This window comes from Equus asinus, chromosome 4 (assembly GCF_041296235.1).
Source record: "Equus asinus isolate D_3611 breed Donkey chromosome 4, EquAss-T2T_v2, whole genome shotgun sequence".
NCBI classification, from domain to species: Eukaryota; Metazoa; Chordata; class Mammalia; order Perissodactyla; family Equidae; genus Equus; species Equus asinus.
The window spans coordinates 89893088-90181445 of NC_091793.1; the positions used below are offsets into that span (position 1 = coordinate 89893088).

The following is a 288358-nucleotide window of genomic DNA, read 5'->3' on the forward strand; positions in this document are numbered from 1 at the left end:
GTCTACTTCTCATTCTCTAGGAGTTTTTGATGTCCTCCTGAGTTAAGGAAAGAAGTTCACTCTTTTTTTTTTTTTTTTTTTTATTTATTTATTTTTTTTATTAATGTTATGATGGATTACAAGCTTGTGAAATTTCAGTTGTACATTTTTGTTAGTCATGTTGTGGGTACACCACTTCCCCCTCTGTACCCTCCCCCCACCCCCCCTTTTCCCTGGTAACCACCGATCAGATCTCCTTCTCAATATACTAATTTCCACCTGTGAGTGGAGTCATATAGAGTTCGTCTTTCTCTGACTGACTTATTTCGCTTAACATAATGCCCTCGAGGTCCATCCACATTGTTGTGAATGGGCCAATTTCGTCTTTTTTTATGGCTGAGTAGTATTCCATTGTGTATATATACCACATCTTCTTTATCCAATCATCAGTTTCTGGGCATGTAGGCTGGTTCCACGTCTTGGCTATTGTAAATAATGCTGCGATGAACATAGAGGTGCAACGGACTCTTGAGATATCTGATATCAGGTTCTTAGGATAGATACCCAGTAATGGGATGGCTGGGTCATAGGGTATTTCTATTTTTAACTTTTTGAGAAATCTCCATACTGTTTTCCATAGTGGCTGTACCAGTTTGCATTCCCACCAACAGTGTATGAGGGTTCCTCTTTCTCCACAACCTCTCCAACATTTGTCGTTCTTGGTTTTGGATGTTTTTGCCAATCTAACGGGGGTAAGGTGATATCTTAGTGTAGTTTTGATTTGCATTTCCCTGATGATTAGGGATGATGAACATCTTTTCATGTGTCTATTGGCCATATTCATATCTTCTTTTGAGAAATGTCTGTTCATGTCCTCTGCCCATTTTTTGATCGGGTTGTTTGTTTTTTTGTTGTTAAGCAGTGTGAGTTCTTTGTATATTATGGAGATTAACCCTTTTTCGGATAAGTGGCTTGTAAATATTTTTTCCCAATTAGTGAGCTGTTTTTTTGTTTCAATCCTGTTTTCCCTTGCCTTGAAGAAGCTCTTTAGTCTGATGAAGTCCCATTTGTTTATTCTTTCTATTGTTTCCCTCAACTGAGGAGTTACAGTGTCCGAAAAGATTCTTTTGAAACTGATGTCAAAGAGTGTACTGCCTATATTCTCTTCCAAAAGACTTATTGTCTCAGGCCTAATCTTTAGGTCTTTGATCCATTTTGAGTTTATTTTGGTGTGTGGTGAAAAAGAATGGTCGATTTTCAATCTTTTGCATGTGGCTGTCCAGTTTTCCCAGCACCATTTGTTGAAGAGACTTTCTTTTCTCCATTGTAGGCCCTCTGCTCCTTTGTCGAAGATTAGCTGTCCATAGATGTGTGGTTTTATCTCTGGGCTTTCAATTCTGTTCCATTGATCTGTGGACCTGTTTTTGTACCAGTACCATGCTGTTTTGATCACTGTAGCTTTGTAGTATGTTTTGAAATCGGGGATTGTGATTCCGCAGGCTTTGTTTTTCTTGCTCAGGATTGCTTTAGCAATTCGTGGTCTTTTGTTCCCCCATATGAATTTTAGGATTGTTTGTTCAATTTCTGTGAAGAATGTTCTTGGGATTCTGATTGGGATAGCATTGAATCTGTATATTGCTTTAGGTAGTATGGACATTTTAACTATGTTTATTCTTCCAATCCATGTGCAAGGAATGTTTTTCCATCTCTTTATGTCATCGCCTATTTCTTTCAAGAAAGTCTTGTAGTTTTCATTGTATAGATCCTTCACTTCCTTGGTTAAGTTTATCCCAAGGTATTTTATTCTTTTCGTTTCGATTGTGAATGGGATAGAGTTCTTGAGTTCTTTTTCTGTTAGTTTATTGTTAGTGTATAGAAATGCTACTGATTTATGCACGTTAATTTTATACCCTGCTACTTTGCTGTAGTTGTTGATTATTTCTAATAGTTTTTCTGTGGATTCTTTGGGGTTTTCTATGTATAAGATCATGTCGTCTGCAAACAACGCGAGTTTTACTTCTTCGTTACCTATTTGGATTCCTTTTATTTTTTTTTCCTGCCGAATTGCTCTGGCCAGCACCTCCAGTACTATGTTGAATAGGAGTGGTGAAAGTGGGCACCCTTGTCTTGTTCCTGTCCTCAGAGGGATGGCTTTCAACTTTTGTCCATTGAGTATGATGTTGGCTGTGGGTCTATCATATATGGCCTTTATTATGTTGAGGTACTTTCCTTCTATACCCATTTTACTGAGGGTTTTTATCATAAATGGGTGTTGGATCTTGTCGAATGCTTTCTCTGCGTCTATTGAGATGATCATGTGGTTTTTGTTTTTCATTTTGTTGATGTAGTGTATCACGTTGATTGACTTGCGGATGTTGAACCATCCCTGTGTCCCTGGTATAAATCCCACTTGATCATGGTGTATAATCTTTTTGATGTATTGCTGTAATCGGTTTGCCAAAATTTTGTTGAGGATTTTTGCATCTATGTTCATCAGTGATATCGGCCTGTAGTTCTCCTTCTTTGTGTTGTCCTTTTCGACCACTGAAGTTTCCTCCGCGACCAAAGTTGTCATTCCCACCAAAACCACCTCCAAGACCACCGCCAAAATTTCCAGAACCACTTCGACCTCTTTGGCTGGATGAAGCACTAGCCATCTCTTGCTTAGATAGGGCTTTCCTTACTTCGCAGTTGTGGCCATTCACAGTATGGTATTTCTGAATAACAATCTTGTCTACGGAGTCGTGGTCATCAAAAGTTACAAAAGCACATCCTCTCTTCTTGCCACTGCCTCTGTCAGTCATGATTTCAATCACTTCAATTTTCCCATATTGTTCAAAGTAATCTCTTAGGTGATGTTCTTCAGTATCTTCTTTAATGCCACCAACAAAAATCTTTTTCACAGTTAAGTGGGCACCAGGTCTTTGAGAATCTTCTCTTGAGACGGCCCTCTTTGGTTCCACAACTCGTCCATCCACCTTGTGTGGCCTTGCATTCATAGCTGCATCCACCTCCTCCACAGTGGCGTACGTGACAAAGCCAAAGCCTCTGGAGCGCTTGGTGTTTGGATCTCTCATTACCACACAGTCCGTGAGCGTTCCCCATTGCTCAAAATGGCTCCTGAGACTCTCATCGGTTGTTTCAAAGCTCAAACCTCCGATGAAGAGCTTCCGCAGCTGTTCGGGTTCTTTGGGAGACTCTGACTTAGACATGACTGCAGTGGGAGGGGAGACTAACGATGCTTACTCGGCGGCGTCCACGGACAGAAAGAAGAAGTTCACTCTTTTGAAGAGGACTAAGGATCTCACATCTCTGTTTATTTTTCTCCCAAGTTGTCTGAAAAAGAGAGAGAAAGCGATTAAAAAATTCATTCTTATTAAATTCAACTAACTGTTATTGAACACTAACCACTTTCTAGACCCTAAGGACTCAAAATGAAAAAGATATTGTCCAGGTGAAAAGCAAAAAAAGTTTAATTTGAGAAATAATACGATAGATGCCCAATGATCCTAGGCTGGGGCAGGGGGAGGGGGGAGGGTAGGGTATGAAGAAGATTCCTTGGGAGAAATGAAGCCTGAGCTGAAGTTTTAAGAAGGTAAGAAATTATCCAGGTGAAGTAAGTAGAAATTTCATTCCAAGGAAATTGCACGTGTCAGAAATGCAAAAAAAACTGGTAACATTGAGAGGCAAGAAATAGCAAGATGAATCTGAAAGTTTTGGGGGCCAGATTATGAACTAGATTGCAAGGGATGCAAAAAAAACTTGGGCATTAGACTGAAGATGACATGAAAACACTGAAGAAGTTAAACAAGTCAGAATTATTAATTAAGCAGAAGTTTGGCTTCCAAGTCTCTCTTGAAAATTAAAGTATGTCTACTCATTCACTAGGGACCCTGCCTCATATATCCTGTTCCCAAGAAATGAAAAGATTCTTTGCTTCCTTTTCAGGATTTAGGCTGTCCAGGTAACCCCTGCTATACACTGCCCCATAGTCCTGAAAAGTTCTGGAAGTAAATCTTACTGCAGCTGCAGTACAATCACAGTGTGTCTGCTGACTACTTGTGAGTGAAAACAAATAGCAGCCATGTGCTGGCCACACACTCCAATGGGGATTCTGCCATCTGTCTTTGTGTTCACACAGCCATTCAGATTTCCAGTTCATACCGCTCAATGCCACTTCCAAGCAGAACTTTGAACAGTTAGAACAGAGAGAAAGTTCACGGACAATATGAAGCTTTACAGAGGATTGAGCACACCCACACAGAAGAAGCAATGTTACAGAAACATTATAGTAATGTTCATGATAACCATAATATTAATTTTCCAACAAGTAGAACCAGCGGTGTGAACATGTCTCAGAGACTGACTATATTACAAAGCCACACATGATGGATGTTGCGGGGCCCAAAAAATGTTTTTTCCTGTGGGCACAGGCCTGCTTTCAATGGTCTTTGCATTATCAACATATTTCATCTCTCTCTTAGTCCTTTGAGAAGGTATTGAATTATTATCCACTGTTATGGGTTAAATTGTGTTCTCCCAAAACACATATTGAAGTCCTAAACCCCTTACTTACGAATATGACCTTATTTGGAAATAGGAACATTACAAATGTAACCAACTTAAGCTGAGGTCATTAGGGTGGGTCTTAATCCAACTTGACTGGAGCCCTTATAAAAAGAGGGAAATTTGGACACACACACAAGGAGAATGCCATGGTGAGACAGAGGCAGAGATTGGAGTGAGGCTTCCACAAGCCAAGGAACACCAAGGATTGTCGGCCTGCAGCAGAAGGTAGGAGAGAGGTCCTCAAAAGGGACCCACCCTGTTAACACCTTGATTTTTGACTTCTAGCCTCCAGAACTGTGAGACAATGAATTTCTGTTGTTTTAAACCACCCAGTTCATGGTATTTTGCTATGGCAGTCCTAGGAAATCAATACATCCTCTTTAACAGATAAGGAAATGATATCTAGAAAGGCCAAGGACATGGATAATGAAAGAGCCAGGTCTGGAACCCAACTCTGCCTGACTCGAGGGCCAAACTCTCTCCTGATCCACAATGTTGCCGTGGCATCCCACATACAAAAAATAGAGGAAGATTGGCACAGATATTAGCTCAGGGGCAATCTTCCTCACACACACACAAAATTATTAATACTTAATAATCTCCCCATATTCTTAAAGAGAACAGCCCTTAGCTTTGAATACATTTAGTCTGGCAGAATCACACACGGCTATGAACATCATGCAATGGTGTGGTATCAATTTACAGTGAGCAGTGCCTGAGAACAACCCTTAGCCAGTGTGTTCTAGTCCAGTGCATGAACAAAGCCCTTTTCCACGCATTATCCAAATTCTGTCAGTCCTCTTCAGTGGATCCTCCACAGTTCTCCACTCTACTTGGCTCTTATTTTTTTAAGGGCATAAAATGAGCTTGGGAACAAAGCTCCTTCCAAGCTTTGTCTTGACTTGTTCCCTACTGAGTTTCCTCTCTCCAACGTGGTTTGCAAAATGCTGGCTTCTCCTTTCCTACCTGAGTCAGAAATGGCTTTTCTCCGTACGTAGTCAGACTGTTGTGCTTATCTGTGTTCTTGCAGCTCATCAGCATCCTCTCTTCCTTTGGGAGGGAGAGGGATAGGGCTTGTTGAACTCCATTGCTGGAAAGAGCCTCCTTTATAAGGATCTGGAGTGAAACAGGTCTCTCTCCGCCCAGCACCAGAAGACTTCTGTGTCCCACCATTGAACCTCCTAAAAACAATAGCTCATGGAGTGTGTTTGTTTAATTACTCAATGCTCAGTAGATTTTATGCTACAATGCTTCACCTCTAATCACAGTTTCTAATAGTGCTCATCCTGATTACCTACCACAGTAAAAACTGAACATTCAGGTCCCTCCTTCCTGAAGGTTCAGCTACTTAGAAGTCTAACATTGAGGGGTTGTGTTAAACAATTTGTTTATTCTCATAGTCATTTCTTCTCTAACTGTTAGGAAAAGAGGATAGAATGGCAGATGGGCTACTATACCCATCACAATGCTGCTTGAAATCCTTGTTGTTTCTGTTTCACACAAACAGGAATTTAATGAAAGCATTTAAACATAAAGTGTGCATGAATAGATAAACCTTGGGAAAAACTTTTCCGTCAGTAAAATGGAAGGGTATAAAAAAACTAGAGTCTCAAGTCCTTTAGTAGAAAATGAGAACACAAAACTGTTTCCGTAATTAAGCTCTACGTTAACCATAGCTCCCCAATACCGCCAACAGCCCTCAGTATTTCCTTCTATTGAAGGAAATGTTTTTCTAGATTGCTGAAGTCATGGATCTTAGAAACCTAGAGATTATAAGATGCCAAACATATACCCAGTCATGCATTCTTTCTGAATATAAAACTTTGCAAATGAGTGTGTGTGTGAGTGTGTCTATGTGTGTGGATGTGCATGGGTGTGTGTGAGTGTATGTATGTGAAGCTTGCTGCAAAGCTGCCAACTCTCATTCTTTCAGAATGAGGTGCTTCCATTTATTGTCTCAATTTCAATCTGCCTGGGGCCTAAAATAAAGAGAGTCACAATTGATTTCAGTTGGATATTTAGAAACTCATTCAGATTCTTTCTGAGTCAATTAGATGATCACAAGTTGGCAGCTCAGTAAATTTCCTGCTGGGAACTAGATTGCAAGGAAAAAAAAAAAACAAATAAAGATATTATGTGCAATTGTCCATCAAAAATCAAGAGTCCTAGATAAGGCCATAATTGAAACACCTGTTCTCATACTTGCTGGGGCCCATTTTGAGTACAAAGATGAGGAAAATATATTCATACTATATCCATAGATTTCTTGGTCTTTTATACAGAAAGTGGGCATGGGTGGCAGTGGTGTTTATATCACATAGTCATTACTTCATGAGGCATGTGGTGAGATTGATTTAATCTGAAACAAACAAAGGTTTGGCTCCCTTTCTTGCTATTGCTCCACTTTGAGGTAAATAAAAGGTTGTATATAAAGTTTTGAAATATCCAGGACACTTTCAAATGTGAGGTACCATGCCGTACGGCATACTTGATAACCAAACCAGAGAATGACATCTAAACACTTTCATAGATTCTATTCACTTCCCAGCTATGGCCCTCACTATGGGAGTAATGCTAGCATACCTCTTATCTTTTATAAAACTAGCGGTAAAAAACCTACACATGGGATGTTTTGAAAATCATTGATTCAATAGCTACCAAGAGGGTTCAGTTTTTCAGGTAGGTTATTATTTTAGGTGAAGACAAACTACACTTGGTTACTAAAACCAGGTGTCAGCAAACTTTTCTGTAAAAGGCCAGAGATTTTTAGACTTTGAAGATTCTGTCTCATCTACTTGATTCTGCCATTGCATTGTGAAAGCAGCTATGGATATATAATGGACGAATGTAGTTATGTTCCAATAAAACTATACTTATGGACGCTGAAATTTGAATTTCATATCATTTTCACGTGTAGTAAGAGATTATTTTTCTTTTGATTTAAAAAAACGTAAAACCGTTTTTAGCTCACAGTTCATACAAAACAGGCAGAATTTGGTCTATGGGCCGGGCCATTGTTTACCATCCGTTGATCTAAAGAAACAACACTGATTTGGACTACATTTCACAGATATCAATATTGTATACTGCCTAAAGCTGAATTCTAAATGTCATAGGAATAAAAGGCCATGGCAGCTAGAAAAACAACAGAGCTTTGTGTGTCAAAAGCATTGAAAATTCCTTTCACTGCATTTCTCCAAATTGCATAATTTATTGACTACCCCTTTGTCCATGATTGAAGGATCTAAGGAAGGAAATTAACACCTCAATTATTTGACAAGGTCAAGAAGAGATATGTTCACACTAATGAAATATTCTAATCAACTAAAGGTTAACCTATTTATGCATAAAGTCAGTATAAGGGCTGCAGGGACGTGTGGAGGTCTTTTGAACATGAGAAGAAATATTTCACCAGCCATAAACCTTTTATCAGAAATCTGATTATTGATCAGCCATTTTACCTCCACACTTTATAAAAAGACTCAAATTAACAACTAAGAAGGCTAAACCTAAAGAGAATACATAGACTGTATTCTATGTAAGTACATAAATAAATATATATAAAAAATAAATATATAAATATAATATAAATAAATATGTAAATAGAATCTGTTTCAAATTTCTCTCCAACAAGTAGTTAGCAAAGGCTTCTGATATTCATGGAAAGGAAAAGGTATTTCATAACTGAATCTAATTTAAAATTCAAAAACCTAACAGTGATTTAAAAAATCATGAGACATGTCAGAAGCATTTAAATATTGTACAAATTAAAGAGTTTTTGCTAGAAAACTTTCACGTGCAAAATTGTCCCTGCTGTTAACTAACAAATCCAAAATGTGACATATTTTTCCTTGTAAATGGGAGGAGACAATAGTGTCTCCTCCAACAGTTAGATCTGTATGGAGAAAAAGAGAAAGAGAGAAAATTGCTTTAATTACAATAGGTTAATGAAGAGCAGACAGTCAGCGTCCAGGTCATAGTAGGTCTCCCTAGTTAAGATGCTGTTTTAGCTGGCTCTGTCCAGGGTATTAGTTAGTTAAATAGTTACATCCTGAGATGGTCTTGCCAGAGGGATATTTAGTGATGTTACATAGGAAATATTCTGGAGCTTTGTAGTGGGAGAGCTGTTTTCACCTCAGATCCCAGAAAAGAAAAGATGCTCTGAAGTAAACAGAGGATAAAATCTTCCTCTCACCATCATCACCATAGTCCATGGAATGCTGTTCATGACAGAGAATTCAGCTAGCAAACCATGACAGCAATTATAGTTAGAGAATTCAGAACAAACAGTAAACAAAATTTATGTTGTGAGACAAAGGAGAACCTAAAGAACATCACTTAAATATCTTCAATAGGTTTTAGGCACATCAATTAAGGCGCCGGCAAGAGAGAAAAAAAAAAAAGAGCCATGCTCAAACTGTGTAAATAAGGAGAATTTAATAAAGAGACTATTTATTATTGTGTGGGCAGAACTTAGGAAAAGCAACAAGGGAAGTGAAATACCTCAGGGTTGCATCCACATTTACAAACCCTGGGCCAGAAGGGGCAAAGAATCAGTAACTAGAACCTGGAGGGAGACCTTCATGGTATAAGTTGCACGCCAGAGGATGTAGCCTTCAGTAGGCGGACATGGCCAACCCATAGCAACCTGGCAGGGAGTATGCAGGGAAATAAATGCACCAACCTCACATCCTGCCTTCTGTCCAATTAAATGGGGCTCCCCATTGGCCAAACTCCACTAGAAGCTAATAGGCAAGAAATCTCTTTCTTGTACTCCATTCAAGTCAGGCTCTAGGTCAAGGGCACTGTAAAGAAGGATGAAGGGAGGGTGTGTCTGCAGGGGCAAATGGATGACCTCAGCCTCTACTGTATGTACAATGGAATGATTCCCCAACTGCCAAGTGGAAATTTATCTGGAAATTACATGACAAAAAGATATAAAATATTTGAAATCTTTGGATAAAAGTTGATAAACATATTTTGAAATGCAAAGACACACCCTTTGGATCATAGAGACATTAGGTTTATAAAATGGAGTTATATACAAATGAATGAAAAGAAGTTCTTTCCAAGACACCAGAGGTAGCATATTTATAAGTGCAGTTCCCCATGTGTTTAAACCCAAAGACACATTAAAAGAAGGAAATCAGAAGAGATAAATCACAAAGGGAAATCTCAAGGACAAAATTTGATGGTCAGCAAAATCGATAGGAAAAACCCTTAGGAAAGGAGGTGAAAAATTAAGAAAATGTTTAAAGTAGTCTCACAAAAGCTGAAGGGAAAAACTGTTTTAGAGTGAAGTCCAAAGTTTTGAAAGCAGCAGAGAAAAAAAGATTGAAGACCATTACCTTTGAAGAATTGGGTGGAACTGGGGAGACAACACAAAACTCTCACGCTGCATTCTTATACTTAGCTATTATTTGAGTGTTTTTTCCAAAAGCATGTATTATTTTCATAATTAAAACAAAAGACCAAACAACAACAACAATTAAGTATTGAGAGCTAATTTCAATCCCACTCTCTCAGAATCTGTGGACAATAATGGAACCCATGGCAAAGCTCCTGGCACAAAGAAGGCCTTCAACAAGGGTCTGCTGAATTCATTGCATGAACAGAAGTGGCCACAGGTGAAGTAAACAAGTCTTCCGGGAAGCTGAGTGGTGAAGGGAAGTGGGAGGAAGAGCATAGCAGGCTCAGCTCAGGCTTATTGTATCACAAAGAAGAATGAACTTGTTTTCTAAGAGGAAGAATTTGCTCCTAATAGCCTACTTGTTTTGCCTGCATCGTCTTGCCAGCAGTCAGAGAGTATCTATTAGCCTCCTCAGTAAGGTGTACTGCAACGCCAATGCCAACAGAGGGAAGGAAGAAAGTCAGGCTTTGCAGGGACTGTCTGTAGGAAATGCCTCTTTAGAAAATAATTTAGAGGTACAAATAACAGAGCTAATTTAACTCAAGTGCACTCCAGGCCTGTGTTAGTATCCAAGGGGGTCAGGTTTAGTGGCTGACTGAGGCATCAGAGGTTCTTAGCAAGTAGCAGTGCTTGGAGGACTATGGAGGACTATGGTTCTGGGTGGTAGCTGACTGTCATGGTAGCATCCCACATCGAGTAACCACCATAGAGGATTCGAGTAGGGTCTGGCCTTGACACTAGGGAAAGGCTGTAGTCTAAATGACGGAATAAAGAACAATGTATTTGGTTGAATGTATGAGGGCAGAATCTACTTGTTCATTAGGCACAGTGCCTGGGGCCCATGAAAACTTTTTATTTTAATTTCTTTTAAAATCAGAAGAAAAAATGAATGTAATAGTAATAAATATATCATAAAGAATGGATCATATCCATTCTTTGAATAAATATATCATTCAGCCTGGATCATATTTGTCTTTATACCAATTCAATGGTAAAACAAATTTTTAATTTTTTAATGGAAGGGGCCCATAAAGACAAAAGTGCCTAGGATCTACCAAAGGCCTAATGTGGCCCAGGGTGAGGTTAGAGAGAGAAGACTAAAGGTCAGTGTCCTTGTGAGGTCCCGGGGCGCACACCAGGCAAACTAGATCCCAGCTTTTAACAGGGGTAAACTCTCAATTGACCATTTTTCAACTTCAGAATTTGCTCCACAGGGAGTGGTACAAAATCCATCACCCACTCAGCACCTGAGGAAGCAGGGGCTGCTGGTCTAGATTCCTAACGCACTGGAAGCGTCTGAGGGCAACAATTTAAATACACAGAGCAGACTGACCTAAGACACAGGCCTGAGTAACCATCAACCACTGGCTGAACTTACAAACCAAATACTGATCTTTATGGATCTCTCTACCCACTTGAACTAATTTGCAAGTGTCAAAGATAACAGTAAAATCTGGAACATAATTTATCCCACATCTCTCATTTTCAAAAGTGAGAGTCATTAATCCTCCAAGAACCCTGGAACAGAAAGTGAGGAGGTGATGGAGAAGAAACAATCAGAAAGATTTAAAGGAGAAGACAATTTTCTTGCTGAAAGATTTACATGATTTTTTAAGTGGCTCCCTGAACCTCTTCCCACCCGTGCAAATATAAGAGAGAGTAAATGAGGCAATGTTAGCCTTATCAATCATAAAACCTATCAATGAGAAGTCTCCTGTCTTCCTCATCAGTGGGGAGGGACGCATTCTCACTGCTCTGAAAACATACTAAGGAGATATATAATCCTACTAGCTGGCATCACTTTTCAGCTCAGTGTACACTCAAAATGCATGAGGCTCCAAGTGGGACAGGAGGATGTGAAAATCAGTCAAGACAAAGAAATATCGCTTTACAATACATACCTGCACCAAAGGCTAGAATGGAAATTTCATGACCATTTCTAGCCACTGGGTAATCTTCTGAATGAGAACTCAAGTACGCATATTTAGTGGCTTGATGGCATGTGTCATTCAAAGAAGTAGTCAACAGTGGAACCAAAGAACACTGTTTCCTTAATGAGACCCATGTCTCAAGGTATTGTAATTACATTGCAATAGGTTTCCTATCAAAGCTATGTTTGTGTATGCTTTTGTTAGCTGAATAAAATATAAAATTCAAAGAGGTAAAATTATTTTTTTATGCTCTCCAAAAAGTTTATGAAACAATAAAATATTCAAGCTTTTTAACATTGAGAGTTTTATGGAACTCATAAAGAAACCAAGACATTTCTATCTATATATCTGAACTTTCAATTGTCTTTCCACCCGACAGCATCAGACTGCGTAGAAATCCAGTTGAAATTCCCTTTGGATGGTCAGTGTTGGAAAAGTAAATACTGTGTGATCTCCAGACAGTAGAATAACAATCCAAGATGTCAGGGTGGCAGCTGGCCTGTCAATGATGCTTTTACTCAATGAAAAGTCCCTAGTGTAATTAAACATTTTCTAGAGCAAAGCAGAGCCATGAGTCATCCTACTAGAAACAATATCAAAGAGGATGGCAGAGAATGCCATTTACCAGGATCTTGTCACTCACAGTAAGCCTATATTTAGATAAGTTAAAGCTGAAATCTGAGCTGTGTTTGATGACAGATCCATGGGCACAACTGGGCCACAGTTTGCTTGAAATGTAAAATGGATAGCATCATATCCACTCTGGGCAAAAAACAACTCAGCACCCAGAATTCCAAGTCATCAGATGCTATCCTTCAAACCTGTTTGCTGAACCTAGTCTGGTAACTTCAAACCAAATAACTTAGAGTTTGGGGAATTCTAAGAGAAGACTGATTGTGTTGGCCTACCGTTTGACATTACAAAATTCTGGGCTAGAAGAAGAGGAGGAGAAAAAAATTTTACTAAGTCTTTGAAAATGTGGATCATTAGTCACTACTTAAAGATAATTGCTTGTAAAATACTGGGAAATTATATTTAAAGAAACTTAATTGTAACTAACAGAGATTATATAATGAGATACTCTTTGAAGGAAGAAACTAGAAATTAATTGAATTCGTGCATCTGAACATACTTATCTTCTAAAACACACAACACAACTATATTATCCATATCTATGGCATGAAAAAGACTAGATTAAAAATTTAACAATTCAAAATGCTCTCTAAGATTAGAAGCAAACAAAAAAATTAATACACTTGACTACAAAAATATATATAAATATTTGTATTTCATAAAACAATGGAAAAATTTTCTAACTATTTCAAATTAGAACATTTTTAACAAATATGGCAAAGCTCTGTGTCAATTTGTACATGCTTTAAATTAATCTAAATTACATATAGATAAAAGACAAACCGTTTAAAGCATAGGTGGATGAATGGCATAAATGTATATTTCACAAAAGAGGAATACAAATAGCTTGTACATTTTTTATAAAGAAATGCAAATTAAAATGAGAATACAAATGCCATTTTTTAATGTTAAATTATCAAAATTTCTGAAGAAATCATAATATCCAATAATTGTTACACTAACACTGGTGGGAGTATAAATTGGAGCAACATTTCTAGAAACGACTGAAAAAACAATGTTCAGATCATACAAATGGCTCTTGGGAGCTCGTTTGGAGATTCCAGTAAGGGAGAACAACTATTCATATATCCCTGACGGAAGAATGGTCATCTCCTTCAACTTCCAGGAGAACGCCATTCAGATCGATGAGGAAATAAAGAAATGTGCAGCTCTTCAGACCAGCAGAATCTTGGAAATAATATAGAAAATGGGGCCTACAAATAGATCATTCATACAACCCTTTTTTCAGCTGTTCATTCTCCTTCTGAGAATCAACTCCTAGGAAATAACCAGAATATGTACCCATATATTTATTTGCTAAGATATTGGTTGCACTATAATTTATAATAGAAAAGAGAAAAATTAAATTGTTTAGTGGAAGGGACAATGTTCTATCCATATTAATACATGTGAAGTGTCTACTAAAATATATTTTAAAGATAGAATATTAAATAAAAATAAAATCTGTTGATAAAAGTATACAATCTTTACAACAGAATAAGATATGGAGGCAGGAAAACTACAGTGCTTAAAATGCTGACCTCTTAGGGCCAGCCCTGGTAGCCTAGGGGTTAAGGTCAGCACACTCTGCTTCGCTGGCCCAGGCTTTGGTTCCCAGGCACAGACCAACACCACTCTGTTAGCAGCCACACTGTGCTGGTGGCCTACATACTAGAAAAATAGAGGAAGATTGGCACAAATGTTAGCTCAGGGCATATCTTCCTCAGGAAAAAACTTTTTTCAAAATGTTGATCTCTCGATTGTAGAATTATAGAATTTTTACTGTTTTACAATGAATAACTGTCTTAATGGAGTCAGAAAATCTCTTACACTACTTTTCAGAAATTGGAAAAAACAGCACTAAAATTCTATTTGATGAAAATGATTGGTTTAATGCCAATTTATCATAATAACCAAAGCGTGATCTTCCTTCAAATGACATTGTAGAAGGCTTAAACTTTCATAAAATATCTTCTATGTTCTTTTTAAAATAAATCAAAGTTGCCTAATTATTCCGTGTTTCATTTCGTTTCCCGCTCTGTAACATGGAAAGGTTGTCAATAGAATTGTACCCTTCATGAATTTTATATCATACAGCTCTCGATGTCACAAACAACCTGTGTACAGTGAGCAAAAAGAGGGAGTGAACAAACGTCCCTTTCACTACTGGCTTCCTATGGATGTGTACTAGCTGGTGCTCCAGGAAGAGTTCTGGACCACCTCTAAGTAACAGCTGCGAGCGGGAACTGCGGTACTTCAATCCTTGTTTTTGGCACTAAGTATTTGTTTTTAATGTGAAAGCAAACAACGAAAGAAAACCTTTCCCATCTGTTTTCATCAGCAAGAAAGTCAAATGGAAGTCATACTATCTTCAGCAAATAGCACTTGACTTTAGTGCACAAACACATCCCTAATTTACAGATACAACCTCCTGAAGCGTTAGGTCAACATTAGAATGATCAACAGCCAGGGGCCCGGTTGCTGAGGGAGATTCTAGGTGATGTTGAGTAGGGCTCTCCTACAGTCTCAGTTTGGGGCTGCTTGTCTCTAGAGTTGAATCTCCAGGTAGAGATTCTGAAACATCAATCCCATTTCTTGCAAGCACAAGTTTGTTAAAGTAATTTTCTCCTTCTGCAAAACTGCCTGTCCCTTAAAGATTGGTCCATTGTCTGCCTTTGTGGGCTTGTCAGATATCTACCTTACAAATAGCATGAGTCCAGGTCACTGCCAGATCAACAGACCACTAGACAGGGCCACGTGAAAGTGATAATGAGAGTCACTAGGGTATATCAGTATGTAAAGTAGCAACACAGCTGCTAATTAAAAGTGACTTGGGAAATTGGATCAAGATGGTAAATGGAGCAAATGTGTTTGCCTCTAAGTCCCAACCCAAATCTCCACAAATGACAGAAAACAAACCCATTTTCTTTAATTGTAAGTTCATTACAGCACTAGAGAAGCATACGGGAGTTAAATTTGGGCCAGAAATTTTAGGAATTCTCCTCCACATGGAAAACCATTGAAATAAATATACACAGAAGAAAACTGCCACAAAAGGTAGAAGGAGCTTCAGCATTGTTGCTCCACACTCAGAGAACTGAGACAACCACCAGTGTAACTTATTGTGTAAACACATTTGGAGAAGATTTGCAGATTAACCCATCTCTCTCCGCCCCTAACAACACACACAAGCACACCCACCCACACACACAGAGCAACAACAGAGATCTTTGGAAGGCTCTGGCCTTTAGTGTGAGCATGGACCAAAGAGGCTGTGCAGAATCCCCACTGTCGGGGGAAAAAGGGGGGCTTAACGTTGAGGAAATGAGCTACCAGTATATACCACCACAGCGGGTCTTACCATCGCCCTACAGTAAGGTAGCCTACAGTAAACAGAACCATACCTACAGATAGGTAAATAGAGGCTCTCTGAGACAGAAATGACATCCAATCAAGAATCAGGAAACATTTCAAGAAAACAAACTCCATGAAATAAGAGCTCTAAACTACAAATTAGAAGAATTAACACCTGTGGAAACAAATTTAACAGACCAAACAGAAGACCCTAAAAGAACATTTTTTAACTGAAGTATAATTTACGTAAATAAATGCCTAGATCTTAGGAGTTCAGCTTGATGAATTTTTATAATTGTATACACTTTCAAAACAAGATTTGAAACATTTGTATCACTTTGGAAAGTTCTGTCTTGCCCCTTTCTGTCAATTTCCCCATCGTAGGCAACAACTTTCTGATTTCAATCATCATAGAATATTTTCATCTGTTCTTGGTTTCACAGAAGTGGAATCATAAAGTAAATCATCTTACATCCAACCTAATGTTTTTGGCATTCCTCTATGTTGTGTACTTTTTTAGTTGACAAATAGTATTCTGTTTTACAATATCTTATATTATTGATCCATTCTCCTTTTAAAGGACATTTGGCTTGTCTCTAACTTGGGGCTATTATGAATAGAGCTGCTTTGAACATTCTTGTACAAGTATTTTTGGGTAAGAATAGAGTTTCAGGGCCATAGGGTAGATAGAAGTTTAACCCTATTTAAAAAAATGCCAAACATTTCTCAAAAGTGTCTGTACCATTTTACATTCCAACCCACAATGTATTAGATTTCTGTTCACCACACATGCTAACGAACATTTGGTGGTGTTAATCGTTTTTATTTTAGCAATTCTTGTGGGTACGTGTGTATATTTTACTTGGTACCTTGTTCAATAATCAATCAATTGTGTATCTATGGGTCCACTTCTGGACTCTCCACTTGTTTATATACAAGTAGCCAATGTTACACTGTATTTACGATTGTGGCTTTAGAGTAAGTATAGGAGGTCTTGAAAACAGACAATGTAAAGTGTGCCATTTTACTCTTCTTTTTCAAGATTGTTTGGTGTAGTCTAGATTCTTCACATTTCCATATAAATTTAGAAACAGATTGTTAGTTTTCAGAGGGGAAAATCCTATTGGAGTTTTGAATGAACTTGTTTTGAATCAAGATCAATTTGAAGAGAATGGATATCTTAACAGTACTGAGTCTTTGAAACCATAAACATGGCCTTACTCTCCATTTATTTAGATTTTCTTTACTTTCTTCCATCAACGTTTCATAATTTTCAGTGTAAATATCTTGCACATCTTTCACTAAACTTATCATCAAGTATTCAATATTTTCCAATGCTATTGTAAATATCACTTAATTTAATTTTCCATTTGTTTATTGCTAGTATATAGATATAAAATCCTTTTTCATACTGATCTTCTATATTGTGACCATGCTAGATTTAGTTATTATTAATACTAGTTTTTGGGTTGATTCCTTTGGATTTTCTATGTAAACAATCACGCTTTCTGCAAATAACAGCACTTTTACTTCTTTCCTTCTAGTTCTTATGCTTTTTAAAATTTTTCTTGCCTTATTTCAGTGGCCAGAGCTTCTAATTCAATATTAGATAGAAGTAGAAAAAGTATATATTATTACTTTGATCTCAATCTTAGAGGATAAAGTTTATTATTCCATTATTAAGTATAAAACTATCTGAAAAAATTTTTTCATAGTTGCTCTTTATTGGATTTTGGATGTTTCCTTATATTCTTCATTTGCTGAGACTGTATTATGAAAGTGTGCTGAATTTGGTCAAATTTTTTTTGCATCTATTGAAGTAATCATATAGCACCTCTGATTTATTCCAATAACGTGGTGAATTACCTTAACAGAAAATTAAATTAATTAATATTAATTAAATTTAACATTTTAAAACTGTTAAACTAACATTGCATTTCTGAAGTAACACTTTGGCATGATGTATTGTCCATGTATATATCACTGGATCCAATTTGCTAATATTTTGGTAAGCATTTTTACATCTACAATCATGAGGGATATTAGACTTAAATTTTCTTTTCTTGTAATAGTTCTATCAGGTTCTAGTATCAGGGTAATGCTGGCCTTATAAATAATGTAGGAAATGCTCTCACCTACTCTGTTTTCTGACAGAGTTTGTGTGAATTTGAGATTACATATCTCGTAAATGTTTGATAGAGTTATTCATAAAGCTATCTGGTCTTGGGCTTTTCTTTGTGGGAAGTTGTTAAATTACTAATTCAATTTCTTTTCATTCTTTTTTTTTTGTGAGGAAGATTGGCCCTGAGCTAACATCTGCTGCCAATCTTCCTTTTTTTGTGCTTGAAGATGACTGCCGCTGAACTAACATCTGTGTCAATCTTCCTCCATTTTATGTAGAATGCCACCACAGTGTGGCTTGACAAGCAGTGCCAAGTCCACACCTGGGATCCAAATATGCAATCCCCAGGCCACCGGAGTGGATCACGCAAATTTAACCAATATGCCACCAGGCCGGCCCCTCAATTTCTTTAATAGGTAGTCAACTATGCATTTTTCCAATTCTTCTTGATTCAGTTGTACTAAATTGTAGGAACTAATGATATCTCCTTTTTTATTCCCCATGTGGATATTTTGTGTTTTGTCTCCTTTCTTCTCGATCAATTTTGTCACAGGTTTATCAATTTTATCAATGATTATAAAGAACTAGATTTGCTTGTCTATTTCTATTCATTAATTTCTGCTCTTACTTTTGATATTTCCCCTCTGCTACTTACTTTGGTTTTAATTTTTTCTTTTTCTCTAGTGTCTTAAGGTTAAATTTTAATGTTAATTTTAGACCTTTCTTCTTTTAGAATATGTACATTTAAACCTATAAATATTTATCTAAGTAATGATTTAACAGTAGAAGCTTCCTGCAAATTATTATGTGTTGTATTTTCATTATAATTCACTTCAAAATATTTTCTATTTTCCTTTATAACTTCTTCTTTAATCCATAGATTATTTGAATGTATGTTTTGTAAATTGAAAATATTTGGCACGTGCAGACCTTATTGATTTCTAACTTAATTCTGTACTGGTCAAAGACTAACTATATATGATTTCAATTCTTTGATATGTATTAAAATGTGTTTCATTACTCAGAGTATGCTTTATCTCAGTGAATGTTGCATTTGCCATGGTGAAGAATGGGTAATCTGCAATTGTTGTATATGGTTTTCCATAAATATTAATTAAGTCAAATTGGTTGAAATAGTTGATAGTGTATAAGCTTACTCACATTTTTTTTTTACTGCTCATTCCAGCATTTAACGATAGAGAAGTGTTAAAATCTGTAATTATATTTGCAGATTTATTCTATCTGTCCTCTTAGTTTTATCAAGTTTTGCTACCTAAATGTTTGTGGGAGGGAAAACACTCCTCTCGTGTTTCTCCTCTACTCTTACACTCTACTCACTACTCACAGAATACTTCAATTCTGATGATTCTAGTAACCAAATGTGTGTGGGGGGGGGGGCGTTCCCATACCAAGCAATTCTTGGACACTGGCTGGATGTCCTACAGTTTAACTCTGGAGTCCCTGGAGATAGTGTCAGATCCCACAGGTTAAGGGCTCAACCCCACAAGATTTCTCCCATGGCCCCAATTCAGATGCCAATCACAAGTCCAGATTGTTATCTGTGCTTCTGAAGAACAAGCTATAACTCACAGGTTCCAAAAACTCCCTCCTTTGGGCTGGCCCTGTGGCTGAGTGGTTAAGTTTGCACACTCCACTTCAGCAGCCCGGGGTTTTGCTTGTTCGGATCCTGGGTGTGGACATGGCACCACTCATCAGGCCATGTTGAGGTGGTGTCCCACATGCCGCAACTAGAAGGACCCACAACTAAAATATACAATTATGTGCTGGGGAGATTTGGGGAGAAAAAGCAATTAAAAAAAGAAAGATTGGCAACAGTTGTTAGCGCAGGGGCCAATCTTTAAGAAAAAAAAACCCTCCTCTGGTTGGATTAATTTGCTAGACTGGCTGAGGGAATTCAGGAAAACATTTTACTTACTAGTGTTAAAAAACAAAATTCAATTGAATAAATTTAAAGATCTAACTGGCTTTTATTCAATGATTTATGAATTGGGCAGCATTCCCTCTAGCAAATAGAAAGGAGCTCCAAGGATCTGTACAAAATGGAAGACTTTTATAGGAAGAAGGAGGTGGGGCAAGGAAGTTATTCTAGCAAAGAATGGATTGTTTCAGGCAAGGTCACCTTCCTTTGGGGGAAGGCAGGGGTCTATCAGACAGATTACTTCACTAGTGCTCACCAGGTAATTCCAGATTGATGGGTTAAAAGTCACATTTTTGGGAAAGACTGAAATTGCAATTAGGTTAGGTATTAAGTCTTGGTTTGCTGATGTGGGGCTTAGCACAAGTGACTCCATTTTGGGTGTGTTGTTTCTTTCTTAACAACAGGTTCCCAGTTATTATAAAAGGATAAAACTCAGCGACATCCCAATGGAAGAGATGCTTAGGGCAAGGTATATGGGAAGGGGCACAGAGCTTTCATGCCCTCTCCAGATGTGCCACTCTCCCAGCACTCCACGTGTTCACCAACTTGGAAGTTCTCCAAACACCATTGTTTTGGGTTTTTATGAAGGCTTCAATAAGTAGGCATGATTGATTAAATTATTGGCCACTGGTTACTGATTCAACCTCCAGACCCTCTTGCCTCCACAGAGGTTGAGGGGTGGGACTGAAAGTTCCAATCCTCTCATCAAGGTTGGTTCCCCTGGCAACCAGCTTCCATCCTTAGGGACTTTCCAAAAGTCACCTCCTTAACGTAAACTCAGGTATGATTGAAATTGGCTTATTATGAATAACAAAACACTCCTTTTACCTTTATGGCTTTGGAGCTGTTTCAGGATAAAAGGCCAAATATTATAACAAAAGATGTTCCCTTTGCTTTTATCACTTAGGAAATTCCAAGGGTTTTAGAAGCTCTGTGCCAGAAATGGGGAGGAAGACTAAATATATATTACTTATTATAAATCACAGTATCAAAATGTTGAAGTTCTGTTAGTAGGTGCATACACATTTCGGAATATCTCTTTTTGATAAATTGGTCCTTTTATAAAATTTTTATCTTTATTTCTGTTAAGATCCTATCATGAAATTTCCTTTGTCTGAGCTTTGTTGTTTTCAGTGTACTTATGGTATAACTTTTCAAATATTTTTACTTTTACCATAAAGATGTCTTTATAACTAAAGTGTATTTCTTAAACACAGCATAGAGTTGATCTTGCTTTAAAAAGTCTGACAATATATTTTCTTTTACATGGTATTCCACTTTTATATATTTAACATAATTATTTAATTATTGATAGTCATACTTTTTATCATAATATTTATTTTCTGTTGTCTCATCTGATATTTGTTCCATTGTTTCTCTTTTCTTCCCTTCTTTTGGGTGAATGAGCATTTTGTTAAACATTCCATTTTATCTCCTTTACTGAATTCTAAGCTCTAATTCTTTGTGTTAATTTTTTCGACATTGCTTTAGAGATTACACCATAAACTTTATCTTTTCACATTCTAGCTTCAAATAATACTTTAAGAAATGTAAAAACATTACAATGTTATATTTATCCCTCCTCCCAACCTTGAGTTATTTCTGTCATATATTTTACTTTTGCTTATACTATAAATTCCAGAATACATTATTTTTTTGCATTAATCAGTAAATGATAATTTAAGTAAATCAAAAATATGCAGAGATTAAAAATCAGCAAAAATATCTTTTATATTTAGCTACATATTTACCATTTCCATGCTTTTCATTTCTTCCCACAAAAGTGGACTTCCATTCTCACATCATTTCCTTATAGCTAGAAAAACTTTCTTTACTATTTCTTGTAGAGAAGATCAGTTGAAAGACTTCATTCAGCTTTTGTCCATCTGAAAAAATCCATTTAACCTATCTTCATTTTTGAAGGATATTTTTGCTGAATATAGAATTTTGTGCTGACAGTTATTTTTTTAAAAGTTTAAAGATGCCATTTCATTTTACTCTGATCTCCATTGTTTGTGATAAGAAACCAGCTGTCATTGGTCTCATTTCTCCCCTGTATATATTTTGCTTTCTCTTCTCTAATTGCTCTTTAAATTTTCCTTTTATGTTTGGGTTTCAGCAGTTTGACTATTTTCCTTTATGTTTGGGTTTCAGCAGTTTGACTATAGTGAGCCTATGCATAATTTTCTTTGTATTTATCATGCTTGGGATTTGTTGAACTTCTTGAATCTGTGAATTGTTTTTTTATTAATTGTGCAAAATTCTCAGCCATTATATCTTAAAATATTTCTTCTACTTCATTACTGATCTTCTCCCCTTCTGGGACTCTATATATTTCTGGTACTCTAAATACGGATGTCAGATACTCTGTCCCTTTTATACTTTTCACTTTTTAATGTTTATTTGGAAACTTTCTAGTGACCTGTCTTCACTGATTCTTTCCTCTGTTGTGTCCAGTCTGCTGTTAATCCCATCAACGTGTACTTCATGTATGATATGTGTGTGTGTATTTCACTTTTTGTGTATGTGAGTGTGAGGAAGATTGGTCCTGAGCTAACATCTGTTGCCAATCTTCCTCTGTTTTCTGCAGTATGCTGCCACAGCATGGCTTGATATGTGGTGTGTAGGCCCTTGCATGGGATCTGAACCTGTGGACCGTGGGCCGCCGAAGTGGAGCATGCAAACTTAACCACTAAGCCACCAGGCCAGCTCCAGTATTTCACTTTTGTTTTTTAAGATTGGGACCTGAGCTATCTGTTGTCAATCTTTTTTTGTTGTCTTATTTTTCTTCTTCTTCTTCTCCCCAAAACTCCCCAGTACATAGTTGTATATTCTAGTTATAGGCCCTCTAGCTGTGTGATGTGGGACGCTGCCTCAGCATGGCCTGATGAGCAGTGCTAGGTCCACGCCCAGGATCCAGATTGGCAAAACCCTGGGCTGCCGAAGCAGAGTGTGAGAACTTAACCACTCAGCCATGGGGCTGGCCTCAGTATTTCACTTTTTATACTTTTATTCTCTAGTGAAATTGGCCACCTCTTCTCATATGATGTTCAAATTCTTCTATAGCCTCTAATGTGCATACTCATAGCTTTTTAATGTTTCTGTCTGATAATTACAATATCTGGTCTAGCTCTGGGATTGCTGCTCTTGATTACTTCCTCTCTTTCATGGGTCACATTTTCCTGCTTCTTTGTGCATCTCACAACTTTTGACTATATATAAGCTATGTTGTGATAAAAACAAAGCACAGTAGAATTCAAAGAACTAAGATTTACTTCCAAATAAAGAGCTTGCCCCTTCTTCTGTCAGGCATTAGTATTGGGAGCTGAGCCACTCTAATTTGTAGATGAGCTGAAGCTGGGCTTTGCTGCAGTTTACTTAGACTCAGTTTACCTCTAGTTTCAAATGTATTGAGGAAAAGACCAGGACTTTCCATTCATCAGGACTCAGGATCTGGGCCTTTGGTGAGCTTCTTGTGCTCGATTGCTTAGTTGTAAGCTTTCCAAACCATGAGAGGTCTCATTCTGTACCTTGTGAGAGCTCTCTCTGCTCTAATGCTCTCCTCTAGTTTTCAGCACTTGGTGAAGCTATAGACTACCTTGGAAAGATTTCTCTCAGCTCTCTTGCCTTACACCCACCCCTCAAGGGGCCACTGCATGGACCAGGTAAAGCCCCATATGCCTCATATGGGATTCTTGTGCCCTGCCCTCAGTATATAGCCCATGCAGTTGTTGAAGACTCATAGAAAAGAGTTAGCAGATGAGTGCAGACTCACCTATGGCTGTGGATGGTTATTATCTATCATTCCAGCCCACATATGAATATTAATAGTTTACTAAAAGTTCAGCTGGTTTCTCCTTCACCCTTTATCAATGAATTTCTTCTCTTCTATAGCTCGACTAGAGAGGAAAGAAGCCATGATTCTCTACTCTGCCAAGAAGTACTTATTGCTTTGTGGAATTTCATTTATTTATTTTTCTTTGCATCTTCTTCGCTCCTTTATGGCTAAAACAAACAAACTTAAAAACACTATGATTCTGTAGATTATCTGGCTTGCTCAAGTTCTTGGGGTGGGAACAATCATCTCTTCCTAATTGTGAAAGTCCAAAGAATACTAATTATAGACTACTAATACTGCTTTTAAAAGATAACCAACTTTATACTCTGGAAATAAAAAATGTGATTGCCAAAGTTAAAAAATGAAATAAAATAAACCCCTTCATAGATGGAGGCACATCCACAGAATGATAGAAAATGCATACCCGAAATGAGTGGGAAGATTTCATTGTGCTATATGTCCAGAATGTAACACAAATACAGAATGACATAGAAAGTGCGAAAGGAAGGTTCAGGGAAATGAAGCTTAAATCCAGAATTTTATTATCTTATTGTATTCAGCTAGAGAAAAAAGGTAATAGAAGGAGGAAACAGAGAGAATGGAACAAAGGAAATAGCCAATTAAATGATAGAAAATTCCCTGAGCTGAAAAAAGACATACATCCACCATCAATCTGAAAGGATCCATCAAATGGAGACTAAGACCCTGGATAAAGAAAAACATCATAAAATGTTCTAGATATGGTATTAAATTAACTTTTACACTTGAAGCAATAAAAATCAAGGTAGCATCAATTAGAACTGACGTTTAATTGCCAGTCCTGTGAGTAAAGACAAAGGGGTAATAGCATCAAAGTTCTAAGAGAAAGTAGTTTTGAATTCAGAATTATATATCCAAACTTTAAAATATATATATTTCTTTGTTTGCTTATTTAGTTGTTTGCTTATTTATTTTGGTTTACTAACATCTACTCTCTATTCTTTTGATACCAATTCTCCAAAATTCCTTTTGAATACCACTCTTTCCCCATAATTAAACAATTTGGTTTGGCAAAACTGATTCCAGTCACTGGTCCAGGGATGGGTACATTATTTATTCTTGGGCAACGAAATACGTGGCATGCTCTTTCCCACAGTGAGTGCTTCAGAAGTAGGCTCGTGGCAGAACTCAAACCACTTATAGTAAGGACAAGGATTTTTGTTTTAACTTTGGGAGGAGCAAACAAGTTTTCTCTGCTGATCCTAAACTAGGGAAAATCAGACCAGCAGCAAAGGGCAATCATTTTACCACTGCGTGAAGCCTAGAAATGAAGTTAACATGGAGGAAAGCAGAATCAAGAGAGGCAGAAAGAGTGATAGGGAACCCCATTGGCGCCATTGTGTCAAGCAGCACCTACAGCCAGATGTCCCTGGGCTTTTCATATAAATGAGCCAATAAATTCTCCCTTTGGATTAAGCTGGTTTGAATGAGATATTCTGCTATATATCAGTACAGGATTCTAACTGATCCTAACCAAATAAGCATTAAAAGGGAGAAAGCACTATACATTAAAAAGGCATAATAATATATTGTACTTTGTATTGTCTCTTTCAGACTTTTTCTTCTTTCATTTTTTTCTGGAATCAAACCCACTTATCTATAATAATCTCTCCAGTTTCTCCTCACTACATGTGTCCAGTACAATAGAAGAACTAGGATAACTTCTTTTTTCTTGTCCCACACATTAGATAACTCCATCAAGATGCCCCAAAGGTGACTGAAACCACATGCAATCATTCAATTACTTACTGAGCCCTTTCTGACACTCTCAACAAATGTGAAGCAGCAGAAGTTATGCATTTCGCATTCTCAGACCAGAATGTAATGTCTATAGAAACAAACAACCAAATGTAAGTTAAAAAAATATTCTTGAGAACTTTTAACACACTGTCACGAGCACACATAAAAAGTGGATCAGGAAAGAACTTTAGCTACGTGGGAAAAAAAAGACTAGTTTAACAAATGAAATATGTTTCTGATATCAAGCATTTAGAGGCACTAAATGATGCTTTAGCTGCGTACAATAGGATCTGACATGTCCCAGTCTCAAAGAAATAAAGGAAATATTTCACAGAGCACAATGTGAACTAAAAAGATGATTGCGATTCAGAAAATTGAGCATTAAAACAAGAAAGATAAAATCCATGCTCTTATGGAACTTATTTCCTAGTGGTAGGAGATGAGTAATACACATATAAACTGACCAAGTGTATCTGATAATAATAAGTGCTTAAGACATAAAAAGCTGTAATGTGTAGAGAGTGAATGAGACGAGACAGAGGCAGTAGATATTGTGGACAAGGAATGTCTTTCTGGGGTGATATGTGACCTTAGATGTGAAGGATGTGAGGGTTGGCCTTTTGAAGATCTCAGGCCAGAGGCATGCAAGCAGAGAAAACAGCAAGTCAAAGGCTTTGAGATGGGAAGAAATGATGTATTCAAAGAAGGAACATGCCAGTAGTAAACAGAGGAAAGTATTTTTAAAATAATATTAATAATGAGGTTTCAATGGTAGATGGGAAGCATACATGTTGGCTTTGTAGACTATGAGCATGGAAACATTTTTCATTTTCTTCTGTAGCCAATGGGGAGGCTTTAGAGGGTTTGAACTGTCAGAATAACCTGGTCTATTGTAAATTTTAGGAACATACTTCAGCTGTTAGCTAAAGAATTGATCACAGGTGGGAAGGAGGAGGACTAGCAAGAAAAAAACATGAGGATAAATGTGAAAAGAATATTGCAGGATTCCAGGTAAGACATGTTCATGGATTCATCTAGATGGAAACAGTGGATACGCAGAAAAGTGGAGATACTAGACTAGTAATACCTAAAGTTGGCTACATCAGAATCAGCTCCCCAGGCTCCATCTTGGACTTAGTGAATCGTATACTCCAAATTGTGTCCCCATGTGATTCTGATGGGCAGCCAGATTTAGGGTATACTTTACTATACAGATTACTGTAGTAGATAGGCTGCATGGAACCAACATCGGTTTCTAAGTAGGTAATGTCTTGATGAAAGCAGAATTTAAAGATAATTCATTTGGTGTTGTGTGAGAGACTGAAGACAAATGTCCTGCCAGTAAAAAGAGTAGTCAACAGGCTGTCACAATAATTAAGGCACTGAAATATGGTAACCATTAGCTGCCCGTGCCTATTTAAATTTAAATTCATTAAAATTAAATTAAATTAAAAAGTTAGTTTCCTAATCACAGTAGTGACATTTCAAGTGCTCATTAGCCACATATGGTTATTGTCCACTGCATTGAACAGTACAGATATCAAGCAGCTTCATCATCGCAAAAAGTGTTTTGGACAGTGATGGTCTCAACTATGGTGTTGGTAGGGGGACAGACTCTAAGGGGCAAATCTGAGTGGGCACTGGAGTGAAAAGGAGGATTAGCAGGGCATGGTACGTGAAGCAGCACTACTCTATAATCGTGTGGATTGTATTTGAGAAATTTAAAAATCTGTGGAAAAACACACTCAAGTCAAGGGCACTGCAAAATCAGTACTTGCTGTGTTACACAATTCACCACAATATTTTTTTCAATATAGGAAAATACCATAACTGATAAGATAAATATTATGATAGCAAGTTTTTTCTCCCTCCTCTCCTTTTCTGTGGGTAATTACCAATGTCTGTAATTGACAACAGTTGATCAAATCAAAATAGGAAAACTAATAATGAGCCAGATTCTCCCACCACATTCCACCCGTTGAAGTCAGTGAAAGCTCTGTGCACACAGAGAGACACATGGCGAGCTAATCTGGCCCAGTATTTACACAGCACTTTCAATTTGAGGATCTTAAAATGTTGAACAAATATTCACTTTATAGGCTATCCCAGGAGATTGAACCATCATTTGTACATCTGACTAAATTGGGTTTTAAAAGTTTCAGCTAAAGACTTTCTACTACCTAAAATAGTGGTATTTAAAAAGTATGTTTCCTTCTTTCCATATATGCATGTGTCAGAATGCACAAGATATGAACCTTCTGTTTTAAATTAAGTTTGAGTAAACTTCAAGGCTTCATTCAGCTTAACCTTTCAAATACCATCTTCTTCTCAGCTACCCATCTGACTTCAGATAAGAAAGTTAATCACGCTTTACTTATATTAACCCAAATTAAGTAACTTCTCTCACCTAAAAACATGCACCATGCATCAGAGTTGCATAGTTTCTTCATGATTTTAAATTTCTTGGAGTTTTTCAGATGGACAGTGTACAAATGTGTTAATTGAATCTTGTTCTCAATTAACCATAAGTGGATTATCCAATTGATAGGTCATTCAGACATCCTGGGCCTCTTCTCGACCCCTTAACTGTAATTTGCAGACAGCTGTCCCTATCACTCTGTAGCTGGCTCTTGTGCCATTAATAGCAAGGCAGGCTGGGGAGGGAGGAAGGGAGAGAGCTGTTTGGCTTTAGGTCACTTGGTTAATTGGAGAAAGAGATAATGCTGCCAATTTGTCCACTAGTTCAACAAATATGTATTCAAGTCCTGTGATACACAAGGGAACATCAAGACATAGTGGTAGACAGCAGAGCCTCTGACCTAGAGAAATAGAAAGATAAAAGAAAAGGCAAGATTTTTCCCAGTTATCACAGGGACACAAATCTAGTTCTGCACACAGGTACCACAAAGGCCCTTCTAACTCTTCTCTTAGTCCTTGTTCCCTCCAGGCCTCAGGGTTTTTCACACCCCCAAGTTCCCTGTGATGGCCAAGTCTGAGGCAACCTCTGGTACATGAAGCTTATGGCAGCCTGGTGCTTCAGTTAAATCCTGAGGGCATGTGGGAATGTCAAAGTTGTAAGCTTCTCAGGCTTCTAATGACTTGTTAAGTCCCTGGAAAACACCTTAGAAAACAGAGTACTAAAAATGAATTACATGCTTTTGTTGATGCTAATATTCGGTTCTAATTATAGGGTGGTTTTGAAGGTGTTTCTGCAAGAAGCAGAATGGTAGAGTGTCAAAGGCATTGGCCTGAGGGTTAAGGAGACCTGAGTTCTAGTCTCAGATTTGCTTTTAATCACTTAAGCTCTCTGACCTCAGTTTCCTCATGTATAAAATGAGGATAATGAGAGTGTCTACATCATAGAGCTGATGTGGAGATTGGATGCTTTAAACATGTCAAGGACACAGAAGAGTGCCTGATTCAGGTTAACCACGCAATATATTTTAGCTATGAGTACTTATTATTAGCAAGCCGTAGACAAATCATTTAATCAAACTGGACCTTAGATTCTTCCGTATTACGAGGTAGGTGGGATGTGTTTCGCTGAATTTTAGGTTTTCTTGAAAGCCCCTCAGAGTCCACTCTGGAGAAGAAAAGAGGGACAGTGAAGGGATAGAGTGATGGCTGGGGTACCGCAACCTGTACTTCCTTCAACTTCAGCCATAGTAGCTCTGCTTTTATGTATTTTATATATTTTGAGCCAATTTTATTTAATTGAAATTATTTTTGAGGGGATAATTATGTTGATTTTTTGCAAGTTTGAAAAACACTGGGCCACACATTCTCAAAGTCTTTTTGACCTCTAGAGTCATTTTATTTTTCAATACAGATATTAATTCAGCTATATTGAATATAAGCTATTATTAACGTAAAAATAAGTTTTATAAAAACAAAAGACCAAAATCATGCCTTTTCTTCCCAAAACACAGACACAAGAAGAGCCTTTATTCATCTAATTAAATCTCTTTTATAGAAATTCCAAAGTTTTTATTTGATTTATTTCTCTTTCTTTTTTCATTTTTCTAAAGGCTTGGATATTAAGATATATTAGGCTTAGCAAAGGTCTAACTTCTTCTTAAACCAAGAGAACATAATATAAAAAGACAGGTAAAGTAAAGATGAAGATGGGATTAAGGAAAGTAACAAAGATTGCTTTATGTGAAAATATGAAATAATAATTCCATTGTGAAAGAAGAGCCTTGTAAATTATGGAGGTTGTCAGGAAAATGTTTCATCCTCCTTATAGATGTAAATTGTACTGTCTTAGAGAATTAATGTACACTTTGGAAAGGTGTGCCTATGTGTCTGTGTCAATATTTACCTGCTGGACAATCATGAAAATAACAGGGCATTTTTATAACTTATGACCTGACTTGAATGAATAACTCAAACTTTGCTAAATGTACTAGTAGAAAGGCAGGAGAGGAGGAGGAACTCCTAAGTACTCTGTGGTTTAGGATTTCCAGAAGACAAAATGGTAAATGTGTGGATTAAGAAGATCCTCATCTCTTTGACCCTCCTTCCATCTAGAAATGAGGTCACTATTTCCTTCTCTTGGCTCTGGGAAGGCCCTGTAACTTTCATGACCAGTAGAATATGGCAGAAGTCATGGTGTACCAGTTTCTGAGTCCAAGTCTTAAGAGGTAGTAGCTTCTCTTTCCTGTCCCTTAGAACACCAGCTCTGGGGGGAAACTGACTACCCTGAGACTACCACGCTGTGAATAAGCCTAAGGAAGCCACACTGACAGGTCCTGAGTCATGTGAGATGCATGTGGAGAGAGAGGATGAGGACCACAGCGGTGCCGGACATGAATGTAAAGAAGCCATCTTGGAAGTGTATCCTATATGGATCAGAGATGCACCTCTCAGTTGAGTCCTTTCTAAATTCCTCATCCATGAAATTGTGAACAAAATAAAATATTTATTTTAAGCCACAAGGTTTTGGAGTAGTTTGTTATGCAGCAATACATAGCCCGAATAGCAGAGATTTGAAGGAGGGAATTTCAGAGAGGTGTGAGCGTGAAGAAAGAGGAATAAGGATAGAAACCGAGTATGTCCTGTGAGGATTTAATTTCTTGGTTCCCTCTCCTTTGGCTTGTTGGGGGAAAAGTCATATTTAACACACACTATCAATTTTTTCTTCTTAGTGGAAGTTCCTTTGGTTATCCCAACTTTTAGTCATCTCTGATAAACTAAACACGTTCTGTCTGGATTGAGGGACTGTGGAAAATAAAAGGACAAGTCAATAGAGAGAAGAGGAGTCAAGCCCACATTTGCTCCTCTGCTGAGGCTAATTCTTAGGACCTAGCCTTCCACAGATGGAACTACGTCCAGATATTTCAGCTGGGGACCAGCCTGCTGGTCCACCCCAGAGCTGGAGCAGTGTGCAGAAGCACACCACGCTCAGGAAGAGCTCCCTCCTGGACAAGTTAGCTGTGCATATACAACAGGCCCCTTTGTTTTCAAATATACTGATGAGAAGTAGCTGGTAAGGACAGGGAAACTGACATTCAGGCTACTTAAGAGTTGGTTCCCTCTTACGCGCACGCTTTGATCCCTAGGAAATGCAAAGATTTTTACATGAGCATATTCAAGCAATAAGTCTTTGGAGCAGAAAGCACAAGATGCCTGTTCCCTCGGTCTTCCTGTGTGTTGCATATCCTCCTCCCAGCGGCAAAATGAATCTCACAATAGGCACATGGCCTCCGCGTCAGTGCTTCCACGCTTTTCCTTTCATTGCTATGTCTCCTTTTCTTCCAACTCTCTCCACAAACTGCTCTGATGCTCACCTAGTTTTTTAATGTCTCTCAGGCAAGGACTCTGACTTTCCTATTTATTCTTTCATTTGGTCACTCCATTAATAAATATGTATTGAGTTTTATTAAGCTCTACAATGTTAAGACTACAAACGTGAATAAGGCATACAGCTTGTTCTGAAATGTCCTAGTTTCATAGAGGGGGTGAGAGGAGTACCTGACTAGCTCAAACAAAAGGCAGAAAGTGGTTACTGTCAAAAGACAGAATCTTTTTAAAAAAGGGACACACTCCTTCAAAAAAGAATAAAACTAACAATTCCTGACTATTCCCTGTGGAGCATACGTTTTAAACACATTAACTCATTTGTACTCTTCTACCGTCCTATACAGGAGGTATTGTGTTTTTCTTTATTTTACATATAAAAAACTTAGATTCAAAAATGTTAAGTAATTGAAGATCATAAGTAAATTAAAGATCCGTAACTATTCTTTGTCTCACGTCAAAATCTTATATTCTTTCCATTAGCTGTCAAACTTCCATAATGCTTTAATTTACAAACTGCAAACATTTTCTCTGAAACCGTCTCATTTGAATTTGCGACAACGCCGTGAGGAAGGCTGGCCTTCCCAGTCCACTTTACACCAAAGAAAGCAAAGGCTGGGGAGGAAAAGTGCTTTCTAACCAGTGACTGAGATGCAAATCCTACCCGGACCTGAGGACTCCCACGTGCTTTTCTTCCCCACTCTACTGCGCTGTCTTTTCCAGACTGGGGAATTATAAACATTTCACGACAAACAACGCATTTGATACCAGGCCTTGAAGAATGAGTAAGATGTGGACAGGTGACTACTGGGGTGCAAGGAAGCATCATAGGTAGAGGGCTTACAGGAGGAGGAGACAATGAGGTGATGTCAAGAACAACGTGGCTTAGTTACTGTCCAGGGTAATTTGATGCACAGAATCTATCCTAACCACATCAAAAACCTTATAGAATGTGCAATATGCCCCGATATTGAAGTGGTTGTAATATCTGGAATGTTTCCTTCATAACAATATTTATCACACATGAAACTCAGATATTCCCCGACAATGTAACCTGGGCATTCCGGTAGAGTTGTATTTTCTGTAACACCCAAAATTTATTGATTCCTCTCTCCGCAAGTTGAGCCTCCTCTTTAAAAGTCTTCCCATCAAATATTCCTGGGAATACACAGGAGTTGTTCAACATGTGCTCATAAGCAATAATGTTTATGCTGAGCATTGCTTCTACTCCGTCTAGTCTTAGAGCTTCTGGCCTGGTTCCCCAGGGACCAGAGCATCTCCCCGTCCTGACTGTCACTAATTCGATGAAATCCACCTGGGATGAAAGGGGTGGGAATGGAAGTTGCCTCTTGCTTTTGAGGTGCACAGTGTCAGCAGTGTCCAGAGCAGGGCTGCTTGCTGTCCACCCCCACCACGGCCCCAAGACCTGACAGAATTTTAAGAATGCTAGCTGAAACTGTCCTTCCAGTTTTGGGGTTTTGTACCCCTACCTTCAGGATTTAGTCCAAGACAGGCAAGACACTGCTGTGTCTCTGTATTTCCTTAACCCCTGTTCCAGACAGCTAAGCCTTTCTTAGCACGTCATGTTCAGTCCAGGGATCTTTCTACCTTCAAAGTGAGTCCTCAGAGTTCATCCAGATGGACTTCTGGTGGCTATTCCTGCCATTTTTCATGGTAAATACATAGCAATTGTCAAAAATGTCTCAGGCAGCTGTTCATCAAACTTGACTATAAATGTTTAATTCTCACCTTGACTCAAGTATGAGACCCTCCTTCCTACATAACGTATTTTTTTCTTTGTGAAAACGTTTGGGATAAGAGGTATTCCCTATTCCTGAAATATTTGCTATCACTTGCCCCAAATCACAGGTACAGATCTGAGCTGCTAATAGAGAACATCTCAAAAGGTCTGACCAGCAAGACAGTGTGTGGGAAGAGTTGAAGTGGATGGTGTCCAGGTTTTAAGTCTAACGATAGGGCTCTGTTCGAATCAGGCGCTGCCATTTAGAAACTATCTAGCTTTGGACAAGTTTTATAAGTGCATTAAATCTTAGCATATACATTGTAAAATGTGAATAAGCATAAGATTGTCCATTTTGCCTAACCAACAGCATTATTGTATTAAGTAACACAGTACAGTATTAGTCCTCCCAACAGGTAGACAAACCAAGAGGCTAGTGGGGTAGGTATAAGGATAGTGATTTCTCATATCTTTATGTGCCAACACTGTGCTGGGCCCTTGAAGTCCACTAATGATCACCTTCATTTGTACCCTGCGAGGTAGATATTATTAACTGCTGAGGCTTATTTTTTGCCCCAAAACATATGTCTGGTACATGGCAGAGTAATTAACCCAGATTTGCCTGATGTTAGAGCCTTCCTCTTTTCGTTATACATTGCTGCTTCTATACAACCATGTTTTTCTTGTTGTTACTGTTCCTCTGCTGGACTGAGATCCCTTGAAAGCAGTGTCTAGGTCTTTCCTCTACAGTGCTTAGAAGCTTTTTGGAGCAAACAAACAAAATTTTAAATAAATATCTGTTGGCTTTATGAACAAATGAATAAACAAACAATGAATTGTTTCTACTCTCTTCTGACCTCTAGGCTACATAAAAATATGACACCATCAGTACCTTGAAATGTGAAAGGACACTCTCAACATAAACAAGTGTATTAAAGTAACCACAGACCCACTTTTTAAAACATACCAATGCTGACATTCATTGCCAGCTAGAGCCAATTCCATTAATCAGAAGGGAAAAGAAGAAAAAAGCTTTTACATCCTGCTTCCTGAGAAACAAAACTGATTTAATACCTTTTGAAAATTTTAAGCTATCTCAAAATCTCAGGTAAAAAAAAGTCATGCATTGGTATTTTAAACTAAAGTAAGAAATTATGTATATGTTCGTGCAGTGTCAAGGCTGTGATTTTCCAATAATATTGCTTTCCTCTAAGTAAAATGCTATCTACATCTCACAACTGGTGGGTGAAAAAATTGTGCAACAAAGTTGGGTATAATCCATCACACTCACAACCCATGCCAACTTTAACTACTCACTCTCTGGAACACAGGAACTAGGTAAAATTTATGGGAAAATGCTTAAATCAGAACTGACTGCTCCTGATGCATATCTCCTAGGAGAGGTAGCTCTTCGCCCTGTGATTTTGCTAAGTCCCCATGCAGCCTTAAGGCATTTGTGTTCATCTTCGCTCTCCAGCAGGCCAAGCAAAGGTTAGTGTTTTTGAGTAGCTGCTGTACATAGTCACAGAATGAGATCTTTCCTTCAATTGTCACAAGAACCATAAGAGAGAGATGATCTATTCCCATTTTAAAAATGAGAAAATTGAGGCCAGCCCTGTGACCTAGTGGTTAAGTTCAGGAATCTCTGCTTCAGCAGCCCAGGTTCACAGGTTCGGATCCTGGGTGCAGGCCTACACCACTCATCAGCCACACTACGGAGGTGACCCACATATAAAATAGAAGAAAACTGGCATAAATGTTAATTCAGGGCTAATCTTACCCACGCAAAAAAAAGAGGAAGATTGGCAACAGATGTTAGCTCAGGGCTAATCTTCCTCAGTGAAAAACAAAAAAGAGAGAAAGAACATTGAAGCTGGGAGAGCATAAGTAACCTGATCAAGTTCTTGCATTTGGAAAATGATGGAACTGGGATTCAAACCCAGTCTGACTGATTCCAAAGCCACAGCTGCTCCTCCAGAAGGAGAAGGGATAGCTTAGCAGTACCAGAGATTTTTAAATCATCGAATTAAACGTAAAACATAAGGTGGAGTAAGAGAAAACAGTTGTTTAAATATTGTTTTAGGATAAGGGATATAGGGGAGACAACGAGAAACGGGTGGGGTGGGGGGTGGGCTGGAGATTATTTTTGAGGCCATTTGAAACACGTCCACTGATTTCCAGCATTCTCTATGAACCGTGGGAGTGGGGAGGGGATGAAGGTGCTTAAAAATGCTTTTCCAAGTACAATAAGTTTAAATGCATTCCTTGCTCTATACACTCTGCAATAGCTGATCTTTCAGACTTCTGCAGCTCAAGCAATTGCCAGTGGCATTCGACCTGCCTGTAACTTTGAGGCCTGCACAAAATGCAGAAGAAACACTGGGAAAGAGAAACTCCACTCACAGTTTAGTGCTGCACTCAGTCCTGAGAATCTCTCCTTGACATTCTTCACACCTGACTGTCCATTGGCCTCACCCATAGCTACTCAGCTTGCTCTTCCTTCTTCCATTTTTGCCCCAACTCAAGTTTTAGATGATATTTTCATGCTTTTCCTGGCTACAGGCTTGGCTTCTCTTCACAGTACTTATAGATTTTTATTATCTAAACCCAGTTATGCTATTTCAAGATACTCCCCACTTCCCTGCCTCAGTTACAAGAAACTTCTACGCTTGAATCACTTGTTCAGGCAACTATTCAACTTTGTTCCCATCAGACACTTGAGCAAAATGCATGTAAGTGTTAATGACTTGGATCAGCAGTTCTCAAACCAGGCTATGCAATCACGTGGAAAACTTATAGAAAATATTGACACCTGGGACCTACCCCATATCAATTAAACCAGAATCTCCAAGGGGGGGTGTTCAGGCAGAAATACAGTTAGATCTTTCAACTATAGGGCAATGCTTATACTATGATGACTCTCTTGGAAAGTTCCTTGAAGCTGGTATCTAGAGAAAACTCTCCCAATGAGTGAGAGAGAGTTCTTATCTGAATTGTGTCTCCTCCTCAGGCTATTTCTCTGACATGCCAACCCAACGAATGGCAAGTTCGGTCCATAACATGAAAACTACATGGCAGTTGTTATATACCATTCAAAACAACCAGTCAGGTGACTGGCATTTTCCATGCCAGTGAGTGATTGGTGGCCCATTGACAGAGACACATGATGACTTACCCTCTTGGTTAGTCCACCTGTCAGGAAGACTGGCAGCATTTGAGGATTCCTGTCATCTGCAGAAATAAGTGATGTGAGTGCCAGATTCTACCCTTTTCCCCTACAACTCCTCAGGACACGAGTTGCAAATTCAGATCCCCAAGGAGTCAAGCAGGTAATGTAAATGACTAAAGGGGTCCAGGTGATGACCCTAGCTAGCTAGAGAGCTTATTCTCCATCAAGTGGGTAGATAATGCTCAGCTCCTGCTGGTTGCTGTCATGCAGGATTGTGGGCTTTATGTTGCCTCTGGATTTGTTTTACTATTTTCTGTATAGTTATATACACAGATTCTTCCAACAGCAACTTCTGGTGACCCCATGACCTATTTAAAACTCTGAATTTTAAATCTAGAATTTAAAGCCCTCCATCGAATGACTCTCTCATAAATCTCTAACCCCATTTATTTTTTACTCTCCAATTTGGATTGCTGACTTTTTTCAAATACATGTTCTTTCTGATTCTGCACATGACTTGCTGATTTCTGATTTCTTTCTCGTCATTGCACTTGTGTCAGTTTTCCTAGCTGAACTGAGCTCTCCATTCCCCTCTTTTCCACAGAACCAGTCCTTCACCTCTTCCCTTACTGTCCTCTTGCATCACTACTCCTCCAGCTACCCAGTGTCTTGTCACCATCCTCTAAGACCTTCCAAATATTCTTCTGTTCCTTTTGCTCAAGTCTAAGGTCCCGTTCCCTTGAAAACTACAGAGCTACCAACTAAAACTACCAAATGTCCACCTCTGTCCTCTGACTTGGTAAAGAACATTGTTTACATGTTATACAAAGAAAAGTTACTGGAATGAGCATAAAAAGCTCTATTGCATTCTGCCCTTCATTCAGTAATGCCACAAACTTAGTCAGATCCTTCATACATCTGTGATATACACCACATTTTTTAGGTGATGTGAAGGTCATCCATAATGCACTTATGCCCTCATCCCCAAACAACAGTGACCCAGCAAAAATTGACTACCTCGCTGCGTTAACACACAACGCACAGACTTTTTTTTAAGCCATAATCCTGAAGCATCACAGAGGTATCAAAACATTATTTCCCTGCTTCTTGCACCTTGCATCTCTGGGAATAGCTTCCCTCAGCAAGGCTTGTAGAAAAGATCTGAAGAAAAAAGAAATTTCAAAACACTGCCTAGGCAAAATTAAAATTAAGTGATGACATGTGGATTGCCCTATTCTTCAGATCATAAGTCATCATTAAAATTGCTACAGTTTGTCTAGCTACTTGCTAAAGAAATATGGCCACTCAGGCTAGATGCTAAATCAAATAAAATTTAATATCCTTTGAAATCACCATAATTTCAGAGTGAATGTAAATGGAAAAACCATAAGTTATATTGATTAATTTGAACATGTCCAATTTTAATAGGAAGGTTTTTCTCATAAAATAAGAGACAAAAAAATTTTATCTTAAAGTTATGAATTCATTTACTAGTATTAAGTTGATATTTTTAAGCAATATAATTCTAAAAATTGGATTCTGTTTTTAAGTATAATGTCACATAAATGTAGATCTAGATCAGGTAAAACACAAAATAAACATGGAAATTTTCTTCTTGTCCTAAAGACGCTATTGTTAAAGCTTATAAAATGTCTCTTTTTATTTGCTTATTTTCTGTTGATATTTTTAAAAATCTCAAATTTTCAGATCAAATTCCACCCAGGCTTAGAAGAGCACTGGGTTTTTCTTAGGCTTTTCATTGCTAACCAAGAAATAAGATATATTCAATGAAATAATTTTTTAAAAAGATGCAAATGAGTTTGACGATATATTAGGTGCTCTCCAGATTATTTGCCAAAATATTTCACCCCTATTTTTCAGACCAGTGGATTAAGCTGTGTAAGTGATTATCTAACTCTTTGTTTTTTGAAGATCTCAACTTTTGTAGACTCTCTATGGTGCAATAAGACATTTTCTCTTTACAGACAGGAAAAAGCATGAGTAACCCAGAATACTGAAAGAAGTCATTACAGGAACCGTGCTTATCTGTTTTGCCACAGGACTTCTAAGCAAGTCTGGTGTATAAAGTTTTTACTCAAATATGTTAAGGATGTTTCAGATCACTGGCAGTTTTGAGATAGTGAACATGTCTCAGTGATACTCAAAATAGGGCAAGCTGAGCGCTCTAGGGCAAACAAGAGGCCTGCAGGGAGCAAAATTCAAGGGGTTGAGGCCAGTGTTAAGGAATGTCAGTGCAACACCACAGAATAGACAGCAGCAGATGCTTCAGGGTCTCAGCAGCAGCAGTTTGGGAGTTAAAAAAAAAGATGCCCTACTCCAACCCATGCATTTACACACTTGGGTACAATCAAAAGACAATATAGAGCAGTATTTCTCAAAGGCTGGCCCTCCAACCATCTGAGTCAGAATCACTCATGCACTTGTCTCAAACCTAAGAAATCAGAATTTCTTTGCACAGAGTCCAGGAATCAGCATTTTAAAAAGCTTCCTTGGGGATTTCTAAGAGCACCAAACTTTGAAAGGCACTACAATATACTCATGAGGATAAAATTATATACAAATGGCCAAGAGGTACATGAAAGATGTTCAACATCACTACTCATCAGGGAAATGCTAATCAAAACCACAATAAGATATCACTTCACACCTGTTAGAATGGCTGTCATAAAAAAAAAGAAGAGATAGGCATTGGTGAGGATGGGGTGAAAAGGGCACCTTAGTGCACTCTTGGTAGGAATGTAAATTGGTGCAGCCACTATGGAAAACAATATGGAGGTTCCTCCTAAAATTAATAATAGAAATATGATATGATCCAGCAATTTCATTTCTGGGTATATATTCAAAGGGAATGAAAACAGAATCTCAAAGAGATATGTGCATTCCCATGTTTATTGCAGCATTATTCAGAATAGCAAAGATATAGAAACAGCCTAAGTGTTCAACAGTGGATGGATGCATAAAGAAGATGCCACATACATATACAACAGAATATTATTCAGCCATGAGAAAGAAGGAAATCCTGCTGTTTGAGACAACATGGATGGACCTTGAGGGCTAAGTGAAATAAGCCAGGCAGAGAAAGACAAATACAGCATGGTATCACTTAAATGTGGAATCTTAAAAAAAAAGTCAAACTCATAGAAACAGAGTAGGAAATTGGTTGCCAGGAGTTGTGGGGAGAGGTTAGTAAAAGGGTACAAACTTTCGGCTATAAGATGAATAAGGACTGGGGATCTAATGAAAAATATGGTGACTGTAGTTGATAACACTGTATTGTATAACTGAAATTTGCTGGAGGAGTGGAACTTAAATGTTCTCAACAAAAAAAAACAAAAAAAAAAGATAAACATATGAAGTGATGGATGTGTTAATTAACTAGATGGTAGGAGAAGGAATCCTCTCACAATGTATACATGTGTCGAATCCCCACGATGTACAATTCAAATATCTTTCAATTTTATATGTCAATTACACCTCAATCACACTGAAATTAAAAAAACTATATTACAAGCTTTGGCATTTTGGAAACTTGGTTTGAACCTCAGCTCTCTGAGATAAAAATGGGAACAATAAGAGTGCCTGCCTTATAGGACCATTGTGAGAATTAACTAAGATAATGTGTGTGAGGCATGAAGAACTGGTTCTCCATAAATGGTACTGTTAATATTCCACATCAGCTTCCTCAACACAAGTACTCCCACAGACTGGCAGCTCCTGGGCCATGATAGGGATGAGAACCAGAATTCTGCGAAGGTGTTAAGACACCTGAGTTTTCTGCCTGCTCCTGCAGCTGCTGAAGCATCACCCCAGCAGCATCATCCAATTTCCTCTTTCCAAACCGAGGTTCAATTCGACATGAATGAGGCCACTAATACATTTACAGACATACCACAAGTAATGGACCCCTCTGTTTCTGTGAGTTAGGAATCAAGGCTGATTTACATAATGTTTAGAAAGCTCACAAACTTCGTATTTTGTCTAAAATAATTGTGATTCTCCAAGGTTTTCCCAACTGTGCCAATTTGGCTGGAGACATTGCTTGGATTGCCAGCCTGCATCCAGATTTCTCAGTCTAATCTTTGGCAGGATCCCACTCACTCCAGTTTCAGGACCAAGTGACTGGCAGGAGCCCAACAGCCCAAGTGCACACTCCTGCCAAATCAACACTAGCCAGGAAAAGCCTTCAAGAATGTGAAATAAAAGAGAGTTCAGTTCTTACCCTCAATGCGGAACTCAATTGAGTTGGCCACCCCGCAGCTGGTCAAAGGGACATCTTCACTCCGCCAGACCACTCACTCCTCCTCCACGACTAATGCCCTCACTGGCAACACGGAGGCATAGTGGAAAACGTCCCATCATGCCCTGTAATTCAGATATTAAAAAAGAAGGGAAAAAGCTGAGTCAAACTGGTTCATGTGATATAAAAATAACATCTCACTCACTGATCATTCTTTTATGTGTCTTGGTCATACAGGGATTATGTAGATGACAGAAAGTGAAGTATGCACTCTTGATTTTCTGAATAATTGATCAGTAGTTACAGTCCAACTAATCAGTTCACTTTAAGTTCTAAATTATCTTTCTGTGCTACCTATCTTGATCAATAGACCATAAAATTGCCAAATCCCCACTTCGCTTTATAATCTATGCTAATAAATATAACAGTGGCAGCACAGCCAGTAAACTTCACAGTTCTGAGCATAATTATTTTATATTGCCTCTTTCAAACATCGGAATACTAAAGATGTAGATGGTTAGCCATGAGAGCTACATTAGGAAATCATCTTGATCCAGCTACTAGCAGCAGAGCCCACAAAAGTGAAATCCAGAACAAGCACCAACAAACCAGGAACTTAGCTATCATTAGAATACATAAGTTATTCTTTGCTCTTTTTTAAAAATATATGAACTATTTAAATATTAACAGGGGAAAATAGTATTTATTTCTGTTTTATCACAATTCAAGTCATTTGGCAATGTATTCACAACTTCTCTCCACAGGTTTTGTTCCAGGGCTGTTTTCAACATTTGCCCTGAAAGGAAACATTCAGTTTGTCAGCTCCAGTAGTCTCAGATTTGACAAATTAGGTTATCTTGTTCCAAGCTTAATAATATTTTCTCCTGCATCTATTCTAAGGCCTCTGCTAATGCAGAAGTTTCTGAAAACTTCTGAAAAGTTTTCTGAAACGCAACAAGGAAAAGAAGTCTGGACAAATAAATGGTATATTACATATATAGCAAATTAGATATACAAATACGGTATGTGCAAATATTACAGGGTAGATGTGCATATTTTAAAACGTATTCAGGTTAATTAAAAAGAAGAGAGGTAGAGGTTAGCAATGCTTGGCTCACATCTTTGGGATTCAGGGCATGAGATGCCCTCTGCCCTGTGTAGTCAGAAAAGTAAATTGTGTTAAGCCAGACAGACCATGTCAAGGTGATGTTGAAAACACCTGAAGCTAATTATCCCAGGGGACATCAACAGAACTACTTGGCAAATGCAACATTTAGTCAGCTTTTTGTTTGCCACAATGCCGAGTAACTACCTGACCTCATTTTAGCGCAGACTTGGCCAAATAATGATGTGCGTCGAATACCTGAGGTGGCCGAGGTAACCAGTCTCCTGGTTGCTTTGACATCATCTTAACTCAAACACAATATGTATATTTTCAATCAATTTACTTTGGATTCATTTTTATATATGAAACATGGTCAGTGTTCCATGAACACATTTTCAGAGGAAAGATTGCTATAAATATGATGTGATAATGACTGGAATGTTTCAGAGAAGGACAGGAGGAGAAAAGAAGACAAGTGCAAACTCTCATAAAATTTAAAATAAACTGTGAACTAAGACTTGGCATTTCATCATTTTTAAACCAAAATCTAATTAGTAAGTTCTGTCCTTTAAAAGAACGTTGCAAGCTTTTTCTTAAATAAATATTCAATTCAAGCTTTGAAAGAGTAATGCTTAAGACTTGCTATGACAGTTAATTCAGCTTTCAAAATTTGAAAAAAACAATATGAGGTAAGAACAACGTAGAAAGATAAGTAAATAGATAGGAGATAAAATTTGAGAAGTCTCATTTTAAAAATACAGGTTTTGATTCTGGATCTATATTAATTATTTATCATTTAAAACTCCTCTTCTTTAAAAATGGATTTCAGACTTAGAAGAAAATAAAACTGTCAATATGAAAAATTTTTTAAGTGATGAAGAAAGTACCTCTTAGCCTTCTAAAATAATTTCCATGACTGAGCATTAAAATTTAGTCTTTAGTTTCCTGGAAGAAAAGCAAAAAAAGAAAAAAAAGAAAAAGAAAAAGAAAGAGAGAAAAGAAATCTATATACTATATATGTCTATTTATTAATAAAGAAAACATTAGTTCTTTAAGTGATAAAGCTTTTCCCTCAAATCAAATCTGGAAGTGATTTATTTTATTAGTTTCCATGTAAGGCACAATCAAAAGACAACAGAAAAAATTTCAATTATTTTACAAAGAATTAAGAAATTAATATTCTCTACTTGACCGTGTGTTATATTGAGCAGCAATAAAACAGAGAACTTAACAATTAAACCTAACTCATGATTTTATGTCAATATAACATATTAGGTCAAACCCAAGACTTGGGTATTAGGAATTTACATGCTCAAAGTCTGTCTCGATTAATTGCTAGCTGAATGACATTGTAAATATTTCCTTAACTTCTCAGAGCCCATTTCACCATTTGTAAAATAGATGAAAATATCTACAACATGAATATAATGCTTGATTTTATGATTAAATGAAATTAATCATATAAAGCATCTATCCCTTTGCCTAGTAGAAAATAAAAACTTTCCATAAACTTTCTGGTAAAAGCTCAATGAAAGACAAAACTTGGAATATGTTAAGAGATAGATGGATCGAAGGTTATTTTGACTCTTTTTCTTGAATATCATTTCTCTCTGTAAGAAGGTATAAAATTGTCAGTTCAGGTTAAACTCTGGAAAATGCCACAAGCATCATTATTCTGTTTGGCTAGTTGAAGGCAAAAGATTTGAGCCTTGTTTATCTAATAACTATACAAGTCCAGAGATTTTCTTCTGAGTTCAGGGGCCACAAACATTTTAAGTCTTTAACCTGTAAAAGAATTCTCTTGAAAATCTGCTCAGTTTTCTGTAATTATGTCAAAGCTGCACCTAATAATAAATTGATCCTTTATTTCCTTTGTATGTTCTCCCTTGGGGAGCCCTCATAGGATGGCAGGAGGGGCTTGTCCAAGTGATCAAGGTAGGCTTTAAATATTCTTAACGTCATCCAATTCCTGGGAATGCAGACTAGGACAAAAGCACCATTCTGTGAACACAGGCTATGGAAAGAGGAAGATTGGTATGGATGACTTGACAAGTGGAAGTTGATGCAAGGATGGGACAATGTGTTTTACTAATTCTACAGTCAGTGAGTTAGTGTCCAGTGACAGTGTAAGTATCAGCTAGGCACAGGCCTTCTATACTAAAACAAAAAACAAAAAAAACTTCCATTCTCAAAAAGTATAAAATCCAATAGAGAAAACTAGCCAGTAAAATAGTCTCCCTTGTATTCTACAGATAAATACCTTACAGGAAGCAGGGTGGAGTGAAAAGAATTTAAACTACAGAGAAAAAGAAAACTATATTCTCAACCCAGTTTAGCTGTTTTCTAGGATTTGGCCCAAATTAGCTTAAATCTCTGGACCTCAGTTTCTTCTTCTGTACCTTTCAGTTTGTTGCAAAAGTTAAATGATGTACACAAAGCACCTAGGGCAGTCTTGAGTCATGGACAACACAATGTTATTAGCTGAAAGATGCTAAAAGATGAAGAAACTGACAATTTTGGTCAAGAATAGGTAAATAACCTGAAGACACAGTTATATAAACACACCACCAGGATTTAGAATGCTGGTAATTTTATTTTTAGTAAAATAAATATCAGTGATCGAAACTCATCCTAGGAAGTCCTTATTGGAATATAGGGAGAGAGGGTTTGGCAGCACAAAGAGCAGGAATCAATCATCAAAAAGAATCAAGGGAAGTAGATTCTACATAAGAGCCTTGAATAAAAGAGATGGACTGAGGAAACAGACAGCATCCTCTCTTCTCACAGCTCAGGTGATGGGAACGTAAATATCACTAACACCTCAGTAAGACTTAGCTTCCGGCATCAGGAGTTTGCCCTAAAGTTTAGTTTTAATTTTTCTTTTGTTTTTAATCCAAAAAAGCTCTCAGCCTCCTAAGAATTTTTATAATGCATTTCTCTGTCCAGGAAACAATTTCCATAGCCTCTGCGAACACTTGATGAGTGGGGTTAATTGTGGAGACATTCATTGAAAACATAGGTTCAGAGATTCTCAATGCTCATTTGATGAGAAGTAGCGGGAAAAAATAAGCAATGTCAACATTGACTATACATCTTCATCTAGTCTTTTTTCCTTGGCTTTAATCCCAATAGATTTCTGTGAAGCGTCAAACCTGGGAAAAAAATTGACATGGCCTCACACCCAAAAAAACGAAACTGGCAGTCTTCTTAGGTAGAGCAGCCTTAAAATGTCCCTGGGCCTGCAAGTCACCTGCAAGTTTGACTGCCAAGAGAATTGCCCCAGTTGGCATTCCCATCCAGTGACCTACCAGTGAGAACACAGTGACAGAAGCTTGCCGGCCTGCCTATAACTAAAGAGGTGGTTTCCATCCAGGGCATCTGCCACATTGTTAAGCAAAACCATATGGAGAGGCATGTTTAGAGGGACTTGGGTTATTTATATTCACAATGGAATGTCCATATTGGGGTCTTAACATAGCATAGGAAATCCTCTGGTGATGCTATGCCTAAAGCCCCATTTGTTCACATAGATGAGTGAAGAGTCATTTTTACCGAAAAAGTTATACTCAAATTCAGAATGCCGTGATAAATTGGATCCAAGGAAAAAAGTCTAAGCTATTTTGTGATAGCAGCACTTTCCACGTGTTTTATGTTAATATCCTATGCTGGCAAAGTACTTTGTCCTATTTTTTATATGATTTTTAAAGAGAAAAGTGCCCATTTTCTCTATAAGCTTTATAAAAAAGGCCTCCTTAGACGCTCCTCTCTAAGAAATTGGGTCAATGAAGAAGAGTAAAATATTAAAAGCACTTTAAGAGGAAAGGGGGCATAGCTATCTAAATTAATGTCTTGATCATTTTATTATATCTATTATAGGTTACAGTAAATGCACAGATCTTGTAATAAATATATCTGAAAGAAAGACACCTAGTCTATGGTCACACCACCCTAAATGTTCCCTCTTTCATCTAAAAGAAAGACACCTAAACCTTATCTGAAACTTTGTTATAGATATGTTTATCATGTGTTTTCACAATTATCTGAAAAGATATTGATACTTGCTATGACTGACATTTTCTTTTCATGGATGGTAATGAGCATACATTGTTGATGATGAGCGTATATTATTGCATTTTATCTATTTGTACTATCCATACTTACCATCATCATAACTACTCCATACAGCAAAACTTACCAAGAGAGTGATTGGAAAATACTGCCTCACTTGGTTCTTTTATTGTGGAAGTGGGACTCTGGCTATGTAGAGAATTCCTAGAACTAGTTGTCTTCCTGAGCAACTTGCTCCCTCATTTTCTTCACCTTAGAAGTTTGAATTTTGTCTGACAGGTGAGTAGAGAGGAATAAAACATTCAAGCAATAATGCTCAAAGACGGTATATTTTTCCATCACTCTGCTTTTGCATTGTTCTTGCTTTCATTAGAGATAACCTCCCATTTTTCCTACTCATTGAAAACATTCACTTCCTTGAAGGCTATTCTTTGGAATTACAATCTGCTTTGAATGCTAGTTATGTGTGTGTAGAACTGTCTGCCTCAACTAGATCATAAACCCTCACAGAGCATATTTGAGTCATCTTTTTCTGGGAGCTGAATAACTCTTGTGAGGGAAATCATAGAATGGCAGAGAGGAGAGCGAGCATCTTGTGCACAAGGAAGAATCACATTTGTGTTTGCTGGACGTTTCTTGGATTTTACACCCAATGAGGTAGTTTCTGATGATTCTGCAGTGTTTCTTATACCGTTTTATTCTTCAGGAATCCCAGGTAACTAAGGCTGTAGACAACAAAATAAATTATATTTGGGGTACAAATTATTTATGATTAACCTCCCTTAATCTCAGTCATTGTATACCAGCCTTTATTTATTGAGTACTTGGTACATATGAGACACTGTCTAAGTGCTTGGTATAGGTTCTCATTTGAGTCTCACACACATGAAAACACTATGGAGGGGACAATATTATTATCCCCTTTCACAGATGGGGAAACTAAGGATAAAAATCGTAAAGTAAGAAAGTAGTAGAGGCAGGATTAGAATCCAGGTCTGTCGACTTCAAAATCCTATACATCAAAATAATAATAAAAATCATATTAGTGTGATGATTTCTAAAAATTACTCTAATAATAAAATGCAATTTAAATATTTACCTGAACTGCTTACAATCTACCAGATGACATAAGAAATGCATATTTACGTAAAATAAAAGATGAGAAATAAGAAAGCATTATGGGAAACAGAGGGATTATTTTTGAATGGGTTAATCAGGGAAGGCTTCTTGAGAGAGGTGGAGATTCTAAAGGGTAGGCAATAGATAAAACTATAACATTTGGGAATTTGGAATTGGGGCATTCCAGGAAAAGGGAATGTAAATGCACACAAATGGAACACTGTGAAGTCTGTATTTGAAAGTCCCTAGTTCTGTCTGCAGGAGCTTACGGCACTTATAAGTAGGGAATATGAATTGTATTCCATTGGAAATGTGGACTCACTAAGGTGAAACTGTGCTTTAAAATAAATTGACGTGACTTAACATGAAATAAATTGATCTGGTGGTTGTGTTAAATTGGGTTAACACTAGGAGTGGCCGAAGGAGAGGAAATGATTTAATCCACCTCTCTAAGTAAAACTAATGAGAGCCTGGGTTCAGCAGAGGAATGAAAGGAAGATGACACCTTGCAGAAATGAATCCTTTAGGGATAGCTACATAGAGTTCATTCAAAGACAATACCAAAGTTTGACCCTGAATAACTAGGAAATAAAATATTTGGTTTGAGAAGAAAATATTACATTTATTTGGTAAATGTTGAAATTCAGATGCCAACTAGACACTCAGGACTATCTGGCCCATTATTGGGACTGAATCCTTAGTAAGTGATCAAGTGATTTGAGAAAAAGGAATGTGAAAGTGATCCGAGGAGAGATGATCACTGAAATCCAGGGAATAGATTAAAGAGTGGCTTATACCAACACACATTTCCTTTCCTCATCTTATTTCTATACTATTGGTTATTGAAAGTGTCTCAAAAACTAAGGTGAGGTCTTTTTTTTTTTTACAAGCTTTCACTAACTTTAATCCAGAAAAGAAGGAAATACATAGTCCATGTTTGGATTATAAAACACGAATACATTCTACATTCCCGATATTTAGAAAGGAAAGCAAAGAGGAACCTAGCCCTATGAACTTCAAAGTTCATGCAAACATATTGAAAATCATGTCTCGAGGCAACAGGAGAAAGCGTGTTAATTGATAATTTGCAGAACTCCCAGCATCAACCCACAAGTGAGGAACACTAGAGAAACAATGTGCCCTTCCATATTAATTGACTTCAATCCTTTGAGCATACTGTCTAATGAATAGATCAGGGTGAAATAGTGGACAGCTGGATATCAGAGAAGCATGTGATAAAATTGCATGACACAAAGATTGATTTACAAGATCAAAAACATAGCTTAGGGGAAGAACTCTTGGAATGGATTACAGATTGGCTTGGGGACAGGAAACTAGTGTCAGCCAGAGGGAAGGGACTTGGTGGCAAGCAGCTAATAAGCAGGGGCCAATCATTTGGTCTTCCTGTGCGTGTCCAGGAGATTTGTGTGCAGGATTTTTGGAGAGTTTAAACTTAATTTGTCATAGAAATTGAACTGAGGTAGTAACTGTTGCTAGGTGGAAGAGAAATGATTAGAATTGTTCAGCTAGCAACAGGAATCCCAAAGGAGGCCCTTCATTGCAGCCCAGTAGCTGTTTGCCCCAAACCCCAATGAGATTAAGACAGAAATTCAGAGTAAGCATTTAGAAACCTTTATAACATTTGGACAGAGTATCTTATGTCTGTTGAACTTAAATAATAAAAAATTTGGAGGTTTTGTTTTGCATGTCTTTTTATTTCATTTTTCTAACTCAATTTTATAGTATTTTATGTTTAAAAAATTGGTCTGTGACAGTTTGGTAGTTAAAAAAAATAGTCCTTCACTATAGATAATTTGAGAAACACTGGCATCAAATTACATCTTTTGGTTAGTAATTGGGATTGGGGCACTTGCTTTGGGCTGAGATAATTAGGTTGAGATTTGGAGCAAGATATTTTTCAGGGAAATTTCCATGAACAGCAAAAAAAGACTGATGCATTTTGAGAATCATATGAATGAATGATTCTGATGCAGTACGTCTTGGACCCAGGAATCTTTATTTTTTCAAGTTCTTTGGGTGACTCTTATGATCATAAAAGTTTGGAAACACATCACAAGAAGCCAACAGTGCTCTCTATATGGTAGTTCCTTTGTTCAAATCGTGAAAAAATGTCTCGAAATTCTGAATCACACAAATGTGATTTTTTTTGTGGTTGTTTGCTTGAGGGTAAAGTCATGGAAAGTGTCAAGAATCATATGAAAAAAACATATCCCAACAATGGGGTGAGGGGATTGTGGTGTCTGCCATCAGGCTGACGAAGCGGGAGCCTGGTGGAACTTGCCAGTTGAGTTGCCTCTCACAGCCACTTCTGGGACCTGAGAACATGAGCTCCCTGCTCCAGCCTCACCCTCTTGCTCATACTCCAATAGAGTGCCACTGCTTACCACCTCCCTATTTCTTTCTTTCTTCTCACCTTCCCATATCTCCCTTCTTTCTGTCTATCTTTTCCTTATTCTCTTTCTTTCTTCCTACATTCCTTTCTGGCGATCCAGTTTTGGGTTAAGATTTGGTGCTCTCAATGCCACAGCCTGAGTTCATTTCTCAGTCAGGGAACCACACCACCATCTATCGATTGTCATACTGTGGTGGCTGCATGTGACTGTGATGCTGAAAGCTATACCACTGTTATTTCAAATACCAACGGAGTCACCCATGGTGGACAGGTTTCAGCATAGCTTCCAGACTAAGACAGACTAGGAAGAATGACCTGGCCACCCACTTCTGAAAAAACTGGCCATGAAAACCCTATGAATAGCAGCAAAGCATTGTCTGATATAACACCAGAAGGTGAGAGGATGAAGCAAAAAAGACTGGGCAGGGTTCTGCTCTGCTGTACACAGAGTGGTCAGAGGTCAGCATCCACTTGAAGGCACTAACAAACATTTCTTTCATCCATTTTCCTTCTCCCTTTGATTTTCTTGTGCTTATTCCACCTTTTCCCACTTCCTCCGCCCCTTTTGTTTCATCATTCTCCTTTCTTTAATTTATTCATTGACTGTTTCAATAAATACGTATTAGTACCTCCTCAGTGCAAAAGTATGTAAGAGCTGGGGATGAGAGGACAGGTCAGGCACCAACTATGCCTTCAAGCCATTATGATGACTGCCCAGGCAATCGATACATTGATGAAGTAGTGAACTCTTGCTCCAGCACCAGAATAATTAACTAACTCCTGTTTTGTTTTGTTTTTTCTTTTCCTTCCTGGTCAAACATAACAAAAGTAAGCTTCTGACTCTTGTGAAGACCCACATTTGGGACCACAAGATACCAAGATTTAGCCCTAGATCTACTCTTTTGTGTAAATAAATTCTCAATTGCTATTTGCTTTACTAGGAGAAAAAGGATTTTTTGTTTCTTTAGTTTCTAAGACAAGATCTTTCCCTTGTTGTTCTCTTATAACACCCTGAACTTCTTCACACATTTGCCCTTCTGTCTTGCCATATCCACAACAATGGCCAGCCCCACTTCCTTGCTTTTGTCACAAGGTTGAGACCCTAAGTCCTGCAAGTTATATCTTGAAAGTACTCTGACATATAGGCATTCATGCTATGCAAATATAAGCCCACAGATTTGTGTTTCTCCCTGTTTGGTTATCTATTGCTGTGTTACTAATTACCCCAAAATATAGCAGCTTAAATCAACAAACACACATTGTCTCGCACAGTTACTGTGGATTAGAAGCCAAGGAACATTTTAGCTAGATGGTTATGGCTCAGGTTCTTCTCATGATTGCAGTCAAGATGTCAGCTGGAGGCTGCAATCATCTGAAGGCTTGACTGGGGCTAAAGGATCGATTTCCAAGATGGCTCAATTGCATGACTGTTGGCTGGAGACCTCAGTTTATTGCAGTCTGTTGACAGGGGGCCTTCATACTTTGCTACATGAGCTTCTCATAGAGCTGCTTAAGTGTTCTCACCACATGGCAGCTAGCATCGCCCAAAGCAGGAGACTCAAGGAAAATTCAAAGAGGAAGCCCTAATGCGTTTTGTGACCTAGTATCAGAAGTTGTACACTGTCACTTCTACTTTAATTTATTAGATGTGAGTCACTAAATTCAATCTACACTCAAAGGGAGGCTAATTAGGCTCTGCCACTTGAAGGGAGGAATATCAATAATAGTAAAGAATAGATGACATTTCAGTACACTTGACTCCTTCATATCATTATACTGTATATCTCAATCACTGCCAAATTTTTTTCTAATCTCCTGCTCAAAATTCGTTCAGTGCATATGTAATTCTAGGATCAAAATCTTATTCGTTTTTTGAATAATTTAACATCTTTCTTTTATGATCTCTTCATCTCTGATATAACTCCTCTTCAATAAGCCTGGATCAACTTGATAAAAATAATTTTAGTGCTTCCACTTACTAAACCCACAACATTCTGCCCATTCCAGTTTTCTCATTAGCTCACCAATGTTTTGCAAATTAAGTGTATATATTTGCTTTTTAGACTCAAGCTTCACCCTTAAACTAAAACTCTTATTTCCCTTTTCTCTCTCATGCTGACAAAATAATTGCTAGCCTCTGCTTTCATAAGTCTCAGTAGAAGCTATGATCAATCAACCTGAAGTTCAGACAAAACAGGGGTAGCATAGGAAGTATTGTTTTAAGTCCAAAGGAGTCTCTGCTGACTGGACACCAAGCGAAAGGAGAACTATATCTGTTCTGTTGACTGATGGATGCCCAGTACCTGAACCAATGCCTGGCACACAGGGGCTCATAAACAATATTCACTAACCATAACAGCAAATAAAATTGAGTGAGTAGATAAGTGCTGAGTGAAATATCCTCTGCAGGGGATCATCCCTGACAAGTTTGGTGCCCTCCTTCGACCACATTTCCCAGGCCACAATACCACAACTTGTCTCTCCTGTATGTCCTCCTCTTAGGTCCAATATCCATTTATTTATCTTCACTTACTCATTACTTATTCACTGTAAAGCAGGTATGTTTAAATCCATGGATTTATTTAAGAGCCATATTATTCTTAATTAGAAAATAAATTCTCATAATTTAAATTGTGGCACCCAAGAGAAAATATATATAATATTACTGAAAATATAGGATTAGTGGCGAAAATAGTGTAGGTAGTCTGAAAACCAGTCACATCATTGATACTCATATCACAAACCCACTCGGTAACATAAACCCAGTTAGAGCCCCTCTACCTTTTTCTTTCTATCCAAACAATGAGTTTAATTCATTTGCTCAACAAAGACTTATTGTATTTTCTATGTAGATATCTAGGAATAATCAAAATAGATAGCGTTACTGTTCTCCCAAGAAACTCAGTTTAGTTTTGTAGCAAGTCACACAAATAAGTATGCAATTACAACCTATTTCTCAACCAAATAAAAATTTGCGATTTAAGAACAAAACAAAGAAAATACAATCAGATGAAAAGAATATATAGAAACATCTTATCTCCCCATTACAATTAACATTTGAGGATGGACTATATGGACGTAAAGTGAAAACCACTGCTTAGCGGAGATGTAAAATCGTTCGGTGCCCACTGGATAGTGACCGCTTATGCTGATTGTGCTCTTGGTGTTAGAGGCTCACGCCTGTTTCAATCTACTGAAAACTAGGTCCACACAACTTCAATTCATGTCGACATGATAGGGTATTTGAAGGGATATCTTCTATATGGCTAAATGCTATCTGGAATAATTTGAAAGTAAAAGTTAAGTATTCTGCAGCCAGAAAAGGATTTAAGTTAGTAGGATTGAAAATCTTGGGCATTGTAGAGGGAAGACTGTCAGACCTCATCTAAGAATCAGAAAGGGTCCTGGCAGGACTTAGATTTCACTCTCAAAATTGGTGATTTGAGGGGCCAGCCTGGTGGTGCAGTGGTTAAGTTCGCGCACTCTGCTTCGGCAGTCCAGGTTTGCCAGTTCAGGTCCTGGGCACGAACCTATGCAGGGCTTATCAAGCCATGCTGTGGCAGGCATCCCACATGTAAAACAGAGGAAGATGGGCACAGATGTTAGACCAGGGCCAGTCTTCCTCAGCAAAAAGAGGAGGATTAACAGCAGACGTTATCTTAGAGCTAATCTTCTTAAAAAGGAAAAAAAAAATTGATGATTCGAGGAGAGTTTAATAAAGGAGTTAGTTACAAGTGGAGTAGGGGAGGTATAAGAAAAAATAAGGGAGCGAGCATTATTCCAGAGCTAAGAGTAGTGTGTATTATTACCCCTTAGGCCTACAGGGGCAAGGAGAGAACTGGAGGCAGAGAGACAAGTGCAGAGAGGACTTCTGACAGAGACTGTGACCTTTGGTTTACAAAAGTAGCCAGTACCTAGCAAACCCACATGGAACCAGGAAATAAGTTGCCTAACTTTACTGTCCTCCTTCAGAACTCAGAACTCACGCTAAAGCTCCCCGTTATTCAGAGTGAGAAAGCAGAAGGGTTTGCCCTCATTGTGTAGCAGTGAACTAATTTACCCCTAGTAATCAGTATATCTACCTCAACCAGAATAGTGATTCCTTTGTCTGTCTTCTGATTCAGAAACATGAATAGCCAGGAGGCAGACACAGCTTCCACCAGAGAACACAGCCATCATGTTGGATAATGGGCACATCATAAGACCAGTCACACTTCCTTTGCTGTAAATATGTTCTCTATTTGGAAGCTATGTTGGGTGGAATATCACGATAAGGCAGAAATGTAAGTCAATAAATGATATTGCTGGCCAAAGTTCTTCAAGCAAGAAAGGCAAAAACATCCTGAAATTTGAGAATATTCCTATGAAAACACAGCTCTAATTTACCCATGAAGGAAGGGATCAGATTTAATCTACTGGCTACCAGGCAGCCAGATGAATCCTCCAGGAATTGTTACTGTCTCAGGGCTCAGCTTCAGGCTGTCTTGGTAGGTGGGCACTCAACAGTGATAGTAGCAAGAAGAGCCATGGTGAGGGCGTGTTGTTGAGTTTATAGGGTTTATTTTCTGATTGAAAGGTAGTGTTACAAGATTGAAGAGATTCAGAGAAAAAGTTAAAAAAACTCTCTACCAACTCTGGCTTAACTTAGGTTTTAAGGAAACCCAACTTCTCTCCTAAAGTGCAATATCCAGACACTCCAAAGTTTTCCAAGAAAGGAGGTGGTGCATCCCTTATTCAAGTAAAGGCATTAGACAGGAAAATGTATGAAGATTCATCAGACTCCTCTCCATGAGGATAATCTCTTCCTCTTGCAAATTTTGGAGGTTATCAGTTATTAAAAGAAAGGGTGAGTAGAAGATATATATCAGGTTAGTCACAGGCCCCCAACCTCCTTCCCAGCATGTATTTCTGTACTACAGACTTTTTCTACTCAAATTGTGGTCCATGGAGCAAGGTATTGGCATCATCTGTGATCTCGTTGGCACCAACAACCAGACCTACTAAATCAGAATCTGCATTTTAACAAGATCTCCAGGTGATTCACATATACACTTAATTTTGAGAAATACTGCCATAGACTTCTTTAGTCTCTTTCCTAGCTAGAGTTTCTCATATGACTTATGTTCTGCCAAGCAGATACACCTGTATGTGCATGAGATTTAGAGTAATAAAGTGAACAATCTCATGTGGCAGTAGTTGTCAAACTTTATACTGCATCAGAAACACGAATCATCAGGGCTTCTCTCCAGAGCACTGGATCGAATAGATCTGGGGTGCAGTCTGAGAATCTCCATTTCTAACCAGTTACCAGGGAATGCCGATGCTGCTGCCAGCGACCACACTTTGAAAACCACTCTCAAAAAGTCTAGTGGTAGGGGTGTTTGGTTCTTCTGAGGCCAGCAGTGGTGGGAGCACTGGCCCAATGAAACATCTTCCTGATCGTGGCAGAGGCACTGGGTACCAAGGCCAACGGCAACAGCAGCTTCCTTAGCAAGCCAGTTTTCAGTGTGATTCTGGGCATTGTTCCCAGAATCTCAGCCTAGAGTCTGTACTTTAAGCTCTCCCAATAATTCTGTGAACTATCATAAATCTCTTTCCAAGCAAACTTGCTAGGTCAGATTCTGTTGCCTACAACTAAAAACCCTGGCCAATGGAGGTCTTACAGATGCTCAACAAAGAAATTTTAGGGACTGTTTTTATTGTTCAGCCCAGTGCACATCTCAGTTCGTTCAGGCTCTAATAACAAAATACTACAACATGATGGTATTATAAGCACTGTGGTGGTGGCTTATAAACAGCAGAAATTTACTTCTCACAGCTCTGGAGGTTGGAAGTCCAAGATCAGAGTATGAGGGCCATCTTCCAGGTCAGACTTCTGACTGTACCCCCACATGGCAGAAGGGACAAGCAAGAGATCTGAGCCAAAAAGGCACTAACAAGGCCCTCTTCCTAATACCATCACCTCGAGGGCTAGGATTTCAACATATGAATTTTGGGAGGATACGTTCAGATCATAACACCTGGATAGGTCAGAAGACAGAAGGAACAAGCCTTAGTCAAAAATAAAGAATGTATAAAAATAGTGTCTCCTGTGTCAGATATTTTAGGAACCTAATCAGAGTGTCAGGTGACTAAATGGAGCATGAGGCCAACTCAGCATCTGGCAGTATCAAGGAGGCCTAAACTCAAGACCTGAGGCATGAGTAGAACCTGCATCCTGTAAACCCTAACATGGTGATTAACAAAGATCACATTTTTAACTCCATTAAGAAGTAATCTCTGTTGGGTATCCAAACTATATGATGAAACAGCAATGAAAGGCCTGACTTCTGATCATGTATAAACATATATTTAAAATAATCTTTCACAGCAAATGGAACTAATTATATGTGCTAAATAGACTTTCTTTTAGGTGCAGGGCTTGCTATTGAGTTATGATGATACCATTATCGAGCGCCGGCTCCCCAAATACCACCAGCACAACCTGTTGATGGTTCGTTGTTGATTTCCAGAAAAAGCTGAGTTTATAGCTTACCACGTAATGGAAGATACCATCCTGACAGTGCTTTGGCAGTGTCTCAAACAGGCAAGATCAGAATTTACTGAGAATTGGAAGTTTGGGTTAAGATGGTTTTTCAATTTGGGGGTGTGGTTGGAAATGGGGGGTTGGTTAGGATTGCATAAGCATCATGAAACAGCAAGTCAAGGAGTTTTGAGGCAAGAGGTTCAAAGAATTTGAGGGTGCAAACTGTCTATTGAAGCTTTCCATTAACAAGTTAAAGCCAATAGCCTGGGCAAGAGTTTATAAATTAATAAAGTCATGCTACTATAGACAGTACACTGTGGGGGAAAGTAGTTTCAGTCTTCAGTGTCCAAGCTTTGTGTGCATGTTGGGAGGTGGGGTAAATTATTTTGGTTCTCACATCCTACTAGAAAGTGAAATTCTCACATTCTACTAGATAGTGAAATCCTTCAGGGAAGGAACATTCTGCTACCAGTGCCTAGTAAGTACCTGGCACTCGATAAATGTTAGAAGGAAGGGAGGGAAGGAAGGAGGGAGTATGAATCTACCACGGGTTTTCTGCAGTCTCATAGAAGTCTTCAAGGCTCCCGTCAGAATCAGGGGGCTACCAAATACTTTCTAATGTGACAAAGAATTTCCTAAATGAAATACAAAAGCCAACAGACAGGGAAGATTCTGGTGGTTGTTGGGAGAGTAAGTTGCTACAGTGTAGATCATACGATTTCAGTCTGCAAGAAGGACGGAGCCCCCTCCAAAAATAACAGTCTGGCGGGTCCCCAAGATTCAGACGTGCAGAAAACAAAAGGCTGGGACAGGATTATTGTCCATCTCAGCTGAAGTCAGCACAGGGCAAATCAACATGGAGGGATGGATGCCCTCTCTCCAAAAATGCCGTCTCCTGACATACATTATGTTTGACATACATGTTATGATTGACATCAGCCCCAGGGAAAATCATAGGGGGGGGGAATCGTGAATTTGACTGGATTTAAATTTGAAACCACTGAAAAACCACTAGAACTATACGTAACTAAATGAAGTTTTCTGCTTCAGACTGAAAATGGGGCTCAATATAAAAATTAAGTCTAGTTATGGAAAGATAAAGAAAGCAATATTTTTGCATCTCTGTGGCTCATGCAATTTTTATATCACTACACAAACATACACTTTCCCTCTCCAATAAAAAGATTAGACTCCAAAGATCCCTGTGCCAGCAGAATCCACATTTCCAGAAAAAATAAGCCTTTAAAGAAAGAGTAAGTTTGGGCCACCAAGGTTGAATGAAGCTATAAAAGTTATTATAAATAGACTTTTTTCGTTCTTAAAAGCCGAACAATGAAGATAGCATATTAAAATCTCTTACCAGCATTTTCAGCAACATAACCACATATTTGTTTTGTTTTGTGGCAGACAGTATACCTCTCCCCTGCCCTATAGATATTGTACTCCACATAATGTTACACGCCTTTCCAGGTAGATGGATGACTTGTTGACTCTCACCTCCTGGGTCACGTGGTTACTCCAAATACATACAGTAACTTGGCTGAAAAAAACCCTGGGCAACTTTTCTTTAAGCACCTAGGCATAGCAAATAGGTACCTCTCAGGCCCTCATCCTACCCACTCACAGAACTTGAGCTCTGCTCATGACAATTCTGTGCTAGAACACGCACACCTCTCCTCCTTCCAGCCAATGGGATACAATTCTAACGTTTCCTTAGCCATTTTAATTTCTCCCAAAGCTGCATTTTAAAAACCTCTCTCCTGCTCTGCCACCTGCTTTACCTCTATTTTCTCTTTTTCAAATTCGCAACTCCTTACTCCCTCTTTTTCAAACTATCCCCAACAGGTGTGCATCTAATCAAAGTAAGATTCTCCTGATTGTAGAAAAAGTGTACAAAAGTAAATCCACATACGTACAATTTCATGAAAGGGAAACTGCATTAGGTAAAGGCTTTTGTAAATGCACTTATGTGTGAAAACCGCTACCGTAGTTCTGGGGACAAAGTGCTGGAGAAGCACTTGAAACACCTTTGAAACTTAAGCACCAGGCAGCTGGAGTCAAGAGGACTACTTCATTGTAGTAGAAAGCAGTGCCAGGAGAATTCATATTTGCAAATAATAAGTCTTTGAGGAATAAATAAGATTGGACAACCAAGGTTGTGAGTGAAACTATGAAAGTTATTCTAATTAACTTTCAATAGAAACTGGCTCTGTGCCTATAAGTCTGCTGATAAGAAAACCACAGCCAGATTATTTCATTTATTGATCCATTTATTCAACAAATATTATTAAGAAGTTAATATGTTCTGACATCTGTGTTGAGCCCTGGGAATGCAAAGGGAGGCAAATACACACTCTGACCCTGCACCCATGATTCCTGAGTCTAGTGTCCCCACACAATGACTGACTTCTGCCCACAGAAAGCAGCAGTGCCCCAATGGGGAAAAACAACTGTACCACTTTTGGATTTGCTGTGCTTTTGAAACTGAACAATCAAGTCTAAAATGAGATCTAAACTTTTGCTCTCAGCATCATTTAACATTTTATGTTATTCCACAATTTTTTTCCTTATCACTTTTTGTTGCTATTTTACAATGCAATCTTTAGTATATGTCCGTCTTTCAGAAAGTTTGATACTCGTGAAGCATCATTAGACTGCATTCTTTCCACCAATAAAATCTAAATGTACTGCTGTCATAGGAAGGTCACAATCCTGCCATTTCTACAGGATTCATGATCTACTCCACCCATGATGTGAGGAAACCATAGCCAGTCTTCACAGGAGTTGATTCATTCATTGATTCAAAAGAGTATGCATGCATGCAGGAATTTCTTTCAACAAACATTTGATGAGCAATTACACTACGCCTGCCATTGAACTGAGACATGAGGATATACAAGATAATAAGGCATAGACTCTGCCAAATAACTATTAGACTACTACTGCTACTACTGCTATTAATAATAATAATAATTCAATATCAGTGCTATAAAGTATGAACAATGACTTTTAGAAGGATTGATCAGCTTTGCCAAAGTAGATTGATTAAGATTTTACAGAAGAGATGTTTGATCTAACCCTCAATAAATGCACAGCATTTACTCTAAAATATAATTTATCTTCCAAACAGGATTTTAAGGGTTGTGTAGCTCCCCTATTCTGAAGCTTTGTGTTTGCTTCTTAGTAGCTTATTTAGTGCTACGTTTCCTTTGACCTGAGCATCCCACCAGCAATAACGTGTTCTTTAATTTGACTAGCCTGTTGTGAAACACATTTTCAAACACCCCCATTTTTCCTTAAGATGAGCAACCTACAGGTATTATTGGCTGACTGAACTTCTCTAATGAATGCCTTACTGTGAGTAGGTTCTGTATAAAGTTAACCAAGTCAGATCTTCCCATGTTATTTTGTGGTGCCCAGAGTTTCAATGGTGTTTTCTGATAGGTGGCCCTTCTGAAAGTCAGTCACATGAAAGTCTAACCAGCAATCCCTCCATTAATAAAACTGGTAGAGCATTGTCCTAACTCTTCTTCTAAGGAAACAGTAGCAGTACTAGTTAGTGTTTGGAAGAGAGAATTCAGTCTTAACCCCAATACTCAACACATAGCCGTGGTACTTTAGCTATAAAATTGAGAACTAACTTGAAGAACACTGCAGTGTTTAACTTTGGAGTGATAGACTGGGTGATTCTAAGCCCTGGGCCTACTAGAGGGATAGTCTTTCTGGGCAAATTTACCTGGGAGAATTAGCTTTTTCACTGTCACAATGTGATTCCAGTAAGCTGAAAAGCTGCCTGCATCTATAGGTGGGTAGGTATCCCAAGTGTCCTGAGCAATGGGGAATGGCCAGGAGGTTAGAAAAATCCTCATGAAAACGGCGAAGTGAGCTTCCCCCAAAAAACAGATAATACCCTCACCCCAGTCAGGCCGTCTCATTGATATTGGGTCATCATTGTGGGAACTTGAAGCCCATTGAAGCTTGCCCCATCACAGGGCAACGTTCTTCTTCATCTCCTTTGTCTGTGTATCATAAATTGTGCCTTAACTACAACAAAGGACTTATATTCTTTTCTTCTGTCCGTTAGCATTTCTCCATGGATCACCATCAGCCTGTGATAACTGCAAGGCTATTATCTGGTTTGTTAAATAAATACAGCTGATCTTGATTTAAAATGGTTCTACACCATTAGTTTTCAATGCAGCCACTCTCAAAATCTCTAAAATACATATGAAGACACTCCCTCCCAAAAGGCAAAAATCTTTAGCACTGAAAATATCGTGTTATGGGCAACTCAATGCCAAAATCTTAGAGAAATGCAAATTAAGTATAAGGAAACTAGACCTGAATTGAGAAACTCTACTTAAACCTCATCTTAAAGACTAACTATAAAAAGGAGGAAAGTGAATTATATCTTACTTTTTGCACCATTATTATAAGTGTGACCCAGTGTAAGCAAGAGTTAAAAACAGAACAATAAAATAAACAAATGGAGCCACCACCTCTCTATCATACTGCCTTCTTGGGTGATGACAGCACTGTTTCTGTAACATCCTTGTACCCTACAACCTTTCTAAATCTTTTCCATGAAAGCAATTCACAGGAAACAATCGGGAAGGAAGGAGAGGGGAAATGTCAATGCACGTTCTACCTTAGAAGGTCTGATCCCCAGAAGTTCAGGTTACACACAGACAAAAAGAACTCTGAGAAAAGTACATGCTGAAAATAAAATCTTCAACTTCCTCCACATCTAGTGGCAAAGAATGCTGGGGAATGTGGTCTACGTCATGAGAAGAGTGAAGAGTTTTGGTAAACAGCTAATAATCTCTGTCTCATATACAGCTTTACCAGATGAATTCCGGACAGAGATTAGGATTTTCTCAGGAGCTGGCACATCACCACACCCTCCTGCTATAGACCTATGAAAGGAGTTTGTCCATTGTTCAAGACTACAGCAAACGGAACTAGCACTTTGACCACCTGGGATAGTATCAAGTGTAAAGTGTTAGAGCAGTGTTCTCAACCCACCTGGGCCCAGAGCCCTCTTTTTGTGACAAATAGTTTGCAGAATCCCTTTATTGCCCTGAAATTAAATTCACATATGATATAAACTATTTACAAAAATAATTACCCAAAATGTTTTTTTTAATTTTTATTTTTTTCAGATGTACGTCATATTTCGAATTCTGTATACATTACATCATGTTCACCACCCGAACACTAATTATAGTGCATCCCCTCACATGTGACCCTAATCACCCCTTTTGCCCTCCCCGCTCCCCCCTTCCCCAATGGTAACCACCAGTCCAATCCCCAATGCTACGTGGTTTTTTTTTTAATTTAATGCTTTCATTGCAATATAAAGTAAAAAGAATAGAAAAGTAATTTATAATAAAATTACATGTACTTCTAAATGAAAATGCTCAGGTATAATAACAAGAAGCCATATGAAGTAGTCAGATGTTTGTGTCTATACTTAGAATCAGCATGAATGTGACAAATACAAATGGAGTCAGGTACAGGTGTGTTACATTGGCAACTCAAATACCACAAATGGCGTTGCCATTGGTGATGTGATTTTCTGAAACTGTGAGCAACTCTTGATAGAATTATAACAAAACAAATCGCAATCTCTTCTCACTTTACAATGTAGTTGCATTCCTAGAAATTTCAGGGTATATTAAAACCATGCAAAAACACTTTGTGCTTATATGTAAAATGGAACTAGGTTTCAGGTTCAAATAATTATAAGTAGATTTTTTTCACCTACATCAATGTCTGGTAGGCCATTTGAAAGTCACATGGGATGCAGAACTGTGCTTCATTGCCTGGGCTGTCCCGCTCATTGTGGCACATCTTAAATCACTGACCTATACACAATGTTCATAATGCCACAAACCTCACAAGAAGCACAAAATTTTAAAATGCTCCAGGGCATAGTACTTTCCTGTTAAGAACTGCTAAGAAAGGAAGGCAAGTGTGGTAAGTGTACAGAAAGCAGAGGAAGGTGGTGAGAAATGAGTCAGAGTGGTAGGGAGTGGCAAGATTATGTTGCTGTTGTTGTTTTCAAGTATTATGGGAAACCATCAGAAGATTTTAAGAAAGAAGTAACATGATTTAATGTATGATTTAAAAATATCACTCAGTTTACTGTGTATGGAATGGATTATAAAGATACAGGAGCAGAGGAATCTATACACCAATTAGGAAGCTATTGCAAGTAGATTTGGGAAGATGATAATGTCTTGTACTAGGGTGGTAGAGATGGATATGGGGAAACTGGTGTATTCAGGATTTATTTTTGAGATGAAGACAAAAGAACTTATAGATAAAGTCAGATGTAGGAGGTGTGCAAAAGGGAAATCAAGAATGGTTCATAGATTTTTTAGGAACTAGAGAAATGGTGGACATTGTCTGAGATGTAAAATATTAGTGAGTGAAGAGGTTTTGGTGAAAACACAAGCGTTTTGTTTCTATACATTTTAATATGTCTACAAGATATGCAAATGAAAGTGTCAAGTAGGCATTTGGATGTATTGGTCTGGAGTTCAGTGAAGTAGTACAGGGAATTGAATGAGTTAACTTAGAGAAAGATGGAGCACACTCCAGCACAGTCACATGTGGCACCAGAAAATATCTATTAAGGGAAGCTGAGAAGGAGTAACCAATGAGGTAGAAAAAATATGATATTACTAAAGTCAAGAGAAGGAAAAATTCTTTAAGAAGGAGGCACATTTCTGCTGAATTATGCTGAAAGGTTGAGTAAGATGAGAGTCGAGAAGTGATCGTTGGTGTAGACATCATTGAGGTTATTGGTGAGTTTCATATCAGTTTCAGTGAGGTGATGAGGACAGAAACCCTATTGGATTGGGTTAAGAAGAAAACAAGGGGTATCAAGAAACAGGAACCGCAACCGCATACAACTCTTTCAAAAAGTTTTGATGTAAAATAGTGAAGGTAAATAGCGTAGAACTAGAGAGAAGTATAGGAAGTTTTCTTTTAGGTGGGAAATATTTGAAAAAGCTTTTGTGCTGATAAGAATCAAACAGTGGAGAGGAAATGATGTTTATTGAAAAAGAGCAAGATATATGAAGTACTGAAAAATAAGAACTTAATAAAAATGTGAATTTAGTAGGGCTAAAGTTAGTTAGTTAGTGCTCTGCCCACATCTTCTTTGGCCTCACCTCCACATACTAAGAGCTGATCACTGGAAAAAACCTGCAACTCTGCTTAAGGATGATTTTTCCGGACGCGGGATCAAGGTTGGCCCACGTGGAGGGTAAACTGAACATAGCAGAGAGTTAATGCTCCCCATGTGGTTTTCAACCAACGATTGGTGAGGAATTGGTAGAAAAAATACACCAGCTTCTTCACCACTAAGTTAGGATGACACTAAAGCATGTTCTACACTATTCCCAGAGATTCTCCAGCAGGATTAAGTTCCAGGTTACAGTGGTTAACTTTCTTGTAACACACATTTTATTGACTTCCTTCCCTTGCTATCTACTTCCCAGTCAGTGTTTCTTGGAATGACCTCTCAAATAAATTATTTGTAATCATATGCTTGTCTTAGGGTCTGTTTCTGGAAGAATACAAACCAAGCAAGACCCAAATGGTAGACTAGCAAATAAACATATGTATATGATTTCAACTTTGTTAAAGTATATCGTTCGAAGAAAGGCTGAGATAATACAACTAAATTGTTAATATTTGCTTATTTTCGGTGGTGGGTGAATGAGGGAGGATTCTTTCCACTGCGAATGGCAGGAAACCCAGCCCAAAATGGCCCTCTTAAGAAATAATATTTTTTACTTATATATCCAAAAAGTGCAGGGGGAACAACATGGCTTGACTGGGGATTCAAATAATGACCTTAAAACTCAGTGTAACTCCTTATTTCAATTACATTGTTAAAATTGGGGGTCTGTCAAAAATGGACCAAGGTGAACAATAGTTCCAGTCCCTATGTCCTCTCAATCTTGAGAACCATGGAAAAGAATGAGTCTAGTTCCTTGATAGTATAAGCGAAAGTCCCAGTATTGAAACTTATTAGGCCAGACAGCAGTCTTGAGACATGTCCCCCTCTGTGTAGTAATCACTGTGCCCACAGAGATGAAATGTCCTGATTTCTTCAACCCCAGTGGCCCAGGTAGACTCCCATCTTTCCCTCCACGGGAGGCAGGTAACCAACACTGGTCAGCAGATTCTTTGTGGAGGCCTGCTGATGAGGTTGAACATCCAGGTCTCCCTCACTCCCACATCAAGTCAGTCATCCAATTCTGTGTTCTCTATATCTTAGACATGTATACTTTATTCTCTAACCCAAATGCCTATACCCAGTCCAAGTCATGCACATCTTTCACATGGATTAGTCACTAGACTCCTAACTAGTGGAAATATGTCCTCTCTTACCAACCCACAATTATTCTTCACAAAACACTCATAGACTCATTCTAAAACACAAAATTGATCATGTAACTTCCTTGTTTAAATCCCTTTAGTGCTTCCCATTACCTTTAAAATACAGACAGACTTGGGGCTGGCCCCGTGGCCGAGTGGTTGAGTTCGCGCGCTCTGCTGCAGGCGGCCCAGTGTTTAGTTGGTTCGAATCCTGGGCGCGGACGTGGCACTGCTCGTCAGACCACGCTGAGGCAGCATCCCACATGCCACAACTGGAAGGACCCACAACGAAGAATATACAACTATGTACCGGGGGGCTTTGGGGAGAAAAAGGAAAAGAATAAAATCTTTAAAAAAAAAAAAATACAGACTTAAATTCCAAGTTTGCATCGTGACTATCTCTTCGATCTCATCTTGTGCTGCTTAGTTTCCCATGCTCTTACCATGCTGTGTTTCTTTTGACTCCTTGAACATGCCCTACTCTTTCCTACCACAGGGACTTTGCAAAGGCTATACCCCTTGTTTGGAAATCATTTCTCCTGCCCAGGTCCCCATCTTTCACCAGCTAACAGACCTTTTGGCCTCACTTTAAATGTTTCTCCACCAACAAGTCTTCATTGATTCGCCCCATCCCCCGTCCCCTGCCCAGGAATAGGTGAAGTCTGCCTATCATACGATCCCACAGCATTCTGTATTTCTTTCTAACACTTCCTACACTTGAGATGACTTAGCCTCTTCCCCTTTTAGACGACAAATGCAATGAGGACAGGGGCTGTATCCCCAGCCCCCAACAGAATAGGAAGTTAATATTTGAATGAACAAATGAATGAATGAATGAATGAAGCCCCCTGCTGCTTCATACCTTATGAAACTGAGATCCCAGAAAATCTATGTCCAGAAAACTGAGAATTAAAGTAGGTTTTATACATAACACACACTTAAATTATTCAAAAATTATAATAAAGCACAACAAAAATCCTGAAAGGGAACACTTCAAAATGTAAAGAGTGGCTTTCTCTGATCGTGTTGGGGGCAGGGGGAGTGAGAGACAGGTAATTGTTTTCCACCTTTCTATATTTTGAAAATAATCTAAAATGATCATATATTGGTGTTGAAAACATTTTTTTAATGACAAAATTATCTATTGTTCAGATTTATGAAGAAAAAATATACACTTAAATAAGAATTTCAAAGCTTAATTCTTATAATCTCCAGCTGGCACTCTCAGAGAGATCATCTAACTTTGGTTTTCAAACATCTTTAGCATTTAAATCTTTTATTTTCAACTGAAATCTTATGTGAAACCGATACAAAAAACAGTTACAAACAGAATTTTCTGCTTGAAGTTGGATGGGAAACAAAGGCAAGCCACTGAGACTCTGCACCACACCAACCTACCCTCCCAGAACAGCCTTGAGATACATCCGCAGAACCTGGGGCTATGGAGAACACAGGCTGAAAAACGCGGGTCTCCTTCCAACCTGGTGAGCACAACAAACTCAAGCCCCGTAATCTACGAAGTGAAGCCCAAAGCAGATTTGTATTCCCCAAATGTGTGAAGAGGTGGTGGGTCTGTATTTTTAAAAAATATTCACTAGTTCAAAAATATCTAATGGATAGGACCTTTTGATAATGAGAAAGGTGACATTTTTATTTTTAATATTTCTTAAATTTCTCTTCCTTTTTCCATTCTCTCCTAGAACAAATCAGTTCTAAAACCATGAAGTAGGGTTGAGCACGGTAAATGTCCTTACCAAGATGGAGGGGATATGGGCTAGAGCAGGGTGTAAAAGCCCAAGTGGGTTAGAAGGGTATGCATGCAGGATGCAGTGGCTTCAGTGGTCTGGCAGTGGGAATCAGAGCTGGGTAGGAGGAGAAGAATATCCACATTTGGGGTGGAGGTCAGGGGTGCCAAAGCCCAGGCAGAGTAAAGGGGGCATTTGTGAGGGTTGCTGTTGGTAGAAGCAATTGGAAATTGGTTACATAGAGGGAGATTGATTAAGTAAATAAATATATCAAGGACAATGGAACCAGGTTTCTCACTATTGGAGAAGGAAACTTCAGTCATGGAAAGGGAGAAAACCAGAATAAACCTTGTGGTGGTAAAAAGAAACTGGAAGTGTTGCTATGAACTCATGATTTCTAATAGATAGATAAATAGATAGATAGATAAAATATGGATATATAGAGAAATAAATATAAATGAGAGGGCATGGGAACAGTGACAGCCCAATAGCAATGAGCACACAGAACCTGTTTTCTAAATGCTATTCACCACTAAATGGAACCAAGCTCCTTAAACAAATGTCTGATTCCAAAACTAGAGCAAAAATGTTTGCAATCAGCTTGGAACACCTTTTTGTACCAGAAAGCAAGGGAGTGTTCAAAAAGAGGTGGCAACATGTCAAAATGACACACAAGCTGGCTTGAAGGAGTTCCCACTGGACAAATCTGAGACAATTCGAACATCAGAAGAAGTATTGATGATTGCAAATTATAACCAGTTGAACAGGAAACAATAAATTATTGATATAAGTAAATGAATGAATAAATTGAAAGTTTGGTGGGGAAATGAATGAATAAATGAATAACAAGCTTTATGAGGAATAGAATATTTACATAGTTGCAAAGTATATCCCCAAGAAATAATTATCAATTACAAAGGGGAAAAGAGTAACGTTACTGTAGAGAAGCCTAGCAGACACCATCTTTACCAAATGATCAGTCTTAGTATCAATAACAGGACAAATCAAAAATTTATGTACCTAACAGGATACAACGAGAAGAACACAGCATCACTGCTGTGATATGCCTGCCAAACATGCATAACTTAAACCCATTCATGAGGAAACATCAGACAAACTTAAATAGAGGGACTTCTATAAAATAAGTAGCCTGTAATCTTCAAAAGTGTCAAGGTCATGAAAGTCAAGGGAAGACGAATTAACTTTCATATTGAAGGAAACTAAAGATTCATGACAACTAAATGCAAGATGTGATTCTGAACTGGATCTTTTTGCTATAACCAGACATTATTGGGAAAATCGTAAAACTTGAATGATGTCTGAGGATTATATGGTAGTCATATATCAATGTTAATTTCCTGATGTTGATGATTTTATTGTGGTTATTGTAGGAAAATGTTCTGGTGGTAGGAAATGCACACTCAAGCACTCAGAGTTGATGGGGCATGAGATCAGCAACTTACTGTTGCTGGACAGCAGCAACTGAACAGTGAAGGAAAATTAAAGTTCTTCACACTGTACGTGAGACTTTTCTGTAAGTTTGAGATTGATTCAGAACTTCAAAAAATTATAACAGAAACACACTGTCTAGGGTTGATTTTTCATTCAGGAGTACCTTGTGAACCAAATCACAATCAGAGGTGATGGTAGGCCTTTCTGCCCCACTCTTCTTGCTCTAAACCTGAGTGAGGTGCCTAAATCTCCCAGTGGCTGGTTCAGTCCCATCCTTTTTATAGACTACTTTTGTCCCTTGGCAGGGAGGATATAAGAAACCATATTTTCCGCTCTAAAAGTTCCATAATCCACCTTACAGGTGTTGGGAGTTTGCATGCTTGTCCTCTTGACCTACCGTCTGGAGACTGGTTTTAGGCCTGTTTTGCCCTAGCTCCCTTGATTATATCTTTGGCATTTAGTCAATCTTTCATTTTTTCAGTCAGTCAACAAAAGATAGAAAAATGTTTAATGGGTACCAACAAAGTACCAGACACCATGCTAGACACAGGATAAATATATAGCCAAAACCCTTCTCACGAACACCCGCGATTGAAACTGACAGGACTGATAATTTTCAGGAAAAGCGCATTTCCGAGGTCACAAGTGTTACTATTCACAGACACACACACACACACAAATTAGAAGGGGGAAGATAATAATAACAATGATTGTTATTCTCTGATGCCATTCCCATTGGAATGGACAGCACAGTCCTGGAAAATAAATGACCAGTACCCGAGCCTATTAAATTGCTGCGACTCATGCCTAAAGTAGCCCATTTGGCTTATAACGCTTCTGAATCAATTCTATTAAAAATATCATTAACATTTGCTTACATCATTTACATAATGTGAAGGGACTAAATTAAAAGAGTTGGGGACAGTCTATCTCAAGGCCTGGATTTAATGCTATTATATGCCCCATGATTTCTCGCTCTTATTGTAACATCTTCTCTGACAGCAGTGAATGGGTAGGAGGAGCTGTCATCTTAAGGTCTCTTAAAGTGTCCCAAGCTAATGCGCGATGACTTGTCTCATCCTTAAATGTTGTCATTTGTAAGCACCATTTCCATACTTCTGAATGACTAACGGACAAACACCTCCTTCCCCAGACTGAACTACTCCTGAGGAATCATGGGATTATTCTAGAGCAGACTCATGCATTGGGTTCCAAACATCTCAAGAAAATTCCACAGCCAGAGTCTTGCTTAAAGCTGTTTACACATTATACATTAAATATCTTTAATTAAAATTAGGTTTTAATTTTATTTAAGAAATTACAACCACATAGGTGTTTAAAAGAAAAATCTGGACAATCATGTTGTCTAGATAAGTTACACAACTATTCCACCCAGTTGTCACTTCTCTCTGATGCCCATAGGTACCACTGCTCTATTTAGACCATTATCTCTTAAGCGTTGGGTTTCCAGTTTGACATAGCTAACCAAAGGACCACCTTTGGCAACCCTTTTCCTTTGTATATATGAAATCCTTGGCTCCTATAACTTAATCTACTTTAATGCCCTGTCACCCAAACTTGATCCATGCCTACTCACTCTGCTGCAATAAATTGTGTGCAAAACAGGCCCAAGTATGTTCTAATTCCTAATCAAATGGGCTAGGAAATGATAGAAACTCCTGTTCTTTCCTAAGTTCCTGGCTCTTTCGAAATATTGCAAAGCCTTCTCCTGGTAATACCTCATGTATCTTACAGATATGCCTACACGTGGTGAGAGAGAATGTATGGTTAGGACCCATATTGCCAGAGGGGAAACAAACAAAAATAGGTTGATGTTAATGCTTCTGGTCTCTAGATTTCATATTTAAATCATTGTTTCACATTACACTGAGAATGGCGTTGGGGAAGGGAGAAAATTTTAACCTAGATGTAGACAAAGAGATAATTTATACTCATCCGTAAAACTCCAGAAGGGATACTCAAAAAATGAACAGGTTTATCCTACTGCCTTCAGACTAGCGCATCATCACCGCCTAACACTGAGAAGCCCATGACGCTATGTCCCTCTAGCTGCCCAGCTTCAGAGCTGGTATTATGCTTGACTCTGTCAGGACATTAGACATGCATAGTATTTCTTGGTTATATTCAATGTGTCTACTTCTCCGGCAGACTGTGAACTCTTCAAGGACAGGAAATAGGTCTGTTCCTTCTTTGCTGTACCCCCTGTACACGACTAGTGCCTGGAACAGGGTGGGTGACACACAATAAATTCTTTTTGAATGATTGACTGGAGTTTAAAAAAAGAAAAAAGCTCATGAAAGGTATAGGTTGAGCTTCAATACTCTGGAAATACAGAGATTCATTTGTATGCCCAACAAAAATAGTCTCTCTTTAAATCAAACTCTCTCATTTTACTAAAAATCAAAAGCAACCAGGGAAACTCTTCTCCATAAAGAAAAATCATATGCATTGGAGACACCAGTTAGGAGTTGGGTGCAGATGACTATAATCCAAGCAGGGAGCTAACCTGGGTTACAGGTTTTATAAACTTTCACGTAACTCTGGTGCACCATTCCCAGCGTGTACCTTCCAGAGGTCCCTTCTGAGAGACCAATGAACTCTTCCTGTTTGAAAGGTCATGACTTCAATTTTTTCCCTTTAGCTCTGTGAAACTGCCAAAAGCCCCACACTGCTTTCAGAGACTTTCTGGTTTAGTTTTTTAAACTTTTGCTCTGCTCAGCTTAAGAATTCAACAAAAAACATCAGAGAGAATCTGAAGGGGTCGGACTTATTTCTGTGTACCTCCCCTGTCTCCAGGATCTTGGTCCCTCAAGTCCTGGCAGCCTTTACAACCCTGTACTTCAATTTTTATCCCTCTCACACTGTGACATTATCAGAAATTCTGCTGGGTTCTCTGACTCTTAGCTGCAGCCCTCTGCAGGATTCTTAGCCTCCCTCCACAGGCCAAGAATTGGTAAATATTCCTAGGAGAAAAGCAGCTCACAAAATATCAGCTCGTCTCTCAGTAATTACCTTCTTTTCTAGGAACTTGGCCCCTCAGTTGCCTCAGCTGTTCTCCAAATTCTTCAAACAGATTATTTGTACATTTTGTCCAACTTTTCTCTCATTCTCAGTGTGAGCGTTTTCTGCCATAAGCTAATACATCATGCATTTGGGGATCTTTTTTGATGAGCTTTTATCTGAACATTTATCATAGTTTAAAAGAATGTAACAAATGCAAGTTTGTAAAGGAAGTTTGTAACTCCTGTTCCCATGTTTCTGTGACATCTTGTTATCTCGTGATATGATTTGAATAAAGGAGAAAGGAGGTGCCTGCCTCAAAGTGTTTAGTCACATATATTTGCGAATTAGGACCCAACTGTAAAGAAAGATGTTCAGGGCATTGTCTCTGTTAATATACAAATATCTCTAGAAGAAGATTAGCATCCATTAACATTGATTATGATGGATATCAGACTTTTATAAGGGGAGGAAGGTAGAGGAAAAATATGAATGTAAGTCCTGCTAAGAAGAGAATCCCAAAAACAGATTCAAGCTACAGGGTAGCCAGGAAAACAGAAAGAAAGCACAATGTAAGGAAAATACTATGAGAGGATCAAGTTTTCCCACAATGTCTTTCCCAGGACTGACTCTAATCTGTAGGATTACTGCTCCTCTATCCAGATTAATAAATATTAGGAAGAAGTATCCTATCCAACAAGGCTGGATACTCTTCCCAGGGGCAGAAACGGAGCAACTGTGTCTCGTTGCTTTGTAGAGGGGTGTAGCCCAACTAGGCTGAGCTAGTCTCCACCTTCCTATTTTTCTCTTTAGTAGAGGAATGTTTTCATTGCTTCAGCATGTTAACATTTGTTATGTATTTTTTGCTTTAACCATCATGAAACCCATGACAAAGCCTTGTGCCTGAATAGAAAAAGGTAACAAACATGATAGAAATGAGACTTTTGATCCTTATGCACTCATGCTATGAGCAACATATGCTAAATCAAACAATGTCTGTATGTCTAAACTTCAGACTTAGGTTTGGTTTAGACTAAAGCAAGTCCTGTTACTCATTATGAAATGGGTGTATTTCCTGTTACCCAGGAAGTAGGATCTGGTCTGTATCAAGATGCTTCATACAGAGACAGAAAAACCACAGATCAGAGTACGTGATCAGTGTTTGACATTCTACTAGCCTGCCGCAGCTGCTTCCAGCTCTGCTGGGATAAAGCGCTGACACCTGTTATTTGATGAGGTCTATGTGGGATGGACAGAGCCACGAGAGGAAAGCCACAAGGCCCAACTGCTGCAAATGGTGTTTTATTTTTTTCCAAAATGAATTGAAGTGGTTACAACCCCCGCCAGCCTTGGGCCCTCATGCTAAATTTGTCTTAAAATGAAGAGCAGCACCTGTATCTCAAAGATTCACAGCTGGAAAGAAATGGGAAAATATTCCTACTGGCAATGACAGATTTAAAATTAGGGGAAAAAAGAGGAAATAAGCTTTATTAATCTCCTACCACATACGTGCTAGGCTCAGGGCTTATTTACATTACAACATTTAACTTTCACATCATTCCTATGATAGCTGGAGTAACATTTTTAAAAAGATATTCGAGGCTTTCAAAAAATTAGATCATTTATCCAAGATGATCCCACTAATGAGTGGTAGATCTGAGATTTAAACCTGGGTAGTTCCAATTTCAAAGCTCATATGCTTCTCATTATACCGTAATGCTGAGATATCCACTTGGTATCATCCTGTCTTTCGGACTTTATGAAGAACATACAACTGTGATCAGCCAAATTCAATGCCTTTTACAATCACATGGAGGCATGTGTTCCTCATGTTTCACAGCGAGACAGCTCAAGACATAAATTAAGGTCTAAGCATATACTTGCCAGGGCCCTGATAATATCATCCTGGCATAAAGTGACATAGTGGTGGGCCTCTCAATTCAAGTTCTGTCAAATCCAATCACTTAATTAAAACCCTCGGTATGATGGGAATTTCAATAGCGGGGCACTCTAGGAGCATTCTACAATCTAAAGCAAGTACAGAAATAAAACTACTAGAGAGAACCTATCAAAGCCATAATACATCTATTACCACAGCTGTTTCTCCCCAGACACTAGGCTCCCTCCTGAGCCTATTATTAAGTGCAAATGACCAGGCTCAGTGACTGTTATTTTTAAAAACATTACTTATCGTATATTGTGTTCTGAAACTTGTTGACTTATTTTAATTTGCATAATTATAGTAATTTTCTCCTATGTCAATGCTGTAGGATTATATTAGGATTTTGCCTTTTATTTAAAGAAATACACAGGTTCAAAAGCAAGTTGTTGTTATATCATTTTTGACCCTTTCAGGCAATTGATGCAGTAATGACGGAAAGATACATTTTGCTAAATTCACCCTTGGCTCCTGATTGGAAGAACCAGCATAGGGATGAGGGACCATAACAGGGAGAGACAAAATGGGGGATTGGACAGCCGAAGAATGTAGGAACAAAGGGAAGAGGAGCTCCATCTTTGTAGAGCTTCTTCACAGCGTACTTCAGTCTTTATAACAACATTTGGTTCTTTAGCAACTCAGGGAATTTGGCCCTATCATCCTCATTTTACAGAAAACGACTTAAGAATACCCACTCATCTAGTTTACACCTAGCTCTGTCCATTCTTAGCCTGATCATGTTCTACTCTGTGGAATAAGAATTTTGTTCAAGAAGATTTGCTCAGGGAAATATTGAGGCTCCCAAGCTATTAGTTTTCCTCCTTTAGGCTGAACAATAAATCAGGAAGCTTTCCATCTTATGGTCAATTTATTTACTTTTATTTTTTTAAGGAAAATTGTCTATATTTACATACCATATATTTCCACTGCTTAAATTCTACTTCCCAACTTATTTCCGCAGGCAGCCTCAGGTCTTTCTGGTATGTCTTGAAACCAAAAAGATAACAGACCTCTAGTAGAATCAAGAAAATAGGATTCTGGACTTGGCTCCTGTCCATCAATCCCATGCTCAAAGCTTCCCAAGGAAAGTACAGGTTGACATAAAATCCAAGACCCCCACCCCCAATTCCAAAGGGCAGATGAAGACAGAAGCGCTTGGGCCTAGAACATGCGTATCGACATTCTAGCCTCCTATTTCTATTCTCCTATCCTATCCTCCTACTTCTCTCCCTTCTTTCTGAAGTTCTGTGGGCTTTTAGTCAGTAAGAGGAGAAATAGACAGGTGAAACAGCCCAGAAGGCCATGGGGGAAGATGAAGCAGCATGAGGACACAAACAAAGCTTACTAGATAGTAGTACTTACGAATAAGTAAGAACTAGTACAAAGTACTAGTAGTAAGTGAGTGCTTACCAGTACTTAGATAGCAGTGCTAGACCTACAAGTAGACTTGTAGATCAAGAGAAAGCCTTCAGCGTAGGTCAGCTGAGCCCCTGAACTGTATTTCCAACTCTCTTCTAAAAGCACGAGCTGGATCACTCATCGTCCCTTCATGTGCCTCAGGATCCATATCAAAATTAGCCTCTTCCTCTCCTGAGTCAGTTCCTCTTTATAAATCTAAACTACTCAGGCCAGAAACCACATAATTATCTTTGAATCCTCCCTCTCTCCACTTTTCTCATCCAAACAGCAACTGTAAAGGAATATAGGAACACTAGACTTACAGTCCAAATACCTCAGACCTTCAGCTCACTACCCGTCTTCAGCCTCTCTAACCCTCCTTTTCTTCATCTGTTCTTTGGAGATAATACTTAGCACAGGCAGGTTGCAAGGATGAAATGAGATAATATATAAGTATGCGTAAACACTCAAAAAAGCTATATTAATTCTTAAAATGGTTCCTTCTTTTCATCCAATGTCTTCACACAACAAAATCCCTCATTATGACTCACCTGGACAATTACAACATTGTCCAGCCTAGTAGCTCCCAAGTACATTGGTCCCAGTGTTCTTTTCCAGTATTATCTCTCACTACTATTATTTGCAAGCATATGTCCCAGTCAAAACAGCACTCACTGTCACCAGACACTCCTCTGCTTTTCTCCCTCTCTGTATTTGTTCCAAGTGTCCCCTTTCTATGGACTGTTCTACTTTCCCTTCTCCTCTTGGCCCATCCCAAATTTCTCCACCTCTATAAAATCTTTCTTTGATTCTCCAAACTATATCTGATTTGTGTAATATTCTGAATTCATCCCACCCCAAGAATTTTGTTAATACATTCCTTATAACTTGATGCAATTCTTTAGGTATTAATCATTTGTCTATGTTCAAACTTAGAACTCATGTTCTGCCTTCTGGTTTATAACTTCTTAAGATCAAGGTCTTACCTTTCTATGCCTAGTGTCTAACATAATGACTTCCAAAGATTTTAATTATTTTCAATAAACTGATTTTAATGAACTCTTAGTTTGAACTAGAACTACTTCCTTTAACCCCTCCTATAGTAACATAGGATACTGTCAAATTGAATTGTAATTTCTTACTAGAGAAAACTTCACAGCCAGTCTTGAGAAGACTGAAAATTTCTTATGGTGTCACCAAACCATGACTGAAAATCACTAATCTGAACTGATGCAACTCTAAAGTAAGTTATTTTTACAGTTGTAACAATAGTAGTATCAACTTTATGTTATTTTCAATACACACATGAGACAGAGATTATATCTGTATCAACAATAAGAGAACTGAGGCTTAGTAAGGATGTATAATTTGCCTAAAGTGGCACAGGTAGAAAATGGTTAAATCAAGACTCAAGCCAATCCTTTTTGTCTTCAGAGATTGCTCTTCTCACTATTTTGCACCAACTGCTAGAGTTTTATTAACTCTACTTTTGAAAACTTGAAGTCCTTCCCGGGCTTGGGCATAGTCAAAGGAAGATTAAAATATAACATTTTCTGAACCACAATATTATAATCTAGGGCTTGGTAAACTTGCTGTAAAGGACTAGATAGTAAATATTAGGCTTTGTGGGCCACGTGGTCTACTCAAATCTGCTGTTATAATGTGAAAGTGGCCATAGAAAATATGCGATGGAATGAGCATGGCTATATTCCAGTGACACTTGGGAAACTTTATAAAAATCAGACAGTGGGCCCGATTAGGTCCACAGGTTGTAGGTTTCATCCCCTGGTCAAAAAAAGGTCCAATGCAAAGAGGCAGGTAGTGTGCTAGAATAAAATCATTAATTAATTAATCATCCATATTACACTTGTACTAGATATTTAGGCCACAATGCTGCATAAAACATGGAAATTGACAAAATTATACATAATTACAACTCCAAAACACATGTTGTTCCCTCAACAGAAATTGAGATAATCTACTAAAACACATTTTAAAAATCTAAAAGTGTAAAGTATTTTTCCCTGCAGTTGCTTGAATATAGAATATGTAATTAATAGATTTTAAGTCCAGAAAATAAATGAAGCCAAGTGCCTGTGACCTTTGGTTTCCACATTCTCACTCCCGAAATAAATTGATCCGTTCCAGTGAGTGTACACATATAACACCTCAGACTGGAGAAGATTCAATAATGAGCCGGTCTTTCATGAGAAAAGGCCTTGTGGTAGTGAATAGAAAATAAGATGACAGAAATCAGAGCACACAGACTATTACTTGCTCTTAATAGAGATGAGTTTTGTTTTCATCTAAGCTAGTGGAAATATTTGGCCAAACATGGCAGATAGTGTCTTTATATATAAAAACCCTCGTTTCCCCTTATAAGCTGGGTGAGATCATTCAGTGAGGGCTTCAGGTTTGCCATACAAATTGTGGAAAGCCCACGCTACATGAGGTTTTGACTGAATAAAAGAATAGTGTGCACAGTTCTTTGCTGCTCCTCTGGGAAGCCTGGCCTAACCTCTGCATCAGGAGCTCTGTCTCCTTTAGCTCTTCTCTATGCTCATGGTTCAGAGTATTCATTTGCTCTGATGTCCTGCCTGATATTGTTACCTATATTTTCAAATATGTGTCTTATTTTTATTTATTCTTTTCATAGAGGTATAATTGACATACAACATTGTGTCTCATTTTTAAAGTAAGATTATAACACCTGGAATGGGATATATGTGAGTCTAAACCTCAATTTCACTTTTTATTAGCTTTGTGATTGTTGCCAAACTCTTCATCTTCTCTGAATCAGTTTCAGATAATAATAGCATCTGTTTCATAGGTGTGTTGTTGGCTCATGTTTAGAATCTTGCATAACTATTGTCATCAGCACCGTCATCATCAGTATTTTCATGTCTTCTCCTCTATGAAGTTTTCCTCAACTCCCCAACCAGAATTCACTGTTTACTATCTCACAGAACTTTTAGAACTTGCAAATTCTTTACTGTATCACTTTTATACTGCATTTTAACTATTTGTTTGCATGTCTGTTTCCCCTAGTACATCAGGGTTCCCTGAAGCTCCTCCTGAAGGAAGTTTTCAAATACAATCATGTACCACATAATGACATTTCAATCATCAATGGACCACATATATGATGGTGGTCCCACAAGTAGCATGTAGCCTAGGTGTGCAGCAGGCTATACCTACTAGGTTTGTGTAAGTACACGCTGTGATGTTCACACAACAACGAAACTGGCTAACAATGCATTTCTCAGAATGTATGCCCGTCGGTAAGCGATGCATGACTATAGATATTAATTGAGACTTTTCTAATGGTCAAGAAAATTACTCTTTGCTTACCTTTATAGACTTCAGACATAGTGTAGAGTTGCATGAATAAAGAAGACAAGTGTGATAGCAAAAAAAACAAATAACCCAATTTAAAAATGGACAAAGGACCTGAATAGACATTTCTGTAAAGAAGATATGTGAAAGGCCAACAGGTACATGAAAAGGGGCTCAACATCACTAATCATCAGGGAAATGGGCGTTAATACCACAATGAGATATCACCTCATGCCTGTCAGAATGACCATCACCAAAAAGATGAGCTAACAAATGCTGACCTGGAGGTGGACAAAAGGGAACCCTTGTGTGCTAGTAAATGTGTATGGCCACTGTGGAAAACAGGAGGGAGGATCCTCAAAAAATTTAAAAAATAGAACTACCATATGTTGCAGCAATCTCATTTCTGGGAAGATATCCAAAGGAAACAAAAACACTAACTGAAAAAGATATCTGGGGGCCGGCCCCATGGCCGAGTGGTTCAAGTTCCACATGTTCCATTTCAGCAGCCTGGGTTCACAGGTTAGGATCCCAGGCATGACCTATTCCACTCATCAGCCATGCTGTGCAAGTATCCCACATATACAAAATAGAGGAAGATTGGCCCAGATGTTAGCTCAGGGCAAATCTTCCTCACCAAAAAAAAAGATATCTGCACCCCATGTTCATAGCAGCATTATTGACAATAGCCAAGACATGAAAACAATGTAAGTGTCCATTGAAGGATAAATGAATAAAGAAGTTAGAGTGTATATATATATACACACACACACACACAATGGAATATTAGTCAGCCATAAAAAAACAAGGAACTCCTACAATTTGCAAGAATACTATTGGACCTTGAAGGTATTATGCTACGAAATAAATCAGAGAGAGAAAGACAAATACTGCGGAATTTAAAAAACAAACAAACACACTTACTTGTAGAAAAAAGATCAGATTTGTGACTACCAGAGGCAGGGGGTGGGGGCTGGAGCACTTAGAGGAAGATAGTCAAAAGGTACAAACTTCCAGCTCAAAATAAATAAGTACCAGGGATGTAATGTACAACATGATGTCTATAGCTAACACTGATGTGTGATATATAGGAAAGTTGTTAAGAACGTAAATCCTAAGAGTTCTCATCACAAGGAGAAATTTTTTTTTCTTCTTTCTTTTCTTTTTATTGTAGCTAAATGAGAAGACCGGATGTTAGCTGAACCTATTGTAATCATTTCAAAATAAACGTAAATCAAACTGTCATGCTGTCCATGACTTAAACTTATACAGTGATGTATGTCAATTGTTTCCCAATAAAACCAGGGGAAAAAACTTTAAAAAAAAGACAAGCATGAATTTACTGCATCTTCCTATGATACTGGTGTATAAATACTTTGTCTAGGGGCCGGCCCGGTCACACAGCGGTTAAGTTCGCACGTTCGGCTTCGGCGGCCCGGGGTTCGCCAGTTCGGATCCCCGGTGTGGATATGGCACTGCTTGGCACGCCATGCTGTAGTAGGCATCTCACATATAAAGTAGAGGAAGATGGGCATGGATGTTAGCCCAGGGCCAGTCTTCCTCTGCAAAAAGAGGAGAATTGGCAGCAGTTAGCTCAGGGCTAATCTTCCTCAAACAAACAAACAAAAAAAAGATTTTGTCTACAACACTCTCCCTATTACAAGCCAAAGCTTTTTAAGTTTGACATTGCCTAAAGTTCTATCAAAACAAATAAAATAAATTATAACATTAAAAAAACAAAACTATGTACCTCTGGAAAGATATCCAGAGCACGTGAAAGGATTTGTAGTAAATTGCTGGTGCCCATCTCACATGTGGGGAAGCCTGGGCTGAGGATAAGTCTGTTTGTCTATCAGTTCCTTGTGATCATGGATAGAGATCAGACAAAACATAAGAAATCTGAGAAAGGGCTGTTGGTCTCTCCTGGCAGCACAATTTCTCAGTTCCCAGACCAACCTAGCTCCTGTGGCTAGACAAAGGTCACCACCCTTGTAAGATCAAGTTGTTTCATTTTCCTAGTTTTAGCTTCTACCACTAATTCTCCCAGGACTATCCTAGTCACTCTAGTGTAGAGTTCCATCCTTATCTCAGAGCATCTTCTGAGTAGATCAGCTTCTCCTCATTTCCACCATCCTGTGTAAATTGAGGCACTTGACACTTAATCCCCACAACAGCCTCCTTTAATCTCATCCACTCTGACCCCCCTTTTAATCCCTGTGGTGAACCACTGCATAATTGCTCATCCAAATACTCCTTTCTACATGACACTACCTGATCAAGACCTTCTGTGACTTTCTGCTGTATTTTTTAGGTCAGATGGGATCACTATAAAAGTAATCCCAAAACTTCAGATTGCACGACACAACAGAAGTCTAGTTCATGCAGCTATCTAATGTGAATACTCCTTGTCAAGTGTCCCCCACTAGGTGGTTTTCCATCAAATGGTCACTTAGGGGCCTAAGCTCTTTCTATCTTTTGCCCCTACCTCTAGAACTTCAGAGTCTTCTCCATTATGCAAATGAAAGGAAAAAAGAGAATGTAGAAGGTTGTGTCAGAGGTCTTTTTGGAGCAGGCTTGAAAGGGGCATATATTAACTTCATCCACATTTCATTGGCTGAAACTTATTCCTATGACCCCATCTAACTGCAAAGGAGGCTGGGAAATGTAGTCTAGCTGTGTACCTAGAAAGAAGAGACAAGGATGAGCACACAACAATCTCAACCATCCAGATGAAGCATAAGCAGTGTAACTGGGCATGAAGGACTCTTCTCTTTAATAACAGCATCTCAAATGAGAGGATACAAAACAACTTACAAAGTTCTTCCTCATTTACTAGCTTTTCTCAGCTTCACAACGGATCTGATATACTTGCATGTTTACTCCCATTTTACAGATAAAGAAACTAAAGTTCAGAGAGTTAATAAATTAGTCAAGGTTATACGACTGGATAGTATACAACAGAGTCAGAATTTGAATTCAGGACATTTGATTCCGATTGTTATGACATTTTCACTGTACTGGGACTAAAATTACTTATGTGGACCCACTTTACGTATGGATCCTTATCTCAGGCATCAAAAGTTAGGCAAAAATACATATAGAACTCCTACTATGTGTCAGGTACAGGCACTGTCCTAGGTACTGAGGAAACAAGTAAGACACAAGCTGTGCCTCATGGACCTTATAATCTAGAAATTATGTCTTCTAGTATATACAAAGGTATGTTCCACTCAAATAAAGTCTCTCATCAGACTTCACCCTTTATCCTTATAGTATGATACTCTTACCTCTCTTAGATTATATATTCTTAGTTCTTTATCTACCAATATCCGTATCCACTCATTTTTTCTTTCTCTTCAAAGTTTAGGTTGAGTATCAGCCTATTTTATCCCGAAGACTTACTCACTACACCAATGTCTACTAGGCTTTTTCTCTAATCAAAGTCTAGAGTCTATTCCTTACAGGAAAATGTGCGATTGCATGCTGCCTTGTATTGTTTGATAATTTTTAATACATAATTTCATACATTCCTGAACCTCATTAATTCAACCTACTCCCAACAGAATTACCTTCATTCATTTATATCCTTGGATTGTTATTGAGGGTAGACATAAAAATAAGAAGACCAACTGTATATTTTTTATAAAGCTATAGATGAAAATATTATGTTATTCAATGTTCCTTTGATAGATCAGTCATGATCAATTCTTATGGGAATGAATTATCTGAGAAAATGTCACTTTTCTTTAAAAATCAGAACACTTTCTTCCAAAAGGATAATAAGAATTATCTAACTAAATTTTACTTTTTGCCCTACATTCTCCAGATTTTGTGTAGTAATCTCTCCTATTTAGTATGTTTGTTTTTTCTTTTTCGGGGCTGTGACTTTTTAAAAACAACTCAGTGACATATATATTAACATCTCTCAATTTACATGTTGGTTAGGTTCCTGGAAAACGGCAAGTGATTCAAAAACACTTAAACTGGAATTTCGTATAAGAAAAAAAAGGAGATACACTCTGGTAGGTTAAAAAAAAAAAACGCCAGTTATGCCCCCATTTATTTTCTGTATCACATCTATATGAACTGTAAATAAATAGCTTATGTAAATATATGAACACTAAGAATGTTTATTCATGAGCAGAAACACAGTCCTTTAAAACGTATAATAAGTCTATAATAGACATAAGGCATGAAACCATTAGGAATTCTTGCATACAAAGTACTGAACACCAAGGTGAAGCATGAAGCCAATAATGCTTATTAATTCATCTTTTTAAATGCATCTGAGAGCATATATTTTTAGGCTTTATTGGTGTCAGCCTTTTTAAATTTCGTTATCTGTGGGCCTGTTGGTTCACATGGCATTTTTCAGTCATGATTTCACTTGAGTTAGGGACATAGAAGTCCATAAGGCACTATCATAGAACACTTGAAAGGTACACATAACAACTGGAAAGGACTTTGTGGCTGCTGGCCAAAAAATCATTGCAATATGTTGAGAGTAATGTTACATGCTGTTGGCCTGGCCGCCAAGCAGTGCCCTCAAACTACACTGCCATTGAGAGAAACCCTCACACACTCAAAACTTGGGAGGCAGGTTAAACCATACCGTTTTAAACTTAGTACACATATCTGTTAAGCACTGTTAATTTCTTTATCGCTTTATTCCCATAATATGCAAATTAATCACACATAAATTTATAAATTGACAGGTTTGAAAACATATAAAAATAATTTTATGTTGAATCCATTTCTCAACTTCCCTAAGCCCTAATTTTCCTGATTATAAAACAGTACTAATATACCTTGTTCATGGAGTTGTTGTGAGAATTATATGAAGTAATGTAGAGTGATTAGCAGAATGCCTAACATAGCAAATACTCCTGGCTAGCCATTGTTATTGGCTATTACTGAAAAGTGACAAATGTCAATAAATGCATGTCTACTGGTGTCCATTCTGTTCCTAGCCTTTTGAGCCAGCCTGATACATTAAAAAAAATGCCTCTATTGGCCCATGGAAGTTAAAAATGAATACCAGTCAACATTTGCTCTAACCTTATTTCTACCGTATACCAACATTCAGTCTTGATGTTGAAAACCTCAACCACCAGTTAACACCTGGAGAGACATGCATCTGTCTTGCAGGAATAATAATATTATAATTTTCTTGAGTGCAAAACCAATGTCTCTTTGTTCCCATCATTATACACACTCACCTTGGCATTTCTAAGTTCATGGGTGTCCAACAATAGTTGATGACTTGGCTTCCTATTCATTATACTAATTTTGGTTATCCAGGCACAGAACAACGCTTAAGCAGTAAGGAAAAAGAAGTTCCATCCTCTCTTCTCCCAGCTTATTTGCAGCTGGAGTCGTGAAAGATATTCACCTCAAGTCACCTACCATTCAAGCTGATTCTGCACCAAAACAATACTATCTACAGATGCTCTGAGAGGAAGAGAAGCTGCCGGCCAATACAAGGAGGAGGAGCAGCCAGTGATGCACTTAAATGGACAGGCATTACAGAGGCCAAAAGAATGCAAATGACATTTTAAAGCCAAGGCCTCATGGGGAAGCCTTCAAATTTTTCTTTAAAAATCTGGCTGATTAGTAGACTTGAATTTTAACAATCAGCAAGTAAATTTGCGACAAACCCCTACGTGAGTCTGAGTCTACCTTTATCTTTTCTTTTTAGCTCTCAGAATCTGAAACAGATACAGCACTAGTCCCAAAGGGACTGCCATTTACACATGCGTACACACACACACACACACACACACACACACACACACACACACGGAGTGGTGCGCTGAAGCCAGGGAGAGCCAATTGTTAAATATTCAGGAATTTGTGAACTGGTTGATAAACTGTTGGTAGCTGAATTGGCCAAGGTGAAAATATTTACACCACAGAAATCAGCAAACACTACAAATCTGGCCCTTTTCCTTTTTTTTTTTTTTTTTTTCAGATAGCCAGTTTACCAGCACGTGGTGGCATATGTGCTGCTATTTATGGAATTACAGGAAGTATTCAGAACTCAGCTTGGGGCCATCTGTAGCAAGCAATAGGGTAAAATGTTTCCAAAAGAGGGGTCAGATACCTAAAGGAATGGCTAGATATCAAAAAAGTAAACATTTTAAAGGTCACATTGGGGAAATTGGACCCTGTTTATTGCTCAGATATTAGCATAATGTTGAATGTTGCCAACGATAGTGACTCTTTTATCTGGAAACCCCCTCCACATTTTAGATCAAACTGGGAGTTCTTATGTACACCATGGCTGCTCCTGGATGAAGAGGACTAACATGAAAACTCATAATGATGTAAAAGTGACTAAATCGTATAGGTGAAACAAATGTAGATAGCCCACGTGGTCATTCTAACAGAGATTTCAGGAACCAAGTGATTTCCACCACTCCTAGTACATAGACACAGAAGGGATGTCCTAAATTGACTCACCGCAGAGTCAGCTCTTTCTCTGTTCTGTGATCTATACATCAAAATTGATCCATTCTTTAAGAGGAGGAGGGTGACAAAAAGATCTGAACACAACTAAAGGCACTAAATTTCTCCAGATCATCATAAGGAGACAGTTGGGAGGAGTAATAGCAGCTGTGATTAGAATGGTGGAATTCAGTTTCAAATTGCTTAGAATAACCATCATTTCACAGTTATAAAAATTATGCATTTTACTCCCTTGAACTTTTTTTAAGAAGAAATTTTTTGTGATTTTTGTCCAAATATAGATATATCATAAGTAAATATTAAAACATCAATTAAAAGGTTCATTACTACAATGTAAATGATGTCACAGCTAGTACAATTAACATCTTGAAATTATTTATAAATGGAACAACACAAGTTTTGAGCATTCAGTTAATAACCATCAAAGATAATCTTGAGCACCAAGCGTGTGCACATTATTGCTTTCAGAAACACCGGCAAATATAAGTTAAAGATGTACCTTATCTTAAAAAACAAGAAATAGGTGTCGTAGTATTGAATACCTTACACAGAGAATGTTATCAATGAACTCATAAAGCTTCTAGAATTTAATTTTTTATTTACTTTTAAGGACCACTGTTACAATATGTATTCTCAGTAATAGGATAGCTGCCTGGTTCTTTGTCTTTATATTATGGGCAATCTAATTCATAAATTTATGTTATTTTTAAATTTTTCCCTAAACAATGGGAAGTCCACAGTCATATTGGTGACTTAGCTCTAAGAAATTATACAATTGCGTAGTAGGCTTATATTTTACTTTGTTTTATATTCCTGTTCATTTTGGTGTTTCTCATTTACTTTTGCATTTGCCAAATCAAATTTTTCAGCTTTTTATGTTTTATCTCTTGCATAAAAGCATTACTGTAAATACCTTGATACTTCTTAAATGATGCAAAATATAAATAAATAAAGCATTTGCCATGTGGTTTTCTTTTGTCTTTAATAATCAACAGTAAAAAGATAAATTTTTAATATTTGTTAGCCATTTTTATTTCTTCATTTATGATTTTACTGTTCATGTCATTTGCCTGATATCTACTGAGTGGTTATATTTTTGTTTTCTTGATGATTTGCTTTAACTAATGAGAAATAATTCTTCTTTTATTAATAATAATAATTTATCTTGTGATATAAATACAGTTTCCAGTTTGTTCCTTGCCTTTTAAATGTTGATGTTGGTTTTTGTTGTAGAGAAGTTTTTGAAGGCTTTTAGGAGTCAAATTTTTCTCTCTCTTAGTTATGATTTCTCCTTTTGATGTCATATTAAAAAGCCCTTGATAGTCTAGGGTCATAGAGGTGTTTATCCAGTTGTTTTAAATGAATGCTTTACACTTAACAATTTAATTCTTCTGGAGCTTATTTGGAATAACTTTTAAAATATCTTTCTAAATATTTCAATACATTTACCAGCTATTTCATCTTTTGCCACTGATTTGATGCAATATGGTTATTATACATTAGGTCTCTTTCTTGGCTTTCAATTCTGTTCCTTTAAATGTTTCCATCTATTTTGGAGCTACTGCAACTCTGCTACAATTATTTTAGCTTTATAATTGGCTTCAGAATCTGGCAATATAAGTACTCCTCCTTTATTTTTCTTCTTAAAAATCTCTAGATATTTTTTCTTCCTATTTTTCCAAATAAATTTGAGAATTATTGTTAAGTCCTCCGTCATCAACACACACACACACACACACACACACACACACACACCCCAATACTATATTTGGAATTGGATTAAATTTGTAAGTTATAAGGCTAGATAATATAAATGCTTATCAGCCTGATAAAAAATGAAATATACCATCTCTGTGGCTTCTTCCCCTAACTGGTGAAATCATAGCATATTTAGTTTGACCTGACCTGTTAAAGGACTTCCAATTCAACCAAAATTGTGTTGTTGTTGTCAAGCACCGTGCTAGAAGCTGTGAGTTGAAACTTAATTAAATTCAGGTCTCTGTCTTGAAAAATCTTATGATCTACTATGAATTCTGTATTTCAAGGGGAATAACAATAATGTCAACGGGAAAAAATACATCTTTACAGGCCTGTAGCGTACAATGTTCACTCCACTAACTAGCTTGTATCTTTCTTTTCTTGGTATATGCCTTCCTTCTTTCTCACACATTTGGCTTGTCACCATTCTGTGTTTAAGGTGTTCACTCAGCTAATGTGTAGTTCATCATTTGAGAATATTATCATTGATTTTGTTCTCCAAAAACCATAAGAAATGTATTCTAATTTCTGAACTAAAATAAAGGTGACATTGAAGGCTCATAATTCAGATTTCACTAATTTTATTGGTCTTTTATGTGCAAACATGTTTTCATAAGTACGTATTAAGGAATCATGAAATGTTAATATGAAATTATTTTTTAATGCAATCAAATACAAAGCATTTGGTTTGGTCTATTAAACAACTTCATGTGTCTGTGCATGTGTTTTCATGCTTTATCTGGGAAAATACTAAGTTCTGTCGTGAGACCTCAGAGGCTGGCTTAGTTGGAGCTGTGTGTTGCCGTAATCCAGTGCAAACTGTGACTGTGATTGGTCTGTGATTAATAACTCATGGCAAAAATTAAACAAGAAAACACACCTACCTATATCTAGGGTATGTCTTTCACTTAAAGCAGTAGGTTTTATCTTCACTTAAGCACCATGAAATGGTAAAGTTGAAAAAGATCATGTGCATCACTAATTACAAATTATTCATTTCACTGATAGGAAAATAGAAGCTCCGAAATCACACAAGCCATATAAGGCTATACGAACTTGCCAGTCAAGCTTTCTGAGACTCCATTTCTCTCTTTGTAAGGAGACTCTATGAAAGTGGTGGGTTCATTTTAAAATATCGTTCTACGTATTTTAAACAGGAATTTAATGCAAGAAATCTGCATAGAGAGCCGGAACCAAAAGTTCTGAAACAGAGGATCAAAAACCTGAGATGGATCCTGGAAAGACAACAGCAGTTGTAGCAGACAGAGAAAAAGTCATCTGCCCCTAGCTTTAATGCAGGTTTTGGTAGTGCGGGGTGGGCCCTGTCATCTAAAAAGCCATAGACAGAATGGAAACAGAATGGAGAGAACTGGAGAATTTGACTTTTTCTATTTTTAATAATTACCTGAGTAATACATTCTCATTTGTGAAAATTTCAAACATAGCAAAAATATAAAGAGTAAGAAATCCAAGTCTCATTTATTTCTACCCCCCATAAACACCCTCCTTCCCATCTCACTCTCCTTCCTGGAAGCAATCAATTATAACAGTTTAAATACTTCATTTAACAAATTTCTCAAGTCATTTCCCTAATGTATGGACAAATATGCAAATATATGCTTTTTAACATAAAGGAAACCACATTATGTGGGCTGTTCTGCATCTTACCACTTTCATTTAACAATATATAATTGGTATCTTTCCAAGTCAGTTCATGAACACGTAGCTCATTCTTTTTAATGATTGCATAATATTTTACAATATACACAAATCACTATTCATTTAAACATTATCCTACCTATGGAATTTCCATTTGGTGGCCCTAAAAACAGTGCTTCAATTAGCACCCTTTCACGTACATATTTCTGCATGAGTGTGAATTTCCTGTAGGTTAGATACCTACTAGAACTGCTGACTACGTGTGTATTTTCATATACAAATTTCTCTCAGAAAAGACCGTGCTCAGTTATAATGTCACCATAATACGTCAGACTTTGTGGTTCCTCACACATAATAAATCCTGGATATTATCAATATATTTAATATTTGTCAATCTTGAGGGTAAAAATTGGCATCACCTTTTTGTTTAAAGTTCTAACTCCCTGATAACTAATATTGTTTATTCATTCCTTTTATTTGTTCTATAAATAGCTAACATATTTATTTTCTTATTTGGGTTTTGATCGTTTTCTTATTGATTAGTAGAAATTCTTGAAATATTTTGACTACTAATTCCCAGATTTTTCAGATATACTCTTCCATCGCCTGCAAAGTGTGACTGTTAATCTCTCCATTTGCAATATTAACACCTCTAATATTTTTTCTTGCTTCATTTCACTTCCTAGGAATTTAATTTTTAAAAGTAGCAATATCAGTGGACATTTTCCTTTTGTTGCTAACTTCAACGGGTATATCTTTAATAATTCATCATTGCTTATAATGATTGTTCTAGAGTTCGCAGGTCCTCGTTGTGACAGATTTTCTGTTCATACCAACACAATTCCAATTGTCTTTGATGCTCTCTCTCCATACTACAGGGCTGGAAGCCTGGAAACATTTTCTAAAATCCTTTGCCCACAGGTTTCCAGTTTAGATTGCACCATTGGGAAGCACTTGAGAGAGACTGGAAGGCAGGAAGGAAGCCGAAGACTTGATTTCTCCTCCCGCAGCAGTGGGCAGATGCTTGAGCTTTGGCAGATAGGAGATTTGCAGTAATCCCTGGCACTCCCTCCATAGTTAGCCAACTCACTGCAGCAACCAGCTGTTCCCAGCAGCAGTGGCTTCCTGCAGTTCCCAATCAGAATGTTGGTAGTGACTTCCTAATTTCCTGAAATCTACTGGCAAACGTGAAATCTGAGGGTGAGCCTTCCGTAGCCTTCACTTCTCTTTCCCTGCCAACTAATGTGTTTCTAAAATATTTATAAGGACAAGATATAGCAAAATGCATACCTCCATTTTGAAAGTAATCGATTTCTTGCATTAAATTCCTGTTTAAAATACCTAGAACAGTTTTTGTTTCCTAGACAGAGCCCTGACGGATACGCCTATTAGTAATCATGAAGATTTCTTTCCATTTCTTTTTTGTTAAGAATTTTGGTTAGAAAGGAGTATTAAATTTTACCAAATGACTTTTGGCTGATGTGAGAATGGCATTTAATTATTTAATTTAATGAATTACATTCATTGATTTTCTACTGTTGAATCATTCTTGCATTTCTGGGATAAAACATACTTTAGCATGATGTATTACTCCTTTAAGATGTTGCTGGATTTGATTGGGTTATATTTTAGTTAGTGCTTTTTTATTTATTCATAAGTAAAATAAGTCTATGGTTTTCTTTTTTTATTATTCTTGACTGATTAACAAAGATATGCTAGATTTATGGAATGATTTGAGATGCTTTCTGCCTTTTTCAATATTCTGAAACAATATTATTTAAGGATTTTTTTCCTTTCTTTCCTTTTGTTTTTTTTTTTTTTTTGAGGAAGATTGGCCCTGAGCTAACATGCATGCCAATCTTCCTCTATTTTATGTGGGACACCACCAAAGCGTGGCTTGATGAGGCCTGCTAGGTCTGTGCCTGGGGTCCCAACTTGCGAACCCCAGGCCACTGAAGCAGAGCGTGTGAACTTAATCGCTACTCCATCAGGCCAGCCCCAAGAATTCTTTTTCTTTGATGGTTTTGTTTAAATCACGTGTACAACTATTTGTGCCTAATACTGTTTTAAGTATAGATCATTGACTATGTTTTCCATTTTTCTACGTTTATCTACTATTCAGTTATCTACCTCTTTTTGAGTCACTTTTGAACATTTCTACATTCTATAAAATAAATAATATACATAGATTGTAAAATACATTCTTACATAGCCATGCAAGGTACATTTTTTTATGTTTTGAAAATCTCCTCCATAGCAGTAGCTATGTTTTTTTCACTTGTGCCTAGTATATGGGTAGTTGCTTATTTTTAGTTGGACCTTTTGTTTATTTTATATGGTCTATTCAGAGAACCATCTTTTGCTTTTATTAATCATGTCTACTATTTTGTGCTTTTGTTTCCTTAATTCTCAATAATTTATTATTAATAAATTTTATTTCATTAATTCTAGCCTAATTTCTTCATTTTCCTTGGTTGTTTCATTCAGTTTCATTTCTTGCTCTAAAACATTGCTTTGAAATCTCAGTTCATTTATTTTCAATTTTTCTTATTATATAGTAAATGCAATTAAAGGTACAAGTTAGCAGAAACCAATTCCATCTTTTTGTATGAACAGGGAATTTATTGAAGGGATATCAGTGACTCTCAGGAAGCAAGTGAGCAATGACTCCCAATTGCTGAACCGTGGATGTGTTTCCTGCGGGAGTGGAGCAGCTCAACATACTTGAGAGACAGGATTGTGCAGCAGATAAGAATGGGACCAAAGCCAAATTGCAAACGTCAGCTTTGCCATTGACTAAGCTCTGTGACCCTGGGAAAGTCACTGTATCTATCTGAGCCTTAGATTCTTCATTCATAAAATGTGGATGACATAGTAATCCTCTTGTAAAGTTCTTGGAAGGAATTGATAAGTTTATATATGTAAATCATATAGAACAGTGCCTGGAACACAGTAAAGACTTGCTAAGTGCTAAGTATTATTACGTCCTCCTGAAAAACTTTATTTCCTTCTGTTTTCCTCCATATCTGCTGAGAAGGCTCCAGGCAAATTCAAGCTCTGCTCTGCTTCCTTCTCAGGCTCAATACTACGCTGGTAGCCCTCCACAGGTTTTTTTCACTTTCTGAAAAAAAGAAGTTTCCAGTATGTAGCCTGAAGATGTGGGCCGGAGAGGAGAGGGGGCTAGAAATGGAGGCCATCTGTTCCAAATGCCATCTTTAATGTCCCTGAACAGTGTCCCATGTTGATACTTAAAATATTTAACACAGGCACCTGGACACCTAATAATCAGAACAGGAACAGGGTCCTGAAGCCACCTGTGTGCCAAGTGTTAACCCCCTGGTTGCTGAGTCATGAAGAGGTTCAGGGGGTTCTGAGCAAGGGTCCTGGGTCTTTGGGGCTCATGGCAGGAGCTATTTATCAACTTGTATAATGCATTTTCATAATTTAAAATCTTATGCAATTGTACCTGTGTAGAGCTAAATATGAGCCCTGCTTACAACCAAGTCAGTTTCCTAGTTTATTATCTCTGACCTTTTAGCATCACTGGGAACACTCTCACCTCTGCAGGAGTTGTCTCCTACACTTGTTTTCAGATGCATTTTCACAACTCTCCTTTCTCTATCCATCTGATCTCTTCTGTTCTCTATTTTCTAGGCAGTTCCTCAAAGTCTCTGACCAAACCATGATATCTTTTCTTGTTTTCGATTATAATTTAAAATAAATAGATAGATAGATAGATGCTTTATTTTATAGACCTATTTTATAGAATATAGATATATATAGAATATAGAAAATATAGATATATTTTTCAGTCATTTCAATGAAATTGGAGTGGAAAGGAAGACACATACATTTAGTTCATCAACTTGATCAATTGTACTTTTTTTTCCTTTTGCTGAGGAAGATTCACCAGGAGCTAACATCCACTGCCAATCTTCCTCTTTTCGTACGTGAGCCAAGCACCACCACAGCATGGCCACTGACAGATGAGTGCTGTAGGTCCACGCCCAGGAACTGAACCTGGGCTGCAAAACTGGAGCACGCCAAACTTAATGACTAGGCCACTGGGGCTGGCACTACATTTTTTTTAATTTAAGCTACTTATTATGCATTTATTTGAGAAAAATTTACTTGCACTCCATGTCTGAAAGACTAGATGTTCAATATATTTCAATTAATTGAGTAGAGGTTCAATCCATTTTAAAAGGCAGTTTTTCTACCTCTCCTTGCAATAGTTTAACTGCAAATATTAAACCAGTCAAACTATGTGATGATCACTTAAATTTTGTTAAACATCTTTAAAAGTTTGACTCCGGCAAAATATTGAGTAATATGGAAAGCTTCTTTAAGCAATCAGAACAGACCACACTATAAATAACATTGCAATTCTTGAATTAACAGCCATGTCTCAAAACCTGTAGGATTTTGGTGGGATTTACACAAACACACACACACACAATGGCTGCCTATCAAAATGACCTATGTCAGCATCCTCTGCTTCTCATGCTGTGGTTTATATCTACATTAAAGCAGTTTGAAAATAAAAAAGAGGGAATCTGGGGGCCAGCCCCATGACCAAGTGGTTAAAGTTCCACGTGCTCTTCTTCAGCCGCCTAGGTTTGTGGGTTTGGATCCCGGGCACAGACATATTCCACTCATCAGCCATGCTGAGGAGGCATCCCGCATACGAAGTGGAGGAAGTTGGTACAGATGGTAGCTCAGGGCTATTCTTCCTCAAACAAATAGAAAAAAAAGAAAGAGGAAGATTGCCAATGGATGTTAGCTCAGGGTGAATCTTCCTAACCAAAGAAAAACAGAAAAGAGGGAATCTAGGGTGGAATTAGACTAGATAGAAAGAAGTGAAGAAATCTCAACAAAGAAGAAACTCTGCACACTTATTGTCATCCACGTAGATAGACAGGAAAATCAATGGAATGATGGTAGAAAAAAATAATACAGATTCTGATCCCAATATAAACTCAGGTCTATGTACCAGTTTCTAAAGTAACATAAAAGAGTTATAGTCTGAGAACAATCAGTGAGATCTCTGTGGATATAAGGGGAATGGTAAATGACACATAATGTAAGGAGGCTGATCAGGAGCCACTCAATGGAGAATTTGATACAATGCATGCACAGAGCTCATTAGTGTTCCAGATATGAAGATAACAAAAGGAGAAGACTAGACAAGACAAGAGAAGACAAGAGAAGAAGTGGAGAGAAGAGTTGATGCTCCACGTGATTGGATTTACAGTGGTAGTTCTAATGATCTTAGCAATCAAACTGAAATTAAATTCTGATCAAAATAGTTAGTCAATCTGATATTTTTCAAAAACGTTTTCCAAACCAAAGTTCATAACTGATAATCAGTTCCTGGATGAGAGGAAGTATGGGCTTCATTTTTAGCATCTTCTCCAATGTCATGAATACATAAGGCACAGAAGAAGAGCAGGTTGTGGCCAAACATTTCATTATCTCAGTCTTGTACAATTTCTTAGATTTTTCCTCAAAGAGCTTCTCTTATTATCAACATCTCACCAGCCTCAAATGGTCCTGCCACAAGAATGGAACTTCAATATGTGAGTCCTGCATCCTCATACTCAGCTAAGAGGAGTATACAAAACACTCTGGGCCCTTATGTTTTAGTTGAGAAGAAGCAAAAGAAGCAAGAAATTAGAACACGCCAACTTTCAAATTAAGACTAGAAAACACATGGTGTCACTTCCTCCCACACTACTTCAAACATCGCTAAGCAATCCTGGTACTTTTTCCCACTAGGTAAAGACTCAGCCTCAGATTTCTTCTCTAAGCAGAATTCCAGGCTGTGTGTTACAGGCATTCTGGGTAAAATGCTGCATGATATCATGACATAAATGCAAATTATGTTTATAATTAAACAAATCACACCCATATTAATCCTGTCGTTTGCAGTTTACAGAGGGCTTTCACATACTTTACAGCACGGTTCACGGTGACTCCAGAGGTGGGCTTTAGCTTTATTTAAAAAATGAGGGAGTTCAGAGATGAATTCAGACAGCTAACAAGCGGCAGAGCCAAGATGTGAACTTGAGACTTTGGGTTACAAATCCGGTGCTCCTGCTATTTTTCCTATAATCACGTCTACAGACACACACACACACACACACACACCCCACTACACACATGTATATACACACATATATGAAATAAGAAAAGGTAAAATGGAAACAATTATTAGGCAATGCTACTAAAATAACAGCAGTGATAAAATACAATAATAGTTCCCACTCCTGCTGAGTTTCTTGGTATCATTGCTGGTACTCAGTCATCAAATAAACTTGCCACTTATAGGCTTTCTGGGTTTCCAGACGTCAGGCTCCTTTAAGGAGTGAACCTAACTCCATAATTCTCTACGTAGCTTGGATCTTCTCATTCTTAACCTCTGAGACAAGATCACAGTAAATACACTTTCAACCCATACTGACATTATCAATGTAATCCTCAGAATTACAATTTACTAGCCTTCTACTTTGTGCCCTGCATACATTATCTTATGGCTCTCATTCTGACATAGGTGGTGTCAGTCACCTCATTTCTAAGTGAGGAACCCAAAGCTTGTGTTTAGGTAACTTGTCCAAATTACTTTAGCTCAGATAGGACAGAGCTGGGATTCAAATTCCAATCTTGACTTCAAAGCCATGCTTTTCTCATAATGCAAGGGTGCCTCCAAACAAGAAATAAATCAGTCAACTTAAAGTAATTAATTTAGACACAACACTTTCAAATTTTCCGAGTGCTCAAAACATATACGTCCGGGGATGTTCTCCCAAGCATCACAAATAGTGTCTCATACCTCTTAAGATCCTACAATGAGAAATATTTTTTCTTCTGTTTCTATACTGAGATTCCTTTCTTACTCATGGTCTCATCCTCCTCCTCCCGCCTCCCCATACATATGGAGACATCTTTATTTATTTGCTCATCTTCCCCAAAATTTAGAAGAAAACGAAGGGGGAGTTATTTGTATAAAAGACTAGGACAAATAAGCAAATAAAGAAATAAGTCATCCTTAGGCAGTGCTATCGGCTGAACGTTTGTGTGCCTCCAAAATTCATGTTGCAAACCTAATGCCCGAGGTGATGGTCCTAGGCACTGGGGCCTTGGGGAGGTGATTCAGTCATGAGGCCACAGTGCTCACGAATAGGATTAATGCCTTTTTTAAAGAGACCCCAGAGGACTAGCTCACCCCTTCCACTATGAGAGGATACAACAGGAAGTCTGCGACCTGGAAGACGGCCCTCACTCGACTGTGTCGGCACCCTGATCTCAGACTTCTAGCCTCCAAACTGAGAAATAAAATTTCTGTTGTTTATAAGCTGCCCAGTGTGTGATGTTTAGTTATAGCAGTCAAAATAGGCTTATTCAGGAGATTAGAATGATGTCAACTGGCCCCAGGGATTAATTAACTGCTGAGACTAATTTTTTTTTCAATATTCTGCCCTAAATATCCCTTTTCTTTCTTCTCAAATCACTCTTCTTTGGCAATATCATGAAACTCTTTCACTCTCAGTTTAATTTGCAAATCTATAACTTGATCTCTGACTCCTCCCCGTGAGCTACTGTCCCATATTTTCATCTGTAATTTTATCTATCGATCTGAATTTCTCACTGATACCTCAAACATAATAAATAAAGTGAACCTGCTACATCTCCTTGCTTCCACACACAAAAAAGATTTTTTAAAAAAAGCAAACAAAACAACTCCTATTTTTGGCTGTCGTGCTATGACTTTCTCCAATATCAATGTCAACGTCATAATCATTTAGGCTTAAAATCTTATCTTCAGCTTTGACATTTCTCACTGCTTGCCTGAAAGTGGTCAGTTCTACCCCCACAATGTTTCGAAATGCACCTCTCTTCTCCATCCTCCTGAAAACCACCACATCATCAGTGGTTCATTATCTCTGACGTAAACTGTGGTTATAACAGGACTCCGTGCCTGTAAGAAATCTGATTGCAACCTATTTTTGAAACTGATTGCAGAACACTTTTTCCAATACACAGTCATGTTTATATCTCTGCTGCCAATAAACCTGCTTTAGTTGCCAGTCTGAGCTTCTTTGACTAGGCATTCAAAGCTTTTTAAGATTTAGCCCCAACCAAATCATCAGGTAAATTCCCAACTATTCCCCTTTGTGTATCATTTACTATCTGTGCCATCTTAAGTAAGTTATTTCAATCCCATGAGTCTCAATTTCATGCTGATTATATATATCTAATTTTATATATATAGTTTTCCATATAATGTATAAAATTCTGCTGATAATAAAATAATATGCAAAATTTTATGATTATTAGAAAAGTTAGGGGGGATAAATTTTCTTTCTGTGAACTGTAAAACAAGTTACAGATATAAGGAATTCTGTTGACTAGGTTTGGAAGAGCTTTTCACATAATGCCGCACATTCAAATCCTCCTGATAACAGCTCTAATGCTATCTATTCCGTGAAGCCTTCCCTGAACCATCTGCTTGCTAATAATTTCTCTACCTTTGATCGTTCCGTACTTAATCGTCCTTCACAGTACCTATCACAGCCTACTCTACATTAGCACAGTTGTTACTGTGCATGTTCAGTTCCCCCTGCTAGACCGGAGGAGAGCTGAGAACATGGGTCCCACATCTGTGTCTTTGAAAGTGCACACAAGAGGGCCTTTCCCATAGTAGGTGCCTACTAAATGATTAGACAGATCGGAAGAAATGTATGTAGTTTATTCAGATGTGCACTTGACTATAGAATTTGCCCATCTGGTTCACCAGTAATACCCAGTACCTAATAGTTCAAGGTATACAATAGGTTGAATGACTTATCTTAAGCTAAAACAGACAAGAAAATTTGAAGGGAGAAAAGGAGCCAAGAATATTTATTGAGTATTTGCAATGTACTATTTTGGTAGTTTTAAAACATGTCTACAAATTTTTGACACTCCTCCATCAAAAAGTAGAGTCTATTTCTCCTTTGCTTGAAAATGAGCTGGTCTTAGTGACTCTCTTCTAACAAATAGAATGAGGCAAAAGTAATAATGTGTGTCTTTTAAGGTTATGTCATACAAGACAACTTGGCTTTTGCCTGATTCTCTCTGTTTTGCAATTGTCCCCATTGAAACAAAGCCACTATGTTGCAAAGAAGCTCAAGCCACATGGAGAGGCTACATATGGGTGCTCCAACCACAGCCACAGCTGAGGTCCCCATTGACAGCCAACATCTACTCCCAGATACGTGAAAGAAGGAGCATTCAGATAACTCTAGTTCATGCCTTTGTGCCCAGTGAAGTAGAGAAAAGCTGTCTTCGCTGAGTCCTTACCAAATTGAAAATTCACAAGCAAAATAAATGTTGCCGTTCCTTTAAGCCACTAAGTTTTAGAATGGTTTCTTACACAACAATAGACAGCAAAAACAGGTGTAGGGGTGTGTGTGTGTGTATGTGTACGTGTGTACATACCTATATGTCAACCTTTTATAGAGAGGGAGAGAAACTGAGACTAAGGGAGAGTGAGAAAATAGCGCCCAAGGCCTTATAGTCTAGAAATGACGGAGCCCAAAATTCAAGTGTTGGTCAATTTAAGGGCAAAATCTACATATTTTCTTTTCCATCACTGCTTTCTCCACAGTTCCTTAGCAAAAACACCTTGTTACAACCTTTGTATCTTTAAAAAAATTTCCAAAGAAGAAAAAAACAACCATTTAATGAAAATGTTTATTTATTGATAAAAGTCACAGTTTTGTTTTTGGGTTTTTTTAAGGGTCTTATCTCTTCTACGTTCACAAAACTTCTCTGTCCTCAGGCAATTACCAGCAGGAGATTCTCAAAACATCAAAAGCCCCCAAAGTACAGCACGTTCCCTAGGAGTCTAAGCCCTTAATTAGATGAAACACACTTATGTGTCACTCTTCCCAATATTTAAAATTAGAAATTACATATACACACACATATGAATAACTTATTCTATGGTCCCATAACTGATATCTGCACGAACACCAGTGGACACTGACGATTGGAAATATTTTATTAGAAACCAGCTGCTAAAATCTATTGAGTTGAAATTTGGAGACTAGATGGCAACTGGTGTCCTGGAAGATTAGCGAATAAATTCTTCACATTTATGAACCATGAGCCCTCTCTTTCAAGTAGTCAGATCTTGATCCTCACCTCTTGAGCTGACTACCAGAAAGATAAACCTCATAAGGTCAGAAGTGTGCCATCCATGAGTTTATCACATTTTTTCACAAACCGGAAGTCCTCGTTTTGGAGGGAAAAGTCTATCTCAGGCCAATTTGCATTATGAATGAAAATGTCCCAGTTAAATAAAGGTCTCCTCTTATGCAAAGTAGGACCTGAGACATAAATAAAATGGATGGGGAATTTGTAACATTTACTTAGGATCTGACTGTTCTGATAGGTTTTAAAAACTGCCTCATTGTGAAGCAGAGTGACACCCCAAAATCTTATCTTTTCGGCCATAGGCCACATTAACGCAGATGGTGGCTGTTCTGGCGTAGAACCTCCAATATATATTTCTCTGGCCCTCAAATGTCACACCAGGCCCCCATGTGACAGGTGGAGATCAGTAATAAGATAGAACAAGGGAGCATACAATAAACTAGTGCTTTATGAAGATGAAGCTAATAACAGCTAATATGTACCAGACATGTAATACTTGAAAAGGGCAGAGTATGTATTACCGCAGTAGCTGGAACATACCACTCATCTAATCCAACCCATGAAAGAGACATTACTACTATGATATAGATATTATTACTGTGGCTGAGAAATTTAAATATTCGCTCTCTTTTTCCTCTCTTTCTATAAATAATAAAAATCCAAAATTTAGCAGAGCACATGGTCACCCAGAAAGGACACTAGATTTCTCAGCTTTCCTGGCTTGGTCGTGTGACAAAGTCCTAGCCAATGAGATGGATGGATGAATGAATAGATAGGTAGGTAGTTAGAAAGAAAGCAAAAAAAGGAAAGAAAGAAAGAAGGAATGAAGGAAAGAAAGAGAACAAAAAAGGACGGGAGGGAGGAAGGGCAAGAAACTGTAAAAAAAATGTTAACGTTAGAGGAGTTTGGGTGAAGGGTATACAGGAATTCTTTATTCTATTCTTGTGTCTTTTTTAAAGTCTGAAGTTACGTCAAATGAAAAGTTTTTAAAAATAAATAAAACATGCCAATTACAGGTCAATCACTTCTAAAAGTTAGGTACAAACTGATTTTGTCGGGCTTAATAAAAATGGTGACACTTACATAATCAAACAATGTATACTGTCTTTAAGGAAGCAGAGTAGACAAAATCTCTGTCAGGTGGTGATTAAGAACTTGGGATCTAGAGCAGGAGTGCCCAGGTTTGAACTCCAGCTCCATCCTTAACTATCTGTACAAATTAGGAAAGTTACTCAATCTCTCTGTGGCTCAATTACCTAACTATAAAGTGGGCATCAAAAGGATGTACCACATGGAATTATTGTCAGTATAAAATGAGTTAATACCATGCCCAGCATACGATAAGTATTGAATAAGTATTAGCTATTTTATTATATTATCTAGTGTATGAAAGTTTAGGAAGAAAAGACTGTGTCTCCCTGTGGAGGCAAAGATACTTTCTTTTCACAAATTCATTAAACTGAAATGAAAGGCAGGCACACCCATCAGAAATTATAGTGAAATGAAAAGTCTGTGATGCATGAATAACAGAATTACAAGTATAGCATTTGATGTTTGGAACAGAATATCTCAACTAAAAGTATTTGAGACATTTTGAGATGTAGTCCCTGAAATTATCTTGCAAAGTAAATATGCATTATCAACCAAGATAGTTCTGGTCTCTTCTCATAGAAAAATGGATTCTTTTGAGAGATTATGGTTTATTTTTTAGCTTTACCATATTTTTCTGTCAAAACTTGTTTCAAGCTGGTACACATGCTTTCATGTAAAGATTTTTCAAATATAGGAGATGCAGTGAAGCTAAGATTAGATGACGATCACCCCTTGTAACAATGACTGTTAAATGATTATTTTATAAAGTATATAATTTTTGGTTCAATCACCATCAGATGAAATTCCTCAGATAGTTTCTTTATAGTTAGTCATTAGCCCATCCTATGCAATATCCCCCTCTTTTTCCTTACTCACTCAATGTCATAGATCATGATTAGACTAAGCTAACCATGCGCATCTGTCGACAATTTCCCAGATTCCCTTTCAGTTAGTGTTGAACATGTGACCTATCACTGGCAAATGAGATGTACAGAGATGTTCCTAGGAAACTTTTCCTTTCCTGATAAAAAGGGTCAAAAAGATCTAACACGCTCCCCTTCCATCTTCTTTCTTTCTTGTACACATATCTGGTGTTTGGAGCTGCAGTATCCTTCTTGTGACGGAGAAGTGACAACTAGAAGGAAACAGTTAAGAGATTCTGGCCCTTTCACCATCAAGGCACTAAATCAAAGCCAGCAACCATCTACTTCCAGACTTTTTGTTATGTAACAAGTATAAGCCCCAATTTTTTAAGGCACTGTAAACTGCAATGTTGTTACAGCTCAATGAATTCCTAATTCATACAATATCCAATTTAAGATCTTAGGTAACATAGATCTCATCCTTTTAATTGTACAATTTGTTCATCATGAGCAGTAAATCAGGGAAGTCTCTCAATATCAAAATTTTTAAGGGGAGATGATACTAAAATGTATAATAAATGAGACTCAGAGCTTTCAATAACTTCTCTAGGCTTGGAGATATGGATTTAACAGATACTGAGCAAGAAAGTCTAGTGTTCTAGTATGTAGAATCATAATTAAAGGTGGAGATTTATCTTTTAAATGTCAAAAGAAGTTTGTAATTAGTACCAATTGCAAATGCTAAGCCACAGAATTCTTGAGTCCCCTGATGACACCGCAACACCCGAATCAGTTTGTGCCTGGTTGTGTTCTTGTAATCAATTAATTATGAGTAATAAGAAATCAGAGTCTTAGTGCCTTTTTGGTTAAAGGTGCCAAAGCCAAATCACCCCAAAAACTTAAGGGTACCAGCAGCAGTAAGATACAATGAATTATATTCACTACAAGGAGGAACATAGACTCTGAGAGTCCTGCAAATGTGCCTAAATTCAAAGGCAAGCACTGTTTAACTTCCAAATCCAAGATTTTTTTTTCAAAAAGTGATGAAATCAATCAACATCACTTTCCTTGTTTGGAAGCAAAACATAGTAGAAATTGTATCGCGTCAGCAAACTTCGGCTCTTCCTTTGTTCTTTAGTAAATGTATTTTATGGATTGCACAAATTGTATCATGGGAAGATGAGGGTCAGCTTCTTTGATTCAATTTTCTTACAAGATAGTACTGCAAATTCTAATTTTGATTTTATTTTTTCTGAATAAATTATTAATACATCAAATGAACATCAAATTTCTCAAGTATTTTCCCACGTTTGCCTTCTGTTTATTTCATAGTTAGGATATCATGGATACACGGCATAGACTTGGAATCAGAAACAGCAGAAACCAGATGGCATAACCCATTGGCCTCAAAGCACATCTATATTTAAATAACAGATCAACAAGATGGGATAGTAGGAAGAGAAGGCAGAGGCTGGAGTTCAAACTGATAACTGACTAGACGTAAGTACCCAGCTTCACAAATCACAACATCCAACAACCTGACCCTCTCGTCTCTGACCTTGACTGGGCTAAATATTCAGAGTCCAAGCTGATGGGCTGGCACATAGCAGTAGACTCTGACAAAGGTAATGCATACTCAAGTGGGAAGGATCCTCTTGTTGCCCAAGGAAGATAGTCAGTTCATTTGTGTTGAAATAGGAAAATTAGCTGCAGCTATGAGAACCAGGCCCCCTTACCAGAGAAAAAAGGACTAGGCAGACAGTTAGGGCTCCAGGCAAGTGGTTCTGTGTAATTCCTGCAGAAACCTATCCGTTATAGGACCAGAGGAGAAAGGATTTGGCTTACTAAGCACAATGATGCTCAGTATATTGACAGCAGTGTTAGGGTAGCAAAATTAAATGTGGCTCTGGGGCTGGCTCTGCGGGTGAGTGGTTAAGTTCAGCATGCTCCACTTCAGCAGCCCAGGTTCACGAGTTTGGATCCTAGGTGCAGACCTACAGCACTTGTTAACCATGCTATGGTGGTGACCCACATACAAAATAGAGGAAGATTGGGACAGGTGTTATCTCAGGGTGAATCTGTTTATAGTATTATAGACCCATTGTTTATAGTAAAAGATAGTGATGGTTACATCTCTATTGTGGGCAATTCTCTTAAAGAATGTCCTTTCCATATAACGTTGTTTGCCTTCCATTCAATTTTGTATATTAATTTTTCTAACCCTGCAGTTTGGGTTTCATTTGACCTGAATACACTTTCATATCTTTTCTATCACCTTTATAAGTCATTTTTAAAGTAGGTCTCTTATATTCTATGTAGCGTTGGGTTTAGGTTTTTCTTTTGCTTTATTTTTTAAACAAATGTGGTAGTCTGTCCTTTTATTTTGGTTTTCCTTGACCTGGGCAAGTTTATTTTGTTTTACTCAAATTGTCATTATCATTCCAACAGATAATTTTGGATTTATTTCTGTCATCCTATTTTACATTTGTGACACTATTGTTCTGTATCTTCTCATAGCATGTGTGTGTTTTCATTATTGTTTCATTTTGGTTTGTTGTTTGTTCATTTGGGTCCATAAAAACCCTTTTCTTTGACACTTAGTAATTTGCAACCTGAATTATCTATTGCCTTCCGACCTCCTTCCCTGCCCCTAGTCCCATTCTGGTTGGCTTCTTCTGGAATTTTCATGCCAGGACATCATCATCAAAATGTTACTGTTTTATAATGTAGCTTTTACTTTAAGAATATAGCCATTATCTTCACCTTGGTAACAATAATTGCCAAATTTAACTGGATATCATTGTAAGGCTTTTAAAGGAGTTTAATATACAACACATTCTTTTGTACATGCCTTTAGTTTCTCAGTAATGAAGCTTTTTTCCTACTTTTTAAACTACAATATCTTATATATTAAAAGTATGATTATAATGCACACTTTAATGATGATAAAAACAGATGATGTAAATACCCATGTACTACCCAGATTATGTCAAAACCTGATTTTATTTCTTACCATTTTTTATAATTTTATCATATACATATATGTATATGCATGTGTGAACATGTGTCTACATATATATATATACACATGTATATATGCTTTTTTGAATACATTGTTTAATTTTGGCCAGTTTGGACTCATAACCATTCTATATGTATGATTCTAATTGTTTTTGAGATTCATCCACATTGATGTCTATGGCTGTAGTTCTTTAATTTCCACCAAAGTAAAGAATTCTACTGGAGAAAGATAGCACAAATCATGTATCCACTTAACTAGCTGTAGATATGCAAATCTCCTGGTACTAAGTACAAGAGTATCTCTGGGGTATAAACTGTATATATTTAGATACTAGCGATTTTTCTTGTCAATAGGATATAGTCATTGTCATTTTTATAACATAAATCTATTTTTTTTCCAAAGGAGTCGCTCTCAATTTTTAAAACCTAGTAACAATATGTGAATGTTCCCAGGGGTCCACATATTTGTCACACTTGATATTGTCATACACTTTAATTGTTACCATTCCAGGGAGAGTGAAATGGTATCTCATTGTGGTTTTAGTTTGTATTTCTTTTATAATGTGTAAGTTTGAGAATATTTTCATATATCTATTGGCCATCACCTTTTCTCTGTGAAATAGCCGTTCAAGTCCCTTTACCTGTTTTTTATTCTTTCTTTCATTTTTTATTTTAAAATTTTTTTTCTGAGGAAGATGGTCACTGAGCTAACATCTATCCCAATCTTCCTCTGCTTTACGTGGGATGCTGCCACAGTGTGGCCTGACAAGTGGTGCTAGGTCCACACCTGGGATCCGAACCTGTGAACCCTCGGCCCCCGAAGTGGAGTGCACGAACTTAACCACTACGCCACTGGGCAAGCCCTTGCCTGTTGTTTTAAAATACTTTTTTCTTATTGATTGATAGCTGACTTGTGTATATTCATTCAGGACGCTAACTTTATGTTACCTAAAGACATTTAAATATCTTTTCTATGTCTTGCTTTTTCACTATTTTATGGTGTCTTTAATGAACATAAACTCTTCATTTTAACACAAGTTTATTGATTTTACCATATCCAGTTATACTTTTTGAGTCTTATTTAAGAAATTCTTCACTATCCCAAGTCAAGAAGATGTTCTGTTTTATTGTCAATGAAAGTTATAAAGTTTTGTCATTCACATTAAAGTTCAACCCATCTGGAATTTGCATCTGTGTGTGATGTGAGGTAGAGATCCATGTAAATACTTTTTTTCCAAAATGAACAATCAATTTTCCTGGCCTCATTTACTAAATTCTCCATGCTTTCCCTACTTGTCTTCAATACCAACTCAGTCACAAATTAGGCTGCCGTATATTTGCGAGTCTCTGAGTTCACCATTTTTGCCCTTCAATTTATCTCTGCACGGATACTAAACTGTCTTCATTGCTACAATCCTATTCTTGATATTCAAAAGACAAACTCCTCCCATATCTTTCTTCTTCAGGAATGACTTTGTTATGTAAGGTAATTTTTACTTCCAAATAAATTTTATTTTGGAAAGTTTCTTGTAAAAAATGTATTTTGTGATTTTTTTTTTTTTTGAGGAAGATTAGCCCTGAGCTAACATCTGTACTTATCTTCCTCTATTTTATATGTGGGACACCTAGCACAGCAGGGCTTGATAAGAGGTGCATAGGTCTGTGCCTAGGATTGAAGCTAGTGGACCCCAGGCCACTGAAGCAGAGCGCATGAACTTAACTGCTATGCCACTAGGCCAGCCTCTACGTTGTGATTTTTAGTGGTGTCACATTGAATTTCCAGGTTAATTTGGGGAGAATTAACATTATAAAGATACTGTCTTCCTGTTTATGGCATGTTTCATTTCTCCATTTACACATCTGCTTTAATAACTTTCAAAAATGTTTGATTATTCTTATTACTTTCCACATAAAAGTCATTCAAAACTTTGTTTTTTGTTACTATTGTAAATAATATACTTTTTTTTTTTTGGTGAGGAAGATAGGCCCTGAGCTAACATCTGTTGTCAATCTTCCTCTTTTTTTTTCTCCCCAAAGCCCCAGTACATAGTTGTATATCCTAGTTGTAAGTCATTCTACTTTTTCTATGTGGGATGCTGCCAGAGCATGGCTTGATGAGTGGTGCTAGGCCCATGCCCAGGATCTGAACCAGTGAACCCCGGGCTGCCGAAGTGGGGCACACAAACCTAACCACTTGGCAATGGGGCAGGCCCCAATAATATACTTTTAAACTAATGTGTTGGTTATCTATCATTATGAAACAAACCACCTAAAAACTTAATCACTTAGAAACAACACTGTATTATTTCTCATGATTCCACCACATGGGCTGGGCCAGGCTGGGTAATTTCTTTGTTCTACCTAGTGTCTGCTAGAATTGGAATGTCCAAGGCAGCTCCTTCACTCATATGACTGTTGTCTCTGCTGAGATGTATGGAACAACTGGGAGCTGGATAAGCGTGTCTCTCTCTGCATGTGGTCTCTCCAGAGGCATGCTTGAGTTTGCTCACATCATGATGGCCTCAGAGTAGTTGGACTTCTTACGTGATGGCTGCCTCCCAAGAGAAGGGAAGTGGAAGTCCCCGGAACTCTTAATGGATACTGGAATTGGCACAGCATAACTACTGTTCCATTATTTTCGACAAATCCAACTACAAATTCAGCCCAATTTCAAGGGAAGGAGAAATTGACTGTTCTTCTTGATAGGAGGAATAGCATGTACGTATAAGGAAAGAAAGGATTGTATACTGCCTCAAGTCGCAATTCATGTCACTCCCTCATGCTAATCATACTCACCCAGGATCCCAACATTTCATCCCACTCTGGCATCAGACTCAGGTTTTTAATGCAAGATCTTGTCATCTAAATATGGTTTATGTCCAGGAACAAATGAGGTTCCTTAGTTGTAGTCCTTCAGGCACAGAAAACTGTGAACTAAAAATTACGTATTATCTGCCCCCTTCAATGCCCAATAAATAATGGTGAGGCAAGAATAGAATAACCTCATTAGACACCCCTGTTTTAAAAAGTGCAAAAAGGAATGAATACAGCAATTTAACTGTCCCATAGCAATTCTGAAATATAGCCAGTCATACATCCCCGGTTCCCTCTGCTCCAATAGCAAGGAATGTTTCTGGATTTGACCCCAATTCTGCTCTCTTGGAATATTTCTCTGTGGCTCATGGTTCTGCCCTCTGAGTCACCCTTCCTTTTCCATAAGAAAAGCTCCAAGTTTGCAGCTGAATAGCTTTCTTTCCATGGTTGCTTATGTAAGGCTGGGGATCCTAAGACTTCTTTTTATTTTTGTGGTGTCTTAGTCTCTTTTTGTTCAAACTGGCAGTGCTCACTGCCATAAATTTTCTTAAAAGTTTGGTGGGTTTTCTAGGAACTTTATTTCAGTTGCTTCCATTAGACAAAAGCTGCAGCCATAGATATTGTCTAGACAGAATGCTCTCTGCAAGTCAGAATGCTGTGAGACACCACACGAAAAATTCTTAGAAACTTTCTTGTCTAGCTTAGAAGGACTTTGAGGCACTGGTTCCAATCTTCTGGATGTTTTCAGAAAAGATCTCATAGCCATACACTTGATTTAATCTTTATTCTAAGGTACAGGTTTTACTGACATCTCCCTGCATTTGATCTTTTTCTTGAGGCTCGTTTTTGTTCTGAGGACATTTTGACAGCCGGAGGAGATGGTAATAAGAAATGGTATAGTTTCAACATTCCCTGGATTGGAGTTTTTCCCCTAAATTCTCATGTAAACTGAGCAGTTCCTTTTCCATTTTCTCTCTCTTTTTATGTACTTTATCATAGACAGCTTACAAAATTTTACCTAGAAATCTCCTCAGCCAAATCCACAAGTTTACTGGGTATATTTTCTTTCTTCCATGTACTTGCAGACAATGGTGCTGCCAAACAGGCCATGACTACGTAACACAGGTTGCCTTTTTCACCTGCTTCCAACAAGTTCCTCACTGCCAGTCACAAAGCCAATTTCATGTTTTAGGTTTTTGATTTGGCAGCACCCCACACCTAGATGCCACGTTAGTTACGGTTATCTATTGCTCCATAACAAACTACCCCAAAACTTAGTGGCTTAAAACACAAATGTTTCTTTCTTTTTTTGTTTTACAAATGTATTATTTGCTATGATTCTCCAGTCTGGATTGGGCTCAGCTAGGCAGTTCCTCTGCCTTATGTAATGTCTTCCTGAGCTGGATTGTCCAAGATAACTTCTTCCCTCACATGTTTGTCCCTCGGATAGGGTGGATGGAATATCTGGGGTCTAGCTTGGCATCTCTTTCTCTCTCCACGTGGCTATATTGTGCTTTCTCACAGCATGGTCTTGTTAGGGTAGTTCAACTTCTTACACAATGGCTAGCTTCTAAGAGAAAAAGAACAAGTGCCAGCCCTCTTAGATGCTAAGTCTGGAAGCGGCATGGCATCACTTCTACCACAAGAACAGCCCAGATTCAATGGAAGGGGAAATAGATACCATCTCTTACTGTGAGAACCAGTATGCATACTGATAGTAAGTACATTTGTAAACTAACACTGGAAAAATTTTCCAATTCTTGAAAGCTGACTCATGGAAATAAGAGAGCTTTCACTGAATATCTTACATCAAAAAACATTCAGAAATTCTTTTTATTTCTAATAATTTTTCTATCAATTCTCTTCAACTTTCTGTGTAGACAATCATATCATCTGTGGCAAGGACCTCCAATACTACTAAATCACTGTCTTGGCTTAGATTTAATTATTCACAAACCAATTCAAACTATTCATGTCTTTCTATCCTAAGTTAACTCTAGAAGTTACATTTTAGAAGTCTCTGCTAATGTGAGCATGTCTGGGCCAAACATATTCTTAGCAAAAACCATTTTGAAAAATAAGTATCTGCACAATATTTAGAGAAACATATTGCATTCTTAAAAGAATATCTGTACTCAAATATGATCACTGTAAAAAGACTAAATGTAGCAATTCTAGTGTTACTCTCTGAGGCAACCGTGTTTGGAACCAACAGATAATCTGTTTTCATGATGCCTCATTTCAATATGACATAGTTTGCAAATACAATAACCAAATATTTGCTTTATGTAAACCCTGACTTAAAACATGAATCAAGGATCAGAGCACCCGAGTCTCTCAATCTTCCTCTTAATCTACCGGCTTTATGACTTGTAAACATTGCTCAGCCTACAAGATTCTCAGTGTTACCATCTTTAAAATGGAACTAATAATTATTGCCTTGCCTATGGGAGGCAATTACTACGACCATGGCATCAAAAGATTTAAATAAAAGCAATTTTTTTAAATTGTAAGTATCTCAAAATACGTAAAATATCCTAAGACAACATTTTTGTAACAAAACTTCTCATGTAAAGACACGACATTTCCCAGAAATATTTGCTTGCTCTCCTGTTGTATAATTTCCTTAAGTCCACAGTTTGTGCATGAACTTGTCACAGTGTTTGCACTGCTGACCCAGAGTAGGAGTTTCTGGAGACAGATTCCATTTGGGACATCTAGAAGAGCGGACAAAATCTCTGCCGTCCTGTTTTCTTCCTGTTGTTGTTTGCTTTTACCATTTTCTGTTTATATTTCAAATTCTATAGTTTTTCTGTGATAGAATTAAATGAGGATGTGTTTTATTTATTCTGCGCAGATATTTTTGAGATATATATATATTTTTAAACCAAAGGACTGAGGTCTTTCAACTATTAGAATTTTTCAGCCATCATCTCTTCCAATACTGTCTGTCTCTGATTCCCTCTCCTCTTTCTTTTTGTAATTCCTGTTCAATTTCTGTTGGATCATTTCATTAGAGCCTCCATGATTTGTTTTTTTACCTCCCCTGATATCTCCCATCTGTTTATCTCATATCTTCCGTCTGTTTATCACTCTTTAATACATTCTGGTTGATTTCCTCAGATCTCTTTTCCGGTTTGATTTGGTTCTTTGCTTAAGTCTGTCTTTCTGCTTTATCTTTTTTTGTTGTTGTTCTCTCATGGTTTCAGTTTCCTCTTTCTCTCTAATGATAGTAAGCATATTTATTTTATATTTTTGCTAACATGTTTATATAGTGTGGATTGTGACTAAACTAATAATTTTCCTGAGTTTGTTGTTGTTTGTACCTGATGACTGTCTTTTGCCATAGTTCAATTCCTTTGTGTGGCTTATAATTTTTTAATCTTTAGCTTATTAGGGATGCCCACAAATAGTCCAGTTCTGCTCTCTTTCTGGACACAGATTGTATTTCCCTGCATGCATTGAATTTAGTTGTGCTCAAATGACTCTCTTTAAATGGTAAAATGTAAAGAGAATTAATCTGTGTTATTTACTTGTAGATGTTTTAAAAGCTAGAACTTTATTCACCATGTTCCCTTACTCCTGCTTTAGTAATCATGTGTGTCATGCTGGAGCCTCAGTCAGCCTGGGTCCCTATGAGGGCTAGAAGACGATGATGGAGTTCTCTGCCAACTCCAGCTGGACATGCAATGTGAGCCAGATTAAGATGGCCTATCCTGACTGAATTAGTTTATCTTCACCATGGTTCAACTTTTTGTGGGCTCCCTTTATTTCCCCGATTATGAAAGGATTCTGATAGGTATTTACTGTAAGTTCAGGTTTGTATTAAAATTGTCCTGGTTATTAGCATCTCTATGGCTTTATAGTGGAAAGAAAGCCTTTCAATATTAGCTAATTTGACCGTGTTGGGAGGCCAGCAATTAAACTGTTGGTCATTCAGTTTACAATTTTAAATGCATTGCTAATAAAAGGCATAAAACATGCATATTATATGCAGTCAACTCATGCCTATTACACTGAACAGAGGAAAGAGCAGGGTACTGAATTCAAAAGAGATACAGAATCAAACATCCATAATTAGGACCATTTGAGTAGATTGGTTTTGACTTGATGAAAATTCTAAATTACTGTCCACTTTTAGAAAAAGGAATGCTTGTTTTTAAGTACATCTAATTTTTTTCAAATTATCTAAAAGGAAATTTCTAAAAGTTCTTTGCTGAAATCATTAGTCTTATCCTTGTAAATAAAAATCTAAAATTCTCAAAATCAGTTTATGTGGGGTAAAGTTAAATTTTAACCAAGTTTAAGATTATCAAAATTTCCAGAGATTCTTCTTGGAAAGTTTGTATTGGAATCATCATATTCTTTTTTAATAGATATTCATTCTTCCTTCTCTGATATGTCCACCTTTTACTCCATGATTGGCACACAGTAGACACCTAATAAATAGCATTGAACTGAATTGTGTCATTTTGGGTTGGTCTTTTTGTTTTTTCCTTCTTCTTCTTCTCCCCAAAGCCCTCCAGGACATAGTTGTAAATTCCAATTGTGAGCACAATTTCAATTGTGCTTTATTCTTAAAATTTTTCTCTCTTTTTTTTTTTTCTTTTTCTTTTCCCTGGGTTGGTCTTATACTACAGAAAAGTAATAACTAAAGTGTGAGAGGCTTAAGTGAACATCTCAGTGTATTTTTGTTGCTGAAACCACAGTGAGTTCCCTCCTGGTGAGTTAAATCAGACCCTCCCTCAGAAGTAAGTTGTCTCACAAAGTAAGGTATATTTGCAGCAAATAGGAGACCATGAGGAATCATTTCCAGAGTCATGGCTCCCCAAACAAAGGGAAGCAGGGACATTTATTTCATATGGGGAATGAATATTCAAAGGGGAGAGGTGGGTATTCCTTTGCACTGGCTCAGCTGGAAAACATGCATCCAAATACACTGCCGTTTATGGTAATGAAGACCAAGCTCTTCCTGGAGAGATCTTAGCATTAAAAATAAGTCAAAAGTCATAGGTGTAGCTCTTGTGGTGAGGCTTGGTCTGGTTCAGGGTGGTTGGTGATTGCATCTCCTTAACATAACAAAAGGGAAAAAACAATTTGGAGAAACACTTAAATGCTTCCAAACCCACCCTTAAGTTCCTTGGGGCAATGAGTGGGTGACATTTTGACTAGTGGGTTAGCAGAAGAGTGAAGACAGGAATACTGTCAGACATGCTCTCTTTTAAATTAGTATTTCTAAAACCACAGTTAAAGGATATATTTTCAGAATTCAACAAGTCATTCATAAGAATTTTAAAATCCTGTCTCTTCATTTTGGTGATGATTTAAAAAGTTATATGAACATATTCTGAATTTTCTTAATTTCCTAACCAATTTTTGCCCCATGATTTGAGAAGCAGCTTTTTCATGTATCTCATGATCAAGGTAAGGCCAACCAGTCCCTCATTAATTGTCATGGGTCAATGGGACAAGAAGAAAAGAAAATGGTATAAATGATATATTCATGCTAGGGAAGGCCAAACAGCATCACAGTGCCCCAGTGATCATATAACACATTAGCATTGACATGCCACATTCTACTAAACTAGTGCACGGCTTAGTACCATGGTTCCACTGAGTTACCCATTTATAGTCTTAGCAATCAACATTTTCTTTCACATTTAATTACTGTTGCTAATTTACATTCTATTGATTTTCTGGTTTTGTTTATATTAAATTTGTTAATTTGTTTGGGTTTTATACTGGTAGAAAAAGTTACACACATAAGAAGCTTATTGCTAATTTAATAAATTCAAGTCAACACTGGAGGGTCACAAGAATTGCATCCTTTAAATGGAATCTGTACAATACTCAAGTTTGACAAACGTTGTACTATTTAAAACATCAAGTCAAAACAGTCTACTGTAAATGTGTTGGAATATTTACATTTATTACCTCACTTTTAGGTCTGATATAAATAAAATCATCAATAGACACAAGGAACAAATGTTGATTCTTTCTCTGTACTAAGGATTTCTCATGTTACTGAGGCTAAAACAGAATTCAAAAATATTCCTGCCTTATGAGGTCAGTAAATTCTAATCAGCCAGTTGTCTTTATGAATACTTTCGCTTCTACAAGCAGTTAATTATCGCTGGTCAACTGAAAACAGCTTTGAGGCTGACTGCCATTTAGAGTTCAAACAAAAATCCACCTTGAAAAAACTACTTTTAAAAAATGTGAACATCAAGGGTCTTTCTCTTTCACCTACAGAGAACAGTCCTTTCAAACAAAAAAAAATGATCACTGCCGTTTGGTCATTTCAGCACCAAGACAGAGATGGCAATCAGAGATACTGTTAATAGTGAAGACAGCCTGGAGCAGTTAAGGGATCCAGAAGAAGGATTACTTTTTTAGGGTAAATAATACTCCCCGTGACCACAGATTCAGACAATGAAGGCCCCATGCATCAAGTTGATGGCATCATTTACATGAAGTCTCCACCATGATCAGCTCTCTGACTTACACACGGAAGAAAAACGCTCCAAAGCCCAGTTAAAATTCTGATTAATAGGTTGAGCAGGTACAGAGCCAAGATTTGCAACAGGCTGCAGTGGGTGCTTTGTCCAGGACCATGGATCATTTAGGATGAATAGAGCCCTCAGTGATGGAGTTAACAGCATCGCTCAGGCAGCAACTTGAAATGCGGTCTTAGGGTTTATTTGGCCCTACAGTTGGCACCGCAGCCTGCAAACACTCCAGCTGGGCGGCAGAACCCCTGCCAGCCCTCCTCACCTGATCTGCCAAGTTTGGCAGGCACTCCCCTTTCACGGTCCAGATTCTGAATGTGTGTGCAGTGAAGGGAGAAGATGTAGTCGTGCTTCTTAATGGTAAGGAAGTTGGAAGGGGTTGGTTGTGTGTGTGTGTGTTTCTTTAATACACTTTTGTTTAAGATAAGTCAGTCTCTGAAGAAAAGAAGACAAGCTTTGAATACAGAAAACAAGGAAGGGGGTGAGCCCCAAGAAAAACAAATCTGCATAGGTGCTGTAGCAGCTGAGTATTTGCAATATTTGTATTTTGTGAAAAGGGGCGAGAGGCTTTAGCAATAGAAGGAAACTGTAAAAGTTCAAGATCATGCATACTCTATCTAGCCACTCAGTCTTAGAGATACAGCTGCTGCCTGACACTGCCACACAAAGAACCTGGTTGAAAGGCAAAATGGTTTCAGGTTTTCATGCTGTGGTCATTAGACATGTGAGCCCGTCTCTGAGGGTGTGTTGGGCCTGGGAAGCTAGGCACCTGTTGCCGGCAGAAACACAATACACTTATTGATTTGAGAGGGCTGCATGGAGCAACCAAAGAGGACACACAAAAATCCAAAATAATAAATGGACCCATTACCCAATGATGTTGCAAAGGGGCCTCTAAAGGAACGCCATAGATCCAGGTTACTTTATCCAAGGTGGTACAAAGCAGAAAGAATTGTTTATGGGAGAGTGGAGGAAGAGCAGGGAGAGAAGAGTGAGGAGGGAAGCACCGCTTAATGAAAAATGGTGTTGTACCTGAGACCATCTAAAAGAACCCCTTCTGATTTATCTTCTCCTGAAGCTGCAGCAGCAGCGATTGAAGTGACTATAATAGCCCAGGAGAAATGTTGGTGCTATTAGTTGGGTGATTGATGGAAGAGCTGCCAAAACAGCTAGGGAATTTGTCAATGTGTTTTTTGAAGTTTGTAAATGATGACACTGGCAAAGTGTAAACAAACTCAGCTCCAGCAGACATGTTACACAGTCCCCAAAATGACACTTCCAGAGACTCATTTGCTGGATTATTCCAAATAGGAATCATCAGCTGGAGTAACATGCTCTGGTTTCTTAGCCAGGGCAGGTGGGGCTTGTGCAACATTCAAGATTTAAAGAAAGGCATCAAGGCAACTTGTGTTGACTCGTCCAAAGGACTGGACTGCTAGTTTGCCTCAGAGCACCTAGCAGAAGAAAAACAAAAAGGCGTAGAAATATTTGTAACCCAAAGACTCAGAGTCCCACACCTTCATGACCATTGTATGAGTCACATTAGTTTTTTAAAGTCAATGTTAGAAATGTTACAATGGTTCAGACTCCATCAGCTCAGTGAAGCAGAGAGACAAGAGAGATCCAGAAAAATGGAATAGCCAGCACGAAGCTCTCAAGGGGTAAAGGAGAAGGGTGTCTTCAAGAAAGACATGGAAGTTCAGAAGGAGAAAAATAAGATGAGGTCATGCGAGACTATTAGACTATGTTAAGGATTGTGGTGTATGTCTTTGGACAAAGCCATTGAGAGAATTTAGGTATGGAAATGACATCCTCAATTTACCTTAGGAGAAGAGCACTGGCTGAAGTGCAGAGAACGTATTAGGGGAGGCAAGTGTGAATGAACATGGGTCAAAAATGAAGTTATTGTACTGGTCTAGCTGAGAGATGATGTTAGATTGGACCAAGATTATGGCAGCAGGAATGGAAAAAAGGAACAGATTAGAAAGATGCTTGGGAAGGAAAAATCCACAGGCCTCGGTAACTGAGTAAATATGGAGAATGAGAGGGAGGGAGGTATCCCTCCCAGTTGTCAGGCGTTGTTGTCAGCGGTGTTAATGGAGGTACCATTTTTTCATACAGATAATTTTCTCAGTAAGCTGGAGAAAAGGGTCAAAATAGCAGGTCTGTGGCATCACGTTGCCCTGTTAATAAGAAACAACACAAAGCAGGAAAATGTAGATATTTTGAACAAAGCCCTGGACAATAGGAAATATATTGAAATAGACATCACTAAAAATTTTTTAATTTTCTTCAAAAACTCAGCAGCCTGGGGCAAAAGAAATATGAGATCTGCAGAATCCCTTGGAGAAAGAAGGCAGGCCATGTCAACTCTAATAGTGATTATTAAAACGAACCAGAGAATCAGAAATTATATCCATGAAGGATACAGAGGGCACCCCAAAAACACAAAGTTTAACAGAGAAAGCCAGTTTTTATGAAGCAGAACAAAGTTTTTAATATATGTATTGTTCTGGAATCGTTTGTAGAGCCAGGGCTGTGAAAGCAAGAAAAACATAAGACTCCCCTAGCTAGGTCCATTCTCAAAACAAGTCTCACTTTCCCATTCAGCAAGTGGTAAAATTAGTCTTAATTTTGTTTTTGTTACATTTTTAAAATATAAGTCTTCAAAAAGAAAATAATAACCTGAAATAAGTTGTATGTTCCCTGACAAGCTAAGTCAAAATGTTTTTCTGTTTTCTAATGAGAACTTTCACATTATGAGTTTTTAATTTTAAGAAAATCATATCTCTATGCACAAATCTGAGAAGAATTTGCTTAAATCTCCTTTGGTGCCAGCACCTGGCTGAAATTCCCCACCTCCAGGCCGTTCCATTTCCAAGGGCACATTCCACAGCCATCAGCTTACTGCTCTCCCAGCACGATCCTGGATTCAGAGCACACCAGTGCCCAAGTGTCCAAGGGATTCAAAAAGAGAGATGAGCTTGTCAAGATATTTTTATTCTCACTTTGATGCTGGAAGGACTTAGTTGCTTTGCAGAAGGGACATCCAGACAGACTTCCAGCAAGGCAGTGACTGGCACTGAAAGTAACTAAGTCTGTCAAAGACTCTTTCTGTGGAAAAGCAAAAGAAAAACGTGTACCATTGAAACAAAGTGAAAGCGTGTCAGAGTGATTGGCAAGCTGACTCCTCAAAAGAAGAAATAATTATTGCTTGATAATGGCAGCTTACGTCAGAGATGTGCCTTTTGGGGCGACCATTTGGGTTACTGCAGGCTGCCTGACATCACAGGAAGTCTTTTGTGGCTTCTGAAGCAAAACTGTGAAGTGGCTTTGACCCCGTCATGTTAACCATGGCAGCGTCAGAAGCAGTGGCACATAGCGTGTACCTCTCACGTGTCTGTCCCTCCCTGTTTCAACCAGCAGACAAAGCAAGTAAAAAAGAGAGAGACTCATGGACATGTAGTCATGGCAATTGCTATTTTTGACTAGACGAATTTTTCCAGGCATTGTAATAATCAGTATTTGCACAATCAATCAATTTCAGCCAAAAAGTAAGTTAGCTTTACATTTCACTGGTCTCTAAACCATATTCACCCCCACCCCCCCCAAAAAAAGATGCAGTCCCTGCCTTCTAAAAGTTTTGAGTCCTTTACTAAATATATTTTTTCACTCTTTTGGGTGACTCCTTTTCTATGGTCTTCTTTCAGGTTTGTTCGGGTTTTTTTCTTCAGTTTTCTCTGGGAGCACAAAAGAGAGAGAAGAAACTTGAACATAAGTTGTTAAGGACTTAGAAGGCACAAACTACCTCATAAATAAGAAATATCTGGGGAAAATGATTTGTATAGAGACAGTAACTATCTCAATCTATTCGTTACATAACCAGACTTGCACATTTGTTAGTCACAGTTGTCAAAGGACATCTCCTTTTGACTCCTCCAGTCATACAGGTATACTGATATATTTGTTCATTTTTTTTACTATTTAAATAAAAAATTAATTACTTACTATGTTCCAGGTGTGGTGCAAGGTACTGAAAGACGTATTTCAAATATATATTTCTGAGTATTTCTAGAAGATAGGAGTGCTTTATATGCTACTTTCTGAGAGAAAAAGAGCTTTGTACCAGGGAAGGATTTTCTCCTAGAATGTGGAAACCATATTATCCTTCGAGGCAGACACTGCTAATTACCTACCCAATGTCCATTCTCCCTTCTTCCTTACTAATTGAACCGATTTTAAACAGAGTGGAAACGCGCCTAGCCAAAGTACCCAATTTCCCAGCCTCCTTTCCTACTAATAATGGTAACTTAACTCAGGTCTGGCTAATAAGTTGTTGCCAGAAATCTCAGGCAAGGGCACTTCTTTCCTTGAATAAAGAGGAGTAGGGGAGAAAAATATAGTCTCTACTGTCCTTATAGGGTCAGTGCACCAGCTTCAGGCAACCTACCTTGAGACGTCTTGAACAGAAGAAAAACAAACTCCCATTTGTTGAAGGCACCACAGCAGGCTCCTAGTGCTGTTCTTCCAAACCATTTTCTCTTCCTCCTGAGCGCACAGCTAGATGACTTTTCCCAGCCTCCTTAACAGTTAAATGTGCTAATATGAATGTCGCGAGAGGGACAAGCACTACTACAGAACTGGTCCACATAAATTTCCTTCGTGTGTATCTTCCTGCTCATCCTACTTCTGTTTGCTGAAAGCTGATATCCGAAACAAAGTTGGAAGACACGTTGAAGGTCAGTGACAGCAAAGACTCCATCAGCATGGGTCCCTGAATGATTGTCAGAACCCCCCCACACCAAACAGGAACAACTACTTTGGACTTTCACATGAGAGAAAATAAACTTATAATACATGAAGTCAATGAAATTGGGGGACTAATTTGTTACAACAGCTAAAATTATCCTAAATCCTAACATGCTATTTGAAGTGGGATTTGGATGGAACAAAAAACCAAATATTTGGCATTGGTTTAGCACCCAGGTGATGGATAGCTAGAAGAGGAAAACTCTGTTTTGTTTTGGCAAGACAGTTGATAAAAAGGGCTGCCTGCAACAATCTGGAAGGCAGACCAGGTGTCTATTGAGACTAGTCCCGGGGAAGGAGTTTAAAAGAAAGAATACGGTGGTGTCTATCAGTTGCTATATGCTGTTTATAGCAAGTTATTGTGAGGAAGATTTTGGCTAAGGCATAAAGTGAGTACAGAAATTTGAAAGCTCACAAGGCTGGAAAAGCCAATGGCTTCTGAACCCAAAAAAAGTATGAAATAAAGTAGAAAACGGCTTTGAGTAGAAAAGGTCCATTAATTCTTATCAATTGAACAAAAGACTCAAATTGTTTCAAATGACCTCAAAGCAGCCTCCATTAAAGTGAGAGAAAGAGACATTAAGATGAGGATGCAGTGAAATAAATCAGGCTTGAGAATTGTATGTGAGAAAGAACTTTGGTTGATGATTATTGGCACATGAATCTAACTTGAAAGCATGTAACACAGAAGTCTAGTGAGTTTTTTAAGGAGTTGTATTACCAAAAGAATCCATGAACTTGGCCAAAAAAATAAAGAAAGAGAAGAAAAACTAGCCTATGACTGTAAAAGAAGTCTTGGCACCCTAAACTTGCACTAGCAGAGAGCAGGTTGCAAAAGCTGGATTGTCCCCAAGGAAGGTAGACTTACCAATGACTCACTGCTTATGAAAAGGAAAAATAAGAACCTCGAGTCAAGGAAGAAGACCTCAAGGGCCGATCAGGAGGAGAAGAAAACAAAGAAAAACGGAGTTCCGTCCTGAGAGTGAATCCAGGGTCTGCTCAGAAACATCCTTCCCTGCTAAGCAGGGGGCCCTCACAATGCTTGCCCAGCAAGATTCCATTCTTGAAATGGACCACTGACCACCCACTGGGCCTCCTATTCTTCCCTTTTCTAAAGGAAATTTGTCTTACAGTTATCCTGTTTTTGACCCAGTATTGTATACCTGCTAACGGGAGGAAGTTTTTTTTCCTTTTTTTGTAAGAGGTGGCTGGAACTGATGGAGATAATTCTGTACCTGATTAAGGCAGTTACTTAGCACTCAGAAATTATGGACTTCGACTTGGACACAATAGCTAAATGGTACTATTAATTGTCTCCTTTGGGGACAGGCTGAGTTTGATCTTTGAATAGACAAAATAATCAAAGAGCCAGCCCTGATGGCCTAACAGTCAAAGTTCAGTGTGCTCCACTTCAGTGGCCCGGGTCTGGTTCCTGGGCGCAGAACCACACCATTCATCTGTCAGTAGCCATGCTGTGGCAGCAGCTCACATAGAAGAACTAGAAGCACTTACAACTATACACAACTATGTACTGGGGCTTTGTTGGGGGGGAAGGAAAAAAAAAAAGGAGGAAGATTGGAAACAGATATTAGCTTAGGGTGAATCTTCCCCTGCCAAAAAAAGAATCAAAATGTTAGCTGTCTTATGAAAATATGTTTCTTCTTCTTTCTACATTTCTCAGCTTACCATTAAGATGATAAAGTAAAGAAAGAAATCCAACTAGAGATTTATGTTTAAGAAGGAACTTTGGGAATGATTATTGGCACATAGAATCAACTTGGAAGCAAATAGGAATTTGTTTCTTCTCCCTATTGGTCTTAGTTTCTGTTGTCTCAGTTGGCATGGTCATGTGAGTGAGTTTCGTTCAACGTTAAGTGACCAATGTCCACCTCTTTCAAACTTGATCCAGGAAATCCTCCCAAGTTTTCCTCCGTCCTCTTAGTTAATTACTGGAAACCACATGGAGAAGATGGCAGCACCTATGTCAGGGTTTCATACTGACTTCTTTCAGTTCAGTAGAGCCTCAGCCCTCAAGCCCCGTGAACCAGTAACACCTATATTAGACTGACCAATGAACAAGAAATGAAGTTCCATTGGTTTAGCCACTAAAATCTTGGAGGTTTCCCTAACTAGTGTTTCCTGAATGCTAACTAATGGCAGCTGGCATTACCCTGTGTGTAGTCACACAATTCCTAACTGACACTCCTTTGATGAATGAAAGCTTTTGCTCTAATGTGTTTAGATCCTTAGTGGTGATGTCTGGACAGCCTACACGCAGCCTCAGGAGAGGTGGAAACCATGAAGCCTTTCTCTTTTTCTTGCTTCTGTTTTATCTGTTTGCTTGCATGTAATGTGTTATTTCTCCTATACTCATTTCACCTTTATCAGTTTGTGGGAATTTTCTTTGTGATTTCCCTGTTGTATTACAGAGGTTGGAAAGTGATCTCAAATGCCAGTCTGAGGCAGCTAGAGATTTCACTGTGACAACTCCCTCAACTCTGATGTTAAGGTCTGAGCAAGAGCAGAAGCAGAGAAAGCAACCAAAAAAACAGCAGCTGCAGGAACACAGAATAGGAAAGGAGACATCTGACCAGCAGGGAGAACAATTGGATGGGACAGCAGAGATAAAAATCTATCCAAACCCTGAAAAGAAGTTTGGAATCAGGTGGTTCCACCTGTGACAGAATGTGAGGGAAACTTAAGAAAGGCATGCTAACAGAGTGTTATCCCTGAGGCTTTAGAGAAAATCCGTGCAGCTATATGTGAATCCGCTATTAAAAGCAGAGAGCCCAGGGGAATTGAGATATGTTTGGTTCCAGAGTTCTTCACATTTAACCCACCAGGCACAAGTGGCGTTGGTAAAGATGGAGAGCTAAGTGCCTTGAGTAACTGCTGAATATTATGCACTAATTACAAATTGATGCACAAATCTAAGCCTTTCCAGTTGCTACCACACCAGCACCACAGTCTAGCTGACACTTACTAGGGATGGTAAAAAGAAAAAAAATCCCTAATTTGGATGGACTTTGAAACAATAGGAAGGAGACTGAATTTTCCTTTCTCTTGTTTTCTTCTTGCAGTTCAAAAATGTGACATGTTTATGGAAAGGTACAGATTGTTCCTAACCAAAAACAGTAATAGTTTCTTTTCTAAAAATAAACATGGCCAATTATGTTTTAGGGAGATTTATTTTCCTTTGTCTTAGTTTTAAACAAAAACATTTTAAAGAAAGTTTTTTAAGTTTCTGAAATCTTATCATAGAACAAACTTCAACACTAAATAAGATCATGGGTATTTTTGATGGTCCATTAACACTCTGCAGCTCTGTGTAAGTTTCACTCATTCTCATTCACCAAATATTTTTTGAAAACCTACATATGACAGTCACTGTACTAAGTGAGCGGAAGTCAAAGGCAATTAAAATCCGGAAGTTCTCTAAGGAACTCATCTCTAATGAAAGAGACTGATCATCAATCTACTGATTATGGAACAGAAAGTGGCAAATCCAGAATTTGAACTTGGGTGGTTAGAGTTTTTCCATATGACATCCAAGGATCCTATTTAAGGCTTTGCCTAGCAACCTGTATCAAGATAGCTGGACTCCAAGAAATACACCTCGTCTGTGATTTTCAAACCAGCAAGGACTAGAGTGCTCACAGCCAGTCCATATTCCCAGATATTAGCACAAGTGGAGCTAATATCTGATGCACTACTGGATGTACAAAATACATTATTGGATCTGGTGATCTGAGGAGTCCAGTGAATTCCATAATTCCTCCCAATGTCCTAGCCATTCATAAAAATTTAATAGACAAAAGACAATGAATTGACTTTCAGCTTTTTGTACTTTCTCTGATCTGACCACTCTGACCCAGAATCAACTTGTATCCCTAAGATACAAGCAGCTCCAAACACATCCAAACCAGCCAATACTCAGAGGAAACAGTCTACCAAGAGCCAGTCACTTCTGATGTATCAGCATGTCTTACTCCATTCTTTTATTCATTCACTCAACTAAATTCAGTGCCTACTAAGTGTCAGGCATTGTATAAGGCACTGAAGTTAAAACAGTTGACACAGTTCGTACCCTCATGGAGAGCATAGTCTACCAGGAGACATGATGACAGATAATTCTGGGGCAATAAATTTTACTTTGCAGTTTTTTGGGAACACTTATTTTAAGCTATTCACATCAACTTGCAGGATGCAAGAAGAGTTCTAAGATAATTTATTGGTGAAATTATGACAGTTCCAGATACATTTGGTAGATAAACCACTATAGAGAGGATAAATGATTTGTCTAAATGCATCTAAATGCTTCTAAAAGAAGAGAAAGTGGTAATTTTAGAACAAGTTACATGACTACTGTGAAACTACTAGATCAGAGGCAGTTATATGACACTCATATGAAATTAACAAATCTAGACATTCCTTTCTAAAGCCATTTATGTAAACATTTCATTATTTTTAAAATCTCAGTGAGGTGAGGTTTAATTACAAGATGACTTTAGAATTTCAGATTAGCAACAAGAATGAACTACTCCAACTGGCTAGTGACATTGCCTCCCCCACCCAACTAATGCTTAAAATTGCATGGTTTTGAATATTTCCTTGTATTGGAACTGCTGATTTCATTACAGCCATTACCAATAAGCTGAATCCTGAGTCAGATGTTGAGTTGCTGGAAAACAGATACAACACTCCTGGTTTCTCTAGAATTACAGTGCATGAAAATAAAAGGGAGAGGGTGAGGTGACAATAATAGGTTTCAGGAATATGAAATACACATTTTGCAAAGGACAGTGATTAAATGCTCTCTATCTCCATGGAAGTCAGAATGAGAGAAGGAGGCTTCAAATTGCAACAGATGTGATTGAAGTTAGATGCCTAAAAGAAATTGCCAGTTGCCCCGGGCACAAAGCAGTAAGCATGGCACTAAGAAATGTTGGTGAATCTCTTTGCCTTGCAAGGTCATCTCCCTGAGAAAGTCTCACTGCCTGCCATCATGATGCATGTCAGAGATGGAGCACTGCTCTAAGAGATCTCAGAGGTCTCTTCCAGTCCACAAAGCAATGGCAATGCTGCTTCCTAACCCGGTCACCTTAACCTCCTCTAATCAGTCTGTGAATGTTGAGCACTGACTCTGAGCCCAACACTGCAGATACTACAAACAGAAGACATTCTCCCTATCTTAATGGATTTATGGAGTCAGAACTATGAAGCAATCAAATAAAAGCAAATAACAGATCAGTATAAAATAAAGTGCCAAATTGGGTGATTCTACTTGTAGGAAAAGGGAAAGGGAAAAGCACGCCACTTACGTGCCAAGCCCATTTTACACCTTTTCCAAATTAATTCCACAACAGACTCATAAGACAAATACTGTTTTTCACCAGTTTGAAGCTGAGGAAATCGTGGCTTAGAGGGGATATACACAAGATCATATAGGCAGAAGTAGGAAAAACTAAGAATCCCATCCACATATGTCTAACTTCAAAGCTCTTCCCACCAAACCATAATGTTGTATTTTGAATCCTGTTAATAACATACTCTTCACAATGGAAATGGTGGCTGTGCGGCATCATCCTTACTGTATTCCTCAATATGAGTGTCTTCAAAAGAGGTGAAAATCTTTTAGAACTATTTTCAAGTGAATAAATAAATACAAAGCTTGAATTTCTATTTTCCTCTTTATAAGTCTTTTTTTCTAATTAATGAGTTGTAGTTCTTGCACTTTCTTATTTGTGATTTCAGAGATGCCCAGGAACTAGACCATTGAATTGGGGGTAGGGAAACGGTACATATTAGCTCCAGGCATAGAGATGAATGGATTTCGAGGCTCTAAATAAGGAAACCAAATGGGCTCGCACAGCTCAATGTTTTAGAAGGAGCTTTAAGTACTCAACAGACAAATCAAGAACCAACATTAAAAGCCCAGAGTCAGGCATGACCTCTTGCTCCTTTTAAAATCCACATTGTGGGTTTTGAGTTCATAACACTATTTCTAATAATAGCATCTTTTAAAAGCTAAAATTTCTAGAGACTGTGAAGGATCAAACTGCTAACCTCCACATAATAGTCATGGCCATACAGATATAAAAAAATTTTTTTTTAATTAAGAAATTCCCAATTTTTTCTCTGGGTTCACTCTGCCGTGGTCTTTGTGAGTCAACATTTCCTAAACTTCAGTCAATCACAAAACTTCATGAATGCTGACCTACCAGCATATCAACTGTACTATTATTCCTCTAATACTTTTCTTTAAAGTGATGCCCTTTTGAAACTAAATTTATTTTAAAAAGGAATTTTCTATTGCAATTATTAAGGACAAATTCATTTCATTTGCCAGAAACTGGAGGTTGCTATAAAAATAAATGTATAACTGTTTTAAAAATAATACATAATGGGTTGTTTTTGTACCTCCTAAAGTCATCTTGCATGCCACCAGTTGCTCATATATCACATATTAGTAAACATGGCTGTTTGTCTATGCCTCTCCTTGTACCCCTAGAACTATCCCCAGCAAACAGGAGGACACAGATGGACAGGGGAGAGTGTCTTCCCTTATCTCAAGTAAGATCAGTATCGAGGATCACTTTTCCCAAGAGTGAAAGCCTAGGCATGTCTTTCAGATGCTCACCAAGGTGAAAAAGAAAACAGTACTTTGATAACCCAGAGGAATTGTTCCCCCTCTCCTTTCCTCCTGACACCTGAGCTATCACGGGTTGGTATCTGAGATGCTTCATAAGAGGCTTACTTCAGCCACAGGGGAAAGAGGCAATGCTGAGAGCAGAAGTCAGAACCACCCTGACTCCTCACTGTGGCTGCTGATCAGGAAACAGAAAATGTCAGCCCAGTCACTCCCCAGAGAGTTCCTGACAAACAATAGCTCTTCCTTTTCTGAGGTTCAATATGGCTTGAGCATATCTACTTCTAACTCCATCTCATCTGCAGCTTGGTAACTGGGTTTCCTAAACAAAATTAACGGAAGTGTCAAGGTGAAATTGAAAGTGAAACTGGCAGCAAAGGGCAAATCTAGAGGCCTTTAATGGATTGGAGAGCCAAATGGCAATTTCAAGCTAGGTCCCTTGCCTCAGGCTGGATTAAAACAAGGCAATCACATTTCAGTCTGCTCTTCCAATAATTTTATCAATACATTAGGCCTCACAAAGTTTATGAACAAAGACAATCTTATGCTTAGTTAGAATAGGTGGTCACCTCTGTGTGGTTTCCAATGTCCCCAAAATGCTCTCCCACCCCAAATATATCTCCTCTCATGGTCTCCCCATGTTCTTGAAGCTAACTGGACATTTCTTTAGCAACAAAGCTATGTAGATTCTTATTAAAGAGCAAATGCTGATCCAAAGGGCAGACCATTAAGGCAGGTTCAGCTCACAGCAGCAATCCCAAATTAAATGTTGGGATTAGATGTTTCGTCACTTAGAACTGGGGCTTAAAGCCACAGGACTCAGATAGGTAAATTTGGGCAAAAGTAAAGCAATAAGGAACATATCAAAATCACAAAAGATTTTTCAAAATATATATGCCCAACAACTCAAGCCCCAGATATTCTGACTCCCCAGACCTGAGGAGACAGTCAAGAGCGTGCCATGACGAGGTCAGAGACACCGTGTCCGAATATGAGCAGGAGACTTACATGGGAATACAACAGCTCTGAGGAGAAATTCCTCCTACTTTACACAAGCTTGTTTGTATCTTTGAGGCAATAGTCATGGTAACAGCGCAATTTCCAACTATTATCTATTTCTGAATGAAGAGGATGTAAGAAAATATTAGCCTAAGGTATGCCTCTGCATTAATATATCTCTTTCCTGCAGAGAGCATGCAGCACCGCGAAACACCATCCAGCTTCTGGGCATCATGGGAATGTTCCTGCTTTGGCGATGTATTCACCCCACTTAAGAAAGTGAATCTGCTCTCAAAGTCTGCTGTGCCACCTCCTGCTTTTCCTTTTTCTTACAGATATGGGAGCTGAAGGAAGACAATCTGGGAAACTCAGGTTTCAGCAAGCTATGCATATTATAAGAAGAGTGAATTCTCCCTCCCTCCCTTTGTCTCTTGTAAAATACTCCCTACTTAAATTGCAAACCTTGGAGCCAACATGTCTGGCTCTAGCTGCCTCATCATTCATAACCTTGTTATGCAAATAAAACAAAGATAAATTAAAATTCTAATTAAACCCTAATCAAACGAAGTAGCCCCCAAAATGCATTCTGAAGTGATACTGAATTCCAGTACATCCCTATTTTGTGTTTGTTATCAGTTTTTAGGCAATTTAGCTGAAGAGAAATAGATGAATCAATATTCGGCTTGATATTTTTAATTTCCATATATCTGGTGCTATGCATTCTTTGTTAAAACCTCCTCAGATGATGGGTGTTGGTCAAATGCAGCCTTTAAATGACAAAAGCAGAATCAATCAAAGCAGAGAAAGTAGAGATTTAAAAGGACCCATAGAGCCTTGAACTACTAAGAAAATACCTTAAAGAAACTTTATTTATATGATTGCTGGAGGCCTGAACAGTATCACCTCGGCTATTTCAGAGAATGTGCCGCCACCTCCTCACATAAAGTCGTGCTGTTCAACTCTCTTAATCTTACCCAAAGCCTCCACGAAATGTAAATATTTATGACTCACAAGCTGCACTTCCCTCACCCTGTTCAATATTATTCTCCCACAGAACACTGGGTTTCTTTAAGGTGGTTACAGGGCCTCATCTCTGAGGAAAACAAGAATTCTTAAGAATCCTACTGCTACTGGATCCAAGAGGGCAGATGATTGTTCTGAATTTCCCTCAGGGAAAGACTTGTGGAAATAAAAAGTCTGAGAGAGACTTCCTATCGCATTGACTACACAGGCATTGTTCCAGGAGCTCCTATTAATGAAATAGGAAATGGAACTAGGAAGAGACACAGAATTATCAGGTATGTGTTACATGGTAAATTTCCCATGGCCAAAATCATCTTTCCTGCTGGGCCTTCAGAACTTAGACAAAAGTGCAGCCTCCCAAGAGCCCTTGCTCAGTACCCTTAGGCATCAGAGACTGTGTCTAACAGAAAAGTCTGGGAAAAAAGTCAGAAGACCTGGGTTCAAGTCTCAGTTCTACCCAGTTCCTAGTAGTGTTATACTGGACAAGTAACAGTGTCTCCAGCTTCATCTCTCAAACAGAAGATTTGTTCTGCCTACTTGTCAGGGTATTTACGGGGATCCAGTGGGACAACAAGTGTAAAAGTGCTTTGAAAAAAACGTTTAAGGTATTAACAAGTGTTATATAAGCAGTATGCTAATCAAATCACCCAGTGGAAATGATCTTTTAAAGTTTGAAAACATAGAATTATCATTGCCCCACCCGGACGCCATGGCTTTACACCATCATGCTAAGCCATGTAGTCCATTTTGTGGAATTCACCAAGTTGAAATCTTCTGCTGCCATCTGTTCTCATAGTGAAATATAATATATATCCAAAGAGAGTATAGAATTTGCCTGAGCATAAGATGCCTTAGATGCATCCTCCATCCATGCCTCTTTAAAAATGACTTCCTGAAAGATTACTTTGAGATATTAGAAACATAGAATGTTAGAAATGTATAGGTTGAAAATCTTCTTACCTATCTGCAGCACTGTAACTAGAAAGTTCCAGAGGATAGAAAGAGTGTGACAATAAGACTCAGAGCAGGGTCCCAGCCTCCTGGATAAATTATTGTTTAGCATCTATTTATGAAGTGAACCCATAACCAGCGTTCCTCAAGAAAATGAGTCAGTAGGTTTTTATGTTATTCAACCAAAGTAAAATGGAAAAAGGTGCAAGCTGTATGCAAATCTGTGTCAATTTAAGGAACATAAGTACTATTACATCATTTTAAAGTGCTCAGAACTTTCTTTTAACCACAGAGCATATTAATAAGGAAAGAAAATGCATGTTTAGGCCAATAGAATTAAAAAGGAGTAGTTTAATGACTCTCAGAATCCAAAACTGAATATGAAACACATTTCAAGCTTTGGCTGACGGTAAGAGGAAAGTCAAAATACCTGGCCTGAACTCCAGGATCACCTATTTATCTTATTTGGCTTATGCCATGGCAAGTTACCTAACTTTCCTAAGACTTAATTTCATGTCAGGCTTATTTCACAAATTTGTTGAAGATCAAATGAAATATAGGACCCTGGGCTTCTGCTCTTGGCTATGATGCAATAGCTGGTATCAGATTAACTATCTTACTAGGAGTAATTACATAATGTGAATAAAATGAAAAATACAGCTCTTTGAAGGTATCAGCATGCAATTAAGGCAGCCAGGACTTGAGGGGCCAAGTTCCCGGAGGGAGGAGAAACACACTGAGGTGAGTTACACACTGCTCTGCAGTTGACTCAGGGAATTTGCCAATTCTCTACATAATGAGAGTAAAATACAATGGCCTGGAGCTTGCAACAGTTTCAATGAGCTGGGAACACAGAGGTTGGATTTCAGGACCTCCAAGTCACCAGAGACTTGAGACCAAGGTCCAAGAGAAGTGTAATTTCTCTTAAAGATATTTTCCATCTCTCATGCTCAGGTTGAGACACCAACAAGTCAAATGGAAAGCAATGGCTGGGAGACCAAAATGCTGAGCAGAGGTTTCAGTTGTGTAATGGAGACACAGGTAGGAGATCAGGTAAGCACTCCAGGATTTTACCAAGACCTGAAAAGGGCTATGCCCTAGGGAAAAACAAGTCTGTGTCCTAGGAGTAAAGGTAAACCAAAAATAAACCAGTCCTAACAAAGCCTGAAACCCAGTATTGACTGGAAGAAATGATCTGCTTTTACTTTATCTACCTGCCAGAAAAAAATTAAATTCTTTCTGGAAGTAGATATCATCCAGACCTTCTACAATATTTTATACATAATGTTTAGCATTCAATACAAAATTAGCAAATAAATCACAAAAAAGGTCAAAATCATCAAAAACAATCAAAATAATCAAAATCAAATAATCAAGAGCTCAACTCATCGAATATTCTAATATTGAAATTAGCATATAGAGACTTTAAAATAGCTACAACCAATAAAACCAAGAAAATAAGCAAAATATATGAAACTTCACAGGCAAACTGGAATTTATTTTTTTTAAATTAAATGGGAACACTGAAACTGAGAAACATAACTGAAATTAAGAATTCAATAAGAGGATTTAATGAAAGAGTGGCCAATGGAAGAGAGAATTAGTAAGCTAAAAAAGGCTATTCCCAATCAAAACCCAGCAAATTATTTTATGGATATCAACAAATTGGTTCTGAAGTTTATAGGGAGAGGCAAAAGAGCCAGAATTACCAACACAATATTGAAGGAAAAGAACAAACTTGGAGGACTGGTGCTACCCAACTTCAAGACTTATTATAAAGCTACAGTAATCAAGACAATGCAGTATTGGCAAAAGAACAAATGGATCAATGAAATAGAATAGAGAGCACAGAAATAGACCTCCATAAACAATATCAACTTGTCTTTGACAAAGGAGCAAAGGCAATACAATGGAGAAAAGCTAGTCTCGTCAACAAATGGTGTGGGAACAACTGGACATTTACATGAAGAAAAATGAATCCAAACACAGATCTTAACACCCTTCACAAAAATTAATGGATTCACAAACAAAATGAATTGTAGATCTAAATGTAAAACACAAAACTATAAAACTCCTAAAAGATAACATAGGAGAAAACCTAGATGACCTTGGGTTTGCCAATGACTTTTTAGATACAAAGACACAATCCATGAAAGAGACAATTGATGTGCTAGACTTTTTTTAAATTAAAAACTTCTGCTCTGCAAAAGACAACATCAAGAGAATGAGATGGCAAGCCACAGACTGGGAGGAAATACCTGCAAAAGACAAATCTGATAAAGGACTGTTGTCTAAAATATATGAAGAATTCTTAAAACTCAGAAAAAAAAACAACTTGATTAAAAAATGGGTCAAAGACCTTAACAGACACCTCAGCAAATAAGATATACAGATGGCAAATATAAAAAAACACTCCACATCATATGTCATCAGAGAAATGTAAATTAAAATAATGAGATACCACTACACACTTCTTAGAATGGCCAAAATCCAGAACAGTGACAAGACCAAACGTTGGTGAGGACACGGAGCAATAGGAACACTCATTCATTGCTGGTGGAAATGCAAAATGGTACAACTACTTTGGAAGACAATTTGGTGGTTTTTGCAAAACTAAACTTATTCTTATCACACAATCCAGCAACTATACTGCTCCTTGGTATTTGCGCAAAGGAGTTGAAAAGTTATGTCCACTCAAAAACCTGCATACGGATGTTTATAGGAGCTCTGTTCATAATTGCCAAAACTTGGAAACAACCCAGATATTCTTCAGTAGATGAATGGATAAATATACTATGGTACATCCAGACAATGGAACATTATTCAGCGCTAAGAAGAAATGAACTATCAAGCTGTGAAAAGATACACAGGAATCTTAAATGCATATTACTAAATGAAAGAATTCAATCCAGGAAAGGGACATACTATATGATTCCAACTATATGACATTCAGGAAAAGGTATAACTACTGAGATGGTAAAAATATCAGTGGTTTCCCGGGGTGAGGTGAGGGAAAGGATGAATGGATAGAGCACATAAGATTTTTAGGGCAATGAAAATACTCCGTATGATATTATAATGATGGATATATGTCACTATATATTTGTCCAAACCCATGGGATGTACAACACCAAGAGCGAACCCTAAGGTAAACTATGGACCTTGGATGATTATGATGTATCAATGTAGGTTCATCCTCGGTAACAAATGACTCTGGTGAGTGATGTTGATAATGATGGAGGCTATGCGTGTGTGCAGTCAGAGACTATGTGGGAGATCTCTGTACCTTCCTCTCAATTTTATTGTAAATCTAAAACTGCTTTCAAAAAAAAAAGTCTTTAAAAAATATGTTATTAGAAAATATCCAGATTAAATCACAGAGAGAAAATAAAAGGTGGAAAAATCAGAAAAATACATATAGCACATATGGGAAATCTATTTGGAATCCCAGGAGAGGAAACAAGAAAGAGGATAGAATAAAAACAATATTTAATGAAATGATAGCCAAAATTTTCCAAAACTAATCAAGTCAACAAGTCACAGATTCAAGAACCTTCCAAGCAGGATCAATACACAGCAAACCACACCTAGGCACATCAGAGTCAAACTGCTATAAATCAAAGACAAAGAAAAAATCTTTAAAGCAGCTAGGGTGGAGGGGTTGGATATATATCTCCTTCAAAGGAACAACTAGACTGATAAATGGCTTCTCAATAAAAACAACTAGAACACAAAAAATGGGAAGACAAATTTAAAGAGCTGGGGAAATATAAAAACCAAACCTGCCAACCTAGATTTCTATGTCAAAAGTAAAGGTAAATAAAATGCAGAATGTAAAAGCATTTCACAAATGCCAAAGCACTATAGAAAAATACAAGGAAAGGAAAGCAATTGGATGCTGACTTGGCAAATCTTCATTTAGAAAAATATGATTGTAGACAACTGTTGTAAGTTCAATATCTTCTGGACAGGCTTTGTTCTTCTAGATAATTGCAGATTAGAACCTTGGTATGGACCAGCCTTCTCACAAAGAGGTTCTTTGAGAAACAAAAGGAGCTATTTGAGAAAACATGTAAATGAGTTATCAAAAATCCTACACTATTATCTTAGTTCATTCAGGCTGCTATAACAAAAATAGCATAGACTGGGGGCTGGCCCCGTGGCCGAGTGGTTAAGTTCGCGCGCTCCGCTGCGGGCGGCCCAGTGTTTCGTCAGTTCGAATCCTGGGCGCGGACATGGCACTGCTCATCAGACCACGCTGAGGCAGCGTCCCACATGCCACAACTAGAAGAACCCACAACGAAGAATACACAACTATGTACCGGGGGGCTTTGGGGAGAAAAAGGAAAAAATAAAAAAAAATCTTTAAAAAAAAAAAAATAGCATAGACTGGGTGACTTAAACAACAAACATTTATTTCTCACAGATCCGGAGGCTGGGAAGTCCAAGACCAAGGCACCAGCAGATTCAGTACCTGGTGAGGGTCCGCTTTCTAATTCATAGATGGCCGTCTTATTGCTGTGTCCTCACATGGCAGAAGGGGCAAAGGAGCTCTCTGGGTCTCTTTATAAGAGCACTGATTCCATTCATAAGAGCTCTTCCCTCATGACCTAATCACCTTCCAAAGGCCCCGCCTCCTAATACTATCACATTGGGGGTTAGAATTTTAAAATATGAATTTTGCAGGGACACAATCATTCAGTCTACAGCAACTGTTGTCGTGGAATTGGTTTGGATACAGATAGTTCAACGAAGATGTATCACTTTTAGACACCTCAATCTACATTAAAGTCGATTTTTACTCCCCACCCTCCCACACACACATGCATACTCTACTCACCAAATATAAGCTTTAATTAGATCCAATAACTGAGCAATACACAAGTATAAAAATACAACTTCTGGGGTACTACTAAAATCCTATAGGGATGATGAATGCTTTAAAATGTAGATTATAAACATTATCTGTTATCGAGAATCCCTCATTGCTTTTTTTTCAATTTCTGAGTTTTCCAAGGAAAAGTGTTGTAATATAAACATTTTGATTAACAATTACTAAGTATTGGTGTATTTATGTTGAGGAAGGGCAGCAAATTGAGGACCTCCTGATTATGAGTACCTAACATACACCAGATAGTGTGCTGAGCCCATTACCTGAATTACATCATTTCATTCTCACAACAATCCTATCAAATATGTTTTCTATTTTAAAAGATAGAAATTGAAGCAAAGGGTGTAAATATTTCAAGATTGTACACCTAGAAAGTGACAAGGTCAGCAAAATGTTAACATAATTTATGGTTCTCAGAAATATTTAAGAAAATCACATGCCTCAATTATTTATTAATTGATACATGATTCTTCAGTTATAGTAGGCATTTTGAATGCAAAGATCTTAGGATGGACCATTAATTCTTCTAGAGTGGAACAATTCAATAGAGCTTTCTGTGATAATGGAAATATCCTATATCCATGCTGTTCAATACAGTAGTCATAGCCGCATGTGGCTACTAAGCACTTGAAATGTGGCTAGTGTGACCGAGGAATTAAATTTTAAAATTTTATTTCAGTTTAATTAATTTTGATTTAAATATCTACATACAGATAGTGTCTGCCATATCAGACAGTGCATTTCTAAAGCATTTGGATATCATTAAGAAAATAATTGCAATATTACTCAAGAGTGCAAAGTTTTATGGCTTATCAGATGTCCGTAGACCGGATTGTATACTTCAAGATATACATGCCCTCAGAGGGCCAAGTGTATAACTAATTTTAACAGACAGATACAAAAAGACCTTGAACTTTTGAAAAAATAGATTCTACACATAAGACAGTGTAAATTCTATTCTGAACCAACCCCTTTGAAAGAAATAAGTCTCAGAGTTCGAGTTAGCTACTTCATAAGAGTTATTTCTACTAGTGCTAAAAAGAAACGAAAGTTTTGAAAGATGACCTTCCATAATAAAGTACTAAAAAGAAACAAAGTGAAACCCATCAATGTGAAGAAAAAAAGAGTTCACTGAAAATATTGTGTTTCCCAACTCACTGAGACATAGACTCAACAGGGAACTAATCCCGAATATCTGTAGGGAGATGGCCTCTGCAGTGACATTCAGAGGGAGAAAGCACTCTAAAAAGATGCTCTACATACAGAAAAATATGGGTCTTCGTTTTCATGCTGCTTTCATGCTAACGCTGTTGATTTTTTTCCAACCTAGTGAAATATCATCAAGAGTTAGGATATCTGTATTCTAGGTCCAATTCTAATTCCATGACCCCAACTAGTCACTTAATTTCTCTGTGTCTCAATTTATTTGCCTATGAAAAGAGATTGGTCAATGATGTCTAAAGTTGCTTCCAGCTCTGACATTCTAGGTCTCCAATAAACACCTCCCTTGTCCTTTAATGACTTACGCCTCAATCAGATTCTACAAATAAAACTGCCATATTGTATAATACAGAAGCACAAAGTTTGCCTGAGCTGGTATATAAAAGCTGAGTCACATCCACTTTTGTATAAAATTTGACAACCTCTTGAAACATGTTTTGAGGACAAGTCTTCACCCAGCACATATTGTCAAATGTCTGGGTTCTTTTTCAAACCCTTTCCTGGGATTCAAGGTGAGTGGGCCGTGTACCCTATACAGGTGATTAGTTAACAGTTCACCCCATAAAAAGTGAGATGATGTGGTCCCTACGGTCACTTGTTCCAGGGTCATGGCAGTTTTATCTGATAAGAACTCTGAGCTTAAACAGTGAACCTGCAATGATTTACATGCTTCCTTTCATTCCAAAACTCATTAAGCTGTTAAGCATATTGAATAGTCACTCTTCCCATACACGTTAAGATCAGTGGAGACTGAACTTCCTCGTCTCCACCCATGCACACACATAAAAATTAAACCATTTACAACTGTTTGGGGCTGATATGAAGCAATTCTTGTCCTTGATGTTGCTACCCATTCTTTGGACAGGCTCACATATTGACATCTCTCATACAATGGAAGAGTGAATTTGAGGCCATAGTTCCCTCATGACCACTAAATCTTAAAATTCCAGACTTTGACCAAGAATGTAGCAATAGTGCCAATTAGCAAAAATCAAAAGGTCCATATCTGAAGTGTTCCAAATACGTGTCTGGAAAAGACACCCAAGGACCTTGCATGTGAAGCACTCTTAGAAGATTTACAAGGGACCTGTCCTCAAGTTGCTTTGTTTTGGAACAGAATAAGCTTGGAAATAATTACAGTGACAAAGTCACTTTCCCCTGGACCTGATCCTTGGCATTGCCAGGAAACTTAATGCTGTTTAAAATGCTGCCAAGAACTGTTGGCTAGACCCTATGCAGTTCTTAAAAAAAAAAAAAAACGATCTCCATAGTCATGTAAATCCCTGTTGCCTCAAACCCCACAATGGCTAACAATTATTTTACAATTGACAAGATTTTCAGCACAGTGTGTTGGAAAGGACCTATCATTTTCAGAGATCTTGGTCTCTTTATAAGTACTTGGGAGTTCTGCCAGACAGCAGATTTAAGTCATTATTGCTGGACTGCTGGATGGAAATGTAAAGATATATTTATCCACTACTGTGCATTATATAGCCATGGCTACTCAGGGATGGGCAGTACAAATGGATTTTTCTTTTCATGCTATTAATTATAAATTGGGGAAACCAGAAAACAGATCAATTACAGCCAAGATAGCCCAGCTAAAGAAAGTGCTTGGCAATTTCCTTAAGAAAATTGTGGCAAATATGAAAACATCAATAAATGCAGAGAAAGAAGCTAAATAATGAAAGATTATGTTATTATTCACTGTCCTTCCTAATGTTTAAATAATTAATAATAAAAAAATTTAATATTACCATTCTTGGTCCAAATGTTCTCTTCTGTTAAAATTAAAAGGTGCCAAATGTTCTCTTTTCATAGCTTTGTTAACGCAAGGCTAATCTCTGTCTGGCAAAATTTGTTTCTATTGGTTTCACAAGATAGCTTTGTTGTGTTTCTTCTATGTTTGAATCTGTTATCACCTTAAGTTACAGTATCTCTCTGGATTCTGTTATCATCAATCACATGTATTAGAATCTGATTTCTTTCTATTTTGCAAATTCATTTCTTTATATGTGTTTTTAAAGACCACGATAAGGTTTTTTCCCTTCTTGAATATGCAAACTATCATCAGAGATGGAATTTCTAGATAGATCAGCAAGTAGTTCAAGATGCTGCTGAGTGTAGCATTATAAATAATTTACAACACATCAAATGTTTAATAATGTCTCCTGACAAAAATGCAAAATGAACTCTGCATGGTAATCTACCATGCTTGATTCTAAAATAAATATAGCTATTAATGTGAGCATTTATTAGATAAAGATATCATTTCATGGCATGTTTACCTAGCTCAAAAGTGGGAAATTACACACCTACATTAGAGGCATAAAATTATCTTTCAATAATAGAATATTCGATTTTCAAAACAGAAATATAATAACTAGATGTATATCCATTTATTTTTTTCAAAAGCATTTATCACCTCTAAAACATTGTTAATAACTTCAATATACCCATATACACCCCTCTATCTTCAGCCTCCCTCTCTGTCCAAATAGGATGAGTAGACGAAAAGAGATTATGAATGCTTAATAATTATCTAAGAATTTATTAATCACCACCACAAAGAAAGTGCAATTTGAAAGAATGAGTAAAAAAATTTAATAGAATGTTCATTTAAGAGGAAGGAAATGATAGATAGATCTCTGTCTAAATATTCAAGAACTTTATCATTTGCCTTTTTCATATATTTATTTAAATCCACCCCTCATATAAAGAAAATTTAATTTTGAAAAACAATTTTGAAAAACTTAGTTTGCCACCCTTGGGATTCATTTCCTGACATAAACCTTCTGAAGTTCCATTAGCGTCAGTAGAAATCCTTTACCTGACACAAGTGGAGAGAAAGGCCCTCAGTAACCACTTCAATTTATATTAATCATCTGTTATGGTATGAGAGAAAGGTGTCTGTGTGTGTGCGTGTGTGTATGTTGAATAAGAAAAAACTATTCCCAGCCCTCCTATTTACACAGATGATATACAATATAATATTTAATTTTATTAATAATTCATTTACTCAAGCAAAAAAAATGACAGAAGCTCCCCAGTGGAGATTGGAGACACATCAGGAAAGTTGAGTGGAAATAGCTGGTGGCTATAGGTGACCAACACTGTTGTTATCACTAATAAGAAAGCTCTGAAAAGTCAGAGGATGGCATCAAGATAGTGGTATAAGCAGACTCTGAACTCACTTCCTCCCACAGACACAGCAAATTTACAACTACTCTTGGAAAAATTACTGCTGAGACAGAACTGAAAACTGGATAAAAAGAACCCCTGAAACAAGGGACAGTACTGACTGAGGTGGAAGAGGCAGCAATTCCTTTCTAGAGAGAAAGAAGTCATCTTCATGGGCGATGGTGGTTCATCACCAGCCAGGAGTAATTCTGTTATGAAGCCTTCCCTGGAGGAAAGGGGATCTGAGTGGGGAAGCATTACTGCTATAAGCAGCTTTTGAACTCAGCACAACCAAGATGAATGTCATAATATCTGGCTTTGCTGGCTACTAACAACAACAGGGAATATCGTCGGAAAAGCTATCAGACATAAGAGGAAAAAAGCCAGCTCTTAAAGAGCCCATACACAAATTCATCCATTTCAGAAAGCAACCTAAAATCACCAGAAAGAAAAGTGCAGAGTCCTTTTGTGGAAAGAGACTCACCTGATAGGTTCCAGGTGCATCTTGGTGCAAGGTGAGACCTTTCCAGAGAATGAGACATTAGCTGCAGCCATTATTGTGACCTAGTACAGGCATACTGACACAGACACTGGCAGATGCCATTGAAGTTCTTCCTCTGGCCTGTTAGCCCAGGGTCTGCCCCACCCACTAGAGCACCAATTTAGATTTAATCCTGCTCAGCTAGAGTGGGCAGACCACCCTAGGGACTGGCCTCATCTAATAGCAAGGCCTAAGGCAACTTGTGGGCCCACATAGGTGGGGCACCTGAAATCTCTGCAGCCAGGCAAGGGGGTCTACCTCTGCAGGGCAGGGCATGTGGGAGAAGCAGTGGGTGGAGTGTGTGGGGCATTGGAGAGCGTGGGGCCTCTGCAGTGGGGCAACTGGGTCTACTTCAGTGGGTCAGGCCAAGTGCATGGGACAGGACTGTGTTGATGGTATGTGTGGTCCCGTGGGCGATAGGGCTTGTCAGCTGCAGCAGACTTGTGCTTCTCAAGCAGGCACGTAGGGGATTGCCCCTACCTTCTAAAGCCTGAAACAATTGCATGCTTCCATGCCTGGAGCCAGCCCCACACAGCTGCAATCCTGAAAGAGCTGACAACAGCCTTGCATGCCAGAGGCCTACAGCAATTGTAAGCAGTTGTAGCCTAGCAACCAGCCACATTAGAAAGCTACTCACTTAACAGAAAAATTGCAACAGGAGTTGCTACTAGGCCTTGCAGCCAATGGTGCTGGGGCTCCCCATACCCAATAAAGTTACTGAAGAGTCCATAGCAGCCACACACAGCTGAGCATTACAACTAGCAGGCTAGGGGGACAGCCTAGCCTCCCTAGGCACCTGCAGCAAGAGCAACCCTGCCACAACAGAAGGACACATGTAACCCACACAAGGGACACTCCTAGAACATTTGGAACTGGTAACGAGAGGGAAGCACACTGCTGGGCCTCATAAGGCATCTCTTACATGAGCCCATCTCTCCAAGATCAGGAGATGTAGCAGACCTACCTAATACATAGATATAAGCACAGAGAAAGAGGCAAACTGAGGAGACAAAGGAACATGTTCTAAGTAAAGGAACAGGACAAAGCCCCAGAAAAGAACTAAATGAATCAGAAACAAACAATCTACATGACAAAGAGTTCAAACAAAAAGTCATAAGGATGCTCACAGATCTTTGGAGAATGGATGAACTCAGTGAGAACGTCAGCAAAGAACTGGAAAATATAGAAAAAAAACAATCAGAAATGAAGAATACAATACTGGAAATGAAAAATAAATTAGAGGGACTCAATAGCAGAGTAGATGATACAGAAGAACGGATCCGTGAGCTGGACGAAAGATTAGAGGAAATCACCCAAGCTGAACAGATAAAAGAATTAAAAAGAATGAGGACAGTCTAAGGGATCTCTGGGACAACATCAAGCACACTAACATTTGCATGATAGGTGTCCCAGAAGCAAAAGAGAGAGTCAAAGGGCAGAGAATCTATTTGAAGAAATAATAGCTGAAAACTTTCCTAACGTAAGGAAGGAAACAGACATCCAGACACAGAAAACACAGAGAGCAGCAAACAAGATAAACTCAAAGAGGCCCACATCAAGACACATTATAATTAAAATGTCAAGACTTAAAGCGAGAATCTTGAAAGCTACAAGAGAAAGGCAACAACTTACACACAAAGGAAACTGCATAAGGCTATCAGCTGACTTCTCAGCAGAAACCTTACAGGCTAGAAGGCAGTGGCAGGATAACTTTAAAGTGCTGAAAGGAAAAAAACCTACAGCCAAGAATACTCTATCCAGCAACACTATCATTCAGAATGGAAGGAGAGATAAAGAGTTTCCCAGATACGCAAAAACTAAAGGAGTTATCTTGTAGGGCAAGAAACCAGCCCTACAAGAAATTCTAAAGGGGCTTACTTAAGTGGGAAAGAGAAGACCACAAATAGGAATAGAAAAATTATCAAAAAAGAGTAATAAAATCATTGGTGATGGTAAATATACAGTAAGGTAGCACATCAACCACCTACGAAGAAAACATGAAGGTAAAAAGACAAAAATACTAAAACTAACCATTTCCGTGATAAGAGGGTAATGGATACACACACACACCAAAAAAGAGGTGAGATATGATATCAAAAACATAAAATATGGAAGGAGGGGAGTAAAAGAGTAGAGCTTCTAGCAAGAGCTCAAACTAAAGAGACCATCATCATAACATAGATTGCTGTATATGTAGGTTATTATATATGAACCTCATGGCAATCACTAACTAGAAACCTATAACAAATACACAAAAAAATTAAGAGAAAGGAACCCAAACATAACACTAAAGGAAACCATAAAACCACTAGGAAAGAGAGAAAGAGAAGAAGAAAGGAATAAAGAACTACTAAAACGTCCAGAAAAAAAGTAACAAAATGGCAATATGTACATACTTATGAATAGCTACTTTAAATGTCAATGGACTAAATGCTCCAATCAAAAAGCATAGGGTGGCTGAGGGGATAAAAAAACAAGACCCATATAGATGTTGTATACAAGAGACACACTTCAGACTTAAACACACTCACAAACTCAAAGTGAAGGGACGGAAAAATATACTCCATGCAAATTGCCATGCAAACGGCAATGAAAAGAAAGTTGGGATAACAATACTTATATCAGACAAAATACACTTTAAAACAAAAAACGTAACAAGAGACAAAGAAGGGCAGTACATAATAATAGGGGAAACAATCCAACAAGAGGATATGAAACTTATAAATATCTATGCACCCAAAATAGGACCACCTAAATATATGAAGTAATTATTAACAGACACAAAAGGAGAAATAGTAACACAATAATAGTAAAGGATTATAACACTCCACTTACACCAATAGATAGATCATCCAAACAGAAGATCAATGATGAAACATTGGCCTTCAATGACATATTAGACCAGATGGACTTAACAGATACATACAGAACATTCCATCCAAAAACAACAGAATACACATTCTTTTCAAATAAATATGGAACATTCTCCAGGATTGATCACATATTAGGCCACAAAGCAACTCAATAAATTTAAGAAGATTGAAATAATACCAAGCATCTTTTCTGACCACAATGGTATGAAACTAGAAATCAACTACAGGAAGAAAATCAGAAAAGCCATAAATATGTAGAGATTAAACAAAATGCTACTGAATAATGACTGGGTCAATGAAGAAATCAAAAGAGAAATCAAAAAATACCTGGATAAATATGAAAATGAAAATACAACATGACAAAACGTACACGATACAGCAAAAGCAGCTCTAAGAGGGAAGTTTATAGCAATACAGGCCTACTTTAACAAACATGGAAAATCTCAAATAAACAATCTAACAGTGCACATAAAGGAACTGGAAAAAGAAGAACAAACAAAGCCCAAAATCATTAGAAGAAAGGAAATTATAATAATCAGATCAGAAATAAATGAGAGACTAAAAAAACAAATAGAACAAAATCAATGAAATGAAGATCTGGTTTTTTGAAAGGAGAAACAAAATTAACAAACCTTTAGCTAGACTCACAAAGAAAACGAGAGAGAAGGCTCAAATAAATAAAATCAGAAGTGAAAGAAGAGAAATTACAACCTGCCACCTCAGAAATACAAAAGATTATAAGAGAATACTACAAAAAGCTATACACCAACAAAGTGGATAATCTAGAAGATATGGAAAAATTCTTAGAATCATACAACCTGCCAAAACTGGATCAAGAAGAAATAGCGAATTTGAATAGACAAATCACCAGTAAGGAAATTGAAACAGCAATCAAAAACCCCCAAAAAATAAAAGTCCAGGACCAGATGGCTTCCCTGGTGAATTCTACCAAACATTCAAAGAAGACTTAATACCTACCCTTCTCAAAGTCTTCCAAAAAATTGAAGAGGAGGGGAGGCTTCCTAACTCCTTCTATGAAGCCTTCATTACCCTGATACCAAAACCAGATAAGGACAACACAAAAAAAAGAAAATTACAGGCCAATATCACTGACAAACATTGACGCAAAAATCCTGAACAAAATACCAGCAAATCGACTACAACAATATATTAAAAAGATCATACATCATGATCAGGTGGGATTCATTCCAGAGATGCAGGGATGGTGTGACATCTGCAAATCAATCAACATGATACACCACATTAACAAAATGAAGAATAAAAATCACATTATCATTTCAATAGATGCAGAGAAAGCATTTGACAAGATACAGCATCCATTTATGATAAAATCTCTAAACAAAATGGGTATAGAAGAAAACTACCTCAACATAATAAAGGCTATACATGGTCAACCCACAGCCAATGTCATTCTCAACAGAGAAAAACTGAAAGCTATCCCTCTAAGAATGGGAACCAGACAAGGATGCCCACTTTCACCACTCTTATTTAACATGGTATTGGAAGTCCTAGCCAGAGCAATCAGGCAAGAAAAAGAAGTAAAAGGGATCCAAATTGGAAAGGAAAAAGTGAAACTATCACTATTTGCAGATGACATGATTTTATGTATAGAAAACCCTAAAGAATCCACCAAAAAACTTTTAGAAATGATAAATGAGTATGGTAAAGTTGCAGGATACAAAATCAACATACAAAAATAAGCTGCATCTCTATACACTAACAATGAAGCAGCAGAAAGAGAAATTACGAATACAATCCCATTTACAGTTGGAACAAAAAGAGTAAAATACCTAGGAATAAACTTAACTAACGAGGTGAAAGATCTGTACCCTGAAAACTATAAAACATTGTTGAAAGAAATTGAACATGATGTAATCTACACAGAATTGGAAATATATTACGATGTACACCTGAAAGTTATATAATGTTATAATTTAATATTACTACAATAAAAAAATAAAGATAAAAAAAGAATGAAAAGGGGGCTGGCCTGGTGGTGCAGTGGTTAAGTTTGCGCGTTCTGCTTCGGTGGCCCAAGGTTCACCGGTTTGGGTCCCGGGTGCAGACCTACACACTCTTCATCGAGTCATGCTTTGGCAGGCGTCCCACGTATAAACTAGAGGAAGATGGGCACGGATGTTAGCTCAGGGCCTGGCTTCCTCAGCAAGAACAGGAGGATTGGTGGCATGAAGTTAGTTCAAGGCTAATCTTCCAAAAAAATAAAAAACAGGAAGAAGGCTCTCGTCAGTCACTGAATGTGCCTGCACCTCCACCTTGGACTTCCCAGCCTCCAGCACTATAAAAATAAATTTCTGTTGTTTATAAGCCAAAAATAAATAAATAAATAATAAATAAACTCAAATCACTCCGAATGATATGACCTTCCTTGATGGTGACAAATATACATATTTAGAAAAAGCACATTTAATTGACATCTACTTGATCAACTTGAGGAATAATAACCGCTTAGCTGTCTTTCTAAAAGGAAATTATTGCTCACCGATTTATGAATGCTGGCAGATAGTAGTCTACTCTTCAATGGGCTCCTCCACTTTTGTTCTAATTTGTAAGTTCATATTTAGACAGTTCTATGTCCCCAAACCAGTTTGTATTGAGCATACTGTGCTATAACAACATAAGTATATCAGATGCTACAACATCAATAAAATATATGTGCCAAAAAAGAGTTATTATTTCTCAGAAAATTAAGTTAAATTCTTTGGAAAGACCCATTAAGTGAAAACCATTAAAAAGCACTTCAGAAAACTATAATGGTTTGAGATAAGGTCACAAAGTTCAGAAGTACTATGTAATCATATTGCTTAGTGAATACTTTAAAAATCCCAGGTACTTAAAAAAACCACATAAATTATAGACAATGTTTTATGGGTATAGTTTATGCTAAAGAAAGCATGTAAAATTCTATTCAGCAGCTCGTATTCAAATAAAAAGCCTTGATTCTATAAGACAAGTGTGGCAAATGAATGCTTATGTTTAAGTTAAAATATGAAGTTTAGGTTATGAAACATTTTTAATGGTTCTAGGTCTTAAACTACTTTTTAAATTAATCTACAATCTAGTAGTTATAAATAAAAAGATGATATATTGTACAACATTAACTGAATTATTTTATTAAAGTTAGAAATAAAACAATAATATCCTTCTTGAAGTTATAGTTAATATATTTACACAAAAAAATAAGTATAGATATTTGAAAAAAGGAAAAATTGTCACTATTTTCAGATGTTAAAATTTTATTTATGGAAATACTAGAAAATATACTATTAAAAACTATTATAAAAATACAATTTTTTAAGGTACCTGATTACAAAATATATATTTATAAAATATATGTATAGTCGTGTGTCACTTAACAACAGGAATATGTTCTGAATAATGAGTTGTTAGGCAATTTTGGCACTGTGCAAACATCATAGAGTGTACTTACAGAAACCTGGATGGTATAGCCCAATACACACCTAGCTATATGGTACTAATCTTAAGAGACCACCTTTGTATATGTGGTCCATCATTGACCAAAACGTCATTATGTGGCACATGACTGCATTATATTATATGCTATATATTGTATATATTGTATATAACATAGATTAAAAATTTAATCTTTTTTCTTTGCAGAAAAAATAGCCAGTTTGAAATTATAATGTGTAAGAGATCACACTATTATTTTTAAGAGATTAAAAATTTAGGAATAAATTTAATAAGAATTGAGGATATACAAAAAAAAGAAAAATTTGAAATTCTACAGAAGGAATGAGGAATTTTCAGTCAAGTTGCAGTTCATATTTTCAGACTTCTCACTATTCCAAACAGGAAACAGTAGTACATAATATAAAACTGAAAAATTTCAAAAGAAATAGCCACATACACACACACATACACACACACACACACAAAGATAAGTATCTCCATGGAGCAGAAATGAAACAGCAATCCAATGCAACACAAGAGTAAAGGTTCTTGCCTGCTGAGCTCTGATTCCAGAAGCAAGCAGAGACAGCTAGGAATTCATATCCTCCAACATACTAAGGACTAAAGATGTTCCATATCAGATAGAGGATTGGACCCAGGCTCACTTTTTAAACAGAGAAGATTGGAACAAGATTCACCCACATATGAACGGACATTAAAAGAAGCTTAAAGCAGTCTTCTATCTTGGTCTAGGTCTTGTAAGAAGCTGACCACCAAGCAGAGATGGAGGAAACAGACCAGCTTTGCAGGCAACACAGGGCCAACCAGTCTTCAGCTTTGGTGACCGTATGTGGAATGTCCCCCAATGTCACCATGAGATAAAAGCTTGAGCCAACAATAAAAGATTGGTTCTGGGGGCTGGCCCCGTGGCCGAGTGCTTAAGTTTGAGAGCTCCACTTAGGCAGCCCAGGGTTTCACCAGTTTGGATCCTGGGCATGGACATGACACTGCTCATCAAGCCATGCTAAGGTGGCATCCCACATAGCACAACCAGTGGCACTTACAACTAGAATAAACAACTATGTACCGGGGGGCTTTGGGGAGAAGAAGAAGAAGAGGAAAAAAGGAGATTAGCAGTAGCCACAGGTGTTAGCTCAGGTGCCAATCTTTTTTTTTTTTTTAAAAAAAAAAAAAAGACTAGTTCTGGATTGTCAGTCCCAGAAGATACAGTTGAGATAAATAAAAACTCAATAAATAGGAAATAGTAAATACAGAGAAAGAGAAAATAATCCAAGTTCTTTTTGAAAGAAAAGAGATATATAAATAAAAATTACAAAACACATGAGAAAATCCTGACTCTCATCATTCACCATCCATTTACTTTCATATGCATCTCCAGGATACAGGTATAGTAGGTTCAGAACAGTTAACCCATGATAACCACGAGAAACAAATTTACCAACTACAGTACAGTCTTTATGACTGTTCCTTTGGGTTTTAGCCTTCTAGTTTCCCATCAAAACACCATTCTCCAAAGTTGCTTAGATCAGCTCTTCTTTCCCCCACCTCCTTCGCTACAGTGAGTTTATGTCATACATTTGTAACACAGTTAGATTCATTGTCATAGTTTCATTTCTTTCTAGATTCCTGCAACATTCTGGGTAATCATCCCCTTGTTTTTAGCCTTTCTGAAGCATTTTATTTTTGGTTTTTCTCTTTTTACAGCATATATTTGGGTCTTATTTGGGAGGCCAAAGTGAAAGTCTCTTCCTTTTAATAGAACAGTTAAGCCCATTCACATTTGTTCATATGATTGCTGCATTTGGTCTCAAGGTATTCTTACTGTTTCATAGTTACGTATATTTTAGTATATTTGCTATGCTTCTCTCTCTTCAAGATGTGTATTTAGAAAGATTGCATTTTCATTCTAGTGGTTGCCTCTCTACTTATAAGTTTTTAATGCCCTTGGCTCTCTATTTTCTTATTTTACTCTCTGATTTATCAGTTTTTGTTCAGCATCCTTTAACACCCACCCCTTGCCTACACGGCAATAAACCTCTGTGTTCCTTTTCCTCATTTACTTCTCCTATCTCTAGTTTTATTATTTACCTTTATCATTGACATTATACATTGCCACAATTTACAACATTTGTACATCAGCCTTTAATCCTCATCTTCACCTTAGTTTTAGTCTCAGATGAACATTTATATGTTTTAAACAAACACAATAGTACTTTTGCTGAAGGTTTCCCAGTCATCACTTATTTGGAAGAAGCTCATCCTCGAGTAGATTCCTCAAGAAGTGCCAATGAGCCTAGAAGTCCTGATACTCTCATGTGTTGAGAACTTTTTTTAATAGCCTTGCTATTTGAAGGACACCTGGCTGAATATAAAATTCTTAGTTCACACATAATTAATTCTTTACCTAAGCTCTTTTCTTTTAAGTACTGCTCCATTTTTGCCTTCCTTTGTGTCTTGATTTTGAAAAGTCTGACGCCAATCCAATACTTTGCCTTTATAAATTTTTTATTTTTTCTGAAGGATCAAAGGATTTTATCTTGGAAATTTGTTTTTCTAGGATACGTCTCAGTGTTTATTATTCTTGGTTAATTTTCCCAGGTATGTGATGAACCCATTCAATGTACAGATTAGGTCTTTTCCTATTTCTGAAAAGTTTCCTTACATTGTGGTTTTAAATATTCCATTTTCTTGTTGCTTTTTCAAAATTTTTTCCTCTTCATGGTCTCTGAAAATGTGAATAGTATTACATTTTTCTTTCTTTCCATTTCACTACTTTCTCTCTGACCATTTTTTCCTCTTTTTTGATTACATAATTTTCATTTGTTTAGTTGTTTGCCTAGTTGTTTTTTTTTTCAATGTGTCTTAATAAATTTTTCTCCAAGTTTATTCTTGGAATTTATTAGACTATTTACTGAGTTTTTTATTGTAACTTGTTCTTCATTTATGCAATACAGGTTTTTTCCATTTCTTTCCTGAGTTCAATCTCTCTTCTCAATTCTCTTTTTGTCCATGTCTGTTTCAATTTTCAAATTTCTGATTAAAGATGATTTCTCAAAGCCTCAAATGCTCATTTGAGCATATTTAATTCTGTTTAGAGTATTAGCTTACAGTTTTCTTCCACTTTGTGTTCATTTTTCCAAGGTGGGCGTGGTTAATTTCCTCAGTTGTCACATGTGAAATTTACTGATTTTCTGCAACATCTCTGTATGAACTTCACCTTTCTTTTGTTCATTTTTATGATATTGCAGTGTTTTCCAGTATTCCCATTATTAATACCATATTCTTCTGTCAGTGTAGCACAATCAAGATAGTTTAGCAAGGAGTTTTTGTTTTTTTGGATGTTGGGGAAAGTGTCGTGAGTCCTCCAATTTTATGGTTCTTCTGTTTCTTGCAGAATCCTAAATTCTCCCCTACATTTTCTACTTCTCCTTAAGTACCTGACTGCAAAGGAGCACTTCGCACCCCTTTGTCTTTTTCCTCCCCACAGAAGTTGTGTATTTTGAAGAGTTCCCATTTAAATCAAGTCTATCCATTTAATTGAATCTCTCCTTAAAAATTGGGCGGCCCCATTAAGTCACAGGAACTCTGAAGTCTTCCCTGTAGCTCTTGCTCTAATATTGGTAGACACTTTTCCAGGTTTTTTGTTTGATTTTTTCTAGATTTAGGGTAGATATAACATTTTTGGAAGGCTTTCCAAATCACTGTTACAGCCCGTCGCTTGCCTTCTTCTTTTTCTTCCTCACAGTTTTTCTCCATCTGCCTTTGCCCACCCACCTCAAAGCCTAGGACCCCTGGGGATGAGATGGAGTATGAAAGATCACTTGCTTCAATTCGGTCATTTTTCACCACTCATGGACAGTTATTTTGCAGTTTTGACATGTTCTGTCTGCAAGTTATGCTAAGGGCATTGTTTTGCATAGAACTTACTTTTCTTGTATTTTCTTATGGTTTGACAGAAATTTTTGCTGGTGTTAGCTGTGCTGCCACCATTGCCTTTAACTACAAGGATATATAGTAAAATTATCTTGAGTATAATAAATCACTGGTGTGAAGAAGGTAACCTTCCTAAGTTAATTTATAATTTTGTTGTGGTCCTAATCAAATTTGCAAAGTATTTGTTTGGGGGTTTGTTTTGGGGTGTGGATTTTTAAGGTGGGGATAGGATCTAACAATCTATTTTAAAGATCATTTGGAAGAATAAATAAGTGAAGCTTCCCATGGAAATGTATGTGGGTGGGGAGAATAACTATGAACTAGCCCTATTCAGTATCTCAAAGACACATCATAAAATGAATTAAAACAATGTGTTACTGAACAGGATTAGACAGGAAGACCAATGAAACAGAATGGCGACTTCGGAAATAACTCAAATACTTATTGCATATTGGTATGCGATAAACATAGCATTTAAAATCAGAGAAGAAAAGAGGATTCATTTAATAAAGAGTGTTAGGACATTTGCCAGGTCATATAGGCAAAAACAAAACTAGACCCCTATGTTGCCCCATACATCAATATTATTTCAGGATAATCAAATTTCCAAATGTAAAGATTAAACAAATAAATGAATAATAGTACTATAAGAAAACATCAGAGATTATTCTTTGTATTAGAGTGGAGAAGGCCTTGCTAAGCATGCCATAAAATTCAGAAGATATAAAGTTACATATTGGTGAAACTGACTACATATAAATCTAGAATTTCTGTATAGCAACTAATATCATAGACAAAGTCAAAAGGCAAAAAATTGAGAAAAATATTTGAAAACATATAGTAATGGACTATTTCCTTTAATATAGAAAGGTCTTTCTCAAATTGTTGAAAACATCAACAGACCAGGGGCCAGCCCCATGGCACAGCGGTTTAGTTCGCACATTCCACTTCAGTGGCACAGGGTTCGCCAGTTCAAATCCTAGGTGTGGACCTACACACTGCTTGTCAAGCCATGCTATGGCAGGTGTCCCACATATAAAGTAGAGGAAGATGAGCACAGATGTTAGCTCAGGGCCAGGCTTCCTCAGCAAAAAGAGGAGGATTGGCAGTAGATGTTAGCTCAGGGCTAATCTTCCTCAAAAAAGAAAAAAAAAGATCAAGAAACCGATAGAAAAGTTTACACAAGATCTGAACAAACAGTTCACAGAAAAAAAGTGGTAAACTAACATAGTTAAAGACGTTCAACTCAAAATTAAACCCAAGACAAAGTTAGACACCTATGGAATTGACATTCTCTAGGATTTATTCTTTCACTCTCCAATTTTCACCCTCTCTTCACTTTCACGGTGGACACAACCACATCCAGGACTTCAATTAACACCTATATGCCAGTCAAATATTCATCACAGACTGTCTCTTAAGTTCCAGACCCCTATCCCTCCCCTCCCCATATCTTAAGTCACCAAGTCCTGCAGTTGTACTTCCTTCATGTCTCCTTAAACTAGTGTCTTCCCAATAGAAGATAGCAATCCTTTAGTTGGCCATGAAATCAGTTTAATAGATTAGGAATAGCATTTTAAAAAGAAAATATTACTAAGTGGAAGAAGCCAATCTGAAAAGGCTACATATTGTATAATTCCAACTATAAGACCTTCTGAAAAGGGCAAAACTATGGATTCAGTGAAAAGATCAGCGTTTGCCAGGGATTAGGGATGGGGAAGGATGAATAGGTGGAGCACTGGGGATTTTTAGGACAGTGACACCATTCTGCCTGATGCTGTATCGTGGACACAAGTGATTACAGATTTTTTTACACCCAGAGAATGTGTAACACAAAGAATGAACCCTAGGGGCTGGCCCTGTGGCTGAGTGGTTAAGTTCGCGCGCTCCGTTGCTGGCGGCCCAGTGTTTCGTTGGTTCAAATCCTGGGCGCGGACATGGCACTGCTCATCAAACCACGCTGAGGCAGCGTCCCACATACCACAACTAGAAGAACCCACAAAGAAGAATATACAACTATGTACCGGGGGCTTTGGGGAGAAAAAGGAAAAAATAAAAATATCTTAAAAAAAAAAAGAATGAACCCTAATGTACACTATGGACTTTGATTGACTAAAAAAAAAAAAATAGAGTAGTGTTATTGTGTATCTCCCAAAAATTCATTTCTTGAAGTCCTGTATTTAGAGATAAAGCCATTAATGAGATAATTAGGGTAAAATGAAGTCTCACGAGTAGGCCCTAGCCAATATGACTGGTATCCTTATAAGAAAAGATTAAGACACATACATGCAAGGAGGTAAGACTTTGCAAAGAGCTAGAGCTAGGGAGAAGACAGCTATCTACAAGCTGATGAGAGAGGCTTGGAACAGACCCTTCCCCTCATGGCCGTCAGAAGAAACCAAGTCTGCCAACACCTTGATCTCAGACTTCTAGCCTCCAGAATTGTGAGAAAATTAATTTCCTTCATTTAAGCCACCCAGTCTACAGCATTGTTATGGCAGCGCTAGCAAACTAGCATAGCATGGCATGGCATGGCATAAGATAGAGAATAGAGTGCATCTCAGGCAGTAGGAGTAAGCACTGTTTAGTAAAATGTTAGTTTCAGGCATGGGGTGTGTGTGCCCATGTGTGTACTGAGTCACGTATGTGTATTTCCTAATATAGATCATAATTAGAAAAGATTAGAAAATACTGATCTAGACTATCCACTTCTCTATTGCCATTACCTTAGTTCTGGCCTTCATGATTTTTTACTGGGATTACTTCAAAAGTTTCCTACATGATCTCTGTGTCTCTTCCTTTATTGTACAAATACTTATGGAGGAATTACTATGTGCCAGATGCGGGTCAAAGACCTAGAGATAGAGTGGTAAATGTACAGACTGAGTCCCTGCTTTCATTCACTCATTGTCTAATGCCTCCAGTGCCATTCTTGGTCCCTCCTATCCATTCCATGGCCCTGAGAGTAATCTGTCTAAAACACATATTTGATCACTCTGCTCCACTCAAGGCCCACCATTGAGTCTCATGGTCATTGAGTCTTGCAAAAACTGCAAACTCTCCTAGCTCATCAGAGAGCTTTCATGATGTGGTGCCTGCCTGTAACTCTGGGCTCATCTTTTACGGCTCTCACCTGTACCCTATGCTCTAGATTAATGTACTAGATGCATTATACAATACATATAGATAATGTATTAAATGATGTACACTACACCTCCCCAAATATGATGTGGTCTCTCAGACTTATGCTTTTGCACAAGCTCCAGTCTCTGGCCTCCTCCCTGCACTCATTCACTGGATAACTCCCAGTTATACTTCAGCTCAGCTAGAACTTTCCATCCCCCAAGCCCTTGCTTCCTACTTCTAGCCCCTTCTTCATCTTCTTCAAAAAGCCTCCACTGACCATCCTACTCTAAATTAGCAGCCTGACCACATCACACTAATTGTCTATTCTTTTACCTATCTCTTTTGTTAGTTTTGTGAATTCATTGAGAGTAATAATTTGTTTCTTTTCTTGCTTTTCCACACATTAGCATATTTCCTGGTACATAAATGAATGGATAAATAGAGGATAGATGGATGGATGGACACAGCCATTTATATGGGAATCTTTTCAGTCACTAATGAAATTATTCATCAAAATTTTTTCAGCACTGAACATAATGTATAATGAAAACATGCTTTGCTAGTGACATACAGGGAAGAGACAAAAATTGTGGGAAAGTATAAATTGCAGTAATTGAAATAAGATATTTCACTAGACTGTATTATGACATATCCTGCTTTTTGTAAAATATTTTACTTAAAAATTCCTATTAACGATAATTGAAGCTGATTTAAATATTTTAATGATATCTAAGAGTGAACCTACTTGCTCTCCTGATCCCAAATAATGCAGATAGGAGATTTTGTTGAGGACTTTTCCTCCAAGTGCCTAAATAACCTGTTGTTTCTTAAATATAACAATAAATTACTAATGTGAATAATGGAGAAGAAATTACAAAAAAAAACTTCCAACTTGGTAAAATATCGTATACATGTTATATGTTGTAAATGTGAACTTAACAATAAAATGTAATCTGCCTGGGCAGGATTTTGATTATCAGCTAGCTGAAGGTTTCTGTTTATCTGTCTGTTGTCTTCTAAAGACTATATTCTGAAGATCATTAAAGTGGAAGAAAGAGTCCAAGTGCTGGTGTCAAATTTTGCTTCGGTGGCAGTCCTTTCTGATAAATCTATGCCTTCCAGATAGCCACGCTTTTATACAGCGCTCATCTTACATTATTCAGCAGTGCTAAGAAAAAAAAGAGGAAAGGAAAGGAAAAAAGAACGAAGGAATAAAAATTGTGAATGTTCTAACCCAGCTGCCCCTTTCTGAAACCCGAACAAATTTGTAGAGTTTTGCAACATTTATTCTTTGGAGAACACCAAAATGTCTTAGCCCTGTTTTCGGAATGGAACATGTGATGATCATTGTATATGTCATTTAAGCACCTACTAGACAGAGGAAGTGAACCTGTAGTAGCACAAGCCACATCATCTCATGATTTCCCGCAATTTATTAATTTTATTGATGATTGCTGTGTAACACATTTCACCGTCTCCCTCTCTCAGAACACCAGGAAATATCTTAAATACAGAACTTGATGTCAAGTTAGGAAAAGATAGCAGTACCTGAATGGGATCTACTGAGGTAGTCCATAGAGATCAGCCTTCCTGGACAGAGAGCAGAGTGGAGAAGGATAGAAAGTGGATCTGGCGGGCAAACAGGAAATATCTGGTACATAATTAAAGTAAGAAAACATGTCATATAATTCATATAACAAATGTCAGGTGTGAAGATTACAATGGACACTGAGTATCCATGGGAGACCTGGGCATGCCAAACCTCCATCCTACTCAAAAATACTGACACCATCTACGAATGCATGCAGCTTTGGACACACTCACTTTTATATTCTACTTCCCAGCCCTTCCTCGACCTTCAACGCACAGTGAATCTTGAGCCAAATTTCCCTCTAAACCCAACCTCTCACTGCTGACTACATTTAAGAGTATATTGGTCTATTATTTCTTAGCATCCTTCTTCCTGTGGACAAGTCTTGGGAGTAGCTACTGCAAATGGAGTCTCTCCTCCTAAATCATTCCCAAACAGAAGCAAAAGTGCCATAGGAACCACTCTTATCCCTCTCGGGGAAGGAGCTCTTCACATAAGCCTTTGGCTGACAATACTATTTTCTTTCTTTGCATTACTCTTTCAGTTTTCTTCTCCTTTTTATCAATTACTTCCCATCTCACTTGGTCCTCCACAGTAATCTCACTATAGCAATCCCTCTATTACAGTGTTATTTGTTTATATAATATCTCTAATCCTCAAAACAGCATTCCAAGGTAAGTATTATTATCCCTCATTTTGCTAATGAGGAAATCAGGATTTAGAGAAGTAAACCAGCTCTCCCAAGAGTAGATTATTTCAGGGGTCAAGACGTGCAGGCGCCTCCCATTTGTTGAGACTCCTAGTATATTTTTAAAATATAAGTGGTTAGAATGTTGCGTGATAGAGGAAGCTTTTTAAATGCATATTATTAAGTGAAAGAAGCCAATCTGAAAAGGCTACATACTGTACGATTTCAACTATATGACGTTCTAGAAAACGCAAAACTATGGAAACAGTGAAAGATCAGTGGTTGCCAGGGATAGGGTGGTGGGAGGAAGGAATGAATAGGGGATTTTTAGGGCCGTGAAATTCTTCTGTATGATACTACAATGGTGTATACATGCCATTATACATTTCTCCACACCTATAGAAAATACAACACCAAGAATGAACCCTAATGTAAACTATAGGTTTTGGATGATGATGATGTGTCAATGTAGGTTCAGTAGTTGTTATAAATGTACCACTCTGGCGTGGGATGTTGATAGAAGGCGAGGCTGTGTGTGGGGCACAGGGATATATTCTCCACTCAATTTTGCCATGAATCTAAAACTGCTCTTAAAAATAAACTCTGTATTTTGAAAAGAAAGGAAGGAAGATTTATAGGTCCTGACATGAACAAGTGGCTGACACTTGTGACACGTGTGAGAGTCTAATTTTTTTGTTGTTAGTGCTGTTGAGTCGATTCTGATATCTAGCAACCCTGTGCACAGCAGAGCAGAACCCTGCCTTGTCTATTTGGGCCATCCTCTCACCTTCCAGCGCTGTATCAGACAATGCTCTGCTGCTATTCTTAGGGTTTTCATGGCCAGTTTTTTTGGAAGTGGGCGGCCAGATACGTCTTCTTACTCTTTCTTAGTCTGGAAGCTCCCCTGAAACCTGTCCACCATAGGTGACCTTGCTGGTATTTGAAATACTGGTGGCATAGCTTTCAGCATCATAGCAACATGCAGCCGCCACATTAGGACATCCGACAGATGGGTGTGGTTCTCTGACCAGGAAACGAACCCTGGCCACAGAGATGAAAACATCAAATCTTAATCACTAGACCACCAGGGCTGGCAGCAGTCTAATGTCTATGTTTAATATATTATTGTTTTATACAATAAAACAATATAGTTCAATTGTGATTGCTACAAAATAATTTTAGGAATTACAAAATTATCAATTTATACTATAAATGTACCATAAAGGGTGTTATATATGGTGTGGTCTTAGTTTTGAAGTCTTAAAATTAAAGTTTTATGATAGGCCACACACAACGAGCACTTATTTCTCATGTAGCTACAGGTCTGCTGGGCAGCTTTGCTGATTTCAGCAGGGCTCAGCTGGGCAGTTCTAAGCTGCCGTTGGATCTAGGTCTGTTCCATGCGTCTTTCATCCTCTTTGGACTAGTAGGCTAGCTGGGTTATGCTCTACCCATGGCACGGGCAGAGGCACAAGAGCACCAACAGAAACACAAAAAACTTAAGCCTCGGATTAGTCCTGGCAACATGGTTACTTCTGTCTGCATTTTATTAACCAAAAGAGTCACATGTTCAGACCCAAGGTTAAGGGGCAGGAAAGTTCACTCTATATTTAGTGGGAAGGTTTGAAAAATTACTGTGAAAGTCAAGGATAGAGGAAGGAGTGAACTATTTGAGTCCATTTATTCAACCTGCCACAAATGCCTGCTGCTTCGTTCAATCCAGTGTGTCTGTGTGACAGTGTGTATAAACTAGTTTAGAGATAAAAGTAGCAACAAAAGTCTAAATGGAGGCATGTAGCAGTCTCTGGCAGTGTCCCACCCATATCCTCACTACACTCAACTTTGAAGACTTGAGGGTTCCCTTTATTTTATATTTTTTTTGTGTGTGAGGAAGATTGGCCCTGAGCTAACATCTGTTGCCAATCTTCCTCTTTTTGCTTGGGGAAGATTGCCACTGAGCTAACATCTGTGCCAATCCTCCTCTATTTTATGGGGAATGCCACCACAGTGTGGCTTAGCAAGTGGTGCTAGGTTCGTGCCTGGGGTCCAAGCCTCTGAACCCCTGACCCCGAAGTAGGGCACGTGAACTTAACCACTAGGCCACCCTGCAGCCTCTTGTGGACTTCCTTTAAATGGAGGAGTCAGCAGGATGAGCAAGACATGCCCAGGAATTAACGTAACTGGAAAGAGCCCTTGAGAGGTGCGAGGCACTGAAATGTGTTTTACACAGTTTCCCAGAATCTTCCCTAGGATTAAGCCCTAGTTGCCTGCAGTGGTGATCTGTTCATTAAAGCATCTTGTATTGCCTTTTTTTCCTTTCCTGTCTTACTTTCCTCACTCCCCTAGCTGGGCTTGTCAGGACCACCACACAAATAAATTTCTTGTGCTCAAATCCTTGAAGGAGTTTCTTGATAAAATTCTGATCTAGACTCGGAAGCTTTAATAGTTTTGGGTTTCCTCCCACTTGCTAAGAATAGCCATGGTAAATCATATCAACCAACCCTTTAGCGCAATTTCATTCCATGGATCAACTCAAGAGATAAGATGTTCACCTTGAATTATTGACTGAGTCTGACTAGGGTGACCCATGCTTCTTGTTTGCCCAGGACTGGGGGTTTCCTGGGATTTGGGTCTTGCAGTGCTAAAACTGGAACAGTCCAAGGCAAAACAGGATGATTGGTCAGCCTAATCTGACCTTGACAAATGAGAGTCAATAATACGGCAGATATGCTCATTTTCTCCATTTTCAAGTCTGATTATTGATTATTGCACAAAATCTTAGATTCTTCCTGATGAAAGAAACTTAGGTGTCACCTAATACAAACTTCCAGAAAATGCATAAAAAGAAAATAGATTTGTGAAGCAGCAAACACTCTAATCTCTGTTTGGATATCTTCAGTGATGGGGAGTTTAGAGCCATTCCCATTACATTTTCGTAACTTGAATTACAATCTATCTCCTCATAACCTAAAGTAATTGGCCCTACTTACCTGGCACTGTACTGAATAAGTGTAATCTCTAGTTCACATTCACAGGCAAGATTGGGTCTTCAAATATTTGAAGACAATGGTTCTTCCTCTATCAGTATTCCCTTATCCAGTGAAACTCCTGCAGTTCTCCCATGGTGTGATATCTAGATATTTTTTCCTATCCTGGACATCTTCCTCTTGATTTATGCTCATTTACCAATGACACTCTTAAACTGAATATGGTACTCGAGACATAGTCTGACCTATACAGAATTCAATGTTATTAATACCTTGTATGTTCTGTATTTGTTACTTCTGTTAATGAAACCAAAGATTGCATTAGATTTCTGAGCAACTCTGTCTCTCATAAGTTCATAGTAAACTTGCAGTCAATTAAAATTTCTGGGATTGTTTTTCTACATAAATCATCATTAATCTAAGACTCCTGCATTGTATACTTGTAGAGTTGGGGCTTTTAAATGTAATTGCTAGACTTAAATTTCATCTGGTTGTTCTCAGCACCTTCTTCCAACTTACTGGAAATTTTTGAGTATCAGCCAATACATTCTTTACACATTGTGTGTATGTGTGTGTTTAATAATCATGTGCATATATGAAAAACAATTTTTTTGGCTTCTTTCAAGTCTTTGGTGAGGACCTGGCTAAGAACACAGCCATGGGGTTGGCCTCTACTATAGTAACTCCAAGATGACGTTGATCTGGTAACACACTTTAGATTATCATTGTTTAATAAGCTACAAACTTACTTAATTGTGCTATTATTCAACTCAAATAGTTCCCTTTTCTCCACTAAGATATAATAAGAAACTGTGAAATGCTTTACTGAAATCCAGTTGTAGTAAATCTGAGGCAGCCTAGTGAACAAATATTCCACTCACACTAGCAAAAATAAAATCAGGTTAATTTGTCATAATTGATTTGAGCACAAGATGGTTAACTTAGTGTTTCCAAATTGCTGACAGATATTAATCTTTGAGATTTGGCAACAAGGAATCAGATTCCCAGGAATTCTCAGGAATTTCTAAAATCATAAGTTACTCCTAAAATACTTCAATATTATTCATACTCTTTACTCATTATTATGGATATCTAAAACATTGTTTACAAAGTAAGAAATATTATATTTAATAGAAGTTAGAGGGGCTGGCCCAGTGGCCAAGTGGTTAAGTTCACCCACTCCGCTTTGGCGGCCCAGGGTTTCACTGGTTTGGATCCTGGGCGTGGACATGGCATCACTCGTCAGGCCACGTTGAGGCGGCATCCCATATGCCACAACTAGAAGGACCCACAACTAAAATGCACAGCTATATACTGGTAGGATTTGGGGAGAAAAAGCAGAAGAAAAAAAAAGATTGGCAACAATTGTTAGCTCAGGTGCAATCTTAAAAGAAAATAGTAATTAGAAGGAGCCACAGTCTATAGCAAATATTCAAACACTGGAAAATACCAGCAAACACTATTGGGTAATGTTCAAGTAATAGAACATGTGATTTCCTAGCAAAGTCACCAGCACTACCCAAAATTGCTTGTTGAAATTGCCATTGTTAGGCTTTGTTTTGCTCCCAAAATATGACTTCTTGGAACACCACTCATAAGATTGTATACCATATAGTATGCATATAAACTTATTAATATTAATTTTATTTTTAAGAATGACAGCAGCAAACAGGACCACCAACACACAACAGGTAGAAGCATGATCCTGATCATGACTGCTTCACTCAGACATGACGTCCCAGTTTCAGACATGGTCCAGAGATAGACATATTGAAAACAGCAAGGTTCTCTTTGCTGTTTATCCCTCCTCATATATTTGAATACCGCTTAGCTATATTTGTTCTCTTTCCAGTTTGAAGCCTCTTCCTGACAGAGAAGGAAGCAAACAAGAGTATTGAATAGCATTTCTGTCCCTGTCATCCTGGATGCACCAAAAGCAGCCCCTGACGAATTATTTCTGTTGAGAATTGTTCTGGGTTGGCATCTTTCTTGGATGTTAGCATATTTTGAGCTCAGGGTATTCATAACATCTCCCTACAGTTTTCTGCCACAGTTTTACATTTACCCTTATTGGGGACACCTGCATCTACTTTCTACATGTGACCTTTAAAAATATCTGAATTTATCTATGAGCGTATTGGCTTCCTCCACCCCCATCACCTCCACCCCACCCCACCCCCACTCTACACAGACACCCCTTTTCTCCTCTTTGGGGTCCATGGTAAATGTGAAACTAAACTGTTTTTCTAGAAATAACATATTCAAAGTACCTGGAAGAGCAATTAGCTTGTATCAGGAACTCAATTATCACTGTTGTTGTTGTTATGTGTTTCTACCTCATTGTAGCTTTGGTTTATTCTGAATACTTGGCTATGGAATTATAGGTTGATTTTCCCTAAACTTTTTGAAGTACACCTTCAAGAAGGTCAGAATCAGGTCTGACCGAGTTCACTTTTCCCTTCTTTACCTACGAAGAACTTCTATCATATCGTGGTCACTTCCACCCCAAATTTTTGCTGTTTTTTCTTATTGGTTAAAATAAGCCCAGACCAGCAGTTTCTCTCAAGGTTTTCTTAATTATGAAATTCATTGTCAGCTAGGAAAATTAACGATGTGCCAACTCCTCTGTTTTTAATAGGAGACTTCCAGGAATGTCCAGACAGGAAATAAAAATCTGCCATACCTTTGTATCTTGCTTCTTTACCAGTTTTGTAATCTTTACCGTGAAATCCTCATTCTCATTCACATTCTCTATCTGACCAGGCATGCTTTAATCCACTCCACAAAAGTATCAGGTCTATTTTTCTCTTTATATCCTTCCCAACATCTCTCCACTATTCATTATACCTCTACCCTGTTAAAAATGGAGTGTCCCACACAAAGGGTTCTGGCCACTCAAAAATTCCAATAGGTGTTGAGGTAGCAGGGAGCAGGAGCTCCCCACACCACCAAGCAATTCTCCAGCACTAGCTGGTTGACCTACAGTTCAACTCAATGCTAACACTACCTGGAGATAGCACCAGCTTCCACAGGTTAAGGGTTCAGTCCCACAAGACCGCCCTCCACTTCAGATGCCAATCGCAAGCTCAGGTTGTCATCTGTGCTTCTGACAGAAAGGCTGTAAATTAGAGGTTGCCATGACTCCCTTCTTGGGTTTGATTAATTTGCTAAATCAGCTCAAAGAACTCAGAGAAACATTTTACTTACTAGATTACTGGTTTATCCTAGAAGGATGTAACTCAGGTACAGCCAGATGAAAAAGATGCATAGGGCAAGGTGTGAGGAAAGGGCACAGAGCTTTCATGCCCTCTCTGAGTATGCCACTCTCCCCAAATCTCCATGGATTCACCAACCGGGAACCTCTCTGAACCCTGAACTTTTGGGTTTTTATGAAGGTTTCATTACTTAGGCATGATTGATTAAGTCACTGGCCCTTGAAGATCAAACTCAGTTTCAAACCCTCTCACCTCCCTGGAAGGTGGGGGATGGCACTGAAAGTTTCAACCCTCTGATCACGTGGTTGGCTCCACCGGCAACCAGCCCCCATCCTTAGGTGCAAGTCCAAAAGTCACCTCATTAGCATAATAAAAGACATCTTTATATCCTCTTCAGTTAGGAAATTCCAAAAGATTTAGGATCTCTATGCCATAAGTGAGGACAAAGACCAAATATATATTTCTTATTATAAATTACAATATCATGTCCTACTATGCCCTTATTTGAATAGGACGTTACTTTCTATTGCCACATTATATTCCTAAATTTCTACCCATTAAGTCTTGGTGAAACATAAGAGTTTATATTCATCACTCGAAGATAAATTTTCTAATTTATTTTGTTACTGGCAAATTGAGATCATAATTTTCAGCCCTGATCATCCCTTATCACTAGCATGTCCTCCATCATTGTTCTGCCTACAGACATATGCTGGATTCCATAACAGCTAGAAGATAAAAATCTTCATTATTTCTAAGAATTTATTTCTCATGACTACGAATTTCAGTTTAATTTCACCTGAACAATCACTTCACCTGATATCCACAGTCTTTGCAATTTTCACAAATATGCACTTCATCGTTGCTAAATTATGGCTAAAAATCATCCATTCTTTGAGACAGAAATGTTGGGATATCATGAAAAATCAATCAAAGTCATAAAAGTCATGAAATTAATTGAAAGAAATGTTTAAAATAACTCTCTAGTTTTCTGTGATCTCAGTTTCCTGTTTGTAGAATTTTCAGGTACAGTATTGGAAACAGCATTTATCTTTGGTTACGTAATTGAGCCCCACATAAACTGAAAGTTGTTAGTAATTGGTGAGCTTTATTTATTTATTTTTGCCAATTTTTTCCATCATATCTTGGATATTTCTCCAGAAATTACCTACCAACTAAGTATGTTAAAGCTTCATACCTGGAAAATATCAATCCTCACATGTTATTCCTCCTGGTCTAAGGGACACAGCTTTATGTTTTTTCTAGTACTTAAGAGCATTCCTCATGATTTCATGGATATTCAGATCCCACTCCAGAAAGTCTGGTTTTTGCTCAGGATGCTACAAAGGATTTATCCTCAGGAGTTCATACACTATTTGTTTGAAACACTCTCCCTCTTGCCAACATGAACATGATAACTTTAAATCTCCAATCCCCACAGAAACATTTTTCTCTCCTTGTTTCCTTCTTAAACCACCCCTCCTATCTTGTTTAAAATGACTTCATCTTCCTCGATAAGCCGTAACATACACATATATTCTCGGAATCTTTACCTTCAACTTTGAACATGGAGACCAGTATACATTAAGGCTCCTATATTTGTTTCTGGCTTCAGGAAGAAAAATCTAGGCCAGTTGCTCTAAGTGGTCATTCCCTGTACCACTTATCTATGGCTATGCAATCACCTCAAAACTCGGTAGCACAAAATAATCATTTGTTAATTCTGATAGTTCTTTGTGTTTATTGGGCAATTCTGCTGCTGGTCTCACCTGGCTCATTCGTGGGGTTGCAGTCAGTGGGACGTGGAATGTCTGGAAGCAATCCACAGGCAATGAGTTACATTGTTTGTAGAATTTCAAAACTATAATAAAAATGACTAAAAGTCAGTCTTCTTTTAATTATCTCATAGCCCTTTATACCTTTATACCACATGCCAGTATTTCTAAATAGTGTCAGTGATAAACTATTCCTCCCAGGAAAAGAAAAAATTTGTCGGTTGTCATAGTCTTTTCGGTGTGCTATAACAATCTTCCACAGATTGGGTAACTCATAAACAATAGAAGTTCATTTCTCACAGTTCTAGAGGCTAGAAGTCTGAAGTCAGGGCACTAGCATAGTCAGGTTCTGGTGAGGATTTGCTCCCTAGTTCACAGATAGCTGTATTCTCACTATGTCCTCCCATAGCAGAAGGGACGAGGGAGCTTTCTAGGGTCCCTTTTATAAAGGCACTAATCCCATTCACAAGGGCTCCATCATCATGACCTATTGCCTCCCCAAAGCCCCACCTCCAAATATCATCATGTTGGGGGTTAGACTTTAATACACTAATTTCAGAGGGATAGTCTATAGCATTGATCTAATTTCTAAAAAATGCTGGAGTTCTTGAGTTTTAATAATGTATAAATAAGCTTCAAATTAGTATATTTTATTATTTATCCTTTAATAAACATTGTAGTCTACCTGGAAGTTAATTAGGAGAACTCACTACAGTTGGGGCCCCAGTCCACAGTATCAGCTACATATGTCTGTTTTAAGAATAATTTCATCATAACTGGGTACTGTTCAAGCTTCCCTTGCATGCAGTTTGTATCCCCAACCCTGTGGTGTTACATATCCTTGTGTTTAAGATTTGAAATTAACGATAGAATGACAGAAGAGAAGAAATTCAAGTTCTGATTCTTTATCTTTATAATCTTTGTCCTCTGACCACTTGGAGATTTTATTTATGTAAAAGTTTTTTAAAGGTGAGGCAAAGTGAGAATTGTCAGGTATTATATTTTTGTTAGTGAGCCAGCACTGATGGCCTAGCTGTTAAAGCTCTGCATGCTCTGCTTCGGCAGCCCAGGTTCGGTTCCCAGGTGCAGAACCACATCACTCTCGTCTGTCAGTAGCCGTGTTATCGTGGCGACTCACATAGAAGAACTAGAAGAACTTACAACTCTACACAACTATGGGCTTTTAGGGGGAAAAAGGAAGGGAAAAAAGAGGAAGATTGGCAACAGATGTTAGCTTAGGGTGAGTCTTGCCCTGCAAAAAAAGCACACTCTGTATGATTTAATTTTTAAAAAAATATTCTTATTGGTAAACACAATTTTTAGTTCATACACAAAATATTTTACTCAATTTGAATAATATCTTCGAAATTGATGTTTATTCATTACTTCACTTGCCAATTGTTTTAAAACTAAAAATTATATCAAGGAAATTATAATTATTATTTTTTATTATTGAAAATAATTTTGCCATAGAGAGGTGGGTGTTAAAAGAATCTACTTTGAGTGTCCGATACTTGAGTTACACCATTAGCTGGAAAATCCAAGACATACTCGCTCACGCATCTGGAGTTGGTGCCATCCGTCTGGATGCCGGGATCTTCTATGCAACTTTGCTCATCCTCCAGTAGGCTAGACCAGCTTCCTCACAAGATGATCTCAGCATAGCATTCCTAAAAGGTGTAAGTGGAGGCTGCAAGGTCTTTTAAGACCCAGCAACAGAAGTAATGTAAATTTCACTTTCCCTGCACTCTGCTAGTTACAGCAAATCATAAGACCAGCTCAGACTCAATGGATGGGCAAAAATCTTCACCTCTGGATAGGAGGACCTACAAGTTTTAATAGTATATACATAAGCTTCCCTCAGGCGTTTCTTTGTAGTGCAATTTAAAAACTAAGCAAATTGCTGTGGAAAACACTTATTTCCTCTTACTTAGAAACTATTAGGTTCCCAGTGTGGTAGGAGTTTCTGGAAATACTGCCTTTAAGTCCTTCTGGCTGCTCCCTTCCCTCCTTTGGGTAATTATTGCTAATTACCTCTAGGTGTTAGCAATTAATACCAATTGACCTCAGCTGTGCACCCTCAGGCTTTGGTATCCTACTACTCATATCCTTTAAAACCAAATATTTTAAAATCTCTTGTTTGCCCCCTTTGACCTCTTTTGTAGTTCTTTTCAGAGCTCAATTCTAAGCAGTTTGGTGGGGCAATTAGGGTCTGTCTGTAAGATCTCCCATGGGAGAGGATTATTTTTGAAGCAATTTAGTTTGTCAGTGACAGTAGGAGACAGAACAAGAACCTAATTAATAAGAATTTGATTTGTTTGTGGACCAAACCTGACCAAAGCTGAGAGGACAGCTTTTCTTCCTCTGATCTCTCATAGCCCTTTATTTCGACCCATTTGATGGCAAATTCACTTTTAACTTGTATTATGCTTACTTGTGCAATGGCAGTTCTCTCCTAGGAGATTTTGAATGCCCCGAGGGCAGAGTTCATGTTGCCCTCCGCCTTGTATCTTTCACAGCATCTTAGTCAGCTTGATAACATGGTTAGCCTAGTAAACATGTACTGATGAATGAATCAAACCTTTCTGTGTATGATCATTCCTGATACACCAAAAGAATTGAAAATTTAAGTGTTAGGTGTAACGCTTAACCCCCTACACCAGAGAGGTAAATTTCATGACATAAGATGAACTAACCAGGGGAAGCGATAATTAAATTTGTGGACTTTGATTCTGTATTTCTATTCTCAAGACTAATTTTCATCTGCTTAAATTTAGGATCCTCCAAGAAAGAAAAGCATTATTCCATGTTTCTTGAGGTGTAAAGGAAAAACCACAAAACACACACTTTCATTTCCTGAAGTTTCCAATAGAAGCAGGAGCATATACAACCCTTCCTCCACCGTCACCCTCTGGACCGTGGCAGTGCTCATCTTTGTTCTCTTAGCCTTGTCGCCTTTTCATTTCCTTCAGCTGTGCATGTCTTCCAGCCTTTTGTCTGCTGCCCAGAGAATGAGTATTATCTTAATGAATGAATGACCGCTTGAGGAAATGAAAGTGTACAATCAATCTTTTTACAAATCTGTCTAATGGTTATTTGCAAAGAAGTGAAAATACTGAGACACGTCTGGTTGTTAAGAACACAGTAAGAAAAAAAATATCCAAAGGATCCAAACTAGTGTTGTTCTGACCAAAGTGAATTAATTACACCATTCTGTATCGTTTCCTTTAAAATTTGCTTTATCAGTTTCACTTGTTGATATTACCTAAATCACTGATTCTCACACTTTAACTAACGTTAGAATCACCTGGAGGGCGTGTAAACTCAGACAGCCTGATCTACCCCCAGCGATTCTGATTCGGTAGGTCTGGGTCGGGGCTCCAAAATGAGCATTTTTGATAAACTCCCAGGTGATGTTGATCTTGCTGGTTCAGGGACCACACTTTGAGAACCTCTGACTTTACGCATGGATGGCTCCCCTTCATGCATAAATGGCATTCATAACTCCAACTCCACCTTAGAATATCTAATGTAATTCTGAATAATTCATCAGCTAATAAAATACTTAAGACCATAATCATTTATAGTTGAAAAGCATCTGTCATTAATAAATGCACAATTAAAAATAAATAAATGTAAATCACAAACAATTAAATAAGTCACACAATCAGAATCTAAAATTTTTTTAAAACCATAGGTCATTTCACTAATCAATATTTCAAAATGATTTACCAAATACAAATTAAGTACACTTCAATAAATAAAATTAAATTATGTCCTTTGAGCTAACCAAAATACCAGATAATGTTCCTATATCTAAGATGGTTTCATTTTGAGGGGAGAGGCAGAGAAAGTGTCAGGATCTCTGACAGGGGAATATCTAGGCCAGCAATGTCCACAAATAAGGTCTTTCAGGGAAGGTCCTAGGAAAAGACAGGAACATAATGTGAAGGAAAAAGAGAAAAAAGGAGTAAGTTGCTAGGTTATGGCTTTTGCTCATGGTAAAGAGAAATATTCAAAAGAGATGGCACTCGATGATGGTACAGAAAGTACAGGCCACCCGTCCATAGTCCTCAAACCCACATCTACACCCTTGCCCCTCTGCAGCTTCCAGATTAGACATACACCCAGTGACCCCCTCAATCCCGTATTCTGTAAACTGCTATCTAACTTGTAGTCCCACTTTCTATCACAGTACACTCTTTATTGTTTATTGAGTGTTTATTCACGTTTATTGAATGAGTAAATGAATGAATATGTAACAGCAATAAAGAAAGGTTATAAATCTAGAAGAGGAGGGTAAACTTCTTTTTGCTGTGGAGTAGAACAGGTGATGTTTTGGCTAAAGATGCTCTCTTTACCTTTGTAGAGTTAGAGGGAGGTGACCATAGGCAGATCTGCTGTGTACAGCTGTACAGGGTATGCACTATAATACTCCGGAGGCACCATTCATGTAAATTACAATGTAAATGGGAACGCCAAAACTCGTGGGGAGTACCACCTGCCTAATTGGACACAGTGGCCTTGTGGAGCAGCAAAGATGAGTAAGAGTTAGATGCTGAGGGCTGAGTCTAGGCTACAGAGGAACTCTATAGCGTGGGGATTAGGAATTAAGACTTTGGGGTAAGACACATTCTACCTAGTTCTTACCAGTGTGCTAGGTGGAATAGATTTAACCTCTCTTGGCCACAGCTTACTCCTCTGTTATAAGAGTTAAAAGAGATCTTGCTCATGCTATCTGTAAAATGCCTGGAAATACACCTTTCTCAACTGGTTTGACTTCTCTCCATGATCATGAACTGCTTCTGATTTCAGGCATCTGCAGGAAGGTTATCTCCAGTTTATTTCTGGTCCTGGAACTAGGCCCTGCCCAACTAATTCGGCCTCTCCAAAATTCCTGCTGTGACAGATTTGGTAATTTAGGCCTCTTGTGTCACAAAGAAACATCTAAGGTCAGTAGTATGCTAGTAGATATTTAACAACAAGCTCTCTGGAAAAGAAAAGAAAAGCCCTGATTTATAGTGTTTGCCAATATCTTTGGTGTAAATTCTCCCACTGTGCCAATTTCAAGCAACACACATGAAATCACTGAACACAGAGTTCAAAAGAAAACTACCCTCCTGTTCGAGCTGGCTCCAGCACAGCACTACAAGGTGATTAGGAGCATCCACCACTTAATCCTTCCTCTTGTCTCTCCTTTCTCTGTCTTTTCCTCCTTTCTGTGATAGTCTCCCACCCCATTTTTGCCCGCATTTATTTGCTCATTCTTTGGACATGCCAATGTCTCTAAAAAATTCCATCAACTTTGCTTAGGCCTGCAAGTGGCCCCAAGGCTTAAATTTCTGATCTCTACTCTATAGTCAATACATATAACTGAAAGAGTACCCAAATAGTATCACCAAATGACCTAAGAGTTGACTCTGGGGCCTCAAATGAAACTTAAAGAAGCTCTGGCTATTAAATTTGTGCCTAGGATGAGCCAATAATTGACATTTCAATGTCTTCTATTTTCGCATAGGGATTACAAAATTTCCCATGGGCTGCTGAAGTATGAGAAAGCAGTATTGGTAGAGAAAAGAGGCCCATCACAGATTTAGCTCTGCAAGCCCCACGCCATGCTCAGATTTTCAATTTAAAGTTTTATATGAGTATTCAATCCCTTTGAATTGTGGATGATGTAGAATTACCTCTTGTAGACAGGATTGTTTCTAGAACAAATATTGGGCCATACCACATTCTGAAAGATTTTCCCTCTCACCTCTATCTAACCTCCCCTCAATACTCTTCTGATAGCCTTTATAATTGGATCTTTTACCTAGAATCTTCTCCCACTTCTACCCTATGTCCAGCCCGAGCCCTCCTGATAAAAAGAAGGGTGTAACATGTAAGCGTATTGAGTTAAGTGAGTCTTTTTCAAAAGCGGGGGGGGCCTCTGAGAGTCATGCTACATAAAGAGCATTGTGGGTTAGCTACCAATTCAAGGCTGTCTTTCAACTGTTTGAGAATTAATAACCAGGTACATCCAAGAGAGAACAGAGGGCTCCACAGCTGCAGACCAGTAATAATGCTCTTTCAGGAAGATAGTTAAGGTGCATTTATGAGTTTTCTGCTTGGTTTCAGAGACAGAGAAACATGTTTAATATGGAGCTCATCTTACTCTTAGATATGAATTGTCTAATTCAACTTTCTGGAGTCTAATGCAGAGCAATTGCCTCATATTAGTGCAGCTTCATATGTTCTACACTTTAAACGTTCACCTCTCTGTTTGGGTGCTCTCAGCTCCTAATAAGAATACTTTGAAATGGAAGGATCATTGTAAAAACAACCTTAGATTTAAACTTTTGGATGGATAGTAAATCAAGGTGTGGAACCATCTCTTTAAAAAGCCGTTGAATCCTGAGGAAAGCCACATAAAATGCTGTTTCAAAACAATTTTGCTTCCTATAATATATTTTCTCCATTTTCCTCACCCTGTTTCCATTATTGAATTTTTTTAACTTAATTGGAATTGTCCTATAGACTTGCTGCCTGATTGAAAAAGTGGTAAATAAAACAATCTCTTTGCAGATGCCCTCTGCTTTAAAAATATATGCAATGAAATACAATCTCACAGAATAATTAGGCAGTAATTATTTGCATTAAAAAAAGAATTATTCTGTTATAAAAGGCTTCATGCATTTCTAAAAAATACTGTATTTTGATAGTGCAGTTCAAATGTTATTGATTTACAACAATTGAAGATAAGAAAAAAATCAAGGGGAAGAAAACAAAAACATACGAAAGATAAAAGGAAATATTTTTGGTCGGGGGCAATAAATGCCACTAACAGTTGACTAGAATCCCAATAACGGCATTACTGCCAAAACTTCATGTATTGCTCACCTAGACCTTTTACCAGAGTCACTGATGCCCTCACCTATTCCTGAGCCAACAGAGAAATATATCAACAAGGTCAGCCAATCTGCCAGGGAGGGCTGGAAGAGGTCTTCTAGCCATAGACCAATGTGCAAATGCCAAGGGTAAGACCTGGGCCTCCTGACTGGGATCTGGATATTCTGTCCAGACTCAATTCCACTAACTCTAGACACTGGCCAAGACTCAACCTTGAAAGGTCCCAGCTGTGGCTTCCATGCTCCTGGTCCTAGGCTCCTGATGCTTTGTCCCACCTGGCACACTGAACCTTTTCAAGAATGAGGGAAGAAACAAGGGTAGAAACAGACAAAAGTAACAATACTACCTCCATAGGTGGGTCCCCCTTGTTGCATGTGCCGCCTACCTGTTCTTTTGCATTATTTACTCTATGTCCCCATTTCCAGGGATTTCCTTGACTATTGGCCACTGACCACTAATTGTAACTCTTCTCTCAGCAGTGGGAGCTTTTAATTTGTATCAGCTGTATAGTTCACATATCTACCAAATATTTTACTCTTGCTATGAACCCAGTTCTTCCTGTCTGCCATACTTGCCTCCTGTCCTGCCAGCTATATGATGGTAGGTACACCTAATATGCTCATTGCCCAATGCCCACCCACTGATCAGAATGAGTCATGATCACAACAATCCATTCAAGGCAATCCCACACTCTCCAAATTTGTTCTCCATTTGTTCTTATTTGATTCCAGCTTCCTATTTCTAATCTTTGGTGCCATTTCTTATCTACAGTTCCACCTATAGTAGACATCTTTTATGGCAGATTCTCAGCTTATCATGATTCCTTCTTCTCCAGGAACTTTCCACCCCTCCACAAGGTCAGGAAGTTAACCCTCAGCAGTCACGTTCGAACCAAGCAGGAGTGAACACATGATTAAAACCATGCCAATCATATTCTTTCCTGGGATGTTGATATTGGAACTAGTAATGTCTTGCTTTATTGGCCCTATAACACGTAAGCTCAGGAGGTAAGGACAGCATATTTCTATTACATAGACTGAATAACAGGAAAAGAATTTCCATAGGAAGAAAGAAGCAGCAAACATCCAGAAGGTAACCAAGATAAAAGAGAGAGAGAGGTAGGTGAAGAGAGAGAGAAAAAGAATACCATAGGGTCCCCGAAGTCCTCTATTACTATGACTTGGGTCCAGCTGATGTCCAGACCTAGGAGAAGACTCCCCTATATCTTTATATGTTCCCTAATTTTTTATTAAACTTTCCAAAGTAAGCTGCTATTACATGCGCACAAAGAATCCTGACTAATTTACCACCCTAACCCCTCTGGTCTCTGGTTTCTCCAGGCAAGACTTTCAGGTTTTTCTCCAGGATTCTGGATTTTGGACCACCAATTACCCTCTTTGAGGCTTACCTCAGTAATATGCACTCTCTGCACAGACCTTGAGCCCAGCTTCTGCCCATTGCCCTGCCAAGCAGATCTCTCACCAACCTATCCAATCTTGGGAAGAAAAAGGGCAGGATTTTTCCAAGACCTGGCTTTTACAGGGCACCTTGTATCATTATTATGCATGGCCCAGAGTGACAGAGCAGCTGCAAGATCCTGGGTCCACTGGAAAATGTCATGGGTTTGGGTTGCAGCAATGGATCTTTTTAACTGTTCCCAAAGTTGTGCTACTGTTGGAGTCAAATGACTGCCATGGCCTCCCCATTTATGTCCAGTTCTGCCTGACCTCCCACTACTCCTCAGTCTCATGCTAGGAGTGCCCCTTCCTCCCTCTTATATAAGGAAGAACATGAGCACTGAAGTAGAAAACTGCCTAACAGTTCTTTAATTCTCCAACTTTCTTACTTTCATCTTTTAATAACTTTTTAAAAACCCATGGAAGTCACGCTCAAAGGAGCAATAGCTGATGGCTTTTGAGTGAACAAATTTCAACACAGTGGGTTTCATAATACTGAACATCCGGATATTAGCCATAACATGACAATTAGTATTAAGCCATAACAATTTTAGTTAAAAATTAAGTGTTGAACCTCTGTCTGAAAGACTCAAAGAGTAGCATGAACCTCAGCATACCAAAGAAACAAGAGTTATCTCTACTTAAAAAAAAAAAAGATCCAGTGACAGAGAGATTTGCAGCTTTAGTCTCAGCGCTCTCTTATGTCTACTATCCCTGATTTTTCTCTAGTGCTTGGGTAAATCACGCTGCCCTGATAATGCAGTAAACCTTGTACTGTGACCATTACTCAGAAGAGCTCTCCTGTGCCTAGAGTGTTAACTCGGGGAGGGAAAGTGGTGTATGCAAGAAATTTGTCTCAACTTGAAAAGTTCTCTTATGCCCAGGGAGGCACTAGGGTGTGGTAGAAAGAGCATTGACCAACGAGGCAAAAGAACTCGTTACTATGCCCTGCTCCACCATTGGCCCTGTGACCTCTAAAAGCCATTTAAACTGCCCAAGTGTCTGTTTCCTCATCTATACAATGGGGATGATAATAAAGTCTCCTACTTCAGGGGATTGCCAAGAGGACCAAATGAAATGTGTGGGAAAGGGTCTGCCTGACATGGAGTGACAGTGTAAGGAAACAGCACTGTGCAGGCCCTCCTTAATTCCTTCCCTTAGAACTTATTATCTGACACTATTAGAAATTTTCTTTTTCAGTTTAACTTTATTATTTTGTTAAACCACTAACCAAAACATCACTTTTATTCCCTCCATAGGTTGCCCAAAGCGTGAGTAGAAAAACCAGATCTATCAGCTAAGCCATAATGTCTGCAAAGACATGATGAAATGCTAGGGCATGAGGTAAGCTAACATCATCCTAAAAATGGTTCAGAGATGAGATAATAAATGTAAAAGAGCTCTGAAAGTATAAACTACTAAACTACTGTGTGTTGTTACTATTAATGAGGAGGGGTTGGGTTCAGCGACAGTATTTCATGGCTGGACCCAAGGTCGCACAGTCAGACCTCAGACATTGCACAGACGGTTGCTGTTCTGACTAAGGAACAAATGCCCTCTATCATCCTCGTCCCTGTATGGACCCCAAACATTACTCATGCTGCTTCGTCATTCTTTTTTGAAGGCTTCTGTTGACTTCTGAATTGGGTTTAAATGAAGTTTTCTTTCACACCTATGTAAAAACGCTAGAAAACAACATACCCAAACCTTTATGTGTGTCATTCTGTCTGAGAGAATTCTTTAAAACCCTTTGGTTTTGTTGGACTAAAAATATAAGGACTTTTAAGTTGAGGGTCAAATCTGTCTTTAGGAGAAATAAAAGTAGAAGATACATAACTTGGTCATAGTGATTGTTGGACATGACGCTAAGGAAGCCACTGTCACCAAGCAAGCAGGTGCTGGTGTTTTCTCTACTTTAATGAGATGATTTTAAAGTGCACCACAGCAATGACCCTCTCAAGAAAAGGCATTGTCTCTCTAGCCTCATTTTCCTTTTCTTGGTAGTCTTACCAGAGAAACAGAATCTTAACATCCTTTCTCTAGCCTTCCCCTCATTCTCTCTCCCACCTGCCAAGCGGATACTCCTGAACCAGCATTCTTAACCATAGACTAAAGATTTAAGATTATGCAAATTCAAAACAAACCATTTTAGGTGAATGGCTCACTGAGAACATCTTAATTACTCATCCCATTGCTTGTCTTCATTTATACTAAAAGGCCAAAAACAGCTAGAATATTTGTATGTTTTTTGGCTTAATTTACAAAAATGACAACCACCAGTTCTAAGGGCTCTCTGTAATAAATGTTTCCCCAGCACTGAATGACAGACTTGAATAATAAAGACCTAAATTAAAAGCATCATGGAATTTGAAGGGACCTGAAAGATCACATTATCCAATCTTGACAGTTTACTGGTAAGTAAACTAAGACCCAGGGGAGGGAATCCCTTGCCTGTGGCCACACAGCCAGTTTATGGTCTCATCTTTCTGGTCCACTACTCTTTTTATTACAACATGTTGAAGGATCTCCTTGACTCCCTAAAAACAAGCCTTATTTTCAGCACTGGCACATGACATCTGGGCTCTCTAGGTGTTCCAAAAGCAAGAAAACTAATGAAAATCATCAGCAGAACTTTTTAAATATACTATTTTATCCTTATATATATGGGTCTTTAGAACAAGCCGCTATCAAAATTTTAAGATATTTTTGATAGAAGACAGCAAAAGGTCATACAAATTAAAATATGTATTTATTTAATTATGGAAAATATTCATAATTAATATTAGGCAAATAGCAAAATTCAGTAAAGTATCAAGGATTTGGAGAGGGGATCATTACTCCCCCACTGTTAAGTCACAGCATGGTAAATAGACTATTCGGAAACGAAGACTCTCATAAATACATATATGCCATCCTGAGTACCCCTCCAATTCAATAACACTAATTGCCCTTTTTTTCCTTGCTGCTCCTAGCCATATTTCTTGGAAAACAACAGCTGTGTTTATTCAAATAGCGGCATACTGATGACTTGACGATAGGGTAATCTGCTGGAATTCCAAGTGTGACGGTCCCAGAAACAACTTCTCTGCACACCAGAAAAGTATCCTTTGCATAGTACAAAGCTTTGGAAAGGAATCCCCACTTTGTTAGCACATGGGATTGGGTGTTCTCTATTTCAACCAGTTGCGACATTGAATTTCTTCCAGCAAGTATCATGTTTTCTACTTCTTGCTGAATAATCTTCCCATGTATCATTATCAAAAAGTAATCTGCAACATGAACATTTTCACTCCAATAGTTTCTAAGCAAAGGGATTAAACAGTACTTTGAATTACATTGAAAACAGCCACACGATTCAGTTCAAAATCAGAGCAATAAATTCCTGGTATTTTCTCTGAATCAACAGGCATTGGAAGAGATAACACTTGCTTAAAAAGCCATTTACTGGAAAAACAAACAAGCAACAAAATATCCAAATATCCCTGAGAATGTAATTAATTGAAGTGCAAGATTAATTTCTTTTTTCTGCTTTTTCTCCCCAAATCCACCCAGTACATAGTTGTATACCCTAGTTGTGAGTCCTTCTAGTTGTGGCATGTAGGACACCGCCTCAACGTGGCCTGATGAGCGGTGCCAAGTCCTCACCCAGGATCCGAACCAAGGAAGCCCTGGGTCCCTGAAGCAGAGCGTGCAAATTTAACCACTCGGCCATGGGGCCGGCCCCAACAAGATTCCTTCCTAAGGGTACCAAGATGTTAAACTTCTGCAAGAAGTTAGTCATCTTCCTTAATAAAGACCATTCAAGGCACATTTGAACTGAAGATAAGATATATAAATGGTATTTAGAAATGAAATAAGTTCACAAAAAAATCTAACCAACATTTTTCAAGTGGTCAAGTAATTGGTCTCCTTTAGTAATAACCTTTATAATTTAGGAAGATTTCAACTTTGTTCCTGAGATGATGTTTATCAAAGACTTAATTCTTTTCTGTAGGAGGCATTGTCATATCAACTTAAAAAGACAGATCTGTTGTATTGATAATTACACAAAAAGTAACGATAACAACTAATACATACATAACACGATAAGGACATTTTTGTGTGATTAAACACATTAGCTCTTTAAATGAAGTGGGTGGTTTTTCTTTCAGATTGGAAACCTGCAGCAGAGAAATATTGTCAGTTGCCCAAGGTCCTGCAGCTCCATAAGGGATGGAGTTCAGATCCCAACTCAGGCCTCAGATTCTACAGTCCACGTTCTTCATCAGGACACAATACTCCTCTCAAACTAAGTGTAACATGCAGAAAAAATAATATACCAAGTGTTGAAAGCAGGTTATAAACATTCTCTTTAGATTAAAGACATTTATATAATATCTACACAAAAAAGGAGCATGTTAAAGGAGACTACAGTTGGAGGACCTGCTAAGTGAGAAAATGTTTAATGTACAGATATATTTGATGTACAAGCGACTCAAAATCAACTGAGGAAGCTAATCACCAGCAAGAAATTGGACATTTTTCAAAAACACTGTTCTCTACACTTCCTGAAGAGAGAAAGGGAAATAGGCTTCCAAAAGAGTCCATTCGGGTTGGGTTAGACTTTGAGAAGAGCTTTATGTCTGCCAAAATGAGTTCCTAAAAAAGATTTACAGAAATTGTTCTTATAGATGTTTTGTTTATATTTCAGTTTGCTGACCTTGGTTTTTAATAGAGTAGAAGGCGACAGGACTAGCATGCTTTGATGAATGGCTAAAAGGAGGTTAGTTACAGGTCTCCATAACCTCATGAGGGCAATTCTGTCTTTGGAATAAAATGGGATGAGAACTTGATTCAGCCAATGATGAAGTCACACTGTTTCTTTACTCCCTATGGATATCCCTTGGAATATTCTAAGCACCACTAAACAAAATCCAAACCTCTTTTGTGTGGATTATATCTTTACTGTAGACTTCACATGGAAATTCCAAAAACAGAATGGTGATCTCAAACTAAAGTGGCATTTAGTTAGCACTTATGACAGAATTTCTCCTACATGTATGCATGTGTCTATATATGTGCTTATATATAAATATAATGTACTTATATATCTGCAAATGCATGAGTATCTGTGTGTTTGTGTTTTATGTGTGTATGCAAAATGAGAATGATGGTAGGCATGGGGGAAAAAAAGAGAGAAATTAAGTCTTAGAATTATAGCAGAATTATAGGGGCACCCAAGGAAGAAAACACAATAAATGGAAGTGAAGCAATAAGTAAAGATATAACTAAAGAAAACATTCTAGACTTGAAAAAAAAGTCCTAAATACAGACACACACACATATATATACAGTTCACTATGTTGCAGGAAAGATTAAGTAAAATATATCTGTACAGACAGAAACCTTTGGGAAATATTTACATTTCAAGAATAAAGAAATTTCTCATAAACCTCTAGAAAAAATAACATATATTAACTCTAGGAAACAAAATTAAAGTTAGCCTCAGACTTTTATTTTGTAAATTAAATTGCAGAAGACAAATGAGCAAAATATATAGACTTTTGAAAGCAAATTCAATATCCAGAGTAATCTACTTAAAAAGCATATTTAATTATATCCTCGAGTTAAAACTCCTCAAAGATTTTCATTGCCCTCAGAGCAAACAACCAAATCCTAACATTGATTCACATGGTCATCCACAACTGGGCTTCTACCCACCCCTCTATGTAACTCATATGTTTCACTCCTCTTCACCCTCAGTGCTCCAGTCTTCCAGACTTTTAAATTTAGCATACGCTCATACCTCTATGCCGTGACTCGTGAGTTCCCTTTACTCAGAATATTCTTCTCCAACATTGCACTTCCACTCGAATTCCAGGTCTCAGTCTAATGTTTTTTTGTTTATTTTGTTTTTTTAAGTAGAAACTTTCAATGACCCCAGAACTGGATTATTAGGTTTTTCCCTCTGATTTACATCACCCTTAGTATCTCTCCTTTTGATTTTAATCTCCTTTATATTTTCTTTGTGAATATCTATCTTCTCTAGTGAATTATAAGCTTCAAGAGGGCATGAACTGTATCTATCATGTTTATTCTTGTAATTCTAATGTTTAATATGATGCAAGGTACATAGTAGGTGTTTAATAAATAGTTTGTAGGAATGAATAAACTAATGAATAAAACCCAAAGATATTCTTAAGAATATATTTGAAAATTGAAATTGAAAATTGCAAAATACATCACCCATATGCCATTATTTAAGAGAGAGAAAGAGTGTATGTATGTGTGCATGTATTCCAGCCACTCAAAATGTTACTCAAATTAAGAGCTTAAGAATAGAAACAATGTGGTATAAACTGACTAGTTGAGAGCACTAATCAGTTAAATATAAATTCATCTACAAAAATATCAAAAACATACCATTAATATTATTGCATTGAATATTAATCCAAATAAAATAAATTTGAAGTTAACAAAGATTACCAGTAATATCTATCAGTCATGGGAGTGTGGCTGATTTTTATTTTTTGTACATTCTTTTATATTTACCAAATATTTTACAATAAGCATATAGTGTCTTTCTAAGTGAAGAAAAGCAATAGATATTGAAAAAGTAACAGTTCAAAAAAATCTTGAGTCAACTGATTTCACTAGTAAATTCTTTCAAAAAGTTAAAGAAGAGGTTTTCCCATATGCTACAAATATTCAAGAGATACAGTTAGAAAATACACATGATTTCTGGGATGATGGAATAGAAATATTTTTGCCTATTCCTCCCACTAAGTACAACCAAAAACCCCTCGCTATTGTATGCAAAGCAAACATCAGAAAAAATGCAGAAAGAAGAAAGCACACTGAATAGGAAATTCAGGACCCAAGGAATGACACAGTGGTGAGTCCCTGGGTTTTCTTTATGCTTTATATATCTGAGAGCTGGATCTTAAGAAACTGGCAAGGAGGCTGGCCCAGTGGCACAGCGGTTAAGTGTACATGTTCCACTTTGGCAGCCTGAGGTTTGCTGGTTTGGATCCCGTGTGCAGATATGGCACCACTTGGTAAGCCATGCTCTTGTAGGTATCCCACATATAAAGCAGAGGAAGATGGGCACGGATGTTAGCTCAGTGCCAGTCTTCCTCAGCAAAAAGAGGAGGATTGGCAGCAGACATTAGCTCAGGGCCAATCTTCCTCAAAAAAAAAAAAAAAGAAAAGAAACTGGCAACCTCAAAGAAATAGTAGCTGAAAATTTCCCAAATTTTGCAAGAGACATAAACCTACAGATTCAAGAAGCTAAGCAATCTCCAAAGAGGGAAACACTAAGAAACCCACACTAAGACACATCATATGCTAACTTCTGAAAACAAAGACAAAGAAAAAGAAGTCTTAAAAGTAGTGAAATAGAACAATAGCTTACTTATAAAGGAAAAACAATTTGAATGACAGAGGATTTCTTATCAGAGAACATCAAGGCTAGAAGGAAGTAGCACATTTATTAAATGCTGAAAGAAAAGACTGTCAACTAAGAATACTATATCCAGAGAAAATATCCTTCACAAATAAAAGAGAAATCAAGACATTTCCAGGTGATGGGAAACTAAGAGAATTTGTCTCACCCAGACCAACCCTAAAAGAATGGATAAAGGAATTCCTGTAAACAGAAAGGAAATGATAAAAGTGGGATCCTTGGAATATCAAGGAGACAGAAAGAAGATGGTAAACAAAAATATGATGAAAGCAATATACTTCCCTTCTTTTCTTCAGTTTTCTAAACTATGGTGATAGTCGAAGCGAAACTACAACACTATCTGATATGGTTCTAAACGCATGTAGAGGAAATATTTAAAACAATCATTATAAACTAAGGAGGATAAAGTGACATAAAAAAAGTCTAGTTTTCTATACTTGAAGCAGTAAAATAAAAAGATGAGTAGACAGTGATGTTATATAATGTAATTTAATATTTGCAGCAATGACTATACAACAATCTATACAAAAAAGATACACTAAAAAGCACTATAAACACATCAAAATAGAATTCTAAACATGTTCAAGTATCCCACAGGAAGGTGGGAAAAAGAAAACAGAGAAAGGAAAATAGAGAAGAAACAGAAAAAAATGGTAGATTTAAACTCTAATGTAGCAATGTTTACATTAAATGTAAATGGCCTAAATAAAACAGTTATTCAACTGGCAGTGAATTAAAAAATATAAACCAACTATATGCTGTCTATAGGATACTCATTTCAAATATAATTATGCAAGCAGATTGAAAGTAAAAGGATAGCAAAAGATATATCATGCAAACATTAATCAGAGGAAATCGGAAGTGGCTATATTAATATCATATAAAATAGACTTCAGAGCAAAGGAAATAACCAGAGACAGAGAAAGATGTTATGGAATGATAGAAGAGTCAACCCACAAAGAAGACATAGCAATCCTAAATGTACATGCACCAAATAAGAGAACTGCAAAATACATGAAGCAAAAATTGATAGAAGTAAAAAGAGAAATAGACAAATTCACAATTATAGTTGGAGCCTTACACTCTCCTTTCTCAACAATAGATCAAACATCTAGATAGAAAATCAATAAAGATCTAAAAGAATTCAACAACATGATAAACCAACAACACCTAGTCAACATTGATAGAATAATCTAACAACAGCAGAATATGCATTCTTTTCAAGTTTTCACAGAACATATTCTAAGAAAGACCATATTCTGAGCTATAACACAAATCTCTGAAATTTAAAAGAAAGAAGTGAAATAGGGGAGAGTGTGTTCTCTGAACACAAATAAATCAAACTAGAAATCAATAACAGAAAGATAAGGGAAACCTCCAAAGCCCTGAAGATTAAGCAACACACTTCTAAATAATCCTTGGGTTAAAGAGGGAAGTCTCAAGAGAAATGACAAAATATATTGAACTGAATGAAAATGTAAATACAGCAAGTCAAAATTTGTAGAACACAGCTAACACAGTACTGAGAGAGAAATTTATAGCATTAAATACTTACATTAGAAAAGAGGAATGATCTCAAATCAACAATCTAAGATATCACTTCAGAAGCCTAGAAAAAGAAAAGTAAAATAAATCAAAGTAAGCAGAAGGGAGGTAATAATAAAGATAAGAGCAGAAATCAATGAAATTGAAAACCAGGAAATGATAGAGAAAAATCAATTAAATGAGGAGAGGAATCTTTGAAAATATCAACAGAATTGACAAACCTTTAGAAAAACTGATGAAATAAAAATAAGGAAAGCATAAATTATGAAATATCAGGAATTGCATAGGAAATATCACTAGAGATCCCGCAGGCATGAAATACATGGAAATTAAACAACAATCTCCTGAAAAAACAATAGATCAAAGAAGAACTCAAAAGGGAAATCAAAAAAAATCTTGAAACAAATGAAAATGGAAACACAACATACCAAAACTGATAGGATGCAGCAAAAGCAGTTTTAAGAGGAAAGTTTATAGCTATAAATGCAATACATTACTAAATAAGAAAGATCTCAAATAAAAATCTAAAAAATTACACACCTCAAGGAACTATAAAAAGAAACAAACCAAGCCCAAAGTTAGCAGAAGGAAGGAAATTATCATATGAAAGCAGAAATAAATGAAATAGAGAATAAGAAAATAATAGAAAAGATTTTAAAAATTGAGTTGTTTTTTGAAAAAATAAGCAAAATTGACAAAACTTTAGCTAGACTAACCAAGAAAAAATAAAAAAGACTCAAATAAATAAAATTATAAATGAAAGAGAGGACATTACAATTAATATCACAGAAATAAAAGGATCATAAGAAACTACTATGATCACTTACAAATCAACAAATTAGACAACCTAGAAGAAATGGATGAATTCCTAGAAACATGAAACCTGCACAGACTGAATGAAGAAGAAATAGAAAATCTGAACAGACCAATAAGAAATAAGGAGATTGAATCAGTTATCAAAAATCTCCCAACAAAGGGGGGCTGGCCCCATGGCCGAGTGGTTAAGTTCGCACGCTCTGCTGCAGGTGGCCCAGTGTTTCATTTGTTCGAATCCTGGGCATAGACATGGCACTGCTCATTGGGCCACGCTGAGGCAGCGTCCCACATGCCACAACTGGAAGGACCCACAACGAAGAATATACAACTATGTACTGGGGGGCTTTGGGGAGAAAAAGGAAAAAATAAAATCTTTAAAAAAAAAAAAAAATCTCCCAACAAAGAAAAACTCAGGACCAGATAGTTTCACTGGACAATTCCACCAAACACTTAAGAAGAAATTAACACCAATCCTTCTCAAGTTCTTCCAAAACACTGAAGAGGAGGGAACTCTCCCTAACTCATTTTATGAGGCCAGCATTACCAAAGCTCTGATACCAAAGCCAGATAAGGACACTATAAGAAAACAAAACTACAGGCCAATACTCCTGATGAATATAGATACAGAAATTCTCAACAAAATACTAGCAGGTTGAATTTGATGGCACATTAAAAGACATACATCATGATCAAATGGGATTTATCTCTAGGATACAGGAAAAGTTCAACATATGCAATCATAAATGTGATATGCCACATTAATAGAATAAAATATAAAAATCATGTGATCATCTCAATAGATGCAGAAAAAGCATTTAACAAAATTCAATATCATTTCATGATAAAAAAATTATCAACAAATTGGGTATAGAAGGAATGTACCTCAGCATGATAAAGGCAATTAATGACAAACCCACAGTTAACATTATACTCAATGGTGAAAGGTTAAAAACTTTTCTGATAAGATCAGGAACAAGACAAGGGTGCCCACTCTCACCATTCCTATTCAGCATAGTACTGGAAGTTCTAGCTCGAGCAATTAGGCAAGAAAAAGAAATAAAAGGCATCTAAATTGAAAAGGAAGAAGTAAAATTGTTTCTATTTGCAGGTAACATAATCTTATATATAAAAAATGATAAAGACTCCACCAAAAAACTGTTAGAACTAATAAACAAATTTAGTAAAATTTCAGGATACAAAACCAAAATACAAAATCAGTTGTGCTTCTATACTATCAACAAAGTATCTGAAAGGGAAATAAAGAAAATAATTTCATTTAGTATAGCATCAAAAACAATACAAATACTTAGGAATAAATTTAACTAAGGAGGTGAAAAGTCTGTACACTGAAAACTATAAGACATTGACGAAAGAAATTGAAAAATACACATATAAATGGGAAAGATGCCCTGTGTTCATGGATTGGAAAAATTAATATTAAAATGTGCATACTACACAAAGCCATCTATAGATTCAATGCAATCCCCACCAAAATTCCAATGGCATTTTTCACAGAAATAGAACAAACAATCCTAACATTCACATTTAGGAACCACAAAATATCCCAAATAGCCAAAGCAATCCTGAGAAAGGACAAAGCTGGAGGCATCACATTTTCTACTTTCAAACTATATTACAAAGCTGTAGTAACCAAAGCAGTATAGTACTGGCATAAAAACAAACAGACCAGTGGAACAGAAACAAGAGCCCAGAAATAAACCCAGGCATATACAGTCAACTAATATTTGACAAGGGAGCCAAGAATACTCAATGAGGAATGGATAGTCTCTTCAATAAATGGTGTTGGGAAAACAGGATATTCAAGTGAAAAAGAATAAAATTGGATCCCTATATTATATAACTCACAAAAATTAACTCAAAATGTACTCAAGACTTAACCATAAGACCTGAAACCATTAAACCCCTAGAAGAAAACATAGGGAAAAAGCTCCTTGACATTGGTCTTGGCAATGATTTTTTGGATGTGACACCAAAAACAAGCAACAAAAACAAAAATCAACAAATGGATTACATCAAACTGAAAAGTTTTTGCACAGCAAAAGAAACAATCAATAAAATGAAAAGGTTACCCACGGAATGGGAGAAAATATTTGCAAACCATATATCTGATAAAGGGTCAATATCCAATATATAAGGAACTCCTATATAACTCAACACCAAAAAAACCAACAATTCAATTTAAGAATGAGTAAAGGACCTGAACAGACATTTTTTCAAAGAAGACATACAAACACCAATAGGTACATGAAAAGGTGCTCAACATCACTAATCATCAGGGAAGTGCAAATCAAAACCAAAATGAGGTATGGTCTCCTACCTGTTAGAATGGCTGTTATTAAAAAGACAAGAGATAACAAGTACCGGCCAGAATGTGCAGAAAAGGGAACTGTTGTACACTGTTGGTAGGATTGTAAATTTGTACAGCCACTATGGAAAACAACATAGAGGTTCCTCAGAAAATTAAAAATTGGGGCCGGCCCAGTGGCGCAGAGGATAAGTTTGAACGTTCCACTTCAGCAGCCCAGGGTTCACCGGTTTGGATCCCAGGTATGGACCTACACACTGCTTGTCAAGTCATGCTGTAATAGCCGTCCCCCATACAAAGTAGAGGAAGATGGGCATGGATGTTAGCTCAGGGCTACTCTTCCTCAGCAAAAAAAAAAAAAAAAAAAGAGGAGGATTGGTGGCAAATGTTAGCTCAGGGCTAATCTTCTTCTTCAAAGAAAAATTAAAAATAGAACTTCCATATGATCCAGCAATTCCACTTCTGAATATACATCTGAAGGAAACAAAATCATTATCTCAAAGAAATATTTGTACCCCAATGTTCATTGCAGTGTTATTCACAATAGCCAAGTCATAGAAATGACCTGTGTCTGTTGACAGATGAATGGATAAAGAAAATGTGATATGTATACACACTATGGAATATTATTTGGCCGTAAAAGAGAAAGGAAACCCTGCCATTTGCAACACTACAGACGAAACTTGAGGGCATTACGTTAAGTGAAATAAGTCAGACAGAGAAAGACAAATACTGTATAATCTCACTTATATGCGAAATCTAAAAAAAGCCAAACCCATAGAAACAGAAAGTAGATTGGAGGTTGTCAGGGGCTGGGAGTTGGGGGAAATGGGGAGATGATGGTCAAAGGAGACAAACCTCCAGTTATAAGATGAATAAGTTCTTGGGATCCAATGTACCCTAAGGTGACTATAGTTCACGATACTGTATTGTACGCTTGAAAGTTGCCAAGAGAATAATGTTCTCACCACACATACAAAAAATGATAACTATGTGAGGTGATGGATGTCTTAACTAACCTAATAGTGGTAATCATTTTACAATATACATGTTTATCAGTTCATCACATTTTACACTTTAATGTTGTACATGTTATATATCAATTATATCTCAGTAAAGCTGGAATAAATCAATTTCTGTATACTAGCAACAAACATACATGGACACCGAAACCAAAAATACAATACCAATTACAATCACCCCCTCCGAAATGAGAAATTTAGGTGGTAATTATAACAGAACAGGTTCAGGACTCCTATGCTGTAAACTACACAACGCCAATGAGATATATTATAGAAGATCTAAAGAAATAGACAGATATACTGGGTTTACGGATTAGAATATTTTATATAGTAAAGATATTAACTTTCCCCAAATTGATAAAAGTTGTAATGCAATTCCTATCAAAATCCCAGCAAGATTGTCTGTAGAAACAGAGGAGAGAATTTAAAAATTTATTCGGAAAGACAAAGGAACTGGAATAGCTAAAACAATTTTGAAAAAGAAGAATAAAGTGAGAAATGAGCCCATTCAATTTCAAGACTTTTTATATAGCTACAGTAGTCAAGTCTGTGCAGTACCGGGGGAGCAACAGACACGCAGGTCAGTGGAACAGAATAGAGCAAACAGAAGGAGATCAACACAAATATGTCTCAAGTAATTTTTGACAAAGGGGCAAAAGCAATCCAACGGAGGAAAGATAGTCTTTTTACTAAAAGGTGCTAGAGCAATAGGCAAAAGAAAAAAAAACTTTGACCTAACCCTTATACTTTACATAAAAATTAACCCAAAATGGATCATAGACTTACATGTAAATTGCAAATTATAAAACTTTTGGAAAAAATTATAGGAGGAAATCTTTGGGATTCAGGTCTAGGCAAAGGTTCTTAGACTTGACACCAAGCCATGATCTATAAAAGGAAAACTTAATAAATGAGACTTCATCAAAATTAAAAACTTTTGCTCTGAGAAAGACTCTATTAAGAGAATGAAAAAAACAAACAAACAATATCATTAGAAAATAGGCACAAATGCATGGACAGATCACTGAAGAGGATACATAGATTGCAAAAAAATATACAAAATGATGTTAAATATAATTAGTCATTAGGGGAAATGCAAATTAAAACAATAAGATATTACTTCATACCAATCAAAATGGCTCACATAAAAAATGATTAACATTAAATTCTGGCAAGAATGATGACAAACTGGATCAGTCATACATTACTGGTGGGAACAGAAAATGGTACAGTCCCTTTGAAAAACAACTTGGCAGTTAAAGAAAAGCTGAACGTACAACTATCATACAACCTAGCAATTGCAGTCCTGGGCATTTATCCCAGAGAAATGAAAATTTATGTTCATACAAAACCTGTATACAAATGTTCAGAGCAGCTTATTGGTAATACCCGAAAACTGGAACCAACTCAGATGTCCTTTCAATGGATGGATAGTTAAACTGTGGTACATCTATACCATTGACTGCTACCAAGTAATAAAAAGGAACAAATTATTGATAAATGTGATAAACTGTATAAATTTCCAGAGAATTATCCTGAGTGGAAAGACAATCTTAAAAATTTATTTATTACACGATTCCATTTATAGAACATTCTTGAAATGACAAAGTTGTAGAAATGGAGAACACTTTAGTTGTTGCCAGGGGTTAAGGAGGGCGTAAGGGCAGGAGGAAGATGGATGTGACTATAAAAGTGCAACATGAGGGATTCTGATGGTGAAGGGAATGTATTTTACTTTCACTGTATCAATGCCAACATGCTGGCTTTTATATTGTAGTATAGTTTTGCAAGATGTTAGCATTGGGGAAACTGGGTAACCAGTATATGGGATTCACTGCATGTGAATGTACAATTATCTCAAAATAAAGTTTAATTAAAAAATGCATATATGTAAGACTTTCTATAATAAAACCCTGATAACAACAAGCATTGAATAGGAGAATTACAAACCAATCTTGTTCACGAATAAAGATAGATGCAAAACTCTAGGTAAAAATCATATCAAATCTAATTTGAAAGAATATTAAAATAATTTCTCATCTTAACATAAGATTTATTTGATGACTATAAAGAATTTGATATTAGAGTATTTATTAAGTAAGACCATAACATCAATAGGCTAAAAAGTTATCCCAATACTTTGCACATAAGCATTTATGATGGTTAATTTTATGTGTTAACTTGACTGGACTAAGAGATGGCCAGATAGCTGGGCCATTATTTCTGGGTGTGTCTGTGAGGGTATTTCTGGAAGAGATTAGCATTTGATTCAGCAGATAGTGTAAAATGTGGGTAGGAATCATCCAATCTGGTGAGAGCCAAAAAGAGCAAAAAGACAAGGAAGGGTGAATTCCCTCTCTCTCTTCTTGAGCTGGGACGTCCATCTTCTCCCATCCTTGGACAACAGAGCTCCTGGTTCTCAGGCCTTTGGGACTCCAGGACTTATACCAGTGCACCCCAGGTTTCTCAGCCCTTCAGACTCAGACTGAATTATACCACTAGTTTTCTTGGTTCTACAACCGGCAGACAGCAGATTGTGGGACTTCCCGGTCTCTATAATTGTGTAAGCCAATTCTTATAAGTCTTCTCTTTCATGTGTCTATATACATCCTGTTGGTTCTGTTTCTCTGGAGAACCCTGACTAATACAGCATTCAACAAAATCCAACATCTGTTACTTTTTTTAAAAAAAAAAAATGACAGTATGGCAGAGACTGTTATTAGGCACCAAATATTTATATGCTTCTTAACCTTTCCCAGTCCCCAAGAATCTAAATGGTCTAGGTATGTGACTAATTCTCACCAGCTGAAGCAGAAGAGAGAAGTTAAGAGCAGTTGTGTCCTCTCCACATTCAATCTCATTTAAGTGGCTGAAAGCAAAAAACTCAGAGGTGGGAGAGTTAGAATTTGCAAGCACCATACATCCCTAGGACGCTATGTGGAAAGAAACACGTAGGAGCCTGACTATCCCTTAGCACGATATGAGCAAAGGATAACCTTTGTTGGGTTAAGCCTTAGATATTTCAGAGTACGTTTGCTATTGTGGGATAGCCTTGTGTTAACCTGGCTAATATAACTAGAACAACCCTCAACTACCATGATAAAGAATATCTATTTTGAATCAAAAGATAGCATCATATTTGATGCTTCCTAAACCAAAATCCCACAAAACAATTGCTCTGCTATCCTTGGAAAAATAATTTACAGCATACCTGATCTCTCTCTTGGTAATTCAAAGGGCATATTTGCATCTTAAGGACTGAGAAGTCTTACAGAAAAGAAATCTCTATACCTTTATTGAGCTCAACATTTCACAAACTTATTTGAAAACAGTAATCTTTTAATTAGTGGTACATCTATTCACCAATGTATTTGTATTCTACAGAATAAACTGAAGAAAATAAGGTGCTAGGACCATTTCCATGAGATTCAGAAAATAGACCAAAATATCCACTGTTTTTGTTGGACTAAGATTTGTGCACAAGGATTTTTATCACAGTTTTATTTATAGTATAAAACAAACAATAGATAAATCTACCTATCTAGGTAGAGATATATTTAATCAATAAATATATATTCAATAAATATAAAACAAATTAATAATGTTTTCAAACAACGTTGAATGCCTGGAAATTGCATTGCTAAGTTCAGAAATCAGGATGCGAAACCGTACATATAGTATGGACTCGGTTAATATACACACATGCTCAAACATATACCAAAAAAATACATCAAAGTACTAATGGTAGTTATCTCTGGAAGCTGGAATCATAGGCAATTTTTCACTTCATTCTTCATACTTCTCAACATTTTAATCAGAAATAATAAACAGTATTTTTAAAAAAGATATAGAACTACGACAGTTCCCACCTTATAAAATTTCTGCTTTGTCCTTCAGCTGGTACATTATTATTAATAATAATGCTTATTGAGCAGGAATTATCTCTTTTCAGCATGAAACATCTCATATTCATGCAAAAATAATCTTAGTATTTATTATTTTTAATGAGAAAAATGTGCTCAGGTCGAACTTGATATAAGTATGTAAAGGAGAATTTGACTTTGTAAAAACTGTCCTGTACACCAAAACATTACAATTGCCAATAAGCTATGGGGAAGAAGACAGAGGCTGGCAGCTGGCAGCAAGAAGAATGGCCTGAAGATTCAGAGGGTCCATCCCAAAGAGCGTGGCCTCGAAATAGGTCCCAGCATGGTCCGATAGATTCCCACCACCACCAAAAGCAACGACACACACGCACACACGCAGTCATGCTTCATAAAGCAAGCTTATCTAAGGCCCTTTTCTTTTTTCCGTTCCGTGACTGCTTTAAAGTCTGTAGCTGCCCATTTTCTCCTTGCAGGATCTTCTTCATCTAGAATTCCTCTACTAAAATAAATATTTGAGAACATTTTCACTGCATCATTTCCAAGACAAATTTATGGCTGACTGTAACTTGACTGGAAGTTAACTCACTACTTCATCGTCTTCACGGGAGCCGACTTCAAGGCATATTTCAACACTAAAAGCCACTTGGTGGATATATGTTGCCTCTTTAAGCAACATTTCCACCATAACCTCCAGATTATTGTTTTTTTTCTTTGCTCTTTTTCTTTCTTCATTTCTGCCTTAATTTTTATTTGAACTTTGAAACTCTGATATGTAATGTCATAAATTGTGTTGGGATAGACATTCTGTCAAAGACCTTAGGAATAATAAAATTGTATCTCCTCACAAAATTAGCTCAATGAAATAAGCGTATACCAGTCCCATATTTTGCTTCTTTTCACATATATTCAGTTTTCAAAGAGGTATAAAATGGTGTTTCCAAGATATAGCATTGTGCTGTCTTTTAGAGATCTTTTTAGTTCAGCTACTAAAAGAAAGAAAAAACAGATCCATTAGGGCATGCACCTACATTTCAATCTTTTTTCTTTAGGTTTTCTGTAATAAATACATGGAAAACAATCTTTGTCTATTCACTGAATCATAGTATAATATAGAGGGAAAAATACAGCCTTGGAGTAAGAACTGTGTTCCAGCCTCAGCTCTACTGAATATTTTTAATGACTGTACACTACATCATTTACCCTCTCTAAGCATCCATTTATTTTTCTGCAATGAAAGTATAAAACCACCTGCCTTACAGGTTTTAATAATGAATAAATGACATTAATTAATGTGTTATGTAACCATCCATCATTGTTAATAATTAAAGTTTTCCCAATTATTTTGATTCTAGTTTATCTATTATCACTAAAAAATATTATCCCCGCTGTGCCTAACAGATTTCAGTGGAATTTCACATAAATTCCATTTCTTGCTCCAAAGAGCAAGAAAAACTTGCCACCAGGAACAAGTTGTATAAAATACACCTGATTTTTAATTTTAAATTGCCCATTGACTCTTCTAAATCCTACACTGGAAGGAAGCATTTTTTAAAGGTCATTTATGACATTGCAGGCATGAGGTTTGTAAAATATTTTCCTAACCCATCTCCAATGACTTCCACAATAAGAGTTACCTGCGAAAGCCTACTATCAGCTGTACAAATATATGTAACGTGCATAAATATGTAAGTATATATTGACACATACATATATATGTAGGCTGGATACGTATATATATATACATACACACACACACGTATGTGTGTGTGGATAGATGGATAGATAGATTACACATCATGGAGTCTTTTCCCTTTTTATTATTAACTGCTAAAAGTGTTTTCTGCTTAATTATACATACCCATGAATTGAATACTTCAGGGATTATTGACAATTTTTTATTTATTTATTTTTTCTGCTGAGGAAGATTTGCCCTGAGCTAACACCTGTGTCAATCTTCCTTTATTTTGTATGTGGGATGCCACCACAGCATGGCTTGATGAGTGGTATGCAGGTCCACACCCAGGATCTGAACCAGCTAACCCAGGGCCACTAAAGCAGAGTGCATGAAATTAACCACTACACCACCAGGCTGGCCCTGTCACTCTCTATTAAAGCAATAAGTTGATAGTTTTCTAGGAAACGGAATTCCATTGTCCTCTATCAGGTTTTCATGTTGCCAGTTTCAGTTGGCCATTATTGTAGCAAGATGGCAGCCTCCACTCTGCAGCTAAGGAATGCCATTGGGATAGAGTGAGATGCTGCTTTAAACTACCTTGAGTCATTTTTGTTTTCCTAGTTTGTTGTGGGGAGGGAATGGAGGCAGTTAAGTACCTACTATAATGTCGGTAGTCTTACTATTGAGATGAATCTATTTTGACCTTTGTTCACATTCCATCTGCTCTAATGACTACAGTGCGTTCACAGGTTCACAATGAGTCAGGTTTCACTTACATCCTCAGAAACATTTGCAGTTTGGAATACTTGGCAGTAACACACTCCAATGTGGAGACCCGGAGTGAGCAAAGGATTTGTTAAAGACGTTACCACAATTTAGGTAATATGGTGAAGTTCCTGCACTGAAAAGACCTCGGTGTCCTGAGGTAGCCCTGGAACCAATCATAGCATCATAAAATTGACTCCCAGCCAAATCGTGACACATTCCCAATACAGGTGAAATCAATTAAAATAAATATCGAGAGCAACTTTGTAAGTGTGATAAGCCACACAACTCTCCCGGCTAAGCAGCCGTATATGGAAAGGGAAAGGAGCAGGATTACTCCCTTGCCTTAAGGATGAAGTGGGAATCCAAGGAGAACACATATGATAGGGATTGAATCACATTTCCAGGTTGACATCTACATGTAAAACTCTGTCATTAGGATCAAACGGGAAAGCACTCCATTCTCTTCTACTGCTTCCGAGTCATAAGAACCATCCAAAGCGAATGAAAGCAACTGCTCCTACACTAGAAAAAATCAATCAATCAGGGAGTCCTTACCAGCAACTACCCCTCACAAGGTGCTCCATCTCAATCTCCTTAGTGGGTTGCTCTCATCTTTTTTTTTTATCTCTAAGCAGTGGAGGACTCAATCCTTAAAATCTCTTCACAATCTATACTTAACTCAATTGGGTGCTTTATCCAGTCCCAGAGTTTTAAATATTATCTATTCACAGGAAAAAAAATTCTCAAAATTTTATCTCTAGCCCTAAGCTCTTGAATTAACTACAAACATATCTACTTGACATCTTCACTTAGATATCCAACAGGCATCTCAACCTTATCATATCCAAAACTGATAGTTTAATTTTTCCGTCCCAACCCATGTGTCCTGCAGTCTTCCTTATTTTGGTAATTGGCATCTCTATCCTGCCACTTACTCAGACCAAAATCCTTGCAGTCATCTTTGATTCCCTTCTTTTTATTAATAAATTCTTCAGCAAAAGTGTCAGCACTTTTTTTGTGTTATGTCCAAAATCCAACCACTTCTCAATGCCTCTACTGCCACCACCTTGGTCCAAGCCACCAATATCTCTTGCTTGAACAGTTGACTAGCCTTCTAATCAATCCTATCAATTTCATACTTGCTTCCCTACAGACAACTCAACAGACACAGCAACCAGGATGATGCCTTTAAAACATGTCTTACTATGTCATTCCTCTAACTACAACCCATCAAAGGCTCCCCATGTCATTAGGAGTAAAATCCCAAGTATGTGGTGTCAGCGTGTATAAGGTGTTGATTAATCTGGATTCCTCCTAGGGCTCTGCTTTCCACTCCTACTTTTTCCCAGCTTGCTCTACCCCACCCATCCTGGGCTCCTTCTTCTTCAAACACTGCAAGCACACTCCCACATTGGGGCCCTTGGATCTGCTAGTCCCTCTGTGTAGAATGCTCCTCCACCAAGATGCTCCTTACTTCCTTCAGATTTTTACCCAAAAGTCACCTCTTCAGAGAGACTTTTTGCAATCAATATGTGTCCCACTTCTCTTGCTTTATTTCTTATCAGAGTTCTTATCATCAGATATATGTGTGTTATTTGTTTATATTTTTGTCTTCTCCCCTGACTAGAATGTGAGCTCTCTGAGGACAGGAGTTTTGTTTATTATAATCACCACATTGTGCCCAGAATATAATACTATGCCTGGCACAGAGGAAATGCCCAATACATATTTTAAATGATGAGCACATCAAAACAGTTCTTGTCTTCAAGGAACTCACTAGCCAGTAGGGAAAATCAAGATATACACAGCAAACTATAATGCAAGCCAACTGTGATTAAACAAATTACAGGATAGCACACAGGAGACAAAAATTAATTCTAGCTGGGGTTAGGGAAGGGTCAGAGTTTTCTCACACATCCAGACATTTGGACATACACAAAAGTATTTAAATTAGGCTGAAATAGATCAATGAGATTTCTACAAGAAGAGACATGGACACCAGCCTGGGCGCAGGGAAAGAACTTGAATGCTTCGAAGTGCTCAACATATTCAAGGAACAGCAGATGATCCTGGGTGGCTGCCATCTGGGAGGTGAGCAAGTACAAGGGGAAGGGGACGGGACTGGGAAAATAGAGAGAACCATAATTTGAGGAGTTTGGAATGTGATGAAAGTGACATTGTTTTATGCAATCAGGAAATATTTGTTAAGAATCTACTCTAGGCCAGACTCTGTGCTAAGTGTTGGGGCTGTAGAAATGACATCCCCAGGTCCTGTGTTTAGGAAACATACAGTGGAGCATAGGATATATGAATGTGCAGACAAATAATGGTCACAAAGTGTTATGAGTGTCATAGCAGCCATCTAAAGGGCAGCACGATGGAGTGAGGACTCGATAGTGCAGAGGAGTTTTCCAGAAAGATTTTATGAAGGAAGCCTGAGTCATCGACTTTTAAATTGGAGAGTAAAATGGTGGGATCTAAGTTTTAGAAATATTATGCAAGTTAGAGTAGGCAATTGATTGGAGGCAAGAGAGCCTACAGAAAGAGGTGACTCTCTTCTGGGTAAAGTCTAAGGAAAGCCTAATCAAATTACTTTAGACTTGGAAAGACATCTCAAGCCTATCCTCTGTGCTGGTGAGTACTTAGCTCCTCAGAGACTTCCTAACGTTAAACCAGTTTCATATGGGTAAAAGAAAAGGCAATCAGAATCCTGATTACCTGATAATAAATTACAACATTTCTCTTTAAGTTAAAACAGGTAAGAAATCTAGAGAAAGCCATGCAAAAATCCCCAAGACGAGTGTGAAGGAAGAACAGATGAACCAGGCAGAGTGTGCTATTCCATAGAATGCTCCTTCCTAAGGGGACAATCAGTTACACCACAGCACTGGATTTTATCATTTACATTCCTTGTATATTCTCAATAGCTTAAAAATAATCAAATAAAAAGGAACTTGTAACATACTTGCTCCCATCCTTCTGCAAACCCTTTTCATGATTTCAAGATGTTAGTTCTGACAAGTTCAAATCATACTCATGATAATTAGTATTTGACACTTACAGCCTCTTCACTAACAGTACATGTTGTTCATTTGTCAACATATAGTTACAGTATAGAAAATATTTATCATATGTAAGAACCACATTTTGAGTCATTTAGGAACATTTTGATAAGCTAAACATACTGAAGGATGCTTCCTTCTCTGATTATTTTTTCCCTCTGAGCTATTTCTATTTTGTTAAGATGTAATTTTATAAGCTAAATTAATTTTGAAATTCCTACACTTGTTGGGTTGAATCCCTCAGAATTATTCTCTGACTCACAGAAATGGAGTCATAAAATTGACTTGCTGAGTTTAAAAATTTAAAGATGAATTAATGTAATTTGCACACATATGACTATATGAACATATGTTTCTTTTTCTGGTCACTACAAATGCATGGAAAAGCATATATCATTTCCCACGTAATATTCAGTATGTTTCTCCTTTTTTCTGTAAAAGTTAAGTCCAATTAAATTTTTATTCAAATGCTTATTTCCTTGTGGACATTCAAAGCCTGTGCATTTCTTTGCTTTCTTACAGTAATTCTTCTGATTTAGGATTGCTTATTAAGATTTCTTCTCTAGACCAGCATGAATATTTCCTTAGAGAGTTGGGGTCAGGTTCAAGTGTGGATGGCATCTGCATTCATTATTGAATTGCAAAGAAATAGAAGTGTGAGGTATAAAGACAGTCACAGTTGTAAGTTAAAAAAGAGTTTGTCAACATGAATTGATTTTAGAATGCTTAAAGTCTGTCCTGACCTTTTAAGCTGGGTCTACAGGTATAGCCACTTTGACACCTGTTTGTTAGGAGCTGTGAATCTCAGTCCATTTACCTCCCAAAGTTACCAGATCTAAAAATCAGCCACAACATGCTACCATCCCTTCTGGGTAGGCAGCCAAACTCCCAGGCTGTAGTGGCTCCTGGGAAAGCTTTTCTGACCCCATCTGGCCGGGCACTCTCACAAGGGAGCCTACAACACCTGCTCATGGCCGCTTAGCAGCTTCTGCGTAAATGTCAGCTGCAGATAACATAATGTGGACAGAAACAGTCCTAGCATTCTGGGATTTTACAAGGCAATTTGATAGAGAGCCGATCAAAATAAACTGTGAAAGTAAATAAACACTAAGTTAAATATACTTGGAGAAACGGCATTAGAGCGTATTCATAGAAAACAATCCTCCTCGAAGCAGATTCCCAGGGCTTCTTTGTCCCGGGATTATTTGATACATTATCACAGTCTGTAAGGATGTACGTAAAGAGTATTATGGTAAAATTTAGTGAAAACAGTACAAGCCTGTGAGAAACTTCAGTTGAGTTGAAATACACAGAGGGATTAGGTCAGAGAAAGATAAATGTATCTTTAAGCAGAGTGTGCCTGAGAAATTACGCATGATCAAAAGTCTTCCCACAGCCCCACTTATGACTAAACATTCTTAGCATGAAGGAAATTACAAACAGGTACACTACTGTATCGGAATTGGAAATGAATAGTTTTCTATGTTTCTTTATTTTCTTACATTTGTATAGTCCTTTATAGTTTAAAAAAGAACTTTCACAAGCATTATTTTCTTTGATCCTTACAGCAACGTGGTGCAGTAGGTAAAAGATTAAAAAAACAAAAAACAGTCTTGGGGAAGCCAAGCTGTAGATTTGCTTGAAAAACAGAGTCGTTGACTCCACCCACCAGCGTGTGTGTCTGATTGCAAATTCCTTGCTTTCCAAACAAACTCAAGAAATTTCTGAATTTCCTATGGTTTCAAAAGACCTGTATCTGTTTCTTCCTCCTTTAATTAACGAGAATAAAAATGTAAGCATCCAAAGAGCCCGGTACAGTCAATACAGCCTGGTGTGAAATTGTAGACAGGAAAATGTGCGGAAAGAGAATAGAGGCAACGTGACACATTCACACAGTACCATGTTGCTAGAAGACATCCGTAGGTACCTGTAAAATCAATTTGAAGAAGCATCTTAGGAAGCCCTCCTTATAAGGACTGTTTTTATCCAACAACTGTTTTCCAAGGTCATGCTCCTCTTTAGGAATACTTCATTACTAAAAGCCTAATTTCTCTATTATTTACAACAGTCATTGCCCTTGAGTGTGGATCTGTGTAGAAGAAACATTCCATGGCAGAGAGCCATCTATTATGAACTTTAAATGTACCTGTATTGTCCACTAGAGAGCTCTACTTTGGTGTTCTTATGGGCATTTTTAATCCAATCTCTTGAAACTAATCTCACTATCTTCCTCCTCCAACTGAATTCTACTGTACCTCCTCTCTCAATAAACAGCAAAACCATTATCTCCCAAGCTATCAGCCTTGTTCCATGGACAGTTTCCCTTCTCTCTCATCCACACATCACTTAGTCCCCTTGACCTTGCTGCCACAACATCCCACAAATAAATGCCCTCTGCTCTCCCCTCGCTGCTGCTATTTCAGTCCATGTGAAAAGGTAACAGGGCCTGGAATTCTTGCAGGAGCTTTCTTCCTGACCCACAGAATTAAGTCCTAGCTCCTAAGCATGGCATGCAAGACTCCTGCCTTATGATCCAGTCGCTGCCTAGTTTTCCAAACCAGGCTACCTTAATTCCGTCCACAACGAACTGCTTGCAGTGCCCCCCGCACCCCGTCAATGCTATGCAGTCTTATTTCTCCACACTTTTGTTCTTTTTGTTCATTCTGCACAAAATACACTTTCCCCAACTCTGTCTCCCTCTACACATGTTGCAACATTTAGCTTAAACACACCTCCTCTCTATTCTCCCATAATTAGCTGTCTTCCTTCTATGTTTCAGTTACTCCTGCTTTAATTATTACTATTATTATTATTGATGTTATTAGATTTTTTGTTTAAGTTTCTTTTCCACCGTTTTCCCTTTCACTAGTTTAAAAATTGTATGCTCTGTACCTATTATTCACTTTTATTCACTTCTGTCCCAAGCACCTAACATACATAGCCAACAATAAACATGTGTTAAATGAATCGATGGTAAATGATTTTTTAAATCTCCAGGAAATTAAAAAAAATTCTTTACAATGGCCTAACACCAACCTGAATATTGTTATTGCCAAAAAGTTCTTATCTAAATCCATGTTTTTTAAATGTGCAGATAAAAGGAAAACTGAAAATAATCACTACCCTACTGGCAATAATTATTATGTTAATCAGCATCCCATATGACTTTGAGAGGAACAAACTGAGCAGGATCCCAAATTAATAGCCCATATAGACAAGAAATAAACAAAAGATGATTTATCATGATGATAATAAAAGTTTTCAATCCTTCCCATTCATCTTCTAATTTACAGTATCACCTTTGGGTGAAGGAACACTAACTTTAAAGACTATACTGAAATAATTACCATTGCCTCTCTACCTGTCTGAGAGCTGCCTCCAGGAAGTTCCATAAAACTTCTTGGGGCTATTCATGGAAAGTTGTCTAAATGACACGTCAACCAAGGAGCCAATGTGCTATTCACAAAATGTATACTGCTACTGTGATGAAGGGATAAGACTCAAAATTACTTTTACTGGATGGAAAATATCCCTACAAAAACAGAAAACACAATTAAATGTACAAGTGATAGTCTCTTAAGGATAAAAAACTAGCTGTAAAAACTCAATATAATAAAGAAATAGTTGGAAACGCCTTTTTAAAGGAAAAAAATGAAGTTGAATGTGAGGATTTGTCTATTTGTTTCACGGGTCAGAAGACTTCAGAGGATGATGTCCAGTGTAAATCATCAGGCTCGCTCTCAAGGAAAGCGGGTATGAGCAAGAAGGTTCAGGGAAGAATTACAAAGAGTACTTAGCAGAAGGGAAAGTTAGGGAATTTCAGGCTAGGGGAGAGATGCCAAAACCATAACAAGGGGACGACTGATGATTTCAGATGTATTAAGAAGTTAACATAAACGGCACTCAAATTCTCCATATCAGTGATGGCCCCAAACCAGAGAATATTGTCAAAATCAAAGGGGAAGAGATTGGGCTCAGGAAAAAAGAACCACTTGACTTTGTGAGTGATAAAACTCTAGACAACTACTGAGCAAGGTTTTGAAACCTTCCAGGAAGGACTGAAAACTGTCTGTTTTGAAAGGGTTAGGCATTCAGCTTCCTGCAGGAAGAAAGACACACCATATCTTCTTTCATGAATATTTCCAGTTCTGTGAGTTAATGACAATAGCTTATAGTCATCATATATTTACATAATATCCTGAAAAACCAATACACTCTATGTTTACTTAATATTCTCAAATTTCTCCTCCAGAATAAAATGTCATGACAAGTTTAAACTTTCCTCATAGAAGGTATGTTTGAGGGCTTTGACCATTTTTGTGTCCACCAGCCTCTTCGGTTTCTCTGTAACTTCTAATAAATACAGAGTACCAAAAAATACACAACTCTTCCACAAGTGCCCAGGAAATGCTAAGTCAAAATAGGCAGATTACTCCATGGCCTCTGCATGTCGTGCATCTATTAATACACTGTAGGATCATGTTCACACTTTTAATAACAGCACCAGGCTGCTGACTCACATTCGGGCATGTTTCTACTTCCTTCGTACCTACATAATTATTCCCTTTCTTGTATCAGCCTGGATTATTTTTTTCCCTAATCTCATCTAGTTAGCTTGGCCCACTTTTCTCAGTTTTCAACAGTCTATTGAATTGCTATCCTGGCTTCCATGTAACAGTAATGCTACCAAAATGTGGACTTTCTTTTCTAACTTTCAAATAATCAAAGGATAAGGAAGATCAGGGGGAAACTCAATAATTCTTTTCAATTGTGTGCAAGTCTGTCTGCTAGGTGCTGAGGGTAAGACAAACATGGTTCCCGCTTCCTAGATTACAGTCTATCACAGATAGAGATAAGGCAATAGAAAACCACAACCCTCTGTGATAAGAGCTAGGATAGGAAGGGCAGATGGCAACAGGACAAAGTGAGACTGTGAGCACAGGAGAATGATGGGTCTAGATGCTGCGGCTGCATGTTGCATTACCACCTAACCTCCAAAGGGAAGGAAGCAGGAGAGGGAGAGGCATAAAGGCTGAGAATTTGCACAGATATGTAAATTAGCTCCTTTAATCCTCACAACAACCCTATAGGGCAAGTATTGTTATCCCAACTTTATAGATGAAGAAACTCGGCATTTAATAGGGTAGGTAATGTACCCGAAGGTCACACACCTCTAGCTAATAAGTAACAGAACTGGAGTTCCAATCCAGGTCTAGATGACTCCAAAGTTCATGTAGGAGACCATGCTGCTTTTCAAACATACTCTGTTTCTGGTTCTTTAACAGAACTGCCACATGGAAAGAAATCTAAAATTTCAGAAGTCTCGTTAATGTCTACTCCTTCCCTTTTTTGTGGCAATCAGTCAAAACATGACAATAAACTGATTTGACATAAGCTGATCCCAAACTATTCTGGTAACTTCCTGACACTCTGAATTCAGGAAGACAACTAGCTGATGACTTGCTAGTTATGTTTCCAGGGTCCAGAGATATCACAATGCATTCATAATTTCAAGGGTCACTATTTCTTCCAGTTTTAAAAAGGGTACCATATTTTTCCACCTTTGGGTAATCTTGTGTTCTGCAGAAAATACTCTACAGTTAATAACAGTGTGAAGCACTCAACAATTTCCTAAGTAGCTTAAGTATCTATTTAAAAGGTTCAGTGATAGTAGTTTCCTGTCATAAGCAGGTAGCTAATGTTTAATATCTATTCAAATAGGAAAAGGAAACAATCCAGGAAGTCAACTTAGCACAGAGAATTGTTTAATAGATGACATCTGAAATTCTATGTTCAACTCCTGTTACTATCATTCATCCAATAAAAACAATGCTTAAGCTAATTCCTGATAATTCCCTCTAAAAAAATTCTCAGGGTGAGAGTACACCATCAGCAACAGCTTGTCCCCATTCTGTACCTGACGGGGAATCTGTTCTCTGTCTGCCCAATTCTCTAATTTCCCTTGGCTCAGGGAATGATCCAGTTACTATCAGCACAACCATATCCAGCCCTCAGGATTTCCTTGATAGATCATATTCTGATAGAGTCCTAGAAACACCTACTCTCTCTCCTCAAAAACCTACCAATGCAGAATTTAAATTGGCGCAGCCACATTAGAAGAACCAATATTTACTAAAGCTTAACTTATACATACCCTATGACCCCCCAACAGAAATGCCTACATATGTTCACCCAGAGACATGCACCAGAATTTTACAGTAGTGTGGTTTGTAAGGTCCAAAAGTGGAAACTATCCAAATGCCCAACTACAGTAGAATGAATCAATTGTGCTGTATTCACACAATAGAATACAGCAACAGGAATGAATAACTACAACTACGCGCAACAACAGAAATGGATCTCACAAACGTAGTTATGAGTGAAAGCCAGACGCCAAAAAAGCATATACAGTATGATTCTAGATATGTAAAGAACAAAAATAGGCAAAATTAACTTATTCTATTGGAAATCAGGATAATTGTTACCACAAAGGAGGGGTGGCAACAGGAAGACAGAATGAGGAGGACTTCTAAGATGCTGATAATATTCTCTTTCTTAATCGGGCTTTTGGCCAATTGAGCGTGTGCAGTTTTGTGAAAATTAATTGACTTACTTTTCTATATACGTATTATACCTCAAAAAAAAAAATTTTAAAGTCTCCAAAGGCTTAAAATTTTAAATAGCTAATTTTTGTAGAGATTAAAATGAACTGTATAAAATGTTACCTGTGGGATAGAATGTTTTGAGTAAAGATCTACATTCTAAACAATATGGACTTAAATCTCTGAATAGACCATCCCTTGCTCTTCCAGAATTTATGAGATGCTCATGCCTCCCTATACATTGCCCCTAGTCTTTATTCTGGCTGTAGCTCCCCAGTCCACTGCCTCTGATCATAAAAAATGTTCCACTTCTACCAAAAGACTGCGCCAGCTCTTGAAAGACATGCCTGGCCTGTGAGCCTTGAAAGCAAGGTACTTTCCAACTAGCCTCCAAATTCTTCTCCTTGCCTCTAAATATCCTGCATTGGTCATGCAGTCACCTTCTCTCTCCAGGGTACTCTGGGGAATCCTCCTCACAATGGGCTGTCTCTCTTTGATGTCTTTAGTTTGCCTCTTGTAGCAATTAAAGTAGGGAAGCTGAGCTGTTTCGTGTATTTTTTTAAATTCACCCAAATGTCCACTTGACCTTGATGGCAGATAATGCTTTGTTTTTGTTTTCACCATTTCCCAGGAGGGTCACCTCCCACTCACGGCTCATTTATAGAGCTGAGTCATCTGACACACCTGGGCCCCCAAAATGGGCAAATTACAACTGCTTCAGGTCGCAAGCCCCTTCCACATTTTCGGGTTCTCTTTGGCAAATCATCACTCAAGTCCCTCAGCAGACTGCTTATCTATAGTGACATGATGATAATTTTATAATATTAAAAATAGCTTAAAGGGGTTGGCCCGTGGTATAGTGGTTAAGTTTGTGCACTCCGCTTCCATGGCCCTGGGGTTCACAGGTTCGGATCCCAGGTGCGGCCCTATACACCACTCATCAAGCCATGCTAGGGCAGCATCCCACATTCGAAACAGAGGAAGATTGGCACAGATGTTAGCTCAGGGACAATCTTCCTCAAGCAAACGAGGAAGATTGGGAACAGATGTTAGCTCAGGGCTAATCTTCCTCAGCAAAAAAACAATATCTTGAATATATATTAAGAGAAGCCAACATAACTCTCCCAGGGAAAGTAGGGAAGGAATCTGACATTTACCAAGTACCCACCATGTGCAGAACATTATGTTCCATGCTTTCCTGTACGCTGTTGTTTGTAGTCCATACACAACTTTGTAACATGGATATTATAATCTCCCTTTTACACATGACAAAATAGAGGCTCAGGGTTTAAACATATTGCCCCAAATCACACAACACGTAAGATGCAGAGTGAGACAGTAAACCAGGCATCAGCAAATGTTTTCTATAAAGATACAACAAATATTTTAGGCTTTGCAAGTCACGTAAGGTCTCTGTCACATATTTTTCTTTGTTTCTTTGTTGGTTGGTTTGTTTTTACAACCCTTTAAAAACATAAAAACTATTCTTAACTCCTGGACTGTATTTGGTCCAAAGACGGTAGTTTGCAAGCACCTGTCTTAAGAAGTTTGGGGGAAATATGTGATAAAGCATGTGCTTTGGACTTTGGTCCAAATTTAAACCCTAATTCCATCACTTACTAGCTAACATTTATGAAGAGCTTATAAAGTCCCAGGAAACATTCTAGGTACGTTACGTGTATTGACTTATTTAATCCTCAGAACAACTCTATGATGTAGGTGAGTTCTATTATTTCCTCGTTCTACAGATAAGGAAAATGAGGCCCAGAGTGGTTAAATAACTTGCCCAAGGCTACACACAGCAAGTGAGTGGTGTACTCCAGGGCATCTAGCTACAAAGCCCATGTTTTTCACCACTATGTTAATATTATCAAAGTCAATGATAAACCATCTGATCAGGATAAGTAATTGGATTGCACTTGTACATAAAAGGAAACTTTTCAGTTATTTTCAATGATCCTTTTAGCCTTGCAAGAAAAGGACTTAGTAACTGAGGCTATTGTAACTGGGACTGAAGCATCCAGATTCTAGAAGATGCCATTATGTAAGATTATACAGGTTCCTAAGTCTGCAAAGCAGAACCTGAACAGGGCGATTGTTCCAAGGCAAAAAGATAGCCTAGATTTGAGTACAATTACTCAAAGTCAAAGGAGCCCAAGGTGTAAGTTGGGACTCAAGTTGGAGACCTAGGGGATAATTGACAGGTATCCAAATGGACAGGCAGTTGGTACCAGGACCTGTAAGACATCAGGGTGCCCGGTTCAGGTAAGCCCTGAGAAACTTGAAATTCTCCAAGTCCATCCTGAGCAAGCAGTGAGAACTGACTCAGTGCCGAGCTGCAGAATCACTGCAAGAGTAAGGGAGGTCTTTGCCCTAGATCTGCATTGTACTCAGGAGTAGAAGTTAAGGCCCACCCTAAAAGCCAAGGTCAGTTACGTCCACCTACTGGAGTTAAAGATCTAGAAACAGGGACCCAGGAAAATCCTTCAAATATATTAATCTTAAATAAAGTTCGTTAAAATCCAAGACAAGAAATATTGCTATTTATTGTTATTGCAATTAACCTGTTATGAACCACAGATAAGTAATATAAAGGTTAAAAAAAGAAAGAAAGGAAATTATAGTCTTCTTGGTAGTTGCAATGGCCTACAAGGGCCTGCATGATCTAGCCCCTAACGGTCCCTCCACCTGAGACCCTTAGTGCAGGCTGTCCCCTTTCCCTGAAATGCTTGTCACCACCCCCTTCTTTGCAGCCTTTGTGACTGAGCTTACATTTTCCACCTTTTATCTTATGTTTGCTTTGTCACATTAAACTTTTTAGTTATACATATTGTTAGAGTGCTGTGTATTGCCTGTTTTCCTCACTAGACTGGAAGCTCCATGAAAGCAAAGACCCCATCTATTTAGTTCATCACAGTATCTCCACCCAGTGCTTAGCACTATTCCACAAATTTACCCTTGATAATTATCCATGATGAATAAATCTCTATTGGCAGGACATTGAAATACCTAATATTATTTCTCCTCACAGACTGAACAAAAACTTCCTGAAGCTGAGAAATACGTACTCCAGATACAAATTATCTGTCAGTAGTCTTATGTAACAATACCAGGAAAATCATAAGACAGAGGATAAATAGAGTATCATCATGTTATTTATACCAAAATGTGCCCACATGGTCCCTGGGACAGAGAAGGGACTATATATATACAAAAAGATTTTGCTGGTAAACAAATAGCAAGAATATTTCTGCCTTCCACACAGTAAACACTATGCTTCTTTCTTTTGCTTGCTGATGAAAAAATTTACCAAAGCAATCAGTCCTGTTTTTCCCCTTCTATTTTTTGACTTGAGACGGCTATAATTTACTAAGTAAACTACCTGGCATCCTTGGAGTACTCAAAGTCCACGTTGTCTATCCACCACTCAAATAACAAGGGCATCTTTGGCATTCCAAATGCATACAAACTAATCAATACAGAAAAAGAACAAATTAATCAAAAGTTATGTAATCCTATACCCTGAAAAGAATCTGATTAAATCTCCATCCCTTGTAGCTATTTCTAATCTAGGACAGAGCAAGTGTTTACAATCTTCTGTGAGTTGACCTCAGGTGACCCAAGGGTGGTTTTAATTGCTTATCAAATGTAATTTTATGAACAAGATAAAGATATTGTGTATGTATATAAAACACCTTTGAAATACAGAGAGCCTTTCAAGATGGGATTTTTAGTTAGCTTGCTACTCTTTCTTTAGAGTCTAATTGATTTTCTTGACATCTCTTTAGCCTGGCAAACTGCCTGCCTAAGTACTTTATCTGACCTTCAGGCTGTGTGCCAGGTATTGATCCAATACCTACAATGGCTGTGTTGTACCAGCTCTTCCAACTTTGATAAGGGCTAATGTACTAGAGCCAGGCAGACAGGAAGTCAATGGTCTCAAAATTTCTCTCATCCTCCTCTAACTGTATCTTCCTTTCTTCTTGTGCAAGAATTTCAGGTTCTATCAAAATCAGATCTTAAGCAGATCAGATGGACACTTGGGCCTAATTTATCTTCTACGAATTTTTTTTAAAACACATCTTAAAAAAGCTCTCTAGGCAACAATAAATGAAAATATTTAGAAATATTAGATTTCTTGTTGAAGTTAAAATAATATTACTAGTTGGAGGGTTTCCTTTCTAAAGAAAAGTAAAACTAAATATGACTTACAGAGATGCTTAGGGAGGATTTAGACAAACTGTATTGCAAACAGTGAAGAGAAACTGGGTAGGAAGAGGTCTTGAAATCATGTCATAAATGAAACAACGAAAGAAAATGGGATTTTTAGTAAGAATAGTATGCTTGGGATGAGCAATGTGATAGCTATATGAGATTAATAAATTAATGTGACTCTAAGTATTAATTTGTACATAGATCTCATGTTTTTCATAGTTTGCCTTGACAAGAAACTTCTGGAAAGCATTTTCATTAGACAAATGGCCCTGGGCTGGCTAGAGAGATCCTCTCCAACAAAACACCCTGATTACTCAGCCCAAGATGGAATCCTTGGCAATGGAGAAAACAATGGACCTGAAGTAGAATCATTGAAATAAGTCCCTAGGGAAATAGAGAACCGTACTGAGAATAGATTGTGTATTTTGAAGATAATTTGAGATAGAGCAAGCTGACTGATTCTGTAGGACAGAGCTGCTACTGATATGCTTTGCCCTTTGTTATCTAACTTCAAAAAAATAGTTGGAAGGATCTAGAGACTTCATAATGCCTTTGCATGGAGCAAAATGGTGTTGACTGGTGCCTAGCTTATCTGATCTAGGTCTTTTTGTAGCTTAGAATAGAGAGAAAGCCGTGAAAAATTTACTTTTAAGTTGCCAACCTGAGGGGAGCAATTAATATTTAGAATAAACAAAAAATGTACATTCATGGTCATATGCCACTTCAGGCAATCTACATTCCAACAAGTCATTCTAAGTAGCTGAATGGAGCCTGAGCTGAGGGCTGGCCATGGTGGGAAAGGGGCAGAGAGTCCCACAAAGCTGACATAGATGGAAAAATGCAGAGGGTTCTGCAGAAGTGGCTGAGGGTGGAGAAAGTCCAGAAGGTACAGAGCTGGCACGGGTCGGAGGGGTGCACAGGATCTCACAGGGCTAGTGCGCATAAGCCCAAGGAAGCTGTGCTGAGTAAGGAGCTGCCTGGGTTACTTTAACCTCCACCCACTCTGATCAAGAGCCACTGGAAATTTAGAGTAATTCCCTCTTTTCGTCTGTTAGTTTCACTGGCCCAAATGATACCATAGACAGGCCAAAGAATAGACTTTTCAGCTACTCCTAAAACTTTCTGAATCTTAAACACTGAAGAGCAAGAGCATATACCATCAATGCACTAGGAGAGGCAGAGGGAATGCCTAAGAAGAGAAGTAATATTTAAGTGAAAGCAGAAGAGGGGTAAGCAATGTGAAGGCTTAGAAATGCCTTTGGATAATTGCACACTCTACTCTGGCATAGAATCCAGATATTGACAGACCTTTGGACAGGAAAACTTAGCCAAATCCATGACTTCTGGGGAGGAAATGTTGAATAGAGAAGTCATGAATGAGAGTTGATGATTACTCCAGGTTGTTTTGTCAATTATCAGTTAAATCAGTCCTGCTGTTGTGATTACAATGGTGTTTGTCTCCAGCAGCTGGAGGCAAAAAGACCTTGAAAACAAGGAGAGGAAATCAACCAAAATTTGGCAAGAAAAAAATACTTCAGACAAATACACTTGGGGGGATAAATATCACCAAGTGGTGGAAGGTCTGTACTATTGCCAGGAGGGTCAGGAAGGGTGGCCAATGTGATAGGAAGGTGTTCATGGCAGAGCAACAAAATGCTGTTGCTGTAAGCCACGTGGATCATGTGGATAGGCAAAGACTCCATTTACCTTCTCAAGGAAGGGTCTGTGGGATCAAACCCGAGGTGCTATTTATGGTTTTGCATTATTAAAAGAATAATAATAATAAGACAGGAAAAACAGAGAGAAGCAGAGAGAAGAAATTCAGTAAATGACAAATACAGATGGTCCCCGACTTATGATGGTTTGACTCACGATTTTTCAACTTTATGATGGTGTGAAAGTGACATGCATTCAGTAGAAGCCATACTTTGAATTTTGAATTTTGATCTTCCCCCAGGCTAGCAATATGTGGCAAGAGCCTCTCTCATGATGCTGGGCAGCGGCAGCGACCGCACCTCCCAGTCAGCCCCGCGATCACGAGGGTAAATAGCTGATATACTTACAACTGTTCTGTACCCAGACAACCATTCCATTTTTCACTTTCAGTACAGTGTTCAATAAATTACACGAGCTACTCAACCCTTTACTATAAAATAGGCTTTGTATGAGATGATTTTGCCCAACTGTAGGCTGATGTAAGTGTTCCGAGCACATTTAAGGTAGGCTAGGCTAAGCTGTGATGTTCTGTAGGATAGGAGTAGTAATTGCATTTCTGAGTTATGATGTTTTCAACTTACGACAGGTTTGTTGGGACATAACTCCGACATAAGTTGAGGAAGATCTATAATCAAAATTGATGAGATCGACCTCAAAAAATAAAAAAATTGCCAAGTCACAATCAAAAAAGTGGAAGGGAAAGGGAAAGTGGGGTCCAAAAGCTAAATAATAAAAATAAGGAAAGAAGTTAAAATATTCATTTATAAAGCTACCTCTCAATAGAGTACAAAAATCACTTCACTTCTTTGGTCCTCAGTTTCCTCAATTGTAAAGGGAGGGCTAAGGATGATATGATTGTTAAGGCCTCTTCTAACGCTGAATATCTATGCCCAAAAGCAGGTTTTAAAATTCAGCTTCTTCTAAATCTGGCTCTAACTTCAATTTGGGGAATTCTCTAACATCTGTCCTTTATTCACATCCCCAAAAGGTCATCTGCTTATACTACCTGCTTATGAAAAGCACATTTGCCTTGTTTTTAATTGAAGGCATGGAGATGGGAGCAAGAGAATGAACTGAAAATCAAGAGCCCTGGCTTCTTGATCTGGTTCTCCTGCACAGACACAAGATGTTTCCCTCATCTGCAAAGAGATGAGCCAGATTAGGTTATCACGGAGGTTCTTTCCAGCTCTGCTTACTGGTCCTCCCTACTTCTCAGGCCTTCACATGAGTTCCCATCAATTAGATGTCCCTTAGCAAGTAGAAGTCAACCACCAAGGAGAAAAAAGTCCAGCTCTCCTGCATGCCAATTCTCCACTTAATGCGTTCACATAAATGACAACTAAGACATCACAGCTGGAGGTCAGAAAGTGCATAACACAAAAGGAAATAGTGGCAAGATACTAAAAGGCTAACTTCCCAAGGAGGTGACTCACTCTGTTACAGACCAGTTTCCAGAAAATCCAGGAGGAAGATTCACTTCTCTTGGAGACACTAGGAATAAAAGTCAGAGAGAACAGTCAACAGCTGACCATAATCCCCCAGCACTCAGAGGAGCTGGCCCCACAAATTTCCTCACATCTGACGTCCATAGCCGTCATCTCTGGCTAGTGCTGACTTGGAGACCACTAGAGACATCCTCTACATCTCTGCCCAGCGGTTCTCCAGCTTTCAGTTTCTTCCATGTCATCCCCACAGCCTGCGGGCCACTCCACACCCTGCATTCCTGTCAGGTGTCCTGTCAGGCAAAGCTGGTTCATTTGAGGTCATGCTGGCAGCTAAGCCCAAGAGGCTGCCGCCTGTGCTGTTAACCTTGCCAAGTTGAGCTGCATCTATTTTTTTTTTCTTCAATCATTCCTAGAAATATCAATTCTGGAAAACTCTGTTTTCCCACATAAGGTTTTGGCAGCCATTCCTCAGCAGTTACCTCATTCTTTGCTCTGCTGCCATCTGAGAGAACGTACCAGGAAAAACTGTGCACCTGTAAGAAGGAGAATGAATGCACAAAGAGTGAAAGATTGGATCACGTCTTCCTACTGACAGGGTTATGTAGGAAAGGTCTTCATGGATTTAAAGAACATTAGTGCTGCCAGGGACATGACGGTGAAACTCCACCTAGCCCAAATTCATCATTTCACACACAAGGAAACTAAGGCTGGGCAGAGGGAAGCCCCTTCTGCAGGTCATAGCTAAAAATATTTGCAAATATATGAATGAATAGGTGAATGAATGAATGAGATAGAGAAATTCAGAAATGGAATTGGGAGGACAATATGTACACTTGGGGAGACAAAGTAAGGCCAGAGAAAGAACGAGACTTAAGAGATCAGAACGAGACATAAGAGATCTCTGTCACCAGGTGTCTTAGTCCATTTGGGCTGCTATAACAGAATACGATAGACTGGGTAGCTTATAACAAACAGAAATTTATTCCTCACAGTTTTGGAGGCTGGGAAGCCCAAGCCCAAGGCGCCAGCAGATTTGATATCTAGCGAGAACCCACTTTCTGGTTTATAGATGGTGTCTTCTTGCTGTGTCTTTACATGGCAGAAGGGGAAAGTGAACTCTCTGGAGTCTCTTTTATAAAGGCACTCAGCCCAATCATGAGGACTCCATCCTCATGACCTAATCACTTCTCAAAGGCCCCACTAATACTATCACATTAAGGGTTAGAATTTCAACATTGAGTGTTGGGGGGACACAAATATTTAGTCCATAATGTTACGTAAATGTTCACTTCTCTCCTGCTCCTCTCAGGTCAAAATGTCGCCACTGGTCATCTTCCTTATTTTTGGTCCAGACAGCATCTTTTGAAAATAAGCTGTTTATGAGTCTTCTATTTTATTGACAATTAATCATAAAGTGAGAGCTTGAGAGAACTTTAGGAAGCATATGGTCGCATCCTCATATTTTAGGGATGAGAGACTAAGATCTGAGAAAAGTAAAATGGCTTTCCCAGAATATACAACAGCCATGGGATGGTCACAAAAAGAAAAAAGCAATACAGATAGACTTGGCTCTACTTGTCCCTGAACACCTTTTTTTCCTACTGAAATAAGTCCAAAACATGTGCATGCACACATGCATACCCATGCATGCATACCTACTGTAGGTATAAAGAGTTACTAAATATACTTCTACAGCAGCTGGGATTTTACAAGTTGACTTTTCACAAGGTGCTTGTGGTTTCTTAAAATGTGCTAGGCTCTCTTCTTTTTTCTTCTTCTTAGATTTTTAAAATTTAACTTAGAATTCAAAAAGGCTGAATTGGTCGAAACAATTACTACGGTTATACTCCATACCGTCAAATCCAAATTATGGGGAGTGAATTGAAGTTTGGCCTCCTGAGCTGCCGCATCACCTCACTTTGGTCAACAGCATTCAGACAAGGTGATCAGAAGCGGAAGTAGCCACTTTGAGGCCCTGCTGAAGTTATACCAGTGGGTGTATATCTCCATACCTGATTAGAGGGAATTTCTTTTGAATTCAGTGAGAACTAAGAACTGAGGCCAGTTAGTGGGAACTAAGAGCTAGACCTTACTAGGAGATTTGGTAGGTGGTAAAGTAGTACTAGTCTTGCTGTTATTCACAGGGCCTTGACCTGTGACAAGCTACTAAACAGATAACGTAGCTCAGAGAGTCCATGATGCACACACCCACTCCATGGAGAGAACGAGTTCTTCCAGACACCCACTTAGAAAATTAAGGGATGTCTGAAGGAGTTAAACATGCCTCACACACAGGTTCCATTTCTTGCAAAACTCCACTCATCTTCTTCCTCTGGTATCCCCTCAGTTCATCATCAGCACCAACATTCACGGCATAGGAACATGCCAGGAACTGAGTTGGACACTATGCTGGAGACCTCCCTCAAAGGACTGACAATCTGATGAAAGCCAAAACATGTACTCAGAATGCTAAATAATTATACACTAGAATAACCAAAGCACCAAATCACTTAGTGTAGCAGTAATAATTATGGAGTTCAGAGAAGAGCATTGTGGTAAATTACAATGGATTATAAAACCCTTCCTTTTCAGGGATTTAAATCCTTTTCTGCAATTGATTCTCGTGTTTTATTATTTAAGGCAGGTTTATGGTCTACTATCATTATAATGAGAAAGGAGGAAGAAAGCAGAAGAATACAGCACAAAGAGTAGGAATTTGAATCTAAAAAATGGATTGAGCATCTACTATGTGGCAGCCATATAAAAAGAAAATAAAACATAATACACAGTGGGGTAACAAAATCCCGCTCTAAGAGTTAAATCCAGGTTGAAAAGCAAATATCTATGACTAGGATGGGATCCTTGGATGAAGCCAAGAATGCTATAGGCAAAACGGAATAGTCAGGTGGAGGCCAATGAGCAGAACAGTGAGGAAGCACGCGATTACTCCCAAAGAAGCAGAACAGAGTTTTGTAGTAAGATGTTATAGATTGTGGGGGCTAGAGATGTAGGCAGATCAGAGCAGACAACTAAGCACAGAAGACTAAGAAGGGAATAAATAGGGTGGGAATAAGATGTCATCTAAGAGATGTTATTATCTAAGGAATTCAGAGGGATTATACAGGATGTGAACGAAATGGGACCAAGAAGGAAGAAGAGCAACGCTCTTTCCCAGACCAGATACCACAATGTCAGATAAGAGCTCCATCAAAGCTTCCTTTTATCTGCATTTGTTCCCTATATGGTAGGGACATCCCCTCCTTCCCAAGGGGAAAAATGGGTGCAGGAATCTGACACCAAGCCACAAATGAGACTTGGGAGTAAATTATCTAACAGCTTGTGCCCCCAAAATTCCCCTCTGTGACCTGGAGACAAACATGATAAATAGAGTCAACTCTCAGAGATTCTGCTCATGAAGGCCAATAGCCTAAGTGTAGATGAGTGTGCATAACTCGAGTAATTGCTTCTCAAGAAGAAATGTCCAAAATGGAATGATAACAAAACTCAAATCCTATATTAAAATAGTGTTTATTTACAAAAAGGGAAATGTCTAGTTCCATAGTCAGATCTTGAAGAAAGCTTTGGCAATAACAGGGCAATAAATTGTAGAGCTAACACATCATGCCTAAGAATTGATAGCTCAGTCCCCATGAGTCTCAATTAGCTAAAAGATTAGTCCTTGCTCAGCGTGTATAGATGATTCATTTTTATTTAACAATAACTAACTATATCTCTGGATTATGCAATTTATCTAAATGACTATGTTCGAAGCAGAAGGGTAAAAAGCAACAAAAATAACAAATGAGTATCTGGGTGTGGCATGTTTTCATGTTTCTTCTCACCCTTAAACTAAAATATGTTTCTTGGAAAAGCATGTTTTCTAGTTGTTCAATGACGTAAAACTTCCCGTGAGCCCTTGTCCATTGTTTATATGGTGAGGCCTTGGAGGAAGCGTGGAAAAAGAGAAAGGAGGCAGGATCTGTAGCTAGCCAGCCCTTCAGTTAAATCCTGGCTCTGTCACTTTGTTGTTAACACTAATTGTTAGTAATTATTGAGTTCCTACAATGTCCATGTCCCAGCAAATTGCTTTACCTGGATTATGTCACAATAACTCCATGAGGTAAATGCTATCCTTGTCCCCATTTTACAGAAGAGAAAACTAAGATGAAGAGAGTTTAGTAACTTGGCCAAGGTCATAGCAAGTGGTGGAGTCAGGATTTGGTCCTATATCTATGTCATTTCTCTTAACCCTGACGTCATGTTATCTTTTCTCTTGGATTTAGACTCTGGGCAACTTAGCTTCTCTGGGCCTTGGTTTTTCCATCAATAATATGGAGAATATACTATCCATCTTGCAGGACTGATGGGATAACACATGAGATAATACATGTAAAGTGTTTGGTGTAGTTCCTGGTCCATAGTAGGTAATCATTAAATAGTAGCTATTACTGTATTCAATAGATGATTATTTTTATAATCTCTAAGACTTCCCTGATAAAATAATTACTTTTTAAATTATATAGCTACATTTCCATCAATAAGAATAAAGTTATTAGTACCACTTTTTCATTAATAAGAGAATCATAATTCCCATTTAGCTTCTTTTCTTATGTATTTTGAGAACAAAGTCAAACGCTTAAGAGATAACTAATCAGGGATGGGATTTTGTCAGAGACTGTTAAAAAAAAAAAGCCAAATGGATGTTAAATGAACCATGACTTCAATTTTATAATTTAAATAATCATAAAGAGTGGTTTACATTGACCCTGAAACATCACATCACTCACCAGAAATATGAGCCCACACATGCAAGTGAATTGGCTGGTTATTGGACCAAATTTCCTGTGAGAGACATTGTTGTTGCCTACTCAACAGCAATTACCAAACTGCCCCTCTTCCTTTCCTTCTTTCTTGCTAAGAGAACCCAGATTCTCTTAAGGGGATTCATGGCCATAGGCTCCAAAGAGGTAAGGACCCACCCAACCCCAGGGAGCGAATCATGATTGACTTAAGCCAATGATGGTATTCCCATTCCCCTTGCCAGTGATTGGTTTAACAATAGACTTGTGATAGGAAGCTGGATAGGAAGTCTAATGGGGGACTTTGGGAAAATAATTCACTTTCAAAAGTAAACATTCAAAGGGAAATTTCCCTTTTTGCATTTGCATGTGACCCTTGGAACTACAGTGGCTAGCTTGAGATCATAAGGGGAACCAATGTAAGAAGATGAGTCAATATGCTGAGGGTGTCAGAGTAGAAGGATAGAGAGAACATGAGTCCTTGATGAGACACTGAAGATAATAATTAACCCAGAATATACCCCAACAAGAAGTCTGAAGGGCTTCTCATTAGTGAACTACTTAATCTGCTCATTGTTTAAACCATTTTGAATTTGGTCTTCTGTTATCTGAAGCTGAAAGCATCTTAACTGATATCCAAACCCAGAAGGCCAGGTGTTGGTTAAGCCTAGGGAGCTCAAGATAATGGAGACAGTCCAATATTCTTGATTCTATGATTCCTACCAAAGGCATATGACCAAAAGGAAAAGGAGAAACAACAAAGTGGTATAAAGAAAGGGGAAGAACAGAGGAATTGGTAGAAATCCTCATGTCCTGCCCTTCCTCCAGATACTGACTGTTCCTTGCCGTGCTCATTCCACTTTTCTTGACTAGATACTAACCCCCATCAATTTGCCCATTCTAAATATGCTTTTAGACATTCCCAGAGCGTTGTAACAGGACCTCAAATTCAGCTGCAACTCCAGAAAAAATTGCTCCAGGACACATCTCCTGAAAAACTATGTCCTTGCTGAAATGCGCTTTCTCTCACCCTACACACAAACATAAAATGTCACCCCCAATTGGCTTTCATTGAGCTGCCACAGGACTGGCAAAATTTGGAAAGCAACACAGTCAGATTGGAATACGAGTGAATGAGCTGCCCACGAACCACTAGGCGTGTCTCCTTGACCATTTTGAGCAATCTGTAAGAGAAACTGGTGCCTGAGCGGGCACAGCCATGGAAAGTGAAGTACAGGAGCTTCTTAGAGCCACTAAATGAAAGTCAGAAAAAAGCAGAGACTGACAGTAACAGCCTCCATTTATCAGGGGCGACCGGATGGTTGTCATGAGCAGCTGTTCTATTCCACTACTGAGAGGCAGCAGGATTATGTCTGGGAACAAAATTCCTCGTAGTACAGTTTGTGAGAATAAAAACGTATTATGGAAGGACATTATAAAAATCTTCCCTGGAGACTTGTTGTAGTTTTCTCATCAAACTCTGTATGTAATGAAGATATATACATATATAGGTATACACACAGAGAGACGGAGAGATTGAGTCTACGTACATGTAAAACAGAAAGGGCGATACTTAAATACAATCCTGCAGTAGAGATAGACAGGTTATTCTCCAGTCCTATTAATGTGTGATATGTTTTATCCTAAGGACACATTCCACCCCTACCTCGCAAATGATTATTGTCATCATGAATTATTCTTGCCCCGGTCAGTCAATTCTTTTCTTCACAGGCCTGACTAAAGAACTCTCCCTGCAGTTTCAGCTGTACCTCTTTCTTACCACCGCTTCTCATATCCTCTTTGTTTCCCTGGGTCTCCGATTTCATCCTTTCCGCCTCTCCTCTTAATCCATCATTCTTTGGGAGACACTGTTGGCTGAGCACTGCACAATAGGCCTTGTCTCACCCTATTTACCATGCCCATTAAATCTATTAGTCTCAGTACACCATCAGCTTTTCAAAGTACCTCTTTCACAGGCCCCCTTCTTACCTGTTCTAATGACATTGTTCTCTCTCCCACTGCTCTTTGAACACTCATGTTGTTAAGCTCCAATTTCACTTGGCTTTTGATAATGACAAGATGGCTGCCCTCTATAATCTTACTCTGGAGCCTAACAGAGAGTACCTTTACAGCAGCAGCCACAAGACATACCTATTGATTGCTCCCTTGGCCTCTCCTTCCCTCAAGGTCCCAGGGCTGCTGTTAGTATTTGTCCAGTCTAAGCTGCCTCACGTGGATGGTTTTAACTGGTCATTCCCATTGACAAAGGAAGGTGCATATTCTGAATGACTTAGAGTCCTCTACCTCCTCCCCCTTCTTCCTGAGCATTGTGCTCAGATGTTCAGATCCCATTCATTCCCACAAATATGTATTTACCGAGTGTATTTCAACTGCCAGGCTCTGAGCTAGGTGTTAGGAAGACAAGAAAAATGAGATCCAGTTTCTTCTGCAAGGAGATTCCCATCTGGGTAGAGGGGAGAGGGAGGATGGACTTGCCAACCAACAATTATGGTACAATGGGCTAATTTCTTTATCCAGGCCAGAGGGAATCCAATCACATTGGCTTCCATTTTACTGCTGTACTAAAAATATGGGGAGTCTGAGCAGACCAGTGGCAAAGTAGACTGCACCAAAATAAGAATGGACTTTGGTTCAAAACCTGGTTCAGCCACAAATTTGAATAACCTGAGGTAAATCGTTTGTGGCTTAGACAGTTCTAAAGGCGAATAACAGTACACCTACCTCCCAGGGACTGTTGTGAGAATGAAATGGAACAATGCCTAAGGAGGTCGCTAGCCCAGCATGTGACACACCATAAACGTTAACTGGGGGGGTGCACGCACTTTTCATACTTCACAGAAAACCATCTGATTTTCAAGGCCCAGTATCCTTCCCCTAAATTGTTTCCCCAAATAACCTACAAATTGTAATTTTTCTAAGAGGATGGGTTTGTTTGTGTAAATGTGTGAACCAGATCAGCTTCAACTTCACCTGGGCTGAGGTGGCTCTGGTAATTCACCCTCAGCACTTTGCCTCCGGAGTACAAGTTACCCATGAGATTTTAGGCACAGGGAAATTAGTTTAGGGTCTCTTCTGGGAATTGATTCATGTCGTAAAGTGGAACTGGATTTATTACCATTGACAGTCTCTACTCAAGGGGAGTCAGGAGCCTGAACAGCAACGGGGCTCCAGGTCAGGAGAAAGCTATATTAACAGACTTTCTATGGAGGCCTCACATCGACTTCCTGAGCAGCAAAGGCCTTGAACCCATCTCCTACTGCATTTCATTGTGACAGAAGACCCCTACCTTCACCCTAAGGGAAGGGACTTTTGTAAAAATTTTCCCCACGTATCCTAATGACTGCACAATATCAATTGAAGGGCAGTGAAAAATTATTATTGAGCCATGTACAGACCACCCCAGTATTTTTAATTATAGATCATACAAGAAAAATATAACTTCTTTTGTCTTGCTGTATTCAAGATAATCTTATCAGGATTGTCAGGAAAGAATAATACTGCAGTCAAAAGAATATTCAATGCCCCTTCAGGCACTTTTCAGAATTCAGAGTGTTGGCACATATTTAAAAACCAAATACAGAAGAAATGCATAACTTAGAGAGCTCAGGTGCTAAATTAGCAGAGGCTGAGAAGAATGAGTCAAGGAAATGCTTCCCCAGAATGCAGCCTAACCTTTAGCCCCAACTTTTCCAACTCTTGTCAATGCGCTGAAGTCTGGTGTTGATGTTAAAATCACCCGACAACTTGTACCTCAACTATAAGCAGCTAGACGTAAGCTACAAGTGTCTATTTTTACACACCAGCAGCAATTCCCTCAGGAACCCCAGTTCTCCTTTCAGCCTGCTCTTCTGTCATCCCTGAGAACCATTCCCTGCTATGGATGTTCCACTCTCTTGTTGGATGCCTTTAGAAAGTTGCCTTCCAGTTCCTAATTACCTCAAGCAGCTGCCTAATGCAGCTTCCAGGCTCAAACCACTGTGGAGTATCCATTTTAACACTTAGCACTATCACTGACTGGTGTTGAGAGAGAGGGATTGCTTCTGCGCCTGTCAGGAAAACAGGTGTTGTATTCATTGGCCTCCCAGGAAACTAGGATGCCTTGCCATTGTGGAAGGGATTTTCCCTCGGGGCTCTGGCTGATGAGCCACCAGGCACACCAAAGAGGAATGGCTTTATTCTGCCCTCTGCTCTCCTTGGCAGGGGTTACATCATTTACTCAAGTACCATCATCAACAAGTCTATATATACACTGCCTACAGAAAACATTTTATAAGCCAAAAGCAGTTATGACAAACACCATTAAGACAATGTTCTCTAGGCAACACAACACAGTGCCCAGCTCCTAGGCCGTGTTTTAGGAATGACACCAATTACAGAAAGCACTCTATAAAGAATTGTGGATTCATTGATTCTTTGATTGGGCTGGAATGCCTCTATTAAATTCTCTGGAATCTGCTTTTTGATATAAGAGGGTGGGGATTTCACAGCAATGGTATTTGCTGCCAGGGCATTTAGCCCACTCACATTTTACAAATATGAAGGTACTATCACTGAGGTTCCTTTGTTTCCTCACAAAGAATAGACAGCTGCCAGAAAAAAGTTACATTAAAATAAAGAAATTATTAAGAGAGGAAAGGGACAGTGTTCTTATGGGATTTGGCTTTCTTTGGTAAAGAAAAATCAACATTTTGCCTGTATTGTTGGTAGAAGTTTATACCCAGGTGCCATTTAATTTGAGTCCTGTTTTCAAAGACTGGCTGACAATTAATTGCTAGTATTTCAAACTCACTATTCAACCCATCTCTTCCTCTTTTTTCACTAATGGTTTCGGAAAACAATCCAGTGTCAGGATAAAATGTTGAAAGAAAAGGGTTCTTTACTAAGAATAAACATGCATAATGGTTCCCAAGTGGAGAAAAATCTACTGTCTGCAACCATTTTTCCCTTAAGGCACCTATTAGGACCAACTTTCTAACACTGACTTCTCCCAACACTGAGTTCACTTTGCCTGGTAATTTGGGGGTAACTTCCACTTTGTAAACTTTTCCAGAAAGTGAAGAGGCCCAGAGTGGCCGGCCCTCCCTGGGAAGCACCCACATTGACCTGGCATCATGAAACAGGCTGACTTGCTCTGGAAGGGTTGTCCAATACTTGATTCCCTGACACTCATCTTTTGCATGAATTTCTTAGGGTAACCTGAACACCAAAGTCCCTAGGAGTCTACTATAGCAGTGAAGTGGAAAGAACATTGAACAAGTGGCTGCAAGATCTAAATTCGAGGCCTGGTACCTCTATTCAAGACACTTAATCTTCCTGAGACTCAGGGTCCTCATCTATAAAATTAAGGCTGGAACTAACATCTCTCACCTCCCCTTCAGCCCTTCTCTATGATTCCTCGCAAAGCCCCTAAAGATGATGTAGCTAGGCACAGAAGAGGAAACAGAATGAAGGGAGGTGAGAATGCATGGGGGTGCCATAGTTACTAACCGCCTTCCAGGATGTCAGTTTTTTTTTTTCATTAATCTCTTATCTGATTTTCACCAAGGAATTGGAATGATTCACAGGGAAATAAGATTCTACACACTTTAATATGTAGTAGGAGCTTAGTTACTTGAACTGAGGATCCCAACTGTGTTTTCAAGAGGCCCTCAATCATAATAGAACTGGCTCTGCTTTCTGTAGTGGGATGGAATTACTCACAAATACCTCTAAAACGCACACTTTAGGTGTTCTTCCCAGAGTGCTGATGGATTTGCAATACAGTTTTCTCTTGCCATTACCAATGATGTGTGTCTGAGAAATACCTGCCCAGAACTAGGGCTGACTGCTACAGCCTGGACAAGACTCAATGCCTGAAGCTGAAACATCTTCAGCTGAGGCCCCCTTAGCACTGAACCCCACTCCAAGGCTGAGGACCATGCAGATTCATAAAACTAAGGCAGGTAGTGGGGAAGGGAGGGAGAAGGAGAGACAGAGAGACAGAGAGGGAGGGAGAGACAGAGAGAGAAAGAGAGAGGAGAGAGAATACAGAGAGAGAGGAAAGAGAAAGAGAGGGAGAAAGGAGAGAAAGATACAAAACGAGAGAGTATGGGCATGAGAGAAAGATAGACTGGAGGAGGCAGCAGGTCATTTTGCAGCTTAAAGAGGAAAAATTAAGGAAGTGCTTCCTAATGTGCTAATCTATTAAATTCTATTTTTACTTTTAGAGTTTTTCATTTTTCTATCCACGTATAATCCTCTGCTCTGTATCCTGTCTCATTCCCCCAGTGAGGCAATAGTAAACAATGTCTTGGCTCTTTCATTGTTGTTTGTGATCAATACTAAGGCTGTTCACCAATATTCCAGATTTTCTACTAGTCCAGGATGAGATTGCACTTCCCAGCCCTGTTGAAACTGGGCAGAGACATGTAATTTGTTTTGCCAAGGGAATGTGAGCAAAAATAATGTGCACTGCTTTGGGGGAAAAACTATTAAGAGACAGGCATTTTTTGCAGGCTTCCTTCCTCCCACCAATGTGACCAACAAATCTCCAGACGTTGGAGGCTCCACCAGCCTGGCTTCAGATTGAGAAAACCTGGAGAAGAGCCCCCAGCTGCCCACAGTGGACATGTGTTGTGAGCAAGAAATGAAATTGTGTTGTTTTGAGCCACTAAGACTTGGGGGTTCTTCTTATTGCAGCATAACCTAGCCTAAACTGACACCTAGTTATTACTGGTTATGACTGGTTGAAGACCGTCAGATACTGTTGTTTATAGTGCAACTTTGCAAAACGTAAAATTTGTAATGTTTAAGTAAATAAATATTAAGGTTTTTCGAAGAGTGGGTTCTGTTCACAAAGGGTTTTTAAGATCTTTTGCTGGGTGTGGAGTTTACCAGTTGCAGATTCACCTAAACAGAATTTTCTGTATATTTATAGACACTGGGTCTGAGGGAAATGTTGATTGGAAAAAAATAAAGAAATAATTTTACCTTCATCATAGACATTTTTCAGAGGCTTCTGTTTCTGAATAATTTTTATGAGTCTATAACAACTGTAAACTTATCAGAAATAGAGACTAGAAAAATAAAATTATCATGATTATTTTATCATTTCCAATACCCTGCAGCTAAGTTCTCAATGATTTTTAACACCAAATAAAATTCAGCCAGTTCAAAGCAGGTTTATAAACCTAATAATTCCGTGAAGTTGAATCTCTAGAAATAACTAGACTGACCTGAAAGCATTTTTCAGATGAGCATTTTTAGCTAAAGGAATTAAACATTGGAGAATGTAGACACAAACAAATATTCCCTAACTTTTCCTGAACACAACTTCATGTAGGCTTCTTTAGTGCAAAACGTAATCTACGCAGTCACTAATTTGTGGTGGTGGCCTGCATAGTCTGGAAATCACGGCTTTTCTCTACACTCTCAGCCAATAACTACTCAATACAAGGCAGGTATCTTTACAAAGTGGGGACTAGATTAGCCACTTCAACCTCCACTTCATCCTCACTGTTCTGGAAACATCCTGGCAGAGGTGTAATAATGGCAAAAGTCCTCTCCTAAACTCGAAGTTCTGCCGAAGACAAGAAGAAAGCCCAAGAACAGAAATATTGTCATTCTTCGCTGTAGATAGGGGGACAACAGAGAACCTGGATTAGAAATAGCCTGTGAAAAGCAAAGGAAATTGACAAGGATAGATCTGAGCAGAGAAGGGAGCATTATGTTCATTTCTTTCCATGTCCAGAAGGATTGGTGGTGATGCACTCAATAGGACCCCATCTTTACAGAAGTTTCCAAGAACTAATCAAACCACAACAGTAAACACGCCCCACTTTAAACAGCCTTAGAAGTTAAGACAGCCTGGTGACACATTAATCCCAGCATAAGATAAAATTTATATGCATTATTTCTTAACAAATAGTTTTTCCTTTATTTACAATAGAGTCAAAAGGCTCCTTTTTTTGTCGTTTCTCTTTTTCTGTTTTTTTATGTCTATAAATCATTTGTCACAAAAAGCAGCTGTCCCCAGAAAATTCTTCTCCATTCCATCATAACACAACTTAGAGACTCAAAATATCTCTAGTAAACAGGCCTAGGCAGTAATGTAAGTTATAAGGAATAAACATAAAATCAACATATAATGATCCTATTTAGTTTCAATAATCAAAAATAAGCATAGGCCCATAAACCAGAGAAAAGAAATAGCTCACCCTTCAACTATGTCAAACATCGCTTATTATTTCTAGTCTTTTCCCACAGAGGAATAATTTTTTAGACGTTTCTGATTCCTCTTTTCTATGTTAGATTTTTTGAAATTATCAAAAACGTACACTGAAAAAAACAGCACCTTAACCATGGTCTTTCCAGTTGCAAAATTCTTACAAATGCACTGAACAGACATGCTCATGAGTCAATAAGATAACTGGGAGGTGGTATATCTTTGTTTCTTTTTAATTTCAAATAACAAACCTCAATTTATCAGAACACTGAAATGTATTCTTATTTAAAGCTAGTTAATTCGCTTTTCTGGTCAATTTAAATAGAATCAGATATTCCTTATTGTTTTAAGCCTTATTATGAAACAATTCCCCCATATTGTTTTTCAATTTTTATAATAAATTTCGTAAGATGAATTAATTAATAATGCTATTAAACATAACCGATCCTTCCTTTTAAAATGCAAAATCTTTCAAGCCTTCAAGACAAAACATTTCACATACAATATAGGTGACAGGGATACAGAAAAGATTTAGGACAGCTGTCCTCAACAGGATTACGGATAAATGCATAAAAATCACCACAGTGTCTTTTTTTTTTTTCCAAACTACATATGTCCATCCCCACTTGCGATTCTGGAATATGTGCAGTATAGAAAAATTCCTCTGGTGGTCCTGAGGTCCAATGCTTTAGGAGCTTGGGTAAACTCCTTGAATATAACATAGAACTATTGTTTATTTGTTTTTACAAACATTTGCAAATTGGAATATTTTCTTCTTTCTTCTAAATATTATGCGTAGGGGAAAAACAAATTAATTTAGAGAATTGATCCACTGAGTTCTTAGTTAAAGTCTTAACTGCATGGCTATCTCTGCTTTCCCATTTATACAGGCAAATATGCCTTCTTTGTCTTCCATCAAAGTGGAAACATTTGCTTAGAGAGCTGAATCTGCAGAGTTGACTATCACCACCAAACACCTCTGTCTTGTAGTGTGCTGGCTTTGCTGCAGCCTGCGAGAAAGAAACAGCAGTGATGGGCCAAGTCTAAAACACGGAAAGTAAAATGGCTTTATTAAAGAAAGAGATTAAAGCATCGGGCTTTGCGAACTAGGCTAAAGCCCAAGACCGCAAAATTATCTTGATGCATGCGATTGGGAAAGACTAATTAGAAGAGAGGATGTCATTTTATTTTCTAACCAGCCCTCTCTGATCTGAAGCCATGACACCCCCTCACTTGTTACCTAGCAACCCTTCTTTGTATATGTAAGGTTACTCTATTCCTGCATTGTTATTCAATTTATTTGCCATTTTAAGTGTCCTTATGCTCTTTAGGACTATCCCACCCTGGTGTGATTGGCCTTAGGCTCTAAAATACCGGAGAGCAGGCAATTAAGTGGATCCAAATGTCATTGTGGAGCCCACCGCACAAAGGTGCTAAACAAATGCTGTCGATTTCGCCTTGGTCTTTGCGATTTTACCAGAGCCCTCCCCGTCTTGCAGCCCCAGCCAACCACCCTCCGCCTAACCCAGAAATTGCTGTCGTTGCTTTTATCTTGATTGAAAGAATATATGCAGGACTGGTTCCTTTTAACTCAGTGGAAAAATGACTATTAATTTAAACATTAACTGGTGTCCAATCTAATCATGAAGCTAAAAACAGAATTTGCTTCCACACATTGCGGAGTTTCTCAGAAAATCACCACCCAACTAAACTTCACTATTTCACCTAACCCCTGGCAGTATGTAAATAGGTAATCAGCCACATTTGGAAACGTATTTTTTAATCAGGTAGTTTAGATGCATAATCACCTCCAAATCAAACCAGCATTAGAGGCCATTAACTCTTGAAGGGAGGAAACTCAGTTGGCAGGCAGAATTCTGTCAGAGAAAGAGAGATCTCAGCTCCACTTTAATGTATGTAGAAGAACCATGGGCTTATACTTATCTTCCAGTTGCCTCTGTTTTTTCTCCCTTAAAAAGAGACTTGTGCTTCTTTCCTAACACTGGATAAGAACTAGGAGGCTTAACAAAATAATGAAACATAGTGCTTGAGTTCTCAGAAAAGGGCTATTGCCCCTTTACTGTTTCTAGTTTCTCCTCAGTCAGTCACATGAGATTGCTCCTGTCACTAAAAGTCTAAATACCTCCAGAATACCAAACTCTAGGACATTCCAATATACAATATCTAATAGTTTAATATATATACTCATGGTACAATTTGCTCAAAGCAGTAGCACAATATTGCTCATTCTAAAATAACCCCTGTTGCAAGAATCCACATCCCCGTTCATTGCAATACCCAAATAATTCCAAAATCTTCGCTGCAATTCTTTTGGGGTTTTATACAGAAAAGGAATTTGAAAGCATTTGTTGTCGATCTCCTACTGTGCTGGTTGGGGGATAATGGCAACAGGTGGACCTAAGTCCTAGGATATGAGACAGTGGGGTGCATGGTCTGCCAAATTTAGATAACTCAATTAAAACAGTCCTATTCACCCACACCAAGGAAAAAAGCTGAGAGCTGAGTGGATGGGAGAGGGCAAACATGGGTGACAACTGCAGCTTTTCTCCTCTGGGGTCATTAGCTGTGTTTATATTTCTATAGCATAACTGTGTTACAGGCTAGCATGGTTATTTTTGCCTTTGCCTCATCACTCAGTGCAAAAGGGCAGAGGTGAATGCCTATAAATTCTCACAGCTGCTGGCTAGCATTTGGAAAATAATTCAGTAACACGGGCCTTTATTTCACTGCAAGAATTGTTCTTTGAGGAATATTCTCCCTGCTAAACCAAGAGAGCACTCAGCCTCCTGCAAAACCTTCCCAGGTTAAAGCAAAGCACAATTTCTAGTTCTTGTGCCAGCCGGAGGTATGCAAAGATTTTTCTCAGCAGGAAGTCACTCATAGACATCACATGAATATTTAAACAATGGGAAGCCAGCAAAAAGATTCTTTCACGCTGCAGGATGATAGTGACTTCTGAAATTATCACAATTATCATTCCATTATTGCAAAACAAATGACCTGATTTATTATGCTATGCCTCTGCTCATCTCTGGATCTCTTCCTGATATATTACACAACCGGTTACTTAGGCATTCTACACAAACAGCATTTGTATCGACTACTTCATTAATATTTTGATTATTATAAATCTCAGGAACTCAATCCACATCCTAGCCTAGAGTCAGCTCTCCCCCAGCCTCCTTCCCTAAAGAAGATGATCAGAGAATTTTAGAGAGAGATGTGATGATACAGCTTATGGAATTCTGGGAAATGAGGTAACTCATCTCATAACTCCCCTTTCAGTCCAGAAACACTCTTTACTTGTATCCCACAGCAGAAAAGACCAATCGTTCTTGAACCAGCAGGAAAAGAAGCTTACGTTCAAGAAATCAAGGCAGAAATTATATTCCCTAGCTTGAGTCCAGTTCCACATGTCACACTGCAACTTAAAAAGAAAAAAAAAGTTTTCTGGTTGTTTTTCCTTTAACAAGTAAAGATGAGAAAGAAAAATCATGGAGGAGTTTTAACAATTGTCATCAGTAAAGGCGTAGCAAAGACAATACTAAAAGCCAGGTCTTCCAATCCTATCACCTTTTAATTCCTTCAGCTACATTAGGCAGCTTCATATGCCCTATCTGTAGGGTAGAGCAAGTTTGTTTACTGTCTTAGTAAAACTCAGCAAAGAGTAGTTATATCCTGGCAGTGACACGGAGGGGCAAGAGAGGAATTTGGGAATAAAAAAATCAAACAACGCACTTGGCAAAAAGCAGATCATGGCAACACGCATGTTGTAATGAGACAACTGATGAGCCGTGAGTCAAATTCCTCCTTCTTCCACTGGAACATTATCACAGTCTGAAGTGCTTGAAAAAGAGCGTGTCTGCAATACACTAATGACTTTAAATGGGCTCGTGTGTCAGGATGTAGGTTGAAAAGAAAACTGAAAGCATTTTTCATATGCTGTGAAATGACTTTAAGCTCTACCTGTCCAGCGACAACTGTAACCAGCCCTTTCCTCATCTGGTTCTGATATTTGCTCAGGAGGCGCAGTATTACCATCTGCTCTCAAGGTGAATCTAAAACAGATTTCTCCAGGTAAACTGCCTATGAAACCTTCAGATGAATTCTCCTGGCAACACCTCCTCCACTTCTTTCATTATAATGTTCCCCCTTACTATACCTTCCCTAAAAAAAAAATCAAGAACCAAGTGTAGAATTATCTGGACTCCAAAAGCAACTGACCTTGTGAAGTTTCTCTTACAATATATATTTCTTGAACATTATATAAAACATTATACGAACATGAATAAGATACAGTCCTGATCCTCAAGGAGACGAGAATATTGGAGAAATACAGAAATCAAGAAGAATCAAGGTAATCATTTGAAGGAAGTCACTATATACAGTTAATTTAAATCAATTTTGTTGATCGGTTGTTGACTGGAGAACTTCAGTAGAACTGTATTATTTGGTAAAACATCCACTCTGGGATCATTTTTATAGTCAGAATCAAAACTTTTTTCTATTTACCTATCAGTCATCAATGATAAAGCCTAGAACCCTTAAGATATTTAATAGCCAAGTAAAGGAACTAAAAAGAGACAAAAGAGAGAAGTAAAAGAAAAGAAATAATGGAAGCCCTGTGTAAGTGTACAAGCCTAAACCTTTGGAGGAAAGCATTCCGTTGCATCACAAATACCTTGAAAGAAAGGTCTAACATTTTTTACTGCAAAAATTCTCAGTATTCTATTATAGTCTCCCTATTGTCTGAATCAGACACATCTCTTGCCACAAAACAAGTTGTAATTGGCCTTTGGCACCACAACTGGAATAACGCATGGAGAGATTTTGGCAGACACCATTTAACATTCTCCCATTATACTTTCCAGGATGTTAGTTTTATTTTCTTATTTCCTTGGATCCCAAAGTATTTCTTTTTAATTAGGGGAGAAAGATGTTTTCCTATGCATCTTGAATTTCTTTGGTCCACTTACAAGTCATAATGATGTTAAAGAAATATTTCCACCATTTTGAATCTGTCATGACTTAGAGAGAAAAGAGAAGACCCTATATTGCTGCAGACCGAGGTCTCCAGCTGTGTAAACTCCAGTCTGAAAATGGCAATGAATCCAAATTAATAGGTGTATTTTCAAAGAGCTTGCAAAATCTAAAGTATGATAATCATGCAACCAAATATGTAAGAAATGCCAGTATTTGTACTGATATGGTTTTATTAAGTTGATATGATATGGATTAATTGCTCTTTATCATATGTGTCTGCTTCACTGATTTTGAACATTCAGAGAAGTATTAAAATAAAATAGAAACCTGGCCCTACTCCAGATCTAATGAATCAGAATTTCAAGGAATTGTGAGTGCATTGGAAAGTTTTTAAAGTTCCACCAGTGATTCTGATGCCCAATCAAGGCTGAGACTCACAGGTCCACTCTGGCCTTCAGGAAGTAAGTCTTCTACACTATGAGAAGGAAATGAGTTTCCTATCGTTCCAAAGTTCCAACCAGAAGGATGGGGACAGGGTTAAGTTCTCATGGCAAAAATGTTATCTACTTCTCCAACAGAAGGCACAACACAAGTGGTCTAAACGATTTTGAGATATCTCCACAAAGAAGATCACCCAAGCATTTTTCCTAGTTTCCTCTATTTTATTATCCTTTTAAATAGGAACTCCCAATGTCCTCTCCAACCTTGACCATTTATATGACTCAACAGAATACGTCTACTCCAGGCACATCATCTATTTTATAGAGCAGCGCTTTGGGTAGACAATTTGTTCAAGAATTTCACCTTGCAGATAGGTTAACTGGCAGAGAATAGAAGAACAGAAGAATATAAAACTGTCAAATACAATCACATTAAATTGATGAGTTCCCAGAACAGAGAGCCTATTGCACTTTTCACAATTTCTCAATTGTATTAAAGAAAGTTTGAAGAAGAAAAATCTAGAAATAAAGGAATCAAATTCCCCAAATATAAGACCACAGGGTGATAAAGAATTATACTGAGTTATACTGTAAATATAACACTCTATGACATTTTCAATGTAGGAACATGTCAATTCTCTAGTTAATTTGACAAGAGAGTACAAAATATTCAAGACAAAGTGATCCCCTTGCTTATTTAACAATCAAAGAAGAGTATCTTGTACGTGCTGGGCACTGGGCAAAGCCTTTGGCCAGAATTAGTTCATTTAATTAATGCTCACAGCATCTCTATATTTACCATTAGTATCCCTACTTTACAAATGATGAAAATGAGGGACAAAAAAGTTAAATAACTTATCAAAGACCATATAATTAGTAAGAGGCAGAGCAAGGATGCAAAGCAAGGCAGTCTTGCCCCAAGTCCATGAAGTTAACCTCCATGGTCTAGTCTCTCATCTCTTACTGAAAAACTGTATGGCAGAGAAAGTTTATCTGTGGAGCTCATTTCACTCCCTCCTTCCACCAAGTTAGGACATTTTCTTACCTTCTCTTTCTCTTATCAAAGCTTACGCATTTGATCCTTAATTTCCTCAGGGTCTTGATGTCTACTGGTTCATAGAATCCATACCAAGGGTCAACAAATAAAATGGCTTAGCATGTTATCTCTTAAAGATAATGGGTTTCCACTTAATCACAGTTACTATGGGATTCTGGCCACTGACATCCATGGTAAGTACCTTTGGGATAGAATCTTTGTCTCATTCATATGTGTATTCTCAGCACCCAGCACAGTGCCTGGGACAGAACTCGATCCTAATGTAAGTTTATTGGATTGTAAAAGCAGGCCAGAATGCTCCTGCAACTATCCCACATAGGCCAACTTCTTCCACAAAAGGCTAGCTGGCTTACCTAGTATGAGCTTTCATAGCTCCTTTGAGCTCAAACTATTAAAATACCTCTAAAATGGGACATGTTGGTTAAGAATCTCCTTTTCTTCTCATAAAAGTAGGCCACACATGCTATATAGGGTGAATGCTATGGTCAGCCACATTCTAGGAAGAGAATGGGCTCTGGGCCCTGAGTGCTAATAAAAGGCAAGTTTTGGTGAGGGGACACCTAAAGGAAAGGTCTTGATGGTGGGTCACTGCTTAGGTATACCAAGTTGTAGGCCTAGGGCAACATGGAATCCTGGCTCCCCAGGAGAACCTACAAGTTAAGAAAGAAAAGCTTGCTGAAAACGGAGAGGATCTAAAATAAGAAATGGGAAAATGACTTTGCAGCTTCACAGATTTGCCCAGGGATATGTCTATAGAAAAATACCCAGTAAGGCAGATTGTATTTCCCAAGATAGCACATCACAATCTCTCATTCCACGTGTCCTTCTAACAGTGTGCCATTGACACTCCTCCCATCAAAAGGTGAGCCTGTGTTCCAAACCCTTAAATCTTGGCAAATCTGGAACTAAAATAGAAGTGATACTATGTGACTTCCAAGTCTAGGTCATAAAGGGTGATACAACTCTGCTTGGTCCTCCTGAGACATTTCACTTGGAACTATGCTGTTAGGAAGCCAAGGAGCCACATGAAGATGCCACAGATAGGTGTTCCAGTCAACAGCTCAGCCAAGGTCCCAGCTGAGAGCTAGCATCAACCACCAGCTGGGAATGAGGACACCTTCAAGATGGCTCCAGCTCCAGCCACCATCTGACTCTAATCACATGAGACATTCCAAGAGAGAATCATCTAAATGAGCCCAATCAACTCTCAGAGCCATGAGAGATAATGATAAAATGATTATTATTCTTAGGTCATTAGGTTTGGGGGTTATTTGTTATGCAGCACTAGTAACTGAAACACCCAGCCTGGAAACAGGCTCAGGAGCTGCTCTCTGTAAACATGAGGATTAAAGCCCAAAGAAGAGTTGAGTTTTCCTAAAATAAGAGAAAGCTAAAGTCATCCAGAAACTGGGTGGGACTGGCTGAGTCACAGCAGTCAGAAAGATTCCTTTTCCCTTTCTATAAGTTCAGAAGCTGTAAAACCTCCTCTGAGAGCATGCTGAGTCGGCCCAGAGAGAAGCCACCTCACAGATGATTAGAATGTAAGTGGATAACGAGCCATTTGAATTATCTGCTCTAGTTCAAACACATGCTGTTGCCAATATGCTGTGGCAGCCAGCTAACATCTGAGCATCTTTAATTTAAATTGCATATACTTAACTTGAAATGGCATCTATACTCTGAAACTAAGAATTTACTGTACCATCATCAGATCATAGGAGAAATCATCTTTTCAGGAATTTCCTAAATTTGCCTTTTTACTGCGTTCTAATGTGGTAACAGCTTAATGCCTGATGGCTCCCAAGTCAAATGTTTCAGAGGATGAGATAGAACTCCTATTGCAATCAGTTTGTTAATACACGTGCTGTTTCCTGTCTACATATGTGAACGGAATGATTCTCAGCAGCTTAGGTCCCATTCTCTCATAAACACCAAAATCGTATCTGTAACCTTAAACAATAGACATATTTATAAAGCCAACATTTGACTTATCAAGCTGTATCAAAGACAAACCTTTCAAGGCAAAAACCCCAAAGGAAGCTAAAAAACAAAAAACAAGCTTATGACAGAAATTTGAGACTGTACTCAAAATAAAAATAATGAAATTTTAATATAGCATCTGTGGAGCTCAAGTTCTAGGCTCAAGATAAAAACAAACAAAAAGCAAATATACCCAAACGTGTGTGGGTCACTGCTTAGGTATACCAAGTTGTAGGCCTAGGGCAACATGGAATCCTGGCTCCCCAGGAGAACCTACAAGTCATTTTGTGCTAACTGTTTAAAAACAGATTAGGAGATTATCATATTAAAATGACTTCTTTTCACCCATCATCCTACTTGACCTCTGCCCTATTTAATATTGCTGACCGTCTAACATTCCCCTCACCCTGTCCCCAAACTTCCTTTTCCCTTGGATTTTTACAACATGCCATTTCCTCTTCTTTTCCTCCCTTCTAGTTTCTAGAATCTAGACCAACTTGACTCACATCCTCTGTCAGCCCCTCACTAGCTGATATGAATTTTCACAAACTAAATTATCTAGACTCAGTTTCTACATCTGTAAAATAGAGATAATAATGATATATTTCACACAAAGTTACAGTGATGATTTGATGAAATAATGCATAAAAAATAGCTAGGTACAGAATAAGCACTTAGTAAATAACTATTATTTTAATGTGTCTTAGTGTCTTTTGTTGTCTTCTTTCCCCTCTACTGGCCCCTGAAAAGTTGGTGTTCCACAGGGTCTGTTCTCAGCTCCTTTTCACTCCCTCTGAACTACCTCCTCTGCTTCTGTAGCATCAGTCACCTCCAACATGTCAGTGAGTCTCCAATCCTGACTTCTGTCCAGATCTTTATTTCTCTCTGATTATTGTCCTGTTCTTCTAAGGATGTGTCCATTTCCTGAGGGCAGTTCATATATATCAGAGGTCCTAAAAACAATCTGTAAATGAATCCATCTGTGAGCTATCAGAGATTCTGAGCCAGAAGATCTTTATGGTCATCTGTTTTAGGAGAATGAGGTTAAGATCTGAGCTTTGAGGCTTGTGACACGCTAGCAGTCTAGGCAAGTCCTTCTCCCGTGCGTCCTGCTGTGCTGGGTTTACTGTCCTAATACAGTCTCTGTCTTTCTCCATCCAGCCCTTTGCCCTGGGAAACCTGCATGGACTACATCAAGAGGCTCCCAGGTCCTCTGGCTTCTAGTTGGGCTTGGCTAATGGGGAGCCCTAGAACAATATTGGAGAGAGGTTGATATATTTATTCCCTTGGCTTCTCCCCGTGACATCACCTCTCTCTGTTAATTTCATCCCTCAACTAAATTTCACGGTTTCTTTCATGGAAGCACTTTCCAGAAGACTCTGTCCTGTGGAGTTCCAGGCCCCCATGTTACCAGCCCCAGGGCACATCACTAACTCGCTTATACCTTTGAACACGGTTCCTTCATTAAACCCTCCTCAAATCCGAATTTCAATATGCTATCCGTCTTCTGCTGGAACCCGGACTGAAACATCTGCCTGTTAAGTAGCATTCCCTTTTCTCTAAAAAAAAAAAATCTGTAAAATTGACTAAAAAAAAATTTATGATAAATATAATGAAACTATGCTGCAAAAAAAGTAAAGCAAAAATTATCTGTAATCCCATCACACTATTAGAATGTTGATATACTGCTTTGCAGTATTTCTGATACATATTTAACATAACTATAATTAAGGTATTTATAAAATTTTGTCTTACTTTTTTCATTTAATATTATAAAATAAGCATTTTCCATCTTGATAAATAATCTTTACAAACATCATCTTTAAAAGCTGCATAACATTCTATTAAGGGGATGTGATACAATTTGCTTGATTTTTCTCATATTATTGAACATTTGACATGTCCTTTTAGATGACCTTTCCAATGCATACATTCACACAAACCATCACACATATGGTGATTTCCTTTCCATTTCTCTATAAGCTTTGTTAGAGGGAAATTTTTAAAATTTACAAATGTTCTATGAAACAAAAGCATTCGTGTTCCCAGAGATCTCTCCTTTGAAAAAGATTCCCTAGTCTTCTGCAATGGAAAGCACAGCGAATTTGAAGTCAGAAGTTCCTGATTCAAAGCCCAGACATTTTGTTGCTGTCTCTATGACCATGAATACATCCTAGAAGAGGTTAAACAGTTGCTTTCTAAGGCCCCTTCAAGTCTAATATGTTCCACACATGGTTTAGACTAGGGTCACAATCATAAAGATGAGGACAATGGGCAGACCATGAGTCTTTAGTTTGGAAGAATGAGGTCTTAGGGATAATCTGGTTGATAAGATATTCTCTCCTGGTTCTTAACCAGCACTCTGAGAATTCCACATCTTGCACATGAAGAAGCTGAGGCTCATGGAAGCCCAGGGACTTGCTAAGTCACAACCAGAACATTATTTATGGAGCCAGCACTCTGCCCACTCCTAATGACTCCTGGTCCAGTGGTGTGTTCAGTGCCCCCAATATATCTCCTAAGGAGAGCATTTAAATATCTGCAGACCTGCCTTACTCATTCCTAGGATATAACTTCTTCACCTGCAGGATGACGGGTTTTTTTCATCTCACAATTACTTAACCTTCCTCACCATGCTTTCACATCAGATGATATCACCAATTCTCTCCCATAAGTATATGTGAAATTGCTAATAGAAACAGATAAAGAGTCCTTGTGAAGATCAGGAGGAATGATGATTGTCCACAGAGCTTTATCCAGTGCCCAAAGAACCTGAGACAGAGGAGAAGCATTTGAGGCCAAAATGGAAAAAAAGAAAAGAAGAAAGCTAAGAGTAAACAAAATAGAGGTGAACATTGAAATTACACTAACAGAGAGTGGTACCTCAAATCCATCACCGCCCAGGTCTGCAGACACTCTGAATCATCAGCAGCAATCTGATAATTATGCTATCCACACAGTGTTTCAAAGGAACTGTCTCATACATTATCTCATTTTCTTCTCACAACAACCCCTTGAGGTAATTACAGCAAGATTTCCCACTGAACTGATAAAGAAACAGACAGAGAAGTAAGATGACCTGATGTTGGCACACATGTCTTTGCATAAGATTTGGTTGCTCTACACAGAAATTAGGCAAAGCTGACCCTAAAGTCAGATCATCTCCCTATCTCAAGGGAGGGTCTTCAGAGCATAGGTGGCTGGTTGGCATCGGGAGTCCCAGGCCAAATGAAACTTGAAGTCCTACATGTTTAAGTAGAAACAGCCTGAAACTATGCTTTCTATGCTTTTAGTTGGCTGCCATTATATCAACAAAACACAAAGAATGTATTCTTGTAAGAACATACCTACCCAGTTCCTAGAAACAGGGGCCCAAAATGAGCTGTGCGGCAGGCGCCTCTACCAATTACTCCCATGTAACTATAGAGATCACAAATTTAATGTCTACAACAAGGCACTGGCAAAATGAGAAAGAAGAAAAAGAATACTTGGTGCCTCTCCACTTTGTTGAACCCCAGTGTTAGAACTAGAAGGGACCCAAGAAACGCTGAATTCAACCTCTTCAATCTCGGTTTCTGCATTCTCTATCTTCCCTTTCCATTTGCACCCTTGTTCCCAAATCCTGATATCCTTCAGGGACATTGGCAGCGTCACATCATTCTCACATATTTTGTGTTCATTTCCTAAGACTAATGTCATTAAAAAAAGAAAATCCTGCCAAGGCATAAAGAGAATCACACATCCCTCTGTTAGAGATTTACTCCACAGCCATTCTCCCTTCTTCCTGATGAATCGTGATTGAACTAGATTGTTTTCTTCTTTCAAAACCTCAACTTTCCAGATTCCCTTGTATGTGACTGATTCTATCCCCACAAGAGGTAGGAGGCCTTCTGTTAAAAGGAAATCCCTTTGGCTCTCACTGCCTGGTGTCCTGCCTTTGACATGGTGTGAGAATGTAAGGCATGAAGCCACAGACACTATTTTGCAACCATGAGAAAACTGTTATAAAGATAAAAAGCCAATACCATGAGGATGATAATCCAGAAAGGTGGGAAAAGACTTTATAGCATCTCAGAGCAGGTGAAGCAAGCTTCAGGTGACCTAACTTCCAAATTCTTATAAACAATGAATAATTTTTGGTTGAAACTATGGCTAGATGAGTTTTTTGACTCTTACAACTGAATGCAACCTAGCTGATATACCCTTTCAGGTAACAGGCAATTTGACATGGGTTTCAATACCTAAATCTAAAAAATTGACTAAGTTGTTCTTTATGGGTCCCTGGTGCACTGTGGCAGAGAGGTATTTTTTGAGTAAAGACATCACCTAAGTGGCCACAGCAAGTGGCCCTGTACTCCTTTCTCTCAGCACTGCCAAGGGTTAGTTGGTTGGTTTGTTTTTTGAGGAAGACTCATCCTGAGCTAACATCTGCCAATCCTCCTCTTTTTTCCAAGGCAGACTGGCCCTGAGCTAACATCCGTGCCCATCTTCCTCCACTTTATATGTGGGACTCCTGCCACAGCATGGCTTGCCAAGCGGTGCCATGTCTGTACCTGAGATCCAAACCCGTGAACCCCGAGCTGAGGAAGCAGAACGTGTGCACTTAACCGCTGTGCCACCGGGCTGGCCCCTGCCAACGGTTTTTCAAAAGAAGGGGAGACACATCCTCATTAGAGAAAGTTGCCATCACAATAATCAATATCAAAGCAGCAAAAAGATAGAGTCCTCCTCTTTGTTTTAACCTGCAAGGGACATATATTCTAATTTCCCCTAAATAAGGATCTGCTTATTCCCAAAACAAGTCTTATATAAAAGCTGAATGGAACACCTCCCACCACCAACACCAATACCACCAGCACCATGAAAAGACAAGTACCTTATTCATCAAAAACCGACAGTTCCAGAGAAGTCAAAATGCCTCCTTATTTTTAACGAATTTACCTCAGTATTTTCAGCATCTGGATTGTTCACTCCTTGTTGAATTTTTAAGTGGTACCAGCCAGAAATCTCCCTTTCACTAATAGATATCCCCATTTATGAGAAGCTCATGTAAAAACCGTGTTCTTATTTAGAGGTGAGTCTCATGAGAGTAGAGGTTTCAGAATGTTAGGAGGCGCCTGCTCAAACTTCTTCCAGTGGCCACCCAGAACAGCCATTTGTAACTACCCAAGTGGGGGCTTGAATCCTGGTTTTAGGACTGTCTGTTCCATGTTCATTTTCTTTCCTTTTAATTGAATAAATTTGACGTGTAGCATTGTGTAGGTTTAAGGTATACAGTGTGTTACTTTGATGCATTTATATATCGTAATATGATTGTCAGTGTGGCGATATTTATCACATTACATAACTACAGTACAATATTTTTGTCTATATTCATTCTGTCAATTTTCTTACAATGCAATTGCCCTTCTTCTGGTTTCCTTTAACACTGTTCGTGGAATGTGGATCACTTTCTACTTCTGCTTTAGTAACACACACACATTTCTCTCACCACCCTGTAGAGGACAAGATTTTTAAAGGTAAAGACTGTCTTTTTAATCTACTTAGATGCATCAATACTCAGACAAAAGGCTTTTAATTTTTATTTCAATTGACCAGGCACCACTTCCTCTCGTACATCACACACTTGTCTCTACTAGAGAGGAGAACATGGCACAACACCTGAGCGCAGTCCACTCAGCCCAAATGGAGAGACCATTTTCTAAATAAATATTCACCATTCCTAACTCTGACATTGAGGTCAAGTTTCCCTCTTATTTAAAAAATTTAAAATACAGATACAACTGTTCAAGGGCTCATGTTTTACAGTCCCATTCCAAAACAAAGTAGTCACAAATTGGTTTCAGCTTTAGATTCCTTTGCTAATCTGCAATTTTGGAGTTATGATAGAGCCATGTGACCTTTGCACATTAAACCAGCTGTTACTTTGCCCTGTGTCTTCCTTCAACTCATCCCCCGACCCCATAACTCTCGCCTGCCGTGTTGTTTTCTGCTCCTGCAGACTCGAGCTTTTTTATCCTCTGCCACATGTCTTCCCTACTTTCTTGCCACCTTTATCACATACCATTCCTCCCACCTGGGATACTACGAAGTCAAGTCCCCACCTCTTGATAGAGAGCCTGAGAGCAATCTCCAGCCAGTCTACTACTCAGTCCTCTGTGTTGTATTCATTTCTTCTGAACCCCTGGCTTGAGCTCTTATTCCTCAATTGCTCAGGACACGTCTATTCCTCCTCAGTTGCTTAATCTCAAATGTACAGCTGTCTGTCATGTTCTCCTTTGTAAAAGGTGGTGTCTATATCTTCTGATCTTTTGGTCACTCCCTATATGACCTCTATAGCCTATCAACTAAAAAAGTACCGTGGTTTAATATAAACTTAAAGAAAAAACAGTTAAACACGTACAGTAGGCTATTTTTCCAGTTGTGGGATACATTTGCTGTAATCTAGTCATCCTCCCTCTTTCTCAGTCATGTAATGAAATGATTGCTTAGGGTGTTAATATATGGTCATGGAAAAATGTAGAGAGAGGACTAGAAGTGTCTGGGCCCCACTGTATGCTAATCAATGCAACAAATCTCAAAAATTACCCAATAAATAACTTCTTCCAGACATTCCACAATTAAATTAAGGAAATAGGTCATTTAAGTCACCACGTTTAAAAAGCAGAACTAGCTAATATCAGTAGAGAATTTATTATATGTCGAGCCAACCCTACAAAGGATAAAGAAAAATATAAGGCCTGTGACCTTAAATAATTATAAATTATAAATTAATGATGAACCTTTACGGAGAGCTCAAATGAGGACAAATATACTCTGCTTCAACCGTTTGTATCTTTTGCCTTTGGTACCAACCTGTAGCCAGTCTATGTGTACCAGCAAGTTCCATTCTGCTAGGCATTCTCCCTTCCTCGTTGAATGTTGGGGGAAAATCTGACAGTACCCAGCATCCTTTCTAAGCAGACATTTTGAACTTAAGAGTCTGCTGGGAACTGACGGTGGGCAGTGCTAGTCTCTCATTTAACGGATTTAGTCTTGCACACAGAAATGTTTTTCGTTTACATGATTTTCAGACTTTCCAGTTCCCACAGTGTATCTCGTACAACAGGTCTATGTCTCATCAGAGGGCAGAAAAGAACAAGTCCCAGACAGCTCAATGGAAAACCAAAAGCAGACTTTGCACCCTTAGAATATCAATGGACACCTTTAGACTTGTGCTTCATCCTCTTGCTCTTTGGGGCTTTATTTTTTTGTGCTTTCTCCAGGTCACATGGATAGCACTTGACTTTTGTATAGAAAAGTTCTAACTCCAATTATCTGTGTGTTGAAAAATCCCTTGCTTATCTGCCCTAATCCTTCTTTCATTTTGAATACTGTAAACAAAGTGAAGTGAAGTTATATAAACAACAACAAAAAACTCTCCAGCTATAGCAGATGGACCCAATCCATCTCAGTAGATAATATCTCATAAATGATTCATTGCCATTGCTTTAACCTAGAGCCTTTTGTATTTTGCACATCTAAGTGAATAACCATTAGTAAGCTTTATGCATTGCACTGTGTAAATTATCTTGGGTCTCTCATAATCTAGGGAGTGGCACCGATATTTTGGGGGGAAAGGTCTATTATAATTACTTTTACATTGGATCTCTTATCCCAACAAGAGCTGCAGGTTATGAAACAGAACCAAATTCGACTCCAAACCTGATCTGGGCTCTTCCTTTAATATTTACAAATGGAGCATATGTCTTATTTAACACCTTAACAAACAAAAAGAATTTTTTCCCCATAGACCTTATAAATATTTTATATGTTTGACAGGAGAGTTAATTGTAATAAATGCTTAAAACACAGCCCTAAGGAGATACCTGAGTTTTCAAACACAGCCCTCCATTACCTTAGAAATATATCTCAAACTAACAGTCCTGTTTACCCCGTGCAGGTACAAAATCAAAACAAGACCTTTAAGGCCTTTACTCAGCTGCTGAATGTAGAAGCAACTGGCTCCAAATAACTCTAGGCCTTGCTTCGGCTATCCAAGGCAGTGAGTGAATAAGCCTTTGCTAAGGCAGATGTTTTCCCCACAGCTGCATTGTAAACCGGGCTGTCAAATTCCAAGGATACTATAGTAGTGGAGTCACATAAGATGAAGGAAATAAGAAAAGGGGTGGCTGAGAAGAAGTACACATTGGGGCTGTGGGAGCTAGCACCCACTCTCAGTGGAAAGGAGAGGTCAGCTGGGAGGTCTTTGGTGCCCCCCTCTATGTTTCTCCAGCTCCTCCCCACTGTCTACATTATCAGGCATTCCCACACACTGCTGACAACGATGCCCATGCCCCAGGCCTCGCCACTTCCTTCAAAGTACACCTCTCCCTCATCCCATTTCCTCCAGCACAGCCAGGCCGGTGCTAGCTATTCATTAACCGCTTCAAACTGCAGTTAGCGGCTGCTGATTCTTCACGTATCAGACCTTAGCAATAATCTTCTTGCTTCTTAGGGTTCCCTTCACCCTAGGAAATGAGGAACACAGGGGAAGACATCTTTGAGATCTCCCCAAAGATTCTGAAGAGGGGATTGTTAATCCCACGTCATTCCAGACTACGTATTCTGACATGACTTTATTTGTGTTTACATTAAGGCTATTTTGGACATGGTCTGTGGAACAGAATGTAACCTGGTCATCGTAGTTTCTTCTTAGACTCATGAGGATAAAATTTACAGAAATACTACGTAGAAAATGTGCATAAATATGACCAGGCTAAATGACAAAAAATTACCAAGAAAGACAAGAGGAAAGTTGTCAAACAAATGAAAGAAGAGAGGTAAGGGTCTGTAAATTACCCCAGAGCAAATGAATAAAGGTTTAAAAATGCAACTACCAAGAGGAAAAATACAAACATTTTAAAATGGGTTGCCTTTTGCCCCAGTTCTGAACCATGTTGATAAATAAAATAAAAGTGGCTAATTAGCATGAGTCGATCCTTAACAGCACACCACCCTATGAGTCATTTTATGGTGTTTTTAACCAGCAAGGTCATTAATACAAGGCAACACAAACCATATAAATAATTTAGACACCAGCCTACTGCACATGGTTTGGGGTTCTTTTGTAAGACCTTTGAAAGAAATGGCTCCTTAGCATAATTGATTACCAACAAGAATAAAGGCAGGTGGAAACTCTCTTCCTATTCTGAAAAGGGAAGTAAGGCTGTGGGTCAGAACAGATCCCAAGGTGAAGAGAGGAAGGAGGTTGTAGCTCTAAACACTCACCCCCTTCTCCTCTTCCGTTTCCTCAATCCCAGGCTTATCTGCAGAGCCGGAAGCACTGACCAAGGCTTTTCTCTGCTCCTCGTCCTGGGGTCTCAGCAGGAAAGAAGTACCCCCGTGCCCAAACAGTCACAATGCAAGCTGCCTGTCATGGCAGAACTTTGTGAGATGTCTTAGGTTCAGTTTAAAAGTTTAACTAAAGAATAACAATTGTGAATGAGTTAACATTTACTCACTGGCACTGTGGCATGGCAGTTAAATCACACTCTGGACTCAAATCTACTTTCAAATCATAGCCATCCATTGGAAACCTTGGGCCTCAATTTTCACATCTGTAAAGTGGTTGTAATAATAGTATCTACATCACAGGATTGAGAATTAAATAAGATGATGATTCTCAAGCACTTAGCCTGAGGCTGGCCTGACATATACTAAGCGTTTGACTAGTCCTGATTATTACTATTGATATTTGCCTTATGTTATTACTACAAAAGCAGCAGGCCATAATGAGAATATGTACCTTGGCTCCCAGGCACATTTTTCTAGAAAGTGGTGAAAAGGTGACTAATGTCTTCATTCCTACAGTTACTTCGATCAAAGCACAGTTAAGCAGGACAGAGGCCAATGGATAATATGGTTAATAAAGCAAAGAAACCAAGGATATTATCACAGAAATGATCAGAGGCCAGGTTTCAGTATCTTATTTAAGCCAGGTAGGTAAACAGAACTGCCTGTGAAAAATGTCTTCAACCATTCCAATAAGTACAGCTTATATTGAAAACTACACAACTACCATAGCTTTGAAAGATATTATTTAGAGAAACTAGATAAAGGGATCACAGGATTCCTCTGTATTACTTCTTACAACTGCATGTGAATATACAATTATTCAAAATAAACTTCACAATTTCAAAATGCTTGACCCAGAATACGGCATCATAGGATGTTTGATTCCAAAGGGATCTGGAAGACAAACCATATGACCCAGCCCTTTCCTTGATGGGGTAAAAAACTGAGAACTAGAGAGATTCAACTTTTCAGATGGTTCATAGCTTCTAATCAGAGCTTGTTTCACAGCCCAATGTTGCTTCTACTCCAACCATCGGTATGTGTTGTGTGCCCTGCTATTTCCTTAGCCCATTGACAGAAACCGAAGTTGTGTGTCATCATCCTTAATTCACACATAAGAGAAAGAAGATGTAAAAGTATAGTATTATTTTAAATGGTTATGATTCTGTATTTCTAACTGGTTCTGGCATATGGTACATAAGTTTCCCAGGGCTGCCATAACAAAGTATCACAAACTGAGTAGCGTAAAATAATACACACTTATTGTCTCACAGTTCTGGAGGCTGGAAGTCTGAAATCAAGGTATCAGTAGGGCCATGCCAACTCTGAAACCTATAGGGGAGAATCCCTCATTGCCTCTTCCTAACTCTGGTAGCCTCAGGTGTTCTTTGGCTGATAGATGCATCACTCAAATTCTTTGCCTTCACATGGCGTTCTTCTTGCAAGTCTTCCCGTCATCTTTCGTCTCTGAGTGTCTATGTCCAAATTTCTCCTTTTTAGAAGCACATCCATCATGTTGGATTAAGCCCCACCCTAAAGACCTCATTTTAAGTTGTTTACCTCTGTAGAGAACCTGTTTCCAAATGAGGTCACATTCAGAGGTACTGGGCATTAGAACTCCAACATGAGGGATACAATTCAATCCATAATATCATACATAGTAGGTGCACAATAGATACCTAATTACTAACTTACTAACAAAGGAAAGAAAGTCATTGACAGTGCAGACCAGGAAAACCACAGGTACCAAGTCTACAAGACATGGAACAGATCATTGGATTCATTAGATATGACAGAGTAGTTTGGATGGAGCTTAATATACAAAAGAGAGGAGAGGAGAGATGGCTGAGAAGGAAGCAGGGACTGGTTCATGAAGGGCTGGGGGGAAGCTTGGGTGTTACCCTCTAAGCAGCTCACAGTGACTGGCAAGAGGCTGTATCCGAGTTGTTGCAGAGTTGTTTATTGAACTAAAGATGAAAGCCAAATAAGACATGGTGCCTGCCCTCAAGGTCCTCATTATCATGCAAACGAGATCAAGGTGTAAGCAAATCAGTTCAGTTCAGAATGAGTTCTTGGGAGCAGAAATAATGCTCTATGCACAATGTCTTGTAGGCATAGCCTACCGCAGATAGTGAACAACTATTTGCTGAATGATTTCAATGTGACAGTAGTTTTCTTTTCATTATCGCAGATATAATAAAAAATAATGAAGGTAATAGTAATGAGATTGTATGGCGAGCACTGCGAGCAGTAAGCACTTTGATGTATTATCTTATTTAATCCTCATCACAATACTCTGAGTTGTGTACCGTTGTTATCTCATTCTACAGATGAACAAACCAAGGGTTACACAGTTGCCCAGGTTACAGATCTGGGAAGAGGTAGAAATGAGATTTGAACTCAGCTCCACATGACTCCTAAGTCTTGGATCTTACCTAGTACACTGTGATGTTAATTGGCAAGTTTTCCATTTATCTTTGTTTGTGCTCTGATTCTAGAGGTTAATAGTTGTTTTATTTTTTTAAGTAAATCATTATCCTTTCATCACAGGTGGTAGAGCTTATGAAAATGGTGATTGAGTGAAATTCAAGAGGTGTATGTTTGTCAATGGCCATTAATCAATCTATAATCAATGTGTAAACTCTTTGCTAAACAATTAACTTATTGGAAAATGTGTAAACAAGCCAATTCCGGCGGTGGCAGATATTAGCCAGTAGTTAGGTGTGGAGATACAACGGTAGGGACCAGCACACTGGCCTCCATTTAGTTATATTTATAATGTACCTATTGTACATACGATAAACTTCCCTAGAAATCAGCCCCCTGGGACCCTCAGGTAATTGGGAATCGTTCCTTTCTGCCTGGTTCAGGAAACAATCAGTCCCACTAATAATAAATGGAAAATCTAGTTGGAAGTGCAGTTGTAAGACAGCAGGTTACAAATAAACACTTAATAAAATTGTTTTGCATTCAAATATGTGATTTATATTTGATGCCATAGTAGTTTTGGAAGAAAGCAGAATGATCGAGTCCAGAGGCTCTTAACCTCAGAGTCCTAATGGGCTTTAGGGACCGTGAACCACTCCAAATCTGTTAGCATATGTGTGTGTTCACATGCACATACAGAGAGAGGAATCCACAGCTTTAGCAAATTCTTTTTAGGGTGCATCCACAAAGAAAGATTGAAAACCAGACCCCCTATGTAAATGAGTAAATCAAGACTCAGAGATGTTAAGACACCTACAGAGTGTCACACAATCATTAGTGGAAAATCTAGGACAAGAGCCTACTGCCTCCAAGCCTGGAGTTCCGTCTACTACACCAAAAGTTTAATCAACTGTGGACCTGGCAAAGTGAATATGGCCCATAAACTACTGCAGACAAAGATCAATGTCTAGAGAAAGCAAACATTGCCCAACCACACCATGCTGCAGTCGTACTTCCAATAGTTCACGAGATGTAAAAGTGCCATTTGAGGCTGCGTATTTTAAGGTAAATGTTTACAGTCTAACAAGCATTTATTTATTTGTACTTTAAAAGAAATTCACCCTTCAGATACTCTGGTGTTATTATATTTGAATGGAATGTTAAAGCAACTTCCCTTTGCCCCTTCCCTGTATCTCCCACTGCTCCCTCCTCTGGGGTCATGGCCTCATCCCCTAGCAGCAATAATGCAATCCGCTTCCTTACTAAGAACCCTGCTGCTATTTAGAATGTTATTGCCCAGCACCCCACAGAGAATGAATTCTCTAAAGCACCAGCAAAGCTTTTCCACTGAGACCAGACAGTATCCTGAAGGCTAATCTGGAGGATGTTGGGGTCTGTTAAAATAAGGGACTTTATTTTTTCAAGTGAAAATCGAAACCCCCCCAAATCAAGGACTTGACTATCACCTCCATTTTCATATTATCCTTGGACTAGATCTGCATCAGCAGCCGGGTTTATACAACTGTGGCATTCTGAGCAGGACCCAAACATGAGATCCTTCTGATTCATTGAAGATCTTACTGACACGTGACTGGAGTTTCTGATTCCCCTTGAATCCTAGACATGCAACCCTTCCACACAACCCACACCTCGACTTGTGGTTTTCCAATAGCCAGTGTTTGGCAGCCTCAAGATAGTGAAGGAAACAGAGATGCCGTGTCTCCACTTCCTGGTTCCACCACCTCCGCCTCTACCACCTTGTGCTGGCCCAGGGGATTGTAACAACCGGGAATCAGGCAACAGCATTGGCGAGAGACCAACAATTTCATTCACCCTGAGGGGCTTTGCTCCAACTTGTTCTTTCCAATATAACTTCATGGGTTTTACATATTTACAGGGTTGCTTTCACTTGATTATGTTGGACAAGGATAGAGCGAGATCGACACTTGCTTCCAGGGTTGCCAAATACCTATGCTTGTTGCTTAGATGCTGCAAATTAACAAGAGGATGTTCTATGTGTTTATATTTTAAGTGATAAGGAAATACATGTGCTGTTTGCTGCCATGACAGTGAGGGAGCTTTGGTGACATAAATGTCTCCAGAAAGATGAGTGAATTGGCCCTTTCAGAGAGCCGGGCTGCCAAGAAACCAAGGGAGTGGGGGTGGTGTCAGCTTCGGGGAAACACAGTCTGGTCTATAAATTAGACAAATCACTTTCCCTTACAACTGTACTTTAGAAATTGATTTTTATATTAAAATGGACAGATAGATAGGACATTCAATTAACATGCCTCACCTTTATCTCCTTTTCTTCAAATTAACCCCTTGTTTAAAAGCTCAGGGCACCACTGAAAATGAATTTTAACAAATTATTTAAAAGTCCTTGATCCCTGATTAGGATCAAAATGTTGTGCTTTTTCTACTGTAAGTATCAAAATACTGTTTAAAAGTTATTTTGGGGGGGATGGCTAGGGAGAGGAGTTAATTCATTGGAGAAAAAAGTATGTCATTTTCAAAATAATAGAAAAATATTTTTACTGCCAGGCACCAAAGTCTCATTTCACATTCACAAAACCAAACTCAGGATGTTCCATCCTTAGATCAATTTTCTTGGACAATTTAATTGGTACCCGCCAATTGCAATTCATTCAGAAATATTTATTGAGCACCTACAAAGTGCCACACTGTGGTAGACAATATGCAGACAAAGTCTTCCTCATTAAGCCGACAGAAGAGAGAGACAACAAACAAAGGAATACGAGCTATATTGTCATATGCATTGCTATGAAGATATATAAAGCAGGGTAAGGGGATAGACAGCAACAGATGCTGTCAATTAACATAAGATGGTAAGAGAAATCCTCTCTGAAGAAGTAACTTTTGAGTAGAGGTGTGTATGGATAAAACAGCAATGCTATGCAAACATCTGGGGCAGAACATTCCAGATAAAGGGTGCAAACAGCAAGGACAAAGGCCCTTGGGTAAGAAGGCTACAGGAAGGAGACTGATACGGCTGAGCCACCAGGAGCTTGTGATAGGAAGGAGGTCAGAGGCAGCCAGGGGCCCAGTTATGCAGCTTCTTGTAGGCCACAGTAAAGACGGGTTTATTACCAAGTATCATTGGAAGCTATTGGAGGGTTTTGAGAGGAGAAATGATACGATCTGCTTTACATTTTAAAAGAATTTTCCAACCAATAGGAAGTATAATCCCTTTTAATTCTCTATTTGCATCCTTCATCTGCGGTTTACAAATTCAGTTGGTTCTTCTTCACATATCCATCCTCTTGTTTCCAGCCCTATCCTACATCTCACCCACATTTCCTTATACATGGACCATCACAACAGGCTTCTAGCTGATATTCCTGCCCCTGGTTTCTCCAAGGTCCAATCCATCTAGCAGAAGTGCCAAAGTGATCTTTCCAAAATACTAACCTGCCCGTGCTATTGTCCTGCTTTAGAAGATGAAGTGATTTACTCTTTATTGGCCATAGGACAAAGCCAAAATTTCTCCTTCTGTAGTTAAGAACGTCACAATATGGTCCCAATATCATCAACCACTAAAGCCAAAAAAAAAAAAAAAAAATGAGCTGATCTCCACATCTGCCCCTAAACACACGCAGTTCATTCTTGATTCTCAGCCACACCTTTCCTAAAAGGAGATTCTTTGTCCTTTTATATCAGCCATGTATATGATTTGTCCTTTGGGACTTAACTTAAAGGGTACTCTCTTCTCTGAGGTCCTTCTCAGTGACTCCAACTCAGAATGTCTGCAGTGCATACGTCCAGCACCACCCGTTTTGGTGTATTTTTCCATACTCCACCTTGAAATACTCTGTACTTTCTTCTTATAATTGTATGCTGTCCTCACAATAAAACTGCAAGTTTCTGGAGGCCTCACTTCTTCTATAACCAACTCAACTTGCAAACATTTGGCACACAGTCGATCTTTAAACAATGCTTAGAATCATAGACCTTTTAAACGAAAGAAAAGTTAGTGCTTTTCCATTTCTGGTCCTGCATTTTATGGGTAAGAAAATCAAGACCCAGGAATGTGGAAGGATTTGCCCAGGGCCACATAGCTACTTACTGGCAGAAAAAGAACTCAAGCACAGGTCCCCTGACTCTTTCCAAGACATCATGCTGACTAGATCAAAGAATCAATTCCAATAACTTGTCTAACTATTACCACGTTCTAACTATTATGGATACAAATTTTCATTTCTTTAACACCTTTCTTTTTCCACTACAACACTGCTGTGGAGTGATCAGATGACCTCCACCAATTATGAAAAACATAATTATGATTCTCAGTGACAAACAAGAGAAACCAGCTCTGCATGGCCTTAACAAGAGGGAACTTATTAGAAGGATATCAGAGGGCTTGGAGAGTTGATAGGAGGTTTGAGAATGGATGGAAAGCATAGGCACTCCAGAGGGCTAGGGACAGGCTCCACAGTCATGCTTCCAGCACAAGGTGAGCCTGAGCAGCAGAGCACCGCCATGATGAATGAATGACGCCAGCTGCTCCTTCCATCCAGTACCATGTGTTCAGGATTCAAAGACTCCCACCCACCCCCAGAGTGGCAGACTTGTCAAGTGTGGGTATCAGGATATGGGGAGAGGAAAAGTCTGGAAACTTCAGCTTCCACAGTAGAAACCAGGAACCAGAAACAAAACTTCCACCGAGACAACTCATGAAAGGGTTTAATAATCCAAAAAGAAATGGTGTATTATAATGAAGAGAGAATAATAGGAATTCAAACAAATCTTAAATGTCTACTACATAACCATCTCCACTATGATCAGGAAAGATTGTCAGCTCTTCAATTCAATGTCTGCATGGAATGATGGAATATAGTAGAGAGCAGGTAAAAGGACGAAGTCAGGAGGAGTCAAGCATGGCTGCCTTGCAAGGAGATGCACCACTTGTTCGAAATGGGTCAGGATCATTTCATCTTTGATGAAATGCCAAAGCATAGGTATAATTACATCCAATTACCCCTGATTTTCACACAGGAAAACTGACTCAGAGTACTGCTATAACCAAAAGGAGGCCAAAACCAGAATCCTCCCAAGAGGTATGTCTGAATGCAAATATTCACAGTTCTGTGTTGGTTTCTTAGCCCTTGAGTGCTATCAGTTCAATTATTATTAACATGACAACAAAAGAGCATTTTGCCCTATTGTATGCCTGTATTTTATCAGAGACTTTATATACGTTATCTCATTTGTTCCTTAGGGAAAAAATCACATAAATTCAGTATTACTTTTCTACGTTTTTAGGCAGAATAACTGAAGCTCAGAGAGTCCAAGGTGGAATTTGAATCTCAATCTATTTGTTCCTGAAGTTTCTGTGTTATCCATCACGTTATGGAAAAAACGGAGGATACCTGAAAACAGAATATTTGGTTGCAAGTCCTGGCCCTAGCAGTCATAGGTCTGTAGCTTTGGGCAAATCATTTTAATTTCTCTGTGCCTCAGAAGCTTTATCCAGAAAATGGGGATAACTAATAATCATTACTTATTCTCCTTTGAAAGGCTGTCAAGAGGAACACGTGAAAAAGTCTTGAAAATTATAACTATAAACCTATGAAATACTATTCAAACAAATCTTGGCAATTACTATTATTATGATGTGTAAGACAACTGGAGATAAGCAGAATACAGGGTCAGACACAGAAAGTAATGGCCTATATGTGGAAAGCTGGTGAGGCAGGGAAAAAGGTTCCAGAATCTGACTTTGCTGTGACCAAGTCTACCTGTGTATGAGCAAGAGGAGCCAGAAGGAACTTGAAAGACTCTACCCAATAGGATCTGAAATTAGGATATAATTTTGCAGCTGTCTTGCTGTTACAGGAACGAAAGAAAAAAATCATTGACTTTAAAGACAATCTCATTACTCTTGACTGATTGGTTGCCTGACAATATTTTAGAACTGCCAGAGGAGGCAAAGTTACTTTTATATAACTTTAAAATTGTCAGAAAAGCAGAGAGTAAAATTAAGTTTGTTCTTTTTTACAACTACAGGTAGAAGTAAATTGCACTGCCAGATGAAGGAGAAGGCATGTGACAGCTCTAATATTACAAATGAATATCTTTATGAGCACCGAAAGTTTGTGTACGGAGAATGATTTTTCCTGCATTTGTTAGGATTATAGAAAACTGATGCATTGCAGATCAGAGCCCAAAGAGAAAAGTGGAACCAACAACAATATAATAACCACTCGACAGAAGTACAGATGCAAGGAAAGATCCATTTGTTTTCATTTGAAGACTTCTGTTTGAAGGAGATGTGAAAATAGGAGCACTCAAACTGATATTTACGTAGAATTACTTCCAACTTACACTTCGCCAGTCTTCCTCCTTTTTATTGGAGTTCATAAATCATGATCATAACCTGAGTATTTATTTATAAATATTATACAATGCACATTTAAATACACCCTTCTAACACCGAAAGCTATGTCTGCAACCATTTGCCCTTCCCTTCAATTACAATAAAGAAACGTCCCTTCTACTTTCAAAGGCCAAGACTTACACATGGACCCTGCATCTCAAATCCTCCAATCCTCTAGAAACCCTGCCGACAAGTCCTCTTTCTGCAGTATCATCAACCTTCCAGATCCCCTCCAGCATCACTCAAATATGCTCTAGTGTCTCTTACCTGGAAGTGTGGGGAAAAGTTGCGCCCACATCATTTTTTAGCTATTATCCTTTCCCTCTAGGACCCTGTATAGCCATGAGTCTCCAAGTTACACATTTGGCTTCAGCTTCTTTACCTTTCATGCACTCTGCAATCCACTCCAATCAGAAATCTGCCCACACTAAAAACCATCCTCTTGATAAAAATTATTCACATTGCTTGATTGAATGAGACTTTTTTCATCTTCATCATTCTCAGCAGCATTCAAGGAATGTGACCACTCACTCCTTTCTTCTTTCTCTTGGCTTGCTAACATTACACTTTGACCCTCAGTTTTGCTATCTTCTCTCTGTGGCTATTCCTTGATCTCTTTTCCTGGCTCTTCCTCTTCCACCTGGTATTAAGTGTCCTGGACTCTTGCAGGATGCTTGGTCCTGTCCAAAACATCCATGAGCATATTGGGTCCATGCCAAAAGGATTTCAACAGGACCAAATATCAAGGACCTTTTGGAGTGGACCAAATGTCTCCATGGACGTTTTGGACAAAATCAAATGTGACCAAATATCAGGGACCTTTTGATGTGGACCCAATGTGTCCTTGGACATTTTGGACAGACTAAATATGACCAGATGTCAAGAACCTTTTGGCATGGCAAATATCTTATGGACCAAATGTTTCATGGACGTTTTAGACAGGATCAAATGTCTGCTGTTTGTTCTGGACACTCATTTCTTCTCACATTATATTCTGTCCCTAGACAATCTCGTTCACTCCTATTGCTTTAAATTCCAAATATATGAAACAGCTCCCAAATTTATATTTCCAGCCCAGCCTCTTCTTCAAGGTTTCAAGGCTTCAGAACTAAAAACTTGGTGTTTTCCCTTGGTTGTCTCACAGGTATCTCAAAATAGTCCAAACTCAACTTTTGATACCCCCTCCCACTTTTCATTGTCCACTCTCTCAATGTACTCCACTTCAGTACTTGACTTCCTTATATATACTCATTGTCCATGCCAATAACCTCAGAGTTAGCATTGACTTGGGAAGCCCCAGATCTAGCCTATGGACTCTAGCTCCAGAACATACCTTACTCTTCTCAACAATTGCTAATAATCAAGTTCAAATTATTAGCATCCTTCACCCAGGCAGCTAACATGAGTTCATAATTCATCTCCCACTTCCATCTCCAATCCTTTCTATACATGGGGGTTGTATGCTTCTAAATGCAGCTCTAGTTATACTACTCCCTTACTTAAACACATTCTGAGGGGTTAAATTGCACTTAGGATAAAATCTTCATATACCTGAGAGATCACATATATGACAGCTGTACCCTGGACAAAGTGCTACCCTCCTCTTTGGCTATCACCATATGGATCATGTCAAGACGTTAGAATCTGCAAACCCCATAGAGACTCAACCTGAGACAGCCCTGCCTTCAGTGTGCTTGGAAGAACAAATGTCCTGTAAATAAGATTAATGTGGGTGTGCTAGACTAAGAAATTACATTTTAATCATTTTTTAATGAATGTCGTTCATAAAATCACTTTATTAATATATTTCTTTACCTACTATAACTCTATCTTTCCAGGATATGATCGAAAAAATACTAAATCACTGAAGCCACCTTTTTCAGAATTTCTCAAAAGATTTAAAAAAATATTAAAATGGAATCATTCTCTTATTCATTACCCAACAAATATTTTTGCTACCTTGGAGTACGCTATGTATAAAAAATAAAAGGAAATTCACATTTCCTGTTCGCTTGACCAAAAACCTTCCATAAACCTTGGAAAACATTTATCATTTCAAGACATATATTTTCAATGTAATATAAGCTTTGATGTTATCTTCAAAAATATTTTTATAGGAAAATAATATACACGCAAATTTATAATTTGCATTATTTTCTGGAGGTCTAGCAAAAAGATGCCAAATGTTCTTTAAAATCAAACCCACCTATAATCTGTCTATAATAATCAAACAGGTACAATGAATTTTGTCATTCACGGTTTTCTGAGCTCCACAATAACTTTTTAATGATGACTTTTGCAGCTGTTAATAAGTATATAAACTCAAATGATACTTCATGATTTACTTACTGCCATCATTATCCATTCAATTACTTTACTGCCCCCACAGAGGTATATAAAATTGCTCTAGTGCCCATCTCTACTACCTATCACCATGTGGAGTTGCATCGGTCAGCCAGCCAGGCAAAGAAGCCAAAGAAGCCAGGCTTCTCTGTTTTCATACCAGAATGTCAGTTTTGCCACCTGTCTCCGGCTTATGAATCACTCGTTAGTCGTCATCCCAGAAAACCTGCCCTCCCAGAAATCATTGGAACTCTACACCTACTTGACCTGTATTCAGGGCCTGCCAGAGCCAACTAATGTTCCAATGGAGGAACACATTAACTACCCAATTCTCTAGATTCTCTGAGCTCTATTCCCATAACAAGTTAGGGTATCAACAACCAATGTCCCTGGACCGCACTAACCTACTTCCTGAATTGCAATTTAACGTAATGAGAATTGGCCATTTCAATTTATATCAGCTAGACCCTTTACAAAACTATAGCTGAACATATTGTGTCCTATGTCTCTTAGATACAATTCAACAAATTCCTTCTTGATTTTAGCATTGAGAAGTTTGTCTTTTTTAGCAAATGCGTATACTTCTATGGGTTAGCCAAAGAGAACTACCTAACTTGTCACGTGTGCTTTTTGCTCTGGCAGCTAGGAAACAAAGAACTAAATTTACTGTTCAATTCTCATAACTAGCTCACTGAGAGCTCCTCGTATAATTTCCCCCATCTCTAAAGCAATTTTTTTTCCAATTTTTTCTTCCCTACCACGCTAGAAAAATACAGCACAGCTTCATCAGTAACACTGATTTACTACAACAGTAAGGCACTGACCCAGAAGTGACTAAAAAGTTTTAAAAAACACCTTTGTATTGGGCAAAAATGTTACCTTGAGAGCAGAGCAGATTCTCATCAGTAACTGATTTGTTACAAAAGTGAGGATTCTTACCCTAGATTATCCTGAGTCCACAAGTTTGCCTCCATTCCTTTGTTCCCTCTCTCAACTCACTGCAGTTAAGAATCATTGATCTAAATTAGAGGTTGGCAAACTTTCTGTAACGGGCTAGATAGCAAATATTTGAGACTTGGCAAGTCACACAGTCTCTGTCACAGCTACTTAGCCTTGCCACCATAGCATAGAAGCGACCATAGACATTATGTAAACAAATAAATGTGGCTATGCTCCAATAAAAGTTTATTTACAAAAATGTTATGGGCTGGATTGGGCCATGAGCTTTAGTTTATTGATCCCTGATCTAAGTTATTTCTAATATTGGTTTTTAATTTTTATTTTAATGTTCTGAGTTATGTTTAATATGGTAAGCCACTTTGAAATATTTTATTGGGGTAGAAGAGGAGTAAATTATAAAGAATAAAATAAAATTTAGGAGCTCTATATTATGAAGAGCCAAGATATAATTTCCTAAAGTCCTAGGTACTGAAAACTGGGAATAGGATCTCTGCTCTCCAGAAATTTACGCTCTGCTATAAGAGAAAAGATGCCTCTAAAAATAAAGCTAATACAAATGATGAAGGAAAACTGCAAACAATGTTCTATAGGAGATCACAAGGACCCCTCTTGTCCTTCAAGCCCTCAAAGCAGGAAGACATCCTGGTAGAAGTGACATTGGTGAGATTACACCAGGTGGAGGTAAACAGAGTGGGCATTTCAAACAGAGGGGTGGTGTGGTCCAACGAGAGCGAAAGAGCCTGGGAGTAGAAAAATTCCTCAGTTTGGCTGTAACGTAGGGTAGGCATAGAAGAGAATTGAGGAGTCATAATGATAAGATTCGTCAAGGTGCAAGGTTAAGAAGTTTGGAATTTTTAGTAGGCGACAGAGAACCATTGAAGGGTTTTGAGCAGAAAAATTGCTGGTGCAGAATCAACATAAATGAGGATGTCAGAAGGAGCACAGCCGGGGGAAAAGGTGAGTGCAGTGGCAGGCATGGGGAGTCTGAAGTGTCAAGCAGATTGTGCAGGTGAAAAGCAAGCAAAAGATTGAGTGTGTGAGTCTGAAGCTTGAAGGATTCGGGGCTGGAAGTAGAGATGTGGGCATTGTCCCAAGGGACGTCGTGGTAGCCCTGGCCGTTGTTCTGCTTCAGGTCACTGAGGAACCATGTTCAGACAGAAGTAAGCACTTGAGGACCACTCATATGTTGGTGTCACAAGAAAAAAAGAGAAACAAGAAGGAGCAATTAGAGAAGGAAGGAGAGAAAATGAACTGTCCCAGAAGCCAAGAGTCAGGATAAAAGAGACCAACAGGGAAAAAGCCAAAAAGCCAAAGACTGAGAAACAGAACTTTGGACTGAACAAAGGTGTCACTGTCCACCTTTGGCAGGACAGATGGGTCATTGCAGAACACAGGCTGCAAGGGATGGAGGCGTGAGCTGGGTGAGGAATTGCAAGTAGCAATTGTAAATCCTCTTGAGAAATTTGGGAGTGGTTTGTTCCTGGGATACTATAAATAACAGGAATGCAGGAAGCAGGAAGATGGGAAATGAAAGGGACATTTTAGTAACAGGAGAGGAGTTTGCAATGGACAGTGTTTGGGATTAACTAGTCCCAAGGTTACAATCAGCCTGTGGCGTGATGTGCAGGCCTTGAGATGTTTGCCATCCAGAATATGGGAGTTCTGGCTTTCAGTAATGGGACAGCTGACCAGCAGTCACCATCCTCATCATCAAAAGGAGTTAGAGAGCCCCTGAATGCACTTCACTTAAGACATAAAGTGTCTTAAGCAAATGAGGCTTATATCGTGGCAAAGCTAAGAATTTCAGAGAAAAAATATCAGCTTTGACGTGCACATAAAAAAAGTGGCAGTTGAAAAAACACAGAGCTAATTGAAATAATGACTACATATTACAGGCAGATGATGGAGACCATTCATTTTGTGAGGCGGAATGTGAAAACAAAGTTATAATTTGTACATGATTAAGCAGTGTTGTTGGGGGGTGGCTCCAATCCCTTCAGGGAGCCCAGAGAGTGTCATAACCACCAGCCACCCACCAATTAACCACAAGGATTCACAGCCCAGCTCATTTCAGTAGCTGGGTCAGATTTCTGGGTGCCCCAGCCATCACTACTGAATTTGTTCCAGCCATTTCAGCTTTCTGTTAGTTTCCTCTTCTACAAGCTCAAGTTTTCAACCAAAAAACAATTACATTAGAAAGATAGATGTCATCAACCATCACCTATACACTTCTTCCAGCTTTCTCTTTGTATGAAGCCCCTGTGCTTTTGTGATTTTCCATGATCAGAGCCCAGCCCAACAGTGAGATCAGAGTTTTGGAAGGTAACACGGGCACAAAGGAGAAGGACATTTCTAAAATTCGTTTCTACTCAGATGCCATTTGTTCAAAAGGCGCTGGTCCTTGAAGTACCTGAGAAAAGGAAAGCTTGGGATGCTGGGAATTCTGCCTTGCCCCAGATCAGAGAACAGTCGTCACTCTTTCAGAGAGAGAGAGAGAGAGAGAGCAAGAAATTGCTGCCATTTCTCACTGGTCAGGAAAAATATCTTGTACTGTGAAGAGGGTGAAAGCCAAAAGCTCTTTTTCAGACTGCCATGATATCTACAAAGCTGAGCTGGGCAGAACTTAACAGCCCAGGCAATGTTGGCTGTAGGCTTGGCCTTAAAGAGTTCACTTTTCCCCTGCTGGAAGGCTTCTAATTATTTTCTGGATTGAGCCTCCTAGATGAGGAGGCTGCTGGATCTTCCAATCCCACCAGGCCCGGGCCTGAGGGATGACATCACACCCCCTGACAGCTGGGTGGGAGTCAGTTTCATGACGAGGCAGACCAGACTGAGTGATATGTTGGGCTATTCCAAATGGCCATGTGACATATTGTCCTTCTGCCTTAGAAGGAGATCTTTAAAATTCCTTTATTCCAAAATATGTCCTCTGGCACTGCTATCCCCATCCTAATCCAAACCATCCATTTCTAGGCCAGGCCATTGAAAAAGTTCCAAATGATACCCCTAACAGCATAGCTACAGTCTCTTAGCATTTCCACCCATTTCACTGAGATTCTGTCCCTCCTTTGAACAGAACTAATACTAAACTAAATAGCTAGTGGCCCTGTCTGTATTGGACATAAGCCATATATCCTTGTTGGTCCTACTAGGAGGGCCAACAGTCTTATATGTGGTCTTTCATGGGGCTCTTTATATTCTTTGGCAGACATGGAGAAGGCAGTAATATGATGACCACACAGCAACCACTAGGAGACCACCCAGCAAGTAGCTTAGGAGCACAGCTCGTCCACAGATGGCCTCTAACAGGCTCACGGGACACTCTCTCATCCTGGGGGAAATCATCAGAGAGACTTGGAGACACTTTCCATTATAGAATCATTAGCAAATGATCCACATTCAGTTCTGTCTCTTTGCTGCTTCTAATCCTCACTGAACTGAACTTGGTACCGAAATAAAACAGAAGCTGAGGCCCAATCTACCACCCCAGTATCTCTCAAATCCATCACTTCACGGAAAAATTTTAAGCTTCTGCAGAGCAAAAATAGCATAATTTCAGAAAAAAGAAAACAACAGATTGTCATCCATATTTGCTGAAAATATTTTCCCCAAAGAGTTAATATTTATATTACAAAAAATTCATATAAAGTGATAAGAAAAAATATCTAACGACTGCCACTTATCAGCAATTCAGCTTTGGGGATACAATTTAATTTCTTCAAGACTCAGTCTTCTTGTCTGTAAAATGCAAGTAGGGATGGCAACCCTGCTTGGGTGCTGTGTGGATTGAACAAGATAATGCATTCAAAGCGCCAAGAACAAAGTCTGAGCAGAGTAGGTTCCCTTCTTTGCCCTTCCAGTGCTCCAACATCAAAATGGGGAAAGGCCAGAAAAAGTAATTTTATATTGGAGGGAATGTAGTTAGGAAACACACATGAGAAAATATTCAATCTTACCAGCTACCCAAGAAATGCAGATTAAAACATACTTTACATCTATTATAGAGGGAAAATTAAAGATTCTGCATTAACATTGTTGATGAGATTGTCAGGATGAATGGACATTCATCCATTCTCTATCAGTAGCAGCGCAAACTGGGAAATTGTTTTGGAAAGCCACTTGCCAATACCCTTAAAGACATAAAATGCTCATATCTTTTGACCCAGTATTCTCATCCCAGAAATTTCTTCTAAAGAAACAGCCCAAAAGATGAGCAAAAACTATTAGCACAAAGAATTTCATTGCTAAAAGATTAATTATAATGAAAAGATCTAGAAACAACTTTGTGTATAGTGTCAGATAAATGAGTAATTTAATTACACAAGGGAAAAAACAGGGAATGCAAAATCATATCTGTATTATGATTACATTTTTATGTATACTTGTAAACAAGGAGTGGGTAACATGAACAAGTTTTAAAGGACTGCTAGAATCTAAGGGAACAATTGTATTTGGATCATTTTTGCTTTGCTTTGGTTTCTTATATTATTGTCCTAATATTGTTTGTACAATTAGTAATTCTTCTTTTAAAAGTAGCATCACTCCCATTTCCACAGGCTTTACCTTCCTAGGACCTCTTCACCCCTCAGCTAGATCTGGTACTCACTTCCTAATGTTTCTTTGCTCACTGTGTTTCTCCTCCTGCCAATGTAGGCAACAATAACACCCATCATTTACTGGGTGCCTCCTCACTTATCCCAGGCTCTATATACAAAACACTTCAAATATGTTTTGTCTTCCGCAAAATTCTCACAACCACCACACGAGGAAGGTATTATAAGGCTCCTTATTATTCAGATGGGGAACACGAGGCTTAGCTTCGCTGCCTAAAGTTTGAGAGTCCCTTGCGCTCTAGGATCTAACGTAGAACCTATATTTATCCAACCTCAGTTTGAATACAGATTTTTAGCTTATAAAAGGTGTTAGTTGGGGAGCTGGCCCAGTTGCATAATGGTTAAGTTTGCACACTCTGCTTTGGTGGCCCCGGGTTCACAGGTTTGCATCCCAGGTGCTGACCTACACACTGCTCACGAAGTCATGCTGTGGCAGCATCCCACATACAAAACAGAGGGAGATTGGCAGCAGATGTTAGCTCAGAGCCAATCTTTCTCACAAAAAAAAAGAAAACTGTTTAAGTAGAAGTGAGCGTAAAGGGTTTATCTTTTTATTTCCAAAGAGACAAAAGAGAAGCCCTCTTCAGGGAGCTAAAGGCAAGAGAGTTCCATAGGTTCTTCTTATCCCTTGAATCCACAATCTCCACAATCTTACTTATTTACTCAACAATCTGTATAGTCCAACTGAAGGGGAAATGGCAGGTAATTTTGAACACATTACTGAATATGAGTAGATATTTAATAAATATTCACTAGTACAATTAATGACTCGAAAGACTTGCTCAAAGAAGTTAGCTCTCAAAGCCCCAGCCTTCTCCTCTTTTCCTTTCTCTGCTCATCTCTTTTTACCAATTCTATTCCACCACTTCAACCCTTGCTAACACCCATTATCCACATACTCTGTTCTCAACCCATAAGAATATACTATAAGAGGGATGGCCCAGTGGCACAGTGGTTAAGTTTGCACATTCCACTTCGGCAGCCCATGGTTTGCCGGTTTGGATCCCGGGTGCGGACATGGCACTGCTTGGCACGCCATGCTGTGGAAGGCATCCCACATATAAAGTAGAGGAAGGTGAGCATGGATGTTAGCTCAGGGACAGTCTTCCTCAGCAAAAAGAGGAGGATTGGCAGCAGTTAGCTCAGGGCTAATCTTCCTTAAAAAAAAAATGTACTATGAGAAAAGGATATATTAAACTTGTAAGTTTTCATGTGCGACTTCTTTTGAGAGTGTTATCACTTGAGCTGGACAGTTCAAGTCAAAGAAACAAATCTGTAATTGTGAAATGTTAGATTCCCAGTTATCAGCCACTGAAGGAAGAAATAGCTGGAGAGAGTCAGCTGTCAGTAAATCCTTTAAATGATAGTTGAAGAAAGTGTTCTACTTTATTAACAAAAGGCACAACAGGCCTGGGGCCAGCCCAGTGGCATAGTGGTTAAGTTCGGCATGCTCTGCTTCAGAAGCCCAGGTTCACAGGCTCAAATCCCAGGCGAGGACCTACACCACTTGTCCACCATGCTGTGGCAGCGACCCACATATACAGTGGAGGAAGACTGGCACAGATGTTAGCTCAGGGCTAATCTTCCTCAAGCAAAAGAAAAAAGGCACAGCAGGCCTACCTATTACCACATGCACGCATTAAATCACTTTCTGCAAACCATAAATAAATATAGTGCCCAACTATATTTCAGTATCTTAAATATAAATTATGTGTGTTTTTTTAATATTTGTGTGGACATTCATTCTTAAATTTAAAAAAATGTAATGCACTAGGAAGATTTTCTATTATAAGTTGCAGATAAATAAAACTAACAGATAAATAGAAACTTCCCCGATTACATAATCTCTCTGAGGATAACTGTATCTCTTTAAACAGGGTAATGCAATGACTGAGAACAGCATTAAGATCTAAAAAAGGACATTTGTCAAAGTCCTGGATGTCTCCAGATTGATTAAACTTGACATCTGTCTAACTGAATAGGACTGATCTTAAGGAATTCAGCTCTTCTTTCCTCATCCATTATTGCTCCAGTTGGACCTTGTTAATGGCTTTATTAGTGTCAGACTAGATAAGAGGGATTGGCCTTTCCACTCCATCCATGGTGTTTCCTGGTGTGTAGATTCAGGTGATGAAAATGACCAAGCACTTTTAGAACTCGCTCTCTCTGAAGAAAAATTTTCTTGAAACCATTTTTAGATTTTAATTGGAAATACTGACTTTATTTGACCAAGAAGGTAGCCAAGCGCATGAATTAAAATATATTTTCTGACTAAAGAGGTTCACCTGGTTGGGATGGCATTCATATTTCTGGGAGAAGATGGACTGGTCGAAGACCCCGGGCGTGTTTCAGTTATCTCGAGACAACAGTCTGCCTAACAGGATGGGCAGTAATTGACCATCATGTTCCACTAGCAGAACAATCCATACCAACGGATTGAGCCAGCTCTCTTCCCAGGGGGTCAGCGCATGAAGCAGACAGCCTAATTATTCACAGCCAGCTGAAACCATACATACTGGGGCTTTTTCCACTGGCTTCTTGGCTGTGAGAGATAGAGAGATGCACAAAATGTGTCTAAGCAGATGTTAGAACATGCAATGTCAATATCCAAAGAATGTATTGCCCCGCATTAAGCAGGGTGTTGATCTAATAGCCATGAAGTCTACACTGGGGACCCTCCCTCAGCCTCCTCAAAACCTTGACTTTGGGACTAAATCTTAGAAAAATGACCAGGGTCAACTTAAAAAGTGAAATTGAAAAACATTGCTAGAAATTCTCTCCATATCAAACTTATTAGCAAATGCAATCAGTATTCTCTCTCTCACACACAGTGAAGGACTTTGAACTATGTATAAATTACACAGAAGTCAAATTAATAGATAATCATATGTTGATCTTGAAAGATAAAATGAGGACGCTAGCTTCTCACATGAAATCCTGATTATCTTTGGACATTTCCGTCCTGTGAACCTGCAGAAATCTAAATATCACAATGTGCAATGTTTCTCAAATCCTTATAACCAGGAAAATCTAATAAGTAATCTAAATTTCCTTGCCTGCAAACAAAGCCTTACTGTGAGCCTGCTCTCACAGATCCATTGGGATCTGGTCCCTGTTTTCCCCTCCAGCCTCACCTCTCCTCTAGCCTCCCCTGGCCTCCAGTCCAGGCTCTGGTGTGCCTGCTGAATGCCCCAAATCAATAGGATTAGAGACAGACACAGAGCTGTGAGAGCATAAGCATTCATGCTCTAGCACTGTTACTCTTCTTTGACTAGCTCTGCCTACCTCTCTTTCAAAATGCCCTTCTTCCAGGAAGCCCTCCGTGACCTATTTGCCTTTAGGCTTCTTCCATGCGTTCCTATTATGCCCTGTGTAAACCCCTATGATAGCACATGTTATACTGATGGTGGTAATAAGGCTAAATTGTTTGTCCACCCACCAGATTATGTTTGAAAAACTTTTATATTACAACTTCTCACCCCTGTGTCTGGCTCATACCAAGGACTCAATAACTCTTAAACGAATGGATGGATAAACGAACAAATAAAAAAATGAATAAATCGTCACCCTTTAACCTATAACATCCTTTCCCTTCTTCCTTTATCCAGTTATTGAAATCCTTCTTATCTCATAGACAAGCAGGTAATAAACTTACCAAAAAATCAGAAATGTTAAAACAGCGTAAACATGAGTAGAATTCTAAAATTAGATTGTGGTGATGGTTGCACAACTTTGTAAATTTACTGAAAATCATTGAATTGCACGAGTGCATTTATAGTATGCAAATTATACCCCATTACAGCTGTTTAAAAGCATGAATAGAAAATAGAATGTTTACATTATAGAATGGTCCAAAGTGAGAACATTTCAGAAGGGGAAAATGCTTTAAAAAGTGGCATGATAGGTGAGAGAAGAACTATGGAAATTCCTCATTGAGTTTTTTGTCAGTGAACTTGCTTTTCACCTGGACAGGACAATGCTAGGAACTGCATTAAACATATTTACTCAGAGTGTGAGAGTTCACATGCTGAAACTGGCCTGCTTCCAAATCAGCAGAAGCGGCCTACCAATTTTAGAGTTGGATTCATGTTTTGAAAAACAACAAATTTATTTCTATTAATCCTACTTTTATTGAATTAATGAATTGAGTTCAAATTAAGTAATTTAACTCTAAAAAAATACGTTGACAGTAAATTAAAAACAATAAATTTTTCAAAGAAAATTCATTGACTTATTTTTGTAGTTTGCTATTTCCAAGCAAATAAAGTGTTATCTGTTTTTAATCAGGTTTACTGCCTCATTTTCCATTAAAATTTTCTTTGGGGTGTACCAGGTCTTGTCTGCTGGGTTGCAAATGAAGGGATTTTTTTCTTACAGTCTCTAACATCTAAATTACATGAAAGTCGACCTGTTTTCCTTTTAAGTTCTTAACTACCCTACATTGAGAAGGGGTCCACTTGAAATAGATTCTCTTTTATAAATAATAGTAAATGCTTTCATCTGTCCATCAAAATCATGTTGAAAATTCCTTTTCAGCCTCATTTTATGAGATCTCCACCTTTTCCGATAGAATTTATTATTAAGAAGGGAAATCACACCACCACAATAACTTCAAACCTCTTTTCTTTGTAGAGATAGCCCAAGGTATAAATTCAACATGCAAATAATTCTTTTCATTATCTGCCTGTTAAAACATAGAAAGTTAAAGACAATGAATTCCTGTTGGAAACATCAAAGTTAAATATATTTCTTGACAGACATTTAATAAAATCAGATATGAAGATCAGGAAGGCTAAATTGTTATAAACATCAGTTGGCATGTCCTGCAGTTCTTGGTGGTCTAAGATCACCGCTTTAAATTTCAAAGGATTTGAATAAAGACAGCTTCACAGTTGCTCTTCATATCATATCTGAAAGAATCCTTTTACAGATCTAAAATGGACCGATTTGATATTTATTACAGAGCCGTCATGGTCTTGCAAGAAATCAGTGATTTACATCTGTAACCATGTTTCCAATGAGAATATCTTTTTTATTGCGGGGGGAGGATGTGAAAGGCACATAGATCATTCACAGCTGTCCTTGTCAAGCAGTTGCTTTTTATTTGTGACCAGTGCTGGATTCAACACTATACTGGCATTTCCATACTTGTTATTAGTAGGGTTTTTTTGTTGTTATTGTTGTTCTGATGAAAAGCCTGCATTGCATTCTTTCTAAATTATGTGTCACTTTGTTGTGATTGTTATTTCTGTCAGTTTAATAGTCTGTGAACAGGAAAGCTTTGAAATGACTGTCCTCTGTCCTTTGGCATAAACCAATTACCAGGATTTAGACTTATCTGACAAAAACTGTAGTGATAGATTTGAGAACAAAGTGGTTTTAGATTGTTATTTTTGAATACTTAACCTTTCCTGTTTTCTATAACTCGATGTTTTTAAACACAGTATGTGATCAGAAAAATCGCATCAGCTTTTCTTACTTCCTTAAGCATGTCTTCCAGACTTTCCTATACTCTTTAGTGATGAGCAAGAGCTTAAATTCATTTAAATTAACTACCTAACTGTTACACTAGAGATGGGGATGAAAACTTCAGAACCAAGATTGATTCCTAAAAACAGAATTTGATTCTTGAAAAAACATGTGCAATTGTTTTTCAAGTTTTCTTTAAGGGAAAAGAATTAAAAGTAGAAATACTTTTTATAAACTTAAAACAATATCTGAGAGGTATCCAAACCAGGCCTGGAATGTGACAGATACTCCCTGGTTTTCTTGCAGAAAGTTAGAGTGTTTTGTTAGCTATGGACGATTATTATTCATTATGCACCTATAGAAGAAATCTCCCGTCTCTACTTGGTACCGACAGAATACAGAGAAAAGGGAATATGTCCCCACCAGGCATGCTGTCAGGAGAAGCAGTTCCTGGGCAATTTGACACAGTAACAAAATTAGCCAAATTCTTTCCCAACCACATATTGCATAGAAGTTGACATCACTTTCCCAAGCAGTAAAAGAGTTGAAACACTAAAAGATACGTCTGGCTAATAGGATACGAAATAAAATAATGAAAAGCACTTTTCTTTGGTTATTCTCAAACAGGTCATAAATATTTACATCCCATTATAAAACACCTTAATAGCTCAGTGAGATTGAATGCAGTAGCGCCCAATGCTATATAACTCGAAACGCTTTACAATTCCAATGGACTTTATAACTACACCTTACAGGGTTTACCATGCAGGAAAATCTGTGAGTTGACTGGTTAAGGTTCTTTGTCTAAAAAACATGCAAAAGAAACACTGTACGCGCTATATGGACAGCATTTATTAAAGTGACATCTATATTTTATATATAGTTTCATCCAAAAGGCCATGTGAGCCCTCAAGGAATCAGATGAAGGCAGCAGGTTTATTTCCTGAGGGTTGCTGCAACACTTATGCACACATCTTAGAAAAAGGAAAATGCATATGCTTAAAGCATGGCACCTTATGTCTCGTGAACCCTACATTTAAATAGTGCTTTATGGTTCACCAAGAATTTTCTCATTATTTTCTTACTTGATCATCAAAACAACACTGAGGTAAGTAAATGGAGATGGGAAGAAAGCGGTGCAGGAAAGAGGGAATGGATATTCATTGAGCACGTACTATGTATCAAACACAATAAAGGTGTAAATCTACTCATTGGTTGCATTCTGAAAATCATATGGGGGTCCATGTTTTCATTTACATTTTTATAGATGAGGCTCAGAAAGATTCATTAGTTTGGCCAATGTCACACAGCTAATAATTGGCAGAGCTGAGATTGAATCCCAAGTCTTATTCCAAAATGAAAAGTGTTCTTCCTTTTATTCAATTAGTTATCAACATTGACTCAAACAATTCTGAGATTGTGGTCTTCCTAATATTTTGTTGTTAAAATGTCCTTTCTTTTGTGGAGTGGTGAAGCTTTTTGAAGTATCCTTTAGTGGCTGCTCTTAGAAGTTTGGGGGGGTTTTTGGCAAAATAAAACACTGGGAAGCCCATATTAGTCTCTCACATTTCTTTTTGGCTTCACAGGTCCATGAAAAACAGAACTCTGAGAACCAGCAAAGTCTGGCTTTATCCATACAATAATCTCCTGCAGGACTGTCAAGGATGGTCACAGACTAGAGTCCTCTACTTCTGTGGACAGTCTGGATGGGGAAGAGAAAGTCAAATTCTCTTTGGTTCCTGAGTAACATATGAATGATTCACAATGGATAAGCAAAGGGAAACTCTTCTTATCTGTCGACTCAATTACAATTGGCCCATTACCTACTACAAAAGTTCCCTCCTACTCATGAGGAGTACATTCCAAGACTCCCAGTGGATGCCTGAAACCATGGATAGGAACGAATCCTATATATACTGTTTTTTCCTATACATACATGCCTATGATAAAGTGTAATTTATAAGTTAGGTACAGTAAGAGATTAACAACAATAACTAATAATAAAACAGAACAATTATAACAATACACTGTAGTAAAAGTTACTGTAGATCTTAGCAACCTCAGCATACCATTTTTTTCTTTCCTCATTAAGTCAAGAAGGTTCACCTTTTCACTTAAAGGAAGCTCTTTGAGACTTCTCTTTGGCATATCCGAATTGCCAGCATCACTACTCATGCACTTTGGGGCCATTATTAAGTAAAATAAGAGTTACTTGAACACAAGCACTGTGATATTGTAACAGTCAATCTGGTGATCAAGATGGCTACTAAGTGACTAAAGGACAGGCAGCACATAGAGCATGGATACGCTGGACAAAGGGATGATTCATGTCCTGAGCAGGACAGAGCAAGACAGCACAATTTCATCACACTACTCAGAACGGCATCAATTTAAAACTTATGAATTGCGTATTTCTTGGATTTTCCACGTAATGTTTTCAGAACGCGGTTGACTGGGAAATCATGGAAGTGAAGCCACAAATAAGGAGGGACTACTGTAGCTGCACGTGAGAGGAGGACTGAGAATACTGTATCAAGGAATTATCAAAAGGTCCTTCTTCACTTTTCATCTCTTAGCCCAATGGATCTCAAACTACATTTCTTAGACCCCAAGAGTTCTGTTGAGGCACCTTAGGAGCCATTAAGAGTCAATGGCAGGAGGCAAAGGGAGAGTGCTCCTCAACCATAGCAGCAATAATTTTAGCTCCTTTACATATGGAGGTTTCACTTTATTATTTTCTTTTAAGAAAGAGCTTTGTTCTATATAGGCATATATGTATATGAATGTATATAGATAGATGATACATAGATTATTGATAGATAGTTGATAGATACATTGATTTTGAAAACCACCAACCTTAGCTCAGTGCTTATCAGTGATTGAATGGTTGCTTAACTATTCTGCTTCAGAGAAAGTAAATATATGATTCACATCTCAGGGTGCTCGGAATATCAATTACATAGGTCTTTGATGACCAAAAATAATAAAGGAATTAATTAACACATTAAATAAAGAAGTTAGCTTGAAAGACTAAAATGATTCAAAACATGGAAAGTATAATGAAAGAAACACCATTAAAAAGTTGACAGATTTTCTAATCAGGCTCTTTTCTTTCTCCATCAGGCTTATTTCTACCTTCTCTTTTGATCCTCACTAAACTCCAAAGTTACCTGAGCTTCTAGTACTGTTGGATGAGAAAACTGACACACAGAGAGCCTTCTGACTGGGTCCCGGAGATAACATTTGGCAGAGCATGAATCCTAGACCTGTGCTCTATCCACCTACATTCACTTGTCCAAAGATTGGTAGAAATCCTCTCTTTTAGAGAAGTAATCAAGCATCTAACAGTACTGCTTAGCTGTAAAATGGGATTAAAGGTCAATATTAATGAATTCATATTAACAGCGCCAACAGAAACTTTACTACTTGACAGAAATTTAGTATGAGGATCACAAGCTATATGTGAAGAACACTGTTAAAATAATTACATTAAGATTTCACAGCATCCACTTTCAGGTTTTCTCTTCCTCTGACAACAAAACAAGAAACCTTTTCCACCATAAGCCAGGTAAATGCCATCGAAGGATTTACTCTCTGAATTTGACTTCTCTATATGACATCCATGATTTGAGAGGTTTAAAAGCTTTTTTTTTTTTTTTTGCTGAGGAAGATTTGCCTTGAGCTAACATCCATGCCAGTCTTACTCTATTTTTTAGTATGTGGGCTGCCCACACAGCACGGCCACAAACAGAGCAGTGCAGGTCCACCTTGGTTGCAGGGAACCAAATCTCAGGCTGCCAAAGTGGAGCATGCTGAACTTAACCACTAGGCCACCAGGGCTGGCTCTTAAAACAATTTTAAGGGGCTGGCCCCGTGGCCAAGTGGTTTAGTCCGTGCGCTCCGCTGCAGGCGGCCCAGTGTTTCGTTGGTTCGAATCCTGGGCTCGGACATGACACTGCTCATCAAACCACGCTGAGGCAGCGTCCCACATGCCACAACTAGCAGGACCCACAACAAAGAATATACAACTATGTACCGGGGAGCTTTGGGAAGAAAAAGGAAAAAATAAAATCTTTTAAAAAAATAAAAAAATAAATAAATAAAAGAATTTTAAATGTGTTTCCCACTTAGAGAAAAAAGGAACTCACATTTTTGAGCTGCCTAATATGTGCCAACCGGATTTAATTTTCATGAACTCTATTATGCAGGGGAGACTATTGAGTTTTTAATTTAAGGACATTTTTCTGTTGTTGTTGTTGTTGTAGCTGTTTTAGTAAGGTTGACCAGTCGTGCTGTTCCAAGGCAGCCATTGATTGAGGAGGCGTTTTGATCACTAAAGACTAACCCTACCTGCCACTGCCATTCTGTCTGTGAGGACCCTCCCCACATAAACTTCAGCTGGACTTCTTCATATACTGTCTCATCAATCCTTACAACCATGAGACAACATAGATAGTGGCCAAATCCCTCTTTCCTGAGAGGTGAGCCAGGGGCAATCATTGCAGGTTACATGGGCCTGGAGCAGGTACTCAGCGAGATTAAGAACACATCCAGAACCAAGAGCTGAGCCTGCCAGAAAGCTAGAAAAGGAAATACAAATAAGTCACCCAACCAAGATGTGTCTCTCAAGAGAAATCAGAAACAAAGACAGTGGGCCAGGAGGATGACAACAGTGAAGCTGGCCTCTTTGACATCAGGGATATGATGACACGCAGAGTAAAAGGAACATAATTAAAACTTAAATAGCCCCTCCACCCCATCCTCAGTGCTCACTTCCCTACCTTTGCCCCCACGCCATCCTTCACTCTTTCTCTTCTTAGGGTATGATGTTAAAAACTAGGATTGGTTTATCTTGATGTGGCTCCTGGTCAGGAGCATGAAATACCAAACCATTGCACAGCTTTTCCCTGAGGATGGGAGATATGGTAAGGATCTCTGTTGCATTAACTTCTTGTTAATGTTTTTCAGCAGAATGGCCAATGGTTTATGTTTTAAGGTCATGAAATAGTATGAAACTCTTGGCTACTTTCTCCTGTTAGCATACCGCCCAATTCTATCATCTGCATTTTCCAGTTCAAAATGTGGTCAGCACTGAAAAAGACACATCAGGGAGCTATGGGATGAGGGAGTTAGAAGTTCCTGGGCAAAACTCGTATAATGCAAGCACTAGACTCATCCTTCCTGCCTTATAAGGTGTGCCTCTAGTACCCCCTGGAAAGAGGAAATTCCAGAGGATTGACTGGCCTTACTATTTCTCCATCTTGGATAGCTGTACATATTTCCAGTTCCTTGGTTTTTTCATCTTGTAAATTGCACAGCTTCATATATTTCCTGAATGTCCATAACTTTCGCCTCTATTCTGCTGGCTTCATGGAAAACTGTTTCCACCATGAGGAAAGCTGAGTTCTGGTCCAGGGAAAATGACGGCAGGTTTCACTCTAGCTATGGCTGGTTTTCTTTTAAGCTAGATAAACACACCTTGCCACGCCGTGGATTTGTTTCTTTCCAAAGACTACTTGCCTTGTCTACGTGACAGACTCCTTACTTCTCCCATATGACTATGACCCAAATTTTATGAAATAATATCCCTAGCCTTATCATACTTAAGACACAGTCACCCCTCCTTGCTCTAGATTTTATTGTATAGCTTTCTATACCAAACATTTTAGAATATATGGAAAAGTCTCTCCCTATTGCTTTGCCTAGAATAGGCATTGGTCTCGACAGTTAGCCTTTTTGTACTTCTCACCAAGAAGAATGTTGGAGGTACCACATTACTTAAACAACAAGGGACAGGGTCACAGATAGGGCAGCTAGTTGAACCTCCGTTATACAAGTGTCAAAAATGAGGGTCACGGCTGGCCTCATGGCCAAATGGTTAAAGTTCTGTGTGCTCCACTTCAGCAGGTTCACAGGTTCAGATCCCGGGTGCAGGCCTACTCCACTCATCAACCATGCTGTGGAGGCATCCCACATACACAGTAGAGGAAGATTGGCACAGATGCCAGCTCAGGGCTAATCTTCCTTAAGCAAAAAAAAGAGGAGGCTTGGCAACAGATCTTAGCTCAGGGCAAATCTTCCTCACCAAAAACAAAAAAACAAAACAAAGCAAAAAACAGGGTCAGAGAAACTGAGTGGCTTTCCTAAGATGAACAACTACCAAGGAGAAGGATTTGGGTCTAGTATCCAGATTTCCTAACAAGTAATGCAGTTCTCTACCCATTACAGTCTTCCATTTGTAACGGTACACGTCTTCACATTCACTTTGCAGAATATCTTTGTAAAATTCAGTGCTTTTATGTAGAACAGTTCAATTGGAGAGAGTGAAAGCTACAAAAGAAATTTTTTGGAGATATTTAAACCCTTACAAAGACTAGATGCCTCTGCCTCATCCTCTCCAATAGCATAACATGATCTTATGATCTGTCTTTGAGAAATCCAAGAATCTTCTTTCTGCTATTTAGAAACAAGGGGTTACACTGGGCCTAGAATCACGGAGCCCTCTCTCCAGCCCCAGAGTGAGGCTTTCCAGCAAATCAGCTGAAGCCCCACACAAGTTCTTGGGGCAAAGTTTCACATATGCCACCTCTCAGTTTAAATGTGTTGTTCTCACTCAAGAGCTGAGATAAAAACATTTCTTCTAGCGTAAGTGGCTTGGAATATTCCCTCTTCCAACCCAGAGGCACAAAGATGATGGAAACTTATGACCAAGAATAAGCTATGTAGTGGGCATCTAAGGCATCTGGTTTTCTCAGCCCCAGTAATGGATTATAATTTTATAGGTCACCTGTAGCAAGATGGTGACTACAAATGTCTAATGTTGACCCATAGGAATATACATCTTTCAACATTTAAGCCACTTCATTATCCTTCTTGGGATGACAAGGTAACTTCCTCTTGGCTTGGAGGAATTTTTATTATTTTCCAGGATATGTAGGCAACTCATGATCAATACCATAAGAACAAGAGCAATTGAGAAACAATAATTAACAGAGGAAGAAAAAAGGTTTGGGACTTGTGCCAAGAATTCAATAAAAAATCCAAGAAAGTTCTATTTGTCAAAATAAGTAGACAATTCTCAGGGTTTTATATGCTGTTTAGTCCCTTGCCACTTCCTTATAACTCCTCTTTATCAATGCAATACTTCTGCAGAAATCATTACATCGCTGCTATGACTAATTCCATAACTATTCTCAAATAATGCCAATTGACTATTAAACCATGACTGTGGTCTAATCCTTAACTGATTGACAGCCAAAGAAAGGTCATTGGTTGCAAAAATACATGCTTAAAGTCTGGAAAAATCGCTTGACACGGACTGCATCTTTTGGTGGCTTAGATTTACAGTTTCTTTTTTTTAATTCAAAGGCCATATATGCAGATAGCTTTCAGTTGTCCTTGTGTTTCTGGTCTGAAAGAACCCTTTAAGGGCTCTTGAAATGATTGGATGAGTAGCAGAAACAACTGCATCTTTTCAACCCCAATCACAACCATTCTAAGATTTTGATGAGTAAAAAGCATTGGGCAGATTTTCAGTCAATAGTAGCCCTCTAATTTCTAAAGTTCTTTCAGAGTACAAACTATGCTGCTTGTACTCTTCTGGCATGGTTTTGCTCATTTGCAGGAAAACCATATTTTGCACCACATCCTCACATATTGATATGTTGAGGAAATAAACAGCAAACATCACTTCCCATCCATCTGCTAAGCTTGTTAGAAAGATGAACACCCAGTGTTCAGATGTTTTTCACTCAGGTTTGAAATTTCATGTTCAGCATAATTTGCTTTTACTTTTCAAGACATATTCTAATCCAATAAGAGGAAATTCTGCTCCTTTGTTGAAAACAAATGATACCAATAAAATAGAAAGGCCAGCCACCTTGGACATTGTCAAGATACAGCTACAACTGGGTTTCTGAGACTTCAGAAACATACGCAACAATTTTGACAGAAGACAATTTTCTCCATTTTCTTATAAGCAAGTCTGGCTGTTATTGTTCATATAGTGACAATGTAAATCAAAGTACCAGATGAAATACTAAAAATGAGCGTAAGGCTCTTAATCTCTCCTTTCTAACAAACTGTTTTCGAAAGATCTTTACACTCATGCATCAGTACCCAGAATTACACAAGTTCTTCTTGGGTTGCAAATATTTTAAAAGAATGAGGCAAAGCAATAAAAGTCAATTGAACAAACAAAAACCTGGCAGTCATAGTGCCCACTGGAAACTGAACCAAACGCCCTCGTATGAAAAGCAATGAAAATGGAGGATGCATGCATCCCGAGATTTGTCCCTTCCAATAGTTTTGCTTCCTTTTCTATTTGGAATTACAACTCTTCAAGGAAAGTTTTCCCATCTCTCCTGCTTTTGACTTTCTCCTTACATCATAAAAGGCGTAACTGGTGATTTTGCAAATTATATGTCAGTGGGAGAGAAAATAGCAACGAAGTAGATGTGCAACTGAGAATTCCTGAGTTACACCTAACACAAACCCTTGGGATCCTATGCAACATAGCATATTTATAATATCAGCATTGGTTTTCTTCGTGTGACTGTAAAATGAATATATTATAGATCTTTTAATTTTTCATAATGATGTATAGAACCCCAGTTGAATGAGTACCATCTTACCTGCTATTTTGCAAGATTCAATATATCAAACCTCATCAACAAGCAACAGTTCCTGGAAGCACCACAATGACCCTGAAGGAGTCATAGCAAGATTCTAAGGAACAATCAAAGAGCAAGAAAATCCAGAGCTCTGAACAGGAAAGGATTCCAAAATGTGTCTACAATCCAGTCTTTCTCGAAATATAATCTACAGTCAAATCACTTGGGAATCTTGTGATAATGCATATTCTGCTTCAGTAGGTCTAGGGTGGAGCCACAATTCTGCACTTCTAACCAGCTCCCTGTGACGCTGATGCTCCAACTCTATGGACCACATCTTGAGTAGCGAGTGTTTAGTATCCCATCCCCCAGGAACCAAGAAATTCAAAACAGGAAATTATTTAACAATAATTATTTATGAAATAATTGTTATGAGTTAAACCTACCAAGCATTGGCACTGTGAGGAAACAGATCAAGTATAAGAAAGATGAACAGGTGAGTTTTACACGCAAAAAAGTAAACTATTATAAATCAACAAAGATTTATTATGGATTTATTATGTGTAAAGCAATGTCATATGAGCAATAATTGATAAAAATACATAAAAAAGAAATAGTCCCTACTCTCAAACTACTTCAGTCGAGTACTCTAGTTCATCGATTCTCACCTCTCCTCAAATATTGTCACCTCTTTAGGGAGAATCCCTTTTATCTAGCTACTGGATTCTACGCCTTTCTGCCTGTTCTAAGATCCTGTGCTACCAATTATCCCTCTCTTTCCCGTATCAGTCATCTATCCTCTCAGCCTTCTTCCCATCTGGCCATTTACTCTCCCTAAAGTAATCTGATCTACCACCTGCTGCCGTGGCTTCAAGGCCAGTGGTTCTCAGTTCTCCATCCAACACAGAGACTTCTCTCCTAAGATAAAATCCTTATTTCCTCTTGCCTACTGGATATCTCCTCCTGGCATGTACAATTTAACTGAACTTCTTGTAATATCTACAGAAGCTTCTTCTCCTTCTTTCTCTGTTTTCCAGAATCCAGCCCTTCCTCTGCATCTCACAGCTCCAGTTAGTCTCATAACTGGGCTCTCTCTCACCAATTGCTCTCCGCTCTGTCTACAATTCATATCTATACCTGAATTCTCTTCTTATCAAATAATCTGAATATGTTAGTACTTTTCTTATAAATTGCAGCACTCTGAAAGCTAAACATACAGACTTCTTAGCTCTACATAGCAGATAAGGACCCTGACAAGCTGGCCCCAGCTATCACTTTAATCTTCTTTCCCACCCTCAAACCACATGCACACAACATATGCTTAAGCTCCGTTACTCAGTTCACCAGTCACCAGGGACATCATACCCTCTTGTGACTCTACCCCTGAACATTTTGCTCCCTCTGCCCAGAATATCCTTCCTCCTTCTCTGCCTGGAAAATTTCAACCCATTCTTTACAATCCAGCCCAGTCTCCATGAAGCCTCTTCTGTTGGAGTTAGGCTTTCCTTCCTCAAGGATGCCTACAGCACTCACTTCATACTTCTCTTAAGGCTCATACAAAATTGGAGAGGGCTGTCAGCTTCTGTTTTCTTCAGTAACACAAAAACGCATTGAGATCAGACACAATGCCTTACTCTTCTTCCTGCAACCAGTGCCAGACACAGTGCCTGTACTAAAGCAAACAGTAAATGTTTATTGAATGACTGAATGGACATAAAAGTATTATTAATAGATGCAAAACTATGCAAGCTAATAATGCAAAACTGCAGATGACAAATGACGTGTACACATTAGAAGGGTTATGAGCACACAAAGAAAGGAGTGTTTACTATGTATAATTAAGTGCTAAAATGTATGTGGTATGACCTTCAGTGTAGACATTCAACTATAGCCTTATGCAAGCAAAGGAAGTTTGAGTTGGGCTTTCAAGGATGCATCACTCTTAGACAGGTGTAGGAGGTGGCATTACCTGTAAGGAAGCCACAGAGGTATGACAGATAGGTAATTATACGTGTATGTAATAAGATGACCATCCTGACTAGGGTGGACAGTATTTTTTAAAAAGAAATAAGAGATAAGATTGACTAAGGGGTACAAGGGATGGGGGATAGATATCAAACCTGAGAGGAAATTGGCCTGGCTGTGGTTGGATATAGGACTGTGGGTAGAATGCTACACTCTCCTGCAGTACCAAATCACGTTTACCATCAGAATTGCTCCCAGTTTCTTAGCATCATTCTTGAAGCAATACAAGATCATGCCTTCTGGTTCTGCCTCTGTGTACCTGCAATCATAAACTCTCTTTGTAATCAACTTCATTATAGTTGAAATCGATTTCAAGTTATTCTCAGCTTTCCCTTTTTAAAACGAATCTTACATACAATATCTCCTCACTGGGCCTTTTCTCCTCTGCTCTTTCTCCAATTTTCCATTCCTGATCCTAGAACATGGAAGCCCTATGGAGATTTGAGCAGAACTAAGGAATACTGATTCTCAGATCCTACCTTTCCAGCCAGTTGATTGGTTGTACTGGTATTGAAGACTAATGATGTGATTTGAGGCCCCATACTGCCCCACCTTCACCTCAGTGCCTGGAAGGCCATCCCCGTCCTGGGACTCTCCACACCAGTCACTCCACTGGATTAGAGCACTGAAGGCAGCTTCCAAATTGCTAGTGATACTAGAGAAGAGAAAGAGAGTAAGCCATCATCAATTGCTGCTGCCTTCCTCATCATTTCTTGGTTAGTCGCAGCAGAAGGTAAGGCCTGTAGAAATGTGGCACATGAAAAGTCAGTGTTGGTGCATAAATAATGATAATACTTGGTGTAAAAGGGTACCCAGATGAAACTAAAAGTCTGCCCTCAGCTTTTTCTCTCTCTCTCTTTTTAAAACAATAAACAACTTCGCTATGTAGAATCTGGAAAACTACCACTTCAAAACCAAGGCAAATTTCTCTCAAAGAAGTTAGAGGACCGAATTCATCTTTGGGGTAGACTGTGCCTTTTATTTAGAATAACTGCTTCAAATGTAACCTGAATATAAAGAGTGACATGAATGTAAAAGCCCCCACCCATTATTGCTCTTGGGGAAAACCGTGAAGTAAACTGAGTGCAGGGGTTTTCAGCCGAGAAAGTAACAGTTCTGTTTGGTAACGTAAACGGTGGGGCACAGGTTTTAGCCGGAGTCTTCATACTTGTTTCTTTCAGGGAAAATGTTTCTTTTACTGTGCTGTTTGATAGAGACAACCTGACACTTGTTCTTGTGGACACCTGGGTGTGTATACGTGTATGTATGCATACGTGTGTGTGCATCTATGTGTGTGTTTTCTTGACCACTCAAAGGAGACAAGTTGGAGAGGATGAGACAAAAGGCACACCAGCCCGATCTTGACCTCATGGTAGGTGAGAGACCATAACAAGAAGTGGACTGGGAAATCTCAGAGAAGCTTAGACTGGACCATTGAGCTCCAATATGTAGACTCATTTAAGACTAAAACCTCCAGAAAGAACTAATGTGACATATAGATTTTTAGATAATTTATAGTCTTCTTTCTGTTGGAAATAAGAAAGACACTTAGAAATTCATGGAGAGCAGTTGGAGGAGTCTAAGTTCCTTCGTGGACAGGTGGGGTGAAAGTCATTATAATTTGCATATTAATAAAAATGTGACTCGGTTTTAGACAACAGGCCAATGAGGGATAGGTACATAAGTGAATTAGAGTGCTTAATTGTTATTTTTTCTGATTGTAAAATTGATGTATGCTCATTGCTGAGAAATTAGAAATTAAAGATATCAAAAAGAAAATTAAAATAACCCACAAATATAACAAGAGAGAATCATAGTTTTCAGCAAACAGTTCTGTAATCTGCTTCCTTGATTAGTCATTGACCTCTGGGTTAAGAGAAACCCAAAACTATTTTCCAAAGAAATTCTTGACCCAGCCCACAGACACTCCTTTGATTCACCTCCAAGGCAGAGTGAGAGGGTCTTTCATTTAAGCATGCATCCTAGTAAGGCTCCTTAATTTTCCAACAAGGATGTCAAACAACCCTACCTTGGATCTACCTTACACCTAACCAGCAACATAGAAAGCCTGCATTCCAGATATTTGTGAAAGAGAGTGTGAGCTTGAAGTCACTACCCCTCAGTATTTAGCAAAAATCCCACTTAGACAAATAGTATTGACTGAGAGTATTCCAAAGCAAGCAGAGTCCAATAATTCCTTTTTATACTCCAAAGTTTATCCTAATATGGCCATACCACATACCTAAACGCTATCCTATTTTCTCATTTGACTTGGTAACATTAATATTTTCTTGGGTTATTAAATAATTTTGAAAACACCGTCTATAAGGTGCACTTGCAGCCTGGAAATATGATCCATCCCTCTGGTAGCTTCTGATCATTTCCTCTGAGACTGTGCTTTCACCTCAGGACACAGCCGGGGAGCAAGATACACGGTCCTGTCTCCCAGGACACAGAGATCTCCTCTCCCCTCCGAAACCCCAGAGGAACCCCCTTTTGAGTCTCAGATCTCCACATGTTTCCTCAAAAGCAAGTCAATCCTCCTCAGCGGAGTTCACCAGGCATTTGCTAAATACAAGCATGGTTCCAAAAGCTATGTGTGTATCATCATATTGAATTTCATTCCATCTTCACCACAAACCTGAAGGTTAGGCATTATCCCTAACTTGCAGAAAAGGAAACTGAAGCTCAGAGAGTGTAGATAAATTTGTCTAAAGATCACACAGCTAGTGAGCCAGCACTGCAATAGTCATTCTCTATTACTCTCAGTCTCACATTTCTGCATCCTGTAATGACTCTTCTTATCCTTTTAAAAAGACAGAAAAATTGAGACATCAAGAGTTTAAGTGATTTATTCCAGGGCACACAATCCAATATTCCTCTGGTTGAACATTAAAAAATATCATAGGATTTAGGCTCATGAACAGATCAAGTTCAAGTGAGACATCGTCAGAGTAGTGGCAAGAGTATAAATTTAGCCAGACTTGTCAAGAGATTAGGGACTTACCAAAAGGACCAAAATACAGCACTTTAAAAAAAATTATTATGATTTAGCTAATATCTACCTACTGATTTCTATCAGCAAGATTCTATGTTCAGTGCTCTGCAAGATAAGAAAAAGATACCACCCCTGTCTTCCCAGAGCTTATCAGCCAGTGAAGGACACAGAAGTATACAAGTAGATCAAGGAAGTGAGTAAAAACCAGGGAGGAGGAATGCTGAGAGTGGCAGAGTGCAGGCTGAGCGTGGACACAGCCAGCCTCAAGTTTCCAAACCAGAGTGCAGGAGCGTGGGTATCAAGGCAAACAGTGTGGGTGACCCCACATTTCTCCTCCTCCCAGGGGATGGGAATGCTGGAAGCTCAGCTGTCGCAGAATGTAAACCATACGGATTGCCCAGTGTTACTGACTTGCCTAAAGCCATAAAAAAAGATTTTTTTATGAGTTATTTTTCACTTCTTTTTCTGCCAGGATCAAGTATCAGCATTGTTATATTCAGAAACACGCCACTTTTAACACAGTAAAGAAGAGCTGGCCCAACCAGGGTAGGCATAAAACAGTTGTCAGAGGCAGGAAGTCTCCCAGACTCCAGCCCCAAGCTACAGCAGAGTAAATTTGAGACATTCAACAGATTTCTAATGCACTGAGATGCCTGAACTAGCCTTCATATTTACTAGTGAAGAGACAAAGAATGTTGTTTTGACAGAGCCAAAAAGAGACTTCAGGCAAATTTGGAATACTCAGATGAGTTTTTCTAAACTCAACTAAAAATCTAAAAATTTTAAAAATCACTGCTCAGAACCTTAAAACTACCACAAAGATTTCTTCTCCATTGTGGGGTTCCTTGGGCCCCTTTAGGCTATACCCAACAGCACCAGGGGCTTTGCAGAACTATAACAAATCATTATGCTCCATCTGTCCCCTCACCATTTGTTGAATTCTTTACCAAACAGAAAAATGTCAAGAGACTCCAGTTGCTTGGGGTTTAGATTTTGACTAACTCCTACCCCATCAAGGGCCAGGATCTCCATTTTCTTTGTCTTTGACTTTTCAGGAGACCCAGAGAATGAAATCCAATACTTTTGTCTGCATCTGCTGCTAAAAGCCTTTTTTCCCTGGCCATGCCACAGCTCCCTTGAGGCTCATTAAGCACATTTACATTTGGCTCTTAAAATCCTAAATAGCCCATTTCACGCCTAGCAATGGTGTATTGATGAAAGCAGCACTCAGCGATGGCCTGTAGGATGAGAGGGAGGACTCTTTTGACTCCAGAAATCTCCCACAAAGGACTTGTACATGCTGTTAAGGACTTAGAATCATGCAAGCAACAGACTACATGGACACAAACACTATCATTATATACTGTCAAATATACCCGCTAGTGTGCAGAAAAAATGGCAAAGGTCTAAAATTTAGTGGAACTGCATAGAGATGTGAGAGAAAGAGAGAGAAAAAGAAAAACTGGAAAGAAAGATCAAGGAGAAACAGAGAGGAAAGTAGAGCGAACAGGAAGGAGTATAAGTAGAAAGGAGAATCTGCATTGGATTTTAGTGTAAATCTTCCCCTCCAAGTTGTAAAGGTAAGAATGAGGAAACAGGGAAAGGAGGCTGACAAAAGCATGTGAACCATGTTGAGACCAGATGGCAATGAGCAAGCTATGTCTGGATCATGGCAGGCTAATGGGGGACCAAATGGCTCACATGTTCACCTGGCCATAAGAGTCAGATGGAGACCCTTGGGAAAGAAACAGGAGACTCAGTGGTTGGGATTTTCTCTTTGACAATCTTCCTTTCCACTTGCACCCCACACTTAATGCCCAGAATAAAGTAACATTTATTTGCGTGACTTCATATCCTCTGAAGAGGGCAGGAGGAAGGGACTCCGCACATGACACAAAGTGTCTTTTCACTCCTTCTTGCCCCTTAAGTTGAATATCTACTCAACTCCACACCGGTTTCTTCAAGGATTTGCAAGAAACAATTCTCGATATTAGGGGGTTAAGGTGGAAAAAAGACCTTTCATTTTTAATTTTATAAAATTTCATTTTCTTTTTTCTTTTTTCTTTATTGTTTTAAAAATAAAAGCAATAGAGGCATGTGATTAAAGTTCAAAGGCAATAAAGGTTATCTGTGCAGTGGGATAATTTGCATTTTGGTTTTCTTCATTATGTTTTTCTGTATTAAAAAAACTTAATAAAAATGTTTTTATGGGTAGCGTAGTGGGAAAAGGCTGTCCACTATTTCACTTTTACCTCCCTCTGCTATGTGTAGAAGATGATTAAAATTTTACATACAGGTGAATTGCCCATTACAGGATAGATATGTTCCTGAAGACAGATGCAGAAATCACCCTTTTGGCAAATGAACCTTATTTTGAAGGTGCCAAGAGCATTTGCTATTTACAGAAACATTTCATGAAATCCTCCTATAAAAGTAAATCTAGCTTTATTTACAGAAAGCTACAATTGATAACACTGTTTAAGAGGCAGTTCCTGTGTGCAGCATAGAGACTTGACCATGAGGGCAAGCTCTGGAGCCAGGCCACCTGGGTTGGAGTCACAGTGCCTCCACATACTCCATATATGTGCCCAGGCAAGTTATTTAACTTCTGTGCCTTCTCACCTATAAAACGGACATGATATTGGCAACTCTTTCATCAGGTTCATGTGACAATTAAATAACATAATCTGTTTAAATCATTTATGAGCTGGCACACAATAAACAATCCATGTTACCTATTGTCCTTCTTAATATTATCAGCAGGCCTATTACTATTCTGGTTACACTATTATTATTACAGCACTTTGGAAGGCTGCCAGTCACTCTTTCTCCTTCTTCCAGCTAGATGGCAAGACTGAGAGGGCAAGACTGGTCTCAATCTAGGCTGTCTGTCAGTTCCAGTGCTAGAACGGAGAGGTACGTTGACAGTAGACAATGATGACTGAAAATCTTGATTAGTGGCAGCCGCCATGTAACTAACACCTCCAGTACCTGGCAGTGTACCTGCAACATAGTAGGGGCCCAATAAAAGTGATTGACTGAATGAATGAATGAATCCACATAAATGGGGGTGCACTCCTAATAGAACCTAAAAAAGATACACATATGTAGTATATTCATATAATTAAACCCTGATTTTAGTTTTCTTAACAAGGCCTTTAGGAAATTTAGGGCCGTCAAACCTACAGCTAAGTGAGGAAAGGCAAAAGCGTAATTAGCAAGCCAAAAACAGGTGATGTTTTTAGTGAAGTTTATGTCTTGTTAAAAGGAAACAATTTGTGCAATCCTCACCAAACACACCTCATCTATCACTCTCACAGTCCTGTCCTCCCCAGGGCTCTCAGCGCAGCCCTCCCTGCATAGTTCTCCATGTTGAACTGACAGACCTTAAATGTTTGCCAACTGAGAGGGAAGCCCGGCCTTGGAAACTTGCCTCCCCCATGACGCCTGCTACCAAGGGGTCTCTTCAACCAGAGTACGTGTTCTGTAAGACGTGCCCCCAAATCCACTGATTCCCACATCCATAGAGTCTTAGGCTGCCAAGGCCACGATTTCCACATTAGTTGAAACTACCAAGGTTAAGCCAGACCTTTGATGTTGCTTTTTACTGAGGCTGATTGTTTTGTGCATTTGTTGGTGTGTGTGTGTGTGTGTGTGTGTGTATGTACGTAAATCAGTAATATTGTTAGTTATAACTCTTAAGGTGTATTCTTCAAGTAGCTAGTTTTTGGAAACAACAACTTAGAGAGTGTCTGGGGTTTAGGAGTGTGGAGAGCAGAATTCAGTGGGAAGAACCAGCTGAGTCAGCCTCCTCCACGGACGCAGAGCACTGTGGAAAGTAAACTACAGCCTTCAGTTCATTAAGCCTCTCTCCATCCCGCCCTCCATTTTACAGAGGAAGAACTAAAGCTCAGAAGGGTGGAATAACTTCTGTAAGGACACAAAACTAGTAAGTGATAACCAGGATTTGACCCCAACTTGTGCTGTCTCTTACTTTCCTCACCACGATATCAGAGTATTACCCAGAAAAACCCAGCAGGGGTTGAGAGGAGAGCCCAAGAGGATGATACATCCAACTTCATTCATACACAGTGGCGCTTCAACAAAATTAAAGTAACTTTGTATTCATGTTACTAGGAGTAGAAAATATTTATTGAGCAGTGACATGAAACTCTCTATACTAGGTGAGATGGTATAAAATATGGTCCTTATGCTCAAATGCCCTAAGAGGAAGTCTCCAGATTAAGATGCACAAACAAGAAGAGGATCACAGCTAACATTTATCATACTCTGCTGCTAGCCTCTTTTTAAAGATTACCACATTTAATCTTCACCTTACTATCAAGTGGGTATAATTATATCTCCATCTTGGAGATAAGGAAACTGAGTCTCAGAGAGGTTAAGTAACTTACTCCACACACAGCTAGTAAGTCAAAAGACAGATTTTTAATTTAAGATGTCTGACTTTGGAGCCTGTACTCCTAAACCGGATTGGTTTCCTAGAGCTGCCATAAGAAAGTACCACAAACCAGGTGGCTTAAAACAACAAAAATGGATTGTCTCAAATTCTGAAGGCCAGAAGTTCAAAATCAATGCTTCAGCCCTTCTAAGGGCTCTCAGGGAGAATCTGTTCCATGCCTCTCTCTCCTAGCTTCCGGTGACAGCAGGCAACAATGGGTGTTTCTTGGCTTCTAGATACATCTCTCCAACCTCTACCTTCATCTTCACATGGTGTTCTCTGTGTGCCTGTGTCCAAATTTCCCTCTTCTTATAAGGACACTATAGTCATACTGGATTAAGGCCCACCCTAATGACTGCATCTTAACTTGATTAAATCTGCAAAGATCCTATTTCCAAATAAAGTCACTGCAATATTGTGATTTATAACAAATACATATATTTGGTCATTCAGCTGTATTTCTCGGATCTATTTGCTCTTCATCCGCAGTTCCCGGCTCACAGCTCCTAAAACCCTTGGACTTTCGTAAGTGACAAGAGCAATGGGAGCATCTTTTGTTACAATATTTGGTCTCTTGTCCTCAGTTCCTGAAAACGCTTCAGGGCTGTAAAAGTGAACCAGGTGTCTTGCTTATGTTAATCAAGGTGACTTTTGACCCCGATCAAAGATGGGAGCTGGTTGCCAAGAGAACCAACCATGTGATTAGAGGAATGGAACTTTCAGTCCCACCCTCTGATTTCCAGAGAGGGGAGAGGGGCTTGAGGTTGAATCAGTTGCCAATGGCCAATGACTCAGTCAATCATGACTACATAATGAAGCCTCCATAAAAACCCAAAAAGGACAGCTTGTCAGCCTTTCCTTTTCTCAGACTGCTTCCACACTGGAAACCAGAATGCTTCGCTGTACCTCTGTGTCAGGCCACAAGCTCCACAAGGGCAGAAGTTCCTTTGTTCAGGACTCGCCCTACGTATCTCTTCATCTGGCTTTTGCTTTGTGTCTTTTAATATCCTTTGCAATAAATTGGCAGTCTAGTGAGTAAAGAGGTTTCCTTGATTTCTGTTACCTGTTCTAGCAAATTAAACCCAAGGGGAACCTCCAATTGGTAGCTGGTCAGCGAGAAGTTCAGGTAGCAGCCTGGGCTTGTGATCGGTGTCTGCAGTGGAGGGTGGTCTTGTGGGACCAAGCCCTTTACCTGTGGAATCTGATTCTATCTCCTGGTAGATAATGTCAGAATTGAGTTGGATTCTCTGACGCCCTGCTGGCATCCGAGAACTGCTTGTTGGTGTGGGGAAGCCTCCACACACCTTGGAATTGTGTCCAGGAACCCTTCTGCAGTTGCATTCATAGGTACTAGGGGTTAAAATTCAGTATATCTTTTTTAGGGGGACACTATTCAACCCATAACATAACCACTACACCACGCTACTTTCCAAATCCCAATGTGGAAAATATCCCTCGCCAAAGCCTCTCAAAGAGATATTTTTGCACTGTTTTCATATTCTTTTTTATGTAATAAACATATAATTGCATCCCACCATCTATACTGGCAACTGAACAGTTTGAAGAAAAAGGAAACAAAAACAAGGAACTTCTGTGACCCAGGCCACTGCAATCCAAACCCTGATGCTGGTAGCGACTGTTTGGAAATAAGGATGTGTAGAGTCCCGAACTTCATGTGGCACCAAGATAACTTTCTGAAGCAGATTTAGCCCAAACCTACTATAAGATATTGGGAAGCAAGTCATACATACACTTCTAGAATATCCCAGCAGGAAGGGTCCTCATAGGTCCACCCACCACATTTTATAGATGATTGACCTGAGGCTCAGGGTCAGTGACCTGTCTGAAGTCATGTGGCTAATTCTGGCAACAGCAAAAGGAGGAGAGTGCAGGTCTCCTGGCCTGCAGCTCAAGTCCCTTTTCAGTCTCCTAGAGCTGCTGATCTTCTGTCTGTTCCAGGTGTTCCTGGTACTTTGCACTATTTTGGAGCCCAAAGAGGTGGATATATCCATCCAGAGACACACACATGTTCCAAGACAGGTGGTTTCTGAAATATCTTTCTTATGCTTTCTGAAATATCTCCTTTGACCAGAGAAGCTGAGCAACATCAGTCTGGGTAGCTCAAACATTCCAAGTGCCAGTGTCTTGCTCTTTGTCCCCTGAGCCTACTTTTACTCTAGAATCCTTGGCTGTAAATTACACCTGAACAGCACTTCCTTTCTTCATTCTTTTCAGTTGGACAATTCAGATATGAAAACATTTGCCAAAGAGAAGTGTAAAGTAAAAGACTCCAAAGAGAAAAATTACGTGGGTTCACCTTAGAGAATATGACTGTCTTCAACTAGGCCCAGTCGGCAGCATCTGATCAGGAGGCTGAGCAGAAAAGATCACATTCCATGATTTCCCAGGCCAGGGCAGCGGGAAGAAGTTCGCGCTCTCCAAGACTGTCCTTACAAAGCAGGATGTGACCTGTAGCAATTCCAGTGTCCCACTTGACAAATAATTCTGCTACCCAAGTGGCCTTTCCACCAAGAGTTTATTTAAATAAATCAATAATTAAAAGCTCTAGTGTGCATCACAATGGAACTGTAGTTAATGGTCACTAAATGGATTAATTTAGATAAAAACTCTCTCTACGGTTCTCTTCTGAGAAGCTAAATCACACTCCCATCTCACCTCATTTTCTGAATTCTGTCCTGTTGGGGCATATCTGATGGCAGATATATTTATGCTCAGGTAGTAAACTAGGGTATGAGATACAGGGAGGATCAGGCAACTGGGGCGTCACAAGTCTGCATTTCTGACACCCAGCTTAGTGATGCTTTTCCACTTCACCACTTGAAGAGTGAGCAATTTTTTCCTGGGTAGATAGCATGTATTAGAGCACCTTTGGGTTGCTTTCCTTCCTGAAATTCCCTCCTAGCCCTTCTCCCTCTGAAGAATTACTGCTCAACACCAATGCTTCACCTCCCAAGACAGCCTAAAGGCCCCCACAGCTCTCAAACGACTCTTCCAGCACTTATGGGCCATCTCTCTCCAGTGGAAAGATGACAGGGAGCAGGACTGATGGGAAGCTGGGGGCTGAGGGGGAGGACAGTTAGAGGAACTAGGAGTGAAAGGAGGAGAATGCATTATGCCCAGAAACGATATCTAGAGTGAAAAAACAAACCTGCCTTGGTCCAAGGGTCTGGCACAAGATTAAGAACAGATTTGTAGTTAGAGATCAAGGGCCAGGTCAATGGAGAACAATAAAAATCAGAAAATAGCAGCAAGTAGGGACTGAGGAGGAAGCAAAACTGAGGGCTACACTGGTGCCTGTAACCAGGCTTTGCGGCTGAAGCCCAGTCCCCGTGGTATTAGCTGCAGGTATAGGTAAGGACGTTTTTGGTGGAGTGGCATTGGGGTTGGGTTGGGCAAGAGATTGTCACGGGTTAAAAGCACAGCAGAGCACGTGCGACAACATTTTCCCCACTGCATCGTATTTTTCCTGCTCCCTGACATGACTGGGTGCTCTTTATTACCTCTATGCTCCTATCACCTAAACAAACAATGGCTACCTCAGAGTAGGTGCTCAGTAAGTGAGTGTGATTGTATGTTGTCCAACTTCCCAAATGTAAGAACTCCCTTCTGATAAGATAAACCCGAAAGGTGCTCACTGGCCTCCACCTGACCCTTTTCTACTAATTCAGGTAAAGCAGCTCTCTTCTCCCAGGTAGGCATTTCCATCACTGGGCAGCTCTAGCTGTTAGAAGAACCTCTCACACATTTTGCATCCCTGTAACATGCACACTTGAGTCTTAGGCCTGTCCTCTGGAGCCAGTCAAAATAATTCTCAGCGGGGCCGGCCCGGTGGCGCAGCAGTTAAGTGCACACGTTCTGCTTCTCAGCGCCCCGAGGACCGCCGGTTCAGATTGAAGGTGCCGGCATGGCACCGCTTGGCATGCCATGCTGTGGTAGGCGTCCCACATACAAAGTAGAGGAAGATGGGCACGGATGTTAGCTCAGGGCCAGGCTTCCTCAGCAAAAAGAGGAGGACTGGCAGTAGTTAGCTCAGGGCTAATCTTCCTCGAAAAAAAAATAATAATAGTTCTCAAAATATTCCTTTTCCACATGGCAGCGCCCATCCCAAGGATAGAGGCCTGTGGAATGCCCCCACAGACATCTTGTGAAGCTGATGGGACCTTATAACCTCCTTCCTTTAAAGAGATTAATTTGGAGTAATGTAAGCTTAGAAATCCGTGATGGAGCCTTATCTCCCACACTGTCCTCCTTGGGCTCTACTCCTCATGTCGACCTGACTTCCCTGCCATGTCCCATCTCAGGGCCTGCTTGCCAAGTAAGTTCTTCCAATAGCAACATAGACTTCATTTCCCCCACGAAGTCCTCCCTGAGCTCCTCCACCCCCAACTACATCAGGCCCCTCCTATTTTGTCTAACATCACCCTGTATTTCTCTTTTGTGATATGTCTCACAATTGAATGGATTTAAATAATCAATCATGGAATCAGTTGTTTAAATCTGTATCCTCCTCTAGAAGGCAAGCTTCATGTCTGCCTTACTCATGTTTGTAAACCCATCTAATGCCTGTCTCATTTTATTAGATACTTAAAATTTTTTAACTGAATTGAAGTTTCTCAGATTTTTTCTAAGAGATCAGCTTTAGGTTCATAAATCTATAGTTTATGACTTCCGATAAAAGCTACTGTTGCTGAGACAACTTAAATTCTTAGCTCTTAGCAGAAAGAAAGATCACCAGACGTCTGGATGGTAGAATTTGCCCACAGCACTGCCATGTTTGACTCTGTTTCAGTCATCACATCAGTATTTGCGTTTTTCACCTGGCCAGGTAACTTACAGTATGCCCTCACCCCTAGCCCCCAAATCACTTGTGTTCTCTCTCCTTTTATGTTCAGTAATATTCTCTACTATGCAATTTACACTTCAATTTTGTAGATGTCCATAAATAGCTGAGGCTTTGGGGTATGCCTATCATTTCTATTTCATTGCTTCCCTTTGAACAAGACAAACCTTTGCATGTTGTTCTAAATTTTAGCCCATAAAGTCTCAGTGTTTTCTATGTCATGTCATTGGATTCAGTTCTTAGCATTAAAACTCCAGGTTTACTTTGTTTATTACTTATAATCTGTATATAATCTGAGATCATAAATATAGTTCTCAAACATCTCCCCTGTTATTTTCTTCAGTAAATTACTGGGCACCTCCCTCATCATTGTTCTTTCTGTACCATGTCGGCTGTCTTCCCAATATCTAGTTTATAGCCTTTTTTCTCCTCCCCCTCAAATTTCAGTTTAAAGCTTTCTTAATTAGATTGGTGGGTCTTCTTGCCCTGTTACTTTGTTCTTTATTCTTCCTGGTGTTTGTGGTATGTACTCTGCCTCTTGTCATTCTGCTTTTGTGAGCCGTATTCAAGAAAACTCAGTCTTTCACAGCATCTCTGGAGCTAGATGATACCGTCTCAGATTTTCTTTTCTCTTTCAAAATTATGATCATTACCTTAGAAGGAGAATTGAAAATATCATCCATGTTTAGGAGTTCTTGAAATTCCTGACCCTAATTTTTGCAGATAATGGAGAAACTTTTGGATGGAAAAGTACAAGGGAGGGTTGTGGGTGGAGCCTATCAACAGAGAGATGATGGGTTTGTTGGGTCTCTCAGGCTCTGCCTCATGACCTAGATGCCAGTGGGGAAAAAATGGTAATAACAAAAATAGTCAACACTTATTGAAGACCCATCATGTGCCAAACACAGCTTTAAATGCTTTCCTTCATGAACACATTTAATGCAAGTCATGGGAGACACTGAAGTTTTCTATTAATCGTTTTAGGCCCTCCATGAAGCATGTCCCATATCCCTTTCAGACTAGTAATGACAGTCCTAAAGCCTGCTACTTACTATGAACCTTCTCTATTGCTCTGTGAGACATAGAGTGCTAGTTCTCATAGAGGACGTCCAGCTTTCCCCCTCAGGGAGATAAACTCCGCCGTTTGCCAGAAGTCCAGGGATGTGGAGTTTAATCTCCTTCATCTTTCTCCTCTATGTCGTGTTCTTCTAATCACCAACGTCTTGTATACTTTTAATTCTCTCCGATAGCCTTCAATGTCTTTTTCTTTCTGGTGTCCTCTTTAGATAAAACTTCCTGACTTCCAGAAAGGTTTCTTCAGCCCTTCCAAGAAGCCAGGTTTCAGAGCAGCTTTCTTCAAAGTCTTTGATCATACATTCAAGCAGGACATGGAGCTGCATTGGTAGCACAAGAAGGTCCATCCCCTAAACCCACAGAGATGCAAAGAGTTAGCACAATTTCTCATACCCAAGAATGAGGATATCATTCTTTCAATATATCTTTCTGGGATAGGCTATATAGACAGTAAGACAGCTAGAAGGAAGGAACGAAAGAAAGAAAGAAAGGAGGGAGGGAGGGAAGGAAACATTCAAAATTTAAGTTTCGTTTCTTCTATTTCTACAAGATAAGTGTCTCAACTTAGTTTTCTACTGGACAAAGTTAATTCTCCAAATACATGTATACCTCATTGCCACTTTCCCAGACCACTCCGCAGTTATTACTTAATTGTTAATGATTACCTCCTTTAAGGTTTACTATAATTAGACACAGCCACAGTCAAAGGTGTTTTGGAGCCTCTGTTGATTTCCTCTTGCTATTCCCTTTCTCAAAGGGTTACTAGGGGAAGGGAGGAAGAGGCCACCTTGTGCTTCTGAGAGGGGAAACGATACCAGGTGGCAAGCAGGCTCCCTGCTGCTACACTATCTCAGTCATTCTCCATTGCAGAGCAGAGTTACATTTAATAAGCAATTCATTCAGCAAACAGTTGTTATAAGCCTACTCCATGCCAGACTGTGCCTAGGTGCTAGAGACAAGAATGAGTGTCACAAGCAAGTAAGGACGTCAGCAAATGAACAAAGAATTTAAAAGAATTTAGCTGAAGAGTAACACTATAAATATGCAACATTTTTTTAAAAAGTTGAAGGACCTACTATAGTGTCTAAAACACTGTAGCTCCTCAATGAGTATTTGCTCAATGAATGAAAGGAAAGATCAATTAATTGCTGTTGTAACTGTTGAGGACTGGCTCTCTTCAGCCTCCTGACACTGCCTTCAGGATAAGAATAGTAGTGACGTTAGTCCACGAGGGCTAAATTGACTCACACTGATATGTTTCTAAATGCATACTGTGTTTGCAGTTCTTCATCTCTGTCAGGGAAATGTCTCTTCAAAACCTAGTAACAGTTTTATGAGCTAGCCCTGATGGCCTAGTAGTTAAAGTTTGGGGCTGTCACTGCTTCAGTGGCCCGGGTTCATTTTCTGGTCATGGAACCACAACACATGTCTGTCAGCTGTCATGCTGTGGCAGTGGCTCACATGGAAGAACTAGAAGGACTTACAACTAAGATTACAACCAGGCACTGGGGCTTTAGGGAGAAAAAAAAAAAAAGAGGAAGATTAGCAACGGATGTTAGCTCCCAGTGAAACTTTCTCTGGAAAAAAAATCGTAGCAGTTTTCCTATTTCCACCTGTGCCACTACCAACATATTCAGACCCTGATCTGCACAACTACCCATATCTGATTATGTCATTTCCTGTTCAACATCCTCATTAATCTGCCCTGCATCCTACCATTACCGTCACACACCAACCCCATCTCATTCAGGGTACAGCCCAAGGTTTAACAAAGCTCATAGAGTCTATTAAATGGTGCTGCTGAGTACCTCTCAAGCCTCATTTCTTGCTTCCCTTATAATCATCCTACTCTTCTTATCAATTAGTAGTTCTTAGAGGCAAAAAATGTTCTCACATCTTCTCTCTGTGTCTTTGCACAGGCTGTTTCCTTTTTCTCCTGGGTAACGCCCACTGTCCTTGAGGATTCAACGCAAGCATCCTCCCACTCAGGAAGCTTTCCTAGAAAAAAACCAAAGCATCCTGAACACACAGTGTCCTGAAATTGTCGGCATTTTTAAATATATATCTCATCAATTACACTTGCTGCTTGAGGGCAGGAACTGTGTCTTTTTCATCACTGCAACTCTAATGTCCACCCCAGTGGCTGGAACACAGTAGGGGTGTGTGTGTGTACATGTGTATGTGTGTGAGTGTTTGTGTGTATATCCACACACACATATAGAGTAGAGAAAGATAATGGAAAAGAAGCATAAAAGAAAACAAAAAGCACCTGGGCTTTAGAATTTTCACCTCCCAGAGGTAGCTGGCAGGCAGGCAGGAAATTGCCAATGTTGACTGAGTTCTCCCTCTAAAGACTGGAGAGAAGCCAAAGCAATAGAATATTCTAGCACTTAGAGATTTTGCAGCCTCATAAGGAAACAAAGCAAGCATTTAAAAAAGGACATAAACCTTTGGGGAATTACAGGGATGGGAAAGTATAAATTAACAGCATGAAAATTTCATTATTATTTTGTTACTGGGTTTTTGGAAGATGTTTGGCAATACAACATTTTGGCATTATTTCCATGTTTGGGGAATAAGGAACTAACTGTAAGAAATGCCAACCATCACCAGAGTCCACTGGAGACGTCATCAAGAGATAGGCCAAGACTGTTTTCAGAACCACCAGCACCCTTCTGGCTGCAGCCTTCCACATCACCTAGTTAGTTGGTTGGGGAGACAGATCATAGCTTCTGCCCTGGTCACTCCATGGTCAAGACTAGCCCAAGTGGTATTCCATTGATAGAGAAAGCTTTCTTTGTGCCACCATATTCCTGATCCCCTGACCTCTCTGCCCGTGAAACAACTTACATGTCCAGGCTCGTTCCCCGTGGGCCCTGCTTTCTGAAGGGGAAGGGAACGTTTATTGAGCACTTTCTCTGTGCCGTGCACATCTGACTTCATCTCCAAAGGCCTGTAGGTACGAAAGAGTATGACCATTTTATGACAATGAAACTTAGACTGTGAAAAATGAATAATCTGTCTGTGATCACATGGTTAGTAAGCAGTAGAGCCAGGATTTGCACCCCGGAATGCTTGATTCCAAGGACTAGACTCCCTTTGTTACAAAACACTATTGTACCAATGTAGCCTTAACGGGTCTCTTTCCCCTGTTAAAATTTACACTGGGAACTTTGGTTCCTTACCCTAAAAAAATACCCACCAAGGCCATGCCAGGTACCACAGCAATGTCGGCAAATGGGAGAATTTTGGCTCTAAGTGTCTTGCAGCAGCCCCTCCAGTTACATCAGGAGGGTACCACAGACTCCTCCTACACCGTCCTAACAATCACTGTACTGAGTTTCTCAAAATGGCTCAGCATGTGCAATCGAAAGCAAAATTATGTGGAAATCCATAGCGAGGTAAAATAGAACATCTCATCTATCCACTAAACTGCCTTTGTATTTATAATTTCATCAGGAAGGGCAAGCTTATAGAAAGATAATGGCACCATTTATCCTCAAAAGCAGGTTTATACCTGTGACTACATATGAGTTAAGGTTAGTTTAAACACTGTAATCTCTTTTCATGCATTTTTAAAATTTTAATTTGTGTTTAAAATATTTAGATGGCTTCTTTGTACCCATGAATAAATAATCCTATATATGCTTTTTTGGCCCACTTAGCAGAAAATGTCTGATCTGTATTTTAATCCTTCCTTATAATATTGAAATCACAGCTTTCTTAAGAACTCAAAAGAGGAAGTATGGGCTCTGCCTTTGCCTTCTGTTTCTCCCTGCCCTGACTCCAGACCTGGGAAGAAATAAAAAAGTGATCCTTCTGGAAGGGGAGGAGAGCTTTGCATTGTGGGAAACTCTGGAGGGATGATGTCACAGAGGAGAACAGCTGCTTCCAGGTCTCCTATCCAGAGTAGTCAGTTGCCATACAGAGGTTATCATGGAGCATCCAAAGCAACTCCATCACCTCCTTCCTCGAGGACTAGGGTCTAAACTTCTGCAAAAATTCTTCTGAGACATGTCTGTTGGGATTGTGCTGAGGACTGAGGTGGCTCATCACGACTGAAAACTCAAGATGAACAAGAAAGAAGAGTGAGATATGGAGAGAGGTGTTAATTTGAGGCCTGGAGCTGGCACAGAATTATTTAGAAAAGCAGTCAGAGCTTGGTATACAAGCCAGATTTATTTTTGCACATGATTAGCTTAGTTAACCAACACCAGATGCCCTGAAGCCAGCCTTCCCCATCCTTACCACCCAATCCCAAAATCAGAGTTTCAAGCATTAATAGCAATAAAAAAAGTAACTCATGAACACGTTAAAGGAATTTTCCCTTTATTCGGAGGTTCTCTAAACACCTTGGCAGAATAAATCTATGTGGCAATTTGTGTAGCTTGAACCGTACAGTTGGGGAACCTGTCTATATTAGAAGTGTTCATAATCATAGGTTCTATGATGTTCACAATTTTCATTTTAGATATTAAGATTCTCAAGTCTGGCACTCAAGAAGTTCTTGTTGGGAGTCACGTGCCCAGCACTAGGGGACTGCCTCTCCTATGAGGGGACGTACCTTTGCAAGAAGTTGAGGTTTGATAACAAAGTCTAAGACTCAATTCTCCAATCAATACCTTTTATCAAAACAAAAATATTTACTAAAGAACTTAGGTCTAATAATATTAAAGAGCACTTTATTTAAGGAAACAATATATAACTAGCATAAGATTAAAAAAATATTTTTTTAACTCTAGAACAGATGATTACTTTTCTCACTAATTGATGTTAAAAAGAAAGCAACAAAAATATATAGCAGATAAAAAGTGGTTTTGGTAAGAGCCTGCAACCAAAAAAAAAAAGCTACAAAGGTCCTGAGGGAACGCGTTCCATAAATTGGAACTATAATTAAAATTGTCAATGTGCCTGACAACATGAAAACATTGGTCTCGGGCTAATAATTGCTGGTATTTAAATAAAATAAATGTTATGGAAGCACATTGGCTTTGATAAAAATATGTCTCATCTGTTATTTCTTAACATTTTCATAAAATTCTCATGTTATATATTAGGCAAATATTATCTTTTTTAATTTTACAAGTAAGAGTTATGAGGGACTGGAAGAAAAATTTGTAATGTGTAATATTGTTAAAACGAAAATGCCTGCACAATATTACACAGTTATTGCAAGAACTGGGACAAGATTCCAGGTATCCAAATTCTCGTTCAGTCATCTCTCCACCAGACCAGTCCAGCTGCCTGTACTTCTAATGCTCACGGTTATAATAGGGCCCTGGGGAAATATTAGTGAGATGAGACTGAGTAGTGTTAAAGTGATGTTTCTAAGTGTCTATGGACACTTGCACACTAAAATTGCCTTTGGCATGAGGTAGGGAAAGGATAATAAAAAAATAGATGATACAATTATGATCCAAAAAAGATCCTGACAGGTCATGACATGGACTACATTGAAAACACTCTCTCCTGAAGGAGTCCATCCATCCTTGAAAAGCTCTAATTTTCAGTTAGTGATCCATAGCAATTCTTTCATGTGTGTTCTTACTCAAAAAAGTGCTTACTCTGTGATAGGTAGGCATTTGTGCTAGGTCCTAGAATTACAGCGGTATATTAGTTAGCTATTGCTGTGTAACAAACCACCCCCAAACTCAGTGACTTAAAACAATAAGCATTTGTTGTTGACCACAAGTCCACAGACCAGCTGAGTGGGCCTACCTATCTGAGCCAGCCTTATGCATTTTTCTGGTCAGCTGGTGAGTTGGTTGGTTAGGCAAGTCTAAGACAGCCTGATGCAAATGTCAGGTGGTTGACTGCCTGTTGGCTAGGGCAACAGAGTAACCGGACCACATACCTTTTATCCTCCAGCAGGTAGTTGCAGGGAACCAGGAGAGCAAATGGAAGCATGCAATACTTCCTAAGGTCCAGTCCTAGAAGTTACACATTGTCACATTCACTGCATTCTATTAGCCAAAGCAAAGACAAGTTCAGCTCACAAACAAGAGATGAGATAATAGAATCCATATCTTTATGGGAGGAATTGAAAAGTCACATTGTAAAGGGTGTGGGAGCAGGAAGCCACCAACAACTGGGATAATTTTTGTAATCAATCTACTACAAATGATGAGTCAAACAAGCATTGACTCTACCTAACAGAACTCAAGACCTTTGTTGATAGAACTTCTACCCATGAATTCTGGTTAATGGAACAAATCTAATTACTTTCCACATTACCAGTTCTTCAAAGACTTGAATTCCTCTCTCATATCTCATGTGAGGGTTTTTTTAAGGCTAATTATGTCAAGCTCCTTCTAACCATCAACCTGTGGTCTGTGGGGCTAGTCCAGTGGTGCAGCGGTTAAGTTTGCATGTTCTGCTTCGGCGGCCTGGGGTTTGGCAGTTTGGATCCCAGGTGCAGACATGGCACCGCTTGGCAAGCCATGCTGTGGTAGGTGTCCCACATATAAAGTAGAGGAAGATGGGCACGGATGTTAGATCAGGGCCAGTCTTCCTCAGCAAAAAGAGGAGGATTGGCAGCAGATGTTACCTCAGGGCTAATCTTCCTTAAAAAAAAAAAAATGCCGTCTGTAAGGTGAGACTCTGCACTAGTGAGAAAGTGTATTTCATTAGGCTTCTGAAAGCAAAGTGGGAAAAATTATGGCAAGGATGTGTTGCAACCTGTTTCAGCTTAGAGATACACTCTTAAAGTAACACGTAGCTGCCTGACAGAATAACTCTGGTACATATGCTTGCATATTGTGGATTTTTAAATGAGAATTATTAATGTCAACTATGGGGTGAAATTAAATAAATCTTAAAGTGAGTCAGTAGAAATAGTTTTAAAAAAAAGTCATGGGGATAAAGTAACATCAAGAGGAGGATTTTTACAGGGAAGATGTATATGATATTGATTAAGTTACTGTACACAGAACTTATGAAAATAGCTAAAAGGGAAGAGATTTGGGATCATTCAAATAGAAAGCTGAACATGAGAATTTGGGCAGAACAGGTTAAAGTAGATAAAGAAACAGGTTCACTGTGAGAAAAAAATGAATTGAT

The 288358-nt window shown here is 38.4% G+C and overlaps 1 protein-coding gene across 5 annotated transcripts; it reads right to left on the reverse strand.

The window, feature by feature from the left end:
- Window positions 1–1801: 1801 nt before the first annotated feature.
- On the reverse strand, window positions 1802–204501 carry LOC106825075 (heterogeneous nuclear ribonucleoprotein A1-like). 5 transcript variants are annotated; one of them, XM_070507657.1, is made up of 4 exons: window positions 204353–204501; window positions 204210–204267; window positions 40504–40646; window positions 1802–3315 (listed from the first exon to the last, which is right to left on the reverse strand). In XM_070507657.1, the coding sequence occupies exon 4, from the start codon at window positions 3189–3191 to the stop codon at window positions 2394–2396; it is 798 nt and encodes a 265-aa protein (XP_070363758.1). In that variant the 5' UTR covers window positions 3192–3315; window positions 40504–40646; window positions 204210–204267; window positions 204353–204501; the 3' UTR covers window positions 1802–2393. The 5 variants fall into 5 exon arrangements, 1 of the variants encoding a protein (XP_070363758.1); XR_011502800.1 differs by lacking the exons at window positions 1802–3315; window positions 40504–40646 and adding exons at window positions 110692–115164; window positions 115875–116006; XR_011502802.1 differs by lacking the exons at window positions 1802–3315; window positions 40504–40646 and adding exons at window positions 136681–136861; window positions 176698–176751.
- Between the last annotated feature and the right edge of the window lie 83857 nt (window positions 204502–288358).

Bases quoted from the DNA above. Each gene is read 5' to 3' on its own strand.
- LOC106825075 (XM_070507657.1), bottom strand. From the start codon at position 3,191: ATGTCTAAGTCAGAGTCTCCCAAAGAACCCGAACAGCTGCGGAAGCTC.